We start from the raw sequence: 288,358 nt of genomic DNA on the forward strand, positions 1-288,358 counted from the left end.
CCAGGCTTTCCCGCTGGGATGTGTGGAAAGTGCCAGACGGGGACCTTGGAGGGTTGGGGAATGGACGGCCCTAGGCCTCTCCTCCAGCCATGCTGCAGTCGCCTGAAATGTATATAGAGGCTCCCCTCCCCCTCTCGTCTTCCCTCATCTCAGTTGACCCACAGCCTCCCCTAAAGCTCACAAAATGCCATTTTCATTCCGCTGTGTTATCATTATGCATGAAGACCTTAATGTTCATTAAGATGGAAGACAGGGACGACAAAGCAGATTTTTGTCCTGTTTGTTTGTTTTGATAATGAAAGCTTGGTTCCTCAAAATCCAATTTTTATGTCTTTTAAAGAATGTCTTGGGCTTCCCTGGTGGTGCAGTGGTTGAGAGGCCGCCTGCCGGTGCCCCGGTCCGGGAAGATCCCACATGCCGCGGAGCGGCTGGGCCCATGAGCCATGGCTGCTGAGCCTGCGCGTCCGGAGCCTGTGCTCCGCAACGGGAGAGGCCACAACGGGGAGAGGCCTGCATACCGAAAAAAAAAAAAAGAAGTCTCAGCCTCCCTTTATAGCTCTCTCTCTCAGGCCTACACCTTGCTCTGTGCCCTTGGGAGTTACCTCCTGAAGGGCCTTGAAAAAACACGACCACAAAAGTCTGTCTCTCTCCTCCCTTGGCTTCAGAGATCCTGGCTACCCAGCTCTCCACCCCCCTCCCTTTCTACACACCTCTAGACACCGCGCCCGCTGAACAGCATTCTCTCCCTCCAAACTTGGGTCCACAGCCAAGCTCTCCTGAAAGCCAGACCTAGCACCTGCCTGGGGACATGTCCACCTGGTGTCCTGTGGGTCTCCACCCCACAGACCCACCTGTCTCTTCCCCAAACCAGCATCTGCTTCTGGTCCCCGTCCCTCTCAGGAACCTCACCTGTGCCTAGTCACCATTGCTATTAAGCTTGGGCTCCTGCATCTCCTCATTTCCTGATCTAGAGCATCACGGAGCCCAAGCACATCCACCGCCCAGATGTCTCTGGCTTCTGGCTTCTCCTTGACACACCCAATTGTGCCCTAACTTCCTCTCCTCTGAACTTCTCCAATAAACTCACAACTAATTACCAACTGGGGAACTTGGGACAAGTCACTTTACCTCCTTGAGCTTGAGGATGAACTCTGGTAACATATGTAAATATCAATCACCTAACAAGTGCCAAACAAACGTTAATTCTTCCCCCACTTCTCCAGGCCAGTTCTCCGTGATGGGGTTTATCCTCTAGGGACACATCTGATTTCTAGATCTGTAGTTTGCCAAAGACACCCTGCAATTTTCTGCTTCCAATCATTCAGCCGCAAGAGTATTGAGTGTCTTTTTTCCCCCATCTTAAACCAAGTTGATATTGTATAAAATGATTTGGTTATTTTGATTTATCTAAAACTTTCAGATCAGGATGATACCTGACTTTTTAAAAATAATTATGACTTTTTAAAGCTTGTCTCAGGAAGTTTTTATAAAACAAAGTAGAAAAAACTCATTCCCATTAGGCATTATCCTTCCTTCTCACTCTGCTTTTGGAAGGATTTTCAATTCAAATTGAGGATAAACTGTATTTTCACTTAGAAAAACACATTCCCTCTTAAGAATAAATCCCCCCGCAAAAGAGCCATATCTTTATATGTGTAACAATTTAACATGAAAGTGTTATTGATCTCTTCTTATTCTTATTCTTTCCCATCAACTCTTTAATGATGGAAATTTAGGACTGTACAATCATACACGCACGTGCACACACACACATACACACATCCTTTGTCTTTTCAGATTTCTTCCCAACAAATCCTCACAAATGACAGTGATCAGGTTTAATTTAAATTATTTTAGCTGACATCAGCTTAGGGCCAGATCTTCAATATCAAAACAGAATGGAAAGTTGAAATAAAACCCATAGCTTCCACCAGGTTATCCTGACAATTGCGCAAAGTTCTGTATCTCTCAAGAGAACTGCTTTCAGATCAATAGAGAAGAAAAGGTGTGTTAGTGTGTTGATGACTAAAGGGACAGATGGCTCTGGAGTGTCGAGCTGAGTGTGTGGGCTCTGGAGACAGACCCTCTGAGCTGGACCCCTGACTGTGCCCCTTAAGAGCTAAGGGACTCTGGATGGGTTGCTAACATCTCCGAGTTTCAGTTTTCTCATTTGGGTTGCTGTGAGGATTAAATTAATTCATATATAGAAGTTAGGACAGTGCCTGGCACATACTAAGCATTCAGTGACAATAAGAATCACTATTATTCTAGATAAAATCAGTGCCCCTTCCAAGTACCATAAACCTGTAGGCAATATAATGTAATGATTAGAACCTTTTACTCAGACAGCCTGGGTTCAAATCCTGACTCCACTACTTACTGGCTGTGTGGCCCTGGGCAAGTTACATAACCATACTGTGCCTCAGTAGCTCCATTTGCAAAAGGTGTATTAAAAACTGTACCTGCATCATGGAAATGTCCTGAGAATGAAATGAGACAATGTGAAATATTAGCACATATAGTAAATGCTGATTGAAGTCTGGCTGTTACTTTTATTTTCACTCTATGAAAAAAAGGTTAATTAACTCAAAACTACTTTCCGAACCACACAGAGCTTTTCAAAAGGCTAGTGTTGCAAGGTTTTCCACTTTAGCTGCTGATTAGGGACCAAGCTGTATTACAACACACCTCCTATTTAGAGGTTATCCCGAGGTAGGTGGGCCACGAAGGCCCCTGGGATCAAAGGAGATCAGACAACCCCTCTGTCCGCAATTGGCAGCTGGTACGTGGGCATGTGACTGGGCTCAGCCAATCGGATGCTTGCAACTGGGCGGTGGTTTCTGAGAGAGAGTGGAGAAGGTTGGAGGGGGGAAGGGTCCGAGGGGAGGGGAGACTGAGGGCTCACCTCTAGAGCATCATTCACTTCACCCACAGCACCTTCACTTTTCCTCTCTCCTAAAATTAATTACAAAATCAACACATATTCTTTACAACCAGAAGAAGCATCCATAAATGTACTCAGAAAGTGTGATTAATCTCTTTGCAAAATATCCCCCTCAATTTTCCCAGCCAATAACCTAAGTCCCTCTGCAACTTTTTCTCCCTACTTAACAGTACATCGTAGTCATCCTTCAAGGTCAACAGAAGTCTATCCTATGCACCCTATTATGGCTCCATAATTTGCCATAACATAAATGAACCACTGCTTTTTCAAACATTCCTCTTCAGATAGACACCTTTTTTGGCTCTCCATTACAGTTTTAAATGCACGTTCTCATTGACCCAGCAGCCTCACTTTCAGGACTCAATCCTACAGAAATAAAGCACTAGTTTGTATATGTCTGCACAAACAAGGTCACTTACTGATTGCAAGTTGCTTGGAGTATCAGAAACTGGAAATAACCTAAATGCCCAGACACCTCCCCTAATCTGTGCTTTTATGGCATTTTGTTTGGGCAAGGGGGAGGAATTTCAACTGTGAAAAGTGATTTATGAAAACCACTACTCAGACCCAGGTGAGAATTGGGAACTTTAGGTTCCTTCCAACAATGAAACTTTAGAGGCCCTTCAGGTTGGGGAATCTGGGAGGCAGGAGGAAAAAAATAAGATGTGTACGTCAAGGTCAGATTACCACAGCACAAGTGGGTCATTGTCAGATCTATTTCACCCGCATGGACAGCAAATCTGAATCCTCAGAGAGCCCAAGTTCAGGTTTTGCTCCTATTCAGAGTCCTAGACTGCAAAGTGCATGAGAATCACCTGGGACTCTTGATAAACTGCAGATTGATTCAGCAGGTCTCGGGTGGGGTCTGAGATGTTGCATCTCTAACAAGCAACCAGGTGATGCAGATACTGCTGGTCCATGGACCGTACTTTGAGTTGTAAGGACCTAATCAATTCACATCTGCTGCCTGAACTGAATTTCCCTATTTTTCAAATAATGTGGTCGACTAGGGTGACCAACCATCTGACTTATCCCAGGACTATTCAGTTTTGCACTGAAAGTCCTGAGTACTAGGAAACAGAACAGTTGGATTAGGGCAGGGTCAGATAACTCAGAGGCCTGAAAAGTAACATAAATGAATGAAGTGGGCTGGTTGGAGACTTTGGCAACCAGAAGGGCTTAAACGCCCACTCTGAGGCTCTACCCGAGGGTCTCCAACTTGCAACCTTGGCGCACATGACCCCTCAGACTCCGTGCAGCTGAGAAATGCTGTAATAGAGCTTTTCTGATGGCAGTTGTAAGTTCCCATAGGTGATGGGTCACTATGAATATATTAGAAATCAAGCACTGCCCAGAAAAGAGATGAAAATGCTTCTAAGAGAGAGCAGAAGAGTCTACCCACCCACTCAAAAGCTGAGTATGGTAGCCAGCCTCCAAGATGGCCCCCAATGGTCCTCACCTCCTTGTATTCACATCCTTATGTGGCTCCCTCCTACAATGAATAGGGCTAAACTGTGTAACCAACAGGATACTGTGGGAATGGAGTGTGACTTCCAAGGCCAGGTCATGAAAAATACTGAGGCTTCAGTATTGTCTTGCCACTTTGTTAGACCACTTGCTCTGAAGGAGGTCAGCTGCCATGCTGTGAGGATGCCCAAGCAGTCCTAGGAGAGATTCATATAGCAGGACACTGAGACCTCCTGCTCCCTGTGAGGGAGCTACCTTGGAAGTGGATCTTCCAGCTTCAGCTAAGCCTTCAAGTGACACAGCCCCAGCCAATATCTTAGCTGCAACCCTATGAGAGACTCTGAGACAGAACCACAGCCAAGCCATTCCCAATCAAGCACTCTGAAAACTTCTCAAGGATCAAAGACCCAAGATGTTGCAAACTGGCAGCCATCAGGGCCAGAAACAAGTTTTATTCTGCCTGCACATTTTTTTAACTTTTTATTTTATATTGGAGTATAGCCGATTCACAATGTTGTGGTAGTTTCAGGTGCACAGCAAAAGGGACTCAGCCATACATATGCATGTATCCATTCTCCCCCAAACTCCCCTCCCATCCAGGCTGCCACATAACACTAAGCAGAGTTCCCTGTTCTACACAGTAGGTCCCTGTTGGCCATCCATTTCAAACATACGCCTACACATTTTTCTTTAATGTGAATTAGTTACGAACATCTAAACATCAGGATGTTCCCCTGCAAATCTGAATTTCTAGCACCTCCTGAAAAATGGGAAGAGCTTTCGTTTCTACAGGTCAAGGATAGGCCAGACTGAGCAGCACCTGCCCCTTTAGAGTGGACTGGTATGCCCTGCATTAACACACCTGCCCCCCCCCAGCTGTTTCTCTCCCTGGTTCATATCACTTGTTAAATTACCTCCTGGCACCCATGAGTCTGTGATCCTTGACTTAAAGATCAGAAACTTTTTGTCAGTGGTTCTCAAAGCATGGTTCTGGGACCAGCAGACACAGCATCACCTGGGGACCAGCTAGAAATGCAAATTCTTGGGTCAGTCTAGAAACTCTGGGGTGAAGCCCAGTAATTTGAATTTCAGCAAGCCCTCCAGGGGATTCTGATGCATGCTAACATTGAGAACCACTGTTTCTCACAAATAAGGTTTCTTGCCTTTGGAAACTGTGTTAGTTTTCTAGGGCTGCCATTTTTAAAAGTACTACAACCTAGGTGGCTTAGAATAACAAAAATTGATTGTCTTACAGTTCCGGAGGCAGCTCTTGTCTAGAAGGCCGAAATCAAGTCTCACAGTTCCTGTCTAGAAGTCTGAAGTGGGCTCCCTCTGAAAGCTGCAGGGGACTCCTGCCTTGACTCTTCCTAGCTTCTGGAGGTTTGTCAGGAATCTTCAGCGTTCCTTTGGCTGCAGATAACATCACTTCAGTCCTCTATCTTCACGTGGCATCCTCCATGCACGTCTTCACATCATCTCGGCTCTCCATGCATCTCCCTGGGTCCTAGTTTCCCCTTCTTATAAGGACTCCAATCAAATTGGATGAGGACACAGCTGAAGACCTCATTTTAACTTGATTACCTCTGTAAGGACCCTATTTCCAAATAAGGTCACATTCTGATGTACTGAGGGTTAGAACTTTAGCATTTTCTTTTCCCCGGGAAGGGGGATACAATTTAACCCATAACAGAAACAATTTTCGGCTGTTCAGTAGAAGACGCTTAAAATGTCTGAGGGTCCAGCTCTACCAGACCCAGCCCCCGGCCCCACCAGAAATGCCTGCAGTCTGTACCCAGCTGCTCTCAGAGGCACAGTGAGAAGCAAGAACCCGTAAGCAATTTAATCTCCAGTAATCTGCTCACCTGCCCTTTATTCCTGACGTGTGTATAAATAAACAATATGTTTTTCTAATTGAAGACTAATGCTACGATGTACCAGACACGGGACTGCCAGTCCTGAGTCTCTGTCGTGGCCTTAAATTTCTTGGAGCCTCAGATTTCTCGGCTGTAAACCGAGGGGCTCGGATGATCTATCCATAATCTCCCTTCCAGCTCTAAGAGTCTGTGACTAATTGACGATTAAATGAACTTTCCGTTTCAAAGTACCAAATCCCCTCCTCGATCATTAAATAAATCACCGTTATGTTGGATGGTACGGCTGTACTTAATGAATCAATCAACATGTTTTGTCAAACGTCTGTCGTAAGCGAAGTACCTTGTCCTCTTTTCACAAAGCATTTGAGTTCAATAAATCTGTTAGTGACCAGATAAAATACTTGAAGCGTCTGTGGTCAGAGACGAGTGAGTAGATTTCTGACCCCTCGATAGACTAGGGAGGGGTTTGGCAGCGGTGAGAACTCGTAAGCTGTGGGTCAGCTTCTGTGCTGCGGTGCACGGTTATGAATATTGCAACATGATAACTCTCACCCAGAAAACCCACCTCGTAATCCAGGGCTAAGTTTCCACTCTGTCCCAGGGTTCTAACTCGAGTTGACTCTACTTCAAAAGAAGGAAAGCTTGTTTGGCCAAATACCCATGGAGCATCAGTTTCAGGAATGTGACATGCTGTTAAACCACAGCCGTGTAAGCTTGCGGCTGCTGAGATTTTCCAAGGAAGAAAGCTTCACTTTTCAAAGAAAAACATGGCACCGCAAAGGTGGAGAGACATAAGGTGAATGGCGTCGATTGGCCTCAAGAAACACTTTCTCCCAGAGAACACCTCTTATGTGTGAGTGTGTTCTGGGGGAGGGCAGGGAAGCACATGAGAATGAATTTACAAGATTCCAACGATGAGACACAGCTCCTGCCTTTGAGTAGCTTTTCAGGGAGCTCTGGGGAACGTCTCGGGGCATTGCCCCAGAAACCAGGTCAAGAGGATGGTCAGCATGGCACAGCTGGGAGAGGCGTAGGGGCTGCAGGAGCAGACACAGGACCTGGACCTGCAAGCAACCGGCCACAAGGCAGGAGAGAGGTCTCCCAGCAATCAACGCAGGGATTCAGCGTCTCTGTGAAGACACGCACCAGCCTCCCTGGGTCCCCCTCCACATCTGGCTTGGAGCTTTGACAGAACGATCACCAAGGACGGCTGAATGCCTCTGGAAGAGGATGACAGGACGTCCCGTCTCCCTAGATTGGAGTTAACGCATTTCAAAGTAAAGTGAGTATCTGAGCGGTTGAATTAATACAGAATCAAGTCTCAGAGAATCACAATTCTTGAACTTTGGAAGGGAACTTGGGAGAAATGTAACCCAACCTCTCCCTCTGTGTCAGAATCCTTACGGCTGCTTGGTTATCGGCTTCAGTTTGGATGCCTCAGTTGACAGGGAGCTGCTGTCTCCCTTCTATGCCAAGCTCAGCGACCAGTGGTATCCCCACCAGTGTCCATGAAATCCAGGGTGGCAGGGTACAAAAAAAGCTGCAGAGGGACTTAGGTTATTGGCTGTGTCATCACCAGAGGGCTCTAGTTGCCTCAAAGTGTTTTCCTTATATGGTGCTAACATTTCCTTCCTTCTCGCTTACCCTCCGCAGTGCACGCTCTGTCCTTCAGAACAGGTCTGAACCCGCATTTACTACAGCAGCACTTTAACTATTGGAAGGTGGGGCCTCCACAGCCTCTCTAAACATTCCTAGTTCCTCTCACAGTGCTTTTGTGGGGCGGCTCCTGGACCTGGCGAGGGTCGTCTGAACCCTGACTAGTACGCACATGTCCTTCGAGAAACATGGGCCCCACTCCCTAAAAACCGAGAGTCATTTTCCAGGGAGAGTGAAAGCAACATAGGTCAAGTCATGGGCAGTACGTGGGCAACGCTCAAAACCAGAGCCACAGTGGATGGTGGCTACTTCAGAAGCTAAAAGACGGTCCAGATCAACCCCGCCTGGGGTGACTCTTCCAGAGGGGCTGGGAAGCCATGACCAGGCCTGAGGCTGAGTATTTGCTAAGCCCTGGGTGATTGTAGCCTCTCACTGTCTGGGGTAAACGCAGGCCCCGGGCCAGAGTCTGTGGACCCTGGATTTCATGGACACTGGTGGGGAAACCACTGGTCGCTGAGCTTGGCATAGAAGGGAGAAGCCCGCCCCCTTGTGGACCTCTGGGGGGTGGCAAGGTACAAAAAGCACCCTGAAACCTAGAAGGAGATGAGGGGTCTGGGGGGAGAAGCCGCTTCCTGTCGCTGCTCCCATCTCCCCAGTTGCCTGCAAGACAATTGATCTCTGGAGTGTCACAGGGCAGGGGAGTGGTGGCAGGGGACGTGAAGGGAAGTTAGGATGTGGAGACTGCTGGGTCTTCTGGCAACAGAAAGTTGGAGACAAATCAGGCAGGTGTTACTAGATGTTGGGGAAAAAAAGAACGAAGAAGGAAAAAGCAGCAGGAGGTCTTTCCTGGTTCTGCCACTCCCTGGGTGGCCCCAGGCAAATCACAGGCCCTCTCTGGGCCTCGAGGCCAGGGCTAAGCTGCGTGAAGACTGCAATCCCTCTGAATGCTGGTGCTTTATGGACTGAGCTGGATGCCTTCATATGCCAGTCCTGACAATGGTCTGTCCTTGGTGGTACCACGCCCCTGACTGAAGACAAGGGGGGATGGGAGGCAGCCAGGGCAAGGGGTACGTGTGGAAGGGGAGACGGAGGCCACCAACTTGACCCCCTTGGCAGGTCTACCCAAGGCCCAGGAGGGCACAGCACCCTCCATCACAGTGCCAGGCCCCTGGGAGCCCCAAAGAGTCCTTTCTCATAGTGGTCTCCCGTCCTTCCACAACGCTGGCCAAGTCTAAATCTGGAACAGTGACCTCCTCCTGAAACACTTCTCCACTGGATGACGCATGAACGCTGACCCAGAGGAGGCTGGGCTGTAAAACACGCTTGCCCCAGACATTGTGACCAGGGCCCACCTAATGTCCACGCGGCAGCCACAAACATCGATTCTGCCTCACACGAACACGTTGAAACTGCCTTTACTCAGCACTAAGCGCATTACCAAAGATTGTGTTCTTAACGTATTTTCGAGATAAATTCCGCGCTACTCTGTAATCGATGAGTCTAATTAAGCTAAGTGTAGCCCTGGGAGATGCAACCCAGAAGCACTTTCCCCAGAGCTCTCCGGATAAAAAATATAGGTGGATTTCAAAAATTAAATTATATGCTAAAATGGCTCAAATTTCTTTCTGCACTATGCTCATAGAGACACGCGGTCACGGTGTCACCGAAGACAGGGTTTTGAAACACTGACTGTCCTCTGGCAAAAAGAAAAGTATTGAAGTCCTTAAAAAATGACCTTGTATAAATTATCCGAAATAATGTCCTCAGGCTAGTGTGCTCCTAACTGGAATGATCGGGGGGGGGGGGTCAGCTTTGTACACCACAGTACACTAAAGCTTTGTCTGAAAAAAAAAAAGCCTGTAATTTCTCATTTTTAAAAAAGACATTTATAAGGTTATTATAAGGTATTATAAATTATTATGTAAACACCCCTTAAAAAACAGAGGATTCCAACCTTAAGTTACAATCCAAGTTCCACCTAAAAAACTAAAGTCAGGTAGAACATGTAATTCTCATTGTAGTCAGAACCCTTCTCAAACACCTATTTAGACCACCTAGTTTTTCCGCAGTATTGCCAAATTCTAAAATTGTAATGAAAAATTTAAAGTCCAAAACCTACAAGCCATCAGAGTTTCAGCAAGCAGATTGTGCCATTTCAAAACTGAAAATGTGCTTGCATAAGCAAGTCACTGGGCTAACCTTTCTGGATTGAGAGTCTGGCCTTCAGTTCAGAACATGGCTATGCCAGGGTCAGAAATGTGACAAAACTGCGTTTTCACGGAGGTTAGCCAAGGTTCACAGGGTCATGACTGGGCCATTTTATCAGTCATGTCAGGCTCACACCCTATTGCCTGGCATAGATAAAAACTTTATCTGTCAGTTTGTTAAATTTACTCCTCCTGCCTTATTTTCAATAAAGAAAACCTGGACTCGCTTATCTAAACCAGAGATTGGCCTTTTCCAATACTGTTTTCATATGCAACTTCGCCAGTGTTTTGGGGTCTCATTTTAGTCAATAACTTTGTCTTACCTAAAACTTTAATTTCAGAAAACAGTTCTGACACTGTGCGACACCATAGATTTATTATGTTTATTAAACATACTAAGTTTATGGCTGAAGGTGTTATATTAGATGATCTTCTCAAAGTGTTCTCTTTTCAAATTCAGCTTTCCCTAAAGTAAAGCAAACCCCTCCCCCAATTTTTAATTAACTTTGATAGATTTTCCAAATAGAGAATCTAAATTATCATCGAAAACTTAACAAAATTGCCTTTAGACTAACTCACACACGTATAATCCATGCTTTCTAATAATGCTTTCTAATAACTGTTAAGAGAAAAAAACAGCTAAAGTGTCTTCCTCCCAGAAAATAGATATGTACAGATGACAAGTAAAGCCATGAATGTAGACATTTAGAAACCTTGTTAAATATACAAATCTAAAACCGGTGAGTTTCCCCCCACAGGAATATTAAACGCAACACAAGCACCTTCAGATTTTACTTTATTTGTAAACTATCCAGTTCATTATTTTAATATTTAAAGACTGTGGTACTGTAGAAGAGACACATAAATATTATAATATACATTTAGAAATTAAATATAATAAAATCAACATGACACTAGGTAAAAACGCATATGTACTCTTCCAATAAGTCTGAGGTCTGGGCATTCCCGCCCATCAGATTTCCCCCTGGAAGCGGGTGAACCTTGCCGGGAGATCGTCCACAGGACACACGGTGGGACTCGTTTTCATTGTAGGAGGTCCATTTAGAAGCTGCCAGTCACAACGCCTGGCCAGCTCCACTGTAAATATTTTGAGAAGAATTTTTGCGAACTCTTTCCCTACGCAGCTCCTAAGGCCTCCTCCAAATGGAATGAAGCTGAACCTGGATGCATCCTCCGGGTGAGGCAGCAGAAAGCGGTCAGGATTGAATTCCTCCTTGTTGGTGAAGATATCGGCAACATCGTGAGTATCACAGATACTGTAGATAACATTCCAGCCCTTGGGAATCTGGTATCCCTGCAAAAGATTATGAAGTCCAAAGGACTGACAAACTGGAATTCAACCTTCAACAGGAAAAAAATCACTGATATCCTTGGAGGAGTTATGAGCTGAAAGAAAGGAGGAGGGGGAGGTGGAGAGAGAAACAGAGAGACAGACATTCAGAGGCAGGACAATGTTATCAAAAGCCTAAGAAATTTAAGTCGAAGGACAGAGAAACAAAGGGAGATTTAAAACTACAACACAAAAGGTAAGCGTGGGAGGGAGAGAACTTTTAACTTACATTTAATTCAAAAGTCTTAAGAGCGACCCGAAATCCTCCTGGAACTGGGGGATTCAGTCGAAGGGTCTCTTTAATAACACACCCAGTGTATTTAAGCTGTTCCAAAATTTCCATGTCCAACTTGTTGTCTTGGTTGCCCTTGCAAAGTAAACCCTATCAAAACAGTCACACAGAGGTGAACGCTTATTCTGTGCTCCAATAAAATCAGCCCAGCAGACGTAAACAGGGCTTAAGTAGCGGCTGGACCCAAAGGGCCTCATGATGGGAGAGTGTGAGGGGGAAACAGGGAGCAGCTAGCTGCCATTTGCCTCCACCCCTGGGCCCAAGTCCACTATCTGTTTACAGTTCCAAGAGAATGCTGCTCACCAGTTAGAACCACCAAGTTTCTCCCCTCCCCCAATCACCACCACCACTGCTGGCTGCCACCACAGTCCCCCAGGAGTTCCCCATTCATGCCCTTGAACACACAAATCCAAGAAAGTGGAACCTATCTGAAAATCTCCAAGGTTCTACAAAACGGGGAGAAGAGGTAGAAGTACAAGGCTGAACCCTGCCCGAGTGGGATCACAGCTCAAGATTCCTTCTTTTTTATCGGGAAAGCACACTTACCTTTTGGGAAGCTGGCTAGAGAGTAGCTGAGTTTCTTAAGGTAATCCCCCCATCCCCCCAGTTCCCTTACCTTACTTTTCAGCTCCTCTCGGAGTTTCTGCAGGACATGTGGGTAGAGCCCCAGGTAAGTGATCAGAGATGTAGCTGCACTGGCTGTGGTTTCGTGTCCTCCAAAGAGGAGCTCAGTTGAAGACTGCTTTAGTGCCTAAGAGTGGATTAAGACGAACGTTTGGACAAGTCTGCATGCAATTTTACAGAGCGAATACTCAGGATAGAACTGGGGGTTCTGGAGGGAAGATGAGAAGGGCTGAAAGTGTGCTGACAGAAAATCCATTTAAACAAAATGCTAAGACCCTTTAGTTCAGCTAGAGCAGGAAGGCCAGTAAGATCCCACTCTCCCAGGAACTCTTAAATTAAAGCCTTGGTTGTATTATAATCGCCCAACATTCTTTATTTACATCTTGCAAATTCCAACTTTCCCTTTAAGACCTGGAAGGGATAGGGAACGAAGCCTCTCCCCACAGCTCCGCGGACCAGGTGTCTCAACTTCTGTGTCCCATCCCTGGGGTCTGGGCGGGCTTCCCACTCTCGGAACCTGGGCCCCAGGCGGGCACTTTGGGGACCCCAGGAACTGCAATTGGAAAGCTAGGGGATTAAACTCCGCCGTGCCTCTCCTGAAGCTACCACTCACCTGCATGTCCAGCCTCTCTCCCCTCTCCCACGAGTGCTCGATCAACAGCTGCAGCGCATCTTTGTAGCCCCCGTCCGCCTCGGCCGCCCGCAGCCCGCAGATCTTGGCGCGAATATTCTCCTCGATGCGCGCGTGGATGAGGTTCCGCGCCTTCAGTCCCTGAGCGCAGAGAGCGCACGGCGGTGAGCAGAAGCCCGGACCCCGCGCTCCCGGAGCCCCTAGCCCCTAGCTCCGCACCCTACATGCCGCCCTTACCCGGTACAGCCCGCTGAAGGGCACGTCTATGGGCAACGAGAAGAGATTGCGGGTCATTTCCTCGAAGGCCTCTACCAGCTGCTGCTCTGCTTCCCCGCCGCTCGCCAGCCGGGACTCGCAGCCCATCAGGATGCGCATAGCGATGCGGAACATAAGGCGCTTCACCTGGGGGTAGACTAGGAGGCCGCTCTCGCCGCAGCTCAGCCACTGCTCCAGGCAACTGCCCACTTCCTCGGCGATCACTGGCACGTAGCACTGGAGCGCCTCGCGGCTGAAGGCCCGCATAATCACCTGAGATCCGAGGAGGGAAGAGTGTTAAAACCGGGCCCCACCCGCTCCTCTCGCCTTCCGGGGCCCCCCTTCCGGAAACCCACAACCCCACCAGACCCAAGGCGCTTCCCGGCTGGGAAAGCTACACTGGGTTTGAGAGGGTCCCTAGCCGACGCCTTATGCAGCTGGCGCTCGCCCAGCACCTATTTGCCTGAAACCCTCACGCGAATCGGGTCCCCCTTCCTGCCCAGGCGCCGCCACCCCGCCCTCACCTTCTTGCGCTGCTTGTGCAAGGAGTCGTGCAGGTTGGAGAGGCAGCCGGAGCCCAGGATGGTGCGCACAGACGCGGGCCACTGGACTGACACCAGCCGGTGCTCCCCGAGCAAGATGCGCCGCACGTTGTCCGCTCCCATCACCCGCACCGTGGGCCGACCGAACAGATGTGTCTTGTAGATGAAGCCGTATTTCCTGCGCTTCATCTGCAGGAACTTGCTTCGCTGCGAGAGGAAAGCGGAGGAGAAAGGCGGGAGTGAGGGGGCGCCAGGGAGCGCCGAGCCTCCGGCTAGTACTGATCCTAGCCTCAGTCACCTCCCTCCCGGGGGCGCCTACCCCGGTTTCAGTGGAAGCCTGGAGCCGAGTCGGGCTCCGGGGCTCCGGGAAACCGCCCTGTCCCTCCCCTATCTCCCTTACCTGAAGCACCATCTGCAAAGTTTCCCCAAAGAAGGGGAAGCCCATAGTTCCGGGGGGCAACGGGAGGGCGCAGCTGCGGTCCCGGCTGCTCACGCAGTACAGGTCCCAGAGCTTGATCGCTGCCAGGAAGAGCAGCAGCGGTAGCACGAAGGTGCAGAGAGCACTGGCCAGCAATGCTGGGAGCCCCATGGCGCGCCGCGACCTCCCGCGCCACCTGCCGCCGTCGCCAGAGCTCCGAACCTGCCGCGCGCCCGCTTTATAGGCGGCCCAGGTTGCTGCCCACGTTACCTTAGACAAATTAGTTCACCCAAAGTTCATCTTTAATTGCGGATTGGGCCCCTGGCTCCTCCCCCCTCGAGGCGCTGCCCAAAATCTTTAACCGTTTGTTCCGCGCAGAGGCAGAGGCGGCGCGGTGGCGGTTTCCCTCGGAGCGCGCCTCCTGGGGTGCAGGGCTAGGAGCAGCCTGCTTCGCCCATACAAGTTGTGCGGGGCTCTGGGACGCTGGCAGGGGCCGACCCGGGCTCTGGGGAGCGGGAACTCCAAACCCTGGGCTTCCTGGCGGTCTCTTTGGAATCCCTCCCGCCGGGTCCGACGGGCGGTCCCAGACCAGAGCTGCCTGCACTGGCTTTCCGTTTACAGGCGCCGTGTGGGCCCCCTTCCACCTGCTGGGGGAGCAAAGGGAAGTGCGTTCAGAGATCGTCCAGCTTCCTTGTCCCACAGGTGGGGAAACTGAGGTGCAGAACGCAGAGCAAAACGCAGGCCTCCCGATTCTTCCAAAGATCCCGCAGAAGAGCCCAGGACCAGGACCCAAACGAGAGTCGCGGGGAGTCGTGACCGGCTGACCATAGATTGCCAGCTCTCCAAACCCCTCAAGGAGGTCCACACTCATGAAGTCTTGGAAAGTCCCACTTACGGTACAGAGAGGCCCCAGATCCTCAGGACTCCAGGTGCAGCCCTGCACAAGTCTAAGCCCTAACTCTGACTCCCCAGTGGGGGACCGCGGTGACAATTCATCCGCGGCTCGGCGGCAACCGGAGCTCTGCGATCCTGCCACAGCCGGCCGGATTCCGAGGGCCCTGGGGTTAGCAGCTCCAGCTAGGCAGAGGGGAAGAGGGTCTTTAGCCCTGGCAGGATAAGGACACCGAGATGGAGGATGGATGGAAAGCCCGGAGTCTGGGCTGTGAGTCCCAGCTCCATCTCTACTTGAGTGACCTTGGGCAAGTTACCGCACATCCTTGCGCCTGTTTCCTCCTCCTTAATATGGAGGTGATCATTCCCGGCCTGTCTACACCACGGGGAAGCTGTGAGTTTCCAAAAGGGGCTCCTGGTTGCAAATACTCTTCCCAGCTCCAGGCACGCTAGGCTACGTTACCAAGGTGACCTGGGCTCTGGGCACTGGAGCCATCCTCTGCTCTCCCAGCTCCCACCGGGCAGAAAGCCACCCAGGCGAGAGGGGGATTGGGCCCTAAACTCAGGCCTCTGCCGGCCGCTGATAAGAGTGTTGAGGGAATCCGTACAGGGAAGTGAGTCTTCTGGCCTTCGCCCAGCTATACCATCGGCTGCTCCTGCAGCCAATGCCTGGAGCTCGGACACTGCGGGAAGCGCACGTGCGCTCCCTGCTTCCTGCCTGGTCGAGCCAGTGGGACTGGGTCCAAACTGCCTCGGACCAGTCAGGGCCACACGCCCCCTTTGATTTGAGTGATGAACCCTCCAGTCGCGCCTAAAACGAAGCAATGATATGTTTGTTTAAAACTGAAGAGCCGGCTCTCCCAGGAGCATGCCTCACTCATTGGAAAGTGTCCCTTGGGGATGGAATATACTTTGATCCTGACAGCTGTTAAATACGCGGCCCTCCCGCGGTGGTCCCCAAACCCGGCGGGTCGGGAAGTGTCTGCGGAGTCGCAGGGATCGCACACTCGCCGAAACGCTCCTAGCCTGGGTCGCCCCAGGATGGGTTTCGGAGAGTCGGCGTTTCTCCGTAAACCTACTTGGCGTTTCAGAGGCTCTAGGGAAGGGTCTCTCCCACTGTTATTTCTTCTAACGATTTCACAACTGTAAACAGTGACAGACGACTTCGGGGGCACCGGCTGGAACCGGGTCGAGACGCGCTGGAGGTAATTCTCAGAAATCCCGGGCCCGCCCCTTTCTGGACAGTGCCTCCGGCCGGTGAGCAAAGCTGGCGCGCGGGGGGCGTGACCTGGGGCCCAGTCCCAATCCTCCGGCCTGACCCGCCTGTGACCCCTGCAGGCCGGACCGTGACATCCGAGTGAACTCTGCAGGGCCATCTCGCCAAGTTCAGCGCGCGCCGGGTCACAAGATGAGCGGGGCCTGCGCGCTGGAAATCGCCACAAGGGGGAAAAATGTTTTAATCTACCTGCCCATCGAGACCCGAGGGGGCGATCGGCAGGAAAGGATTAAATGGGATAGTGAGGATCATTAAAGAACATCTTGAAGAGGGGAAGGGGCCCATAAATTACCAGCCCAATAAGAACTTTGATCTAGATCCCTTGCCGAACTTTCGTGGGTGGCAGTAGGTGGGGAGAGGGTTCACTGGAAAATCAAATGTTTCCAAGATGTCTGCAAAACAGCCTGTTGCTAAGGGTTGGGGGGTGGGGAGCGAGTTCCTGACTGGGGTCAGGGGAGCCCAGGCAGCTGAAGCACCGCCTTCCACCTTTCTTCCAACCCCTTCTTCCCTTGTCTTGAGCATTCATCCCCATCCCAGGGTTCTATACCTGCTGTTCCCTCTGCTTGGGGTGCCTCTTTCCCAGCTCACCGCTTGCTGGTTCCTTCCAAAGTCGAATGTCACCCCAGGGAAGTCTTCCCAGGCCCCAGCCTGCCCGGCACTGTGCATTGCAGGCCTGTTTTATTTTCTCCACAGCACTATCATCATCAGACATGTTCTTGCTGTTGTCTGTGAGTTTATTTACTGTCTACCTCCTTGGTGAGCACACCAAGTCCAGGAGGGCAAGAACCACATCTGCTCCTTCCTCAGAGAATCAAGAGCTACTAAAGCAAGAGCTCAGATTTTCTTGGAAATTACTGAGAATGAAGTATCAATGGGAAATTAGAGCAAAATTGGAGCTGCCCCTACAGGGGCTTATAGTTGGTGCAGACCACCAGCAGGTAAACCAGGTCTCTCGGAACCAGCTAAGTCTGGGCTTCTGAGAGCCCCCTCCCCCAGTCTCTCTCCCCAAGTCAGATTCAGCCCCAAGCCCTGGTCCTCCCACCACCTCAGCCTAGTGGAGTTTCTCAGGCCGAGATGTTGTCTCTGCAGCCTCAGGAGCGCCCTGAGGGCAGGCCCCCAGATCCGCCACTTCTTGCCGGCTCCGTGGCTCTGTCACCTGCCTGCAGATCCCATGGCCTGGCGCCAGGGCCTGTGGTCAGCAGTGGGTGATGAATTGCCCTGGAGGGGGTTATGGCGGTGTCAGCCGAGCTCGGAAGGGCCCGCTGCACTGAGCTACCAACCCTGCCTGTGTCTGCTGCTTCCCCCTTTCCTTCTGGCCCCAGGATCCACCTTAAGCGTAAGGTCAGGAGGGCACCAGCTTTCTTCTGGTTCATTAAGGGGTCAGCTCAGGCCTTGGCGGCAACTTTCCTGACTCACCCATCATGTCCAACTGCCCCCAGCCTGTCCGAAGGTGGGTGGCAGGTTACAGTGAGCTGTTAGGAATAATGACGCCGGAGGCTCTTGGTTTAGATTTAAACACTGTTGGGAACTTCTGTGTTGGAAAGGTCCAGAGAGTCCTTAGGCCAATCTAGGGATCGCGTTGAAAGGGTAAAAGGCCAAGAGCTTCGCAGCAGCCACAGGCCTGGGAGCTGGAGCAGGGAGTAAGTGATGGGGGTGGAGGAGAGCACTGGCTGAGTGGTCCAGTCTCTCGCCTCAGTTTCTCCCCTGTAATAAAGGTGGTTGAAGCGGTAAACCAGGATGTCCCTGCAGCCAACTACCCTGGAGATAATTCACAGCCCAGCTCCCTGGAGCTATGCTCAAGAGAGAAGTTCCAGCAGCCTGGACCCCAGGCTGCTCCAGTTCCTCGTCTCTCTCTGGATATATGCAGGGTAGGTCCTTCTGGGGGAAGGGGAGGGGGTCTTTCCTGAGTCTCCCTCCCCCCTCATCCCACTTTCCCACCAGGGAGCAGCTGCCCAGCCAAGCTGTAGCCCCCCTCACCCAACTATTGCCAGGAAACTATTTCTTGGTCCTTCTGTTTTGGGTACAAATACCTCGAACGTCTTTATGTCTCAATCTCCCATGAAAATAATCCAGCCTTAAAGAGTCCTCTCGTTTGCCTATTCTCCCTTGTATAAATGGAAAGATTAAACGTGTTCTTGAACTAGGAATTTTTCTTTTAAGAAATCGCCAGCAGAATCCGGCAGTGTTGAGCCTGTTTAGAGCCCTGGAAGCGCCCACCGTTCTGGGTTTCTGCCGAGACCTGCAGAGTGGCTAGGGCGCACCTGGCGGAGGCCAGCTGCCTGAAGGCCTTCCGTTGGGCGCCTTCTCGGTGTCTTCCTATGGCCCAAAGCCAGGCCAGAGATGCGCTCCCGGCGTCCCCTCTTCCTCGCGACCGTTGCAGGTCCCGCATTGTTCTACGGCCCAATCCTCCCCTAGCAAGCCTCCCCACGGCCCTGCAATCCATGCCTCCTCCCGGGCTTGGCTTCCAGTGGAGATGTTCCCTCCATCCCTGCTTCGAAATCCTGGGAAGGGCTTTAAAGACTTGGCCCACCACCTTTCCTTCCTCAGGGTGCGTGCGGAGGGCAGGAGGCACCTTCCCACTGGCCAGGGCACTTCTCCAGTGCGGTGGCGGTGGCTCGCGCGTCTCCTCCCGCAGAGTCCGGCACAGAGCCGCATTCGGTAACCGTTTGGTGAACTAGAGAGTGCGCCCGACCCGGTACTGGGGAAAGGCAGATGGGCGGCTCCGCAAGTGCTCCGCTGCCACTGGCCAAGTCAGGTTCCGCGGCGCAGCGGGTCAGAGGCGTCGCCCATCCTGCGCAGCCGAAGGCGCAAGCGGGTGGAAAAAGAGCCGAAGACCGTCCACCGGGTGCACGATGGGCACGGTCTGCATGGCGGGGAAGGCAGGCGTGGCCAGCTCCCAGCGCGCCGTGCGCACCAGCTCCACCGCGAGCAGCTGGAGCACGGTCTGCGCCAGCTCCTGGCCGAGACAGCTGCGCGCACCGCCGCCGAACGGGATATAATGGAAGCGGCCGGCGGCGCCCCGAGCATCCTCGCCCTCAGTGCCGAAGCGCTCTGGGTCGAAGCCCTCAGGTGGGCTGCGGTACACCGCGGCCGTCTCGTGCGTGTCCCGGATGCTGTACATCACGTTCCAGCCCTTGGGGATTTGGTAGCCCTGCGGGGAGGTGAGGAGACCCGCCTGACCACGAGGTACCCGGAAACCCAGCCCGAACCGATCCGCCACCTGGGGTATATCAAACAAGCTTCCGAAAACAAGCAGGGAGGCGCGTCTAACCCGGAAGCTACCGCTCTGCATACCCATATCAGCTCCTTCCCTGGTGAGCTGTGTGACGATGGGCTAAATGCTCAATCTCTGAGCCTCAGTTTCTTAACTGATAAAGTGAGAACAAAATGCCCATCTTGTGCGGATTCAAATAACGGGTCTGGCCATATATACTAGTGGTCAGTAAATGTGCTCTATTATTTGTTTCACTGTTTTGTTTTTGTCTTTTTTGTTCTCACGTTAGATCGGGAGACGTAAATTCTAGTCCTGCGCCCACCAGTTGCCTGGGTCAGAACAATGCCAGCGACAGCTCCTTTATGGTCATCTCAACTTTACAGCTCTTCTTGGGACTCAACTGAAAACTGCCTCTCTGTCCTCGCCACCCATCAGCTGAACAGTAATGTTCAGATCAGGCAGCCACACTCTAAAAAGGTGCACATGACAATTAAATTGTTGGAAGGCAGCTTTCATGTTCCCTTTGCGCACCTCCAACTTTTTCAGCTAATCCACTTTTGAGATGTCTTCCAGCCCCGAGCATCCTGCTTCCCTTGCCTGAACAGCTTCAGGAGGCTCTCACAGGCAAACAGATCTTGGAATCACCAAGGCGCTCTCCCTCTCCTCTCTAGGCCTGTTTTCCCATCTGGAACCTGGAGGATGGCTAAGACCCCTGCCTCTATTCACCCTGGTGGTCCAGTGCCCTTCTCCTGCGGTTTCTCTAAGGTCTTGCACCCCAGCGCCTGCATGACGTCTGAATTCCAAGATTCAGCATCCACGACACTTCTAAACCCCTCACTAATCCACCTACCTTTGTCTGGGCCATCCCCTCCCAGTGATGTGCTGTCCCCATCCTAACCCGTCACTGTTCCAGTTCAAATGCCAGCTCCCAAAATGTTTTGGTTTCATTCAGCTAGAGATCAGTCTTTTCTTCACACCAGTCTGTGATGAAGTTGCTGGCTCTGACCCCCTTTCTTTCCATGACAGCAACTCAGGGGCACAATCCCATTCCCTTAGGGGTCCTCAAATCCTGGTATGCAATGCACTAGGGACATCTGCTGTTTAGCTTAAAGTAAGGGTCAGGGAAGGAGGTGCCCACTCTGCCTGGAGCCGCCCAGAGACTGGGCTGGTGGTAGGGGGGATGCAGGGGCAGCCATTCAGGCAAACACCTTCAGTTTAGCGGCGCTAGGGCTCCCCTCCCCCGATGCTGCCACTGCGAAGCACAGCCGGGCCCCACCTGGAGTCAAAGATGGAAGGGACCAAGGCAGCTTCCTTCCAGAGAGTAAACTGAGGCCCAGAGTGAGAAGGAAACTGCCCAGGGTCATAAAGAGATGGAGCCAGTCCTAGACCTTAACTTTCATTGTCCAGCTCATGCCAACCTGATCATACCCCATACTTTAATTAGCCCGCTTCCCTGGAATCCGGTCTCAGCCGGAGGCCAGGACTGGTAACAATGATTAATCCCTTTTTCTTGTGAGGGAGCCAGATAAATGGGGTACGGGACATAGTGGGGGTCTCTGTGCCCCACCCAGCCTCACTGGCTGAAAAGCGGGTGCTGGGCGGAGAAAAGGATGTTTTTATTCTAAAACTCGGCTCTAACTGATTCACCCGGACCACTGCCAAAAGCTGAAGTGTACGGGGTCCCTAACCTTGCTTTGCTGCCTCAACCGTGGTTCCCGGGAAATGGAAGAGGATTCAGCCCATTTTCCAGGAGGGAAAGCGGAGGGCCGGAGAGGGGAAGAGCAGACAGCTCGGTCCTAACCCCTACCCCACCTTCCCGCGGCCGGCGGCAGGGGCGGGGCGGGCGGCGCGGCGCACTTACGTCGAGCTCGAAGGTGCGCAGGGCTGTCCGGTAGCCCCCGGACACGGGCGGCAGGAGGCGCAGCACCTCCTTGACCACGCAGCCGACGTAGCGCAGGCGGCCGAGCGCCGCCAGGCTGAGGTCGGGCTCGCAGCCGCAGTTGGCCGGGGGCCCAGCGCCGCCCCCTGAGGCCGCCGGCACGCAGCCGCACGCGCGCCCCAGCCCCTGCGCCGCCAGCTCCTGCCGGATCTTGGCGATGGCCGCCGGGTGCTGCAGGAGTAGCAGGACGAGGGACGTGCTGGCACTGGCCGTGGTGAAGAAGGCGGCGAAGAGGAGCTCCACAGCTGACTCCTGCAAGACAGCCCGGGAGCGCTGAGTCTCCATTAGCCGGTTCTTGGCCTCGTGGCCCCCTAACTGAGGCGCAGGGGCCCCATATTTGCCGTTGCGCACAGGCCAGAGCGCCGGGTGCTCCCGTGGCGCGGCTAGCTGTGCAGGTCCTGGAGTCGATTGAATCCCAAGTCCGACACTTGGGGAAGTCACAGATAGCAACGAGCAAGAGGAGGATCTATCCACTTGCCGTGGGAGGTTCCCAAAGATAATGCCAGGCACTTTGTGTACTGTTCTTAGCGCTTTACGTGTATTAACTCATTCGATACTCACCCCGATCCTGTGCGGCACAATGCCCGTTTTACTGAGGCTCTGAGAGGTGCTCGAGGTCCCTGCCGTCACCAGTCCCAGTAGCCGAGCTGGGAGTCCAGCGCTCTTAACCATGCAGTGCTGCCTACAGCGCTGCCGACAACCCCAGCTGGGCGCCCTGACAGTAACGGCAGTGGAACTGACCAAGGCACCCGCAGCAGCAGCAGCGCCAGCCTCCCACCAACGCAAGCATCGGGCTCCTCCTGCTTAGCGGTGGTCCCAGTGACTAAACCTCTTCCTGGTGTGCACTGCCTGCCTCTGCCCTCCCAACTCCCCGTGTGCTGTCTTCCTTCCTTGTAGCACCCAGTTTGTGTTTACACACTGATTGATGTTATTATAGGATGAATATGTACCCCTCCCGTCTCGCACCTCGAGGGCAAGGGCTATAGTTTGCTCACTGCTGTATCCCCAGGCCCAGCATGGAGCCTGGCACTGAATAGGTAGATAATAATATGTGTGGAATGAATGACCTGATCCAAGGCTAACTGCCTGCCCTGCACAAGATGGGGAGCTGGGACAGAGACCTTGGGGCTCCAAGGTCCTCCCTGGCCAGCCAGAACTGAAGATTTCTGGCCAGTGGGTCCCTTCCTGAGAACCTGGAGGGTGTTGTCACCAGCTCCCCAGCCCTGCCAAGGCTGAGGGACCATCCACTTCTTTCCATATTACTCCCCTTCCCAGCCCAGAACTGCTCCTATCCACTGGCTCCCCCATGACTCAAGAGCCCCCTGCTCATCTGTTTCTAACTCCTTTGACTCTTCCAGACTTCACAACCACCCAGGAGTCAGGAAAGAGATTATTAGTCCCGTTCTCGGAGAAGAAACTCAGGCTGAGTGAGCCCCACCCTTCAGTGGCTGGCTAGTGGAAAGTGGGAAATTGAGGCCCCGAGAAAGGATGGGAGTTGCTTATGGAAGGCTTGAGGTGTTCCCATTTCTAACTTCCCTGCCCCCCAACCTCTCCATTCCTTTTTGGGTTCTCGAGCAGGTGGGTCCAGGGACCACTCCAAAGCTTCCCTCCTTACCTCCACTGTATGTGCACTATGCATACATGGGGAGGGGCTCTAATTCTCCAGGAGATTCTGCAGTGGCAACAGACAGGTAGAGAGGTGCCAGGTGCCAAGGTGGCTCATGGAAGTGTAGATTTGGGGAGGAAGAGGGGAGCTTCAAGGAGACTGTGGAATTTAGCCCTGAACCCTTAAGGTTTGTAGAGAAAAGGGGTGAAGAGAGCTTCATAGGCAGGGGGACAGCAGAGGCAAAGGCATGGAGTGACAGAGAAGTGGGGGAGGGGGAGAGCTGTTTGCTGCCAGAACCGGTAAGAGAGGGCCTAGGATTCGTGCCATGGACTCTCCTCTGAAAGGGATGGTGACTGGCCCAAGGCCACAGAGATAGTGGGTGCAGCTGAGCCATAAGCGGAACCCAGGTCTCCGCTTTCCCCTCGCCCTGAGGAGTGCCTGTGGCTCAAAGTGGGCCCAAACAGGATGCAGCTCCATTGCTCCAGGGAGGCAGCATGTGTGTAGAGACCTGCTAGAAATGCAAAGGAGGGGAGGAGAAATCTCCCGCCACCCACCTTCAGCTCCTGCACTGAGAGCTCGTGGCCCAGCTCCCTAGTGCTGTGTATGATCCCGGCGAGGGCATCGCCTGGCTCCGCAGCAGCCTTGTCTTCATGAAGCTTCTCTGCAATGGCCTCCTCCAGGTGCCGATGCAGCTGGTCCCGTGCCCGGATGCCCTGATGTGCAGGGAGAGAAGGGAGGTGGGGCAGGAAGGCTGAGGGGACCAGCCCTGGACACCTACCCCCAAAATCTTCCCAGTGCTGGTCTGGCTCTGCTGAGATCCTGGTGTTAAAAGTTTCCCAGCTTAGCTCCATGCCTGGCACATAGAAGGGGCTCAATAAATGCTTAGGAATTTGTCCCCACACACCATTCTCTCTTGATCACAAGCCCCCTTTGGGGCAAGGCAAACAGTTACTGTCCTCCTGATGGGAGGATGCTGAGGCTCAGAGAGGTCAAGCCATTATCCAGAGTCACACAGCTGTCAAGTGTCCGTGTCTGGCACAGAACCCTGCCAGGGAGTCAGTCCATTGTCCTTTCCCTGCACAAGGCTCAGGCAGGGGCAGTGGGCACCAGTGCAGAGAGGAAGGGACACCTTGATGCGCTCAGGAAAGCTCTGGCTTAAAGGACACTATTGGAAGTCTAAACATTTAGCCTTTGCAAGGGGTAGGCAAGAGGGCTGGGGTGGCCCTCCAGAGTTCAGGGAGCAAGCACAGCGAAAGCGTCTGCCTGGGGAAGCATTTTGAGCACTTGGGCTTTTTAGTCAGGGGAGATGGGGTTCAAATCCTGCCCCCCTCCCTACTAGCTGTGTGATCTTGGGTAAGTCATTTAACGTCTCTGAGCTTCAGTTTCTTCATCAATAAAATGAGAATAATAATATTTTGCAGACCGAGAGGATTAAATCAGAAAATGTACCCAAGGCAATCAGCGCGTATAGCATATACGTTTATACATAACTATTATTTTTATTCAGGTGACTGAAAACCAGGGCATCAGCACAATAAGAAGCCCCAGTTCGGTTGCTCTCTGGGCCCAGCCCATCGCTCTGAAGTTTGAAGAGGCCATGGTTCTCTGATCCGGAAACTAGTGGGCCTGGGGCCGCAGGCGGGGAGCCGGTACCCACCCCTCTCCAGCTGGCGCCGGGCTGGGTCGGGGGGGGGGGGGGGCGGGGGCGGGGGGCGTGTCTGCGGCCCTAGTGCTCCCATCCATTCCGCAGCCACGGGGCTTCCAAAGAGGCGCTGGAGGCCAGGGCAGGAGGCGCCGCTCTGGGGAGGGGCTGAGACGACTGGCTGGGCGCCCGCCACCAAGACCCAACGTCGGGGAAGCCGGCGGCTGCTGGGGCTGGAGCCCATTCCTCAGGCGTGACCCAGAGAGGGTGGGTGGCCCGCCGCGGGTCACACAGCGAGTCAGGACAGAGGCCAGCCCCGACGCCCACCGCCACACCACGCCGCCTCCCCACACTGTGCAGAGCCTCCAACTCCCAGCAGAGGTGACGCCTGTGGCACACCGAGGGAGCCCCAAAGGGAAGGTTTGGGGAGGGGCGGCAGTACCTTGCGCAGGCCACTGAAGGGCACATCTAGGGGCAGCGAGAAGAGGTTCTCCACGAACTGCTCGAAGGTCCGGGCCAGCTCCGAGCACTGCGCCTCGTCCAGCCGCAGCCCCAGTAGGATGCGCGCAGCCATGCGAAAGGTGAGCGCTTTGGCGGCCTCATAGACAGCGACCGGCCCACGGGTCGCGCACCAGGAGCGCACCTCACGCCGCAGCGCCCCCTGCAGGCGAGGCACGTAGCGCTCCAGCGCCGCGCGGTTAAACACTCGCGCCAGGATCTGTGGGGAGTGCGCGGGGTCAGTCAGCCCTGGCAGCCGTCCGGCTCCCTCTGCTCCACGACTCCATAGGAGCCAAAAGGCCAATTTCGGCCTGTCTCCTCTTCTAAGAGACCCGGACCCAAATGTGTTGGGTTTTGCTCTCGCCATTCCCTCTAGTTCTTTTCTGATGTACACAGTCCCTCCCATCCATCCAGGCTACAGGGGCCACCTCCTCCAAGAAGTCGTCGCTAACCCTCTCTAAGTTTGAATTTCCAGCGCTTCTGGTATCAGAATCGCATAAGATCGAAGGTGAAAGGACCTTTAAGTCCCAGTCCTGGCCTTATAAACCAAAGCCGGAGAAGGTAAGGGACTGGCCCAATGGCACCCACTTGTTAGTCAGGGGCCCTGGCCAGGTTCACAGTGTACCCCTAACACCTCGCCCCGGCCTGGCCCACAGTAGGTTCTCTGAAACCGCGGGTCTGACGTCCCGACGGCACCTTCTGTTTTAGGCTCACCTTGCGCCGCTGCCGGTGCGGCTCGCCAACCGCGCCGAGCAGTGTGTGCGAGCCCAGTAGGATGTGCGCGCTCTGCGGCCACTGGCTGCGCACAAGGCGGTGCTCGCCCAGCAAGATTGTGCGCACGTTCTCGGCGCCGCTCACGCGGATCACCGGCCTGCCCAGCAGGTGCGTCTTGAACACTGTCCCGTAGCGCTCCCGGCGGGAGCTGTGGAAGCGCGAGCCCTGCGAGCCAGGAGCGAAGAGGGATGGGGCCGCTGGGCCTCAGCTGAGGATCTAGCCCAGGCCTCCCAACTGCCGCTTGATAAAAACCTCCTGCTCTAGGCTGGCGCCTTACTCTTTACAAAACAGTCTCAAATGGGCCTCGTGACTACCCTACGGTAATGTATATGCTCCTGTTCCCATTGGTGAGATGAGGAAACTGAGACTCAGAATGGGGACACAAGCGCCAAAGAGCTCACTGCTGAGACTTGCTCCTGACTCCTGATTCTATGGTGGCAGGACATAGGGTCCTGGAACCCCTCTGTGCACCCCCGCGTTTTGTCGGTACTTAAGTTGCGTTGGAGAGTACGCCAGTGACATACGGTCCCTTCGAGGGAGCAGCTGGGCAAAGGTCAGGGCCGTGTATGCTCCCTGGGGCCCTGGGCGACAGGAAGAGGCTGGCTACGAACCCTGGGAACATTGAGAACCAGCGGGGGATAGGGAAGAAGGGGCCATATTGGGGTGCGGAAACGACGAACTGCTCACCTGAACTAACCAATGCAGCGTTTCCCCGAAGAAGGGCCAGCCCATGGAACCTTTGGGCAGGGGCAGGGCAGAGGCTCGGTCCCGGCTCAGCGTCCAGCGGAGGGTCCAGAGGTGCTGGGCCAGGCTGAGCAGCAGGCCCGCGCACAGGAGAGCGGTGCCCGCCGCCCCCAGCACCGACAGGCAGCTCAGCCCCCAGGGGAGCATGGCGAGCCTGCCGGGACCAGGCCACTCCGAGCGCAGGAGGCGCAGGAACTGCGGCGCCGGCAGCGCGCAGTGTTCACCTGTTCTGTCCGGAAAGGGCCTGGGGCTTGGAGACCAAAACCGAGATTTACAACCTCGGACAAGGACTTCGCTCTAAAAGCAGACGGGCAGCGGAGGGCAGCAGTGACCACGCGCCCTTAGGGAACGTGCCTTCATCGAGACCCGCGCGCTCAGGACTTTTCCCGGAGTCCGACGGCTCCCGGGCCAAAACGCAACCCCCTTGCGCGGGCGCCGGCTGCCTGGGGACCGCTCGAACCTCCCATCTCCCACCTCCCCTGGTCAGCACTCCTTCGATAGAAGCAGCGAAGGAGGGCAAAGAAAGGAGCAACTCACCGGTGTTGCCAACCAGGGCTGCGCGCACCCGGACTGTAGACCCCCGCCCACCTCTCTCTTCTCCAGCCTTTTAACCCTTTTCGGCCCACCCAGGCCACATTTATATAGATATTGGCTCCCTCCCTACGGATTGATACCGATTCACATGACGTGACCCGCCTCTGCATATTTAAAGCGCTCCACGCAGAGTAATGATTGGAGGCGGTGGGCAGCGGCGCGTTCTCCGAGGGGTTGGAGTGGGGAGTGGCAGCCGCTGCCGCGCTACGGCTAAGCCGGGGGCCGTGCCCCGCGCAGATCCTCGGGCGGGGCCTGCAGTTTCGCGCCAAGAACCTCCCGGCTCCCAGCAGGAGCTCGGAGGGTGGACTGACCAAGCGCACGGAGCTAATGCGGGCTCTCTCTGGGATCCCCACCCTCGAACTTCCAGGTGCCCCGTCCCCTCCCGGCACTCCAAGCCTAAAGGGCTGGGGGTTCTCCCCTTTGCTCTGCTTCTGTTTCAGGGAAACTGCGGTCTTCGATGCCTACCTTGGCATCGCAAGCCCTGATGGCCGGGGTTGAGAATCTCGACATCCCCACCCCTCCGAGGTCTCTGATCTACCACTTCCAGAATCCTTCAAAAGATGATAGTGTCACTGCTTCTCAAAGCTTCACAGAGACTCCCTAATCCCACGAGGAGCAGATATCCCCCGGCGCCTTTCGGGACTCGAGGACCAAATTCACTGTCCCCTCCCGCTTCGTATCCTTCCCACCCCATCAGTCTACATGATTGCTTCTTGGGGCTTTTTGTGGGACCCGAAATGCCCCAGGACTCGGGCGTCCCAGTCCCTACAGCGCAACCCGAGGGGTGCGGGGTGTGTGTGTGTGCAGGGTGCTTGTTTTCCTGCGAACAGTAAAGCGAACTCCTCAAGACCATCACCGCTGAGGACCCACAGTGGTCTGCTCCAAGCTGTACAAAGGAGGTGTCTCTCCGAATCTGGGGACGCCTCATCCCAAGCCGGGAGACGTCCCTGGTGACCTGGAGAGCTGGGTAAGGCACTGGAGGGTCACTACATTCCAGTCCTCAAAGAGAACTAGCAGCTCACGGCTCCTCTGGTAACTTCCAGATAGTATTGTCCCTGGAATTACCATATTTTCCATGTAATATTTTTTAAAACGTTAAATACTTTAGGATAAGAGACGGTCAAGGGAATAAGTGCTTATTTTCTTTGTTTTGGTGACACTCCCATTCCAATAACTAGGGAATAATAGCCCTTCTGAAGAAAGCAGTTGTTTTAAGTCAGGAAGCTCTAAATAGATGCAGTATCATTGAATTTCCAACAACTTGCTCAACCTTTTTAATATTTAATCACAAAATCAAGAAATGTACATATAATTCTTTGCACTTATTTTACAGAGTCAAATAAAAGTTTCTTACAGGCATAAATCCTGAAAATGCAAAAGGATTATTCAGCATAAATACAATGAAGAGAAAGTAAGGATCAGATTGTTATTACCATCTGGACCACAGTACTTTACACAGTAAAATGTACATTCATTTTAGGTTTTCCAGAGTTCATTTGGTTTGGCTTGTTTCCACAGTGAGGACACGGTACTGAGGTCTGCTCTTTGAAGAAAGTAACCTGACCCCTGTGGTAACTTCTGTGTGTAGGAACACATCTCTCCTAGCACAAGCGGCACCTGAAGTGGTTAGCCCCACTTAGTTTCTGTCCTTCTAACTTGAACCAAACCAAACCAAACCAAACCAAATAAATGGGGCCAGCTACAAACACTATAGTTAGAAATATTAACCCTGCTGAACAGAAACACCTTGCATCTTTAGAAAATCAAATTCCTTTTCTTCATATTCAGATTAAATTAAACCACCCAAGTAGAACAAATAATTCAAATTCTTATTGGGTTAAATTAAGTTTGACTTCAGGGACCTTTAAAGATTTATAGTTCCTCCCTCGAAATCAGCAGAATTAGAAATTTTAGTCTATTTAAATAATATTGAGGTGAAAATTAAAGCTAAAAGTCAGAAAATGACAGTGAAAGATCAGACATAATTTCATTCCCAAACCAGATACTGGAAAACAAACAAACAAAAAACAAAACAGAAAAATCATTCAAGTCTAAGTAGAAAAAACACCAATACATAGAGGCATAAGTTCTTCTCATGTATTTACACAATCAGTTTCATAGACAATTTTTGACCTGATTTATGTATTAGTTTTGCCTTTTCTCCCTAGAAGTGAAAAAAAATTAATGCCAGGTTTTCCATATATAAAATATTATTCAGCTATTTAAAAATCCATACAAATGATATTTATAATTCTTTCTTGTTTAAGCTCTCTCATCAGTGTCTTTTCTCTACTGTATTTTTGAATTCTGCAAACAACTTTCTGTATCATGACCAGTGCCTGTTAGAGATCAATGTTGAGACACCATGGATTTGGTGTCACTGAGTGCAAGCAATGTGAAGTTTATGTGTGCTGGGACATACCATTCACCAAATTTCTCAGCTGTTTCACAACTGTCTCTATCAACTTCTGTTTGTCTCGATCATTCTTCCTGAATTGAGCAAATATATTGTTCTTTTTGCTAGTATCCTTCATCCTAGGAATATACGTGAATGAAGAAGATTAGAAAAGGAAATTAAAAGCTATACTGTCACAAGTGAAGTATCTTGGCATGCTCTGGATTATCTCACACTAATCCTATGCTTGAAAAATATACTTCAAAGAAAATAGGTACTACTAATAGAATTACAGAGAAAGCAACCACACAAAATATTAGTATGTAAATCTAAAGCAAGTTTCCTTACGTGATACTATTTTCTAACATCATTCCATAAAGTATGCTAAAATACATACCCTCTATGGACTCTGCAAATCACACTCATAGCAAGACAAGGTGAAAGGAAAAATAATATTAGAAAATTTAAAGCAGTAATTTGTTTGCCTCAGTGGTGTTTCATGGCATTGTAAAACAAGCTTACATTTATTTAAAACAGTTCCTTATGTCCTCTCAAATCAAATACACCACAGATATTTTGAAATGTGGGGAAATAATATACACTTTTAATTCAAAAATTGAAAATTTTAATAGTGATGCTTAAAATGAAATATGGTAGAGTGAAAAGAAAACCTGCCACATAAAAGAAGGAAAAGTAACACCTACACTTGTTTTACTTTTAATTGGACGAGACGCACCAGTAAGTGTTCTGTTACTTCAGTTTTTAAAATATCATTTTTTTGAAACGCACACCTCTCTACCTGTAAAGAATCCAAGCCCATCATGGTAGGATCTAGACAGCACTGGTGGCAAACATTCCAATCCCTAACTACGTTTTACAAAATACTTTCTTTCCTGTGTTACAGTATTAAAAAAAAAAAAAAAAGTTCCAATTCTCACTTATCTGCAGTAAACATATTTCTAAAGCCAATTAGGTCAGATATTGAGGATACAATAGGAAAAATGTTTTGTCTGTATCAACATAAACAAATCTCATATAAAAGTACACAACACTGAAGGCGAGAAAGAAAGAGGCTTATGTTTTGATCATTAAAATGAACTGAACTTTTAAGTTCCATATAGACATTTCTCTTTTGATAAAAATTTCTAGTTCTTCAATTATCACTGAATCACAAAATGCTAAAATGGTATGCAAAAACATCTGCGGAATATACTCACTTCTCCAAAAGAGTAAGGGCTGTGTTTGGATTCACCCGAAGGTACTTAGAAGCTGGCTGACCGTAATCAGCTAGGTAAGTAGACCAATCCCAAACCATAAACAGGTCAAGGAGCTGAGGAAGATGGGGAGAAATGTTAAAGCAACTTTTGACTATTTATCCACAGCTAATACATAAAAGATATGCTACTCCTGATCCATTTTAATATGACCTGCTTCTCAGATGCAACAGAATAAGGAATCTCATTTTTAAAACTTCATTAACTATATTTTATAACCAACATAGTGTATAATATCTTTTCACTTTTCAAATTACTAAAATTGTCAGGCCTTGCCTTTCTAATAAAATACTTAATTGCATTTTCAAATAATTGTAAAATAATGAAAACAGTTATATAATTATATTAACACGTACTGAGGTATAGAGATTTAATCTTTACACATTATTCAGTTCATACTCAAATTTAGTTAATGAGGGTTGCTGTTACTAACTGAAGAATTTTAAAGAACTTAAATTGAACCTTTTTTTCTAAAAAGAGGTTAAGTATGTTTACCTTTCAAAGAAGTCGTTTGCACCTAGACTTTTCCCAAAGTAATTTAAACCGAAAAGCTCAGATAATCTCAATGAAGTGCATTAAACAACCTCTTCTGGATTCTCCCTGGTGATAGATCCTCAGTAGTGTTATGAAATGAGGCCTTCAGGACTCAGCCTGTTAACTCTAGGCAATCATTTTGTATAAACAAACAACAACAAAAAGGAAACCTTCTTGTTTTCCGTAGTGTTTTAAAATTGACTATTTGCTTTATAATCTCCAGTTAGAATTGTTGTCAAATATGGAAGTAATCTTTTAAAAGCAATGCAGTGCCTAAACCAAAGCACCAAACTCCTTATCCAACTTTAAAACCCTAATCCCCTTTAAGCCATTTAAAACCAACTTCCTATCCCCATTTGAATTGTTTCAGAAAGATAAATGTTTTACTTACTACCTTCCTTCGGTTTTTATGTTACTTTTTCTTTTTGTTTTAGCTCACTTTATAAGTAAGGGGTGTATTGGTTTTGCTTTCAAATGAAGCAAGTATTTGTATTTACTCATAGGATATGTGAGCCAACCCACTGGCTCTGAGAGGGATAAAATTTCTGGGGTGGTTAAAACCTACAGAAAGTTAGAAGAAAGTTACAAGAAACTAGCTCTTCCTTAGGAAGATAATGGACTTGTTTGACTCTTCCCATCCAATATACAGCTACTAATAGAGACTTTCTTGTACAAAGCAGAAAATTCTATAATGAAAATATTTACTACTAATATTAAAAGCCACACTATTTTCTTTCGGGCAACATTCTAGGCCATACCAGCCATACCAAAAGTTAAAACACTGGTACAGAAACTACACTGAGACAATGTTAAAAAAACACAGTCTTAAAAAGAAAAGGGAACATATTTCAAGTTCTGTGTAATTTTTGACTCTTGCTTAGCAACAAGTACATTTTCCCCTTCTTTCACAAGGAGGAAAAGTTACTTTCTACACTCTGCAGTGAAAATGTAAATTAGTATAACTTCTCTGGAATGTGAATTTGCAGTATGTATTTAAGAACCTTATAAAAATGGCCATTCCCTTTGATTCAGTAATCCTACTTCTAGGAATCTAACTTCAGTAGACAATAATAAAGGTAGATAAAAACTTATGAACAAATATATTAATCTCAAAAATGTTACTTGTGTTATCAAAAATTGAAGGAAAAAAACCCACTGAAAACAGCTTAAATCTCAGTATTAAGACAATGGTTAAGTAGTGAGGTATAGCTATCTATAAAGACAAGTATCATGTGGTTATTCAAATTGATGCTTACATAGAATTTTAAATAGCTTGGGAAGTTTATGATAAATATTACTACTAAAATTACATAAAAACCGATCAAAAGAGAGTGGAAAAAAATTTGAGAAAATGTTAAGAAGAGTTGTAATTTGTGTGGTGGGATTATGGGTAACTGTTATTATCTTCTTTATTTTCATAATATTCTACAATGGGCATGTATTAACTTTAGAGTTAGAAATAAGGTTTACATACATACATATTTTTTTTTTTCCAATAAATTTCAATAATGAATTCTCCTCATTCAAAATAAAAGCCTCAGTTTGAAGGAGTCCTCTTCCAGGTATACGTATGTCAGCTCAAGTGTGTGTGGGCATGCGCACAGTCAGCAACCACTTAATAATGTACTGGCTGCAAATTCCCTTTCTTTCCAAAGGCAACAGCAACATGACCTTTGGGACCTGGAAGAAGAAGCCTTAAAATAAGGGCTGATCTACCCCCAGGTGGGAAAGGAGGAGCCCATTTAATGAATTTAAAACCTACACCAACTCCAGCTGTGAGTATAGAAATGGTTCTTTTACAGCACAAAAACAGACTTTCCTAGATAAAGAAATATTGTGCTTACTTTTTTCATGTATGGTCAGACACTCATATGCAAATTTCTTACTGCTAGAAATTACAGGAACCACAAAATTTAACCTAACTGCCCATCTGTAGACAAGTCTAATCCACATGCTTTCAAATTTACACCAATACTTTACAGCAATACATACAGTGCATAGTTAACGTGTAGATATCAATGGAAATCTGCATAAATTTGCACACTAATAGTTACGGAATGCATTGCCAAGGTGGATAAAAGGGCTAAGGATCTAGATAACATTCACTTATTCATTCAACAAATATTGACTGCCCACCTACAACGTGAGAACTACTGTGCTAGGCACCAGAGATACAGTATTGAATGAGACAAAGTCCCTGTCCTCAAAGAGTTTACACTGTAAGCGGGGAAAGTGGGGAGGCAGAGTTCATAAGGAAACAAGTAATATTTTATGTTAACATGAAGAATTTATAAAGAAAAAACTATTCACACACAATCTTAGTAACTTAAACTAGAGTAACATATGAGGAAGCTACTGTCAATTTAATATTGAGTAAGATAGAAACTGATTTACATAGGAGCTGACACTGCTTGCTCTGTATTCTCAGGCCATGAATCCAGTGGATATAGACTTGAGCACCATTTCAGTGTCTATGCCCCAAAGGATACATGGATGTGGGTGGAGAGGAATGATAAGGCCTAGCAAGCATGCTGATCTCATACTCTGATTTCTCATTTCCACGTGTGTGACAGGGCCCTGTGGGGCTCCCAGGCGCAAGAGTCTTTTTTTGTCCCCCAATTCTTGTAGGCAAGACTCCAGCCTCCAAGACCTTCTCTGAGTTCCAAAGGGCGGATGTGAACAGTTGCTAATCAAGGGAGGAGCAGCCAAGAAACCACCTGATTAAAGGGAGCAGAGACTCTCCTGAGATTAGGAGACCACCTGAGACCACCTGAGACAGAGGAAAGGAGGGCAGGCTCTGCACATACCTTAATCTTGTCAGAGACCCCACCCTTGAGCCACTGTTATAAAACCCCTCATCAAATTCTCTGGGGTTGGGACACATAGTTTTTTGAGGCAGGAGCCTGCTGTATCCCCCTCTTTGCCTGGCAAAGCAATAAAGCTATCCTTTTCTACTTCACCCAAAACTCTGTCTCTGAGATTTGACACCAGTGCAGAGAAGCGGAGCTTTCGGCATCATAAGGATTTTTCAAATGCATAATACCACATTTAATAAGTAAATAGAAACAAACTTCACGGAGCTGTGCAGGCAAACTCATAAAGTATGTCCAGCAGAGCGTAACCTCTCAGTAGATATTCAAGCAATATCGCTCTCTGACTGATGATGCCAGACCACTATTCCAAGTTACTTAGGAGCTTTTTTCTTAGGCTTCATGAGTACAAAATATAAGCACCCTACAGACAATTTCGGTTTATGAAGACAGCTCTAGAAAAAGGCCAAAGTTGGCCAGCAGGCAAACTAGGGCAAGTGAATGTAGTCAACTGACTTCCACCTTTCCCAGGCTTTCCCTGGGGCTTGATAAAGAGGATAGATACCCTTATGATAAGGCATTGGGTCTAATGTTAATTGAGGTAAATGATCTTCTTAGAGAAAGAAGCACTAATATTTCTGAATGGTCTACCAGTGTCCCTCCATCTATAACAATTATAAGATCCTTTAAAGTACAGTTATACTGACATGAAAGATGTAACACAAGACTAGGACATTATTCCTGGGTCCTACCTAACACTATGCCAGGCCAGATTTACGGACTGAGTCCATTTCTATAGGCTGCTACCTATGCCTATTTTGACCAAGAAGCATGATCCCAGGTCTCTGGGATTGTTTAAAAAGAACGAGACTGCTCTGGAGCCAGAGTGTGACGGGAAGGGATGCGGAAACTGGAGTGGCACCAGGTACAATCACTGACACTCCTCTTCACTCCACACAGTCATTGCCTTGGGGACTGCCTCTCACATTCGGTGAGGTTTCACAGGATGTACTATGTCCTTAATATTAAAATCTAAATTATGGAAAACCTTACTTCTCTATCTCAAGTTGTACTTTCTTCAGATGGCAGTAAACAAATAATACATTTGTTATTAATCATACAAAATCTCCCTCAGTCTTGGAAATAAACTGTAAGACATGGTCTCAACAGGTGAATTTATTAGTTAACACATATACCTGAAATCCAAAGATGTAGACCAAACATGAACAAAAATAAAATCCCCCCTAGATTATCCAAAAGCAATTTTACAATTACTTATTAAAGGATAAAGTCAGCCATATTAAAATGAAAATTGGTACTAAGTTCTAAAAATGCGTTTGTTCCAATAGTCAAGTAAAGTAATTCCACCTTAAATCCTTTAGGGAAGTAAGCAAAGTATGGATCATATAAAAATGAATAGCAAAATAATGTGCCTCAGTTCTATTTCATCATGACTTATAAGATTACCTAAAATTAGCAAACTAACTTTTTTTTGCACCAAGGATTCAAAAACACCCTTCATAACTAATCTGATAACATAAGGTGGGATTTATGCCAACTTTTTAAAGTGTGTTGTATGTTTCACTTCCTCAGCCACCCCTGTGTGTCCAGCAAACAAAAAGATTCAGCTTAAGGAAAGAAATGGTTGCATGGGTGGTCCATTTATATCCTCAAAATAGTTGAATCACGGAAGAATCACTGAATTAGTCTGTGTCAAGGCATTTAGCTTGCCGACAGCTTCTCATCCTAAGTCGCACTCCAAATCTACACCCAAGAAACTTGGGGTCTCAGACCTGTTGAGATCACTCTGCACAAATGACACAATGAATCTAGGCCAACTTTAAACCATTCTATGAAACTCTTGAAGTGACTTTCTGCTTTTGTAAAAGTGAACCCAGAGTGCCAGGTCATTTTTTCCTTGAATCTGGTTTAGCTTTCTTTGTTTTGGGTCTTTTGGGTTTTGCTTTTGAAGCACCTCAGGGGCAGTGACCCAAGGCAGAAGATAAATAAAGTTAAGCCAACCTCAAGAGAAAAGCAATTGGGGATACCAGGTTTGCTTTTGTAAATGTGAACAGTGACCTGGGGGCTCAGGGTCAAACTTAGTCCCCCAAATTCCCCTTTCCAAACACTAAATCCACCTGGGGGACCTCAAAGTTGCTTTGCAGATTCCAAAAGTAAACCAGGAGATCATTTTTCCTTTGCTTCCAAAAAACAAAGCCAAAGCAAGGGTTCCTAAAGTGCTTCAGAGATTTAAACAACAAAAATCCTAAACCGGAATGTAGCTTTAAGGAAGAAATATGAGTAATTAGGCACTGGGGATTCAAGAAAAATGGGTCTTATTAAATTGGCCACAATGGGGGGAAATACAAGTCTTTTTTCTAAATAGATGTTGAAATCAAATGACGAGCTCTATATGCTTTTTTTTAAAAATAAATGTATTTATTTATTTTTAGCTGCGTTGGGTCTTTGTTGCTGTGCGTGGGCTTTCTCTAGTTGCAGTGAGCGGGGGTCTTCGTTGCAGTGCACGGGCTTCTCACTGCGGTGGCTTCTCTCGTTGTGGAGCATGGGCTCTAGGCGTGCGGGCTTCAGTAGTTGTGGCTCATGTTCTCTAGAGCACAGGCTCAGCAGTTGTGGCACACAGGCTTAGTTGCTCCGCGGCATATGGGATCTTCCCGGACCAGGGCTTGACCCTGTGTCCCCTGCATTGGCAGGCGGATTCTTAACCATTGCGCCACCAGGGAAGTCCCTCCATCTACTCTTTTTTTTTTTTAATTTATTTTTTTTTAATTTTATTTATTTTTGGTTGCATTGGGTCTTTGTTGCTCTGCCTGGGCTTTCTCTAGTTGCGGCGAGCAGGGGCTGCTCTTCGTTGCGGTGCGTGGGCTTCTCCTTTCAGTGGCTTCTCTTGTTGCAGGCCACAGGCTCTAGGCGCGGGGGCTTCAGCAGATGTGGCACGTGGGCTCAGTAGTTGTGGCTCGCGGGCTCTAGAGTGCAGGTTCAGTAGTTGTGGCGCACGGGCTTAGATGCCCCGTGGCATGTGGGATCTTCTCGAACCAGGGCTCGAACCCGTGTCCCCTGCATTGGCATGCGGATTCTCAACCACTGCGCCACCAGGGAAGCCCCCCTCCATCTACTTTTTAAAGCACTTGGCTTTACCCTTCTCCAGCTATTTGAAAACATATATGGAAAATTCCACATGCAGCATGGAAGAGAATTTTCAGCAGCAGTTAGAAAAACTTTTGTTTTTTGGGCAAAAACTTTTGTTTTTTGGGCAAAAACTTTTGTAAAGAAGCAGTATTGTGCTTCCACCCACCTCACTTTTTGCCCTCAGGTGTTAATTGCCCTCATGCTGACTTTTGGCTCTCTGGTACACCTGACCCCTAACCGGTGCCTGCCCTCTTTAAACGTCCCATCTGCCTAACCCGCTCTCAGCCAGCCTTTCCACTCCTACCTATGTGAGGATCAGAAGCAAGCTCTGAGCACATTGTGGCTTAAAGGCATTCATCTCTTCAAGTCACTTAATTCAAGTGAACTGCACACAGCAGAAGTAGAATGTTCTTAAAGTATTTTTGATGGTAAGCCATGTAATAGTCCTAAATAACTACTAGGTAGGTTTGGAATTTTGGGGGAAAAAAAGAGGCAAAAAGAATTTATATCATCAGATTTATACACATCTATATTTGCTTTACCTTGAATTTCTTGGTCACTACCATGGCTAAAAGACCATGCAGATACATATACGTGTACAATTTTATGTGGAAATTTATTCTTTATTAAAAAAAATTTTTTTAAGGAAAGAGGTATTTATTTATTTACTTTTGGCTGCGTTGGGTCTTCGTTACTGCGTGCAGGCTTTTTCTAGTTGCAGCGAGTGGGGACTACTCTTCGTTGTGGTGCGTGAGCTTCTCATTGCAGTAGCTTCTCTTGTTGTGACGCACAGGCTATAGGCACGCTGGCTTCAGAAGTTGTGGCTTGTGGGCTCTAGAGCGCAGCCTCAGTAGTTGTGGCGCACAGGCTTAGTTGCTCCGCAGCACGTGGGATCTTCCCAGACCAGGGCTCGAACCCGTGTCCCCTGCGTTGGCAGGCGGATTCTTAACCACTAAGCCACTAGGGAAGTTCCTCTTTATTAAAATTAATTTTATCAAGTAATACATGGTTAATAATCAAATGGGGCATGTCATGAAAACCAACAGTCCATTAGCCTACCCTTTCCATTCTCAGAAGCAATCATGTTAACTCTTTCTGTTTTAATACTGGTGATTACCTCGATATCTCTAAATATACTTATTTTTCTAGTTTTTATTTATCATCTTGTAGTTATCATATATGAGAATTTACCTTACTTATACTACCTTCCTGTTTTTGGTAGTTATAACAATTTTTCTCTATTTTTGCTTTTATAATTTAATATAATTAAACTCCTATTTTTTGTTATATCACCTTAAAAAAATTTTTTAAGTTTTGAGATCTATTTCACATACCATTCAATTTATCCATTTAAAGTATACAAATCAATGGTCTTGAGTACATTCACAGAATTCTGCAACTATCTCAATCAATTTGAGAACATTTTTATCCCCCAGAAGAATACCCATACCCATTAGCAGTCACTTTCCAAACTGGAGTCATATAACATGTGGTTTTTTGTGTCTGGCTTCTTTCATTTAACATAACGTTTTCAGGGTTCATCCATGTTGTAGCAGGCATCAGGACTTCGTTCCTCTTTACTGCCGAAGAACATTCCATTACGTGGATACACCATTCCATTACGTGGATACACCATTCCATTACATGGATACACCATTCCATTACGTGGATACACCATTCCATTACGTGGATACACCATTCCATTACATGGATACACCACATCTGTTTATCCATTGATCAGTTAGTGGACATTCGGGTTATTCCCATTTGGCGGCTATTATGAGTCACAACTGCTATGAACAAGTTTTGTGTGGACACGTGTTTTTATTTCTCTCGGGTATATATCTAGGAGTAGAATTTGTTACAGAAACTTTTAAGAGGATCTTTTGACTCTCCATTTAGTAATGTAAGAATATTAGCACCTTATATAGTTGAATTTTAAATAATTCTTCTGGCAATTGGGGTTTAAAATATTTATATTATGTATTTAAACCCAAATAACAAAAGATGTGTAACTAAAGTTTTCTAAAAGTTATTTATGAATGCAGAATATATTAATAAATTATTATCAATAATTTGGGGGGAGTGCCCTGGCGGTCCAGTGGTTAAGACTCCACGCTCCCACTGCAGGGGGTGCGGGTTCTCTATCGCTGATTGGGGAACTAAGATCCCGCGTGCCATGCGGCTCAGCGCCCCCTGACCCCAACCAGAGCCACCAAAGAAAGAATTTTTTCATCTTCTATTTCTAAAACATGAAAAACCTTGTAACTATCCAAACAGAAGAGAACACTTCAGGTATTTTGCTCAAGTAGATTTACCTCAAATAGCTGAGTGTGATTTTGGTTTTTATGATACCTTTACATGTATATGTGGCTTGCTTTTCTTCAGTCATGAGTAACTAATTCAGCTGCCTCATACTCTAAGGCGAGTCACACACTGAGTGCTAGCACTTACCTAATTACCAAAACTAGAAACCTGGATTCAGGTTGCTTTGACTCTTCTCTCTCACAACTCCTGCATCTTACTTATTGCCAAATTGTGTCAATTTAACTTCCTAAATATTTTTTTCGTAAATATTTCTTGAATTCACTTGCTACCTACCTTCCACCACCACTACTACTACTACTGTCCTAGATTAGATATCATACTCTCTCCCATGGGGCCTTTGGTCTTGCCTATCCCCTCTGCTTCTCCTTCTAATACGCCAGGATCCATCAACCTCCACACTGCTGCCAGAGAGATGCAGCTCAAATACAAATCTTATCATACCATTCACTTGCTTAAAAGTTTCAGTGGCTTCCCAGCTCCTACAAGATAAAGTTCAAGCTCCTTAACATGACATGCAAAGTGACTTTTTGGCTTCCTCTCCTGCCTTGGAATTTAAGCTCCTAAACTAGGAACTACTCATAGTTCTCTTACAGACCGTGATGATGCCCCAGGACATTGTCATTTTCTTCTCTGAGTCTCCTTCCCCTCCCTTCTTCACTCAGGTAACTCTTTACTTATTCCATAAAATTTAAATCTGGATTCACCTCTCTCAGGAATTCTCCCCAGACCACTATGTGTTAGCTGTTCCTCTTTCGTGTGTCCTCAGAGCTCCCTCCATAAATCTCTATCATAGTATTTTTCACAGTATGCTGATATCACAGTTATTCTGTCTACCCACTAAAGAATCAAATATCAATAATTCCTTTTGTAGTCTGGACAGTTCATGGCTGTCTCAGCGCTGTCTCTTTCTAATACGCCAATAGTTGAAGTGCCTTTTCTTCTTCCTAATAATGTACTTTGTAAGTGCCTCAAAGCTGGTGACTTGTTTTGCTTACTCTCTGTATCTTCACATTTGGCCCAGTACCTGGTATATAGTAGGAACCAAGTAAATGTATGTTGAGATGAACTGCAAACGTTACCTTTTGACACAAAGGTATGTATGTTGAGATGAACTGCAAATGTTACCTTTTATGTCTACACAGAGCCCACATCATATATATTAATAAGATGGCTATGTTATCATTTACTTTACATGTCAACTATTTACAATCAAGACAACTCTGAATTTTTAGTAATGTCTTATAATTATTCTGAAGGCCAGACTAGTCTCTTCGACTGATTTAATTTATGTTATAGAATGTACTAAAATATTTCATAACCAAAGCTCTGCTCCTGAGATTACCTTTTGCAAACCAGTGATGCCACCGTCAAGCATGTTAAATAAACATTCCCAGGTCATACATTTAATTTTCTGTCCAATTCATTATATCATCTGCCACACTTATATAACAGGTAGTTATATAATGACTTCACCAATGAAGCTCAGACTTCTAATACTAAAGAAATCAAACCTTGAAATTCATGATGTGAGGTGTTCACTAGACTTTCAGTTCTCTCTGATGAGTCACTTTGCTTCACTGAAGCTCTGAAGAAATAAGGTCTGCTTATATGAATTGACTTTGGAAGAAATCAAACAACAAAGAAAACAATATGGATTAGCCAATGAAGAAAAATTGTATGCCAATGAGTCTTTACTCCAGGATATAGTAGTTGTTCAAATGAGGGAAGCTAGACTGGGCTGGGGTTTCTTCAAGTTCTCCTTTAGACTGCAGTTGCTAAGAAAAAGAGGGAGGGACTAACCATTTTTTAAAATGTGTAAGAGTCTAAGTGGATATTCTTCCCCCCTCCTCCCCATGGTTGTGTTTTAAAATAATGCAAATGACAACCTGGAGACGCTAATAGCTGGATTAATTTAGTCTTCAAAAAATAAGTCACATATGTTTTACTCTAAAATTTTAGCAAGTAATATATATTATTTATAATTTGTCATTAGTTATAAACACTGACTTTTGGCTTTTGGAAAAAAAAAGCTAAACTAAAACTAAATACTTCAGACCCCAAGACATATTATCATTCTATTCTTTAGCATGGAACTCAGACCATTTGAGACAAATGAAACATACCATGACCATTAACTCCCAACTGCCTCAGAAGGAAAAGGGAGATTGTCACTGTCTGCTAAGGTATTACCATAGAAACTAAGGCAGACACCCCAGTTCTAGGCCTTGCAAGAAATTTTTAGTGAAGTGGGGAACTGAATTTCAGATACATATGTCATTTGTTCAGCTTTCTAGAGATAAGGTCTCAGTTTTATGTCCTAGAATATAAATACAGACTCTTTACTATTTTGCCTTAGATTCCCAAAGAATGCAGAGTTAGCTAGTCTACCATACTTAGCATGATGGACATAAAGAAAATAAGGATCTCTATGGTCTATATTAAAGACAAAGAATACTACAATATCTTGGTGAGTATTTGTATTTAACGGGGCTTGCATCCTCACTCATTTTTTTCTTTCAAATCTTATAATAGATTTTATAATTTTTACTCAAATAACTTAAAAAGATATGTCTTTTTTGCTTTTCTAAATCTAAAAGGCACTTACTTCTCTTATGTTAATTTATTAACCCCTAATTATCCAGACCTGATTGTATGTAATTACCTTTTGTCAGGTATAATAATTTGCTCAATAAACATGTCAGAACACTTGCTGCTTTGTCTGTTTTAACAGATAAATTTGTTTTTTCCATAGCCCCGAGGCATAATTAAATATGAAAAAAGGGGGCAGTTATCAAACTACACAAAAGCTGATTCATGAAGGAAGTGCATATTGGGTTGGCCAAAAAGTTCGTTACGGAAAACCCGAACGAACTTTTTGGCCAGCCCAATACGTAGGAGAAGCCATGGCTTACTTTGGGACCTGATGCTTGCCTGAGTGCTTAGTTAGTTACAGGTAATTTCTGGGACAGGGTAACAGTAACAACACTCTGATGTGAACTTCAAAAGGGCAACAGGCAAACTTTAAGATGCACCTTAGTTAAGAAGCAGCGGTTGGTAAATAGCTATTGGCATCCATCCCTCTTTCACTACAGGTTATAGCAGTAAAATACAAAAAGAGAAACTAAATAAAAACAACAGGAGAAGGACTTATTTTCTTGGGAAGATAAATGCAGCCAGTGGAATTAAACGGCTTGTGATCTAAGTCCTACAATGCTTGCAATGATGTGAATCTACACTATGGGAGTGCAAAATGAAATCCCTACCTGACCTCTGGATAGCCTAAACAGGAAATTAGGACATTTCTAAGCAAAATAGGCTGTGTCATCCTGTTAAAATAATTGTTTCCTTTGACACTCTGTCAGAAAAAATTCAAGACATAGAGTCTCTTCATTGTAATACATAAAACGGGTGCCTGGTCCACTGCCCTCAACATAGCTGAGGAGGTAAAGTCTGTTGATAATTAGGAAGACAAAGAAGGGGAAAGAGGGATAACAAACAGGTAAGAAAGTTGGAAGCAGTCTTTAAGTATTTACAAAGAAGTTGAAAATAAATCAATATTTTTTAAAAGGAATTTAATTCTTAAGAAGAATCTGGGTTAATTAAGAGATATTCAATGATTGGTGTTTCAGGATGTTAGAAATAGGTACCATTTGGTTGGGAAAAATCAAGTTCCTCCAATGTCTCACATGATCAATACTCTACAGATATGACTTGTTTATCTGATTATATTTCACTTGGATAAGAAGTGCTGTTTCAGGACTTCTCTGGCAGTCCAGTGGTTAAGGACTGGAATACACCAGAACAGATAAGTAAGTAGCTGGGTTTAAGAAATATTTAGGAGGGGGCTTCCCTGGTGGCGCAGTGGTTGAGAATCTGCCTGCTAATGCAGGGGACACGGGTTCGAGCCCGTGTCTGGGAAGGTCTGGGAAGATCCCACATGCCGCGGAGCAACTGGGCCCGTGAGCCACAACTACGGAGCCTGTGCATCTGGAGCCCGTGCTCCACAAGAGAGGCTGCGATAGTGAGAGGCCCGCGCACCGCGATGAAGAGTGGCCCCCGCTTGCCACAACTAGAGAAAGCCCTCGCACAGAAACGAAGACCCAACACAGCAAAAATAAATAAATTAATAAACTCCTACCCACAACAACAACAAAAAATAGAAATATTTAGGAAAAATTCCTAGGACATGATGAATGACTAGGTGTGGGACACAGCAGAGTGGTGCCATCAACCAGAACAGAGAACATGGAAAGAAGATCTGATTCGAGATTGAGGGAAGATGATGAGTTGACAGCTTTGGCCACACAGGATACAAGACACACATCCCATTGGAAATGTCTACCAAACAACTAGATATGTATCTAAGGCATACAGTATTTGTGCCAGAGATCCGATGAGAACGGATGAGTTCACCCCGGTAAAGTGGATAGAGAACAGTGTCCTAAGAACAGAAACCTCAGGGACACCAACATTTAGGCAGCAGGAAAAGAAAGCCACAAAAGAGACAGACAAAGAACATTAAGAGAGGACAGCCTTTGAAGAAGAGAGAATTTGAGAGAGGATGTGATCAACATTATCAAACGCAGTAGGAAGAACCAGTAAGATAAGGGCTGAAAACGTCTACTGGCCTTCCCTAGTGACTTAAGTGAATACTATTTTAGTTAGCAGCGCAGCAAAGCAGGTTGGGTTGAGGAATGAACTGAGAAATGAGGAAGTACGGACATAAGCCCTTCTAAATCATTCTCTTAAGGAAACTGGGTGCAAAGGAGAGAAAAAAGAGATTGGAAATAGCTAGAATGAGACTAAAGAAGATACTCTCGAACTTCCCTGGCAGTCCAGTGGTTAAGACTCCACGCTCTCAATGCAGGGGGCACAGGTTCGATCGCTGGTCACGGATCTGGGGAACTAAGATCCTGACTGCAGCACAGTGTGGCCAAAAAAAAAAAAAAAAGAAGAAGAAAATACTCTATTCTCTCTTTCCTTCTCTCAGATAGGAAAGATCTGAACATGTTTTTAGGCTAAGGTAGTTAGGAAAAGGATAAAGCAGAGGAAAGGTAGAGGAGTAATGAAACAAAGTCCCATAAAAAAAAGATGGCATTAAGGGCATAGGAAGATGAGAGAGCCTTGAATAAAATGGCTACCTATCATCTGAGTCTGAAGGAGGGAAAGTGAGGATGAGCGTGAATACAGATAAACTGATTGTAAAAGCAACAGCGAGAGATTGACGGTGATAGAGAGGCATGAAGGAGGCTGAAAGGGGCTGGAGCTTTCACTCAAGAGTGGAAAAACATGGCTCTATAAATTGAAATGGGGAACGAGGAGAACAACAATCTCTCATTCACACAGTGCAGCCCGTGGAAGAATGCATGGCTACCACTAGAGAGGGCTACGGGCTTAGCAGTACTCTCAGAATTCTACAACAAGGAGGCAGAGAAAACATTCTGCCCCACAGTAAAAGCTGTAGGGCCATTTACATTGGAATGAAGGTGTAAGAGGGCGAGAAGTGAACAGGTACAGAGTAAACAGAACAATGAGGGAATGAGACAGGAAAAAGGTTGGGAGGTGGGAAGGAATGGAGAAAGTAAGTGGAAAGAGAGGGAGAAAGTGCTTAACTTTATTGAGCAATCAAATATTTAATCATCTAGAAGGAGGGATGCATGGTTGGGAAGTGTCAGAAATGACAATGTCTGACCAAGACTCAGGAAGAAATGGTGAAAGCTGCCATGAAGTTTTCAAAAGAGCAGAGAGGCCTCTGTTTGAACGTGGGCTATCTCAAGACATCTGGAGCAGCAGCAAGGGTCCTGGTTAAGGGGAGAGCTTCTAGGAGCTCTGGTTAGATTTTCTGAAATCCCTTCTAATTCTCAAGTATTAGGATTTCATGACCATGAAAACCATTGAGTCACAGACCGAAGGTAATTGGAAGATGATCTGACATTTAAGAAAACACAAGAGTCAAAGATAAAGAACTATAAATTGTAACACACTTTAGGGACTAAACTGTCACTTAACATTAAGTACTAAGCACTGTAATGTATACCTAAGAAGGAAGTTCAGGCAAAAATACTATAATGATTAATTCTCAAGCCAAATAATCCCTTCAGCAATCTCAGCCTTTCAATATATATTAGCAAAAATTTTCATCATGACTATATTATCCACTTGGCTCTTAAGAAGGCACTACTGACCTAAAGTACACTAATCTAAATTTATTTTAATACATGGTTTTATAAACATGTAAGAGCGGAATGCATCCCTTCCAAGTGCTAGCTGAATGTTGGCAGTGTTGAGTTCCCCGAGCCATCTAAATTTGAGGATGGGTGGCTCTATAGACAACTGAGAACTTCCTAAAGTTTGGAATATGTACATATACCTAATTTCGGGGTTATGTCTGTTCTCACTTTCCAACCAAATTATGAGTCCTTCAAGGGCATGGTAATCTGTCTTACCTCTCCTTTAGGATACTCAATAAAAGTTTGTTGAACTGAACTAAATTACATTTCATAGAACACTTTGAGATGCAAAAGTTTAAGGACTGTGTCTTTTCTGTGACAAAACACAGCCATAAAGGAAAAGCAGAGAAATTAACGCACATGTAAAAGCTTCTAATTTAAACTACTAGAAAAGCTTTGCACAAATATAGCCTGACTCTGGGACACTTTCACACATAGATTACCGAGTGGATCCTGATAGTCTTTACACAAAGTTCACAAATCACCTGTTAATTTTTCTTTATCTCTATTTCAGACCATTAATCATATTTGTGTATAACTTTTCACTTGAACATCTCATTCCAGTGAAGTGGAGGCTTTTCTATACTTTATAAAAGGAGAAACCAAGTTTCAGAGAGATTGTCTTGTTCAAATTTATATGTGAAGTAGGATTAAAAACTAATTTCCTCAATTTATAAATTAAGTGCTTAAACAACTTATTTAGGATGGCTTAATTTACACAGGATTTCTTTTTATTTGTATGTATAACCCATCTGCTTTCAAAAAGAATGCTTGGTAAGGTGTTTTAGAACACTGCTGTAAGATTTCACATTAGATATACCAAATATAGTATGGGCAATCCAGGTGATTTTGTTATATGTAGCAAAAAAATCGTAACAGTGAATATGGTGCTTCTGGTTATAATATTCATTAGTATGTGAAACAAACTACACTATTGCTATCTTTCTGACAAAGCATTTAAATATTTAAACTTCTCATAAATTATCCTCACAACTCAAAGAAATCTATAATTAAAAAGAGAAACATTTCTGGCTTCCCTGGTGGCACAGTGATTCAGAACCCGCCTGCCAATGCAGGGGACACGCATTTGAGCCCTGGTCAGGAAAGATCCCACGTGCCGCAGAGCAACTAAGCCCATGCTCCACAACTACTGAGCCTGCACTCTAGAGCCCATGAGCCACAACTACTGAGTCTGCGAGCCACAACTACTGAAGCCTGCATGCCTAGAGCCCGTGCTCCGCAACAAGAGAAGCCTGTGCACCGCAACGAAGGGTAGCCCCCGCTCGCCGCAATTAGAGAAAGCCCACACGCAGTAATGAAGACCCAACACAGCCAAAAATAAATAAATAAATAAAATAAATTTATATTAAAAAAAGAGAAACATTTCTATTTAATGAAAGAAAAAATATTAGAGAAAAATATTATTTCTTATAAATGAATAATTGGAATTTTGGCAAAAATGTGAATTAATTTTGAGAGGAAGGATAAAGTTCCCTTTTGGAAAGTGTCAAATACTGATTTTATATCTAATAATTAGTGGATGTATAATATTTATTAAAAGCCAGAATATTACTATTCTTTATTGCTGGCAGACTATTCTAAAAATTTTAACCTATCCCTATCAGTGAAAAAAATAGCAAGAATATCAATGATTAAAAACATTTAGATTTGGGACTACCTCTAGGTACATTATGCACTGGCTTATAATTCCCAGTCTATGGAGACAAAGACTCACTCCTTTTGTAACACATTGAAAATTTACCTCAAAATTAATCATACTATAATACTTATAGATAGGGAATATTCCCTATTTGTCCAAATGCACAATTACACAAATAATTTTTCCCCATAAATCTGTTAATTTTGTTTATTGTCATATTTACTAACTTAAGCATTTCTCTTAAAATTAATTCTGATTGGGGCTTCCCAGGTGGCACAGTGGTTGAGAATCTGCCTGCCAATGCAGGGGACACGGGTTCGAGCCCTGGTCTGGGAAGATCCCACATGCATGCCGCGGAGCAACTAGCCCCGTGAGCCACAATTACTGAGCCTGCGCGTCTGGAGCCCGTGCTCCGCAACAAGAGAGGCCGCGATAGTGAGAGGCCCACACGCCGCGATGAGGAGTGGCCCCTACTTGCCGCAACTAGAGAAAGCCCTCGCACAGAAACGAAGAGCCAACACAACCATAAATATATAAATAAATAAATAAAATAAAATAAAATAAAATAAAAACTCTGATTGGTATAATTTTTTTGAGCATTATTTTGGCAGTACCCAGTAATTCCACTTCTAAAGGGCTGTAAAAATACTTACACTATTGCTCAATATAGATGCCTAGGGATATTAACTGCAGCATTACTTATATGTAGAGAAACTGGAGGGACTTCCCTGGTGGTCCAGTGGTTAAGAATCTGCCTTCCAATGCAGGGGACATGGGTTTGATCCCTGGCTGGGGAACTAAGATCCCACATGCCGCGGTGCAACTAAGCTCACTTGCCACAACTACTGAGCCCGCGCTCTAGAGCCCATGCCCCACAACTAGAGAGAAGCCTACGTGCCGCAACGAAAGATCTCGCATGCCGCAACCAAGACCCGATCCAGCCAAATAAATAAATATTAAAAAGAAAAAAAGAAAAAAGAAAGAAAAACTGGAGACTCCTTAATGTCCAACAAAAGAGAACTTGTTTAATAAACTATGGTATATTCATATGATAGAATGTTATGAAGAAGTGAAAAAGAGTAAAGTAGAGCCATAGTTACCAATATGAAATCATGTAGCGTTGCATGAAAAATGTAAATTTTAGCGTATATGATCCACTTCCCCCCTCAAGCAAAGAATTCTACACGTGTGCACACAAGCGGGTGCAAGTGTGTGTGTTTAAATGTACATTTAAAAAAGTCTATTGGGGGCTTCCCTGGTGGTGCAGTGGTTGAGAGTCCGCCTGCCTATGCAGGGGACGCAGGTTCGTGCACTGGTCCGGGAGGAACCCACGTGCAGCGGAGCGGCTAGGGCCCTGAGCCACGGCCGCTGAGCCTGCGCGTCCGGAGCCTGTGCTCCACAACGGGAGAGGCCACGGCAGCGAGAGGCCCGCGTACCGCAAAAACAAAACAAAAAAAAAGTCTATTGGGAAACACACCAATGATTCTGAGAGGTTGAAGAGGAGGAAAAAATGAGAGCTTTCCTTTTATACACTTCTTCATGTTCGATTTTTCTGTGTGTTTTAAACAGGAAGCATGCAATGTTAACTTCCTGATTTTTATAATTGTAGGTAGCTATACAAAAAATTACGATTGGGGGAAACTGGGTGAATATACAAAGGATGTCTCTTAACTATATTTGTAACTTCTTGAGAGTCTGTAATTACTTAAAAAAAAAAAAAAAAAAAACAAGGGCTTCCCTGGTGGCGCAGTGGTTGAGAGTCCGCCTGCCGATGCAGGGGACACGGGTTCGTGCCCCGGTCTGGGAAGATCCCACATACCGCGGAGCGGCTGGGCCTGTGAGCCATGGCCGCTGAGCCTGCAGGTCCAGAGCCTGTGCTCCGCAACGGGAGAGGCCACAACAGTGAGAGGCCCACATACCGCAAAAAAACAAAAAACAAAAAGAACTGTGAGCATGTATCACTTTTGTAATTATTATGGTGTTGGTTTGATTTTTTTCCCGTTTTCAAAAAATCATTTAGAGGGTAATTTTCCAAACTACAAAACAGCTCTAAACCTTTACCCTTAAAATAATCACAAAAATCTAAGTTCAAAATTTATATCAATAACTGAAGAAGGTATAAGCATAAATTACATACCTAGTTAAGCACATAAACTGTAAGGCACCAGAATTATGACACTGAAAGGCAAAAGTCATTTAGGTACAGCCTAATCCTTCCTAATCTAAGCTCTCCCAAAGGGCAGCATACTTTTCTCATATCTGGACCTTAAAGGTAAACTTTGTGAGATGTCTGATCTTGTTATATTCAGGAGTAAACCCAAAAACGTCTTCCTTTAATTCTTTGGCACTTCAAATGAATTTAGGATTGTCTAAGGAAAAAATGCTTGCTGGAGGAGCTGTGTGAACAAGCTGTTGTCCTGCTACCATATCTAGTCAAACATTTGGATACTACAACTTTGGCAAATCCCATTAATACTTTAAGAAGTCAAAGACTTTAAAACTTCTAAAGAAAGTTCCTGTGAAGTAGTCACAGGGACATGTTTAAGCAAGCAGAGTGTGTATACAATATAGTAACAAATACAATGCAAACAAAAGAAGATGTGTTTAATTATAGTGGAAATAATTGTTATTTAAAAGTGCCTTCTTCCTCATCATAAAAGAATAAACTGGACTAGTGGCAAAAGAATTGTATGTTATGATGCCTTAAGATTAGTAACAGAAGACAGAAATTTCAAAGTAAAGTCTTGGCAGACACCCAGTCTCCAAGGCAAGAATTATGGCTTAACAATTCCTTCATAACTTACAAGGCTCATTCATGTCCCTTTAGGTAGAATCCAAAGTTGTTCAGTTTGGGTCAAATACAAGTATATATTTAACAGGTTTCTCCTATCTTTCTCTGGTGAAGTACATCTGAACTTCTTTCCTAAATTTTATAACCATTTGGGGGCATGTTAGAGAGAGACTGTCTGACTATGTATATAAAAGGGTAGAAGAAATTAGGTGAGGAGGATAAAGAGAACAAGGAAGTGGGTTCCCAGGGTACTTCCCTTATTCAGCAATATTGTTAGAAGGAACTATGCTCCTCATAGTTTAACATGATATAGGTCTGGCACACAAGCCTTGCCATCATCCAGATGAAGTATGGTATACACAAAGAGATGGGAACTTCTGACTCAATCAACTAATGACACCTGCAATGCAAATTTCACACAATTCACTGATTTTAACAACAAAGATTAAGCATGCGATGAAAAAGATCTCTCCCCAAAGTAAATTATACACCATTTTCCCCCACAGATTTCATTAAATCATTAAAATATATGGTTGAAATAGTTCAGGAAATAGTTTCCCAACAACACACGGTAGTTATTAGGAGAAGCAGGAATCCATCCTATTTCCTGATTTCCTACATGATAATGTCCTCCTCAACACACCATTTGGATTCTTCAATGGCTTTCTCGCTACACTCCTTAATTTCCATCCTTTCAGCCAAGGTATCTTTCTGAATCTAATAGTCATGTTTATCTTCAACTTTATCTTCTTTGATACCAACTAACTCATCTCTCTAGCTCTTATTTTATTGTCTAGCTCTTATTTTATTGTCTACTGTTCAATTCTGTTTCCCCAGTGGCTGGCTACATAAGGCACTCAATAAACATTTCTTGAATAAATGAATTAGTAAATGAAGCAATAAATGAAAATCCATCCATACATAATGCCTTTTACTACAAACAGTTCTAGGATTCCGCTAACAAATGTTTAATTTACTTACACACTGCCTTGTTCCAAAGGCATCTTAAAGCAACTTACAAAAAGACATGCAAGATAAATACAGCTTGGGCTTCCCTGGTGGCACAGTTGTTGAGAGTCCGCCTGTCAATGCAGGGGACGCGGGGTGGTGCCCCGGTCCAGGAAGATCCCACATGCCGCGGAGCGGCTGGGCCCGTGAGCCATGGCCACTGAGCCTGCACGTCCGGAGCCTGTGCTCCGCAACGGGAGAGGCCACAGCAGTGAGAGGCCCGCGTACCGCAAACAAACAAAAAAAAGATAAATACAGCTTAATAACTGAGAAAAGTCAGGGCCAAGAGAAAGTGAAGACAGGAGAGAAGATAAGGTTAGTATACAAAATGCACGTGATTCTGTCCTATATATTTGAGCATTCTACCTCCGTAATGAAGAAGAAAATATAATTAGTTGGATAACTCACAGTATTTGAGATAAAAACAAACTAGTTGCTGTGGATAAATTCAACCATTTCTCATATTGAAAACAGAAACCTCTGAGTCTGCATGAAGAAGCTACTGTGAAATATAGTGAACCACAGCATCAGTAATTAAGTAATAGCAATCAATCATCTATACCCTAGACTACGAAAATAATCATCTAACTGTTCTTCCTGATTCTAATTTTGTCCCTTTTCAATCTATTCTCCTTAGAATAGCCAGCAAAATCTTTTTCAAATGCAAATCAGAGAATGATACTAACCTGCCTAAAATCCTTGAATGGTTTCCCATCACACATAACATCCCAAACTCCTTAACAAGGCCCTCAAGGTCCTACATGACTTGGCTCTGATAACCTTCCCAATTTCATTTGCACCTCTCTTCCCCTTGCTCACTACACTATAGCCATACTTTCTCTTCCCTGACAGCACCTTAGGACTTTTCATTTGCTCCTCCCTCTGCCAGGAATACTATTTCCCCATATCTCCTAATTTCATTCGGATACCTACTCCTTAAAGAGGTTTACCCTTGACAACCCAATCTGAAGTGGTCCACTAACTCCCAGTCACTATTCACGTTAACCAGTTTTATTTTTCTCACAGAATCTAAATGTATTTGAAATTCTATATAAAGCTGTTTGAAATTATCATTGTTTGTTATGGATCTCCCTCCAACAAAACAAGTTTTAAGAGCAGGGATCTTGCCTATCTTTTTCACCACTGTATCAGCAGCACTTAAAAGAGTGCCCAGAGCAGGTGCTCAAATATTTGTTTAATAAATAAAGACATCTCTGGAAATGGGACAGCTCTTTGTGATCTGGCTTCATCTGGACAGCTTTCCGTTTCCCTAGAGCAGTGATGGTGAGATAACTGTTGTTAGGTCATATATGATGCCTTTGTGAATCTATTAAAACATTGGACCTTCTTCTCGGAAATATGCACATATAGACAAAATTTTGCATAAGCCTCCTAAAACCAACCTGTGATCCCCAGGTTAGAACCCCTGATCTAAAGGCACATAAGGACCTTTATGCAATGCAATCTATGTTATAACCAATTCCTGCTCGTGGAGTTGAACGCTGAAGGAAAAAAAAAACAGTAAAAAGCTACAAATCATTCCTAACAGATTTCTCTACGAAGTGGTAGAATATCGGAGAAGTCAAATGAGCAATAGTCACAGCTAATAGCTGCTTAGTCTCCTGATGTAGCATATGGTACTGAGAAGCCCAGATTTGGGATTTATCATGAAAGAAAATGACATGTATGTTGATGACATATATAAATAAGAAAACAGATCTGAAGTAGTTTTATGGGTTGCCTTTTTTAAAAATGGCATATACTATACTCCTGTTCCAACTATATGAGATCATATTGGATCAGGATATGGATAGTCAAATTCCAAAAATTGATAAAGTTAAAAAAAAAAAAACTAAAAAGAATTGGCTTAATATTCAGAATGGTCCATTGACTCTTCTGGGACACAGAGAATCTTCCCTGGGTGCCATTAATAAAAAGATGCATGTATTGGGTCACAAAATGACTTTTAAAAAATATATTCTTTAAATTATGTCAGATCAAAGAAGTGATGGAAGGTAAAAGAGGTTTTTTAGGTGTACAGCTCCTCCTTTGCCTGCTAGGGAGGACTTGGTGACAGGTAAAAGAGGCAAACTGAACAAAGCAGCTTTTGTTCCCCTACCCCTTCTCTTTTTGTATCTGAAGGTGCTTACAGCTAAGTTAATGTGTAAAGTAAACCATCTAGGCAAAAAATTTCTGTAAGTTGTAAAGGACTTTGAAGTTTTTTCATCATGTTTTTAGTACCACTAAGTAGTAATACTATCTTTGTTTTAAGATTCTTATTTTGGAAGGTATTAGGTTTTCTGTCTTAAGGAAAGGTACAGTTATCTCGAAAAAAGTCACTTCAAATGTATTTAATACTAGGAGATGCTCTTTATAACAAACAAAATATAGAACGTACTTTGATTATTTTATCAAAATATCTGTTTCAAAATTTTCCCATCTCATTTACAGTGTATTAGTAAGGGGGAGGGGGGGAAGTAGCAAATATATTCTTTATTTCTCTCCAAGTATGCATACTGTGGCTCAATAACAATAGCCTTGATGATTCACTAAGGAATCTGACAACTGTTAGGATCTGAACTCCATATGAGCTGGTATTTTAATTTCCCCCTTTAATCTCTTCATTCTTCACAAGCAATCCTGTGTTACTGTCTCATGCTTCTTAAAAACAAGTTATTCTGTATGACTGACTGACTGGTTTACTGAATCTAAGCAGCATTAATCCTCTAGTAATTACCATCCTTCATAAAATCGTCTGAATGTTTTAAAAAAGAGGAAGTTCAACAAATTATTTTTGAAAACTTTCTACTATTTTCATCACTTTTGTATTATTTGTATTTTAATATTTAAATTTCATCTATCTACTGAAAGGCTTATCTTTTTGCTTTCAGAGCCCTATGTTTTAACCAGAACATAGTTCTAGGAATCCACAGAGTAACGCAGTGCAATAGTGGTCCACATGATTCAGTGTTTGCAAACTGTGTGCCACAGAACACTGATTTGCAGGATAGTAAGAGATTCTTTTTTGAAAAGTATTTAGTACTCAAACAGGTTTGGGGGGAAAAAGGGGATACACCTCTATTATAGGACTTCTCAAAGCCTTCAATGTGCCAATGAAATTGTGAATTTACAAGAGAGGAACACAATATTCAGGATTTCCTAAAATTATTTGTCTATAATTTACTTTCTTCATGTGCCAATGAAATTGTGAATTTACAAGAGAGGAACACAATATTCAGGATTTCCTAAAATTATTTGTCTATAATTTACTTTCTTCATGACTCACTGTTTCAAATAACAGAAGTTTAGGACATGGTGCTTTATTTAAGTTCTGCTCTATATTTAGTCATTGCTGATCACTCAATTAAGGCATATAGTGCCTTTGTCTAAATTCCTATAATTCCCCTGTTCAAAATATTTCTTCATCCATAGAAGAACAGTTGGGTTTGGAGCAATGACAACATTTCTTAGAAATAACACATTATTATTTTAGTATCCCTAATGATCACCAAGGTAAATCAAGAAATGTTTGTAATGCTTACACGTTTACTTGAGAAGGCAAAGAAATGTGTCATGTATTTTTAGAAATACTCCCACCAAAAATAATGGAAATAAAATTTTTTTACTGCTTTTAAAGTATGTTTCTTTACATGGAACATTAACTTACATGTAATATCCCAATTCCAAATAAGGTGTTTCTGTACACCAAAAATATGTTTGAATATAGCTGAATAATTTGCATTCACTTATTCAACATTTATTGATTGTTTACTATGTGCCAGGAATAGGGTTAAGTAATACATGTATGGTAGTGAACAAAAAAGGCATGATTCTTGTCTTCATGGGCTTGTAGCTTAGCTTTTTTCTTTTATGTTACCTGAATTGTTATGAATACTTGCTCTAGAATTGCTTTATTTTTAAAAATACCTTTGATGTGGTGGGGGTATAGTTAGGCTGCTATTTTAAAACCTCAACTTGATAACTAATTTGCTAATGGGGAATGGCATGAATCATGAAATATAAGCATACAGTTAGCTAGGGGACAACAGAAAGCATTTTACTTGTATATTAGAAGCACATATCATTTATATTTCAAAGTCTTGTGTTTTATAACTATTTTACATTAAAATGCTACGAGAGGGACTTCCCTGGTGGTGCAGTGGTTAAGAATCCGCCTCCCAATGCAGGGGAGACGGGTTCAAGCCCTGGTCCAGGAAGATCCCACATGCTGCGGAGCAACTAAGCCCGTGCGCCACAACTACTGAGCCTGCGCTCTAGAGCCCGCGAGCACAACTGTTGAGCCCGTGTGCCAAAACTACTGAAGCCCACACGTCTAGAGCCCGTGCTCCGCAGCCAGAGAAGCCACCGCAATGAGAAACCCGCACACCGCAACGAAGAGTAGCCCCCCACAACTAGAGAAAGCCCACGTGCTCCAACGAAGACCCAACGCAGCCAAAAATAAAAATAAATAAATTTATTTTAAAAAATGCTATGACAGCCAATTCTTTTCAAAAAATGGTGCTGGGTCAATTGCGTAACCATGTGGAACAAAATCAATCTTGAACCTTACACCCCATACCATGCACAAAAATCAATTCCAGATGGATTGTAAACCTAAATATGAACGGTAAAACAATAAAACTTTTAGAAAAAAACATTTACAATTTCAGGGGAAGGCAAAGACTTCTTAAACTGGACATTAAAAAGAACTAATCATGAAGGAAAAAATGATAAATTGGATTTCATCAAAATTATGAGCTTTTATTCATCAAAAGCCACCACTAAGAGTGAACAGACCAGCCACAGAGCAGGAGAAGATACTTGCAATACACACATTTGACAAAGGAAGGACTCATATTCAGAATATACAAAGAACTTCTGGAAATCATTAAGCAGACAATCCAATAGAAAAAAATGACAAAAAACCTGAAAAGTTTACTCACAAAGGAGGATATTCAAATAGACAATAAATAAATGAAAAGGAGTTCAATTTTATAAGTCATCAAGGAAACGCAGATTAAAACCACAATGTAAAACTATTGTATACTCCCTGGAATGGCTGAAAAGGAAGAGACAACTAATATCAAGTGATACCAAGGATGCAGAGCAACAAGAACTCTTCTACACTGCTGGCTGAAGTACGAACTAATATTCTTGCTTTGGAAAACTGCTTCACAGTGTCTATTCAAACTGATCATATACCTACCCCCCTGACTCAGCAATTCCACTCCTAGGTAAATACCTCAACAAAAATGGGTCTGTTCACCAAAAGACATGCAAAAGAATGTCATGTTAGTTCAATCTGTAACAATAAAACTGGAATCAATTCATATGTCCATCAATAGTAGAATGTATAAATTATGGTATATTTATATAATGGTAGACTACACAGCAAAGGGAATGAATGAACCATAGCTACATGTAACAACATAGATAAATTTCACAAACATAATATTGAGCAAAAGAAGGCAGAACCAAAAAGTTAATATTGGGGTCAGGGGTGGTGGTGGTAGGTTGAACTGGGAGATTGGGATTGACATATATACAGTAATATGTATAAAATAGGTAACTAATAATAACATGCTGTATAAAAAATAAATAAAATTAAATTTAAAAAAGAAAGTTAATACTGCATGATTCCATGTATACAAAGTTCAAAATCAGACAAAATTTATCTGTGGTGTTAGAAGTAACAATAGTTGCTATCCTTTGAGAGGGAGAAGTGCAGTAAGGGGTAGGGGTCTCTTTTGAGGTACTTACTGGTCAAGTTCTTTTTCTTGATCTGTGTGTTACAGAGATGTATTTACTTTGTCAAAAATCAGCAATAGTATGATTTGCCTGAATGTATGTTATATTTCAATAAAACATTTATTTGAAAAGTGCTATGAGATCCATATATATTTTGCACAATTCGAATTCTCTCTCAAATTCTCTAAATATAGTTCAGAGGAATGATCACTCCTCTTTTCCCTATTTTGCCTGAAATAAAATACTTGAAAATGGAATCTAATCGTAGATAGAGAAAGAAAAATTGTAATTTTTATGGCACAGGGTTGTAACAGGCAGAAGAAAATGGTATAGAAAAAGAAAATGGCTCATATGTAAGCTAATAAGAACCACATATGTGATTTGCACTACAAAGGCATACCTCTCTAAGGCTTTAGACTATATATTCCCAGATTTTTTTTTTTTTTTTTTTTTTTAGCCGTGCAGCATATGGGATCTTAGTTGCCCAACCAGGGATCGAACCTGCAACCCCTGCAGTGGAAGTGAGGACTCTTAACCACTAGTCCGCCACGGAGGTTCCCTATTCCCAGATTTTTAAAAGGCTCTTCATAGGACAAGGTATCCGATCACTCACTACCTCTGTAGTTCTCTCTTACGTGCTCTCCAATTTGTGAGCGTCCATACCATCATGCACAGTCTTAACAGCCCAAAGCACAGCGGTCTAATAACCCAAATACCACACTCTGATTAGCGTAGTCTAAGAATTCCCAGCACGCTGTTGGTTCATTTGGAGTTAACTAAAATGACCAGGTCTTTTTCATAATATAAGTCAGATTTCCTACATCCTGTATTTTTAAAAATTTAATTAAAAAAATTAAATACAGCACTTAATATTTTTCTTGCTAAATTTAACTTTTTTGGCTTTGGCTTATCACTCAAGACTACTGAGAGCACTTTGATTTCGTCTTCTATCATCTTAGGTAACTCTTCTAGCTTTGTGTAATCTATACAAATTATTCATATTTCTTCTATGTATTTATCCAAGTCATCATTTAAAAAATATGTTGATCCCAAACTGTCCAAGACAGACATCTAGAAGGTGCTGCCAGAATCTTGACTTAAAGCAGTATTTCCCAAAGTATATTTCATGTAATACAAGCCAAAATTAGTAAGGGATGTGTTCTGTGATGAGTTTAGGTTTACTGCACCATTTCTCAGTCCTTACAATTCTAATGCACATGGTAAGTCTCTAAGAGGGGATTCGAGTACAAAGTGTTTCCCAAACTTAGCTGACTTGGAATCTTTTTTAAAGAAATCTTTTCTCATCTTGAGAAATCAGTGTTCCTGGAAAGACACTTCAGGAAAATATACGGTGAAAAGATACATCAGCCAACATTCTTTAGGGAAGAAACTGTTTTATTAGCTTCAAACCTACTTAATTGTATTATCATCCAATCTACCTCAACCTCTCCATATTGTCTGAAGGATTATCAAGATATTGTCAAGTGCTGCAATAATATCGTGCCAGTCTAACTTATCACAAAGTGAAATAGGACCAGGTAAAGAGGATTTAGTATTAGGATTATTAGTGAGCCATGGATGCTCAGTCTACTGTGAGAAATATGTTCAATAAGAAGCTATCAAAGTGAGAGATACATTTTTAAAGTTTCCTGCTAAATTGGCTACATTTTTAGAGTTTTGGTGATTAAAAATTAATCTTCAGTGGACTTTCCTGGTGGTGCAGTGGTTAAGAATCCGCCTGCCAATGGAGAGGACACGCGTTTCATCCCTGGTCCGGGAAGATACCACATGCTGTGGAGCAGCTGAGCCTGTGTACCACAACCACTGAGCCTGTGCTCTAGAGCCCGAGAGCCACAACTACTGAAGCCCGCGGGCCCTGGAGCCCATGCTCCGCAGCGGGAGAAGCTACCACGGAGAGAAGCTTGCGCACTGCAACAAAGAGTAGCCCCTGCTCACCGCAGCTAGAGAAGGCCCGCGCACAGCAGTGAAGACCCAATGCAGCCAGAAATAAATAAAATTTAAAAAACAAAAACAAAAAAACCTAATCTTTAGTTTCCTGGGAAATTCAGTTATATGGGACACCTCACTTTCCAGTGATATTTACTGAAATCTTGCTATGTATTAAGAACGAGTTATTTTAAAAAGTATCACTGAATACTATACATTATACAAAGAGTCTTATAATAAAAACAGTTTAAAAATTTTAAGGTTTTCATACATTGTCAAAAGAATTTTACATGTTTTAAAATTCTTTTGAAATCCATTTGAAAGATTACATTTAACAAAAGAGATGGTCTTTGTGAAAGAAAACAGATGCAAGTAAGTATACCAAAGTCCTTCACCAATTAGCGACTTCATTTCAGAACTGGGGGTAGAAGGATGGTAGGCTTTACTTATAAAACATGTATACACAGACAAATCATGTTCAAACGGCACGTTTAAAATTGAGTGAAGTAGTATGCTCACATAATGCAGTACCAGTACTGCTAATCCTCCACATTGTCTATTGGGGCAGTAGGTCTTAAAATGTTGTTGAGATAACTGGCTTCCATTAGCAAGCATGTGATTGGCAGGATGATAAAGTCTTTTCACTCACAGGTCAGCTATTTCCTTTTCTTTAGAAGAGGGCAATTCTGATGATCCATCTTTTAGCTACAGTCTCTCATTGAGTCCCAATTCTCTTGCCTTCAGCTTTGATATGGTTCTAACTTTCCTCTTGTATCAGCTCATACTTGTCATCAACTCCTCTATTCAGAACAGCAAATATCAGGAGTTTGACCTCAGGGCAAAGTCCGGGTGGGCAGGTAAAATTTGACCACTAGACCTACTTCCTAATCTTTCATACCCAGCAATTCATGAAGCAGTATCAAATTCAAACTAAAAAACAGAAGCATGACCCCTTATAAGTACTATGAAAAGGGCTTTTTTGCCTTTCTAAGTATACTTGAAAAGAACTGTCAGCTGCCCTATTAAGACAGAAATGGATCACAGACCAGGGGAAAAAAAAAAGGAAAAGTGCAGAAATTCAACTGAAATGTAAATAAAAGTGTTAGCACCCTCTTTATGTTCGGTGATATACTACTTCACATAAAAGTGTTAAAATAATATGCTGCTATGAAATATCTTTATGAAGTCAGGAACATAAAAACACTACTGAAACTTAAGGTATCCTTATTTAAATAATCACTGATACTGATAAAAAACATTACATCACCTCATATGAGATTAAAGTTTTCAAAATGAATTTTATTTTTGGCCAATTCCCATACTTGGCATTTCACCACTAAACTGTTTGTAAGTTAATTTGAAAAACAAATATAGGTAAAAAATAACTATCATTATCAAATTATTAAATCCAGGCCTCTCAAATCATAAAATTCAAGTTATATCACAGTGGTCCAGTAGCTGAAGACAAGAATTAGTTGCATCGGGACTTCCCTAGTGGCGCAGTGGCTAAGAATCCACCTGCCAATGCAGGGGACACAGGTTTGAGCCCTGGTCCGGGAAGATCCCACATGCCGCAGAGCAACTAAGCCCATATGCCACAACTACTGAGCCTATGCGCTAGAGTCCACGAGCCACAACTACTGAGCCCACGTGCCACAACTACTGAGCCCACGTGCCACAACTACTGAAGCCTGTGCACCTAGAGACCATGCTCCACAGCAAGAGAAGCCACTGCAATGAGAAGCCCGTGCACTGTAACAAAGAGTAGCCCCTGCTCACTGCAACTACAGAAAGCCCACGCACAGCAACAAAGACCCAACGCAGACAAAAATAAATAAATTAATTTTTTAAAAAAAGAATTAGTTGCATCTTCTTGTTTGTTTATTTATTATTTTTGGCTGTGTTGGGTCTTCACTGCTGCACGCGGGCTTCAGTAGTTGTGGCTCGTGGGCTCTAGAGCACAGGCTCGGTAGTTGTGGCACATGGGCTTAGTTGCTCTGTGGCATGTGAGATCTTCCTGAACCAGGGCTCGAACCCGTGTCCCCTGCACTGGCAGGCAGGTTCTTAACCACTGAGCCACCAGGGAAGTCCCTCTTCTTGTTTTAGAATACAAAAGTACAAGAAGATAGCATAATTAAATTTTAACATTAATAATCAGAGAAAATAATTTAAGCCTCTGTTAAGACTAGAAAAATTAATATGTCAAAAATTAGCTCATCAAAATTTTCTATCCACTACTCACTTCCACTGCATACTAACTACCATACTTTAAAACTGTGTTTTATATTAACTAGTTATTTCTATATAAATCTTTTAACAGTTCTATATACTTGTCATAATAGATTTCAGAATTCTAAATGTTTCATAATAGACTTTTTTATTCACTTAAGTCTCTTAAAGAAATTACCTTGCAGTTGTTAAGTATCCGTCTGCCAATGCAGAGGACATGGGTTCGAGCCCTGGTCCGGGAATATCCCACATGCCACGGAGCCACTAAGTCCGTGCGCCACAACTACTGAGCCTCCGCTCCAGAGCCCACGAGCCACAACTACTGAGCCTGCATGCCACAACTACTGAAGCCCATGTGCCTAGAGCCCATGCTTCACAACAAGAGAAGCCACTGCAATGATAAGCCCATGTGCTGCAACGAAGAGTAGCCCCCGCTCACCGCAACTAGAGAAAGCCCGCGCGCAGCAATGAAGACCCAATGCAGCCATAAATAAATAAATAAATAAATATTTTAAAAAAGAAAAGAAATTACCTTGATGAGGAAATGTCAATCAGGACTTAATGCCTCTAAGTGCACTACTTGATAAGTAAATCAACCAAAAAGATTTGAGATGTTTATTAATATTTATAAGTCTGCCTTCATAACAATTCCCTAGTGAGCCATATGCTTGTAAAGAGGATTTCTTTGCTGTGAAATGATGATTGTGTCTGAAGGAAGAAAGTACCTAGGATCAGAGCTTTCTGCTTTGAACTAACTACCTACCTGGACAAATCAAGGAACAGAATCTTTGCCAACAGCTTTATAAATTATGTGATCCTACAGCAACATGGATGGATCTAGAGAATATCATATGAAGTGAAGTAAGTCAGAGAAAGACAAATATCATATGATATCACTCATATGTGGAATCTAATTTTCAAAAAATGATACAAATGAACTTATTTACAAAACAGAAACAGACTTACAGATATCAAAAACAAACTTATGGTTACCAAAAGGGAAACGCTGGCGGAAGGGATAAATCAGGAGCTTGAGATAAACATACACACACTACTATATACAAGACAAGATAACCAACAAGGACCTACTGTATAGCATAGGGAACTCTACTCAATATTCTGTGATAATCTATATGAGAAAAGAATCTGAAAAAGAATAAATATATTTGTATGTATAACTGAATCACTTTGCTGTACACCTGAAACTAATACAACATTGTAAATCAACTATACTCTAATAAAAAATTTTTTTAAATTATGTGATCCCATCTACAATCCTACAATGAGATTACAAGCTAGTTAACAGCATAAAAATTCATACAAAACTGAGAAAACAGCAAACAATAAATTTCAAATTTTCTGTGAACAGATTATTTGTATATAATGGGAGCTATCCTTGAATCACATATTCTTTGGACTGGAGATAATATTCATGTAAGTGGTCATAACCTAATTTGGAAATGAATATACCACCAAACCTGTTTCCACCTTGGTAAAGGACTCAGTTTTCTATATCATCTTATTAGGGGCAACAGGACAGCAACAGAGAGAACTCCTTGTAAAGAAAATGGATCTACCTTCAATAGTAAGAATACCTTCTAATAAACTGAAATGGAAGTTCAGAATCCACTTTCTTCATTTTCTACTATCTTCCCCTTAACTTAGTAAAGCTAACCATCTGTAGATCTAGGTCACTCATAATAGTGTTTCTTGTTTGGCATAATACATGAGCACCAATTGTAAACAGAATAAATATGAATACATTTTCATATGTATTTAGGTTATAAAAATATTTAGGTTATTTCATATTTATGTTATGAAAATATTTCATAAATGCGTTGTTCAGTGCTTTACAGATTATAATTGGGAGACAGAACGGCTTTTTCAATTTTCTTCTAAACTTGACTTGAAATACCAGTTATTTCCATACAACTCACTGTCTTATAAGTATTCCTAGCCAGTTTGTGGGTATTGTACTTCTCTAAAGGATTGTTAAGCTCCATAAGGATGAAACTGTCTCTTATATTACTTTTGTGTCTATTTCAACCATATCTCCTCTCTCCAAATAATCAATACTTAGCATTTCATAAATATTTATTGAACACTGGCTTGGAATTAGAAAAAGCAGCTCTGTGTTCAAACATTTATTAAAATAAGAGCTCTTTAACTGCTCACAATGGTCCTGTTCCAAACATCACTGTGGAAGAGTTCTATTCATACCAATGGTGGAGCCCCATCTCCAGTTATCTCCATCCCTCAAAGGGGATGGGACCATTAATAGACTGATATCACTGTGACTTTCTTTTAATTCCATCTCCATTTGGGTCTTCTTGCCAAGGGCAGCAGTCACGCCTGTTGTCAATCCTAGCACTCCTAAGCCCTCTAACTTGGATCTACCCCTCCTCCACACTCTTGTGCCTCTCAGCTTTATTAAGCTCCTTAATCCTATGATTAAGAAAGAAAAAGAAAAAGGAGGAGGAGGAAAGAGGAAGAAACGAATAAGAAGCAAAATTATGAGGGAGATGGAAAAAGGTAATATGAAGAAAATAAAGAAAATGACAATAGAGAAGTTAAAGAGTAAACTGAATAGAAGAAATTTAAAAATCATATTTGTTATTATACTTAGTTATGTGACTAGAAAAGAATTACATAAATGTATAATTAATTACCTTTAAAAATTAGTTTTATCCTTCTTTCTGGAAGCATATAGAAAAACTATAAAAATAACCTTCTTTACACTGACAACATTTTAAGCAAGGGGTTCCTTTCTAGGTTGTAATAATTTACATTTAACTTGGGTCCTAAAACTAATGTTACACTACCAATTTTCATATACGACCATGAAATCATTAAGAAATAACTTAAGCTTCAAGTGTTATTAAACCAAAGTATAAAGTTTTTATTTATTCATGTGCTTTGCAAGTAATAACTAAGTTAAATATTCACCAATAAGAATGCCCCATGAAGTTGAGACACTGAATGGGTATAGGTTCAAAAGAAGGACCAAATACAGTTATCAAAGAAGCACTTTTCTAGGGCTTCTCTGGTGGCGCAGTGGTTGAGAGTCTGCCTGCCGATGCAGGGGACATGGGTTCGTGCCCCAGTCCAGGAAGATCCCACATGCCGTGGAGCAGCTAGGCCCGTGAGCCATGGCCGCTGAGCCTGCGCGTCCGGAGCCTGTGCTCCGCAACGGGAGAGGCCACAACAGTGAGAGGCCCGCGTACCGCAAAAAAAAAAAAAAAGAAGCACTTTTCTAAAGAAAAGTTTTTTCAAGGCAAACAAGCATTCCTGTAGCATTTAAAAAAAAAAAGGTGAGAAGTAGAAACCAATAAATGAGAAGTACATTATTACATCTTACTTGTCTGAGGTCAATGAATGCTAGCTGCAGAGTATCCCCTTGGAATCCTGGAACGGGCTCAGAGCTGGCAAACACTATTTTAAAAAAAAAAGAATAAAAACAAGATTGCAAAATATACAAGGGTTTAACCACTAAATTAATTTCTACTCATTACAAATGCATTATAATATTTACAAGTAATCATTTCAAATGAAGACTATTTATAACCTTCAATTTTCACCACTGAGAATGTTCTCCACACCCATTACCACGAATATTTTAATAATTTTAAACTTCCAATCTGCCATTTAATTACTCTAATCCTTAATTACAATAAATTTTAAATGGTTATCCATTTAACTTTTGTAAAAGTTCAAGGGTAGTAATATACTTCAATCAAGAAAAGTTTTCTGACTCTTTTTAGCCTTAAGTGAATGATTATAGAAGCATTTTGAAACTATACCAATTGCACGGTTGTCAACATATTTCAAAACATCTGCTTTGTTACAGAATATGCTCTACACAAATCCTACTCTAGCTAACAGCGATAATAGGCAGCCATGTAAGAAGTCAGTTTTACATGCAGTTTTACATTTTACAGCAAGTAAAATGTTCAAAGTAGCAAAATGAGGATGATGTAGGAATGCCTGTTCATTTTTTTTAAATAATTTTTTTCCATAATGGAATCCCACCTCTTTAAAAACTAAGAGACATCTTAAGACAAAATAGATTTCTTAAGACAGATTTCTTAATATCTTTAGACGAAAAATATTTTGAAAGATATTTTTCAAAAACTTTTTTTTTTGGCCACACCGCATGGCTTGCAGGATCTTAGTTCCCCAACCAGGGATTTAAAGCAGGGCCACCACAGTGAAAGCGCCTATCCTAACCAATGGACCACCAGGGAATCTCTTTCAACAACTTTTTTGTACTTAAAAAAAGTTAATACTAGTAACATAGCTTTGTTTAGTTAGTTGAAGACAATCTCAATACTAGTTATTTTGAAAACAAAAGCCTTGTGGCTCATAAAAAAGGCCCTATCATTTTACACACATGCTTCTCGTAAGAATATGAACGCCTGCCACCACTCTCTCTCCCCATTAATATATGAGTTTTCTTAGAGAGTATTATGGATTTTCCATTTGTGAATTTATCTGAGCCAGTATTTTAGAAACCACTTACACTGTTAGCCTATATAGATCTTGGAATAACAAATATAATTCTTAACTTTAGTATATTCTGCGTGAAATATAGTTTAGAAAGGCTCAAAAATCAACATCTAAAAACGATAAATAGATGAAAGCCTAGCACAGCTTAATTTATTTGGCATTTTTGGAGGATGAAGAATTCAAATTAAGTTTTTTTTGTTGATGTTGGTTTTAAGTTAATTATAATTTTTGCTTTAAGCATCAAAACTTTTTTTCATCGTAAGCATTTTTTGATAAAATTTTAAACTGCATCATAATACTTTCCCTATCTTTTTTTTTTTTTTTTTTTTTGCAGTACGCGGGCCTCTCACTGTTGTGGCCTCTCCCGTTGAGAAGCACAGGCTCCAGACGCGCAGGCTCAGCGGCCATGGCTCACAGGCCTAGCCGCTCTGCGGCATGTGGGATCTCCCCAGACCGGGGCACGAACCCGTGTCCCCTGCATCGGCAGGCGGACTCTCAACCACTGTGCCCCCAGGGAAGCCCTCCCTATCTTTTTTTTTTAGAATACTGAACACTATATAAACGTTTCTTAATTCTCTTCATTGATAACCATTAAGAACACTTTTTATTCTATACAATAAATTCCCAGGGCTGCTACGGTATTAACAGCTGTTTTCTATTATATTAAATAGCTCAGAATGCTGTGTTGTTTGAGTTCTTGTGTCTATCTTTAATAATTTTTCTGCCTTCTCTCTTACAGTTTTAACATAAATTCTTACTCCCTCCTCTCTCACTCATCTCTTATTATGTTATCTTTAATCTTCTTGAGCAGGTAGGTAAGCTAATCAATTAATAGAATAGTATCTAAAGTAAGAGCAAATACAGCCTGAGCATGGGCCTCTCCCACAAGTAGGTGAATGAGTTTATATATGCCTTTGAGTAAATGTACCTTTCAGTTACTCAGTTACACCATTTCCCTCCTTACTTCTTGGTTCTCTGCTGGGTACTAAGTAGCTATGGCCATTAGATAGGTGACTACATTCACCTTTCTCAGGCCCCCTATTTCCAGAAAACTAAGATTCATTCAAGCAAATCTAACCATATTTTTCATTGTTTACTATAATCAGTACTCACATCACTGTCTTTTCATACAATGAAAAGTAGAATACTTTCATACTGTGGCAACTCCATCACCCCCTACCATTGCCCAGATAATTGAATTGCCTCTTTTTAGTAACATGAGATCTTAATTGAAAAATAACAAGCAAAATTCTAATAGCTTATTAAAAGTAAAGATTTTTTTTTTAATCTAAAAAGTACTTTTCTTAAGACCATCCAGCATATCATTGGCTTTCGTGGCAAGTCTCAGGCTACTGTTTCCAAGTAACAATTAACTATGAATTCCTTAATGGTCTCTAATCAAGGCTGTATATGTTAGCTCAGCTTCTACCATCACCACATATACATACACACATAAAGACTTCCTATAATACAGAGAGACTTACTTTATATATCAGGCATAAAAATCAACTCAATTTCAATTATACTTCGATTATTATGCACTTAATCTTCCAGAATTTTTCTACACTGAAAATAATCTGTCATTTTTCTTCTCTCTCAGTTCCTATTTAAGATACTATAGTTTAATAAGCCCCATTGCTTGGCATTAATCCAAAGAGCTTAGAGTCAAAATTATAATAGTACCATAAATTTATATAGCACTTTATAGCTTACAAAGCACTTTCTCACATGCCATCTTCTTTAATCATCATAATAATTTATCTTAGTAAACAGGGCATGCAGATGATGGATCACAAAATCTTGCAGCTAGAAAGAGACACCCCCCTTTGAAATATCTCCAACAGTCCTCTGAAGGCTCCGTTTAAAACTCACCAAGTTCTTCATTTTATAGGGCAGAAAAATTAAAATTGAAGTGATTTGCCCAGACCACATAGCTAATTTAGATTTCCTGACATTCAATTCATTGATCCAGAATCTGATTAAGTATTCAGCCTCTCATCTTTTATGCCATCTCTTCTAAGAACCTAACCAATATGGAAGTGAAATTCACTAGTTTATAGCTCTCAGGTCTTTTCTCAAATATTTTTTAGGGATAGGAGGCTTCATATTTTTTCCTTTACTTCTTTAAAACTCAAATGCAGTCAATCCTGTTGGTTTTATCCTCTACAGTATCTTCAGTCTGAATCTATCTCTACCTCAGTTCAAGCTATCATCATTTCTTGTTTGCATTACTAAAATACATTCCTATCTGGTCTCTCTGCTTCTTGTGTGCCACCTTTCCATCTACTTCTCCCAGTAAGATGTAAATGTGATTTATGCCATTTCACAGTTTAACACCTTTCAATGGTTCCCCATCACCTTCACAATAAAGCAGGACAAGTAAGATCCTTTATGACCTGGCCTTTGTCTATCTCTCTAGCCTCATCTCTTACCACCTTCCTAGGGGCACCTTAAACTCCTTCCATTCCAAACCACCTGCACTTCCTTGTATATGCCACAGTCTCTTACCGAGTACCTTTGATCCTTCTGCCTGGAGCATCCTTCCTCTTCTTTTCCACTGGGTAACTCTTACTTATCCTTCCATTCAATCTACGTCTTCTGTGGAAGACTTCCATTACCCTGCAGCCTGGGTTAGGTCCCTCCTCTGTGATCTCCCTGCAACTTCTGTACACAGCCTAACTATACTACCCATTTTGCTATCTTATAATTGTTTATCTGTCTGGGTTTTCCCACCAGACCATGAACTCCCTGAGGGTAGGAAATATACTTCCATTTTTATATCCCGATCACCTAGTATAATGCCTGATACATAATGAGTAGGCAATAAAAGTTTCTTAAGTGAATGAAGGAAAATTGAACAAATGAACAAATAAATTCTAAGGGGATGCCATCCAATCCTGGTAATTGATACGTTCTCTATCTTATTGATTAGATCTAGAATGATGTTGTCCAACAGAACTTTCTCCAGTAATAGAAATGTTCTATATCTGAGCTGAACTGAATTCTTAGTTTTATTTAATTTTAATTGAATAGTCGCATATGACTACTAGACAGTGTAAACCTAGAACATTCTGTGCATATTTAGTGTATTTATTTCAAAATAACTGAGTGTGGGTAAGAATACTCCAAATGTTTCCTTCAGCCGAAACTAAATTGTGAGTTCTTCCACTAAACACGAAGCTCACAGGAAATAGAGATTTTTTTTTTTAACCTTTATATACTCTGTGCCTGGTGTACAAGAGATGTTCAGTAAATGCGTTGAATGAATAAATAATAATACAAATAATTCATTTATACTAATATGGTCCCAATAATTCTAGAGGTAGATTTCAATCTGAACTTTTTAAAGAACTGATGACTGATTTTTGGAATAGCTTTAAGTTTGTCTTCAGATTCCTTCTTGGCTCAAGCAGATTCTCAATTTTATATGATTTGTCATATTTTGGGGTTTCTTTGTTCTCCTCCCTTGTGCCAACTTTTTATTATTTTTATTTAATAATACCTACTTCCTAATATGATATCTTTGTCATTCAGTCATGCCATTAAGGATAGTTTTTTTGGTTTGTTTTTTTTTTGTGTTTTTTTGCGGTACACGGGCCTTTCACTGTTGTGGCCTCTCCCATTGCGGAGCACAGGCTCCGGACGCGCAGGCTCAGCGGCCATGGCTCACGGGCCTAGCCACTCTGCGGCATGTGGGATCTTCCCGGACCGGGGCACGAACCTGTGTCCCCTGCATCGGCAGGCGGACTCCCAACCACTGCACCACCAGGGAAGCCCAAGGATAGTTTTTAAAAACACACATTGATCTTGGTCTTTCAATAAGATATTTAAAAATAGTTTCCAGGGCTTCCCTGGTGGCGCAGTGGTTAAGAGTCCGCCTGCCAGTGCAGGGGACACAGGTTCGAGCCCTGGTCTGGGAAGATCCCACGTGCCGCAGAGCAGCTGGGCCCATGCCCACAACTACTGAGTCTGTGCTCTAGAGCCCGTGAGCCACAACTACTGAGCCCGTGTGCTGCAACTACTGAAGCCTGTGCCCCTAGAACCCACACTCCACAACAAGAGAAGCCACTGCAATGAGAGGCCTGCATATCGGAACGAAGAGTAGACCCCGCTCGCTGCAGCTAAAAAGAAAGCCTGCGTGCAACAACGAAGACCCAGCACAGCCAAAAATAAATAAAGTTATCTAAAAAATAGTGTTAAAAATAAATAAATTTTAAAAAATTAAAATAGTTTCCAGGCTTTCTAAAGTTTTTTTTTTTTCTTAAAGAAAGTCAAAATCTTTGGGTTTTTTTCTCTTAGTGCCTCCTATTTGACTGTTTTTTTTTTTCATAAATTTATTTTATTTTATTTTTGTCTGGATTGTGTCTTCGTCGCTGTGTGCGGGCTTTCTCTAGTTGCAGTGAGTGGGGGCTACTCTTTGTTGTGGTGCGCGAGCTTCTCATTGTGGTGGCTTCTCTTGTGGAGCACGGGCTCTAGGCAAGCAAGCTTCAGTAGTTGTGGCACGGGGACTCTACAGCGTAGGCTCAGTAGTTATGGCGCATGGGCTTAGTTGCTCCGCGGCATGTGGGATCTTCCTGGACCAGGGCTCAAACCCGTGTCCCCTGCATTGGCAGGCGGATTCTTAACCACTGCGCCACCAGGGAAGCCCTGACCATTTCTTTTTTAAAATAAAATAGCTTCATGATATATTCATTTCCCCTTATTTTTTGCTAGAATATGGAACTTAATAATAATGATTCCAAGTTTAAAAATACTTTATTTTAAAATAAATTATTTTATTTTATTTTATTTATTTTTGGTTGCATTGGGTCTTCATTGCTGTGCACGGGCTTTCTCTAGTTGCGGTGAGCAGGGGCTACTCTTCGTTGTGGTGCACAGGCTTCTCATTGCAGTGGCTTCTCTTTGTTGCAGAGCATGGGCCCTAGGTGTGCGGGCTTCCATAGTTGTAGCATGCAGGCTCAGTGGTTGTGGCTCACGGGCTCTAGAGCGTAGGCTCAGTAGTTGTGGCGCACAGGTTTAGTTGCCCCACGGCATGTGGGATCTTCCCAGACCAGGGATTGAACCCATGTCCACTGAATTGGCAGGCGGATTCTTAACCACTGAGCCACGAGGGAAGCCCTGACCATTTCTTTTTTAAAATAAAATAGCTTCATGACATATTCATTTCCTCTTATTTCTTGCTAGAATATAGAACTTAATAATAATGATTCCAAGTTTAAAAATACTCTAAAGTAACATTAGAGGGACTTCCCTGATGGCACAGTGGTCAAGAATCCGCCTGCCAATGCAGGGGACATGGGTTCGAGCGCTGGTCCAGGAAGATCCCACATGCTGCAGAACAACTAGGGCTTTGCGCCACAACTACTGAGCCTGTGCTCAAGAGCCCACGAGCCACACCTACTGAGCCCACGTGCTGCAACTACTGAAGCCTGCACACCTAGAGCCTGTGCTGCACGACGAGAAGCCACCACAATAAGAAGCCCGTGAACCGCAACGAAGAGTAGCCCCCGCTCACTGCAACTAGAGAAAGCCCACGTGCAGCAACAGACCCAACACAGCCAAAAATATAATTAATTAATTAATTAGATTTTAAATTTTAAAAATTTAAAAATTAAAAATTAAAAATAAATAAAATAACATTAGAGAGGGAGGTAGAGGGAAAGGCATCACCTTATTGGGAAGGTAAATTTTTGCTGTATCAGTTTAACTGAGAAGAAGATAAGATTGAATTAATTTAGATAAAACTGAAAGTTAAAATTAATACATACTATAGAAGCTGTGATTATAATGACAAAAGAAACCCCTTCCAAATTGGCAATCTATGACGTTTTAAGAGAACAGAGTATCTATAAGGCAAAAACATGAATTATTTGTAAATCTAACAAAACTTTAAGCAGGAAAATATGCCCTTCCTGCCCTCAGGATCTATGCACAGATGTACAGGATTTGTATGGGGGGAACAAAGATGGCTAAGAAGTCAGGCTATAAGTATTTATCCTGGCATGAAAATATAAACCTCTGAAATTAAATGCAGAGGGAATAAGTCCTTGAACAATCCTGTCCTAGGCAGACAGTTATTTTTACTGTAAGGTGGATTATTTGGAAAACATTTACACAGGGTAGGAAGAATTGGGAAGTGGAAGAAAAAAATGCCCATGGAATAAGAAGAGCAATAGATCAAAAGATTGAAAAAGAGGGTGAGGAGGCTAGGCTAAATAAACTCTCAAGACTGCTTGTGGATGACAAGGCAAGGACATATAAAATGGAATAATTTCATAACTAAATAAATGACTGACTGTAAATAAAAACAGTCTGCATATTGAAAAGATTTCTCATAATTCCATTTCTTACTAGATCTGAAGATTTAAATTGGCTAGTTAGAACCCAAATTTTGGTTCGGCAACGTATTCTATGTGGACCAGATGTGTCATTAGAAGCGATGACGAAGAGCACCATCTAGTGGTTTTTCTGGTGGTGAAGAACTCATGCCTGGGAGTCAGGGGTCTTGTTAGAATTCTTGACTGTTAAATTCTGTTACATGTGGTTGGTAGCAGTGGAATGCAAGCCTCTAGAACCAACTGCCCCTCTACAGTCATCACCCCGCTCTTATATAAGGTAGTATCTATTCCTCTCCCTTTCTTGGAAAAGGAGCAAAGCAGCCTAAATTTGATACCGTAAATGCCATTAAAACCAGAACAAATTCAAGTAGGCAAAAAATAAAAGAGCATCCAGCTTACTTAAAAAAAATAAAAGACAAATATCCTCTCCATATATACCATCGACATGATTTTGCTTGAACCCTTTTATTTTGGGGTATGGACCTTTTTCAAGGCTAGAATTAGAGGCCCTGGGGTCATAGCCATATACATACAAAAAAATCTATAGAGACTTTCTTTTTTTTTTTTTTGAGGTGGGCTAAGCCTTTATCCAATTGCAAAAAGACCAAGGCCTTCAAACCTAGAGATTCACCTATTTCTCAATAAATCATCACTGAAAAAGGTACCAGTGCTCTTCAACCTGGAGCTTTTCTAGTGCTTATGAATTTAGGATGTTAGACTCTTAGCAGTCAATAACCTCAATTAGGTATTTGTGTCGAATATATGAAAAAGTACATTCTAGACCTATTCTGGGTACCTCAAATCCTTCTGATTGCCTGATGCTTTGGAAATGTTATTTTGTTAGGGATGTGAAGGATTTCTGAGATACCTTTATAGGAACTTAAGAAGACACTTTTATTTTTTCCTCTATACTGTTGCATTTGTAAGGTGCCTTCTGATGTGACCCAATATATGAGGTGTTTAATAAAACAAAAGCACATACACAGATTTAGAACATCAGCTTTATGCCAAGCTTGGCAAATGCTCCTCCAAGAAGTGATTTCTCTTAAACTTATACAAAATCTGTAACAGGATTAAAGGTTCAATGTAGCTTTGTGGGGGGGCGGGGGCTACGTTTGCAATTCCGAATGGAATACCTTCCTGACTTCTCCAACCACACAGATATAGTAGTATTATTGGTTATGGTCAAGTTAACCAAAAATGTCTACTTCATTCATGCATAAGCCCTACCTAATATTCTCAATCAGTACAACTTTTTATCTAAATTAGGTCTGCTTCTTATACTCTGTCACAGTACCATCTACTTTTCTAGAATTTAACAACTTATAATCATATGTATTAGTGCAGTCATATAATGAATGCCTCCCCACTGGGCCTAAACCCAAAGAGGGTTAGGGGCTTTTTCTGTTTTGTTTACCACTGTATGCCCCTAAATGCCAAGTACTTGGTAGATATGAAGGAATTAATTAATGCATGACTCTAAAGTACCATACTCTTCTTTGCCTTAAATTTTACTACTTCTGGGACTTCCCTGGTGGCGCAGTGGTTAAGAATGTGCCTGCCAATGCAGGACACAGGTTCGATCCCCGGTCCAGGAAGATCCCACATGCCGCGGAGCAACTAAGCCCGTGTACCACAACTACTAAGCTGACATGCCACAACTACTGATGCCCGCGCGCCTAGAGCCCGTGCTCCACAACAAGAGAAGCCACCGCAATGAGAAACCCACGCACCACAATGAAGAGTAGGCCCCGCTCACCGCAACTACAGAAAGCCCACGTGCAGCAATGAAGACCCAACACAGCCAAAAGTAAATAAATTTATAAAAATAAACATAGTCATCAAATATGTGAAGAATTTTTATAAATGATCAGTTATATCTATATCAAGAAGTTGAATGGTCTTGAAGAAAATTACAGCAGCATCAATTGGCCTTAACCTTTTTTTTTAAAAGAGGCAGCATTTTATTTATGTACATATGTATGTATGTATGGCTGCGCCACGAAGCATGCAGGAGCTTAGTTCCCCCTGACCAAGGATCGAACCCATGCCCCCTGCAGTGGAAGTGTGGAGTCTTAACCACTGGACCTGCCAGGAAAGTTCCTGGCCTTAACTTTTTGATAACAAAGTTAGGAGAACTCTAGAAAAGCAAATGTAGATTATAGAGACTTCCTGATTTGTTAATTTGTTCATTTATGCAACAAATACTCTATGAGCATAGCATTCTGCATTGGGTGCTGACAATTATAAATTCTATGTTGAATTTAACTATCTATCCTAGATGATTAAATCTCTTCTCTTTCCTCTCTCCTCTTCACCTTCCTCTCCTTTTCTCTTTCTTTTTTTCCCTCTTCATACCACCCACCCCAACCATGGGATGTATTCTTGGGTCTCTTCTACTATGTGAGTCTCTGACTCTAACCACCTAAATCGTATCAAATTTACTCATCCACTAATTTCATGTATTCCCTCCTCCTCCTTTCAAAATGTCTGAAATCCATCTTCTTCTCTTCATTCCCACTGCCCAAAGTCAAGCTCTTTCTATCCTTCACAGGAAAAAGTTTCATAGTCTTTTAACAGGTCTTTCTACTTGTAGTACCTCTCTCATTTCAGTTCAATTTCCACATGACACAGAGTTAACTTTCTATAATATAGACTTCATAATGTCATGGTCCTGATTAAAAAGCTTCAATGGATCTCTATTGCTTATTAAATAAAGTCCAAGCATTCAGAAGTCTACCTTTTCTCAGCCATATCTTTCAACACTTTCAATCATGCATCTTGTAGTCTAGCTATACAAGACCGTATGAAGATTCCCTAAGCATTCTCTCATCACAGCACTTTTGCCTATGCCATTCCCTCTGCTCAGAATGCCCTTCCTTGCTTTTGATGAAACGTGACTCATCCTTTAAGACTCAAATTTCACTTCTATGATAGTCAATCTTTTCAACCCCATGTAGGATTAATTGCTCCTTCTCTACAAGTGATACATACTTCTATAAAGAATTTATGTTCTACTACAGTCATTTACATGTTTGTTTCCTCCCCATCTAGTATGTGAGATCTTTGAAACCTGATTCATCTTTGATTTCCCAGTAATAACAGGTAGTAGGTTCCCATTAAACATCTGAATAAATGAATCTTCCCTACAAATCAGTTGACTCTACACGGAAAAAATTCAGTTACAGACTGAAATTTGAGCTCAAGCCAATTTAACTCATAAGTATGTGTGTCACAAGGAATACCAGGGAAAAGCGCACACACTGTTTGAAAAAATAAGTGGGTACAGGGGCTTCCCTGGTGGCGCAGTGGTTGAGAGTCCGCCTGCCAATGCAGGGGACACGGGTTCATGCCCCGGTCCAGGAGGATACCACATGCTATGCAGTGGCTAGGCCTGTGAGCCATGGCCGCTGAGCCTGCGCGTCTGGAGCCCGTGCTCCGCAACAGGTTCAATCCCCGGTCCGTGGCAGAGGCCACGGCAGTGAGAGGCCCGCGTACCGCAAAAAAAAAAGAAAAAGTGACTACATAGATGGATCGGTGCTAATTCTTTCACTACCAGAAAAAAAACAAAAACAAAAACTAAAAGCACATGGCTGAATGATATGAGGAACTGAACTATTCTTAACTTTCTACCTCCCCAACTTCAGCTGGTTGTGCTATTTGTTTCTACCTGCAGACTGACATTTTAAGGCCTAGGAAATATATGCATAATGTTTTTACAAAGTAATGAGGATGGAAAAATAATCAAACCAAATTATAAAATTTAATTCAGAATTAAGGCCATTCTTGATGCTTATATTTGATGTTAACCTCTTATTGCTTAAATTCTTTGACTTAAGCCTTTCTTGAGTTACCCAAGATCTTTGGTCGTTTTTGGTATCTAGTTCCTGATCTCTGCTATCTAACTTCCTTGGACTCTGGATTTCTTACTAGTGTAAAACAGACTAGTAGGATTTTATGTTAATCCCACAAACCAGTCACAGACATTTTTTTTTTTTGGCTGCATTGGATCTTTGTTGCTGCATGGGGGCTTTCTCTAGTTGAGGCGAACAGGGGCTACTCTTCGCTGCAGTGCGCGTGCTTCTCATTGCAGTGGCCTCTCTTTTTGTGGAGTATGGGCTCTAGGTGTGCAGGCTTCAGTAGTTGCGGCATGTGGGCTCAGTAGTTGTGGCACACGGGCTTACTTGCTCTGCGGCATGTGGGATCTTCCCGGACCAGGGCTCAAACCTGTGTCCCCTGCATTGGCAGGTGGATTCTTAACCACTGGGTTACAAGTATAAGTGCCACCAGGGAAGTCCCTGGTCACAGACTTTTAAGTAATAGTTTCTGAGCCTCTTGAAGGGAAAGTAATTACTATGAATCAATATGGGTTTATGAAGAATCAGAGTAGTAACATTTTCTTCTTTGAAAAACTAATTAGACTGGTAGATGAGGAAAATTCAATGGCCATTATTATCTCTATATACCAGCAAGGCATCTGGCAAAGTTGCTCATAACTTTGAGCTATGATTTAGATTCAAAACTATGAATTAGATTCAACTAGGGAATTAGCAACTGGCTGAAGAAATCTAAAGATACCCAAGATTTTGAATAATGGATCTAAGTCAATATGAATATATAGACCCATGTGATGTTGTGGTTCTCAAACTTTACAGTGCATCAGTATCACCTGAAAGGCCTACCCAAAAAGAAATTGCTATGTCCTATGCCCAGAATTCACAATTCAGCAGGTGGGGTTCAAGAATTCACATTGCTGGGACTTCCCTGGTGGTACAGTGGTAAAGAATCCACCTTCCAGTGCAAGGGACGCGGATTTGATCCCTGGTCGGGGAACTAAGATCCCACGCGCCACAGGGCAATTAAGCCCACGCACGCGCACCACGACTACTGAACTTGTGCACATCAATGAGGGAGCCTGAGTGCCGCAAACTACAGAGTCCACGTGCTCTGGAGCCCGTGTGCCACAACTACAGAGCCCACGTGTACTGGAGCCCACGCGCCACAACTAGAGAAGAAAAAACCCGCATGCCACAACTAGAGAGAAGCCCGTGCGCCACAAACAAAAGATCCCGCATGCTGCAACTAAGACCCAATGCAGCTAAAAAAAATAAAGAAAATAAACAAATAAAATAAAATAAAACAAGAATTCACACTGCTAATAAGTTCCCAGATGATACTGTTGCAGCTCATCTGGGAACCATGTTTTGAGAATCACTGATGTACTATATATCAGGATACAGATATCACGTTTTGTTCAACATTTTGCTAATGACCTTGTTAAATAAAAGCATGATTACAAATCTGCAGATGCTATTAAATTTTGATATAAAAAGATCTCAATAGACTAGCTGTGGGACAAATATTAAAATAAAATTTAATAGGGATAATCTTAAAATCCTAAAACAAAAACTAATCATACAAGTGTAAGAAAAACAAAGCTTGACAATCACACACAAAAAAAGAGAAAGATAAAGAGATTTTACAATGCTACAGCTTCAATGATTCAAGAGTATACTCTGGTAACCAAAAAAGGTAGTAACAGTTTGGATTTTACTAATAAAGTACAAAATATGGAACAATGTATTTGATAGTCCAACTACATATTATACTGGTTCCACCACACCTGGGTATCTCTGTATTCAACTTTGGGTGTCAGACATTAAACAGAAGGCAGTCAAACCAGTTTGTTCAAAGAAGAGCTTTGGACCTAAAATCATTATCACATGAGAACAGTAAGAGGAATTGTTTATCTCTGGTCTTCAGAAGATTCAGAAAGATATGAGAGCAGTTTTCATATAATTGGCTTGTGGATAAGACTAGGTTTTCTCTATATGACCCTAAGCGGAACTGCCACCTGTAGTTATCAGACTGCTTACTATACACAGGTGCCCACCTGAGGAGAGGAGTGGGGAGGGAACAGGGGCTGAAATCTAGCTCACATTTCACTTGATAAGTCATGTGCCTTGGTGGGGGTGTCCAGCTGGAAAAAGGGTAAACTTTTTTCTAATTCATAGAAAGGGGACAACACTGGAGGACTTTTTCCCTTCAGTGGGAATATCTTTTCTAATTTGCACAAAGGCACAATATGGACTAGTGGTGACTCTAGCCCTAACGCAGAACTAGGTACATTAGGAGAAGTTTAGAAAAAACAACTGCAACTCAATGTGAGAAATTGACAGAGTAATATATTAAATGCAAACTCATTTTCTGAAGAGTAGTTAATCTCCCAAATTAAATGTTCAAGGAATAGCTGGACAACTACTTGACGGGGTTATTTTAGAGTGTGTTTCAAGGTAGAGGAGTATGTGAGTATGTCCTACTAGGCGGGTGGTGAAACTCAATGGTCGTTTAGTTTCTAGGATTCTACATCTGAACTATCTGCCTGTTTTCTCCATATCCCAGTTGATTCTTAAGGCATCCAGATTCCTTCTCTTCACAAATTTACCATACTTTCTAGCCTTCCTCTTACCTAGCCAAATTCCTCTTCCTGTCTCCCTTTCTCCTCCTTTCTCTGCCCCAATGTGTAGAAAGCATACACACAGCATTAATACTGAAAATAAACCTTGTATTTTAAAAAATTGCTTTCTTCCAGATTAAAAAACAAAAATACAAAAACACTATTTAAAATAGGGATGAAGGGAATTCCCTGGCAGTCCAGAGGTTAGGACTGCATGCTTCCTTTACAGGGGGCACAGGTTCGATCCCTGGTCAGGGAACTAAGACCCTGCGAGCTGCGTGGCGTGACCAAAAAAAAAGGGGATGAAAACTAAAATTCTCTGAACATATTATTAGAGAAAGCTAAGTTCCATTTTTAAGTGATTTATATATCAATCACTAAAAGTCATGAGTTGGGGAGTAGATAATTCTTTTGCACCAGAAAGAGAGTGGAATAGACATGAAAAATGTAATGTCAGGGAATTCCCTGGTGGTCCAGTGGTTAGGACTCTGAGCTTCCAATGCCGGGGGCCCAGGTTTGATCCTTGGTTGGGTAACTAAGATCCCACAAGCCTCGTGGTGTGGCCAATGGGGAAAAAAAAAAATGTAATGTCAATTTTTATTTGTTCAGTAAGTACTGAATGCGTGATACTGTATTAAGTAATATTTGATAAAAATTAAGGAGCAGAGCCAACTACAGCCATAATCTTACAGGAAGCTGAGTTACCTTTTGTGGTTTGCCTTTGAGTCCTGGTTTCTCCCTTTCCATGTTTATAGTACCAGAACCTTGGCCCCCATCAGGCTAGGGTTTATTCCTCTTGCACTTGACCCCAGACATCTTTAACTGAGTTATACCTTATACTTAGGAATAATCTCTTCCAAGAGATTAGTCTTTTAAGAAAACATCAACATCTTAAAAGCAGCCTTCAGTAACTCCACCCAAATAAGTAACTAAAGGGAGAAACTGTCCTATGATGTAACAGAGAGGCAAAGTTTTGTGTTTTTTGTGCCTTTCTCTAAGTATAGTTAGGCTTACTCTTCATGGAGAGGTAAGAGGACAGAGAAAATCTCTAGGTGCCTGAAGCTGCCTAACCAAACAGTAATTTCCATTTTTTAACAAAAATATCTAATTGAGAAGACACAACCAAATACGAATAAAGGGCTCAACCACCCTCAAGCAATATTTATGTAAAATGTTTACATAAACATTATCATACTGAAATGATCTCATAAGACAACTTTTTTTTTTCTTTTGGTGTGTGGCACAGCTTGTGGGATCTTAGGTCCCTACCAGGGATCGAACCCAGGCCCTTGTAATGAAATCGCGGAATCCTAACCACTGGACCGCCAGGGAATTCCCTCGTAAGATAGCTTTTAAAGAACTTTAAGAAATCAGTTTCAAATTATTTGTAGAATGAATTAACAATTACTTTGACTTAGAAACATTTTAAAAAGTGCTTTTTGGGGCTTCCTGGTGGCGCAGTGGTTGAGAGTCCACCTGCCAATGCAGGGGACACGGGTTCGTGCCCCGGTCCGGGAAGATTCCACGTGCCGCGGAGCGGCTGAGCCCGTGAGCCATGGCCGCTAAGCCTGCGTGTCCGGAGCCTGTGCTCTGCAACGGGAGAGGCCACAACAGTGAGAGGCCCGCGTACCGCAAAAAAAAAGTGCTTTTTGGTAAGTATTTTTGTAAATACAAGATAAATATCATTTTGTAAATGATAGTTTTATTTTGAGAAAGAAATATATAAAGGTTTTCTAATTAGAGAAAATTAGAAATGCTTTCTAGGAAAAGAAAATGAATCCTTCTCTTCCCTAGGGAAAAACTATCTTTCTTTTGCTTTGTAGATCAGTATTTCTCTTTTTTTGAAGGAAATAGGTGGGTTTTTTAAAACTTTGCATTTCTTTTTTTGTGTAATGAACAATTGATCTTGATATATATAGAAGCAGACAAATATTTTTTACTTGTTGAAAAAAAAATCTGTCACTCCTGCTTCAGGTGCAAGCCACTGACATTTAATTTTTTAACATCTTTCACAGAGAATATATTATTGCAAAATCTGCCCAAATAAATATTTTATAATCCTTCTTGTGCCCCACTGATTTTCAATTTATCAACAGTGGTGCCTGGCTAAACTGTCAACCAGGGGTTTTTATCATTTAACCAATGTACCATTCATTTGAAAGTAATGCAAAAAATTGTTCCATAAACTCATGTTCTGTATAAGGGTAACCTACATCTAGAAGTATATATAACAAGGTGAATAACTAAATAGCACATTCAATTTTGAAGGTGACTGGCTAATGTCAACATTAGATTATGGAATCTGCTAACTTGTCACCTAAAGAAAATAAAGTGAAAAACAATGGTAAAGGTAAAGACTTGAGAAATTCTTTGGGAAAGAGAATCAAAATTTCAGAATATAAAAGAAGCTTCACTTGGAATGCAGGGTCCTAAGATTATTCTTTAGCAGGTATCTGAAAAGTTATTTACAGGAAAGTAAGAATGACAAACTTGGAATCATTTCATTCACTTACTACAAACCTCAGGAGAGTCCTGGCAAGAAGACAAGAATGACCAAAAGAAGGAATAAAGGAAAAAAAACGAATCATAAATGAATCACCTTTTTAATTATCCAGTCTGGATTGTCACTTCAGTGCCTCTCTAGAGCAGAGGTCCCCAACCTTCCTGGCACCAGGGACCGGTTTCGTGGAAGACAACTTTAACATGGGCAGGGGGTTGGGGGTGAGGGGGTGGATGGCTCAGGCGGTAATGGGAGCGATGGGGGGCGGCAGATGAAGCTTTGCCCGCTTGCCCGCCGCTCACCTCCTGCTGTGCGGCCCGGTTCTGAACAGGCTGTGGACCAGTAGCGGTCTAGGGCCCAGGGGTTGGGGATCCCTGCTCTACAGGCCCTAAATGTGAAAGTGAGATATTTTTCTCTTGTTGAAAAGAAGTTGCTTCTAAGGCTGCCGAAAGTTTAACTGAATCAGGCCTCTTCCCTCCTTTATGAACTATCCTACTATATACCATTTTTTCATATAATTTAAATATAGATTCTTAGAAATGCATCAGATTTAACCAATAAGGTACTTACATTCACACTGTATGACATCTAAGTTAAATTGCTGAACGGCTCCCATGCTTATCTGTTTTAACTCACTGTCCAGGAGCATCTGCATTAATGATGTTGACAGATGCTGGCAGGCTGACATGCAAGCAGTCTGGGCAACTTTCCCCTGTTATACAAATATCCAAACCAAAAAATAAACAAACAAACATATAAATATATCATCGTGTATCACAAAAGTTATATACATGGCATTTTTTTGTTGTTTTTTTTGGTAGAATAGTAATTATTGGCCTTTCTCTTTCTGTATTCTGAGGGCTGTCTTTTAGCATAGGAATTGAAAGTAATATTCTGTTGACTTGTCCTTCTCAGGATATAAATATCATTAAAGCTCTAACTGCATGCAGAAAAATTAAAGTACAAGTTTAAAACCCATTATTTATTATTTCAGATCTCCTGAAATGCCTCAAGTATTTTTAAAAATGCACATTAAAATATGACATTTGTGACATAAAGTAACTGTCATGTTGACAGAACATTTTATTCATATAATGCTCTTTAAGCTTTCCTTTATAGAGTTAACCAAGACAAGAATTAAAGAAGTTAATAGTGTAATTTATTAGAATTGAAACTATACCTAATATGCTTTATAATATATACTTTGATATGTAATATATAAAATATACTTTATAAAATATACTTTGAGTCATTAAGTCCTTACTTCTAATAGGAACACTAGTTTGTAGCACAGCTTCAATTAGGAGGGAAAAAAAGAAGCTTGCATACCAATATGATTTCACAGTCATTTACAGATCTTCATTTAGTTTTAGAAATTAAGTTTTAGAATCATCTGATAATTTAGAAATATGTAGTTAATTGAGCTATAAATACTGGTGGTTGTCTTTTAGTATATATATCATTATATTTTCTACTATAATAAGCTCCTAAAACTCTACATGAATTTTGACTGACAGCCTTGATTCAGGCTATATCTTCTTTAAAATGATAAAAAATAATTTTAAATGTTTAGCCTCCAGATTACTGGGATCACAATACAATGTTGCTTTTAGTATAAATTATTCTTCTAAGCAGGATTTTTATTTCAACTAAAAGTTTAAAAGAAAATATTACAGAAACTATTTTAGGTAAAGTTTTCTAGTGTACTGCTGCTCCTAGTATGGTTATCTCCAAACCACAAGTATGTGATTTGGTGACGGATTGACTCCCATGATAGGATTCAAAGATCTAGGAACAGGGTTAGAAATAATGACATTTGGAAGATGTGCCGTGTTCTGCCTCATTCTCATTAACAAATATTTACCCAGAGATATTTGATAATTATGTATTTTTCCTACTTATCACAAAGGCCAATAAATCTATAAAATCATGAAAATCTTCCAAACGTAAATGCTATAATAGATACAAAAGTGTTTACACAGGGTTGATCTGTTAGAAAAGTAAGAAAAAACATAAATACATTTGCAAGTTTACTAGAACAGCTGTTCATTAAGTTACACATTTAAAGTCAGACTAGAAACAAGCAACTTTTATGAATCTTTTATGAGTCTTCAGCATGTAGACACTATGCGCAGTGGAAAAACTGTGCATCTGAAATGGAATGCCAATATCTAAATCAAAAACTTTAGAGATAAAAGCTGATGCAAACAATATATTTGACAGATACTGATGAACTGCCAAAAAGGAATGTAACAAACAATGCAAAACCCAGCATGCTTCAAGACCCCCCAAACCCAAGAGGAATTAGTCTAGGAGACATGCAGCTCCATTCCCCAAGCAGAATAATATCAATATGAATGAGGGGCAGGAGGGAGACAGAAAAAGAAGAAATCAATGGCATGTAATTTAATTACAATGTAATAGGCTTGAGAATAGTTAATGGAAATGTCATTTTGACCAAATGGAACAACTAGTGCATTTTAGTTTAATGTACTTCTCCATCAAATCAGCTCCATGTCCTACTTATGTTGCCACTATAATGTACTAACTGCAAAAGCAGATTAATAAATTGCCAAAACAATTATTATTACATTCATTTCATAAACACATTGCATAATGTTAGTAGTATTATTTTAAGGTGATCTTTAAATTTTAACACAGGTTCAGATGCTACAAATGACTATGTAGCAATAGTACCGGAGCCAAAATGATGGTACTAGTACAAAAGTTCAGGCTATTCCATAAATTTGGTGGATATAGGTAATGAAAACATATGTGTGTGCGCATGCACACGCACACACACACGCACACACACATGCGTTTAGCTTTTTGTTTAAATAATACATGTAATAATAAAATCTTAATATAAAATTTCCTTTGATTATGCATATTAAATACAGGCTTATTGTTCTCAAAGATAGAAGTTTAAAATATCTGTAAAATATTCAAATGAAAAATTCTTCCTTTTTTATAGCTCAAAATTAATATCAAAGGTTCAAATCCTTTAAATATTTAAAGTTATATTCTATAAGATTATACTTTTTTAAATGTCTACTTCCTGATTATAATGTGAACAAGTATTCTTAAATTTTATCTATTACTTATTTTGAGACAGAAAATTTTAATGTTCCAGAAACTCGCACATTCCAAAAACATCCCTGGCAATTCATTTTTGATGCCTGTAGCCCCTGGTACACTTTTGTATAACCAAAACACCCCTTTCTGAACACTATTTTGCTATTATTGTTGATCCTTTTAATACTGCATCACCTTCTAGAACAAAAATAATCTAAGTACTTTTACAACTATCTTTAAAAACTAGCTGTTTTCATTAGAGATGCTCTGGTTTTTAACATTACAACAAAGCCAAAATAATTAAGTGAAGTGACTGAGAAAACACAGCACATTTAATATCAAGCACCTAGAAATTTCTGCTGTCCTCATCTGAAAAATTAATTGCAACTATTATTAACATTCTCCTCTTTAACAACATAAATTTCAGTAAATAAGTAAAAACACCTGCCAAACTTTTAAAGGTAACTACTTTTTTACCCTGATCTAACATTTTGCTGAAAAACAACTTGTAAAGAGAGAAAACCCTTGGACAAACTTCTTATATTTCAAAGGAACTTGTAAAAGAGAATCTGCTGACATATTAGATCCTTTTTGCATTACTCAAAAGCTTTTCTTCTAAGAACAATTGTGGTAAAGAGACATTTGGCTCCTAGGAAATTCCCAAAGGGTCAACCATATGCATCCTTCCATGGCACCTTCACAGTGCTGCTTTCTAGATCCATGTCTCAAAAGCAGCTTTCATCATTTACTTGTGTGTCAGTCAATATGATTTATGGACTGCATTCAACAAAGTCAAAGCATATAGAATGAGAAATATGACTACAATCTGCTAATTTGTTTTGTATTGAGCCACTTAAGAGTCAAAGACCTAATGTCAGACTGAGACCAGCAACACAATTAACCGGTCGGTGACAGATTCATCCATCCTCCCTGCCAGGCTGTGCCAATCAAAGACAGCATGAGGTGACATTCGGTGAAATCAGTAAGAAAACTCATTCTCTAAGTAACCTATGTGAGACCTTGATTGACACTTTTTGAATTTAGTTTGTGGAACACAGACACTCTTTACCCAATAGTCCCTCACTGCAAGCTGTGAAATAAAGCTTTTAATGCCAATCACAGGAACAATAAACCACAAACCACCAACCCTCAGTTTAAAAGGAATCAAGAAAACACATCTGTTTGTATGTCAAGCCAAATTTTCAAAATAATTTACTATTATAGATTAGGCTAAAGATACTCTGCTTCCTTTGAAACGTCGTAAAATGACATGGTAACAAAAATACAACACATTTTATTAGATTATAGCTCAAAACTGTTTTGGTTTCAAAGTAATGTTTTGATAGATCTACTCTCATATAATAGTAGGAGAAATGTAGAATACTTAAAAACTAATTCGACACATTTAAATTTTCATTTGAAGTTTTCATTTCTGTCTCACCATTCTCTTATTTCAAAGGCCTAATAAAGAAGGAAGGTTTGATTTCAATAGTACTTATTTGAAAGCATTTTTCAATGCTGCTTTCATTCTCTCAAATACATTTAACATAAAAATGTACTCTTGAAATCACAACCATTCTTTCTGCGTTGGTCTACTTTCCTTAATGATCCCCGGAGAATCCACTTTCCTTTATTTATACCCCCACAAAAGATCAACTTGGCACAAAAACCTACTTTTTATTTAAGTTAAAAAAAAAAAGACTCAGAAATATTATGTGCTGTATTTATTAATCTTTAAATTGATAACAGGTTTTGTTTTAAAAGGTTATGTAACTCTTGTCAGGAAAAACTGGAAAATAAAATCATGGTCAATTTGAATATTAAATCTAACATTGATAAGAAAATTTATTAATTCTGATTCTATGTGGCTTTTTAAAGTTGTTATTAATTTTTAAAGTTATTTAAATAAAAATAGTAAAATACTGCTATATTATTCAAACTTACTGCCTCTCAGTTTGCTTCATGAATTTCAGTTATGAGACCATGAAATAGCCTTTTCAGAGGGAAGACAAAAGACGAAAGGAAGTATTTTGATGAATTGGTTAGTCTCCTAAAGAGCTACAATTTTTAGCCTTTTAAAACACATAGTCCAAAAGAGTGAAGTCTTTCATCAAATATGGAGTAAACATTAAAATTAGAAATAAATTCTTAATTGAAAAATGATGCCTAGTTGAAAAGTAGACATTTTAATTTAAGAAATCTATTCTTCTTCTTTCTCTTTTACATAAGAATCACTAATTTAAATTTTACTATATGAAACTACATTTACTCAAATGTAAAGAATGTTATTAAATCAGGAAAAAAATTCCTAAAACATGAAAATTTCTCCAAGGTGATTTCACAAATGCACAAAGATTCCTTTACCTAGTAAGTTACATTTTAAACTATTTTCTGGCTGAACACTCTACATAAAACTGAAATTTCTCCGATTCCCAATACTACAGAATAGATGAGTTATAAAGGTTTAAATATCAAGATGAATTCCTTTAGTGAGTTTTAATAATAACTTTAACACTATCTTGAAGACACAGTTTTGAGATTATGCCCCCAAAATTCATAGGTCTATCAAAATATACTTATTCTAACACCCCTAACATTCTCTAAAGTACCTCCTTTACACCTCTCTATTCCTCTCATACCCTCTCTGTCCTCATCTAAGTAGCTCTAGCTCCCAGAGAACTGGGTATCACATCAGTTAACCACAATTCCCATAGTCAATTATGAATTCCCTTTTTCCCGTCTGAGGCTTTTCTCCTCTAAACAATTCTCAATCATAAGGATACAAGACATAACATAAAGGCTTGCTCTCGGGACACGGACACGGACACACACACACACACACACACACACACACACACACACACGGATTAAATAAAACAGAAGTATCGCAAGGCTGGAAAAAAAATTCCCCAAACTTCGAAAACTTCAGGTCACTTGTAATATATGGCACATTTCTATTTCATGCCTTATCCCAGCTTCCTTATCCCAACCATAGGTCTCATCAAACTTTGGTGGCCTTTTTCTTTTTTTTAAACAGTCTTTTGAATGTGGCCTTTGATGACATGTAACACCCAGATTTTTAGCTTTCTGCAAGTACCATTGTTGCTGTCATGGCAGTCCCATGACATCTTCAAACTCCTCCTAACTTTAAAAGGCAGAAAGAGAATGCAAGGACAAGTAGAGCAGTGAAAGTCTAGACGAGGTCAAGGTTTTGAAGCTACTGATTATACCAGAAATCTGGATAAAACGGTAAAAGCTGCATGTACTCTTGTCCGAAATAGCACAAAGAGGGAGCTAGTTTGTATTATGTAGGAACTGACAGATTTTTCCTACCTCTTAAATCTACTTGATAACAGCAAATTGGGCAATTAGGTACATGTTTAAGTAGGGAAGCAATAAAATATCAAGACCCTATAACTTTCTCACTTGGCAAATGTAAGAAATACAAGAGAAGTTTCCACATGGTGACTGAATACTATGGTCAAGCCACAAGAATTGACTGAAAAGCCGAAGTATCCCAGGAACTGTTATCAAAGCAACATCTCTGTGATAGCAGAGTCATAGTCTCATTTTTTTACATAAGAACCCAGCTTAGAGTATTAGGGCTAATATAATCATTAAAATGTACTATTTCACAACCCCAGTATGACTTAAAATTTACAAAGAAGTTGTCAGAATCACTAACAGGTTAGACAACATAGATTATTTCTGAAACAGGAGGGAAGGGGGCAGGACACAACCTTTAAAAGAATGACAGAGCCCAAGGACACGACATAAACTGATTAGAGCCAACTAGGTCCAAGATGGTGGACCAGTCGACTTCTACTAGACCTTGAGCCTCAGTATAGCTCACTGTAACACATAAGCAACCTAACTGACACACCCACAGGCGCCATGACAGTTCCAAGGCCTACCATAAGGGTCAAAAAGTGGGTGGTAGCCCAATTCCTAGAAATCCCCACCCCTTCCCCCAAATAGCTGGAATACTCTTCCCACTCATTAGCCTATGAAATTACCCACCTCTATAAAAACTGACAACCCCCATACCCTGGTACCTTTCTTACCTTCTGAGATGGCCCACACTCTGTGGAGTGTGTTTCTCTCTAATAAATCACTTCCTACCTATCACTTTGTCGCTCACTGAATTCTTTCTACGATGAGACATCAAGAGCCTGAGCCTCATTAAGTCCTAAGACCAGGCATGTGATCTCAGTTAAAAGACCCTGGGTTCAAGTCCCAATCTGGGTTTTGGCCAGGTTCAAGTCCTGGCCCGTGGGTTCAAGTCCCAACCTGAAGTTACACAGTTTCATTTCCACATGATCATTAGTAAAATGGACAAATGTCACCCAAGCCAAGAGGTGGCTGATATATTATAAACATAGCCATGTATATATAAACAGCACAGAGCAGGTCTTTGTCATTCAAGGATTTATGTTTAGGTTTCAACCTTTTAAGAATGACTCTGAGAATCCAGTACAAGTAGGGCTTCATTTGCTGAGGCACACATTTGAATTACTTGCTCTGTGAAACAGGTATTGGGCAGGGAGGAACCACTCAGACTGAATGCAGTCAAAGTCCCAACCTCCCCAAGTCAATGTGGCTTTGCTGTCTTCTGTTAGCTGACATGGATAAAGTAACTCTCGCTAAAGTCTACAGTTTTCAATTATGTTTTATACCATTTCTGAAAGAAATTACATGGTACAGCAGTATTCTCATATTTGGGAATTTTCAAAGGTTTTGGGTATACTCATCCAGAATGTTAAGGGCTTTTTGAACACGTAACTTCACTGGGCTAAATCCTAGATTGTGGGAATGTGGCTGGGGTAAATACTGTTAGAGTCACTTCCAGTTGAGGGGGTACCCGGGCTAGGAGTTTAAAAAGACTCAGGGAAATGTATCATGTGAGGGGAGGATACATATTAAAACAAAACAAAACTCATACAAAGGAGTGATGCCGAAAGCTCAGTTTCTCTGTACACCGGTGCTGAACCAAATCTCGAAGACAGAGTTTTGGGTGAAGGAGAAAAGGATAGCTTTATATGAATATTTTGCCAGGCAAAGGGGGACACAGCAGTCTCCTGCCTTGAAAAAATGTGTCCCAACCCAGGAGCATTTGATAAGGAGTTTTATAACAATGCTTCCGAAGGGTGGGGTTGCTGACAAGACTAGGGTGTGTGCAGGGTCTCAGGTGGTCTCCTAATCTTGAGGAGCATCTGTGGTCCCTTTAATCTGGCCTCAGGTGGTTTCTTGGCTGCTCCTCCCTTGATTAGCAACTGTTCAAGTCTGCCCTTTGGAACTCCGGCAGGGTCATGGAGGCTGGCGTCTTGCCTACAAGAAATGGGGGACAAAAAAAGAGGCCTCCATGCCCGGGAGCCTCACAGGGCCCTGCTCAGTTTCAGGAGGAGGGAGCAAACAAGGTAAGTTACCTACTTACCTTTTTCTTTCTAAAGACAATCTTGCAAATGACATTCAACAATACCCTGAGAGTGAAAAATAAGTAGGTCAACTGCCCCCCTCTTGTTTCCAAACAGACAAAGGCTTTAAATCTCAATGCTACCATCTACCACACCAATTTCCATAAGAGGTAGAAAGATTTAAAACATGACAGCTTCCCTACCAGGCTTAAAGTCTCCTGAATGAAAGAAAATGAAGTGATTAAAATGTTGTTGCTTATCTTCTGAATTCCTCCCCTATGTGCAATATTCATCTAAACATGCACTTTTGTTGGGACTTTACTCTGCAAAGTCTAATCTCTTTACTTTTTGTATTACAGTATCTTGCATAAGCTTTTTATGAGTATGTATCAGCATCTTGGCCTGTTGCATTTTGTCTTCTCTACCTGACCTGCAAACATTCTGTAAATATGAATTCACCAAAGCAGTTCTACCTCTCCCATCAGCTCTATCCTCACCCTTATCCATCCCTGTCTGTTCTGTACAGGGAAGAAAAAAAAAAGTAGGGGCTCTCTAGCCTCACCAGACCCTGGCTTGCACAGGAAACTTCTGACTCCAACATCTTTCCCTACCATCTCCTTTCTTTTTCTCCAGGGGATCTGACCTCCTTTTCGCTATCTTCATCTGCTTGCAATAAAACATAAATTCCAACTCAAACAATCTCTTATCCACATATTTTAGTCTCTTTTCCTCCCCCATCTCGACTTTTGCCTATTTAACTCGGGGGGGGGGGGGGGGGGGGAGAGCGAGGGTGTGGCGGGGAGAGAACTATCTTCTATTTTTTTCTTGCTATTGTGTAACACAGGTTAAAGGGAAAGATAACATTTGCATTCCTAGAACTTATTCCTATCTGCAAAAATTCAAGTAACTTTCTAAACATGAATTCTCTGCTGCCACCTGGTAGTGAAACTGATAGTGGTACATTTTCATTTGTTTTTAATACTGAATCTTCCTGTTCAAAACGATCCTTTGCTCATAAAGCATGCATCAATGGTGTAGTTTATTTCATCTACAGCCGTTAAAGAGTAAAGTTTTAGGGTATTTGTAAGTGTGCACACGCATGTATGTACTAATACTGTGTGTATTTGTATAGGCTGGGAAGAGTCCACTTTATTTTTTATTATTATTATTTTAAAATATTTATTTATTTAGGCTCCGCAGGGTCTTAGTTGCTGCATGCGCACTCTTAGTTGCAGCATGTGGACTCTTTGTTGCGGCATGCGAACTCTTAGTTGCAGCATGCAGAATCTAGTTCCCTGACCAGGAATCAAACCCAGGCCCCCTGAACTGGAAGTGCAGTCTTACCCACTGGAGCACCAGGGAAGTCCCAGAGTCCACTTTACTTATTTCCGTTTATATGTCCCTGTTCTGTTACAGGTCGTTCTTGTAATTCTCTCCTAGTCCACTGGCTTCCTACTAAAACTCCCATGCTGTTTCCTTCTAAAAGCCTTCTATTACTACTACTTCTTCCAACTATGCCCTGATTAAGAGCAATTCAAAATACCGTTTTCTACGACCTTTGACAGCAGGGAAATATTTAAGTATGCTATGCTACATACACACATAAGACTTACAAACTTATGAAATTAAATTTCTCACCAAGATTAGTCAGCATTTAGCTAATAGAGACAGCAACTTAATACCTAAAAGGATTAAAGTTATAAAATTCAAGTATGTTCATTTTCAGCTAAAAAGCAAGATTCTTTTTTTTTTTACAATTAACTTCCAGCAGTGAAAATAACTTAACTGTTTTATTACATTATGAAAAAGCTTAAGAAAAAATATAAATTCTATTTCTAATAGTGGGCTTTGACTGTTTTCAACTTTTTCATTTACATTTTCTCGCAAAGTTCTCTCTCTCCAATGTACTGATATACTGTCAATGGTTTGCTCTTGTTGATTTCTGTGTACTTGGAAGTAACTTATTATAAATGTATGGAAATGAATGTCAAAATGTGTCACAGAAATACCTCATTTATCACCACAGAAAGAATTATCTCATATAAGTAATTTTTTCAAAACACTGGACATTCACGTGCCAAATCTTTCTAAATTTCTCATGAATATTTATCTAAAACTGATCCCAAAATCTATCCCTCCTTCTTAAACACAGGACAAGAAACAATTTGAGGGTTTTTTCTGGATGGCAGGGTTACTTTCACTTCTGCATTTTGAATATGCATATGGTCTATCTGCAGGAAACCTGTTAGCATGCTTAATAAGTACTTAACAACTACTACATTCATTTAATAAGCAAAAAGGTCAAGTGAAAGCATGAGGGTCTGTCTCTTCTGTGAGTCAAAGTGTTTGTCCTCAGTGTTGGCAATTTGCAAGTTATTTTGGTGCCGTAGGTTCTTTTATTTTATTTTAATCACTCTTCAAAATTTATAGTTGCATCTAGAGAGTTGTGATATGAATTACATTATTCTTTCAAATATTTCTAATCAGTACTGATAACATCTTTACTAAATCACACTCATACTGACATTTTCTAAATTACTGTCTGTAAATAATAGACTGCAAACTTTCTCTTCAAAACTAGAAAGTATTCTATATTTGACAAATAAATTTCTTGATTCAAAAATTCTGATTTTTGCAGTGTACGTTTTTTTTTCTTGTCTGCGCTGCACAGCTTGCAGGATCTCAGTTCCCCGACCAGGGACTGAACCCGGGCCCCGGCAGTGAAAGCCCAGAATCTTAACCACTAGGCCACCAGGGAACTCCCTGCAGTATATTTTTCACACTTTTTAAACATATAAGAAAATGACTTTTGGGCTTCCCTGGTAGCGCAGTGGTTAAGAATCCGCCTGCCAATGCAGGGGACACGGGTTTGAGCCCTGGTCCAGGAAGATCCCACATGCCGCGGAGCAACTAAGCCCGTGCACCACAACTACTGAGCCTGCGCTCTAGAGCCCAAGAGCCACAACTACTGAAGCCTGTGCGCCACAACTACTGAAGCCCATGCACCTAGAGTCCGTGCTCCACAACAAGAGAAGTCACCACAATGAGAAGTCCACACACCACAACAAAGAGTAGCCCCCGTTCACCACAACTAGAGAAAAGCCCGCACACAGCAACGAAGACCCAACAGTCAAAAATAAATAAATTAAAAAAAAAAAGAAAATGACTTTTATAGTAGTCCATTTCTTCACTATTTCTCTCATATTAACTTTTAAAAATACTTATCAAGCACTTACTCTATGTAACACACTGCTTAGGTGCTACAGAAGATACAATGATGAGTAGATATAGTTCCTAACATAAACAGATTAAATTCCAATAGCAGAAAGAAGGCAAGTCTACAACCATAGTACAAGACAAAATATAAATAGTACCATGAAAGTGGCACAAAGTATCAACATATGGTTAAACAGAATTAGCAAAAGCTTCATGAAAGAGGTAACATTAAAGATGTCTTTTGGAGGAGATCCATGATTTTTACAGTTATAAATGAAGACAAGATAGAAAATTGAAGCTAGATCCAGGACACAGTGAACTTTCCACTTTAAATGCCCTTGTTGAATCATGGACAGAAATGTATCAGAAAGAGGCTGAGATCATTTATTTGTTAGCCTGTGGAATTTTTACTTAATTCAGTAGATAAGTGAGAGACCCTGAAGTTTTTGAATACAGAAAATAAGATTAAACTGTGCTTTGGAAAGGATTATCTGGCTTTGATATGTAGGATGAACTGCAATAAAGAGAGACTATTGGCAGAGACTAATTAGAAGACAATTACAATAATCAAAAATTGAACTTCGATAATAGAAATAAGAACAAAACGGACAAAATATAGGTTAGGAACATTTAAATTTCAAATGCTAGATGAGATTTTTTTAAAAATAAGAATAATTTTCGATATCTATACTTAAACAACATTTGAGTTCTTATTTTGGCCGTCAAGAGCTTATAATTGGAGGTGGAAAGGATGAACAAATACAATAAAAAGCAAAATGTGATGAAGCCATTAAAAAAGGGTAGAAGCTAAGGCAATTCAGGAGAACAATACTAGGCTCAGAGTGAAAAAGAAACATTTGCATTGGGTCATGAACCACACTGTGTTATGCACTGAGTTGGATTTTTAGAAGTAGAGTTTGGTAAGTGTTGTAGAGAAAAAGCATTCAGGAAAAGCATAAATAGTCTTACAAACAAGTAATAATAACAACTAATTTTTTTTGAGTGTTTATTTTATGCCAGGCACTTTTCTAAACATTTCATGTTATACTACCTCATTTAACACTCACAAAAATCTACAGGCTATACACTCTTATTGAACTCATTTGCAGATAAGGAAAATATCTCCAAAGTGTGGCCTGTCATGCATGAGGTGACCACAAAGAGCTTTCCCAAAGCACTGCCCTCACCACAGACACATCATGATATTAACTTTCACAATCAAGTCCCAGAGAATCTTGACTGCTTCACCAAAACTACTAGTATTATCTTCAAACTTTGGTTTCCATAAAACTACAAATGTAACAAGAACACTGCCAAAACAATTAGAATTTACCATAAACACCTATACAGAGAAAAATAAGCCTGCAGAAAGTTCATTATTTTCTAATTCGCATGCTAGCTTTAGCTTGTATCTACTTACCGACATGGCTGCGTGATCATTGCTGTTAGTCTGAGAAGGAAGTCAGACAGGCAATCAAATAAAAAAGGAAAATGTATTCCAATAACGACAGAAGCGGTGTTTAAAGTAGCAAAGCAAAATACACTATAAGACAAGCAAGCTGACTGTGTGCTGCTATAATTTAAAGGCATTAATCAATCACATAAATGTGACTATCATTTTATTTTGAAGATTTACAGGTGAGTTTTTACACCCACACTAATCAGATAAATCCTCCTCCAAACTTTTGTCTACCTAATTAAGTTGTCTAGTCAGCATTAAAATACTGAGAACGTTAGCAGTTACTAAATGTCTGCTGAACCAGCAAATATAGAAAACACCAGCCCATTGAAAGGGTTCTTTACTGGAGAACAGTTATTCTCAAATTTTAAGCAAAAATAGGTAGATTTCTAAGCTCCAGAAATTTTAGTTCAGTTAGGTCTAGAGGCAAGCACTGGAATCTGAATTTTTAACAAGTATCTCTCCCAAGTGATTTTAATACAAAAAGAAATAAAATGTCTATTTCTTTACACATAGAAAATTATACTGAATGACTCTGAAGATGCTTAGAAAGGATAAGCCACTATGCTTCCACATCCTCTAATGCAGCTTAAAATAAATTACTCAAGGAAAGATGGCACACTAAGTCATCTTACAGTTAAGCATTTAAATATATTTTCTCCTCTAAGAAGTGACAAGTCAAAGCAAAAACCAAATCATTGGTCTTAATTTAAATACATATCAGCCCCTGCTGAAGTTCTGTACTAAATACATGGTACTGGCTTATTCTTTTAAGATATTAAGAACTAAATTAGTTAAATATTAATTCCTTAAAATAATAATGATTAATAAAATTAAGTTTAAAGAGCCTTAAAATACTGTTTTTTAAATGATCTAATTTACTTTTCAAATTCCAGTAATAAACTATGTAATATTTAAGCACTACTTTTTTTTTTTTAGAAAAAGGTATTTACCCAGAAACATGGATTTAACCTTATTATATTAGGTCAATGAAACTCAAAATCTATTTATTAGTGGCAGTTGAACATCTGGTATAGCCTACACCAAAGGTGGCCCTCCATGTGGGAAGTTGTCCTCTTCGCCAAACATGCAATGAGTAAAGGAGAAACCACAAGCAGAAATGGAGGAAGAAGACACTTAACTAGCCAGGCAGATTACTGCAATTAACCCCAGTAAGCAGTGGGCTGGCAGCTGTGTTAGCCAGACCATTCTTCTAGAAGACTGGACTAGACTCTAGATAATCTCTAAGTCCTTTCTAGATTTAACTTCCAATAAATTTTCTTTGGAATAGTAAAATTATCCCATCACCACAGTTATTTTATTCAACTATTTTTCCCAAAATCTTTCAAATTGTATGTAAAGGTATAAAATTGTATGTGAGATATAAAAGTCATAGAGTCAAGATGAAATTTAGCTAAGATTTAGTAACTCAGTCAATAAAAGTCAGTCAACAACATTTAACACATGAACACCATGTAAGTCATAAGACTTGTGATGTTTTCATCATTGCTCACATTATACAATTTTTGTATGTTATAGTCAATCATCAGATCAATATTATACGTTATCATTATTTAAAAATTAATATACCAAGAAGAAAAGACAATTTGTAAGCATATATATATATACAATAAATATGTGGTTATGTTTTCATTTGATAAGGAAAGCACTAAAATGTATTCAACGCTACCTATGTCACAATTTAAAAAATACAACCTTTTTTGTATTTGTTTGTTTGTTTTTTTGTGGTACACAGGCCTCTCACTGTTGTGGCCTCTCCTGTTGCGGAGCACAGGCTCCGGACGCACAGGCTCAGCGGCCATGGCTCACGGGCCCAGCCGCTCCGCGGCATGTGGGATCTTCCCGCACCGGGGCATAAACCCGTGTCCCCTGCATCGGCAGGCGGACTCTCAACCACTGTGCCACCAGGGAAGCCCCTTTTTTGTATTTTTAATACAATTCTTTCTTGTGTCACATAAAAGGGCGATTAAAGCCTATGACTGTACTTTGACTATTAAAGTTCTCCTTAGCAGTTTTCAGTGAAGTCAAAGGGCATGTACATTTATATACTTAACTCAGGAAAAAAGTATGAACCAAAGAACATAAAAAGGAAGAGCTAAATGAGAAAATAAGGTACCAGAATGAATAAATCGAAGTTTAGGTTGGGACTTTACAGCTGTATAACACTTAATAACAAATTTTAGATATGGGGACCTTAGAGATGGACTCATCCAATCACTTTACTTCAAAGAGAAGGAAACAAGTTGTTCAAAATCAAGATGGTAGACTAAGTTTATGTGTTTGCTTCCCATTGATCCTGAGATATAAGTGATACAAAAAGCACAGAATTACAAAAGGAATAAAATATTTAACAACAGAGAAAATGAAGGTGTATGGAGGAATTCATCAAGGGATATTTTCTAGAAGACAGAAAGCTGACTAAATAGAGAAGAGAAAGCAACTGCCCATTATATGCTACCAGGGAACTACAGCGGAGCTGGGAGTCAGCTGTGCATTAGAGAGAGGTCCAGCTGTGCATATGAGAGAGGACCGAAATAAGAAATGGGATGGAAAACAGGGAAAGTAACTGAAGATTTCTGAAACAACTGTGCCAGTGATCCCCTAACTACAGAGCACAAACATTTTCCATAATGAGAGAACTTTTAAGGGGAGAGCTGAGGCTCTGGGTATAGGTGGAAAGAGAGAGAGCAGGAAGGAGGGAGGGGGGAAAAAGCCCTCCTCATTCTGGCACAGTGTCATGACAATGGAAAGAGAGGCAGAAAAGGCTACACAATTTGTGGAGCTCAGTGCAAAATGGAAATGTGGGGTCTCTTGTTCAAAAATTATTAAGAATTTCAAGACGCCAGCAGAGGACCAACCCACATGCAGGACCCTTCTAAACTCGAGACCCTGTGCAACAGCACAGGTTACACATCCATGAAGTCAGCCCTGAAGAGAGGAAACCACAATCTCATGGATAGCTCCATACCTGCTCACTTGTAAGGTGAAGAATCCTAGGCAAAATGCCTCCCAAATTAAAAAAAAATTCCAGTCAGATTCCTACTAAGGGGAAAAAAAACTATAAAAAAACAGGGTATTTATACAGTAGCAGAGTAAACCTTTATCAGTGTTCCAGGTCCTCTTTGTTAAAAGAGAATGAGAAAAACAAAGAAACAAAAAGCCTATTCGAGAGTAATAGAGATAATTCAAGAAACAGAAAATACCTTCTTTAAAAAACCCTCTAGTACCTCAGGGAGGTTTGAAAGATATATCCATTAAAAAAAAAAGAGAGAGAGAACAGTATTCTAGGAAAAAGGAACACTTTTAAAACAGAAGTGATTCCTTAAAAATTAAAAAATACAACTAATAAAATATTCTCTAGAAGTACTGAAAATAAAATTTAGAAATTCTCCCAAAACACGGAACAAAAAAAGATAAAGAGATAGGAAATGAAGGAAAGGATAATAGATATAGAAGACCAATCTAGTTAATGAGAGTCCAAGAAAGAGAATAGAAAAGTAGGGGGAAGAAAATTATCTAAAAAATAATAAAAGAGAATTTTCCTGTGCTGAATTTCTGCTTTGACAGAAAACGACCACTGAGTAAAGAGCTAAGTGAATGAAATAAAAGCTTACATCTCCACACATCCCGTGACATTTGAGAATATTAAGGAATAAAAAACAGATCCTGAAACCTGGATGCCAGAAGACAATGGAGGAATGCAATAAAAATTGTCAGAGAAAAACCATTCAACCTAGAATTATTATAACCAGCTAAACTATCAATCAAACATGAGGACAGAAGAAGGTATTTCATGATATGCAAGGACTTAAATAGGAGAAAATTACTGAGGCAGTTTAGCAAAACCAACCAGTGAAGCAAAAAAACCCACGCAGAATCCAGGAAACAGATCCCAACCCCGGACAGCAGAGAAGGAAAGTCCTAGGTTAACAGCTACACAGAAATTCTAGAGAGCAACTGGTACAAAGTAGAGACAGAGGCCTCTGTAGCTGTCAGAAAATAGCAGATGAAGAACTGATAGAGTGAAGGGTAGGGAGGCTAATACCTTTACCTTACATAGAAGAGAATTAAGATACTGGCTAAAGAAAAGGAACAAAAAATCAGAGTATAACCATTTTATATAAAGAAATGATAAATAGAAGAAATAAAATAAAATGTAACAATGAATGGAAGAAAAAGGGGTAAGCAAGAGGTTGCTATATGTGCCTTATCTTTCACAGTAGGGACTAACAGACATTCTCTTTTTAAGATAACCACCAGAAGAAATGAAAACGTATGGTGAAATGGTAGCCTGGGGCTTGGGGGGTACAGGGGGAGGAGGTTATTTTCCATCCCAGACTCTTCTGGACTACTTGATTTATTATCATGTACACAAATTAACTGAAATAAAAGTATATTAAAACAAAACAACCTTTATTTTCAGTTCTATGAAATAAAACAGACATTAGCAAATTAATCCAGAGACTGAATGATTTGTCTACTTCCATAATGCTGGTTAATTGGAAGAATCTGGCCTAGACCCCAAATCTCAGAATTTTCAATATAGTGCTGCATCTTCAGAAAAAAATTCTTAAGGAGAATGGTTTTAAAAGTTAGACACTATCCATTTCTGGCTAAATCACGCATCTTCATTTATTGGATATATATATTTGTTTCTCACTTACAGAAAGCATATTTTTTTAAACTACTTATGGAAATAAAAAATGCAAATTATAAATTCAGTGGCACCAGATTCATCATTTACATATATCCCTTAGTGGTTGTAAATCAATAAAACATCTTTACTGAAACAAATACATAACTAGCATTTATGAAAGAAAGAAATGCTGAGTGTTCTTTCCAGCAGCAGATCAGTGCTGGGTCTTTAGGTGGTACTGTATTCACAGTAAAAGGTTACTGAGTTCCATTTGGCAGTCATGAAGAATTACTAGATAACTTCAACTTGCTCAACAATTTCTTCTATTTATAGACTTGTAAGGGGTGAATGAATGTTGAATGCTTTTAAAAATTCTGGTTTTAAATTTTCTAGCTAATATAAAATCTTATTTAAAAAAACATAAAGCTTACAAATTAGGCTTAAAAAAAAGTGTCATAAGTGCATAGAAAAAGATGACTTGTAGAATACATGCCAAAATGTTAACAGTGGTTATCTTTTAACAAGATAACAGCAGGTAATTTTTATTTTCTTCTATACTTAGCAATACTTTCTAGTCGTCAGGGAAAAAATTATTAGAAACAAGAAGGGTCACTTACACATTTGAAGTAGTAAAAATTGCTGATTCCAAGAGTACTGATTTGGGGATAAAATAATATTTATTCCATATACTAATCATATTTCACTGGCATTAGCTAGCATCTGACCGTTAGCCACTGTAAGCACTGCAGTCAAGCTATAATAATTATTCAAATAAACATGCTTTATAGTGAGTATCTTTCACAATTAATGAAGTTTTTAAAATGTCTATATAATGCAAAAGTATAGAACTCAAAGCTAAATAATATCAAGCTAAAAATGTAGGCATAAATACAAGGAAAAAAAGTGAAAAGATATTAAAACTAATACTATAAAGGGCCTTAAAACAACAGAGGAGGGCTTCCCTGGTGGCGCAGTGGTTGAGAGTCCGCCTGCCGATGCAGGGGACACGGGTTCGTGCCCCGGTGCGGGAAGATCCCACATGCCGCGGAGCGGCTGGTCCCGTGAGCCATGGCCACTGAGCCTGCGCATCCAGAGCTTGTGCTCCGCAACGGGAGAGCCCACAACAGTGAGAGGCCCGCGTACCACCAAAAAAAAAAAAAAAAAAAAAAACCCCACAAAGGAAGAAAGGAGAAGGAAAGATAAAACTAACATTTATTAACAGTACCTTTACGTCAAGCACCCTGCCAGTCAACTATTTTACACACGGTTTTAATTCATCCTCTGATAGTCCTATGGGAGAAATGGATTCTGCCCATTTTGCAGAAGGAAAGGGGCTCAGAGAGGTTAAGCAGCTTGCCAGGATTCCAGAGCCAAGAAATTAAAAATCTAAGGCTCAAACATAAGTCCTTCTAACTCTAAAGACCACCCTGTGCTCTCCTCCCTTCATCACCTGGTCCCTAAGAACAATAACAGATAAATGGGTCTAGCTCTGAGTCATAAAATGGCAAGTTCCCTTGAGGCAGATAATATATTTAGCAGGGCAGCTTAACATCATTATTATAAATACTGCCTTTTAGCTTGCTGTTAATTCCTATGGCCAGCAGAGAGCCTGGCTTCTCTGCTAGAGCACAGGGAAATGCAGATGAGGAGATAATTTAACATGGAAGCAAGGAAGCTCTTCACTTTTCCGTCCTCTGCATAGGCTTGCACTGGCTGACTCTTAAGAGAAACAGGTGAGGGAAGTAATATACCAATACTCTCATGCATCCAACCCCAGAGACAGGAGGTATTTAAAGGAGACATTACTGGTGATCTTCCAAATCCTGCAGCTTTCTACCACAACCACAGTGTAGTAGAAAAGAGAAAACAATAAAGTTCTTTCTCTGGGCTCCATCAAAACCATTATTATCCATTAACTTCTATTGTTCTCATACCCTGTGAGCAGAGAACAAAATTCTATTAGGTGGATTACTATAACTTTTCTAGAACCAATGGAACTTTTACTACGCAACGTGGTCAGCAACTACATATCATGACTACCTTTAATGGAGAAAATATTCTTTTGTAACAATGGTAGGGACTGACAAAAAATAAATATGCAATGAAGCTAAGAATGGGGCTTTTAAACTAAAAATCTTAGGTACTTTTTAGGGTCGGGGGCAAGAGAGTCATCTTTATCCCACAGAATCTACTTCTCTGTCCAATTATTTGCAGTACTGGCACTATTTGCACTATTTGAAAGAGTGACCCTTGGTTTCATAGCTCCCATTGACTCAAAATCATGGCATTGTTTATTAACACTGCCAAAACCAACAATCATGGAGCCAAAACTAGCTCCCCCATGTAATTCCTCAGGTCTATACATGGATAAGCTGATCGACTTGGGACTGACTGTGGTAAATAAATATCTTCTGAAGATTCTTTTAGTTTGAAAGAGTCCAAAACTGGCCCCTCTTTCTATTTGGGTACAAAGGTAACCTGACGACAAGGATTTATTTTCAGCTTAAAACATTTAAATAAAAATGGTAGCTTATATAATGCCATATGTTGCTTAGAAAAATAATACATTTAATAACATTGCCTCTGTTCTTTGCTTGAAAGAACACAAACTAACTGGATATTTTATACAATTTCAGGATTTCAGAGAATTAATACGCTAAGCCATAATATAATTATCAGTCTTGCTAAAATTTACCATAGGCAATAATTTAATATTTTTGCTTGGGAATTATACTTTTAGTTCATCCCTTGAATAAGAATATACTGTTGTTAGTACCATTTTTTTCTTTTCCTAGCTGTAAACTATAATTTTCTTATTTGGTCATATACTACATTTATTGTTGGTCTACATTGTATAAAAGTGTATTTTCTTTGCAGAAAAACCCATGTTAGATGACATAAACATCCAAAATGGCACACAAAGATTCACCTAAAACTATACAAAATATCATAATAGATCAGATGAGTGACAGGAATCTCTTATTCTCAATGTCACCAGAGTATGTCCTATGAAAAAGCAGGATTTCCCTCTAGATGTCAGTCTCCTGAGGTGAGCCATTAACCCAAAACATTTCTAACATATAACCTCTCTTAATCTTACCCTAGTTATGCACAAAATCCCTACCCATCATCTCATGTCAACCTGCGAAGCAGATACTGCAACGATAGAAACATGATGTGTGTGTATCTTGTGTATGTGTGCACACATGTGCACGTGTTTATCTTGAGGATTGGTTTTGGCTGGAAGCACGGAGATTTACATTGACAAGGTGAATTCAAATTAATTCAACAATTATTTAATGCATACTTTTTTGAAATTAATTGATATAAAAATTACACACACACACACACACACACACACACACACACGTTCTCTTTTTCAACTCAAGGACAACAGTGAGGAATATAGTATCATCCCTGGGTAAGCTTCTAAAAGTTCTTTGGCACAAATCCACTGTTAAAATCTCTTTAAGAAATTCTTCTATTTATTTTTTAGCAACACCTTCCTTCAACTATTCTAAGTGGCCCTTTGATGGGGAAAGAGTGAAGGGTGAGGAGAATAACTTTTTTTTTTTTCATTTTAAACAAGGGAGATGGTTGGAAGCAGTTGGGTAGGCTCCATATTAAACTTTGTTGTGTCTAGCTACATCTTATCATGAGATTATAAAAAGGTCAAAATTTCTCCCTATTTTATTTGTACAAAACTATTCCATTCACATTTTAACAGTAGTTCTTTTGTTAAATATACCTAATGAGAGAATGTGCACCCTACCATCATCTCTTTGATCTTTGCCTTCCTTTTTTTTTTCCCTTTGGTCGCACCGTGCGGCTTGTGGGATCTTAGCTCCCCAACCAGGGACTGAACCTGGGCCCTCAGCAGTGAAAGCATGGAGTCCTAACCACTAGACCGCCAGGGAATTCCCTTTGCATCCCTCTTCTGAAGAATCCAGTGTTTCAGCCTATTCACGCTCAAATATCCCTGTTACATCGTTTTTTTTTAATGTTTAATCAACAGATTATTCAAGATATAGATGTACTATGACTATATATTAGTATAGAACAATGTTCCTATTTTACCTTTAATCTCTAGCCTAAAAATATCCAATAATTTCTTGGCCTTTTCTGATAGGAAAAGGCATTGATTATATTGACTTTCATAAAAACTACTCCTATTAGAGTTTATTTCTATTTAAGCCTGTGCTGTCAACTTCAGGGTTTTGTTTTGGGTTTGGTGGAAAGAGAGTTGTAGTTATTTGGGTTAAAAAGTAAAACAAATTAAAATTTCAAATAACTGACTAAAGAGGTATCATGATCCCTGATTTCAAACTATACTACAAAGCCACAGTAATCAAAACATGGTATTGGTACAAAAACGGACACACTGTTCAGTGGAACATAATAGAGAGTCCAGGAATAAACCCACACATACATGGACAACTAATTTACAACAAAGAGGCCAAGAACATACAGTGGGGAAAGGAGAATCTTTTCAATAAATGGTGTTGGGAAAACTGGGCAGCCACATGCAAAAAAATGAAACTAGACCACTATCTTATAGCATACACAAAAATTAACTCAAAATGGATTAAAGACTTGAAACTATAAAATTTCTGTAAGAAAACATAGGAGGTAACCTCCTTGACATTGGTCTTAGCCATGTTTTTTAGATCTGACCTCAAAGGTAAGAGAAACAAAAGCAAAAATAAATGTGCCACATGAAACTAAAAAGCTTCTGCACAGTGAAGGAAACCATCAACAAAATGAAAAGGCAATGGGAGAAGATATTTGCAAATCATATACCCAATAAGGGGTTAATATCCAAGATATATAAAGAACTCACACAACTCAACAACAAAAAAACAAACAGCTGAAAAACTGGACAGAAGATCTGAATAGATATTTTTCTAAAGATGACATACAGATGGCCAACAGGCACATGAAAAGATGTTCAACATCACTAATCATCAGGAAAATGCAAATCAAAACTTCAATGAGATATCACCTCACATTTGTTAGAATGGCTATTATCAAAACAACCAGAAATAATAAGTATTGGAGAAAATGTGGAGAAAAGGGAACCCTCATATGCTGTTGGTGACAATGTAAACTGGTGCAGCCACTATGGAAAACAGTATGGAGAGTCCTCAAAAAATTAAAAGTAGAACTGCCATATGATCCAGCTGTTCTAGTTCTGCATATTTATTTGGAGAAACAGGAAGACACAGATTTGAAAGTATATGCACCCCTATGATCACTGAAGCATAATTAACAATAGCCAAGATATGAGAACAACCTAAGTGTCCATCAATGGATGAATAGATAAAGAAAATGTAGCACATGTATACAACCTATACAGCTATAAAAAAGAAAGAAATTTTGCCATTTGTGACAACATGGATGGACCTTGAGAGTATTATGCTAAGTGAAATAAGTCAGATGGAGAAAGACAAATACTGTATATTGCATTTGTATGTGGAATCAAACAAAATAAAAACAAAGACAAACTCAAAGATACAGAGAATAGATTGGTGGTTACCAGAGGGATAGGGGTCGGGGGGAGGGTGAAGTGGGTGAAGGGGATGGTAACTAGACTTATGGTGGTGGTCACTGTAGTGTATAAAATATTGATTTATAATGTTATACATCTGAAATTTATATAAATGTTATATATCAATTTTTACTCAGTAAAAAATGGCTAAGATTCTTCACAAATTGATTTATAAAAATAGAAAAGAAATATTCAAGCTAGGAAGTTGGTTTAAACAAGTAAGCCTCCAACTAAAATTGAATTCTAAAATATACTTCAGAAAGCAAAATTATAACAATTTTTTGAAATTTTTTTATACTTACGGGCAAATGAGTAAACACTTGAAAGATGCTTCTCAAAAAATTAATAAGATCCATTAAGTAACCACTAGCTCTTCCATCTGGCTCAGACATTGTCCAGTCATAATCAGCAAGCTGAACAAATTCATCAATTTTCTGATTAAGTTTGGTATATATTTCTCCTTCTGCTGCATGTCGGGCATCCTGACAGGAGACAACATAAAAAGTAAGAAACAGTTATAGAAGCAGTTAATAAAACAAGTTTTCTTAAAATTCTAAATTTTGTTTTTTATTTTTCTTTGGTCTAACATTTTAAATATTTATTCAAAGTCCAAGAAAACTGTTGGATTTTTGGTTGGAAGTACTCTATTTATTTGAGTAGATATCACTTTTTTTCCAAACTTACTATCACCTTTTTTGTCTTTATCTGGTAGTAGAACTTATTAGTTATCAATTCTGAATTGTTCTCACAGCTCTAAGAAATGGAAAACGGAAGTTGTCAAGAATGCAGAAGACCACTCCCATCTGTTGACTCACTGAGGGAAATTAAGTTGGACCATCAGAGAAGAAATGAAACTTACTGGTGTTTTGAGTCAAATAGCCCCCCACCCCCACTGCTGCCCGTAAAATAGTTAACTTCTCAAAGGAGGAGAAAAGAAACAAAGGGAGTGATGCAAAAATAGCAGAGTAAGGATATACAAACATTTTCTGATCCATAAAAGCATCAAGAAAACTAGCAAAAGTTGTCAAAAATCAATTTTTCTAGAAGTCTGGAAATTAATTCAAAACTTGTAGCAATTCAAGCAGCATTATTCATGAAAAATTTCTGAATCTTGGTAAGGAAACAAGCTTTGTGATGTTTTGATGTGCCCCATTTCCACTCTCCTTGCCCGGGTCCAGCTCCACAGTATCCTTGAAAATCAACATCCCACAATTGTGGTGCAAACCAGCAGCCTGTCAGTGAACAAAGTGGGGCAGAATGGACTGGAGTTCCTTCAAAGCCACATTCCCAGAAAATTATCATTATTTGACCTATCTGGTGGTTCCCTGGAAGACATCACTTGCAGAGATGTCTTTATATGACCTAAACTGGTGATTGTCCAGAGCAGAAAGCCTTTTTCTTGGGGGCATTTGTTAAAAACAATTATAGGCAATTGTTTAACATCACAGATACCTCAGGTGGTAGATAATAGCTAGGGTATACAATAAGCTAACCAAAAAGCTTAAAAGGAAAAACTGGGGAATGAGATGTCCATAGATGGCTTTGAAAAGCTCTGACATATTCCTGGGAACCTAGAAGACTATGTACATGCGTAGGGCTGTTCACCTGCTCAGGAAAGACCTGAGAAAGCTCTAAGCTCTCATTTACAGCTGACCCCGAAGCTCTGGGCAAGCAGGAAGTGAAGGCTAATGCAGAGTTGTCAAATGCCTGATTGCTGAAGGCATGCCCCAATACACACAGAGAGTCCCTTAGCAAAGACTGGGAGACTGATTGGTTCCAGGTTTTTAAGGAAATCTATGTCCAATCATTAGCTGGCCACTAAGCTAACCAAGCAGAGACTTAAGTGGCCACACACAACAAAAAATACAGACTTTACAGAATTAATTCAGAGAAGTCATGAAACAACCAACCAACCACCAAGAAGAAACAACAAACTTTGAGGAGAGAAGAGAATCTGACTTCCAGAATTGCCACATTACATTATTTAATTAATTAATTTATTTAAAAATATTATTGGAGTATAGTTGATTTACAACGTTGTGTTAGTTTCAGGTGTACAGCAAAGTGAATCAGTTATACATATACATATATTCACTCTTTTTTAAGATTCTTTTCCCATATAGGTCATTACAGAGTATTAAGTAGAGTCTCCTGTGCTATACAGTAGGTTCTTATCAGTTATCTGTTTTACTATTAGTAGTGTGTATATCTCAATCCCAATCTCCCAATTTATCCCTGCCCCCCCCATCCCCTGCTAATCATGTTTGTTTTCTACATCTGTGACTCTACTTCTGTTTTGCAAATAAGTTCATTTGTACCTTTTTTTTAGATTCCACATATAAGCGAAATCATATATTTGTCTTTCTCTGACTTACTTCACTTAGTATGTCAATCTCTAGGTCCATCCATGTTACATTATTTTAAATGTCCAGTTTTCAACAAAATTTACAAGTTACACAAAGAAACAAGAAACTATGAGACACTGGTCTATAAGACAAAGGTTTAAAATCAGCTATTTAAAATAACCAAAGAACTAAAGGAAAATATGAGAACAATACCTCACAAAATTGACTATAAATTAAGAGACAGAAATTACTTTTAAAAAAGAAGAACCTAATAAAATTTCTGCAGTTGAAAAATACAATAAATGAAATGAAAAAGTCATTACAGGGGTTCAACAGCAAATCTGAGTAGGCAGAAGACAAAGAAGATTAGATCAACAATATCAACCAACTAGACCTAACAGACATCTACTGAACATTCAACTCAACATTAGCAGACCATGCATTATTCTCAAGTGAACGTAGGACACTATCCAGAACAGAGCATAAGTTAGGTCATAAAACAAACTTTTAAAGTACTGAAATCATACAAAGTATGCTCTCTGACCACAACGGAATGGAATTAGAAATTAATAACAGAAGGTGCTGGAAAATTCACAAATACATGGAAGTTAAACAAGAGACTCCAATAAATAACTAATGGGTCAAAGAAGAAATCATGATCAAAATCAAAAACTACTTTGAGGGACTTCCCTGGTGGTCCAGTGGTTAAGACTCAGCGCTTCCACTGCAGTGGGCTCAGATTCGATGTGGTTGGGGAAGTTCCACATGCCGCACAGTGAGGCCAAGAAAACAAACAAACAAAAAACATCGCGATAAACAAAAATAAGAGCACACTATCAAAACGTACAGGATACAATGAAAGAGGTGCTTAGAGAGAAATTTATAGCTATACATGCCTATATTATAAATGAAGAAAGATCTCACATCAATAACCTAAACTTCCAACTTAAGAAGCTAGAAGAAGAAATAAGAGTTGTGGGTTCTCACTTAGACAGCGGCACTCTGACAGAACAGCATGAGGGATGTTGGGGGACTGAAGATTAGGCATTGTGTCTTTTGGCACCAAGGCAAAAGATCTTCACGCCTATGCTTCTCTTTTAAAGGATCACACAGACTTGGACAAAAAGCATTTTGAAAGTTAAAACTAGAACAATCTCTGCCTTTCTCTCAGTTTTTTTTTAGACTGTAAAAGGCCCTGGAATTCCTTTTATCACCTTAAGGAGGGTGGACAACTTGCCACTCTGGCTAGTAGAGTTGAGAGCGAGATTTAATTTGATGGTGGTTGGGGGCAGTGGTGGTGGCAATGTGATATTTCTGGCAAAACTAATACTTATTGGGAATTCCCTGGCAGTCGAGTGGTTGGGACTCTGAACTTTCACTGCCGAGGGCACAGGTTCAATCCCTGGTCGGGGAACTAAGATCCTGCAAGCCACACATCATGGCCAAAAAGAAAAAAAAAAACAACTATTATTTATTTAGATTCATATCTTGACTAAGAAGAGACCTAAGTATCACTCACCATTATCAGTCCCATAATATATCTGCATACAACTTAACCTAATATATCATTTATATCATGTCTATGAATAACAGCAGTACAAAGATATCTCCCAGCAGTACAACAGCAGTACAAAGATATCTCCCACCCTCAAGGATCTCACAATCCAGGAAGAGATACAATATTACAAAACATGATTAGTGCTACATTAGAGGTTTAAAACAAAGCATGCTGAGTAAACAAAGGAGGAAATAATTACTTCTTATTTGATAAAAAGCTTTGTAGAAGGGATGTCATTTGAGTTGTAACTTTTAAAAATATAATCAGGAACTCTTACTTTGGTATCTTGGTTTGTGTGCCTTAAGAAATTTTCAAAAAAAGAACACTTTAAGAGAAGGTAAACATGGACAATCAAAACGTACCATTTTCGCATTTCAATGCTTTTTTGGCTCCCTCTCTAATTTTCACAATGTCTAACCACTTACTACTCACGTTGAGTTGAAGAAAACTAACTACTGGTAGGCATCTTTCCATTTGCATGCTTGCCTACACAGTAGGATTGAAACAGGAATTCCAAGAAAGATTTTTCTGTTCTCCCTACTCAGAGGTCTAACACAAACTTGACACGATAACAAAAGCTTTCAACAGTGTCTCTTCTCAACTATAAAGGAAAACATTGTTTTAAATAAACAGGAATTTAAGATAAGGTAATGTTATTAACTGAAATTTTAATAATTATTAAATATGACAGTAGCTAAATGAGTTCTGACTCAAAATAAAATTAACTACAGCAACTTAAGCTGTTAAATTTTCTAATGCAATGCAACTCTACTCAGAAAAATCTTAAGATTGAGGAGTTTAACATTAGAGTTTATCAATAACACTGTATCAGCCACTATAAATTTGATACTCTTAGGTAATGTAGGTACAAAACACCCACTAAAATGTAAGCTCCATTAAGGCAGAAAGTTTGCATCTGTTTCTGTTCACTGATTAATCCTCAGCACCTAGAACAGTGCTTGCAACAGAGTAGACAGTTGATGAGTACTTTTTAAAAAAATTTTTTTAATCACTCCTGCCTCAAAGAAGTTTATAACCTAGTTGGGATAGAAAAGTACCTCAAATGAAATAATCACATGATGAATAAATATTAACAAATTAGTAATGACTACATGTGTAGTAAACGTGTAGTGAAAAAGGAGAGATCATGCGGGCTGGAAAGGTTTATGTCACTTGCTGTTCCAGTTACTATTGTTGAGTAACAAACTACCCCCCAAATCTTAGTGACTTAACATAACAAGCATTTTATTATGCTCACAGATTCCATGGGTTAGGAATGCAGACAGGGAACAGTAAGGATGACTTCATTCCACTCTATCCAGGACCTCAACTGGGATGACTTGAAGGCTGAGAATGAGACTCAACAGCGGGTGATTAGAATCACCTGGAGGTTTCTTCACTCACGTGTCTGGATAGGCAGACTCTCCATAAGGCTTGGCTTCCCCACAGCATGGTGGCTACAGGGTACCTGGACTTTTTACATGGCAGCTCAGGCCTCCAAGCATGTGTGTTCCATGCATTAAGGTGGAAACAACATTGCCTTTTATGTCCTAGCCTCAGAGTCTCACAACATTGTTTTCCCTGTCATCTACTGGTTAAAGCAGTCACAAGCCTGCCCAGATTCCAGGGGAGGGGACATAGATCCCCACTTCTTAAGGATAGAAGTGTCAAGAAATTTGTAGTCATTAAAAGAAATCACCATCTTGCTAATAATGAATAATGGAAAAATTATCTATAAAAAATACGGGCCAGGGGTTTGAGAAAATAAGAAGAGGTTCGATGGCCACTATTTCACTTATCTTTACATCTTGAGCAAATTACTTAACTTTTGTAAATCCTAGTTTTTCATCTATGAAAAGAGCATCATCATCACTCAGAGAGCTGTTCTGAGCATTACACAAGTTTCTACCATTAATGTAAAATACCTAACAGTACTTGGTACCTAGTAGGTGCTCAAAAAAAGTTAGTTTCCTTGCACCTACTAGTGTTGGGTACTTAGTAATGCTCAATAAATGTTTACAGTTCTTAAGTGAACTGTACTGAGACAATTAGTATAATCTCAAGCCTTTCAAATTGCCCAATTAGCTTAACTTAATTGTAGTTATTTGCATGTAAGGAAGAAAAAAATTGGGCATTAAACATTCACAGAATAATTTTTTAAAACATGAAACAGTGGTGAGATGGAAAGGGGGTCATGTTTAATGTGCAGCAATTAGTCATGGCAATAATATATATCTCTCTTTAGCCTGCTGAACAGCATTAGGGGCAGGTACCCAAGATGGCAAATGCTTATGGCTACAGAACTAAACCATTATACACATTAATGATACCACCTATATGTCAATTTCTCAAAGCAATATAAAAGTGTTTATTATTACCACTTTGCATTTTGCCCCAGTGTTCATCATCAGCCCCCTCTGTTTCATGTCTCACTACCTTTACTGAATCTCTGCAATTCTAGAAGGCAGCTGGATAAGGGAGGCTTAAAGCTCAGAACTGTATAAGCATCCCATAATGCTCAACCCACTTCCCTTCTATCACCAGGCAAAGAAAATCTGGAGTCTCACTGCTCCCATCTTCTACTACATTTCCTATCTGCTGCACTCAGACTGCTACATATGATTTCTCTTGCTTTTCTGGGATGCCTCTAACATAGGCAAAAAGGGAACAAGATACCTAACAAAATTTTTAAAACCAGTATCAAGGGACCCCTTTCCTCCAAACTCACAGAGCTAAACAACTTGGTGAAATTCTAGATTTTTTTTTTAAATGGCTATTCTTTTAAAATCCTAATTTAAATCTACCTTTAAAATTAATAGTATACTTAATTTCCCTTTTTACTCTACAGAATTTCATTAAAATAAAGAAGATGTTATTTCGCATTTTCCTAGATTTTTTAAAAAGCAATATGGGACAATTAAAATATTAACCAAAATCTGAGATGGAGAGAGGGTCCAAAAATCTAGAAAATTTGAAGTCATGAAAGAAAACAAATGCTGTATTTATCTGAAGGAAGAAAAATTATAAAAGTGATGATGATGAAACTATTCACATTATAGTCAAATAAAGTCATTATATGCTTTCTGGATAAAGTGATTCAAAACCCACTAATTTTCTAAAAAAAGAACTAAGCAAAAATAAACAGAAAAAAACTCAAAATTTATTTATTACGTTTTGCTGTTACTATTTAGAAATCTGCTGATTGATCTACTTTTCTGAGGTGACATCAAGAACAGGTTCCACTTTTCCCATATACTATCCAGATTAAGATAAATTTAAATGAAGTTTGGGAGAGGAGTATTTTTTATTTTTAGAAGCTTATTAATACTTTCAACAGGCTATAATAAAAAAGAAATCTAAGGCAGTCAGTGGCTGTGCTGTGTGAAAGAAAAATTTCGGACAGCAGTTCTAGGCAGAAACGTGTTTCTTTTTTTTTTTTCTTTTCTTTTTTTTTTTTTGGCTGCACTGGGTCTTCGTTGCTCTGTGCAGGCTTTCTCTAGTTGTGGTGAGCGGGGGCTACTCTAGTTGCGGTGCACGGGCTTCTCATTGCAGTGGCTTCTCTTGTTGCATAGTACGGGCTCTAGCCTCGCGGGCTTCAGTAGTTGTGGCATGCGGGCCCTAAAGAGCATGGGCTTCAGTAGTTGTGGCGCATGGGGTTAGTTGCATGTGCGATCTTCCCAGACCAGGAATCAAACCTGTGTCCTCTGCATTGGCAGGCGGACTCTTAACCACTGCGCCACCAGGGAAGTCCAGAAACATGTTTTAAAGTTAACACCTGAAAGGACTTTGCTAAGGACTAAGGATTCCGCTTATTTTATAAACCAGACAAATATAATCATTACAAAACAGGTGCATGACCTGACTCACTACATTTTATTTTTAAAGAAATAGGAGCAAGGAAAGAAACACAGAAAAAGATTTCATTGTAACTTTTCCTGTATTTATACACAAGGATACACTGAATTATTTGGTAAGATATTTCTAAAAGAGATCATTAATTGTTATTCAGAGGCTGTTAAGAAAATTAGTTTGGACTTCCTGGGTAGTTATACTACAGGTGAAACTGAAATACTCTTCAATCCTTATGACCTGACCAGAATGTCAAGAACATATCAACTAACTCCTAAATTAAATTTCAAAAGGTTCAGCTTATAAACAAAAAAATTAAATTCCTCATTTGCTTGTTAAAGAAACAGTGCCCTCTGGAGACAGAAATGTACACCACATAACTTGAGAACTATTTTTTATTTCAATGTACAAGAAGTAAGTGATACCATGCTATCAGAGGTTCTTTTTTTTCTTTTTTTTTTTCGGTATGTGGGCCTCTCACTGTTGTGGCCGCTCCCGTTGCGGAGCACAGGCTCCGGACACGCAGGCTCAGCGGCCATGGCTCACGGGCCCAGTCGCTCCGCGGCATGTGGGATCCTCCCAGACCGGGGCACGAACCCATGTCCCCTGCATCGGCAGGCGGACTCTCAACCACTGCGTCACCAGGGAAGCCCTATCAGTGGTTCTTAACCACAGGTGTGCAACAGAATCACCCTAAGAACTTTTTTAAACAGACATATGCACAAACTCCATGCTAGACCTCACAGACCAATAAGCATGTGTGTTCTGAATAAAAGATAAGTAGTAATATCACTGAGTATTTTAGTAAACATCTATGATTTACTGTCTATCATCCATTCCCCCTTCTTGGAAAAGTCCCCAGATGCATTTTGGAAAAATCACTCTGCTCCCATTCACAGCTCTATTTGGTCTGGATAGGACTGATCTAGTGCCAAGGATGGATCCTGATGAGTTTAAGTCAACTAACCATGGTCATCCTCTTACCCACAGGTAGTTCCTTAGCAGCTAGTAGAGGGACACACTCTTTTAGATGATAGTGCATGAGGATATAAGGTTTGGAACTGTGACCTCGCAGCCATTTTACTACCAGAGGAGAAAGCCTACCATGTACAGTCTGAAGATGAGGCCAAAACTGCATAAAGTGGAGTTCAAAGATAAAAGGACTCTGGGTCCTTGGTGACATTTCCTGAGTAGCTGGCTCTGCCTTACATGGAATCTGACCTATTCTTGGACTTTCCAGTCATAGTGGCTAATAATTTCCCTCGATTGTTTAAGACGGTTCGAGTTGGGTTTTCTATCAGTTCTTGTCAATTTTCTTTTAGTTTCCTTGATTAATACAAGTGGCTTAAAACATTTTATTGAACATTCTAGAAGAAGAAAGGTTACATTTAATATTACTCATTTGGAGCAAGGCGAACACTTCTATGACATTTTTCTGAGCCTTAAAAATCTAAGCAGGAGATGAAGTTGGAATAGTCAAAATGAAGGTGTCCTCCCTAGCTAATTTCTTCCTGCTCTTAATTCAAGAAGTGATGCTTTGATAACCTATGCTATTGATCTGGAAATTTCTAAATGTTAGTAGCATATAGCATCCAACTCGTTAGTCAACGTCACTAGTGATACTATAGACAGAGGGAAAAAAAGTAGATAAGACTAAACATAGAAACCTAGTAATCAGTTATGATGCGGGAAGGGATATGACAGGAGCAGTTAAAAAGAAATACATCTAAGATAACTCCAGATTTTCCAGGAAAGGAAGCAAGAAAAATGGTGGTACCACCATAAAAAGTCAGACAGGCAGAAAGAGGAGCCAATTTTAAAAATTACGATTTTTTTATTTACATATTTTAGATATCAGTGTGACAATTAAGGAAAGTTGTTGTAGTCTTATATTTGGCACCTAAATCAATTAAAAAAGAAAAATGATTTGCTTCCTTATGCTTCAACTTAATTTAATGAAATGGCTACTTATCACTAGGTTTTTTCATTATACAATATTACTGTGATTCAAAAATAAAAGTTGTAGGTTTTAGGATATGCTTGGTTGCCTTATATACATGCAAATCATATATTACCTCTTGACCAATAACACTCTGGATTAAATAAAGCTCAAGATCTGCTCCACAATGAACTAAGAGGTCAAATGTAAAAAGTGAAAGAAAGTTTATATTAATTATAAGAACTGAAGTTTTCATAAAGTTCTAGAAAACTCTTTGATTTTTTTTTTTTGGCCATGCCACGGGGCATGAGGGATCTTAGTTCCACACTGGGAATCAAACCCATGCCCCCTGCAGTGGAAGTACGGAGTCTTAACCACTGGACTGCCAGGGAAGTCCCTAAAAGATATTTCTTCATAAAAGAACATAGTCAACATGTAGTATAAATCAGGGATGCATAATCTCATAGCTCTAAAGTCAACAGGTCACAAATAGTATACTAACTGTTCCATTAGAGATACAGATTACTGTAGGAGTTACATTTAATTACACCTAAACAATTTCCATGGGGCAAATCCAAAACTCTTCTTAAGATAACTAGAGTTAGATAATAAAAGCTGGGACTTCCCTGGTGTCCAGTGGCTAAGACTCTGTGCTCCCTATGCAGGGGGCCCGAGCTTGATCCCTGGTCAGGGAATTAGATCCTGCATGCCGCAACTAAAAAGATTCCACATGCTGTAATGAAGACTGAAGATCCCGAGTACCACAATTAAGACCCGAAGCAGCCAAATAAATAAATATTAAAAAAAAAAAAGATAATAAAAGCTAAAGTAGCACACAGAAAGCTACGGCTCAGATGAGAGAAAAAGAAGCTGAAGACAGAATTTCAGGAAACTGATACCAACTGTCGAGAAAGAATTTTATTTTCCCCCAGAAGAAACATTCAAAACACATGTAAACCAAACATGATTTTTAAACAAAATATGCATGCTTATTAACACAAAATAAATAAATATGATTTTATATCCCTTCTGCTGGGTCATTGCATTTTACGTTCAGGATCTCTGAACTTTCTGATCTTGAGCTTTCTAGCTTCTAAGAACGGGTTTATACCAGTTCTTCCCTTTCCTCATCTCTGCTGATTGCAACCCTACTCATGCTCCAAATTGATGCAATCCCCAAATGCCTTCAGGGTCCAGGCAGGGAAACATAAATGAGTGTGACTGGCAAGGTGACTGTGGCAGGCAGGATGACTATGGAGCATAAATCGAATCTAAAGGTGAGATTCCAAATGCTATAAAACCAAATCAAACACGTCTACAGGACCACATTTTTCTATTTGTTATACACTGTGGTTATTTCTTTGTAGTTATCTGCCCTTTTAGATTAAATCCTAGTGGTCAAGAACCATTCCACAACCCTTCCTCAGCAACTAGCACAGTACAATAGAAATAGATTTTTGCTCTATAAATATGATTTAATATATCCTCCCAGTCCAAAACTATCAGTTTAGGTGAAAAGTTCCAAGCAATTATTGATTTGTCCCAGAAAAATGTCCTTTGGGGGACTTCCCTGGTGACGCAGTGGTTAAGAATCCGCCTGCCAATGCACAACTCCTGAAGCTGAAACTAAATAAATAAATGTATTTTTAAAAATGTCCTTTGGGACACAATCAAAGCCTCACTTTAGATAGGACAAAGTTTTTTTTTTTTTTTTTTTTTGGCTGTGTTGCGTCTTCATTGCTATGCATGGGCTTTCTCTAGCTGTGGCGAGTGGGGGCTACTCTTTGTTGCAGTGAGTGGGCTTCTCATCGTGGTGGCTTCTCTTGATGCGGAGCACGGGCTCTAGGCACGCGGGCTTCAGTAGTTGCGGCATGTGGACTCTGTAGTTGTGGCACATGGCCTCAGTAGTTGTGGCTCATGGGCTCTAGAGCGCAGGCTTAGTTGTGGTGCACGGGCTTAGTTGCTCCGCGGCATGTGGGATCTTCCTGGAGCAGGGATTGAACCCATGTTCCCTGCATTGGCAGATGGATTCTTTACCACTGTGCCACCAGGGAAGTCCCAGGACAAAGTATTTCATTTCTTGCTCCTTACCAAAGTAGGTTCTAGAAAAACCTAAGTCTACCACAGAGCCACTTACTAAGCTACTCCACTTCTAACAATAGGCCAAAAAGGGCAATATATGTTTTGAACTAGAATCAGAGTCTACACTAATTAAAAATCCAGCTTCTGGATTATCTGGGACTGTTGTAAATCATTATAAATTGAATCATTTTCTAATTCTCAAATTACCAAATTACCTCCTTTTTCTTTTAAAAAGGCAAGTGCTACATATTTACCTTTCCAGTTTTCAGGGACTTCTGTATTTCAAAAGTTTTTAAGAATGTCTAGGGGCTTTGGAGTAGCATCTGCCACTTCTTAGGTAATCTAGGTTGTTTGTGATCAGGTTTGCACATCATCTGATATAAACATCTTTTTAAAGTATCCTCAACCATTTTCTTCCCTATTCTGTTTCTGCTTTCCACACCTTTATAAGAGGCATTTGCTGTAAGCAACTGACTACTGATGATAAATTACAGAAAAACAGAAAGCTGAGCATATTCACGTATCAATGGGGTCCATAAATTTTGTGATCTTCCTCTTTTGCTTACAGAGCTGAAAAATACTTTTTTTTTTCTGTTAGCTTTTATATTTTTGGTGAAGTAGCATCCCCATTTTTTACTTTTCTGTATAATTAAACTAATTATTTATTCAATAAATATTTAAGCTTTGGCTTTTTGCTTTTTTCTGATCTATCTTTTAGGACTTTATGTCATTCAAATGTATTAAATCAGCTGCAAGCATGAAACTGCTTTATGCAGCCCTCTCTAATGGGGGGAAGATAAGGAGAAGCTGGTGGTAATGAGTGACAAAAGAAATAAATGTCACATACCTTTTAAAAATGACAACCAAGTTGCATAAATAAAACACGAAGTTGTACAAAGGAACACTCCACCAATAACACAAGACTATGTACAAAGCACATGAGTAATCAGAAGTTGAAATGTAATTAATCAGTCAAGAAATAATATTGCAAGTGTTATAGCAAAGCAGAAATAAATCAACTTTATATGTAAAATAATGTAACAGTTATAACTTAAATGAGAAATTTTTAAACTTCCTAATACCTTACTAGTTTTAAAAGTATGATTATATCAGTTTATGAATTTATATATTTACCACTAAAAATTAAATAAATAAGAATTTTATTTTATTCATACAATAACACCTCAGTTATTCAGAGGTCACATTTGCAGTCAATAATCAAGAAGAAAGCAAAAACAAGTCTCTGAGTAGCTGAAAATAAATTGTAGTAAATTTTATAATGGAATACTACACTGAATTGAAAATAAACTACAGCCACATGCAGCAACACAAATGAAATATTCCAAAATATCACATTGAGTGAAAGAAGTGAGATACACAAAAAGATGCACTATATATGATTCCATATAAATAGTGCCCCAAACAGACAAAACTAATCAGTACTATTAACAGTCAGTACTGAAAGGCAGAGATAATAACTGGGAAGAGGGATGAGGAAGGCTTCTACAATACTACTTATCTAATGTTTTATTTCTTGATTTCATAATTACATGGGTGAGTTCACTTTTTTCAATTTAAATATAATTTAGTTTTTAGAGCAGTTTTAGGTGCATAGCAAAATTGAGAGAAAGGTACAGTGATTTCCCATATACCTCCTGACCCCACACTGCCACTGTCAAATGCCCCCCAGTGAGGTATATTTGTTACCATAAATGAACCTACACTGAAATATCATTATTATTCAAAGGCCATCGTTTAAATTAAGGTTCACTCTTGGTGCTGTATATTCTATGGGTTTGGACAAATGTATCAAGACATATATCAACCATTACAGTATCATACAGAGTGTCTAAATTATGTTCATGTTTCAGTGTTTCGTGGAAGACAGACTTGTGAGCAATGAAATTGGATATTTAGCTGAGGAGATTTCTAAGCAAAGTATTGAAAGAGCAGCTTGGTTCATACTGACTGCTTATAGTAAAATGAGAAAAGAGAGAAATGAATTGAATAAAAAATTGTTAAGCAAAAAGGAATTAGAACTTAAAGATGTGGAAAATTCTCATCTTGTCCATATTGCAAAAATTGAGAAATCAGGTTAGCAAGAGAACTCCAAGGGTAAAGCTAAACTATCACTTGGTAAAGAGATTATGGGGGACTTCCCTGGTGGTGCAGTGGTTAAGAATCCGCCTGCCAATGCAGGGGACAGGGGTTCGATCTCTGGTCTGGGAAGACCCCACATGCCGCGAAGCAACTAAACCCATGTGCTGCAACTACTGAGCCTGCGTTCTAGGGCCCATGAGCCACAACTACTGAGCCCGCGTGCCACAATTACTGGAGCCTGCGTGCCTAGAGCCTGTACTCCACAACAAGAGAAGTCACTGCAATGAGAAGCCCGCGCACCGCAACGAAGAGTAGCCCCCACTTGCGGCAACTAGAGAAAGCCCACGCACAGCAACGAAGACCCAACACAGACAAAAATAAATAAATACATACATACATACATAAATAAGAAATTATGGGACTACATGAGCAGAAACTGCCAATTTGAAAATGAAGGGAGGCTACTGAACTTCTTAGATGTTACAGGACAGGACCACAGAGCTAATAGCAACAACAATGTGCTATTCTTCAAGACAAGTGAATAATAACCCCTAAGGTAATTCAGAGATCATCAGAGCTGCCTCCTTGGTTCAAAAAGGGGGGCCACTGCCTCAGATTCAACAGGTCAGAAGGCAGCCACCCAGAGCCTTGTGGGTGGGCTCCCTCCAGGCAGAGTTGCAGAGGCACAACCCCCACCTCAGCAAGGCTAGAAAGCAGAATACTAAACCAAAGAGGATTAGTCTTGAGCCTTATGATCTAATGAAATTCACCGTACTAAGTTTTGGACTTGCTTGGGACCTGTCACCCCTTTCCTTATTTTCTCTTTCTCCCTATTGGAATGGAACTTCTATCCTATGCCTGTCCCACAGTTATATCTTAGAAGCACATGACTTGTCTGGTTTCACAGGTTCACAACTGGAGAGGAATTTTGCCTTAGAATGAATCATATCTGGAGTTTTACCCATATATGATTTAAATGACATTTAGATAAGATTTTGGACGTAAGAACTTAGAGTTAACGCTGGAACAAGTTAAGACTTTGGGGGCTCTTGGGATGAAATGAGTGTATTTTGGATGCAAGGACATGAATTTTGGGGATCAGGGAAGAATGTTATGGACTGAATTATGTGCCTCCAAAATTCATATGTTGAAGCCCTAACCCCCAGTGTGATGGTATTTGGAGATGGGGACTTTGGATAATTAGGTTTAGAGGAGGTCATGAGGAACGGGCCCCTCGTGATGGGATTAGCACCCTTATAAGAAAAGGAGGAGCCATCAGAGCTCTTTTGCTGTCTACCATATATGAGGACCCAGTGATAAGGTGGCCATCCGTAAGCCAGTACCTACTGTGCTGGTACCTTAATCTCTGACTTCCAGCCTCTAGAACTGTTAGAAAATAAATTTTTCTTGTTTAAGCCACATAGTCTATGGCTTTTTGTTTGTTTGTTTGTTTTTTATGGCAGCTTGAGCCACTTAATGCACTGATAAATAGGAAAGCTATTAACTTTCATACTTTAACCTTGTGCCTTGAAACTTTGTTATAGTTGCTAATTAGTTTCAGAAGGTTTTCTAAAAAATCCTTTCAGAGTTTCTACATAAACAGTTATATCATTTGCAAAGAAAAATGGTTTTACTTCTCCCTTCCCAATCAGTATATCTTTTATTTCTTTTTCTTATTGCATTAGCTAGAACTTCCTGTATGATGTTGAAAAGGAGTGGTGAAAGGGAACATTCTTGCCTAGTTCCTAACGTTAGTGGGAAAGCTTCAAGTTTCTCACCATTAAGTATGATGCTAACTGTAGGTTTTTTGCAGATATTCTTTATCAAGTTGAGGAAGTTCTCCTCTATTACAAGTTTACTGATAGTCTTTATCAAGAATGGGGGTTGAATTTTATCAAATGCTTTTTCTGTATTTATTGATATAACCATGTGATTTTTCTTCTTTAGTTTGCTGATGTGATCGAATATATTAACTGATTTTTGAATGATGAACAAGCTTCGCATAGTAGGATAAATCCCACATGGTCATGATGTAGAATTCCTTTTATAAATTGTTAGATTCAATCTGATAATATTTTGCTAAGGATTTTTGCATCTATATTCATGTCAGATATTGGTCTGTAGTTTTCTTTTCTTATAATGTCTTTGTTTGGTTTTGGTGTTAGGGTAATGCTGGCCTCAGAGAATGAATTGAGAAGTATTCTCTCTGCTTCTATACGAAAGATATTGTAGATAATTGGTGTAATTTCTTCCTTAAATATTTGGTAGAATTCATCAGTAAACCCATCTGGGCCTGGTGCTTTGTTTCAGAAGGTTATTAATTATTGATTCAATTTCTTTAATTGATACAGGCCTATTCAGGTTGTCTATTTCTTCTTGTGTGAGTTTTGGCATATTGTGTCTTTCAAGGAGTTTGTTCATTTCATCTAGTTTGTCAAATTTGCGAGCACAGAGTTGTTCATAATATTCGTTTTTATGCTTTTCTTTCTTGACCCACATGTTATTTAGAAGTATGTTGTTTAATCTCCAAGTATTTGGAATTTTCCAGTTATCTTTCTGTTATTGATATCTTGTTTAACTCCATTGTGGTCTTACAGCAGACACTGTATGATTTCTATTCTTTAAAATGTGTTAAGGTGTGTTTCATGCCCCAAAATGTGGTTTATCTTGGTGAAGGTTGCATGTGAGCTTGAGAAGAATGCATGTTCTGCTGTTGCTGGATAAGTAGTCTATAAATGTTGATCATATCCAGTTGATTGATGGTGTTGTTGAGTTCAACTATGTTCTTACCGATCTTCTGTCTGCTGGATCTGACCATTTCTGGTAAGAGTCGTGTTGAAGTCTCTAACTGTAACAGTGGATCCATCCATTTCTCCTTGAAATTCTATCAGTTTTGGCTTCACATATTTTGACCATCCATTGTCAGGCACATGCACATTAAGAATTGTTATGTCATCTTGGAGAAGTGACCCCTTTGTCATTATGTAATGGCCCACTTTATCCCTGATAATAACTTTCTTTGCTCTGAAGTTTGCTCTGTTTGAAATTAATATAGCCACTCCCACTTTTTGATTAGTGTTAACATGGTATATCTTTCTCCATCCACTAATTTTTTTTGAATAATTTTCTAATTTATTTATTTATTTGGCTGCACCGGGTCTTAGTTGCGGCACACGGGATCTTCGTTGCTGCATGCAGGATCTTTAGTTGTGGCATGTGGGACCTACTCCTCCGACCAGGGATTGAACCCAGGCCCTCTGCATTGGGAGCACAGAGTCTTAGCCACTGGACCACCAGGGAAATCTCTCCATCCACTTATTTTTAATCTATGTGTGTCTTTGTATTTAAAGTGGGTTTTATAAACAACATATAATTGGGTCTTCTTTTATTGATCCACTCTGACAATCTCTGTCAGTTGGTGTTTTTAGACAGGAGATGTTTAAAGTGACTATTGATGGCTGGATTAATATCTACCATATTTGTTACTGTTTTCTATCTGTTGTGCTTGTTCTTTGTTTCTACTTCTGTGTTCCTCTTTTTCTGTCTTTTGTGTATTAAGTGAGCATTTGTATGACTCCATTTTCTCTTCTTTCCTAGCATATTGGTTGTACTTTTTTTTCTTTTTTTTTTTTAGCTTTTTTTTAGTGGTTGCCCTAGAGTTTCCAATATACATTCACAATTATTCCAAGTCCACTTTCAAATAACACTAACACTACACCATTTCATAGGTAGTGTGAGTACCTTATAATTACAAAATAATCCTAATTTCTCCCTTCCTACCCTGTGTCATTGCTGTCATTCATGTAAACATACATAAGTACACATATATACACACAACTATATATGTATATATAAAAGCATACATAATTGAACATGTTGCTATTATTCTTTTGAACAAACTGTTATCTGTTAGATCAATTTAGAATTTTACCTTCACTTGTACTTTCTCTGATGCTCTTCCTTTCTTTATATAGATCCAAGTTTCTAACCTATATCATTTTCTTTACCTCTAAAGAAGTTACTTTAACATTTCTTGCAAGGCAGGTCTACTGGCAACAAATTTCCTCAATTTTTGTTTGTCTGAGAAAGTATTTTTCCTTCACTTTTGAAGGATAATTTCATAGCATATAAAATTTTATGTTGGTGTTTTTCTCTCAACACTTCAAATATTTTCCTCCATTCTCTTCTTGCTTACATGGTTTATGAAGAGACGTTAAGATGTAATTCTTATCTTTGTTAGTCTAGGTAAGCTTTTTCCTCTAGATTCTTGAAGGATTTTTTATCTTTAATTTTGGGCAATTTTGAACATGATATGCCTAAGGTGTAATTATTTCGGTATTTATCCTGCTTGGTGTTCTCTAAGCTTTTTTTTTTTTTTCTCTAAGCTTTTTGAATCCATGGTTTGTTGTGACATAAATTTGGGAGAAATCTCTGTCATTACTGGATCAAATATTGCTTCTGTTCCTTTCTCTCTTTTTTCTCCTTCTAATATTCCCATTGCATGTATGCTACACCTTTTGTAGTCGTCCCACAGTTCTTGGATATTCTTGTTCAGTGTTTTTATCTTTGCTTTTCTGTTTTGGAAGTTTCTATTGACAGATCCCCAAGCTCAGAGAGTCTTTTTTCAGCCACGCCCAATCTACTGATAGGTCCATCAAAGGCATTATTCATCTCTGTTGCAGTGTTTGTGATCTCTAGCATTTCTTTTTGATTCTTTCTTAAATTCTCCATCTCTCTGCTTACATTACCCATCTGTTCCTGCATGCTGTCTGCTTTATCCATTAAAGTACTTAGCATACTAATCATAGGTTTTTTTTTAAAAAAATTCCTGGTCTGATAATTCCAATAGTCCTGACATACCTGAATATGGTTCTAATACCGTATCTATCTCTTCAAACTGTATTTTTTGTCTTTTAGTCTACCTTGTAATTTTTTCCTGATAGCTGGACATGGTGTACTGGGTGAAAAGAATTGCAGTAATTAGGCCTTTAGTAATGTGGCAGTAAGACAGTGGGAGAGGGGAAGTGTTCTTTAGTCCTACGATTAGGTCTTCATCTTTAAGTAAGCCTTTGCCCCTTAGCTGTGCACAAGTGCTTTTCATTTCCACCCCTCAAGTTGGACAGGATGGCCAGAGCAGGCTGGAATTGGGTGTTTCCCTTCTCCCATTAGTTTAGGCACCGGTAAATAGTTTATTTTGAGGTTAGGTCTTGTTGAGAAAAACAGAATGCTTAAAGAACAGAATGCTCTGGCATATTTCAAAATGGTTCCTTTTCCCTTGCCCCTGCTGGAAATGTAAGAGGATTTTCCTCAAATCTTCACTGGGAGAAACTGGTGCCCCCTCTAAGACTGGGTTCTCCTGGAGTTTTAACTCTCAAACTTGTCCATACTGATTTTCTAATATTCATTAATTATACTTCACGTTTTCCTACCCCAGTAATGATTCCTATGGGTTTCTACTCCATTAAGTTGTGATTCTCTGTATTTGCCTACTTCTCCAATTTTGGGGGCAGCAGTGTGTCCTGTGATCTCACTTCTCTGAAAGATCAAGGAAGAATTGATTTTTTTCAGTTTTCTCAGCTTTTTACTTGTTGGGACAGAGTGATAACTTCCCAGCTCTTTACATGCCAGACTAGAAATTGGAAGTCTGTATTCACTTTTTAATAATTAATTGAGCTATATCTATTTATAATTATTGCATTTATAAATTGTGTGTGCTTATATATGAATGTTACATTTAAAAAAGAAAGTTTTTTTAGAGTCGACGTACCATGTCCTTGCTCCACAGGAAGAGAATTTCAAGCCCTTAATCAAAGATAATTTACCACTGTCACTTTAGCCATAATCCTAAAAACACTTTGTTACATACTCATCAATAGATTAAAAAAGGCAAACTGAAAAAGAATCGCAAGCATATTCTTTCTAGGCACTTACAGTTGCAATCACTGCCAGGACTCAAAAGGAAAGGACTCTTCGGGGTGGCAGGTTGGAAAAGCTCCAGGGAGCAAAGTTAAAAAGCTCTGATGCCAAAGAAAAAGAACTGGGCCATTTCTCTACACAGATTAAAAAGGGAATGGTATTCCCATTTTCCCCTCTATTCTGATGCAAATCTTTTCAGTTAGAAGTCTTATATTAGCTTCAAGTAGCTCTCAGCGTGGGTCCAGGTTAATTTCAAAAAGCTGTGGTACTGCTTGAGGGCAGGAACTACTTACTTTACCTCTTTTGTACCACTCACAGATTTAGTACAATGACAGGCAAGCTAACAAGGCAGTCTATATAATATTTCATAAAGTAAACAAATATGATATAAAATCTACCACTTTGTATATGCATGTGTGGGATTTTGGAGGGGAAGCAAATGGAGGTATGGGTAAAAGGATCATGTAAGTGCTTATTTCTATAATCATTAAGCAACTAAATAGAAATATATTTGATCAGGTCACTGGACTGAAAAGAATTAGGCTAAGAGGTTAACTAAGCAATCCTTGCTAATGTCTGTAATCAAGACTGTACTTTAATCATCTACAGATTGACTATTCACTGTGAATGGAAATTCCCCCAATCTCCCTCAGTAATTCACTTTAATGTTGATTTAATGATTCTCCCTGTTGAATTGCTTTCTCATAGTACAGTTTAAGACAAATTCCTCTTGAAACAGATCAAAGGAAGAGCTGAAGAACACTTAACCTTCAAATACTGAGCTTGAAATAACTCTTGTTTGTATATCATAAAACAGAAAGGGTTTCCTGAGTTCTGTGCAAAAATAAAACAAAAAATAAACAAGAAATAAGGATGTTCTACTATTTGTACAGGCTGAACTTGATTTCCTAGAAAACCCAAGGGGTATCCTATGGCAGTTGTAGCTTCAACTAAATATCTACAACTTAAGTACCACTGGAATGATGGACCAGAGCTAACCTTTCTAAACATTTCCTCTCAACAGGCAGATTTTGAGAAGTGTAGTTCCAAGATTCCTTAATCTGAGGCATCATGTTCCAGTATCTGTGGTTCTTTGACTTACAACTGATAAGAAAAATTGCTTGAAGATCCCTAGATACACCAGATGTCAACGCATTTCATGTTTTAATCAAAGTACAGAGCAAGCCTATTAAATATAATGTTAATAGTTAAATATGCTTACAACTCCATTCCCTAGTAAATCCCTTCTTGACAGCGTATGAGTAACACATGGACATAAGGACAGAGAGCAAGACAGAAAAAGGATTGTGTAAAATCTAATATTGAAGCAAAGAATCAATCTGTGGATAAATAAATGTCTACAAATTTGTGGAGTCTCCTCCTATATTATGGTACTTATTATATCATATTGTCAAGTGTCTTTTTATAGTTTTTTCTCCCGTGAGCTCCTTGAGGGCAGGGATACATTTCTATATTTTCAGCACCTAACAGAGCGCTCAGAGCACAGATCATGTACAACAAATGGCACTGTGCTAAGTATCCCCTTTAATCCTCAAAATAATTGTATGAGGTAGATAATATATTGCTATTCTAATTTTGTAGATAATAAAACCAGGAATCATTAAAATGAAAGAATGTGGCCAAAGTCACACAGCAGTCTAACTCCAGAGTATATGCGCTTAATTACTGTACTATACTATCTGAATAAATGAACGCCTGTTTTGTCCAGCTTCTGTCTCAGTTTTAATAAATAATTTTATTAATTCATTCACTCAGATATCATCTGCATTTGTGTCTTATGGATTAGGATGACAACATGGGCTCAAGAATCATCAGAGGAGCATAAGATTTGGGGGCCAGGCAGATAACTTTAGGAACCAAGGGTCTTTTCTGGACTTCACACTTTCAAAGTCTGGTTACTCTTTTTTGTTTTTGTTTTTGGGGGTTTTCTGGTTGCACCATGTGGCACGTGGGATCTTATGAGTTCTCCAACCAGGGATCAAACCTGCGTCCCCTGCATTGGAAGTGCAGAGTCTTAACCACTAGACTGCAAAGTCTGGTTACTGTTAACATTAAATTAGTTATATCTAAATACAAGTATACTGAATTTTTTAACTGTAAATGATTATACTATAATTTTAGGAGATAAATTGGGTAATTTATAATATAGCAAGAGTAGGGAAGATGATAATTCTTTTTAATAGAAAACTTAGGGCTACGAGGTTAAACTAGCAAGCCTATTTTATAGATAAGGGATCAGCAAATGGTTTATATTAGTTTAACAAATTATTCAATGCAAAAGGATTTATTTTGCTAGACTATGCCAGTGTCTCATTTACATGATTCCCAAACCAATAAAATAATAAAAGTTTATATAACAAATTTATGAAATTATTTAATTCATAATGCTTAAAACAACCATTAATTAATGTTTTGTTATATCCCATGGTATTATAAAAACAAAAATCTGTCCATTCAGAAAAGAGTAGGACTTGAATAACATGTAATAAGGCAATATTATCAGAGGCAATAAAGGATGTAAAGCAAATCTTACACTTGTCTAATTCTTCTTACAATTTTAATTTCCAAACATACACACACTTATATATATTACATAAACAATTAACTATTAAACTGTGAGACATGAAAGAAAATCAAGTTAGACTGATTCAGCACTACTCTAAGTCTTCAAAACATGAAGAAAATGTAATATAGCTATAGAAAGTCAATATACTTTTCTTCATTTTAACAAGATGTTTAATGCCAAAAAGGAACTGACATTTATTTGCTCATTGTTGACATTGATTACCACTAATTTTCAATTGTTAGAAATATAATGGAATCATGTGTATAACAAAAATTGTCTTTACTTTTTAAAAGTTTGCTTACAGTAACTGAAATAAAAACTTTTAGTCAGATTTTTACATACCTTAAAAGTAGAGAGCCCATAAAGTCTTGTGGTATGAACAGTTTCTTGAGAAATATTTGTAATGTTAGTTATAAAGTCCTCAAGGTATTTGCAAGCTTGTTCCAGGTGTGTGGTGTTTATAATGATTTGCACTAGCTAGAAAATAGAAAATGCCTCCAGTGAAATGCAGGTTACATATATACAAAGCCATTTGATTTTTAAAATCAGGATTATTACTTCCAGCAAGTGTACCACTTCTGCATAATTATAGCATTATAGGATACAACTGATTATCTGATTCAAAAGCCTGCTGTAAATACTGCTTATGAATGCTATCATCTAAAAAAAATAACCAAGAGTCTAACTAGCAACTTTTCAAAGCGTTTTTTCCAATTTTATACATTCACCAAGTAAAAAAAATGAGTATTTTCACTTTTCATGTAAAGTCTGGCAAACATGAATCTCCATATATCTTCTAACATCATCAGCTATCCACTATTCCCCATGTAAACCCTTTTCCCTCACATCACTGGAATTTACAATGACGCTTTTATTTTAAAACAAACCCACTTCTATTAATAAATTTAAAATGGAAAGCTAGTTTTATAGGATGATGTTCAGCAATAAATTAATTTATAATAATTGTTTCATATAATGAAACATTTAGCTATAAATATCTTTTTAACCTACCTCTGTCAAACCTATGTGAGGTTTTTTAATAAGATTCAGTAAACAGCTACTCAAAGTTCTGGTCAGCAGCAGATTTGTTGATTTTCTAAGCATATCATCTACTTCTGTTGAGCTAAAAACAAAGGTTGATATTATTAAGGTTTCCACAAGGGTTACAATTAGTTAGCTTCCTAAATAATTTAATGCAATTTACTCTAATTCCTTTATATCTTTAAATAAATTACAATCATTCATATCTATTAAATCACATATTTCAATTCAATTTAGTTTCACAAAAGGGATACTTTCCATAAAGTAGAATGTTCATTTATAGAATAATTTAAATGTATTCAATTAACCACTACAGTAAAACCATGGAGTACTTAGTATAAGGAAATAAAACTATTCTTAAATTATGACTCCATTATGGTACAGCCACTTTCAAAGACACTTTATATACAACTATAGCTAAAATTACTTTTAAAATACAAATTGATGTGAACCCTCTGGATACAATTACTAGATTTGATTTTAATATAACTAAGCTATCCATTTCCATTGAGAATATTTTTAAAAAGATTCAAAGAAATTAATTGCCTTACACTAGTTTTAATTTGGGAGAGGAACTAACCCTATGATGTTTCTTAACATCCTAAAAATTACTAGCCTAGCACTAAAAAGCTTATTATTTTCTTCTAACCACTAGGCCTTCAATTTAAGTAAGTCATGATTTTTTGTATATAGCCTCATTATCAAAACGGTTAAGCTGTCCTTAGACCAAGTTTTCTCAGTCTCAGCACTATTGACATTTAGGCTAGATAATTCTTTGTTGTGGCGCTGTCTTGTACCATTGAAAGATGTTTAGCAGCATCCCTGTCCTCCACCCGCCTGATGCAAGTAGCACTCTTCCCCCTAGTTGTGACAACCCAAAATGTCTCTAGACAGTGTCAAATATACCCTGGGGGGCAAAACTGCCCCAGATGAGACTCATTGCCTTAAACACAGTCTAACATTTTAATTTTAGAACCCTTTCACTTTTTACTTTATTAAAACATTACTCCTAAAAATCTATGAGGTACAAATATTTACTAGTTTACATTTATTTTAAATATGCAAATAGAACAAGATTTGACAAAACACAGGTAATTTTCACTACTATTCCAATGTTCTCCATTTTAATGCAGGTGCTCTTCAATTTCTGCTAACCCTAATTCTGGCAGACCTGAGGAGAATATGCCTCACTGATTTCGTATCTAAAGTCAAGACTTCCCAGGGAATAGCATATATATACCAGTAGGGTTTCAGGGTTACACAGTAGCAAACTCTCTGACAGAAATCAGTAGTGTCCCTAGAACAAGCAACGTACTCACACCAATATAAAGGAGGTGGTTGCCAACTCCTCTGGTTTCCTTTCTGACACACTCAAATTATGCTTAAAGACACCCTGTATAGCATCCTTTTCAGATGAAAAGTTATGCATGACAGATAATGTCTTTTGTTTAATTCCCCTGAACTTCCTTGAATGCTGAATCAATGCATAAGTGAAAGCAGAGAAAGAAAACCTATCAGCACCTACGTCCTATTCCTGCCAGCAAGATTTACCCAACAATGACCAGGATTTTCTCCAAGAGGTTTTTATCCTAACTGAGCAATTTTTTTTCCTTAACTCCTTCTCTTTTGAGCTTATAACCTGTACTCTTCCCAATTTTTAAATAACAAATAACACAGTAATTAAATCTCAATATACAATAAATCTCCTAAATTATTTGAGAGCTTAGCCTCTTATGAAAACTGAAAATTTCTTAAAGATCATATTAGATTCAGATGTTTTCTCTGCAACCAAATAACTGAGACTTTAGAGTCTCATCATGAAATCACTTAATTCTCTGGCCCTGCTCTTATTCACATATAAAAAGAACCCTAAACATTTTTACTATAAGAGCTCCAAAGCATCTTTTTGGTCTAAAAATCTAACTGCAAAATATGTTTAAACATAATAAAAGAGCTTTAAACCCAGAAAGTTATTTTCCCATAATTCTTTAATGACAAATTAAAAAAAAAATGACTCAGCTCAATTTTAGGCCACAGATATAAATTTTTAAAACAAAAATATGTCAGAAAGCTGATAATCTAGAATAAATTTAAATTTACATATTTTAATACTAACTATGCTTTCTGTATTCTGAACTACAAAATGAAAATAGCCAATGTTATTTAGTAAAGCTAATTTTTAAAAATGTAAGTATAAAAAGCCTTGCTAAATGAAAAACAGTATCATAGTTAAATAGAATGACTGGATATTGAACTAACAAAGATGACAAATATTTTTATCAAAGACAGAAGGAAAAAATAGATAATCTTTTCCGCTGTAGCATCAGTATACAACATTTACCTTTTAGAATGCTAGGAGTTCATGCACAAAAAGAGCCAGAACTGAGGGGACAATTCTAGTTCTAGTCAGTCAGTAGGGAAGCTTTAGGGATAATTACACATAATATTATGACTAAGGGCTTTTAACTTTGGTGTTATAAATGTGGTAAAAAATCAAATAACAGGACTTCCCTGGTGGCACAGTGGTTAAGAATCCACCTGCCAGTGCAGGGGACACAGGTTCAAGTCCTGGTCCGGGAAGATCCCACATGCCGCAGAGCAACTAAGCCCGTGCGCCACAACTACTGGGCCTGCGCTCTAGAGCTCGCAAACCACAACTACTGAGCCCCTGCATGCCGCAACTACTGAAGCCTGCGTGCCTAGAGCCTGTGCTCCACAACAAAGACAAGCCACCACTATGAGAAGCCCGTGCACCGCAACAGAGAGCAGCCCCTGCTTGCCACAACTAGAGAAAGCCTGCACATAGCAACGAAGACCCAATGCAGCCAAAAATAAATAAATAAATAAATTTACTTATTTAAAAAAAATCAAATAACAATTAGAGATCCACTGTCTCTTCTCTGTAAATAAACAAAATAAAAGTTAATTCCAAACTGCTAAATTTCTATACTTTCTACAGTTTACTTCCAATCTACCATCCACATTGTGGCCAGAGTAAACTTTCTAAAATATTACTCCAGTCATGTCGTTTCTTAGTTAAAAATTCTTCAACAGTTCCCCAATGCCTGCAAATGAAATATAAAAACTCCAAGCTCTAGTCTCACATCTTATATTGTAGTATCTCATCTGCTCCTACGTCTTATGTGCCTACCATGTGCCAGGCTACACAGAGTGCTTTATACACACTCACTACCTCATTTAATTCTTAAAACCACCCTATGAGTTATTTCTCTCATTTTACAGATGAGGGAACTGCAATTTAAACAGATTAAGTGACTTGCCCAAAGTCCTACTGCAGCTAGTGAGTGTCAACATCAAGAATCAAGCTCAGGTGTAAGTCTGAAGCTTATGTTCTTAACTACTGCATTATACTGCTCTGCTTTAGATCGGAACTTTAGAATGTTCAATGAAAAGAAAGATAGGCATAAATTATTGGTAGCTCTTGGACCATTAGAGCTCTGCTAATGAAAACTACCACTGTAATAGTCTGTCATTCCTTTTCAATGAATACTCATTTGTATCCACTGTTCTTCCAATGCTGAATGATATTGTGTGTTATGTTATAAGCTAATGTCTTTAAAATACATGTTTAGAAACTTTGGTATAAGAGACTAATAGAGTATGATGAAGCTTAAGGCAGTGGTTCTTAAACTTGGAGTGCATCAGAATCACCCAGAGTACTTGGTAAAGCCAAGGGCTCCATCCTCAGTTTCTAATTCAGTAGGTCTGAGGTTGCATTTCTAGTTAACCCCAAATGCCACTAAGATATGTAAGCCTTCCAACGAGATAATAGTCCACTGAAGAGTCATGGCCTAAAAATCACATGTTAATGTTTCACAAAAATAGCTATGATAAAGATACATTTCTTATTAATAAACTTACCTCCGGTGTAACGACTCTGAAAATTTAAGGCTGGCATAAATAAATTCTTTAACTTGAATATAAATATGAGGCACTGATTGAGACATGGGCAGTTTCTTTGGGAAAGATTGCTGTTGAAAGAAAAACAAAGTTGAAACTGTTGCTGAAATTTTAGAAAAAGATATTCTAATCACCTCAAAAATGTAAAAATTAAATTGATTTCACGTTTGAATTAGTAGTTAATACTTGCATTTTAAAGTCTACTGTTATCCCATTATTTTTAAGATTTTAAAAAGAATTAAAATATTTCTGAAGAAAATAATGTGGCAATTTACCTGTTTCTTAAATCACGTTATCAGACTTCTAACAAGCAGAGAAAGTATGTAAGTGTGTGTCCTGATGATAAGTATCCTGCAGAAGATGCTTAACTCTTTGCTTCCTTGCAGCCGTAATACAGAGCCAGGTTGGCATGAAAGTTATGGGCCAGCTTCTTGGCTCAGTGTCATCAAATAATTCTAAGACTCCCTTCACTTGCTTGAATGCTAATTTAAGAAAGTATCCACTTCATTCCAGAACTCCTAGAATACCTTACAGCAGCTTTCTGAGCTAATATGAAGCTAATGGTTTGCAGTGTGCTTCTTGGCTAAAATGCTTTACCAGCCAACATCCATGAGCAAATTCTCAGTCTCCAAAAGGTAAACTCTCCCGAAGATTGTTACCAAAATCCCCCTCTTTACGCTTCATGAAGCCTAATCTACTTCAATTTTCACATTCATTGCAACTTAGTTTACATCATTGAAAACACCCTCACGAAGGTCACCAATGACCTCACAGGTGTTAAATCCAATAACTTTTCATGTTACCTGATTCACCTGAACAATCTGACACAATGGGCCTCCTGCTTTTTTTTTTCCCCCCTAAATAAACCCCCATGTTATTTATTTACTTTTGGCCACTCCACGGGGCATGTGGGATCTTAGTTTCCCGACCAGTGATCAAACCCGTGCCCCCTGCATTGGAAAAACAGTGTCTTAACCACTGGACCACCAGGGAAGTCTTGCCTCCTGCTTCTTAAAGGATCTCTCCTTCCTTGGAATCCATGACCCACACTGGTTTTCCTTTGTTTCTCTACCTTCTCTATATCTCCTCCTCTAGCCATCCCTTAATTGCTACTCCTTAGGGTTCTATCCTACACTTTCTTCCCTTCTTACCACACATACTATCCTTAGAGAATCTCACCTACTCTCACCATGCAAGTGCCAATATCTCCCAAATCTAAAACTCTAGGCCAAATCTTTCTCCTGAAGTCCAAATCTGTATATCTAACTAACATTTGAACACCTCCATTTAGCTGTAACATTTGAGACATTCTCAACAGAACCAAAAGTGAAATGATCATCCCTTCTTTCTAAATCTGCTCCTCTTGCATTTCCTATCTTAGTGAATGCTACCACCAGCCAAGGCAGAAATGTGGCTATCACACTTGTGCCTCTATCTTCATCATCCCTCATATGCAAGTGATAATCAACTCCTGTCATTCCTACTTCCTAAATATCTCAAATCATATTCCACAGCCATAACTCCCATTCAGGTCACCAATCTCTCTTGCCAAAATAACTGCAACAATCCCCAAGCTAGTATCCCAGCCTTACTCTTCTCCAATCCATTCCCCACACACTAGCCAGAGAGATCTTTCTAAAGCACAAATCTGATTATGTTTTTACTGCTTGAAATCTGGTGGTGACTTATTCGAGCCATCAGGCTAAGCTCCCTAACATTGTTTACAAGGCCTATTATAGCCTGCCACTTTCTACTTCATCTTCATTTTTTGATCTTCGTCTCCTGCACTTCATTAACCTTGTACTTTATACTGCAGAATTACAGCCTTTCTCCATGCTGTTGCTTCTATCTTGAGCAGGGCCAACTTCTGTGAATTGTAATTTCCTGTTTATTTAATCTATCCCTCACTTGACTACAAGTTCCTTGACAGCAGAGACTGAAAAACTAGCACATAGCACAGTGTCTACTAGATAGCAGGTGAATGATAAATATATGAATTAACATATGTACTCTTAGGTACCTCCAGCAGAAAGAAACTTACAATAAGCTGGTAGTGAAAACATTTGCAGAGAGCAGTCTCTCTCCAAAACTGGTAGGTTCAACCTTTCCAAATTTAGGAACTGAATTAGGAGTACTACAAAAATCAACTAAAGAGTTGCTATTCTTTAAAATCACCTTATAATAATGTAAGAGCTAACTCACCTCCAAGTTATGTTTTACAAAATAATGAAACCAATATTAACTATTTGAAAGATATTTCAACTTTAAGAATTGATTTTAATGACATTAAAGACAACATGAACATGTTCTTATTTTAGCCAAAGGATCCTAGTTAAATTAGCAAAGCTATCTGCAAAAAGACAGATGTTAGCATATATGTTCAGTCTTATTCCTTTCTCACTTGTAATTTCTGCTGAAAAGAACTCATGTTATTTGAAAGACAATTTCACATCTTTTTCAATCGTTTTAATTGAAAATTATACTTAAAATAGGAAAAAATTAAATATGTAAACACACAACCAAGAGACTATTACTAAATAACTTATGGGATTTCTAAGTTATCACATTTAAATTTTCCATGTGCCTTTTGCCTTAATGATAGTTCTTTTTAATGATGAATAATACACAAACCAATGAATACAATTCCTAACAAGCTTAATCCTCAGATGCCGTATATTTTGGAAGTACCCTACAAGCAAAGTCAAATATCCTTTTAACTATAAATCTATTTAGAATAGTTTAGTGTAATTAGAAGAGACATTAGAGATTATTTAGTTCAACCTCCTTATTTGACAGATGAGGCAAAATGCCCAAATAGGGTAAGTCACTTGCCCATAATAAGCCACAGACAGAGCTGGCACATGAATCCAGACCAAATCCAGCGCTCTTTTTGCAGATGCTATATCCTGAACACATTTATTACCAGTAACTAAAACAAAACAAAGCCAAGCTGTGAGACAGAGAATATTCTCATAATATTTCTTTTTTAAAAAATACATTTATTGGGCTTCCCTGGTGGCGCAGTGGTTGAGAGTCTGCCTGCCGATGCAGGGGACACGGGTTCGTGCCCCGGTCCGGGAAGATCCTACATGCCCTGGAGCGGCTGGGCCCGTGAGCCATGGCCTCTGAGCCTGCGTGTCCGGAGCCTGTGCTCCGCAATGGGAGAGGCCACAACAGTGAGAGGCCCGCGTACTGCAAAAAAAACCCCACAACATTTATTTATTTATTTGTTCGTTTGTCTATGTATTTATTTTTGGCTGCATTGGGTCTTCATTGCTGCATGCGGGCTTTCTCTAGTTGCGGTGAGCGGGGGCTACTCTTCGTTGCAGTGCGCATGTTTCTCATTGCCGTGGCTTCCCTTGTTGTGGAGCACGGGCTCTAGGCACGCGGGCTTCAGTAGTTGTGGCCTGCGGGCTTAGGTGCTCTGTGGCATGTGGTATCTTCCCGGACCAGGGATCGAACCCGTGTCCCCTGCATTGGCAGGCGGATTCCTTTTTTTTTTTTTTTTTTTTTTAGTATTTATTTATTTAATTTTTAGCTGCGTCGGGTCTTAGATGTGGCATGTAGGATCTTCGCTAAGGCATGCAGGCTCTTCATTGCAGCGTGTGGGCTTCTCTCTAGTTGTGGTGTGCAGGTTTTCTCCTCTCTAGTTGTAGTGCACAGGCTCCAGGGTGCGTGGGCTCTGTAGCTGTGGCACGTGTGTTCCAGAGCACGCAGCTCTAGTTGAGGCGCACAAGCTCAGTAGCTGTGGCATGCAGGCTTAGTTGCCCCGTGGCATGTGGGATCTTAGTTCCCTGACCAGGGATCGAACCCTCATCCCCTGCATTATAAGGTGGATTCTTTACCACTGGACCACCAGGGAAGTCCCGGCAGGCAGATTCTTAACCACTGCGCCACGAGGGAAGTCCCTCATAATATTTCTTGACAGGGAAACTTTGATTGGGGTTTCAAAAATACAGAACTAGAGGGCTTCCCTGGTGGCGCAGTGGTTGAGAGTCTGCCTGCCGATGCAGGGGACACAGTTTCGTGCCCCAGTCCGGGAAGATCCCACATGCCGCAGAGCGGCTGGGCCCGTGAGCCATGGCTGCTGAGCCTGCGCATCCGGAGCCTGTGCTCCGCAACGGGAGAGGCCACAACAGTGAGAGGCCCGCGTACCACACACACACAAAAAAACCAGAACTAGAATAATTATTCTGGTCTTTTGTGTGTATTAGAATACAATTAGGTATATGCAATGGCAGTGTTAGCTGTAATCTAAAAGCTATGCATTAAATTACTTGGTCCTCTATTTAGTGACTATTACACGTAATATGCTTAGTTTATGTACATACAAATGTAACATAAAAATTTACAGTCACAATTCACACAACTCATTCAGAATTCACTCTTGTTCATTATTAAGGGATAAAAATGTAGAAAAGGACTAAATTATAAAGTGTTGAAAAAATAAAAAAGATTAAGGGAAAAAAATCAAAAATGCAGAGAATGAAAAAGGTGATAATAACAGGAAATATGATATCCTTTTCTCATAAGATCTAATTCTACTCAGGGATACTGGATTGGTACAAGTGTGTGTGTTTCTGTGTGCATGCACGCATATGGGCAATCAGGTGTATTTCCAGAATACTCTACGTGCTGGTCTATTTCCTTTCTCTAGCCTGTCTTTTGTTCAGACATCTTGACTCCAAAAATAGACATTCTTACTTCAGGAAAAAATCTACAGGTGGCTATTGCCTTCATACACCTCTTACTTAACCAAGATAAACTTTTTTTTTAAAATAAATTTATTTATTTTATTTTTGGCTGCGTTCAGTCTTCGTTGCTGCGTGCAGGCTTTCTCTACTTGCAGTGAGCAGGGGTTACTCTTAGTTGCGGTGCGTGGGCTTCTTATTGCGGTGGCTTCTCTTGTTACAGAGCACAGGCTCCCAGTGCGTGGGCTTCAGTAGTTGCGGCGCATAGGCTCAGTAGTTGTGGATCGTGGGCTCTAGAGCGCAGGCTCAGTAGTTGTGGTGCATGGGCTTAGTTGCTCACGGCATGTGGGACCTTCCCAGACCAGGGATCAAACCCGTGTCCCCTGCATTGGCAAGCGGATTCTTAACCACTGCGCCACCAGGGAAGTCCCCAAGATAAACTTTTTATACAAATATATTTCTAGAAAAAAAGCCACAAAATAAGATCTTCCACAGTGATGGAAATTTCAAAGAAATTCTCTCTTTCCTTACAATATTCTCCTATTCCTATAATCTACTCAACATTTAGTATATCTAATTTGGAATCCACCCAATGATAGTAACACCTGCCCTGGGAATCCACCTAATATTTGGGACAAGGGCTCCTAGTAGCCCCAAGAAAGTCCTTTCTTAACCTCACCAAAATAGTAGTAGTAGTAGTAACATAATCTTTAAAAGTTAACAAAACATAATTAATTTTCTCAAATAACACAACAATAACAAAGGCCTCAAAAGAAGCTATTCTCACTTACAATATCAGATTAATATAATGTAGCAATAAAAATGATTAATTTATTTTTAAGAAAATTCTTGAATTAAATACTAGCTTGTACCTTTTCAATGTCTGGATCTTGAAAGGGAAATTTACTGATGACTGTTTTATATTCTTCTTCATTAACAATAGGGATGGGACTATAATTATCTTCTTCAAAAATGTCCCTGTTAAGAAAGAAGACAGAATTGAAATTTAATATTAGAAAACATATCAATAGAGTGCTATAGGACAATACTTTTAAAAAACCCCAACTATTACAAAATCATTTTTTGTGTGTCAGTTAAAGTTCTAAACAGGAAAACAGTGCCTAATCACTTAGAATTCTGAAATTCAATAGCAAATAAGTCTGTCCCTCAAAATTAATGTGCAATCTCTTCTTTCCACTTGTTTATTTTACATCCTCTCAGCACTTTAGTTTTTATTTTCTAGTCTAGAACAATTCTCAACATGATATAGTCTGAATGAACTCATTACAACTAAAAATGAGGTGAAGAGTATCCCAGACACACTTCTTGATAGGAATAACTCTCAAGTTGTATGTTTTTTGTCTTCTCTTTCCAACTAGACCCTCAGCTCCTTGAAGATAAAAACAATGTCTTCCATTTGTTTGTCTCTCATAATGTTGTACTTAGAAAAGGACCTTTTATACTCAGTAAGTCAGACACATTTACTACTCACCAAATAGGCAAAGTCATATGACTAGTTTTAGCCATTGGACCACGAATACAAGTTACATGTGTTGCTTTAAGTCTAAAGCATTTATGAACTAACTGTTCGACCCTTAGTCCCACAGTGATAGGGGAGACCACCATGTTGAGAAAGTAGAATTACAGATGTCAAAAGCTCAAATCTTGGACTACTAGACCCACTACGGACTTCTGTGCAAGTGAGAAATAAAATGCCAGTGTTCATCCAATGAGACTTTGAGCATTTTTGTTATCGTAGCCTAACTCAGCCTGTCCTAATATACCTGCTGTCCAATCAACTTGCTTTTAATCAATAATTCAGTTTGATTTTTATGTACTGAGCACCTATTGTATGCTAGTCTGGGCTAACTCTGATGAAAACTCCCTACCCTCATGAAAATAAAAGCAAGATCACTGTTCTCAAGCTTAACAGGAAACATAGATATGCAAACAAATTATAATGTTTATAATGATGTGCTATACGTACAATAAAAGAGGCGCAAGTTTCAGAAATAGGACAAAGGAGGAAGTGATTAACTTTATCAGAGTAGGTGGGGGACATCTCATGAAAAGTTTTACAGAGAAGCTACGGGCTCTGTAGGGTCTTCAAAGATGAAAAGAAACACTTCTAATGAGATTATGGGAGAACAGCATTTCAGAAAGATGGAACATAACATGCAAAAACATAAGGGGAGAAAAAGTATGAGTGTGGGGAGGGCTTGAGTAAAACCACAAGTAGTGCAGTACTACTGGAGTATAAAGTATTCAAGGGACATGGTTTAAAATGAGCCTGGGCAGATGGACAAACTGAGGCACCCAGATTTTATCCTGTAGGCAGTGGAATACCATAGTAGGTTTTAGGCAGAGGAATGTCATAGGAAGACTTTCACAGAGTGGAGGAAAAACTAGGAAAAGGACAATAATGAACAGAGAAAGGCCAGTTAGAAAGACTGAATAATCCAAATAAAAAGTGACGAGAATTTGAATTAAAGCTGTATTTGTGTAGGAAGAGAGGAAGTGGCAGAAACAAGAGTTTTTAAGAAGTAAAATACATGGGATTTGGAAACTCAATGAGGATTATGAGGGAAAGTATTATATAATCCTGATGAATCCGTGGTTTCTAGACAGGGCAAATGATGTATACCTTACCTCATCAGAGACATTTGCTGAGGTAAGGAACATAAGAGAAGGATATGGTTTGGGCAGTGGATGATGAATACCTAATTGATAAATGGCTCTGGCATCTTAATGAGAGGCTGGAAATAAAGTCATATGCTTGTAAATCACTGAGGTGCACAAGGTAGTTAAAATACGACTCTGTTTGGAGCTAGGCAATCAAGAATATAAATAAAACACTAGTGCTCTCAATATAGGTGGAGAGAACCACACATGGATAAACAAAGTATGACAGTAGTCAGATCATAAATTCTATCATGGATGTCATCAAGTTTTAATTATTCAGTACTGATAACTTACTTTTTCCCCATTTAATTGTTAGGTTGTCAATTCACTACTTGTACAGTCTTTGAAGATACAGATCAAGGACAAAAAATGCTTAAAATCTGCTACTTCTTAAAAATCTAAGCAAAAAGCATGACCTAGAACAGTACTGAAAGTAGAAGTCAAAATATATTTTACAATTGACATGCTATCATTTGCTCTCATCCATGATGATAATGGAAGATAATGTTAATCCTATCTCTTTTTGAAAGAACCCATTAGCTTTTCAGAGAGAAAACAATACCTCACAGTTTCCCCAATCTTGAGGAACAATCTCACTACTAGAAGTCTTAAGATAGATAAGAGAGAATAGCTGGTTCAATACAAATCTATCAGCAACTGTAAAAACTTAAACACTCTTCTGAAAAGGGTAAGTTAATAACAGAAATCCTATAAGTAAAGATTTTTATATACAAATATATATAAATAAAGATATATCACATTAGCTCATGGCATATATATTATATATTACCATCCCTATCAATAAGCACTACCTCTATTTCTAAAATACTAAATATCAAAAATTGTTAATATTTATACATGACTCATCTAAGACTGTCAATTATTCATTTGGGACAACATCCTGACAAGATCACTCCTATGGAATGTTAATACAAAAAGCTTAAATAAGGATTGATTTAGTTCATCTTAATAGAAGTGTATAACCTTGTAAACCACTTCGGTATTTTAAAAGATTTCTATCACAGTATTCAGAAGGTCAGCCCTCCATAGGTTTTGAAAACTGATGGGGTAAATGCCAAGCTAGTGTTAAATCATTTAACATATTTTCTATTTTAATAACATCAACTTTTATTGCCACATTGTTTCTGTCATATTTTGGCTAACCTAGATGTAAGCTCTCAAGATTGACTTTTTGTTGAAACAAAGAAAAAAAGAAAGGAAGGAAGGGAGAAAGGCAGAAAGGGAGAGAAAAGTTTTTTTAGAATTTAAAAAGGAGGGAGTTGATACTTCTTTTCATGGCAATACAAAATTATATAGTTATTAAAATACTTTGTGCCCCGAAGGCAAGTGGTTAAAGTGAAAATAATTGTCCTAATTAGATACTTTAAGATTTTTATTTTAACAATTATGTTGTTTGTAAAAATAGCACTTTCCCCAAACAAAATTTATAAGCCATAAATTTTTGTCTCTAGTACTAAATACCACTGAATATTTACAGCCCCATATCTGGGGAAAAAAACTACAGAGATTAGGACTAAAAGTAGAACAATTCAAAATTGATTATAATTGGTACAGTCACTGTGGAAAGCAGTATGGAGGTCTTCAAAATATTTAACATATATTAACCATACAATCCAGCAATTCCACTTCTGGGTATATGCCCAAAAGAACTGAAAACAGGGACCCAAACAGATAACTGTTCGCCAAGGTTCATAGTGGCACCATCCACAATTGCTAAAAGGTGAAAACAACCCAAATATCCGTAAGTGGATGAATGGATAAATAAAATGTGATATACATAATGAAATATTATTTAGCCTTAAAAAGGAATGAAATTTTGACACATACTACAATATGGATGAAGCTTGAAGACACTATGCTAAGTGAAATAATCCAGACACACAAAAAACAGACAAATCCAGACACAAAAACCAAACATTGTATGATTCTACTTATATGAAGTACCTAGAGTAGTCGAATTCATAGAGACAAAGCAGAATGGTGATTGCCAGGGACTAGAAGAAGAGAATGGGGGTTACTGTTTCACTGGTACAGAGTTTCAGCTTAGGAAGATAAAAAAGTTCTGGAGATGGATAGTGGTGATGGTTGCAACAATGTGAATATACTTAATGCCACTGAACTGTACATTCATAAAAGGTTAAAATTGTAAGTTTTATGTTATATATATTTTACCACAATAAAAAATATTATAAGCATTTTTTATTGCTAAATGCAAAAACCAATTACTTTAGCATCTGACAAACTTTTTCATTACATTAAGGCACCATGGCTTAGACTAACCTGAAAACTCCAGCCCATTTTTTAAGCAGTGTTTCATTGTATTGATCTCTTATTTCAAATAAAAGGTCAAAAAGTCGGTTCACTGGAAAACCATAACCCTAAAACACACACAAAAAAGCAGATAAACAAGTAAAATAAATAAAGATAATCACTTTTTAAAGTTCAGAATACTAGAGAACTGTTTGAAGTGATCACTGTATCACATTGTATGCCATCCTAACAGTATGAAAAAAAGATATCCTTTTGACTTTCTACTAAGTTGTACTAGGTAAAAAAGAGTCTAGAAAGAGTTTTATGAACTGGAATAATTTTTCTATTTCTTCTCTCTCTTTTTTGTCTGGATTACACTGTTAACCTTAAAAAGTATTAGAAGTCAGAATTGGAGAAAAAGTTCAAGATTAGTGATCTATACATCTGTGTCTTGGGAAGTTGCCTCTAAATAAGATACAAGAAGAAAAGAGAATACATTCTGTCCGAAACATGATGGTTTCCTTTTGTACCTTCAATTTAACACTGACTTTGTTGTACAGGGAAAAGTTATCAAACGTAACACTCCAAAACTTTATTCCTTTGCAACTCCAAATCCATTTGAAATGCTACCCATATCAGGACCTAACATTTCTGCTCGCCTCAAAGTTGTCCCTATTCCCCTTCAAGGCTTACGTCTTCATCTTTGGTCTTGATCCTATCTCCTCCTGCAGGAACTGCTCCATGGATTATCTACTCCGCTGTGTCTTTAACTTCCACTAGCTCCTTTCTCTTCACTAAATAAACATGCTAAATTGCCTCCCATCTTTAAACCAAGAACAACTAAAGAAAACAAAAAAGCCTTCCCTCAGTTTCCTGTGTCACTCCTTCCATAGCCAAACCTACTACGATCTAACTCTCTCACTCCTATTCCTTTATTGAAACTGCTCTTAGCAATGTCACAGAGAATCTCCTGAATATAAAATTCCATGATCTCTCACTCCATCTTACCTCTGTTTCTTGAAACTCTTCTGTTTTGAATTCTGTAACACCACTCTCTCTCCTTGTTCTCCTTTTATCTATGAGTAGTCCTTCTGGATTCCTCTTTTCTTCTATCTCTATCCTTCAATCTTTTCTTCTAGCTCTCTAGGGCAATTTCAAGTTGATTGACTTCAAACACTACTTACTCTGATTATTCTCAATCTGTATCTCTAGCTAGACCTCTATAAATTCTAAATATTTAATTCCAACAGCAATTAGACATCTCTAGTCAGTCTGCCAACAGGCACATTAACTTATCTCTTCCCTTTCAGACTAAACCACGTGTTCTTCCTATTTCCTATCCCTGTTAATAGTTCTATCATCAATCCAATTTATCAGGAAAGAAACCTGAAAGTCATCTAAATGCCCTCAAAACAAACACATCTAATCAGTCATCAAATTCTTTTGATTTTACCTCCTTTACAAATCTCATTCAAACCTATCATTCTCTATCATTTACTACCTTTCTTTCTTCCAGAAATCTTCCCAGTATCACTGTTTTACTTCAGGTCCTTAACATCTCTTGCCTAGACCACTGTAAGAGCTTCCTAAACTGAAATTCCAACCATCCTGTCTCTTTCAACTCAATCTATTGCCCAACTCTTAAAATTATCATCTGAAAGTGCACATCTGATCACGCCATTTCCCTATAGAAAGCTTACGAAAGCCTCACAAGACATGCCACAATCTGGCTCAAACTACCTTATCAGTTTCATTACCACTCTCTGCCCTTCTTTACTTATACTCAAACACTACAGTTTCTAACACCATTAAGCTGCTCAGCCAGTCTCATGCTCACCATACCATACCTCTACCTGTAATTAGCACATGCTATTTTGTCTGCCATTAATGCCTCTTCCTTCATATCTACTTGCTGAACTCACATTTCCTTCAAAATCCAGCTCACATTTCAACCTTCTGTGTAGCCTTTCCCAACTCCTGGAATCAAAGTTATCATTCTATCTTCTATGAGCCCAAAGCTCTTTAACATATTACTAAATTAGCATGTCTTATTATACATCTTATTTGTTTACAACTAAAGTGTGAATTTCTTTTTTTTTTTTTTTTTTTTTTTGTGGTACGCGGGCCTCTCACTGTTGTGGCCTCTCCCGTTGCAGAGCACAGGCTCTGGACGCGCAGGCTCAGCGGCCATGGCTCACGGGCCCAGCCGCTCCGCGGCACGTGGGATCTTCCCAGACTGAGGCACGAACCCGTGTCCCCTGCATCGGCAGGCGGACTCTCAACCACTGCGCCACCAGGGAAGCCCATAAAGTGTGAATTTCTTGAAGCCAAGAATCTTTATGTCTCTACTGTTCTACTGATTTTTATATCTATAATTGTATATATCATCTGGCTGCTAGCACATAGTGGGTGCTCAAAAAAATGTTAATGAACGAATCAATAAATGCTTGCTTTTTATTTGCTTAATAGGCAGTAAGCAGAACTATGAACATGCTGGTGTTTTTTATTTTTAATTTATTGTTTAGTCAGCTTTCTTTTAAATGGTGGAATAATTACATTTTTAAAAGAAAAAAAATTCCTTAAGTTGGCAAAGTGCCAATTTTAAAAGCTAAATATTGTGCAATATTCTTTAATTAGTTAAAGGTTAATTAGAAAAGACCCTCCTCAGGATTCCCCTGGTGGTCCAGTGGTAAGAATCTGCCTTCCAATGCAGGGGATGTGGGTTCGATCCCTGATTGGGGAACTAAGATCCCACATGCCACAGGGCAACTAAGCCGGCACGCTCTCAAGCCTGCGTGCCACAACTAGAGAGCCCGCATGCAGCAAATACTGAGCCCGCATGCCACAACTAGAGAGCCCACATGCTGCAACTACTGAGCCCACATGCTCTGGAGCCCGTACACCACAACTGGAGAGGCCCCATGCCGCAACTAGAGAGCCCTCGTGCTGCAACTACTGAGCCTGCGTGCCACAACTAGACAGAAGCCTGCACGCCGCAATGAAAGATCCTGCATGCCACAATGAAGATCCCGTGTGCCGCAACGAAGGCCAGACACAGCCAAATAAATAAATAAATAAATAAAAATAAATTTTTTTAAAAAAGAAAAGACCTTCCTCAATTCTTCAATTATTAAGTATAACTTGAAAAGCCAGTATTTATTAATTCAGTATGAGATTTACCTAATAATCAGCCTGTCAGTATTCAGTGAAATGAAAATACTGCAGGATTTCTGAATAAGTAAGAAGAACTGGTTCGTTTTCCTTAACTTTATTTCAAAGTAGTAGGATGAGAGAGGTATATTTACAAGGGTTTATGCACTCATCACTGTTGCTTTTTTATGCTTCTATTATTTGAATGTTGTCTATTACTCCTTGATTCTCTGCAGAGTTCCTTGGAAACACATCAAATACTCAGTCCACAACTGAATCTATAGTTGTACTCAAAGTGCCAACTCAAGAACAGTTTGTATGGTTTTTAAAAAAGAGGTAAGGAGCTTGCACCAGAATATAAATCAATGCTGATACTGATATCAAGAAAGTCTTGTTACCAAAAAAAAAAAAAAAAAGCCAACTGAGCTAAATTTTGTACTTAGTGACATAGTTGATTTACATTCTGACAAAAGTTTCTTTTCGTTATGGATCCATAACAAACGATTTGTAGACCTGTGATCTCTGGACCATATTTTGAGTAGCAATGCTTTAAGTCATTAAGGATAGCAAAGCTCCCTCAAGTTACTTAGACATAGGCCCCAGATATTAAGGCAGCCTTTAATAAAACTTCCTAAGTTTTCTTACAGAGAGATCAGTATTACAGATACATTAGTCACAAAATTTATGAAAGCAAAAAAACCCCAAATTATTTTGGTATTATAGTATAAGCCACACAAACTAATAAAGATGTAAGGCAATAAAATAATTTACTAAGGAGCTTGTGGTACCTTCTCCTTAGGTTTAAGAATAAAATAGACAACTATTATTCTAGGATGGAAAGACTCCTGTGATAAAGCCAACAATTTAGCATTTGCCAAAGCATTTTTTATGAAGCTCTAGATCTAAAAGATTCTCTAAGGGGAAAAAAGATTTACGTGTCAAATATGTTGGGAAAATGCTGCATAATCACCTTCCTTTTGGAAACGTATGGTGTAAATTTGCTCTGAGATAGGCTTTTAGTGGAAAAATCTGTTTTATTTCACTCAACATTTTCTAAACATTTTTGACCACAGAACTTTTTAAGTAACATCTATTATCACACTTCGGAAAATGCTGGTCTGTATTTCCCAAAAATGTATTCCAACCATAAAAATCCCATAAATATAAGCATGAAAAACAAATGCAATCAATTCTTTATTATCTGTGATCAAGGAAGAGGGACAAGTTTAAAACTTTGATACTGAAAACCACAAAGACATTAAGTTTTAAGATAATTCAGTTTTAACCTTATTTTAAAAAGAAAAACAAAACCCAAAACGCAAAGAAGTAAAGTGATTTGCTCACAGTACACCTGAAATTAGGAAGACAATAAGTACACACAGCTTTCAAACTAGTATGTGTTTTCATATACAGTATCACATTTAAAACTCAAAACAATTCTGAAAACTAGTAATTAACAAACTCATTTTCACAAATGAGGATCTAAAGTTTAGAAAAGTTGTAGACACACAATTAGTCAATAGCAAAGGTTGAATATAAACTCCGGGTCTTTGTGATTCCACAGCTCATGTTCATTATCCTCAGGCAGAACTTTAATCTTCTAATTTCTAGTTCAGGGTTCTTTCCACCACACCGTGTATTTTTTTTTTTAACTGCAAAAATATTGTATCTACTCTAACAGAATGACCAATATTTTAAAAGATGGTAATATTCCCTGAGCTCTGTCCAAGCTTCATAATCAGGAAGGAGGTGGTATTAAAAGTCCTGAGTAATAGGAGAATATCAATACATAAGTAAACATTTGATTACTACTAATTTACCACCATTAAGCCACAATAAAATAAATAAGTGTGGTCTATGTTTTGAATAGCTTTAAGTGCTCAAATAGCCATTAATTGAATATTAGATTATCACCCACCTGCAAAGTATCTGCAAATATTACAATGAGATTCTTCAGTTCCAGAACAAGATCAGGATCAGTGCAATAAGACTGCGAGAATGAAGGGTAAGTGGGGGTGGAAACACAAACAAACAAACACACACCAGAGTCATTTGGTTAAAAACTAAGAAATAAAACTTAAAAATTTCTCCCTTAATTTGCCTGATTTACAATAAATTTGAAGTCTTGGTTATTAGATCCACAGCTGGCTTCCTCTATTCATGAAAAATTTCGTAGGGAAAGATCATAACATGACATAACTAAAGTATCTGTATTATATGAAAAGAAATTTTTCTGAAATTTGTACACACTAAACTTTGGTCAAAGCAATGATGCTTATATTTCTAAAAGTCTTTAGATTTTAAGGAACTAGTTATTTCAAATTGAAAAAATGGTTTATATATAGACCATATATTTCTACTTTTCAATTATTTATTCTATTATAAAAGAGATACAATCAATATATTTCTCCAATATAAGAAATGACAATTTAAGTATTTTCTTAGTAATGCACCAAAGAAAAATAATTAATTTCAAAGGGATAGTGAAATTCATTCTTGTTCCCTTAATAGCATGTCATAAGATTTTAAATGTGATATGTTGCATTTAATATATTAGGATCTCATACGTGATGCCATGGAATTAATAGGAAGCACACTATCATATTACATATTCATAGCTGGCCTGAATATAAACCATGATAAAATGTATTGTTCTTTATTATAATATGTTAGAAAAAGTTGTAGTTCATTGGACAAATACTGTATCCAGAATCTATGTCCCTGATAAATAAAAATATAATGTATTTATAATCTAAATATCACTTAAACTAATAATCTTCCTGCAAAATACTTTCAATCTCTATTCTCAATAATAAAACTTTAAATAATAGATTATAAAACTTTAAGTTTGGGGAAATTTCACTGACGGTAAACTCCCAAAATTGTCTTAAGAAAAAGTCCACACTAAAAAATTATTAATTTCAATAGTCTTTATAACACATATTTTTATTTCCACAAAAGGCATATTATAAAAATATTTTATCATTTTACCTTCATTCATAAAAATAATTCTCATTACTTAAAGGGTCATTATTCTAAATGAGTTCAAATTCTGAGAACTGCATATTTTTAAGAAATTTATAACTGTATTACTGCAAACAAATTATAAACATCGAAGAACAAGTTCTACTGAGTTTTAATGGTGGAGTTTACTTTGGAAACAAAGAATCTGGACTGATAATTAAAAACCCTTTCTTCATGGTGCTTTTCAGTGATCTAATGAAGAGGTCAGTTGAGACTAATGAGACCAGCTTAATTCTTCATCTTCTATAATGCTGGACTAAAAGTGTCTTCAGAAGCCCCACTCAGTTGCAATATTACCAGACAAACAAAGGCCTGTCATTACTACTTCCAAATCTGAGCAATTACCAAAAAAAAATGCAGAACTGATGGAGGTATAGTTTCCTTCTGACATTATGCATTTCAGAACTTCTAGAAGTAACTGAATTAAAAATTTAGTAACATAAATTGTCTGACTTACTGAATGAGCTCTAAGGACAGCAATTATCTTTGAGAGGGCCATGTTCCAAAGTTCATCAGTGTATGCCCTGGTTACTAATCCTTGGGTCACATGTAAAATGTGATCTTCCACCACAAAGAACCTAAGAACAGTAATTACCAAAATAACATGAGTTAAAAAAAAATTAAAACCTAAATAGGAGATCATTAGTTCTGACACATAACACAATATCAAAATAATACTTATTGCCATATTAGATACATACCCTACAATTTGAGTGAAATATCTTCTATAGCCATCAACTGTTTCATGCTTTAAATGAAAAATAAAAATCAATTTAAAACAATAAATACCAGTAACATAAAAGTAAGTTCCAAATCAGTACAACATTTATTAACAAATATTTATTGAGAGTCTACTATATGCTGCATACATTTATAAGGCACCAAGGATACACTGGTAAATAACAAAAAGTCCTTACCCCTCATGGAACTTGCATTCAAAAGGAAATGAACAATAAACAAATTAAAAAGGCAGTATGATTTCAGAACCTCCTTCTCAGCAGGCTAGTTCAAGTTACCATCATCTCTCACTTGGACAATTACATCATTCTCCTACCTAGTCTTCCAAGCTTTCAGGCTTGATCGCTACAGTCTATTCTCCAGACAGCTGCCAGAATGATAGTTTTCAAACAGTAATCAAATAATTATATCATTTGCTAAAAACCCTCCAATGACTTTTCATGTGATTCATAATAAAAGTCAAATTCCTTTAAAATGGTCTATGATTTCCTACAGTTTATAATTTTAACAAAAGGTATACAGGAAAATATTTGATCATTTGAATTTCATAAAAGTTTATTACATGAAATATAACAATTAAGTTCAAATATTATATTTTATATATTTCATAAAAGTGATCAAAAATTTCAAACATCTGGATTTTTTCAGAGAGGGGACTGTTATTACTATTTGGCTTAAAAATACTATGATCAGAGAATACAGTCTCCATGACACAAATGTTTGATATTTCTTGATACCTGCTTTATAACACAGTATGTAGTCACATTTTATGTTCCATGTGTACTTAAAAAAATGTTTCTACAGGTGTTGAAACAGAATTCCTTTTTTTTTGGCTGCACTGTGTGGCTTTTGGGATCTCAGTTCCCCGACCAGGGACTGAACCTGGGCCCATGGCAGTGAAAGCACTGAGTCTTAACCACTGGACCCTCAAGGAATTCCCAAACAGAATTCTATACAGTTTATTAGATAAGCCTATTAAGCATGTTCTGTATTCTTACTAATATTCTGTCTACTGGCTGATAAGATACTGAAGCATCCACTATGCTTACGGATGTTTTTATTTATCCGTTAAGCTGTGGCAATTTTGCTTTAAATATTTTGAGTCAATGTTATCAAGTACTTATAGATTTAAATCAGCATTTTTATCAACTCTAAGACATAATTGTTTTTTATCATTCTAGCTTTTTAAAATTATATTTAAGTAGAGAAGCAAGAAGAACAGAAGCAAGAAGAAGGACAGAGGCAAGGAAACAACAGAAGCAAGAAGAACTACAATCCTGCAGCCTGTGGAACAAAAACCACATTCGCAGAAAGACAGACAAGATGAAAAGGCAGAGGGCTATGTACCAGATGAAGGAACAAGATAAAACCCCAGAAAAACAACTAAATGAAGTGGAGATAGGCAACCTTCCAGAAAAAGAATTCAGAATAATGATAGTTAAGATGATCCAGGACCTCAGAAAAAGAATGGAGGCAAAGATAGAGAAGATGCAAAAAATGTTTAACAAAGACCCAGAAGAATTAAAGAACAAACAAACAGAGATGAACAATACAATAACTGAAATGAAAAATACACTAGAAGAAATCAATAGCAGAATAACTGAGGCAGAAGAACGGATAAGTGACCTGGAAGACAGAATGGTGGAATTTGCTGCTGTGGAACAGAATAAAGAAAAATGAATGAAAAGAAATGAAGACAGCCTAAGAGACCTCTGGGACAACATTAAACGCAACAACATTCACATTATAGGGGTCCCAGAAGAAGAAGAGAAAAAGAATGAACCCGAGAAAATATTTGAAGAGATTATAGTCGAAAACTTCCCTAACATGGGAAAGGAAATAGCCACCCAAGTCCAGGAAGCGCAGACAGTCCCATACAGAATAAACCCAAGTAGAAACACGCTGAGACACATAGTAATCAAACTGGCAAAAATTAAAGACAAAGAAAAATTACTGAAAGCATCAAGAGAAAAACAACAAATAACATACAAGGGAACTCCCACATGGTTAACAGTTGATTTCTCAGCAGAAACTCTACAAGCCAGAAGGGAGTGGCATGATATACTTAAAGTGATGAAAGGGAAGAAACTACAACCAAGATTACCTCTACCTGGCAAGGATCTCATTCAGATTTGATGGAGAAATCAAAAGCTTTACAGACAACCAAAAGCTAAGAGAATTCAGCACCACCAAACCAGCTCTATAACAAATGCTAAAGCAACTTCTCTAAGTGGGAAACACAAGAGAAGAAAAGGACCTACAAAAACAAACCCAAAACAATTAAGAAAATGGTACTAGGACCATACATATCAATAATTACCCTAAACATGAATGGATTAAATGCTCCAACCAAAAGACACAGGCTTGCTGAACGGATACAAAAACAAGACCCATATATAGGGTGTCTACAAGAGACCCACTTCAGATCTAGGGACACATACAGACTGAAAGTGAGGGAATGGAAAAAGATATTCCATGCAAATGGAAATCAAAAGAAAGCTGGAGTAGCAATACTCATATCAGATAAAATAGACTTTAAAATAAAGAATGTTACAAGAGACAAGGAAGGACACTACATAATGATCAAGGGATCAGTCCAAGAAGAAGAGATAACAATTATAAATATATATGCACCCAACACAGGAGCACCTCAATACATAAGGCACCTGCTAACAGCTATAAAAGAGGAAATTGACAGTAACACAGTAATAGTGGGGGACTTTAACACCTCACTTACATCAATAGACAGCTCATCCAAAATGAAAATAAATAAGGAAACAGAAGCTTTAAATGACACAATAGACCAGATAGATTTAATTGATATTTATAGGACATTCCATCCAAAAACAGCAGATTATACTTTCTTCTCAAGTACACACAGAATATTCTCCAGGATAGATCACATCTTGGGTCACAAATCAAGCCTCAGTAAATTTAAGAAAATTGAAATCATACCAAGCATCTTTTCTGACCACAACGCTATGAGATTAGAAATCAACTACAGGGAAAAAGAAACGTAAAAAACACAAACACATGGAGGCTAAACAATACGTTACTAAATAACCAAGAGATCACTGAAGAAATCAAAGAGGAAATCAAAAAATACCTAAAGACAAATGACAATGAAAACACGACGATCCAAAACCTATGGGATGCAGCAAAAGCAGTTCTAAGAGGGAAGTTGATAGCTATACAAGCCTACCTCAAGAAACAAGAAAAAGCTCAAATAAACAATCTAACCTTACACCTAAAGGAACTAGAGAAAGAAGAACAAACAAAACCCAAAGTTAGCAGAAGGAAAGAAATCATAAAGAGCAGAGCAGAAATAAATGCAATAGAAACAAAGAAAACAATAGTAAAGATCAATAAAACTAAAAGCTGGTTCTTTGAGAAGATAAACCAAACTGATAACCCATCAGCCAGACTCATCAAGAAAAAGAGAGAGAGGACTCAAATCAATAAAATTAGAAATGAAAAAGAAGAAGTTACAACAGACACCACAGAACTACAAAGCATCCTAAGAGACTACTACAAGCAACTCTATGCCAATAAAATGGACAACCTGGAAGAAATGGACAAATTCTTAGAAAGGTATAACTTTCCAAGACTGAACCAGGAAGAAATAGAAAATATGAACAGACCAATCACAAGTAATGAAATTGAAACTGTGATTAAAAATCTTCCAACTGGGCTTCCCTGGTGGCGCAGGGGTTGAGAGTTCGCCTGCCGATGCACGGGACACGGGTTCGTGCCCCGGTCCAGGGGAATCCCATGTGCCGTGGAGTGGCTGGTCCCGTGAGCCATGGCCGCTGAGCCTGCGCATCCGGAGCCTGTGCTCTGCAACAGGAGAGGCCACAACAGTGAGAGGCCTGCGTACCGCAAAAAAAAAAAAAAAAAAAAAAATCTTCGAACAAACAAAAGTCCAGGACCAGATGGCTTCACAGGTGAATTCTATCAAACACTTAGAGAAGAGCTAACACCCATCCTTCTCAAACTCTTCCAAAAATTGCAGATGAAGGAACATTCCCAAATTCATTCCATGAGGCCACCCTCACCCTGATACCAAAACTAGACAAAGATACTACAAAAAAAGAAAATTACAGACCAATATCACTGATGAATATAGATGCAAAAATCCTCAACAAAATACTAGCAAACAGAATCCAACAACACATTAAAAGGATCATATATCATGACCAAGTGGGATTTATCCCAGGGATGCAAGGATTCTTCAATATATGCAAATCAATCAATGTGATACACCATATTAACAAACTGAAGAATAAAAACCATATTATCATCTCAATAGATGCAGAAAAAGCTTTTGACAAAATTCAACACCTATTTATGATAAAAACTCTCCAGAAAGTGGTCATAGAGGGAACCTACCTCAACATAATAAAGGCCATATATGACAAACCCACAGCAAACATCATTCTCAATGGTGAAAAACTGAAAGCATTTCCTCTAAGATCAGGAACAAGACAAGGATGTCCACTCTCACCACTATTATTCAACATAGTTTTGGAAGTCCTAGCCACGGTAATCAGAGAAGAAAAAGAAATAAGAGGAATACAAATTGGAAAAGAAGAAGTAAAACTGTCACTGTTTGCAGATGACATGATACTATACATAGAGAATCCTAAAGATGCCACCAGAAAACTACTAGAGCTAATCAATGAATTTAGTAAAGTTGCAGGATACAAAATTAATGCACAGAAATCTCTTGCTTTCCTATACACTAATGAAGAAAAATCCGAAAGAGAAATTAAGGAAACTCTCCCATTTACCATTGCAACAAAAAGAATAATACCTGGGAATAAACCTACCTAGGGAGACAAAAGACCTGTATGCAGAAAACTATAAGACACTGATGAAAGAAATTAAAGATGATACCAACAGATGAAGAGATACACCATGTTCTTGGATTGGAAGAATCAATATTGTGAAAATGACTATACTACCCAAAGCAATCTACAAATTCAATGCAATCCCTATCAAATTACCAGTGGCAGTTTTTATAGAACTAGAACTAAAAAATCTTAAAATTTGTATGGAGACACAAAAGACCCCGAATAGCAAAAGCAGTCTTGAGGGAAAAAAACAGAGCTGGAGGAATCAGACTCCCTGACTTCAGACTATACTACAAAGCTACAATAATCAAGACAATATGGTACTGGCACAAAAACAGAAATATAGATCAATGGAACAAGATAGAAAGCCCAGAGATAAACCCACGCACCTATGGTCAACTAATCTATGACAAAGGAGACAAGGATATATACAATGGAGAAAAGACAGTCTCTTCAATAAGTGGTGCTGAGAAAATCTGACAGCTACATGTAAAAGAATGAAATTAGAACATTCCTAACACCATACAGAAAAATAAACTCAAAATGGATTAGAGACCTAAATGTAAGTCCAGACACTGTAAAACTCTTCGAGGAAAACATAGGAAGAACACTCTTTGACATAAATCACAGCAAGATCTCTTTTGATCCACCTCCTAGAGTAATGGAAATAAAAACAAAAATAAACAAATGAGAACTAATGAAACTTAAAAGCTTTTGCACAGCAAAGGAAACCATAAACAAGACGAAAATACAACCTTCAGAATGGGAGAGAATATTCGCAAACGAATCAACGGACAGAGGATTAATCTCCAAAATATATAAGCAGTTCATGCAGCTCAATATTAAAAAAACAAACAACCCAATCCAAAAATGGGCAGAAGACCTAAATAGACATTTCTCCAAAGGAGACATACAGATGGCCAAGAAGAACATGAAAAGCTGCTCAACATCACTAATTATTAGAGAAATGCAAATCAAAAGTACAATTAGGTATCACCTCACACCAGTTAGAATGGGCATCATCAGAAATTCTACAAACAACAAATGCTGGACAGGGTGTGGAGGAAAGGGAACCCTCTTGCACTGCTGGTGGGAAGGTAAATTGATATCACTATGGAGGTTCCTTAAAAAACTAAAAATAGAATTACCATATGACCCAGCAATCCCACTACTGGGCATATACCCAGAGAAAACTCTAATTGAAAAAGACACATGTACCCCAATGTTCATTGCTGCACTTCTTACAGTAGCCAGTTCATGGAAGCAACCTAAATGCCCATCAACAGACAAATGGGTAAAGAAGATGTGGTACATATATACAATGGAATATTACTCAGACATAAAAAGGAACGAAATTGGGTCATTTGTAGAGACGTGGATGGATCTAGAGACTGTCATACAGAGTGAAGTAAGTCAGAAAAACAAATATCGTATATTAACACATATATGTGGAACCTAGAAAAATGGTACAGATGAACTGGTTTGCAGGGCAGAAATTGAGACACAGATGTAGAGAAAAAATAAAAATTATATTTAAGTATATATTGTTTCTATTCTTTTAGTGGTTACAGAAATTACATTATGCATACATAAGTAATCAAACTCTAAAATTAATCAATAATTTTACTCTTTTCTGGACAATTCCAAAACTGCAGAACAGTTTCACTTCATTAACTTCCATCTCACTCTAATGTTTATGTTATTGTTACTGTGCATTTCAACTCTATCTTGTTTTAATGTCCATAATATTTTATTAATATTATTTTCTACAGTCAACACAGATTTGTCCACATATTTATACTTTCCTTGCTATTCATTCATTCTAGCATCTCCTATCTTCCAGTTGGCATCACTTTCCTTTTGACTGCAGTATATCCTTTCTTTAGTAAGGGTGTCTTGGTAACAAACTCTCCTCTTCTTTGTCTGAAAATGTCTATCTTTGCCCTTGTTCCGCTGAATATAGAATCCCAGGTAGACAGCTATTTTCCTTCAGCACTGAAAATATTCCACTGTCTTGTTTATTTGAAAATAATCTCTTCTCTCTGGGTATTTCTGAGGTCTTCTCTTTATCTTTGTTTTTAAAGTCAAATTTACTGAGGCATAATTTACATAAAGCAAAATTAAAACGCTTTTTACATACAGAGTCCGATGAGTTTTGATGAACGTAGACATTTGTGTCACCACAACCAAAATCAAGATATAGAATATTTCCGTCTCATAAAAAGTTCCCTTTATGCCCCTCTATAGTGAATCACTCTGCCCAACCCTGGCCCGTTGTCACAGATCCCATTCTATCCCATAGTTTTGCCTTTTCAAAAATGTCATGTAACACAAATCGTACTATACATAACTTTGCTGTATCTGAATTTTTTCACCTAGAATAGTGTTTCTAAGATTTATCCATGTCACTGCATGTATCAGTTCCTTTTCTACTGCTGAGTAGTATTCCATTATGTCGAGGTACAACTTTTTTTTTTTTTTTTTGGTACACGGGCCTCTCACTGTTGTGGCCTCTCCTTTGCCTTAACCTTTGTCTTTTCTAAAAGTTTTACAATTTTAGCTCTTATATTTGGGTCCATGATCCATTTCTTGAAATGTTGAATGAGGTAAGCATCAACATTCATTTTTTTGCATATGGATAATTTCATTCTCTTGTAGTAAAAAGACACACTTTGTACAATTTCAAGTTTTTAAATATTTATTGAGATTTATTTTATTACCCAGAATATGATCTATCTTGGTGAAACTTCCAGGTACACTTGGAAAAGCACATGTATTCTGCTGTTTTGGGTGAATTATTCGATAAATGTCAATTAGTTCACTTAGCTCATAATGTTTTTCAGGTCTTCTATTTTCTCTTTATCTTTGGTGTTCTACATTTTCATTTTAAGTTCTCTAAAAGTGTACTTCTTTTTATTTAACCTACTTGGATTCCTTGGACTTGACTGTAGGTTTCTGTTTCTCATCTGTCTTAGTAAGTTCTCAGGTATTACCTCAAATATTCCTCTGTCCCTCTTGTTCTATCCTCTCTTTCTAAAACTGCAACTAAATACGTTAGACCTCTCTGTATCTCCCCTATCTTTCTTCTATATTTTCATTCTTTTGTCACTCTATGATGTAGTCTAGCAATTTCTTCAGATCAACTAAGAGAATTCATCAACCTGTTCACAAAATTTTTCATGTTGGCTAGTGTATCTTTTTTTTTATTTTTTATTTTTTTGTGGTACACGGGCCTCTCACTGCTGTGGCCTCTCCCGTTGAGGAGAACAGGCTCCGGACGCGCAGGCTCAGCGGCCATGGCTCACAGGCCCAGCCGCTCCGCGGCATGTGGGATCTTCCTGGACCGGGGCACGAACCCATGTCCCCTGCATCGGCAGGCGGACTCTCAACCACTGCGCCACCAGGGAAGCCCTGGCTAATATATCTTTAATTACTAGGTATTCTACTTGATTTTTTTTCCACATTTTTTTGGTAATTCCTTTAGAGTTTCTTGTTGCCTAATGATATCAGCAAGCTTGCCTTTTATTTCTTTAAATATAATAGTGTTATTTTATATTCTATGCCTAATAACTCAAACATTGAAAGTCTTTTACAATTGATTTCTGTTGTCAATATTTCTAATGATTCTCACTTGTTTGATAGCTAATTCTGAGTATGAGTTGCTAATTTTCCTTGAAACCTCAACTATGGATATCCTTTAATTTGGTATGAAGGTTCGGAGAAGAACTGCATTTGCTTCTACTAGGCACCTGGAGACAGTATCAAAATGGAACCACTTTAAATTTTCAGCTTGAGATTTTTTTGATTATCCAAGTAGAATGAATTTGGATTGCAAACACATTTGAGGAACTGCTTGTTATGAATTCTCAGAGATTTTTTCTCTTTGTTCACTCAGCACCAGGATTTGGGATAGGTAATTTTCTTTAGTGTATTTGGCAGAAGGACCAGAGAGCTTTTGCTATATGGTTTTATCTCTAGGTCATACTAATAATGGGCTATAATTCTTTGGAGTCTCAGCCTTACAAAGGAGACAGTCTCTTATCACCCACTTTGGGTGACTCTATGCTTAGCCCCCTGTACCCCTATGTCCTCAAAACTTATGCTTTCCCATTCAGCCCATGCCCCTAGGATAAAAGCTACATTCAGTTCTTCATTATGCCTGTCTGAATTTCTTTCCTCATTTAGGTTTTCCTGTTTTGTTTTTCTTATATTTAGGTGTATTGAGGTATAAGTTACATGAACAAAACTCTTTTTCATGTGCTGTTTCTATGTGTTTTCACAAATACGTCTAGTCACATACCTATCACCATAACCAACATATAGAACAGTTCCATATTGACTTAGTTTGGTTTTTTTTTACATTATGGATTATTTTATTTCAATTTTTCCTTATTTTTTTACAGTGAATACATCACAATTTTGTAACCAAAAAAATACATATATTCTTGAGAATGGCTAATAAAAATCCCACAAACAAAGCCCTTTCAGATTACTTATTTCGTCTTCGTCAGGACTATACTTTCCTACCTGATACTCAGTACATTTAAAAAGAACTTAAGATTTTAAAAAATGTCTTATCCAGCACCTTTAGCTGTTTTTTCAGTAGAACAATTAATCAAGATACACAGTCTATCACATCGTCAGAAACTAATTATCACTCCCTGACATTTTATATATTTACTTATTTATCTTTTTATGTATTCATTGTCTTATTTATTCACTTACAGTCTATCTTCCCTAATAGAATGTTTCATGAGAGAAGGGACTTAGCCATAGCCATTTTGTTCACTGCTGTAACCTTCACACCTAAACCAATGATTGGAAATGGTAGGTATTCAATAAATATTTGTAGTTGAATGCATGCCTTGAAGAAATTAAAGAGGATAAAAACTTCAACATAACCAATTCAAAATTTTCACATACTTACCATATTTGATTGGGGTTGCAATACCAGTCTTGCCTGTTTCTTTCTTTGTTTTCGGTAATAATTTTCAAATGTTTCCTCATCACCCTAAAATAAAATCAGAAGAGTAATGAAAAACACACATACACAAACACACTGCTAAACAGAAAACTTTACCCCGTAAGAGTCATTTTTCAGTTTTTAACAACTGGATTTAAATGCGGAATGGTATTTCATATTGAATACCAAGAACAAGTTTTGGCATTATGGTTCATAGATAGTAACCTTATTTGGTATCATGACAATTAAGAAGACTAAAGGTAAGTTCAAATAATTTGACTGTTGCCCAACTTGTCACTTAGCCTTTATACATTTTTGACTGATGAAAGAAAATATCGCTGTCAGTGAAGGAAATTAAGAAAATTAGTTGGCAAGCCTCAACTTCTGAATATGTTGTACAAGAACTAAGAAAATCTGACCACAGGACAAAATACACTATTTCTAACATGGTTTACTATTAATCTGCACAGGAAGAGAAAGGGAGGAACCCTTTGTGAATACTGTCCCTTGATTAATCATTAAAGAAGACTTCTCCTTTATTTGGCACCTTGGAAGTTTTTACACATCAAGACAATGCACAATGGTACCACCAGGTATCAGTGAAGGATATGTCTTTCTTTTATAAAGTAAGTGTGGTAGCCTCCAAGACACCCCCCAAAGATCCCTTGTGTAGTCTCCTCCCACATTGTACCAAGGTTGGTCTATGTGACCAATAGGATGCAGGAGAAGTAAAAGTATGTCACTTCTGAGATTAAGTTATAAAAGGCATCATGGTTTTCATTTGGTCTCTCTCAGATCACTCACTTCTGGGGAAAGCCAGTTGCCACGTCATGAAGACTATCAGGCAGACTTGCAGACAGCCCATGCAGCAAGAAACTGAGACCTGCCAACAGCCACATTTGTTACACAGGTATAAAGATACAGTCTTTCCCAGAGGACTTAGTGCCTGTTGACATAAACTCCCAGATAAAGTATATAATGTGTCTGTATTAAAAACTGAGTGTTGTGTTAAAGAGTCAATTACTAAATGCAGCAAATCTTTATGAAATATCAGGTAAAATGGAAGGCACTGGGGAAAGAACAACAAACACTCATGGTCTCTTGCAGATCATACACATATAGAACAGGAATAATACAAAGTAACAGAAGTGCCTACTGGAACTCACTGTAGCACGCTGCCATAAAAGACAGAAAAATTGTGCACTATCAAAGCAAAAAATCATTCCTCTACACCAAACTCAAAAACTTATAGGAGAACATCCAATTTGAAAGGAGTTGTGAAAGAATAAAACTTCATGTGGGGCTTCCCTGGTGGCGCAGTGGTTAAGAATTCACCTGCCAATGCAGGGGAAACAGGTTCGAGCCCTTGTCCGGGAAGATCCCACATGCTGCGGAGCAACTAAGCCCATGCGCCACAACTACTGAAGCCCGTGTGCCTAGAGCCCGTGCTCCGCAACAAGAGAAGCCACCACAATGAGAAGCCCATGCACTGCAACAAAGAGTAGCCCCTGCTTGCCACAACTAGAGAAAGCCCACACACAGCAGCGAAGACCCAACGCAGCCAAAAATAAATAAATAAAATAAATTTATAAAAACAAACAAAACAAAACAAAAAAACAACTTCATGTGATTAGACAAAAGGAAGCCTAGTTTTCAATGTTACTACAGATAGCAGTGTAATCGTGATGGAACCTACCCTCTGTTTGCCTCAGGTATGAATGCAGTTAAATGTATATACTACCACCTCACATTGAAAAGAATCTATGAAGTTAAGGTAGTTTATACTCACACACACTGAAAGAAATATTTTATCAGAGACTAGACTAAAAGTATTATTGTTTTGATACTACACTATGATTTATTATAGCTTTAAAAAGAGAAACTCTTTTTAAAGGTCTATTCAATGAAGTTCAACACACTTGAAACGTCACTTACTTATCTGTAAAACAGCAAGTTTACATTGATATTGTGCTGTTAGATCACTTTCATCTCAGCTAGGAAGTGCAGAACTAGTCCTGTCTTTTAATAGAGGACTAAAAGAAAAAAGTTAACAAAAAAAGATAGTTCTATTTGCTCTAATTAACATAATTACCATTCTTTTTTCAATTACATAAATGATCCAAACCTCAAAACTCCTTAAAAGTAAATGGCTTAAGAAGGCAGTGGGATGACATATTCAAAGCGCTGAAAGAAAAACCAAGAATTCTATATCCAACAAAACTACTCTTAAAAAGCAAAGGAGAGGGAATTCCCTGGTGGTCTAGTGGTTAGGACTCTGTGCTTTCACTGCCGAGGGCCCAGGTTCAATCGCTGGTTGGGGAACTAAGATCCCACAAGCTGCACAGTGTGGCCAAAAAAAAAAAAAGCAAAAGAGAAATTAAGACACTCCCAGATAAACAAAATTGAGAGAATTTGACACTACCAGAACCTTCCCTAAAAGAAACACTAACAGGAGTACTTCAGGCAGAAACGCAAGGACACTAGACAGTAACTCTAATTCACATGAAGAAATAAAAAGTACCAGTAAAAGTAAATACAGAGGAAAATATAAAGACAGTATATGTGTATTTTTGTTTGTAACTCTTTTTTTTTCTAATTTAAAAAAACAACTGCATAAAGAATTATAAAACTGTGTCAATGGCTAATGTGTAAATATATAATTAGTATGAGAAAAATAACACAAAGGAGAGGGATTAATGAGAACTAATTATACTGTTTTAAGATAAAGATGTTAGTTGTAATTCCCAGGGCAAACACTAAGAAAATACTAAATATATAAATGTGTGTGTGTGTGTGTGTGTGCATATAAATAAATGACAAGGGAATTAAAATGGTACATGAGAAAATATCTATTTGATGCAAAAGAAGGCAATAATGGAGAAAGAGAGGAACAAAAAAAGACATCAGACATATTAAAACAACCGGTAGATGTAAATCCTACCTTATCAGCAATTACATTAAATATAAATGAACTAAACAATCCAATCAAAAGGAAGAGATCAGCAGACTGAACTGAAAAGAAAACAGATCCATCTATATGCTATCCTACAAGAGACACACTTTAGATTCAAAGACACAAAAAGGTCAAAAATAACATAATAAAAAAATATACCATGCCAAGAGTAACCAAAAGAGCCTGAGTGCCTATACTAATATCAGCCAAAATAGAATTTAAGACAAAAAATATTACAAAGAAACACATTTTATAGTGAAAAAAGGTCTTACTACAGAGACATAACAATTATAAACATATACACACGTAACAACAAAGCCTCAAAAATATATGAAGCAAAAAGTGGCAGAACTAAGGAAGAACAGACAATTCAACAGTTATAGCTGGAGGCTTCAATAATGCCATTTTTAATAACAGACAAAACAAGCAAAAGATCAACAAGGATAAAGAAGATGTGAACACTATAATCAACTAAACCTAACTGATGGCTATAGAAAACACCACCCAACAACAGCCAGATACACATTATTCTCAAGTATACATGAAACATTCTCCAGGATAAAGCATGTTATGCCATAAAACAAGCCTCAATAAATTTAAAAGGACTGGAATCATACAAAGTATGATCTGTGACTACAGTGGGATTAAATTAGGAATCAATGACAGAAGAACTTTTATTTGTGAACAGAAATTCACAAACATGGAGATTAAACACATTTCTAAACAACTAATGGGTTAAAGAAGAAATCACAGGAAATTAGAAAATACTTTGAAATAAATGGAAACAAAAACACAACACACCAAAACTCATGGAATGCAGCTAAAGCAGTGGTTAGAAGGAAATTTATAGCTTTAAATGTCTGTATTAAAAAAGAAGAAAGGGGGCTTCCCTGGTGGCCCAGTGGTTGGGAGTCCACCTGCCGATGCAGGGGACACAGGTTCGTGCCCCGGTCCGGGAAGACCCCCACATGCCGTGGAGCGGCTGGGCCCGTGAGCTATGGCCGCTGAGCCTGCGCGTCCGGAGCAGAGGCCATAACAGTGAGAGGCTCGCGTACCGCAAAAAAAAAAAAAAAAGAAAGGGACTTGCCTGGTGGCATAGTGGTTAAGAATATAACTGACAGGACTTCCCTGGTGGCTCAGTGATTAAGACTCTGCTTGCCAATGCAGGGGACACGGGTTCGAGCCCTGATCCGGGAAGATCCCACATGACGCGGAGCAACTAAGCCCATGTGCCACAACTGAGCCTGCACTCTAGAGTCCGTGAGCCACAACTACTGAGCCCGTGCACCTAGAGCCCCTGCTCTGCAACAAGAGAAGCCACTGCAATAAGAAGCCCGCACACCGCAACGAACAGTAGCCCCCGCTCGCCGCAACTAGAGAAAGCCCGCGTGCAGCAATGAAGACCCAATGCAGCCAAAAATAAATAAATAAATAAAATTTAAAAAAAAAAAAGACTTCACCTGCTAATGCAGGGGACATGGGTTAAATCCCTGATCCAGGAAGATCCCACATGCCACAGAGCAACTAAGCCCGTGTGCTGCAACTACTGAGCCTGCGTGCCACAAATACCAAAGCCCACACACCTAGAGCCCGTGCTCCACAACAAGAGAAGCCACCGCAATGAGAAGCCCACACACCACAACAAAGAGTAGCCCCCACTTGTCACAACTAGAGAAAGCCCGTGAGCAGCAACAAAGATCCAACACTGCCAAAAATAAAATCAATAAAAAAGAAGACAGATCTCAATCAATAACTTAAACTTCTACCTATATGAAAGAAGTTGGACACAAAAGGCCACATATAGTATGATTCCATTTATATGAAATACCAGAATAGGCAAATCCATAGAGACAGAAAGTAAATTAATGGTTGTCAGGGACTGGGGGGAGGGGAGAATAAGGAGTGACTGCTAACAGGTAAGAGGTTTCTTTTTGTAGTAATAAAATGTGCTGGAATTAGTTGTAATGGTTGCACATCCTTGTGAATTATACTAAAACCACTGAACTGTATACTTTAAAAGGGTAAAATTTTGGGTATATGAATTATATCAGAATAGTGCGATTGTGTTTTTTAAAAAGATAATTGTTTAACCAAAACTAAAAACAATGTAGTGTGGGGTAAACAAATGTAGAAGTAACATACTTAAAAGTAACTGTGATACAACAGTACAAAGGCAAGAAGGGAGAAATGTAAGGTTCTTTTAACATACATGAAAAGTATACTTGAAAGTGTACCATGATTAAGTTAAAGAAAAAAGTAACTGCCTTACACACAGTGGATATTTCACAAAAACATATTGCATGAAGGTTTAGAGCTCAATGAGCTTGTGGTCAGCCTTTAGAAAAGCAGGCCTAAAATGAATACCTGTCTTTTTAATAATACAAATATACACACACAAATGTGTATACACACATATGTATACACACACAGACATATATATATATATATATATACACCCATGCACATATACAAAAGATACTTACCAGAACAGAATAAATGTGCAAACATCGGTAAACAGGGGAAAAATCAACAAGATCCTGAACAGTTAAAACCTGAAAAATAAAACCATTTTTAAAAAATTATAGGTCAAAAAAAAAAAAAATTATAGGTCAAACTACTAGTCTACTGTTGAATAATATAAAGTTAGACAAGGAGATTCATGGACTTCGTACTATAACATTTATCAACTATAAAAAGCACACACTATAAACACAATGCCTATTTTGTTTTGGCATTTGTTTAGTAATTCATTCTGCATATATTTATCATCATTGTTGACTATTTTAGATTATAAGGTAATAAAGGGGAGAGACTGTATATCTTTATCATGCTTGATAGATTGCCAGAAAATTGCTATGGATAACTAGATACATCATTATTGCTTCTGGTAAAGATGGTGCACAAATGTATGATTTACCTATAGATGAAGTTCCTTCTCTTATGCACGACTTATAATTATTTCATCAAATTGAAGAAATCATCATTATTATTTTATGGAACACTAACGAAGGAAAAAAAACACTACCACTTGAAACTGTAGTATCATCAATTTTAAGATTTTTCCCGATTCTGAGATGTTAATAATATTTTTTAAAGTACATCTTACAATTAAAGAAACAGTAATATAAAGTTCCCCAAACTTGAGAAATAAACTCTTTTTAAAGGAACACATTTCTATTCTCATGAATCCTCTGAGTGAACTTAAATTATTTTTATTATAGAGTTACTTATTTGGGAAAATGATAGAAACAAAATGTAGTAATAATTAAATAGATCGGAAAGAACAGGGAAACAACCAAGTTTCTCTTAGAGTATGGATTTGGGTGTCAGGCCTGATGGCAATGTTCCCAGCAATTAAAGAGATACAAAACAGACTACGGAAAATTGAGACACGAAGACTAGATGGTCCATTTTTACCATTCTGAATCTCAAGGGAGAAAAGACTTACAGAGATTCTCTGAATATTGATTAAGAAAGAGCAAAAAAGTAGATTTCAAAAACATTTATTTCATTTCAAGGGACTAATCAGGCCACATTAATTCCACATTAGAAAGACATTAAACTATTTAAGGCTGTTTATTTATCTGTATATCAGACATCTACTATATATGCAAACATAAATGTATATACATACATATATACATATTAACATACATATACGTACACACACATATATATACACACACACACTCACAAATACATACAGACTCACTCATCCTCAGGCATATAGTGCAAATGTACATACTGAACACTCAGTGGTTCCCCCAAACACAGAGACGCCATGGACACATATTTATATGGTTCCTTTTTAATCAATCAATTAAAAGATCTTACTACACCCCAACAGTGTCCTTAGAAAAAGAATTTAAACTCTCACTGACAAGGCAAAACTTATAAACAATTGGGAATACTAGACTCCTTATGGTATTAACTAAATTCAAAAGGAATTCAACGGAAAAGATAAAAAGTAGGCTCAACAGAAGACTTCGTGGAGGGAACAAAAGAAGCACTAGAACTAGGAATGAATTTGAATGAAGAGGATAAAAGAAAGCAAATATTTAGGACAATTTCAAGGTTTCTAGACTTAGTAAAACTTTTTTAAGAAATTGAAAACTTAACTTTAATCATATTAAAATTATTTTGTAGTATCTCAGCACCAGCCGAAGGAAAAAAAGGTAGGCTATCCAGAATTAGTCTAAATGGCAAGGTTAAGCCATCATGCAATTAAATGTCTGCCACAGGTAATTAAATTATCAGTGATCACTACAAAAATAGCATTAAATTTACACTTTTACTGCTAATTATGGCAGAAAACCTAGGTTCAACTATCTGCAGCTTACAAATATAATCTACAATATATCTTGTTTATCTGTCAATTATTCAGTCTAACATTTCAGACGACTCCTTTGCCCTAATAGCTCATTACAAACTGATCTACGTAAATTCAGTTTCCACATGGCAAGACTGAGTGTCACACAGACAACATTACAACTCAAGAGAAAAAAGACATCCAATAATAGATGAGGGAGGGAGGAAGGAAAGAAAGGAAAAAAGGAAGAAAAGAAAGGAAGGAAGGAAGAAACAAAGATAGAAACAAAAAAAGATACAAAGAAAGAAACAAATTCCCATCACCTCCTCTTCATTCTCATCCTCTTCCTCAAATACAGGTTTCAATACAATTTCATTCCTTTCTTCTGGAATTCTATCATTTATATATATAGTCTTCCCAAATTTTACATTATTTTGCTTCTGCAGAATAACACTGAAGAGTTTCTGCTGCTGTGCCTATTTGGGAAAAAGAAAAATTAAGTTTATTTGAAAAATTATTGTAGTCAAAATTGGTTCAAGAAGTTATTCATATTTTCTCATATTTTTAATGTCTGTAGGTATAGGATCTGGAATGATGTCCCATTTTTGTTCATGATTTGCACCCTCCTTTTTTCAACAGTCTTGCAGAGGTTATCAATTTTATCTGAAAAGACTAAGAACCAACTTTTGTCTTTGCTGATACTCCCTTTTGTATTTTGTTTTCTATTATATTGATTTCTACTCTTGATTATCTCCTTCCAGTTTCTTTTTTTCAATTTTATTTTATTGTGGTAAGCACTAACATGAGATCTACCCTCAAATTTTTAAGTGTACATACATATTACATTATTAATATGTATATCAATAATTTAATACATTATTGTTGATAGGTATAATACTGATATTTATAGAAGACCTCTAGAGTTTGTTCATCATTTTTTTTTTTTTTTGGCCGCACTGTGCAGCTTGTGTGATCTTAGTTCCCCGACCAGGGACAGAACTGGGCCCACGGCAGTGAAAGCTCAGAGTTCTAACTGAGACAGGCCTAGGACCTGGGACCCTTTGCTTCAATGCTGCAAAACTTGCACCTGGACGAACCTCTCCTCCAGCAACAAAATACAAAGAAACTATAAGGGACTAAAAATAACTGCATGCATGCACAGTTGGGGCAAACTATGGACAAAAGATACAAAGGGACCAAAAAACCCCACTGCCACTTTTTAAGAGTCCAGAGCAAAAGCAGGGTACTGCGCATGCCCTCTACACATGAGGCCACCTAAAGGGTGGGCAAAACACCTAAGTCACCCCTCCGGCCTGACCCATGGACACACCCCTACCCTCACCCCATATAAGGAACAAGCTCGCCCCTCCTCAGGGAGTAAGCAAGCAAGGGAACCTGTTGTCTGTTCTCACTCCCCCCCTGCTGCAGCAGGGGCCCCAGTAAAGCCTTGGCTGAATTTCTTGTCTGGCCTCTAGTCAATTTCTACTGATTAGGGAAGGCCAAGAACCCTGGTAGGTATCACTAACCACTGGACTGCCAAGGAATTCCCTAGAGCTTGTTCATCTATACTGAAACTTTATGTCTGTTGATTAGTAACTCCTCATTTCCCCCTGGTAACCACCATCCCACTCTTTGATTCTATGAATTTGACTAAGATAGCTGATAATTTCCTTTTTAAAGACTGGATAGTATTCCATTACAGGTACATACCACATTTTCTTAATCCATTCATTTGTCAATGGACGTTTACATTGTTTCCACATCTTAGATATTGTGAATAATGCTGCAAAGAGCATGGGAGTGCTAATATTCGTCAAGACCCCGATTTCAGGTTTTTTGGATAAATACCCATAGTAGAACATATGATAGCTCCATTGTTAACTTTTTTTTTTAATTAGTTGATTTATTTTAAATTTTTTTTGGCTGTGTTGGGTCTTCATTGCTGCGCATGGACTTGCTCTAGTTGTGGCAAGCAGTGCTCTTGGATGCAGTGCTCGGGCTTCTCATTGTGGTGGCCTCTCTTGTTGCGGAGCGCAGGCTCTAGGCACGTGGGCTTCAGTAGTTGTGGCTTGCAGGCTCAGTAGTTGTGGTTCGTGAGCTCTAGAGCGCAGGCTTAGCAGTTGTGGCACACGGGCTTAGTTGCTTTGTGGCATGTGGGATCTTACCAGACCAGGGCTCAAACCCATGTCCCCTGCATTGGCAGGCAGATTCTTAACCACTGTGCCACCAGGGAAGTCCCCATTGTTAACTTTTTGAGGAACCTCCATACTGTTTTCCATAGCAGCTACACCATTATGCATTCCCGCCAACATTTTGCAAGAGTTCTAATTTCTCTACATCCTTACCAACACTTGCTATCTTTTGTTTTTTTGATAATAGCCATCTTGAGAGGTGTAAAGTGACATCCCATTGTGATTTTGATTTGCATTTCCCTAATGGTTAATAAAGTTTAGCATCTTTTCATATATCTGTTGGCCACTTTTATGTCTCCTTTGGAGAAATGTCTTTTCAAATCCCTAGCTCACTTTTTAATCAGGTGATTAGTTTTGTTTTGTTTTGTTTTTTGCTATTAAGTTGTATGATTTCCTTACATATTTTGGAGACTAACCCCTAATCAGATATACAGTTTGCAAGTATTTTCTTCCATTCCGTAGGTTGTCTTTTCACTCTGTTTCCTTTGCTATGCAGAAGCTTTTGAGTTAGATGCAATTCCACTTATTTTTGTTTATGTTGCCTGTGCTTTTTGTGTCACATCAATACTTCTACTTTCATTGAGTTTAACTTGCTACTGTTTCTCTAACTTCTTGAAATGGATACTTAGGATCATTGATTTCTGCCTTTCTTTCCTAATTTATAAATTTAAACCTACAAATTTCCCTTAAACTTGACTTTTATCATATCCTACCAGTTTTTCATATATCACATTTTCATTATAATTCAAAATATTTTCTGGTTTCAAATGAGTTTCTTCTTTGACCCATGGGTTATTTAGAATTTTATTTCTTAATTTCCAAATATATAGGGATTTTCTACTTATCTATTTATTACCAGTTTCAGGAATAATTCCAATGTGGCCAGATAATATGTTCTGTATTATTTCAATCCTTTGAAATGTATTGACATTTCCTCTATGGACCAAAACATAATCAATTTTGATAAATGTTCTTTAAAAATGTATATTCTGGGGCTTCCCTGGTGGTGCAGTGGTTGAGAGTCCGCCTGCCGATGCAGGGGACACGGGTTCGTGCCCCGGTCCGGGAAGATCCCACATGCTGCGGGGCGGCTGGGCCCGTGAGCCGTGGCCGCTGAGCCTGCGCGTCCAGAGCCTGTGCTCCGCAACGGGAGAGGCCACAACGGTGAGAGGCCCGCGTACCGAAAAAAAAAAAAAAAAAGTATATTCTGAAATCAAGAGATACAGTGTTACATGTGTCAATTAGGTCAGGGTTGCTAATCATTATTTTAAAGGACTAAATCCTTACTATATCTATTGGCTCTAGTAGTTACTGAGAGGAGTGTTGAAATCTATTATGATTGTCAAGATGTCTATTTCTCCTTTTAATTCTGACAATTTTTGCCTTTATATATTTTGAGACTATGTTATTAGATAGAAATAAATTTAGAATTGTTTATTTTCCTGATGAACTGAACCTTTTATCACTATGAAATGTTACTCTTTCTTAAGCTTTTTGTCTTAAAGCCTACTTTAATATTAATGTACATACATCAGCTTTCTCTTGGTTAATCTTTTCATGATACAACTCTTCCATCCTTTTGCTTTCAACCTCTCTATATGTTTATATGTAAGATACGTCTTCTGAAAGCAGCATAATTTAACAGTTTTTAAAACTCATATCAATTCCCCTCCCAACTTAAGTACGGTTGTTGTTTCACACTGTTAATTCTATACATACATAAACCTTATAAGATGATCTTGTTTCATACAGCCAATAGATATGTAGTTTTATCCCAAATAGTTGCCCTTTCTATTTACTTCTGCATCTCTGGCCTTCTAACTGGGATGATTTTATGTCTGAAAACACTAATATTTCCTTTAGTGCAGGTCTGCTAAAAAAATTCTCTAGGTTTTTATTTATCTGAAAAATACCTTCATTTCACCTTCATTTCTAAAAGATTTTAGCTAGGTACAGAATTCTAGGTTGACACATAAGGCTTATCAGCACTTCAGATATACTTTTCACTATGTTTTGGCTTCCACTGATTCTGCTGAGAAGTCAGCTATTGACTGATATTATTATTGTCCTTTTGAAGATAATACATTTTTTCCTCCGGCTGTTTTAAATTTTTTCTTTGTTAGTTTTCAGTATTTTACTATTATATGCCTAAATATGGGTTTGTATTTCTTCTGCTTAGAATTCATAGCACTTTTGTGGCTTCAAGGTCTGTCCATATTTTTTATGCCCTATTCTCTCTCTTTTCTCCTTCTGGGACTATAATTACTATACATTATACATTAAACCTTTGCACCTTACCCCATATGTCTAAACTCTTTCCTGTACTTTCCATTCTTTTGTCTTTCTGAGCTTCAATTTGGATATTTTCCTCTGACCCATCTTCTGGTTCATTAATTCTTTCTTCAGCTGTGTCTAATATGTTCTGCCTCCTATATGTTGAGTTCTTAGTTTGTTAATATATTTTCAGTTTTAGAATCTCCAGATGATTTATGGTTTCCAATGATCTCCAAATTCTCAATCTTGCCTTATAATTCCTTGAATACACTGGGTTGGTCAAAAAGTTCGTTTGGGTTTTTCCATAACATCTTACGGAAAAACCCGAATGAACTTTCTGGCCACGCCAATATTAATTAATTAATATTAAAGTCTATGTCTAATAGTTCCATTATTTAGACTTTGTTTTGCATCCTAGAGTTAAGCTTTATATCAATTACCAATGAGTATACTCCTCTTCCTTTGAGTGATTCAGGTCAAATAATGATTCAATTATTTTAATGACCTTTGGTTTGGAGCACTGTCAAGGTTTTACGAAACAATTACCACTAGTTGTTTTTTAAGAGGAAAACCAAATACATTAATTTTAAAACACTAGAAAAATTTAAAAGATATGATACATACAGGAACATACATAAAATATGCTGCCTTAACTCCAATGGATTATTTGTAGAGAAAAATGTCTACTAACCTCACAGAAGGAACTATGGTATCAAGTTGCAAGCTTATTTTATTTTCCACAGAAAATGACCACAGCTTGTGAAGACTAGGAATGCAGAAGTTGTTATCCCACAACTGACTTAATTATTGACAAAAATGAACATTTATACAGATTAATAAGTTGAGAAGCCTTATATTTTTTTTACGCATTTTAGTGATACTTCACTATCAGAACTTCATTATCAGAGATTGAAAAAAACATAGGCTTAATTCCAGGATTTTAATTTCCTTACATAATGCATATTAGTGGAACATTCCCTCTGTTGTGATAGGTCAGATTGTAGCTACTCTATTCTGTTAGCATGTAGAAAGTTTACCCACTGCCTCTTTAGGGTGAATTTTCTCTGAGGAATACACTACTGCTAATCAGACCTTTCTAATCCCAAGTAATCAGACAATGCAAACCACAGAAATCTAGCTCTGCCCTCACCTAGACCTTAAGGCTGGCTCCAGAGGCTTGTGCTTAAGAAAATCATTATCCCTTCTCCTCCATTACCATTATTAACCTACTCACTGAAAAAAAAATCAGAATTCCCTTTCTCCCTCTGTGCCCAAACTTATTTTGTCTATGATTTTTGGTTTTCAGAGTAAAAAATTATTTATTTAGAACACTGCTTCCAAACAGTGTTATGTACAAAACTAACATTTCACACATTATCAATAGATACTCCTTGAAAAAAGGGTTCTATGCTCAAATAAGTAAGATAAATATTACATACTTTACCTCCCTTCCAGGGGATTTACAATTCATAAGAAATATGCTTAATTTTATTTAACCCAGGTTTCCAAAACTTATTTGACCATTTAGTCCCATTTTCCCCTAAAGAACACTAATAAAATGTGTGCCAGGGGATATAATATGAAAATGTTAACTGAGACTATGAACTTTAGGTATTTAATGACTAATTAAGCATCACACTACTCATAGTGGATTCATCTATCACATTAGAATGAGGGAAAAAAACCCACTACAAATGCAAGTCTGCCTTTTACTTTAAAAAATTCTCCCTAGAGAAGCTAAAGCTCAGCTCTAAATTCCTTCAAAAAAAAAAACTTTTTGTGCATCTCATGCTAGGCACAGTGCTAGATCTCAGGAAGGTAAAAATAAATAGGATATATCCCCTCACTTTAAAAACTCACTGTCCAGTTAAAAACACAAAATATGCAATTATAATGTAGTGTGAAAAGTACAACAGACATATGCACTGAGGAGGAAGAGACCATCTCTTGCTAGTAGTAGTGAGACAGAGGAAGATAGATTTTACAGATGAAGTGATACTTAAGTCAGTTTTTGGGGGGGAAAAAAGCAGTAATTCATCAGATTGGAAAATTTAGAAGAATGGAAGGCATTCTAGGTAGAGGAAACAACCAGTATAGTCAAAAGTTTATGAGATGTGTACTTCTGTAGCACACAGGAAGAGGGAGTATCCAGAGATGACGCTTTTGTTTCATGCTGAGGAATCTGAACTTAGGTAAAGAGTAACTGGGAATCACTGAAGAGTGAGTGATGTGGTTAAAGTTGAATTTTAGGATAATAAGCAAAAGGAGAAAAGACTAGAGATAAGAAGAATAATTAATTTGATATAACAACAGTCCGGGTATGTACAGCAGAGGATACAGAATCTACAGATAGTTACTAAGTAGGACTTTGTAACAAACTACATAGAGTATAAATACTCCTGAAAAGTCTAAAGTACTCCCCAGTTTCTGGCTTGTGAAAATAGGAGATACTGCTATCTGAGATAGGAAATACAGAAAACACAGATTTAGTGAGAAGATAATGAGGTTACTTTCAGAAATGCTAAGTTTGAAGTTCCTATAGGACATTCGAGTGAATATATAACAAGCAAATCCATAAATGGGACATGAGATCATAGAATTAAACACAAAATACAGAGAACCTCCAAGGGAGGGAGCTACTTAGCAAAGTACAAGGTTTCCATTTATGTCACCTAAGGAGATTCCAGAACCAAACTGTGATTCTGACAAAGTGATGACACTTTATGAGAAACTCCAGAAGGCTTCCAATGCTCAAAAAAACCACAAGATATTAAATGGGTGCAAGAAGGGAAACCAAAATTGAACAAAGCACAAATTTTCTTATCAGATCTTAAGGACTCTAGTTCTTCCACCAGAAGAAAACTCTCTAACTTCTCAGTTTTGTGGGAGACACCTTCTAAAGGAAATATTGTAAGGAAAAAATCCCTATAGACAGATGATTAGGAAAGGTTTCTATATAAAACATCTGTCTTTTGGTTGCAGAGGTAGGGAGCTTGATTGTTTATACAAAAAAAAAAAATAGTGGTGAACCAGGAAGCGTCTATTCCTGCCCAGCAAGAAATTCTCATAAACCTTAAGTCCTAGAGCCCATGATTTGGTGGACTGCCTAGGTAGAAAAAGTCCAAAACCAGTCTACAAAAAACAGGTCAGAGAGAATAAGTTTAATAATGAAACTCTTAATTAAAATGTATAATGGAACATGAACTTTAAACTACTGTTCACACTGAAAAATCTTCCATGTGATTGTGTTTTTTATCCCCATGGCATACACATAATTCCTTGTCCAGATGTAGGAGAAAAAGTACTGAAAACAAGAAGGCAAGATACTGAAGGCAAGAACATAAAGTTGAAGAGCTCACCAGTGGGGAAGAACATTCACTGATCAGAGGCAATCACTCAGGAAGACTTAAGATCCTGAGAATAATGGGAGGTGCTAAGGGAAGAATCAATTGCTTCTCTGACTCCCATTTTAGCATAAATTGTACCAGCAGTCCTGTGAGCATCTTGAATTGTTGAAGTGTCAGCAGTGGAGGAGAAGGATGATCTCTTCAGAGGAAAACTATGAAATCCCACACTTTATTCTACCTTAACAGTGAGTTAATATCCAATCTTTTGGTTCTACTGGGGCTTTCTTAACCTATATAGTTCTCTGGAATAATCATATTATCTAGATTCAAAATCTCTGGATTCTTTTCCTGAACTTGGCTTCAAATATTACTCTCTTACACTTTCTTAATATTTATTTTTTCCAGGCTACTAATGTGATGTTCAAACTCTAACTTGCTGGCCTACATTTCTTCTATTTCTGTTCCTATAACACCACCCACAACTAACCATACTCCCCCCATCCCAATGGTAGGGAAAATAGCCCCAGGCCTAGCTTTCATAGAAAAGAGAGGCAAAAAGTGTGGTTTAAATTCTGCTTAGTAGCTTCTTCTTATTTACAGCAAATAAAGATATTTTGGGGAATTTCCTGGAGGTCCAGTGGTTAATACTCAGTGCTCTCACTACCAGGGCCTGGGTTTGATCCCTGGTCAGGGAACTAAGATCCCACAAGCTACTCAGCGTGGCCAAAAAACAAAAAACAACAACAACAAAAAGAATTTTTGTCAACCAAGTATTTAACTAATCTTAACAAGAGATAACTATCAAAATAATTTGAAAATCAAATCTGCTATATGGAGAAAAGGAAACCCTCATAAACTGTTGATGGGAATGTAAATTGATGCATCCGCTGTGGAAAATAGTATGGAGGTTTCTCAAAAAACTAAAAAATAGAGCTACCCTATGACCCAGCAATTCCACTCCTGGGTATACATCCAAAAGCAAAAACAAAAACACTAATTAGAAATGATACATAAACCCCAATGTTCATAGCAGCATTATTTACAATTCCCAAGCTATGAAAGTAACCTAAGTGTCCAATACACAGATGAATGGATAAAGAAGATGTGAGATATAGATGCACACACACACACAATGCAATACTACTCAACCATAAAAAAGAATGAAATTTTGCCATTTGCAGCAACATGAATGGACTTGGAGGGCATTATGCTAAGTGAAAGAAATCAGAGAAAGACAAATACTGTATGATACCACTTATACATAGAATCTAAAAAAAACAACAAACTAATGAATATACAAAAAAGAAGCAGATTCACAGATATAGAGAACAAACTAGTGGTTACCAGTGGGGAGAGGGAAGAGGGAGGGGCAATATAGGGGTATGGGATTAAGAGGTACAAACTATTAGGTATAAAATAAGCTACAAGGATATATTGCACAACATGTGGAATAGAGCCAATACTTTAAAGTAACTATAAATGAAGTATAACCTTTAAAAATTGTGAATCACTATATTGTAAACCTGTAACTTATATAACATTGTACATCAACTATACTTCAATAAAAAAATAATAATAAAACAATGAGAAAAGTAAAAAAAAAGAAAAGAAAGAAAGAAAAGAAAATCTGCTATAGTCCATCTACAGGTAAGAAACACTTAACTACAAATTTTTTAAAAAATGAGACTTTTAAAAAACATTATCGTATATCCTCACAAGTCCTACATTATTGTACATTGTTTTCATTTTTTAAAGTAAATTCATCCTGATAAAGAATTTTCAAACTCAATGCATCCTCAAAGTAAAACAATCTATTAACAAGGCAAATTAACATAGAATATAATACTGTGTAAAGCTGAAACAATTAATAGAAATATAATGGAGATTATCTGATTTATAGGCAATCCTTTAAAAGTTAAAATAGGAAGAAACTTCATATACTGAATTTTAATTTCCTCTGCTGTGGCAATAATCTGATACAGACATATTTCTTGAATTAGAAAAATGAACAGACAACCTAATCAAAAAATGGCCAGAAGACCTAAACAGACATTTCTCCAAAGAAGACATACAGATGGCCAATAGGCACATGAAAAGATGCTCAACATTGCTAATTATTAGAGAAATGCAAATCAAAACTACAATGAGGTATCACCTCACACCAGTCAGAATGGCCATCATTAAAAAGTCTACAAATGATAAATGCTGGAGAGGGTGTAGAGAAAAGGGAACCCTCCTACACTGTTGGTGGGAATGTAAATTGATACAACCACTATGGAAAAAAAAGTATGGAGGTTCCTTAAAAAACTAAAAATTGAGTTGCCATAACATCCAGCAATCCCATACCTGGGCCATATCCACAGAAAACTCTTAATTCGAAAAGATACACGCACCCCAATGTTCACAGCAGCACTGTTTATGATAGCAAAGACATGGAAGCAACCTAAATGTACATCAACAGATGAAGGGATAAAGAACATGTGGTGTATATATATAATGGAATACTACTCAGCCATAAAAAGAATGAATTAATTCTATTTGCAGCAACATGGATGGACCTAGAGATTATCATACTAAGTGAAGAAAGTAAGAAAGAGACAAATACCATACAACATTACTTGTAAGTGGAATATAAAATATGATACAAATGAATTTATTTACAAAACAGAAACAGACTCATAAACACAGAAAACAAACTTAGAATTACCAAAGGGGAAAGGGGGTGAGGGAGAGATAAATTAGGAGTTTGGAATTAGCAGATACAAACTACTATATATAACATAGATAAACAACAAGGTCCTACTGTTTAGCACAGGGAACTGTATTCAATATCCTGTAATAAACCATAACGGAAAAAAAACACGAAAAAGAATATATATACGTATAACTAAATCACTTCGCTGTAAACCAGAAACACAACACTGTAAACCAACGACACTTCAATTTTAAAAAAAAGAAAACAGAGGGACTTCCCAGGTGGCACAGCGCATAAGACTCCACTCTCCCAATGCAGGGGGCCGAGGTTCAATCCCTAGTCAGGGAACTAGATCCCACATGCATGCCGCAACTAAGAGTTCGCATGCCACAACTAAGGAGCCCGCCTGCCGCAACTAAGGAGCCCTGTAGCCGCAGCTAAGGAGCCCACCTACCGCAACTAAGACCCGGCGCAACCAAATAAATAAATAATTAATTTAAAATTTTTTAAAAAAGAAAATAAAAGCTTCTCTAAAGTAGGCTGTAATACTTGAGAAAAAATCAGGAGTTAGAAAGCATGATGAACACAGCTTTATTTCTATGACATTGTGATTACTGGGGGGTTTTAAAAGCAAACTCTTATAAGTTTTAAATTTAAATAATTTTAAAACTTTCCATTGGGCTTCCCTGGTAGCGCGGTAGTTGGGAGTCCACCTGCCAGTGCAGGGGACGCGGGTTCGTGCCCCAGTCCGGGAGGATCCCACATGCCACAGAGCGGCTGGGCCCGTGAGTCATGGCCGCTGAGCCTGCACATCCGGAGTTTGTGCTCCGCAGAGGGAGAGGCCACAGCAGTGAGAGGCCCGCGTACCGCAAAAACAAACAAACAACTTTTTATTACTGAAAATTTCAAATACAAAGTAAACAGATAAATATAATGAACTCTCAAGTTCACATCACCTATCTTCAACAATTAATGTTTATATACCCTTGTTTCATCTATGTCTTTACCTACTCACTCCACAAACACCCCATGCATTGTTTACAATTTTTTTTCAGATAAGACTTACATACATTAAAATATACAGATCTTAACTATACAATTTTGACAAGCGGATATACTTTGTCACGGTATAGAACACTTCCATCTCCCCAGAAAGTTCCCTTGTGTCCCTTCCCAGGCAATCTCCCCACCCAGAGGCAGCTACTGTGTTGATTTTTTTTTTTTAACCTTAAATTAGTTTTGCCTGCTTTAGAATTGCATGCAAATAGATATAAGTGTGTGCTTTTCTGTGTCCAGCTTCTGTAGCTCAGCATAATGTCTGGGAGAAATTCATTCCTTCTTATTGCTAAGTAATATCCTATTGCATGAGTACAGCACAATTTGTGTATCCATTCTCCTTTTGATGTCCATTTGGCTTGTTTCCAGTTTTTGGCTAGTTGTGAACAAAGCTGCTGAGCATCGAGCATCGTGAGGATGCGCTTTCATTTCTCACTGGTAAATACCTAGGAGAGTAACTGCTGACTCAAAAGGTAGGTACATTAATTTTATAACTGCCTTTTTGTTACTGAGCTGTAGGAGTTAATTCAAAGATAATATTTTCAAGTTGCTTTAAAAAGAGAACAATTTGTAACCTTAGCATAAAAGGGCTCCTACTTGCCTCTGTGGCTGCCTCTGTTTAGCTAATTTTATACCAAATTTGCTGAAAAAAGTTAATGTGATACTACATACATGGGGAAGATTGCTGAGAGATCAGTTGGTGAATCAAGTTAGATCAACTTTACTTAATTAAATAAGGAATAACTGCAAACAGAAGAAATGCTGATGAAATCCATTCTAAACAAGAATAAGGAAAGCTAAGAAAAGGCTAAAACTAAACAAAAACAAGTATTTTATGTAAGTAAGAAAAGTAAACTTTGGGTATATTCTATAACCTAGATTATTAACTAACATTAAATTAAAAGTCTCCTTTTTAAGAATGTATGTGTAAAACTGAGTCACTCTGCTGTACAGCAGAGATTGGCACAACACTGTAAATCAATTATACTTCAATAAATAAATAAAATTCTACTTTTTAGTCTCACCTGTTTCATTGCTGTTTCACCTATTTTGTCAGAATGTTTGCGAATGCTTTCCAAAAAGTCTTTGAGATCAGACATGGAGATTTCTTTAATATCTTCACGGAGCTTAGGAAGATTTTCTATCATCAGCTGACAAAACCGGTATTGACTAACTCGGGGAAAATACACATTCTCTAATTGTTCCATAGTTTTTAGAGCAGAATAATACCTGTGAGAAGTTAAAAAGAACACTCTATAAAAAGTTCTTATTACATTTATTTTACAAGTAAGTCCAAATAATCAGTCCAACACTCCCAACAAAAAGGATATTGTTATAGTAAAAATAAAATAAATAAAATTAACATTTATTTCTATTTACTAAGCACAAACAAAAACCATATGAAAAAGTTGCAGGATGAAAATTCACTAACAAACAACTTCTTTACTTCATTTCATCGAAATCTATAACATGACAAGCATTATCACAGTCATCACAATACCTTAAATGTATATATGTATAATAGTTCCAAAATTTTTAATCAGAATATTTAGTTATTTGATATATGATTTCATGATATCTCTCCCATCCACATCCCCTACCTTCAAAAAAGTACACGGCACCGGTTTAAATCAAATCAAAGTAAAATATATTTTAAGAAAAATATTTTGGAAAATGTTACACTCTTTAAGGCAATTAGAAATAATATTGTGTCACAAAAACCATTTAAAAAGCCATTAATAGGGCTTCCCTGGTGGCGCAGTGGTTGAGAGTCCACCTGCCGATGCAGGGTACACGGGTTCGTCCCCCGGTCCGGGAGGATCCCACATGCCGCGGAGCGGCTGGGCCCGTGAGCCATGGCCGTTGAGTCTGCGCGTCTGGAGCCTGTGCTCCGCAGCGGGAGATTTCACACACACAAAAAAAGCATTGGTGAAGATGGCAGTGTGGGAAGACGTGGAGTTAGCATCTCACCACAACTAGGGCGCCTGCCAGCCACTGGTGCGGGGCTGTGACGCCCAAGGACATGGGAGTGAACCAGTTGGAGGTAGGGGGACTGAGCGGGGAGGAGAAGTGGAGGCCAGACAGGATCGGTGCCCCTGAGGACAGGGAGATCAGGAGAGGCAGGTGGGAGGGACTCTCCGGAAGGAGTGGGAGAGGGGCAGAGGGCGATCGCCTGGCCCACTGGGCCCGGGGAGCCTGCTGAGCTCCCAAGCCTGTCCCCCCACCTCCAAAACCCCATCCAGGCCACGCCGGTCCTGGGGGCATAGGAGGGAGGCTGGGGAGATCAGGAGAGGCAGCTGGGAGGGGCCCTCCAGGACGGAGGAACAGGAGAGGAGAGAAGGGTGTTTGCGCCGACCACTGGAGCCCAGGAAGCCTGCTGGGCTCCCAGGTGAGGTCCCCCGCCCTCTGAGACCAGGGGTGGGGGGCACGCCTGGTAACCTTCTGTTCCTTGAGCCTAAGCCCCACCCCCCACAGCCCCCAGGGCCTTTTCCAGACCTGTGGGTCCAGAGCATTGGCCCCACCCACCGCCCATCGCCCTTGCTTAGGCCCCGCCCTCCACATCCCAGGCCTCGCTCCCCCCGCTTTTTTTTCCTTTTCCCTCCTCTTTTTTACTATTGTGGTACTGATGTACCTTCCGGTTGTTGATTCATCTATATTTTTATTTTTACATTCTTTCTAACATATCTGTTAGTTTCCTAGTCTTATTTTATTTTTTACTTTGTTATTGTTCTTTTTTTTTTGCCACCCCACGGGTCTTGCAGGATTTTGGTTCGCGAGCCCGGGGTTGGGAAGAAGCTCCTGCAGTGGGAGCTCCGATATCTGTGTGACAAAAAATAATTTTTTTAAAGAAGAAAAAGAGGGACTTCCCTGGTGGTGCAGTGGTTAAGAGTCCGCCTGCCAATGCAGGGGACACGGGTTCGATCCCTGATCCAGGAAGATCCCACATGCCAGGGAGTAACTGAGCCCATGTGCCACGACTACTGAGCCTGCGCTGTAGAGCCCACGAGCCACAACTACTGAGCCCACATGCCACAACTGCTAAAGCCCGTGTGCCTAGAGCCCGTGATCCACAAGAGAAGCCACCACAATGAGAAGCCCGCGCACTGCAACAAAGAGTAGCCCCCGCTCTCTGCAACTAGAGAAAGTCCACGCACAGCAACAAAGACCCAATGCAGCCAAAAATAAATAAATTTATAAAACTAAAAAAAAGTTTTAAAAATAAACTCACTTAAAAACAAAAGTAGGTTCACGTAGTACCCAGCACAATGGAAGTAAACAGACCCACCCATATCAAAGCTCACACCAGGAAATTACAGACCACAGATGACAAAGAGAAGATGCTAAAAGAGAGAAAATGTGGGTCACAAACTATGGATGAGAAATCAGAATGACTGCAAACTTGTCAATGGCAAACGTGGAAGCTGGAGGGCATGAAAGATAGGGCGTGTGTGTGTGTGTGTGTGTGTGTGTGTTATATAATAAGCCTACCTAGCATGCAGATGCAGATCTTAGTTTCTAAATACCATTACTCACTAAAAGGAGCTGTACTTTGGAGGACGGCTCCAGATCTAGGGCAAGAAAAGTACAACATGAGTCTGGAACATCTTACTCATTGTATGATAAGCAAGAAAGCACTCAAAGACAAATGAGGACACAGGAACTGGCTTAAGGGGTTCCCCTAGCCAAACTGGGGACAATTTGTGCATCAAAAAGAATAAAGAGAATTACAGATTATAACTCATTTATTTTTTAAAAATCTGTGAGTCCATAGTGATAATCAGAAAAACAGCTAAAAAGAGGAAAAGTTCTTTACATAAAAAAGTCAGCTAATAAATGTTAAAGGAATGATAGAAGTATAAAAATCACCATTTTGTAACCCCAATGTGATACATGACTAAAATAAAAATCCTAAAACCACTGGGTGAAAGACTGTCAAGAAACAGGACTCAAAATATCACCCCCCACAGATTACATATTAATTGCAAAGAGAAAAATATACCTTTTCTTAAGAGATCTGATAGCCATCCCCTTAAACAAATGATCAAATTTAGGATAACCTAGAGATAATCTGATAGCATATACCTTCTGATGTCATACACAATACCACTTATGTTGTACTCATGCCAAAAACATGTAATCTGCATCTAATCATGAGAGAATGATCAAACAAATCCAAAATGCCCTGGTGTACAAGACAACTAACCTTTTCTTTGTTTTTCATGAAAAACAAAGAAAAGTGGGAAGACTATTCTAGATTACAGGGACAAAAAATACATACTAACCAATATTTCAGGAAGGAAAAGAAGATATAAGACATTTTGGGGACAACTGGGTAAATTTAGATATAAATATTAGATTATGAAATATCTGAAGAAATATATAATGCTCCAAGCTTAAAAATAGAGCAGTAATAGTAAAAGTTAGTTATTTAATGACATAAATGTAAATACCAAAATAATTTCTTAAAAGAGGTAAAGGTTTTTGCCCCTAGGAAGGAGGAATGGTGAATGGCAAAAAGGGAAGGTGATGTCTGTTTTTTTTTTTTTGCAACAAACACACAGAACTATTAACTATTATTGTACTTAAAATATGAGGATGTACAACTTTGATAGATAAAATACAATAAATTAATAATATACACATAAAATAAAAGACGCCTTCAGAATAGATTATGGCTCATGTATTAGTTAGGAACAAAATCATTCTACTAATTAGTACCAATTGGTAAAGACCAATAAAATTCAATGTAAAGCACTATGAAGCAGGACATATACAAATCTGAGTATAGATTTGCATATACTGCAATGTGATAATTAAGCAGTTATTAATAAACAAGAAGAAATGATTATTTCCCTATTTCAAACACATCTCGTTCTGATTTTTCTATGTAATTTAAAAGGGTTCATCTTTAAAACATTTTAAACATAATTACATCTAATGCTCCTACAGCAATTCATAAACTACTTTAAATCACTTTATCTTTCATCTGTCATGTATTCATATGTATTATAAAAGAGAACATGAACTACACTAGCCCAGATTGTCAAAATGTAACTACCCACGCTTTGCTTTCACAAAGTATACACTTAGCCTTTGATTGTGTGCAACGTTAACGTGTTGTTAAGTTAATCAATATTTTTTCATTCCTGTTCAGTTGTCTATTTGTTCTTCATCAATATTATCAATCTCTGATATCAATTACAAAGGACAAGGATCCACAAATAAATGGCTAAGAACTGCTTTACTGAATGATCCTGATGGGCAAATTGCATTAACAAAGAATAGTTAAACACAGAAAAGCAAAACTTCAGATGATTCACTATAATTTACAGTAATTTTATCTATGCTCTCAGTAATAGGAAAAAAAACTCTTATTAAAAATAATTAGGAAAGAAAACAACTCACCTTTTTGCACTCATCTGTTCTTTCAGCTTACTGTACATTTCCAGCACTGCATTAAAAAATATAACTTATTTTAGCTTTCAAAATAAAAAAAATTTTTGAGAGATGAAAATAAAGCAGAGAAGAACATATAAATTCAGTAATTTTCTCCATACCTTGATTTAGGCTTATATTTTCAAATAAAATTTTATACTTCAATTAAATTAAAACATTTTAATTTCTACATATATTGAACATTATATTATATAAATTAATACATTATATTGAACTGGGAACACTTGTACATGCTGACAACTATAACTGAGACATCAACCTAGTAACAATTATCCTAATCAGAAACTTACTACTATCTCTTCCTGCAGTGGAAGTGGAAGTTTGGATTTTAGTTATTTGAGAGAGAAAGTTGAGCAACAGTGAGATTAATTGATTTTGATTCAATATACCAAATAAAATAATGCAACTGTGTTACAGCTCATTAAACAAAATTTTACACCGAACGCACAGAGAAAGAAAAAACTCAAAAGTTTACAGCGGAGAGTAAATTATAATAAAGGCATAAATAAACATAACAAAGTATCTATATTTGTTTTATCATTTCCATCAAAGGCTCAGAAATACAATTATTCAATAAAATTGTTATAAGCTTCAGCAAGAAGACACACTGCCACCAAAAAGGTTTTAATGCAACAATGTAGATTACCATTCATCCTTAGTAAAATTTCAAAGTATAAAGTAGGTAAATTACTGTTTGATCATCAAGTCAGCTCACATTTTCCTAGACAAGAGAGATAGACACATTTTTTTTTTCAGATTTTTTACAGTCTTATGGCTACTCCCTAGGGGTCTTCAGGTTCACAAAAGATATTGTTTAACTGCCTGAAAAACCATAAAAACTGCAATGGTGGCTATAATGAACCAGTCCTAACTCTGCAGACCCTATATATATCTCTATCAAAGTCCCTTTATTGCTATGCAATATATCTCACATTTTCCAATCAAAGCATTACAGTGAACACATAACCTAGGAAAGAGCCTAAAAAACTGCTGCTACAAGTATAAACTTTCTTTGAAGTCTCCTGTTTTATCTCAACAATTCGTGTAAATTTCACAACTACCTTATATTATTTCCATATTGTTTTCATATAAAAATAATGCTTTCCTCAAAAATAATTAATTAACTAATACACCAGGAAAATGCATTGTTTACCCTGTGACTTCTTATATCCTCCCATACTCCTCTTAACCTAAGGAGGAGTTAGGCAGTTGTACAGTAATGGCTTTCTTGTCTTTATTCACATTAGATGGTGGGACCCTTCAGAGCTGGGACTATATCATTTTCAACTTCATATTTCCAATATCTACCATAATGCCTGACACAAAAAAGTAGGTATGGGGCTTCCCTGGTGGCGCAGTGGTTGAGAGTCCGCCTGCCGATGCAGGGGACACGGGTTCGTGCTCCGGTCTGGGAAGATCCCACATGCCGCGGAGCGGCTGGGCCCGTGAGCCATGGCCGCTGAGCCTGCGCGTCCGGAGCCTGTGCTCCGCAACGGGAGAGGCCACAACAGTGAGAGGCCCGCGTACAGCAAACAAACAAACAAAAAAAGTAGGTATGAGTGTATAATTAGATAGAAGGATAGATGGAGGAAAGGAGGTAGTAGTTCTGGATGTGGCTGTTAAGAACACAATGTCGACATGAACTCAGATTTCCTGTCCAGCCTTGACAGCAAAGACAGTAGCAGTAAAAAAAAATCTAGCTTCTACTTCCCTTTATTTCTCTATTTCAAATAGCCCACTAGGGTTGAATAAGCTGAATTTACTCTTTCTTATTCCATCAGTACCCAATTTTTTAGGCTTATTACCATTCAGGGACAAAGCATTCAAACCTAGAGTGTGTTCATGACTATTTCAGTGTATCTGATGGTGACAAAGAAGTATTATTAAGCATTACTATAAGGAAATAGGTTTCTCAACCCTAAAACCTAACATAATAAGCAGACATTTTATTTACTAAAAGTTAATGTGCACATATCCCTGGTCCATTAGAAATTAAGATGAGCAGAATTAAAAAAAAAAGAAAAAAAAAAAAAAAAGATGAGCAGAATTTCAGTGATTCTAAAACAAAAAAGAAAAGCTTTATTCTCACAAGTCAGAAAACAATTTTTTTAGCTAATAAAATATGCTAACAGTTTATGTAATTTGTAGTCTAAGCTAAATTTACATTATATAAATATTATACAAAGCACCTTATTCTATTGCCCTAGATATGGAGGTTCAGGTTCCTTCCAAAAAAAAAAAAAAGTTAAAAATGGGACACTGAGATTTAGCTTACTATATTAAAAAAGGATGTCATATACCTGTTTCCTTTTGTTTGAACAGGGTATATCCATGTAAAGAAAGTACTGGTTAGTTTCTTCAGAATTTATTTGATGTCCCAGGAATATGTGAGCCCTAACAGAGACACCAGAAACTTAGAAACCTAAAAAGTCAGTCTTCCCAAAATATAAGAGGAAAGGCAAGACCGAAAAAGGGAAAAGATCTAGCACTTTTGGATGTTTTCTTATTAGCAAAATGAAATTGTGACCAAAGGCAAACCTGCTTAAGTGACAAAAAGAAAACAATGGAAAACTAAAGGTAAAAAAATTAGGCTAATTAGGAAAATGAAAGAAAATGTAATCAAAAGACACTCTCTCCATGGGAAAGTATTCTGAGGGGAAAAAAGGCAGGGGGTGGGTTGGGGAGGGACAAAGGGCAAACTAGGCAGAAAGGAAATGGAAAGGTAGGGGTTGTTCTAGGAGACTGATGTGACAGATCATCAAATAGGGGCCTTATAATAAGGAAAACCATGAAAATTCAGGGAATAAAGTAGATAAGAAAGAATACCATGGGCTCTGGGGGGGGGGGGGGACAATCACCAAGTAATCTGTAATACCTATAATGTATAATGACTATACACTACCATTAAATTACAATTTCACCAAGCTGAACGTTACATTATAGACAAGTTTAACTTACCTGGAAGGCATAACTGCAATTTTTCTATTACAGTTGTAATATTCCTCTGCTGAATTCTACATCGAATAATATCTTCTGTTTGGACTATCACCTTAAAAAGAAGAAATGTCCATATTTTAAAATGAACAGTTAAATGGCATCTACATATTGAATACTCAAAAAAATGTATCATTTTCTCACCTCCTTTCCAGCATCTTGAAATCTTCGGTTGGTATCAGTAACTTGCACCTTAAAAATAATTTCACCTTAGTTAGACAAATACGCATAAAACTGCCCTGATGTAACTGCTCACCCTTGTAATCAGATCATGCTTCATGAGAAACTTAGAACAAAGAAATGCAAATTCAAATTAACTCTACAGCTTGAACTTGAACTTTTGATTGAAAAGGGCTTTTGTTAACTTCAATTACTTATGACAGTTCTTTTTAACAGATTCTGTGGCAAACTTCTCAAATTTAATCCAGATTTTTGAACTTTACTTGCTTCTCTAAGTCTGTAAAACAATTCAAATCACTGACCCAGTTGACCACTGGTCCCTTTTTGATAACTTCAATGAGGTCTATGTGCCATTCATTGTCTGTAGGAAATAGTGATTGCATTTTATGGTAATTAAACATTCATACTTTGCTGAATGCAAACACTGGGTGGTTGATTAACATCAAACACGGAAATCTCAATCCACAGCAACATTTTAATGCTGCAGGTGCAGGCAAAGCTCAACCTCAAATTTTCCCACATATTAAGTGACTCATTAGGTCATCATAGTAAGGAAGCACATTCTGGTTTATTAAAAATCTCATTAATTTCTGAACAAAGATGCTCAGTGACCTCATTGATGCTGTATTTGGTCTCTTGTTATCTGAATATCCTTTATATAATGGTTTTCTAATCATAACCTCTGGTGAACCAGGGTCATTCTGTCTGCTAAGCTCTCCAAATGTAAAGAAAGATAAATAGGACAATTCTTATAACTAAATATTTTGTATTCTGACAGAACAAATCCAGGTCTCATTTAATAAATAATGTTTTTGCTGTGTGGCAGAAAATGTAGACCAATTTTCCTTAAGAAAACTACACATTGCTATTAAACTAAGAAAAAAAACAATTTCACTATAATTAAATAACTTTGAGAACACAATCATTTATAGTAAGTTTTTAGAAGTTTTCAGAAGATAGCTTTTTATCAATATTGTACTAATCGTCACTTTAGAACTCTAAAACTCCAAATGAGGCCTTTCATTGTGTGAATTTTTTGAGTTCAATTCCCTGCATGGAAAGAAATCCTGTTAAGTCAATGCATTACTTGGTTTACAAAAAAAAAAAAAAAAAAAAAAAGAGATTACTCCTGTCATTAGCATGACAACTGTATTAATAGAGCATTCCCAAATATGTACACTAATCCACTTCTTAAAAATAGTGCATTTAATAATGATTTGTAAATATGCACTATAAACTAATACTTGAGTAATTTGAGAGCAAAGGTAAACAGAATTTTAACTATTTCTTACCTTCAGTTTTTCTGCATCAGTCCTTACTTTAAGGAGTTCTGTAATAGCATCTACAAAACCCTGATGATGAAAATTACACATCTTTTCAATTTCCTTGTCATGATTACGGATACAAGCATCTAACTTTTCCATAAACTTCTTGTGTGCATTTGGTTGGTCATCATACACAGACCTGTATATATACAAAAAGAAAGCTAACATTAACTTCCCAGTTCACCAAAATTTACTCTTTATTAAGCCCAATCTCTGCAAGAGCTGATGTCTTAAAATAAAATCTCTGAAGAGACTAGGTTGATAGTACTGACATTAATAGAAATAATTTGGGTGGAAAATACTTAATTTCTTTTTGAACATGTTAATATTTAAAGAGCCATAGCCCTCTAGATATATCACTAGGCATCTGGAAATAAAAGTTTGAGATTCAGGAGATGAAGTCTTCAAACATACTAGTGCTCAAAAAAGAATCACTAAGTGAATGATGAAGGAATGAATGAACAAACTCCTGATTTCTACAGCATTTACTATGTGTCAGGACATATTCTGAGTGCTTTATATATTAACTCTTTAATCCTCATAACAAGCCTGTAACGTAGTATTGTTATTACCCTTGCTAATTTACAGATAAGTTACAGATTATGTAACTGTCATAAATTCCACAACTAGCAAGTGACAGCTGGTTGCTAGTTGTGGAATGAACATGAATATGGGATATGAATCCTGGTAATCTGGCTCCAGAGTTCATATTCCCAAGTACAAGACCATACTGCAATCACCCCAATGTTCTCTAAACATGACGTTTGCACTCCTACTGTATTTTAGCTCCTGCTGGCTCCACATTGAGGGACTTCCCCATCCACCATGAAGGAAAGGATTAACCTTGCCCAAAAAAAGGTTTGGCCCTTGCTCCCAACTCCTCGGCGGTTAGCCTTGGAATGTCCTGCCTGATAGATGCCTTTGTTTACTTGGGCGCCTTGGGCAATGCCAAATAGTCTAAGCTAACAATGTGACTTACAATGTGATTTACAGTTGATGGGGGCATGGAACCACATGGTATGAGCTCTGGAGGGGCTGAAGATTAAGGTCAGCAACTCAGGCAGTCAGCTGTGCCTATGGGACCAACCCCCAGTAAAAGACACCATGGCTTGGGAGAGCTTCCCTGGTTAGTAATACTCCATGACTGTTACCATGCATCATTGCTGGGGGAAATAAGTGCTGTCCACATGACTCCAGTAGGAAAGGACAATTGGAAGCTCCCTGCTGGAACTCTCCTAAATCCTGCCTGATGTGCCTTCTCCTGTTGTTAATTTTAATCTGTATCTTTTTAAAAATTATTATTTTATTTATTTATTTAGGCTGCACTGGGCTTTTGTTGCAGTGCGCGGGCTTCTCTAGTTGCGGAACACAGGCTTAGTTGCAGTATGTGGGATCTTAGTTCCCCAACCAGGGATCAAATCCTGGGCCCCCTGAGTTGGGAGCACGGAGTGTGAACCACTGGACCATACTGAACCTGAAAGCAGTCTTGGGGACCTCCCAAAAGTGTGTGCCCCCATCTGTTGCCCATGGTTTGAGGTTCAGTTCAAGTCCCATTTCCTCCAGCAGGCCTTTTTCAATCATTTCCATGCCAAGTAATCTTTTCATCTGTAGGACAGACAAAAAGTCAGTCTGCTCACTCTGACACATTATATACAAATATTTCTTTACATTATAACTTAAATGTTTCAAGTATATGTCATATATTGTGTTTCTCCACAAAGACCATAAGCTTCTTGAGGGCAGCCTCCATGTGGCAGATTTTTAGTGAGTACCTATTATAACACTAGACACAGCAATATAAGGTTGCAATCATTAAGAACTTGGGCCTTCAAGAGCTAAGCTAGAACTAGGCTCTGATCTTGGATATCGTCTCTTTTCTACCTATACTGTCTCTAGATCTCACCTAGACTTGGACTTTTAAATTCCATAAACACTCTCACACGTCCCAAATTTATATTTCTAGGCCTGACCTCTCCCTTGAACTTCAAACTCATGCATCACTCCAACTGGATATCTGATAAGCATCTCAAATATGTCCAAAATGAATTCCTATCTTCTTCCCCAAACCCTGGTCCTCCCACAGCCTTCCCTCATCTTAGTAAACTCCATTATTCTAGTTGTTCAGGCAAAAAAACCTTGAAATCATCCCTGACTATTCTCTTCTCTCACCTCCCCACCAAAACAATCCAGCCACATCTCACTACCTCCACTGGTATCACCCTGCACTACGCCAACAACGTGTCTTGCCTAGATTATTGCCAACAGCTCCCTAACCAGTCTCCTTGATTCCACCCTTGTTTCCCTTCAGTCTGTTCTCAACAAAGTAGACAAAATAATCCCACTAAAATATAAGTCAGACCCCATGTCTCTCTTCTGCTCAAAACCCTATTTTTCTTACAGCAGCCTATAAAGCCCTACATAATTCTGCCCCATATTATCACAATTACCTCACTTCCTAATACTTTACTTATTCCACGCCAGCAACACTGGCCTCCTTGTGGTTCCTGAAACCCACCAAGCACATTCCTGTCCTATGCTCCGCACATGCTGTTTCCTCTAGCTGGATCACATTTCTCACACATGGCTGTCTCCCTCTCCTCCTTCAGGTTTTTGGGTCTCCTTCTTGATGAAGCCCTTTCTGGCCACAATATCCACATTATAAACACACACACACACACACACACACACACAATTCCCTTTCCTGCTTTTTTTTTTTTCTAAAATAAAGGAATTTACTTTGTCACTGCATCACTCTTACCACTATTGAATATACTCTCTATTTCACACTTTTATTTTCTGTCTTTGCTCACTGGAATGTAAGTTGCAGGAGGGCAGAGAGTTTTTGTCTGTTTTGTTCCCTGTTGCACACCCAGCCCTAGAATACAGCCTATCATGTAGCAGGTGGTCAGTAAATAATTGATAGATGGACAGATGGATGGATGGAATCAAAAAGGACACTTACTAGCTGTTCAACCTCAGCTAAGCCATCCAACTTCTCTAAAACCAAATTCTCTCAACAATAAAATAGGGATTTAAAAAGTATCTACATCAGAGTGTTATGAGGATTAAGTTATAGTAAACGTACGAAAAACTCTTAGCACAGTAACTGACACATAGTAAGTGTTCAATATACACTGGCTACTATCATAGTATGTACATAAGAGACATCCAATCCTTGTTAAATAAGTGAACCATCTGCTGAATAATTAAGTACTGGCTGCAAATATCAAGTAGCTAACACTCAATTACCCATGCTGTAGGAGCTGACTACCCCTAATACCTGACAATTGTATAGGGACTTTTATAATCTTTACAACTAATGTTTCATTTATTTCTTACACCACACCATAGAAAATATCATTGCCTCCTTTTTACAAATGAGGAAACAGGCATAGAAATGGTAAATGAGTTAGTTGCCCAGCGTCACCTAGTTAGTGAGTGACTGAGGCAGTAGCAGAATTCCCATCTCATGCTTTTCCTATAATTAACACATATAGCTAACAAGAACTCTTAGTTAAACAAACAACATTATACCAAAGGAAAATTTATGTGCAAGAGGAAATTTATTTAACTGACCCTGGTGTGCTATAAACAAATTTTTATTTCATAATTGTGAACAAGTGTTATATTTCTTTAAGTAATGTATATATATGCATTTCTAAGATCATTTTTTACATATTTTAATAAAAGTTTGATATTTATCTGGCTCTTAAAATACCAGGTAGTAAACAGAAAATACCAAAAGAACCTGCTCTTTTTTTTTTTTTTCTATTACTCTTGTAGCATTGTAGCAAAAAACTAGCAAGAGGTATTTCAGGACTGCCCTACTACAGTGTCACTCCAAAGGAAAGTTTGACTCCTTTTGTGAGTGCAAAGGCAATACTGTTATCTCTTTAAAAAATAACACTGACATATAAATAAAAAGAAGAGAAACAACAGTTATTTCCCAGAAGTCTATTTTATTTTAGAAAGTTCTTAAAGTCCAAACCTTAGTGTGCCTTTCCAATTTATTCTCTAGAGCTTTAAAAACTACTCCTGCTTTATAGCGCTTCAGAACACTGCCAGTGCAGCTATCATAGCATCTATTTATATATATACACACATATATAAGGATATAATACATATATTACAGCATATATATTAAAACATATAATAGCAGTGTAACTATTATAGCAGGTGAACACCTTTTTTTCTATTGATGTTATTAGTATGGAGAAAAACAATATCATGACATACGTATTTCCCACCATCCATTAACAGAAAACCAAAGCCTGAAATGGGTGAACTACTTACATTCCATGCCTTCTGCTATTAAAATAGAAAGGTAAGTCCCAATATAGGAAATAAAAATAACATTAAAGAATTAGTACTGTGAATGAGAAGGAAGAGTAGGTCTTGATCTGCCTACTGATTAGTCTCTCCTGACCCTTGGTAACCATCTGCCATTCCAGTCCTGAGTACAAGTTGCACTCCAAGCTGATACAACCACTTGTCAACCACAATCCCTATCAACGAGATCATTCTGAGCAGAGTACACAGAAATGAAGTTGAGATAAAGAAATGTTCTAAATCACAGAAATGAATTACATTTAAACAAAGTATTGAAGGATGACCTGGCAAGTGCCAGAATCCAAAATTCACCAAACGATAGAATATTCTAGGGTCCTGAAAAGAACCCTAGAAAGTACATAGTTCTGCCTTTCTTAATTTAATAGATGCAACACAAATCTAAAAGCCAAATCCAAGCACTCAAAAAAGGCATTAATCACGACATGTAGTCGATTTAACCCTCTACCCACTCTTATGAAAAGTAAAGTAAAAAATAATTACTCTAAAAATTTGCCAATAAAGCCAATAACAAATAGCTAAGTGAACAGAGAGAGGCAGGAAGGGATAAAAGGTGGGTATGTATAGAACACTGGAAAAAGGAAGAAAAGAAGAGCAATTCTTATCCCAAGAATTTTTGCATAGCAAGAATTATCAATCTTCTCTCTGAAGGAATCTATGCTTAATTATAGAGATGATCTGGTGACAAGGTGGAGGGAGACGTTTATGGAGAGAAGCAGAGAAGATGAGCACTCCCTGTCGACAATTCCCCAGAGACTTAGTGGACTAAAGAGGAGTCATATTCTGCTGCTTCTGGCTTAATGTAATAAAGACTACAAAAAAAACAGTAACACACGACCAAGTACTCACTATTAGGTGATTTACATGCATTATCTCATTAGTATTCACTACAGCTTAATGATGTAGATACTGTTAGCATCCCAATCTACAAATGTAGTTTGGGAAGATTAAGACTTTAAGTCCAAAGTCACAGAGTAGTGGGACCAAGATTTAACCCCAGGTCTACCTAGCTCCAAAGCCAGTGCTCTTAACCATTATTTTAGACAGCCTCTCCAATCAGAAATGGTGATAAGCAGCATGAGAATGCAGAGAAGTTACCAGCATAGCAACTAACCAGATCACCTTTGAAGATCAACAATTGAGAATGACTCAGTAGGGAATCCCTGATGTGCACTGTTGCACCCATCAGGTGAAATCATCCAACGAACAGAAAAAGGGGATGAGAACTGAGGCATAGCTAATTGTTAGGCAGTATTAAATTACAAACGCAAGAAAATAAGGAGGAACAAAGTATGAAGCAGAGAAAACTGAGGGCCCGGTACTCAGCTAACCTCAGCTGACGGGACTCTGAAAAATCTATTTTTCTTTTTCCTTTTTATGTCTTTGAATGATAATCATTATTCTTTGAAATTCTGACTTGCAGGGCAAGAAAGGAAATACCAATCAGCACTATTCATTCCTTGAATCCTAAGTTGGTTAAGAGTTGTATCCATCTAATTAGTGTGCCAGATATATTGCTGTTCTAAATGTTCAAGCAATATACAATGTTACTGAAAATAATTTTTTCTTCTTTCAAAATGTCCCCAGGATTTTATAATGTCTGTTGGCAAGCCTAATCAAGTTTCTATAAATAAATACACACAGATATGACAAAACCAGAAAGAGTGAACATTAGAAAGTCGGTAAATTTTCCACTACCCACATCCACTGTGGGTGCAACTTAGTGCTCCATATATAGATAATGACTTCAATATAAGAGTCCAGTCAGCACTTCCAAAAGCTTAGCACAATAAAACCTTACTTCTGGCAAAATTTAATGCTAATCAGACAAAACTCAGATGCAAATCAATTTTAAAAGAAGAGATGACTTTAAAACTTCGTGAAGAAAAACAAAGATGGACTACGCTACACTATGATTTTATTTACATATTTTAACTTTAGCAACTAGGAATGCATAAAAGCATTCCTGTATGTCTTAAAAAATGTTTATGTCTTAAGAGCATAGCAAAAAAAAATTTTAGGTACACACTTTCTATCTTCATTATATCTAATCTTCCACAGCAATGCAAAGTACGGAAATATGAGTTATCTCACAGTATATGATCATCTGATATATCAGGCTTATAGGATGTAAACAAGTAAATGTGCTTTCTGAAATGCCTCTTGAATTGTATGCACAGGGCTCCACCTAGTGGTAATAAAGTAAATATAAGAAAACTAAGATGTCATTTAAATGTTAAAATTGGTTCTTTGAAAATTAATGCTTTTATCATCAAATCAAATGTCTTAATGGAGGCACTCAGGCTACTTCGATATTTTAGACAGATGCTACGTTCTGTTAATAATATTAATAATTTACTAATCTTAGGAAAACATCTTTCTGAAGGAAAACAAACATTCACAAGATACTATGTGAAAAAGAACTCTCTTCTTATTACTGGCAACATTAGGATTTTTTTGTCAAAAAGCATATAATACCCGTACACTATTTTCAGTATCTTTTTCTTTCATTGTATCTTCATTGTAAAAAAAAATTCCATCATAATAACTCTAAAGAAAATAAAATCTGTTTCCTGAGAAATTATTTTTTAAATTTTCTTTTACTAAAATACTTGTATCAGCTACTTCTGACCTCCACTGTATGCTTTTTAATATCATTTTCTACTTTTTCAAACATTAACCACATTTCTTTCACCAGTTCCTCAAATGACACATTTGCCTTAATTCTGTACTTCTAGTAATAAAAAATTGTGTTTGCATCCATTTGAGCATTCTATATTCTTCCCGTCCATAGGCATTTTTCTATTCTCTCACCAAAGTTTCTAATGGCTTATCAAACTTAATTTCTAAAATATTAATTTTATATTTCCAATAATTAGTATTCAAGATTTGGTATTTCATATTAATGAGATTATTTATGATACTTTTTCAGCAATTTCATACTTGTATTGAATGCTTTTCATGTTCTAAGTACCAATCATACTGATTAGTACTAAAATTTTGGTTACTAACTATAAAAATATACTTTTCTAATATTAAACATATTTATGACAATTAACCACCCTAGGATTATCAGCTTTTGACAAATTTAACATTCCTAAAAATGCTGCTATGAAAACAATGTTAAACGTAACACAGAAAAAGTGATCAGAAGTTTTCAAAAAGCTATGAAAACCATCGTATCCAATACAAATTACTTGCTATCAATCTCAAAAATAGTTTTTAAAACAGGTTTTCGGTATATCAATAAATTTGGTAAATTCAGCAAACTGGTCATGCAACAAACCAGTCATTTGGCAAGTAATTTAAGGCCAAGATTTGAAAATATTTCCTTAAATAGAAGCATATGAATTGCTAGTTTAAGTTCTTTCAGAACAGGATATATGTAAGCCCCAAGTATAAAAGGGCAGTTACACACCAGTGAGACGCTACTTTGTCTCATCAGCAGTTCTCTGTGCCTACTGTATGGATCCTGGAAACTAGGAGAAGCTACACTGAGATACTCTAACTGCTCCTACCCTAAGTGACCACTTGGTTTTTGTATCCTAGGCTATGTAAATTGGAAATGTAATCTAATTTTTCAGTGGAGCAGTGTCTTTAATACCAGTTTATAACCCACTTGAAAACCTGCAGCTAGAATCAGAAATGGGACTTGAAACACTGCAACTCTCTTCAGCAGCCTTTAGATACATTTAAGGTGTCCCAAATTCCAGTAACATCCATATGAGAAACAATAAGCTAAAATATTCAAAGACAGCAAATGAGTTCTCATTGGGGAGAAAAGCCCCTTTTACATAAGGTCACATGATTTGGAATTCTTTTTTTTTTAAACAATGAATAGCAAAGACACCATTTCCCTTCCTTAAATACACAAAAGGACTGCTCAAAGTACCACTCCATCTTGGGGAAAAAAATAAATTTATATTACAGTAATTTAGCAATTTAGAACAGCAAGAAAAAAAATAGTCAATATAAGGTGTCATGTTAAATGTTAGTATTCCTAACATTTTCCATTTCATCAAATACATCAAACATGAATAACAAATTCCCATAACTTTCCCTGCTTCTCTGTAATCCAGGTGCAAATAAGAAGTGAAATAGCTCCAAAGCATTAACAGCAGGATAAAGAGAAAGGAGAATTCTTTCCAACAATATTCATTAAGTACCAACCATGTACAACAGAAACTGAAAATTAAGCACAAAAGACAGGCATATGCACAGGTAACTTTAATACAGAGGATGGCTGCTCCCTAAATCATTAAAATTTATCTGTGCTGAGCCTAACTCTTCAAGGAGGCAAGAAAGTAAATGAAATTTTATAACACAGGTCCAAAATTCTCTGACACACCTTCCCTTTCCTTTGAATTTGGACAGGCTTATGACTGCTTCAACCAATGGAATATAACTTAAATAATAGTATGTGACTTCAGAAGCTAGAAAAAAAGCCATGCAGCTTCCACACAGAGGTCTTTAGATACTCATTCTGGGGAAAACCATCCATCACGTAAGAATCTAACAATCCTAAAAATGACATGCTGAAGAGGCCACATGTGGGCGCTCCCAAATGACAGCACATCATCTGCCAGCAATGTGAGTGAGCCACCGTGGCTGTCTAGTCCAGGTGAGCCTCAGCTGATTTTAGCCCAAGCAGCAACCAGTATCTGACTGCAGTCGCATGAAAGACTCCAAGCCACAACTGTCCAGCAGAATCCTTCCCAAACCTCTGAAAAAGGTTTCTAAGTACATGAACAAATTGTTTGGACATTTGCTTAAAATATTTAAAATCGAATTAAATTTAAATCTTTTCCAGAATAATTCTTTTTTTCACTATTTCTTTTTCCCTTTTGGCACTAATCCTTTTTGGCACTGTCCTTAACTTCCTTTTTGACCCCAGGATGCTCTTCCCCACAATATGCCTCAATCTTAAACTTCCTTCAGAATTCACCTCAAGATAGTTCCTTTGGGATACTTTCATGAATAGCTATATTGAATAATGAATTCCCCATTACCTAGAATTTTCCCACCTCTTTTACATACAGTCTATAATACACTATCTTTTTTTTTTTTTTTTTTTTTTTTGCGGTATGTGGGCCTCTCACTGTTGTGGCCTCTCCCGTTGTGGAGCACAGGCTCCAGACGCGCAGGCTCAACGGCCATGGCTCATGGGCCTAGCCACTCTGCGGCATGTGGGATCTTCCCAGACCAGGGCACGAACCCGTGTCCCCTGCATCAGCAGGCAGACTCTCAACCACTGCGCCACCAGGGAAGCCCAATAATACACTATCTTTTATTTATTTGTATAACACATCAAATTTATTCTCCAATTACTTAGTGTATGTTTTATCTTCTAAATTCCTTGAGAACTGAAGGTGTCTTCAGTCCACAAATGCTGTGAGGATGCAAAGAACTGTAAATCTTAATAAAGAGAAAAGGTTCACTAGAGGGCACTCTTCACCAAAAAGTAATCTCTAGAAATCCAAATATTTTTCTTTTACGATTGTATCAAAATACGGTGTGCATCTATCTCATACTCAACCTAATTAACAACTAAGTACTGTGAAATCAAAATAAAAATATTTCCTCCTTTTTTAAATCTGCTTTATGATGTTATCTACTGCTTTAATATAATGGTTAAAAACAGCAGAACAACAAAAACAGACATACAAATCAATGGAACAAAATAGAGAGGCAAAAAATAAACCCACACACCTACAGTCAATTAATCTACGATAAAGGAGGCAAGAATATACAATGGAGAAAAGACAAGCAAGTAGTGTTGGGAAAGCTGGACAGCTGCATGTAAATCAATGAAATTAAAACACTCCCTCACAGCATATATAAAAATAAACTCCAAATGGTTTAAAGATCTAACTATAAGACATGATATCATAAATCTCCTAGAAGAGAACATAGGCAAAACATTCTCAGACGTAAAACGTAGCAATACTTTCTTGGATCAATCTCTCAAGTCAAAAGAAATAAGAGTAAATATAAACAAGTGGGACCTAATCAAACTTAAAAGCTTCTGCACAGCCAAGGAAACCATTAACAAAATGAAAAGACAGGGCTTCCCTGGCGGCGCAGTGGTTGATGCAGGGGACACGGATTCGTGCCCCAGTCCAGGAAGATCCCACTTGCCGTGGAGCGGCTGGACCTGTGAGCCATGGCCGCTGAGCCTGCGCGTCCGGAGCCTGTGCTACGCAACGGGAGAGGCCACAACAGTGAGAGGCCCGCGTATCGCAAAAAAAAAAAAAAAAAAAATTAAAGTCAGCTGTAAATGCATTTCATTCTAACTCTGAAAGAAAGGATTCCAAAGTTATTCATTTAAAAAATAAATATACATTAATATATATTAATTTAATTTTTACAATGTGTTTTTCAAAAGACACTTTGCCAAATAAGTGTAATTCAGAAATAGTGTGGAAGAAAAACGAAAGATGGTTACCCTGATACAAGGCTGATCCTAACTCCCACTATTCATCCTGACCACACAGTCCACTTCTGCTGGTCATTTCAGAGCTCAGCAGAAAAAACGGACAAAAAACACGAAGTTGAGAAGAGCAATTCTGTGTCCATTCAAAAGCAGAATATAATTAACAAAATAAAAATAATCTTTTACATTTGTACTGGTGCTTTGCAATCCACAAAGCAGTTCTGCATACATCATTGCATCTGATACCAAGAACCCGAGGGAAGTGGACAGGGCAACTGGTTTTATCTCTGCCTCACAGATGAAGGAAATGAGGCTCAGAGAAGTTAAAGGATTTGCTCAACAGCACGTGTCTACAAAAGGCCAGAGCCAGGTCTACAATCCAAGTCTTGAACTCACACGGACTGTTAGAGAATATTGCATGAAAAAAGGTAAAAGGAACTCACTGCAAAAAATCACCAAACACTCAGTTGCTGAAATTCTTTACCTTAAATATGTCAGTAACATGTTCATTACTCAATTCCAGAGCATCTTTCTTATTACTATGGCAATGCCTCCATTAATGAATTCTCTCAAAATTAAGCTCCTTTAAAATGAAGTTGGCAATACTCAAACATCAACAACACACACACACTCACTCACAAACCACACAAAGAATAGTTGCCTGCCTTCACATTCAGGCCTGACAAAAACAGAAAACAAAACAACAAACAAACCATTGTACATGGATTCTATTAGGCCCGGTCTACCAAATTGAAAATAACTAGCCCTTCTAGTAAGAAAGGCTAAAAGCAAATCTGATTTATGTTCTTTTTAACACAGGAATGAATGAATGAGGATAGGAATGATGAAAAAAGAGAAGGCAGGGAAAGATGGTATCTTGTTTTTTCCATCATTTAGAATTGAAAAAGGGCCTGAAGAGGGTACAAAGGTCAGTGATTTTTCTTGCATCAAGCAACCCCCAGTCCTGGAGAGAATAAACCAGAGACTGGCCTTACTAAAACTACTGGAGGCCTGTATCTTGTAACTGCAGAGCTGCAGAGGAATAAGGGACCTATATCTGACCTAGTACAAGTTCAAGATACAGGACCCTCCCTCCCTGAGTATAATTCTGGTCACATTCCTCACTGATCCAATCTTAATGTAAACCTTCCCACCTTTTTAAGTTAAAATTTAATATTGTTTTTATATTGCAGCTTTCATTATATGATACTCTAAATCAGAAGGCAAAGCATCATGACTAAGAGTACAGGCTCAGAAGCCAAATGGCCTATGTTCATGTCTAGCTCACCACTTACTGACTGCCTAGGGCAAATGACCTAATCTATCTCTACCTCAGTTTCTTCATCTGCAAAATGAGTACCTCATTTGCTTCTTATGAAGATTAAATAAAATAACACATATAAGTGTTTAAAACAGTGGCATATAGTAAATATTCAACAGATGTTAGCTATTACCTATTATTTCCTACATGATTATTTTCACTTCCAGGAACCAAGATTCTAAGAAATTATTTTAGAGTTCATATCACCGTTCACAGAATTTCACAAAAAATAAGAACCACCTAAATGTGCAACAACAGGAAATAATCAAATAGAGAAAATAGGTTGAAAATTATATATAATGTAATTTAACTTCATTTAACAAATATTTAACAAAGATCAACATTTAAAATGTTGAATATCATAACTTCAATAAATAAATATTTGTTGTTTCTAACATAAAAAATGACTAGAATTTTGATTATCCGTAAGCAGTAGGGAAAAAAGTGATTTTTTTCCCTCCTCTCTATTCTATATATTCTTCAAGTTTTCTATAATGAAGGTTCTTGTTTTTCATTAATTCAGTTCAAAAAGTATTTAATATGAGTCTGTTGTACCCATGGCATTATGCTACGTAACACAGTTGGAACTAATCAGAGATGCATGACAATAATAAGCTTCATGGACTATTACATTAGGCCTGCATTTAAGATATTTACTTAAAATATACAGGGAATTCCCTGGTGGTCCAGTGGTTAGGACTCAGCACTTTCACTACATGGCCCAGGTTCAATCCCTGGTTGAAGAACTAAGATCCTGCAAGCCGCACAGTACAACGAAAAAAAAAAAAAAGAAAGAAAAGAAAATATATATCCTAAGTCATACAACTAAATAACACTGTGTAGCATTTTTAAAAATCCATGCTATAAGATTTCAGACACAGAAAATACACATATATGTATATGTGTGCATATATTTATTTATTTGTTTATTTATCCACATAGAATGCAGTCTTCTAAGATGCCAAGATTTCATAGAGGAAATAGGACCTAAGAAAGGAATTCAGTGACAGGTAATACTTGAGTAGGTGGAGAAATAAGGAGGAGGGAATTCAATCATGGTAAACACAGCCAGGAAGGAACATAGTATTGTGAAAAAGACAATTAAACTGTCTAACTGACCTGAAGGATACCTGTTGTAAGTAGAGAGAATTCTATCATAACTCTTAGAGTAGTTATTCTTAACCTTTATCTGGGCAGTGGCCAGGGAGTGGCAAGACTCTTCTCTGTGATTTTAATAAAAGTTATAGATCTTCTCCCCAGAAAAGTGCACAAACACAACGGTAATATATTCTTTGTCTCTGAAAACTGTTCACAAGGCTGAACGAGTAGTACAGCCCCTTCCAATCACAGTACGTTGCACCAGAGGTGTACAACTGACCCGAGCTGGTTCAATTAGACACATTCTTTCAGGAATTTTGAAGTGGAATTCAGAAATAGCCAGCTCTATGTGCCTGAGACTGACATATAGAAGCTGTAGGTAGTCATCCTCAAGTGCAGAGAGAAGCAGAGAAAGCCAGACCTCAGAAAATGAAGACAGAATGAAGCATGGAGAAACAGAAAGAAATATGGTCTTCTACTTCTTTGTTCCAGTCTTTTGAGAAGTATGACTTTTGTGAGATACCCAGTAACTTTCATTTTTTTCCTTAAGTTAATTCAAGTAGGTTTGGTACTTACAACTAAAACAAACGAACAAAAAATCCTTAACTAAGACATACATGCACGCACGCACACACGCACACAACACACACACACACACACAATTTTACAATTATAAGGAGTTGACAAACTCCCTTATCTGATCAATACATTAAAGTACGTCTTCCCAAATGAATAAGTTATAGGCATACCACAACAGTGATCAGCTCAACCCTCATTCTAATTTTCTGTTTGTGCCATGATATAAAAAATGCTGGGAAGAATTACCACAAAATAATCCAGAAATAAAGGCATAGTTTAAACAGACGCTTGAGGAAAAGTAAATGTCAAACAGGTCTCTAGAATAATAATAATAAACAGTAATAATACAATGCCATCTAGCTTTTACACAACACTTTTAACTTCTTCAAAACAACCACAATATTGTACAGCCAAGTAAAGAACTCAGGATAAGTGTCCTAAAATACCAGTGTTGGGTATCTAAACCAAGTAGGTATCTTGTAGCTGCAGAGTAACTGAGAGTGTCTAGCAACTCTAGGAATGTATAAACACAGAAATGTATAAACACAACATTTAATTTCTTTCATTACAAAATGCTGAAAAAGATTTCTTGTTAACAAAATATTCACTCCTTTCCCATGAAATATTTCATCTAGTTTGCCACATGCATTCTTAGAATGCTTTAGTAAATAATGCCCAGGTGTTTCCTCTAATTCAATTGAAGATATTCTGTCAAACAATATTTCAATGATAGAGTTGACATGCCCTAATTTTTTAAAAAAATGGATATGATCATATCTTAAAGGATCATACAACCTATCAAAGCATCAAGATCAAGCAAAGGCAAAAAAGCAAAAGATGATTTTCTCCGCATTTCTGATGTTATATTTTACTTGCCTTGTTTTCCTCTATGTACAATTTCTCAGCCTCGTTCTCAAGAATAGTATCCTATTTCCATGCATAGGAAAGAGCCTAGTGCAGTCTGTTAGTTAACATTACTTCCTATAACTAGGATTGACATTCTGTAATACCAACATTAACACTCACTGAAATTCTGGTTAACAACACAGCACAAAGATGACCGTTAATGGACATCCTCTATGGTGAAATGTGAATTAATAATCAGCTAACAGAGATTTGCAATAGACTTCCTCCTTCCTGTTTTTACACTCCTGACCAAGGAGATGTCTCTTCCTGTTGACTTTTGTGCTACTTGGTAAAAAGCTAAAGATGAGGAATGGAAACACCTAATACACAGAAATTTAATTTCTCCTCTAGGATAACAAATTGAATTGCTAAATAAATTTTAATTCAAAAACCTTAAACAATTAAGCAGATTAATGAATGCAGACATAGACTGCTTCCCTAGAAGAATTTAGAAAATTCAACAAAAATATCAAATTGTCTACAGCAGATCTAATGTGCAGTTTGCCTAATAGCTTAAGAGATGATCTATATATGCTACCAAAGTCCTTTACAGGAGTATTAATCTATAATTAAGGAGAAATTCTCTTAAGATTGACTTCTCAGCAAAACAACCAAAAACAACAACAACAAAAACCACCATTCACCATGGAAAAGAGAAAATTATTTGAGTTTTACACTTATAATCTGTGCACTTTATGCTAAAAAATACAGTTCAAAATATAAATATAACATTAGTATTTATATACCCAAAACTTTAGCAACAAACTTTCATAAAACAGAAACTATAAGAGATGTGAGAAGAGACAGTAACTAATAAAATGGGACAGTAACACACCTCTCTCAATTCAAGAAAGATCAGATGAAAAACAATATGAGACCTTAGAAGATATAACCAACTTATTTAATAAGGAGTCTGTGTGTAAAACTGAGAACCCAAATAAAAAATATGCTTTCTTTTCAAGAGTACATGAAACACTCATGAAAACTAACCATATATTAAGCCACAAATAAAAACCTCAGTGAATTCCAAAGAATAGAATTAGTACAAACAGATTTATCTAACTGTAGTGTAATAAAACTAAAGATTAAAAGCAAATTTTTAAAAATAAAAAAGTTACACATCTAGAAAAATTTTTAAGACATAACTATTTAGAAAACTGTTGGATCAAAGGAAAATACAAAAATAAAACAGCAGAATTTCTTTAAGATAGCAATAAGGAGGGTTTCCCTGGTGGCGCAGTGGTTGAGAGTCCGCCTGCCGATGCAGGGGACACGGGTTCATGCCCCGGTCCAGGAAGAACCCACATGCCGCGGAGCGGCTGGGCCCATGAGCCATGGCCCCTGAGCCTGCATGTCCGGAGCCTGTGCTCCGCAACGGGAGAGGCCACAACAGTGAGAGGCCCGCGTACAGCAAAAAAAAAAAAAAAAAAAAAAAGATAGCAATAAGGAAAACATCAGAATATGAGAGATACAGCTAGATCAGTCATCAGAGAAAAATTAATAGCATTAAATAATTACCTCAATAAAATAAAGCAAATGCAAAATACAAAAAGCTATAAAAAATAAATCAAAAGAAACAGAAGAAATAAATTGTTAAATATAAAAGCAGAAAGGAATAAGTTAGAAAACAGAAATTACTAGAATGAATAAATTCCAAGACAGATATTTTTAAAAAATCAACAAAACAGACCAACCACCAGCAAACCTAATCAAGGAAAAAGTGAGTGAAATCACAAATATCTACATTAGAACTGACAAGGGGGATAAAATAAGCCATCAAAATTGAAGAAATTTTAGCATAAGACTACATTTGCACAACCCTACTGAAATAAATTTGAAGAAATGGATAATTTTTCAAAAGAATAAAACTTACTGACCCTGTATAGACAGAAAGCGTAACACAGACCAACTGTCACAGAAGAAATAAAGAAACGAATCAAGACTCTCCTACAAGAAAAAAAGAAAGAAAAAGAAAGGCACCAGACCCAGCTGATCTCATCATTAATTCTAACAAAACTTTAAAGATTAGATAATAATCAATGCTAATTATATTATTCCAAAGAAAACTTCCAATTTTATTTAATGAAATAAGCACAACATTGATTCAAAGACCTGAGAAAGACTGCACCGAAGAAGAAAACTACAGACCATCTCATTTATGAGTATCAATGCAAAAAAATTTTGAAAAGCATATGCACAAACAGAATCCAATGGCACACTAAAAGAGCAATTCATCATGACACAAATGGGATTTATTCTATGAAGACAGGACTATTTCAAAATAGGAAATACATTAATAAATTCAATCATATTAATGGAGCAAAAGGAAAACAAATCATATGACCATCTCCATAGACACAGGAAAGACAAAATTCAGCAGTGTTTCATGTTAAAAACACTAAATAAAATGGGTATTTTTCCTCAGCATAATAAAATATAAATACCTCGGCTCAAAAGCCAGAGTTCTCCTTAATGAGGAAACACTAAAGGCTTCCCTGCTAAAGTCAAGATAAAGATAAAGATGCCCACTATCTCTACTGTGTTGCAATTATTAGGCTATGAAGTTTGACTACATAGCAATCTAAGGTTTAAGACCTGGAATGGAAGAAGTAAGATTATTTCTATATACAAATTATATAATTACATTCCTAGAAAACCCAGAAGGAATCAATGGGGAAAAAATTACTACAAACAGTAAGAAAATTTAATAAAGTTAAGAGGTTAAAAATTAACATACAAAGATTACCAGCATTCACATATATAAACAAAAATGAAAATGTAAGAAAAGACCCAACTAAAATAACTACACGTAACCTTAAAGAATTCTAAAATTTATTTGTGCAAAACTTCTAACTCTCCTGAAAGACATAACATGTTCATAGATATGAAGACTAAACATCAGCAAGATGTCTGTTCTCACTATTTAATTTATAAATTTAACTCATTCTCAATAAAATACTTTGAGGACTTTTCTAGAATGAGACAAGTTTATTAAGTTCATTTGGAAGAATAAACAAGGAAGAGTCACTAGGAAACCCCTGAAAAAGATGAGCAATAAGGTGAGGGAAGCCCTACCAGATATTATAACAATAGAGTCTCTATAATTGTATGATGGTATATAGCACATGAACAGACATGTAGACAATGAACAGGATAAAAACCAGAGATAGACCCACCACATAAGAAAATGCAGTAAATGATAATGGCAGCATCTCAAATCAATGTGAAAAAGATATACTTTTTAATAAGAAGTGTTAAGATAGCTGGCTTGCCATATAAAAAAAGATAAAATCAGGGAATTCCCTGGTGATCCAGTGGTTATGACTCCGTGCTTCCACTGCAGGGGCAGGGGGCCAGCCAAAAAAAAAAAAAAGATAAAATCACATCATACCCCAGGCAAATTCAAGAGGATCAGAAATGCGAATGTAAAAAATAAAACCATACAAGTACCAAAAGAAAACATGAGTCGATTTCCCTATAACCTAGTAGCATGGAACACTTTCCTATAATTCAAAAATCAAGCAAAAAGGCCAAAGATTGATGAATTTCCTTTTCTTTTTTTTTTTTTTGTCCATGCTGCACGGCTTGTGGGACCTTAGTTCCCCGACGAGGGATCAAACCTGGGCCCTTGGCAGTGACAGCGTGGAGTCCTAATCACTGGACTGCCAGGGAATTCCCTGAATTTTATTTTCATAAAAACTTCTGCATGGCAAAAAAGGGATAAGCATAGTAAAAGACAAAATGAAAAAAAAAAATGTTTCCAACTAATGGCAAGAAAAATTGTGAAAGATTTTGAAATGGACAAAAACAATTACTGAATGTCCCATCTAGCGCACCCTTCTATATTATCTGTGGCTTTCACTGTCTTGGGCTATTTTACATTTCTGTAAATTGCTGAAAGCTGATAGTAATGCAAGTTACTCTTGCCCATAGAAATGCAAAACACTTTTACCAGTGGAATGCAACTGATTATTGCCCTGCAGATACTGACCAGTAATTTGTCTACTGACAAATCTATTTCAGCATTCCCAAATGCCTATATCATTTTTTTTGCCATTGCCTTTAAAACAATTGTAACATCTTACTGGTTCTCTTATTAATTATTAAGTTAAATAAAATTCCCTGGCACGGGGCTTCCCTGGTGGTGCAGTGGTTGAGAGTCCGCCTGCCGATGCAGGGGACACGGGATCGTGCCCCGGTCCGGGAAGATCCCACATGCCGCGGAGCGGCTGGGCCCGTGAGCCATAGCCGCTGAGCCTGCGCGTCCGGAGCTTGTGCTCCGCAACGGGAGAGGCCACAACAGTGAGAGGCCCAAGTACAGCAAAAAAAAAAAAAAAAAAAAAATTCCCTGGCACGCATTAATTTTTACTTAATGATAGCTGTGACTTTCTCACTCAGTCATCACAGCTCTGTTTTTAGGGTTTTTTTTGGTGGGGGACGGTTCTTGGTTGGGCTTTTTTTTTCCGCCATTCCGATCAGTTTGTGGGATCTTAGTTCCCTGACCAGGGATTGAACATCCCCCACCCCGCCCTTGGCAGTAAAAGCATGGAGTCCTAACCGCTGGACGGCCGGGGATTCCCTAATTTTATATCTGTATAATTTTATCATTTTTGAAAATTATCTTTTAATAGTTTTGGAGGTTTCACCAGGATGCCCAGTGGATTCACCCAGCAGAACCAGGAAACTGCATTACCAGAGACCTGCACCTCATGGGCTGCTTTAGCTTTTCAAGGGCTTCTAGGAGGAAAACTCAAGTGGCAACATACATTTAACTTTGCTGACTCTCTGTTTCTGTAAATTTTGTTTTGTTTCTTTTCCCTCTCTACAGACTGTATATTTTCATCTGGTTTCCAGTTACTACATGGCCAATAAGTTATTACCCCTAAGTGGTAGCAATGACTGAGAATTTGGTTTCATAGTTTGACATTTATTTGGTGATCCCTATACAAGGATGACAAATCTCTTGGGTACAAGATGAAAGACACTCTGGTTTGTCTATTTTGAGCTCAAATTTTTTAAGAATTTCGTTTTCAGTTCTTTGATAACTAGACCAGGGAGGTTTTCTCTCTACAACTCATGTCTCTTGACCTGGGGGTGAAATTATAGAATCAGAGCTATAAAGCTCCGTATCTGTAATTCAGAAAGGTTTTTACCTCTCATTGTGTGTGATAAATCAAACAATTTATCTCCAGAGGTTATTCAGTATTTAGATTTTAAAGTCTCTTAAGTTAAAGGAACTCTGTTTTGACTGGCTTATTGATAAAAACAAAACAACAACAACAACAAAAAAAAACAAGGACTTACACAAATGGAATATTTGTAAAATTCCCAGAAAACAAAAGAAATTGAATTTCTAACACTTTAAATGTGCTAGACTTCTTTAAAGATTTCTTCCTACATGAATTAACTTAGAAACATTTAAAAAATCTAAGTTCAGGGCTTCCCTGGGGGCGCAGTGGTTGAGAGTCCGCCTGCTGATTCAGGGGACACGGGTTCGGGCCCCGGTCCGGGAGGATCCCACATGCCGCGGAGCAGCTAGGCCCGTGAGCCATGGCCGCTGAGCCTGAGCATCCGGAGCCTGTGCTCCGCAACGGGAGAGGCCACAACAGTGAGAGGCCCGCGTACCGCAAAAAAAAAAAAAAAATCTAAGTTCACATAATTCACGTACAGTTGACCCTTGAACAACTCAAGAGTTAGGGGCACCCACCCTCCACACTGTTGAAAATCCACATATCACTTTACAGTTAGTCCTCCATAACCAAGGTTCCTCTGTATCGGCATTCTGCATCCGCCGATTCAACCAACCTCGGACCCTGTAGTACTGTTGTATTTACTACTGAAAAAAAATCTGTGTATAACTGCGCAGTTCAAACCCCTGTTGTTCAAGAGTTAACTGTACAACTTCAGCAAACAAGCCTAGTTGGATCATTTTGGTTTATAAAAATAGCTATTTATTTTTTATGATTAATCATTTTATTCCACTTGGGTTTGTTTTTCCCTGAACGCACACAGGTTTACTAATCAAACAAGCTAACATTACCCTACAAAAATATTCAAGATGATTAAAAATGTAAATTTGTGCTCAACTAAGCAGAATCATTACTCTGACAAACTTTTTATTTCAACACATATTAAAGATTAATTTCTAAGATCTTTAGGTAACTTAAAACCTTAATATTAAGTTAATTAAGAGACAATCACTGGATAGCAGTTAATTTTTAAGTATAATGGAATCCTAGCAGACTGATTACTAAGCATAACTAAGTTTATATACTTTTGCTTCTTATTTTTATATGCTATTGAAAAGCTATCGTTTCCAGATGCATCCATGAAAGTGTTCATTTTTGCCACTTTAAGGTATAAAAGTGACGTTTGTATCTGTAAGAAGTTGTATTCAGAGATTTGCTCTTATTCAGGCAATTCTCAATGTTCCACTTCCGTGTTTCAATGTGAAATATAAATTAGTTACTTTGGTTAAAAGTTAGAACCATTAGCAGTAGTTAAGATACTAGGAACAGTGACAGAGAAATACAACTGTGTATGTACTTCTGTTCTATCAAGGAAAAAGAGCAGCTTTCTCCTACAGCAGTAGTTTTCAAATTTGGGGGTCTCTTATCTCTATTTTTTTTTTTTTTTTTTTTGCGGTACGCGGACCTCTCACTGCTGTGGCCTCTCCCATTGCGGAGCACAGGCTCCGGACGCGCAGGCTCAGCGGCCATGGCTCACGGGCCTAGCCGCTCCGCGGCATGTGGGATCTTCCCGGACTGGGCCACGAACCCGTGTCCCCTGCATCGGCAGGCGGACTCTCAACCACTGCGCCACCAGGGAAGCCCTTGGGGGTCTCTTTTACATAACTCTCAAAACTTACTGAGAAATCGAAAAAGCTTTTGTTTATGTGGATTCTAACTATTGATATTTACCGCATTAAAAACTAAAACTGAGATTTTGTGTGTGTGTGTATGGGGGGTGCTGCATAGCGCGGCTTGCAGGAGCTTAGTACCCGGAGCAGGGATGGAACCCAGGCCCCCAGCAGTGGAAGCGCCAAGTCCTAACGACTGGATTGCCAGGGAATTCCCAAAACTGAGAATTTTTTTTTTAAATTGACTGATTCATTTGAAAGTAGCAATGATGAATGCACTGCATTTTAATGTAAATAACCTCTGAGCATTATTTGAAAATAGTTTTGACCTCACAGATCCCAAAAAAAAAGAACAAGTGCTCTAAAGCAAACTGTTTAAGAACACGGAAGAGCACAATGAAGGACAAAACATGGAAAATGAATTTTATTTGCCTTCATTTACAATATAAGACTGAAAATACACTATGATATATGTTTAAAATTCAGCAACATTTGTTCAGTTTTGTTGGGCTTGCTTCCTTGGTTTACTGGTTAATGACCTGCCTAAAATATGCAAGGTTACTCTTTACCTTCTATGTAATCTGCCTAGATGACTGTTTTGCCAGAATAATGTCTGTACTTCATGTGGACTTTATTATATTCTTGATTATTCAATAAAAAACAGAAAAGGTTTCCTCTCACTTATGAAAGAACTAAGTTTCTTTACAATCAAGTTATCTATGTTTATTTTTCAAATGCTTTACTTTCACTTTAATTAACCAAGTTTTGCTTCTCAGGCAACCTCTGACAACTGTTTTGACTTTGCCTTTCCAAATTTGGATCCTAACTATAGAAAAAATAAAATAAAACTTTCAAGATATCTTTCACACCAAAACTGTCTTGGGGATTTCCCAGAAGAACCCAGAAAGAGCACAGTTATTTATTTTCATCTTATAGAAAGACTATAAATAATGAGGTTTGTTTGATATATTACTATAGTAAATGTTGCACGGGAAGAGCTGTCAAATTAGAGAGATGCTCACCCTTCCTAGGTTAAATGTGTAAGTAAAAAATGTTATAATACAAACATTTTTGAAATTGTACTCTTCATGGGAAGCCTATGAATGTCAATTTCTGGGACAAAAATTGCTAGCTATAACTATGTTTTCACTAATCAAAACTTTTAAGTAGTAATGTATTGTACCTGACAGAAAATTTTACTCTTCTCCATTCTAATATTAGTTACAGGAATAAATTAACCATAGCCATTAAGCCTCTGTCATCTACAGATAGTCTTTGTTTCACTCTTACGCTTGCCCGAAAGCTCTGCTATAAGCTGTAAGTCTGAGTTTATGGCTTCAACAATGGACAGTTTCAGAGCCCTGCGGCACTTCAAACTATTGACACTTCACAAAATAGACTCTTTTTAAAGTTAAACATAGAATAGCCATATGACTCAGCAATTCCACTCTTAGATATATACCTAAAAAAACTGAAAATAGACATTCAAACAAAAGCTTATACGTGAATGTTCATAGCAGCACATTCACAACAACCAAAAGGTAGAAACAACCCAAATGTTCACCAACTGATGGATGAATAAAACGTGGAATATCCACACAGTGGAATATTATTCAGCCATAAAAAAGAAAGAAGTACTGATACATTGCTACAATATAAATGAATCTCAAAACATTATGCTGGGCTTCCCTGGTGGCGCAGTGGTTGAGAGTCTGCCTGCCGATGCAGGGGACACGGGTTCGTGCCCCAGTCCGGGAAGATCCCACATGCGGCAGAGCGGCTGGGCCCGTGAGCCATGGCCGCTGAGCCTGCGCGTCCGGAGCCTGTGCTCCACGCCGGGAGAGGCCACAACAGTGAGAGGCCCGTGTACCGCAAAAAGAAAAAAACATTATGCTGAAATGAAAAAAGACACAAAAAGTCATATACTGTATGCTTCTATCAATATTTTAATGAAAAATCAAAAAAAGATAAATCCATAGAGACAGAAAACAGAGTAGTAGTTGCCAGCAGCTGGGAGAAGAGGGGGAATGGAGAGTAGCTACTTAACGAGTACAGGGTTTCCTTTTGTAATGATGAAAATGTTTTGCAGCTAGATAGAGGTAATGGTTATACAACATTGTGAATGTACTAACTGTCACTGAATTGTACCTTTAAAATGGCATATTTTATGTTTTGTGAATTCTACTTCTATTTAAATGAAAAACAAGATGAAGCTTCCCAGAATTCATGAACCTACTTCCTAGTGAAACAACCATAACCAATGAAAATTACTTAAAAACAAAAAACACCATTTGAAATCTCTGAAAATTGTCCCAAGAGCATACAGCAAATGAAGAGACATTTATTCAAGAAAATCTACTAAGAACAGTAAGAGCTTATGGCCCCTGAACCACAACTAACACTCTTCCTCCAGCTTAGCATGATAGAAGCTCCATCCTGGCTGGGTGTGGCTAAGTAGTCAGGGCTTCCTCTCCCCCAGGTTTCAGTTAAGGGTCAGAAAAAGGGCAGGTATACAGCATTTCTCATCCTCCCTCCCCCACAGTTCTATGTTACAGAAGCTAAATTCCAGGTGAGTGTGGCTGAAAGGTTGGGGGCCTCCTTCTTCCACCCAGCCCTCCTTCCTCCACCCAGCCCCATGAAGGATGTCATAGGACAGAGGCTTTCCCAAAGATGGAGTAGCCAGGAATACTGGGATCCCAACTGCCCCACCTCAGCTTGAGACAGGCTGGGACCTGGGACCTGGGACCCTTTGCTGCAGTGTCTGAACCTGCGCAAGTGTCTCCTCCAGCAACAAAATACAAAGAAACTATAAGGGACTAAAAATAATTGCCTGCATGTGCAGATGGGGCAAATTATGGACAAGAAGACACAAAAAGACCAAAAAAAACCCCCAACTGCTACTTCTGAAGAGCCAGGAGCAAAAATAGGGTGTCAAGAGCAAAAGCAGGGTACTGTGCATGCCCCCTGCACTCAACACCACCAAAGGGGTGGGCAAACCACCTAAGCCACCCCTCCAGCCTGACCCCTGGACACACCCCTACCTTCACCCCATTTAAGGAACCAGCTGGCCCCCACCTTGAGGAGCGAGCAAAGGAAATTGTTACTTGTTTTCGCTCCCCCCCTGCTGTAGCAGGGGCCCCAATAAAGCCTCGCCTGAATTTCTTGTCTGGTCTCTTATCAATTTCTACTGATTAAGGAAGGCCAAGAACCCTGGTCTGTAACAAGCTCATAGGACAGAGGCTGTACACTTTAAGGGGCAGGCCAAGAAGAACAGAGATTACTGCCCCACACAGAGTCCTACTCCTCTGCCCCATCCAGAGTGCTGCTCTTTAAGAATAGTGTCACTTGAAACAGGCCATTGTTCCTGCCCCAAGCTCTGGTGCAGTGGCGCAGAGATTATCCCCACTGGAAGAAGCAGGAGAAAATTGCAAAGTTCTCCCCCAAAAAGCTGACTTTATTTAGAACAGAATGTAAGGAAGTCCAAACATTATGGTACTCTTGAAAACAAAGGAGATTTTGGTAGTAAGCAATTGAGAGGAGGCTGGTACCTCCATGTGATCAACAAGTTAAATCATAGGTCAGCCAGTTTACCAAAAAGAACCAGAGAAAGAAAATGTGAAGAGCCCTCCTATGATCAGAACAAACCTCAGAGATTGGCCTGAAAAACTAACCCTGCACTCAAACACGTATTTGTACATCATGTTCACAGCAGCATTCACAACAGCCAAAAGATGGAAGCAATCTGAGCGTCCATCAACAAATAATGGATAAACAGAAAGTAGTATATACGTACAATAGTATATTATCCAGCCTCAAAAAGGAAGGAAATTCTGACACATGCTACAACATGGATAAACCTTGATGACATAATGTTAAGTGAGATAAGCCAGTCACAAAAGAACAACTATATGATTCCACTTATATGAGGTCTCTAAAGTAATCATATTCATAGAAACAAAGTATGATAGTAGTTACCGGGGGCTGCTGGGACAATGGGGAGTTACCATTTAATGAGTACAGTTTCAGTTTGGAAAGATGAAAAAGTTCTGGAGATGGATGGTGGTTATGGCTGCAGAGCAATGTTAATGTACTTAATGAAATGAACTGCACATTTAAAATGGTAAACTTTATGTTACATGTATTTTATCACAATTCTCTAAGTAATATTTAAAAATCAAGATTGGGAAGATTAGGGGACTTAATCCACTAGAAAAATCATTAAGCCAGGAATAAATATAAGGTAGAGAAATAAATGAAAAAGTCTATCATTTATTCCTTCAAACTTACTAAGCGTGATCTAGTTGGATGTGTTCTAGCTGCTGGGGTGTGTAGTAGATCCCCGTTACCTGGTGGTGCATTCTCCTCCCAGCTACTAAGGACCCAGAGCTGCACCCTTCTCTGGAGACCAGCGAGTAGGACGCACTCTGCCCAGTAATGCCTGGGAAGGTATGCACCCCCCCAGCAGTCACACACTCTGGGGGGTAGCCTATAGCCAATGAGAGGTTGTTGGAGGTGGGAGTAAAAGTTCAGCCCCATTGCCTCAAAGTGGAACAACTCTGTGATATCATTCTTTTATTTTTTTTATTTTTTTTATTTTTGGCTGCACTGGGTCTTCATTGCTGCACACGGGCTTTCTCTAGTTGCGGCGAGCGGGGGCTACTCTTTGTTGCAGTGCACAGGCTTCTCATTGTGGTGGTTTCTCTTGTTGCAGAGCATGGACTCTAGGGGCACAGGCTCAGTAGTTGTGGCACACGGGCTTAGTTGCTCCGCAGCATGTGGGATCTTCCCAGACCAGGGATTGAACCTGTGTCCCCTGCATTGGCAGGCGGGAATCTCAACCACTGTGCCACCAGAGAAGTCCCTGTGAGAACACTCTAACTCCAGAGCTCCTCCTGGAATCAGGCTGAGGCTAGACTTAAGATGAACCCACAGTTTTAGATCTCCTCTACCCTATCCTATTTCCCTCACTCCTACAGGTTTTATCTGAAAGTACTGCCTCAACAAATTACTTGCATAAGGGGGGAAAAAAAACTACCACTGCAAAGGGGACCAGATTTAATTGGATTAGACTGTGAAACAACTTATGCCCCTGAATACTGTTGAAATCAATAAAGCAACCAGCCAGCAATTACTGGACTCTAACATCTCAGTGTGATATCAAGATAAGCAGGCAGGGACTTCCCTGGTGGTCCAGTGGTTAAGGCTCCATGCTGTCAATGCAGAGGGCATGGGTTCGATCCCTGGTCAGGGAACTAAGATCCCACATGCCATGGGGCGTGGCCAAAAGATTTAAAAAAACAAAAGATAAGCAGACAGCTTAACAGAGAGATCAGGGAAAGACATAAAGAGAATTCTGCTAAAACCACTGTCATTCCAGAGTGACTGTGTACATGCCAAGATTGTGCCCTCTGAGGAGCCACAGCAGAGGCTTCACACTGTGAGGGAAATACACTTGACTGAAATAGTCCAGCCTAGCCACTAAACAAACAAACACAAACAAAAACAAGCTCCAGGGACTTCCCTGGTGGTCCAGTGGCTAAGACTCAGTGCTCCCAATACAGGGGGCCCAGGTTCAATCCCTGGTCAGGGAACTAGATCCCACATGCATGCTGCAAGTAAGAAGTCTGCATGCCACAACAAAGATCCCGCATGCCACAGCTAAGACCTGGCACAGCCAAAATAAATAAATAAATAAATAAAATAAATATTAGGGAAAAAAAAAAAAAGCCCCAGAAGGTAGTTGGGGGGGGTGGGGGTGGGAATCAGTATCAAGAGTTGATAAAATATACTGTCTAAACATTTTAGTTTTCAACCACAACAACGAATTATGAGATAGGCAAAGAAATAGGAGACTATGACCCACACACAGGAAAAGAAACAGGCCCTGTGAGAGGGCTTAGATGGTGGAGTTAACAAAGACTTCAAAGTACTAGGTTCATAGTACTAAAAACAAAACATGCTTAAAGAAGTGAAAGAAGGTATGATGACAATGTCTAATAAAATAAGAGACTATTGACAAAGAAAGAGAAATCATAAAAAAGAACCAAGTTAAAATCCTGTAGTTGAAAAGTCAACAACAGAAAAGAAACACTCATTAGAAGATCTCAACAGTAGACATAAATTAGCAGAAGAAAGACTACTTAAACATAGACTAACACAGAATATGTAATCCAAACAGAGAGAAAAAAGAATGAAGAAAATGCGGAGCTTCAGAGAAACGTGAACAGCGTTAAGCACACCAACATACACATGATGGGAGTACCAAAGTAAGGAAGAAAATGGAGCAAAAAGAGTATCTGAAGAAATAATGGCTGAAATTTCCCAAATTTGATGAAAAACATTAAACTAAACATCTAAGATGATCGACAAACTACAAGAAGGATAAATACAAAGAACTCCATACCCAGACACATCACAGTAAAAATAACGAAAGACAAAGGAAAAATCTTGAAAATAAGGGGGAAAAAACCACATATAAGGGAATCCCACTGAGATTAACAGCTGACTTATCATCAGAAGAAATGGAGGTCAAAAGGCAGTGGGATAATATATTCAAAGTGTTAAAAGAAAAAACTGTCAACTAAGAATCTTATAATCAACAAAACTATCTTTCAAATAATGAAGGCGAAATAAAGACACTTGCAGATAAACAAAGACTGAGGGAATTAGTTAACAGCAGACCAGCCTTACAAGAAATACTAAGAGAAGTTCTTCATAATTAAAAGAGTGAACCCAGATGGCAATATGAACACATGCACACACACACACACACAAGAACACCAGCAAAGGTAACTATGTAATTCTAAAAGACAGTATAAATGCATCTTTCTTCTCTTAACTAATTTAAAAAGCAATTGCATAGGACAATATGTACATAACTGTATTGACAACATATAGAAACATATTTGAAAATAACAGCACAAATTAAGTATGTGGGAACAAAGCTGTAATGGAATAAGAAAATGACACAACTAAAAACTCAGCAACAAATAAAGAGAATTAGAAATAGTAAATAAGTCTAATGTAACAAACTCTATAAATATACTTGCTCTCTCTCAGCTTCTTTGAAAAATAAAAAGTTATATATAGCAACAAATGTAACACCATATTGTTGTGTTTGTAACATATATAGATGTAAGATATTATAATAATAGCACAAAAAAGGGAAAGAGGAAACAGAGTTATAAGTAATGTTTCGGTACTTCACTGGAATTAATTTAGAATTAATCTGAAGCTGATTCTGAGAGCAACCACTAAGAAATAAATTTCTTTTAGACACTGGAAGAAAATCACTAAAGTAATTAAAATGTTACACTAGAAAATATTCACTTAACAAAAAATAGTAAAAATAAAAAAGTCTGGGGGGACAGAGGAGCAAAAAGAAATGAGACAGAAAACAAAAAGTAAAATGACAGCTATAAATCCAACTATATAAATATTAACATTCAATATGAATGGATTAAACAGTCCAGTCAAAAGTCAGAGATTATCAAACTGGATAAAAAACAGATACATCACACTTTAGATTCAAGGATAAAAATAGGTTGGGGCTTCCCTGGTGGTGCAGTGGTTGAGGGTCCGCTTGCCGATGCAGGGGACACGGGTTCGTGCCCCGGTCCAGGAGGATCCCACGTGCCGCGGAGCAGCTGGGCCCGTGGGCCATGGCCGCTGGGCCTGCGCATCCGGAGCCTGTGCTCCGCAGCAGGAGAGGCCACAACAGTGAGAGGCCCACGTACCACAAAAAAAAAAAAAAAAAAAGGGTTGAAAGTAAAAGGATAGAAAAAGAGTCAATCAATCAAGAATATGTAACAAGTATACACATTTATACACCTAACAACAGAGCCCAAAACACGAAGCAAAAACTATCCAATACCCAATAATGGATAGAACTAAGCATTATATCAAAAAGGAAGTAGAAGACTTTGAACAACTATTATCTAATGAGATCTAACAGACATCTATAGAATCTTCCACCCAACATCAGGATACATGTTCTTCTCAATTGCACATGGAACATTCTCCAGGAGAGACCACATGTGAGGCCATAAAACAAGCCTCAATGAATTAAAAGGACTGAAGTCATACAAAGTATGATCTCTGACCAAATGCAATGAAATTAGAAATTAACCATGGAAGGCCGTTTGAGAAATTCACAAATACATAGAAATTAAACAACACACGTCTAAATAACCAATGACTCAAAGAAGAAATCACAAAGGAAATTTTTTTTTTTTTTTTTTTTTTTTTTTGTGGTACGCGGGCCTCTCACTGTTGTGACCTCTCCCGTTGTGGAGCACAGGCTCCAGACGCGCAGGCTCAGCGGCCATGGCTCATGGGCCCAGCCGCTCCACGGCACGTGGGATCTTCCCGGAGCAGGGCACGAACCCATGTCCCCTGCATCGGCAGGTGGACTCTCAACCACTGTGCCACCAGGGAAGCCCCCACAAAGGAAATTTTAAAAATACTTTGAGATGAATGAAAATGAAAAAACACAATACCAAAACTTACGGGATGATGCTAAAGCAGTGCTTAGAGGATTATTTATAGCTGCAAAAACCTATATTTAAAAATAAGAAAGATCTCAAATCAATAGCCTACTCTTCCATCCCAAAACACTAATAAAAAGGAGAGCAAATTAACCTAAAACAAGCAAAGAAAAGAAATAAAGATTAGCTACAAAGGAAATAGATGATAGAAAAACAATAGAGAAATATCAATGAAGCGAAAAGATGGTTCTTTGAAAAGATCAATGAAATTGACATTTAGCTAAATTGACCAAGAAAAAAACTCAAATTACTAAAAGTCAAGAATAAAAGAAGTCAGTATTACCAATCATACAGGAATAAACAAGGTTACAAAGGAATGCTATGAACAATTTTATACCAACAACCTGGTAACCTAGAAGAAATGGACAAATTTCTAGAACAACACAAACTACCGAAACTGGTGCAATAAGAATAGAAAATCAGAACAGACCTATAACAAGAGATTGAATCAATAATCAAAAACCTTCCAAGAAAGAAAAGCTTTGGTGACAAATTCTACCATCTATTTAAAGAAAAATTAACACTATTCCTTCACAAACTCCTCCAAAAAGCGGAAGAGTAGGGACACTCCCTAATTCATTCTATGAGGCCAGCATTACTGATAACAAATCCAGATAAAGACATCATAAAAAAGAAAACTACACACCAATATTCCCTATGAATATATATGTAAAAATACTCAGTAAAATATTAGCAAACTGAATCCAACGTGTTAAAAGGCCAAATGGAATTTATCCCAGGAATCTAAGAGTTATTCAACATTAAAAAAAATAAATGTGATACACCACAAAAATAAAACAAAGGGAGAAATAAAAACACATTCATCTCAATTGAGGAACACTAACCAACTCATTCTATGAGGTATTATTCTCATGCCAAAACCAAAGACATCACCAGCAAATAAAAGACCAATATCTCGAGAATATACATGCAAAAATCCTATACAAAATACTAATAAATGGAATCCAGCAACATATAAAAATGATTATACACTATGACCAAGTGGGATTTATTCTGCAAACCCAAGGTTGGTTTACATCTGAAAATTAATTAATGTAAAACACCACTTTGATACAATAAGGGACAAAAGCTACATGATCATCTCAACAGAGGCAGAAAAAGCAACCGAAAAATTCAACATTCCTTCATAATAAAAACACTCAACAAACTAGGACTAGAAGGGAACTTCCTCAACCTGAAAAACAGCATCTATGAAATTCCCATAGCAATATATGAGAGTGCCAGTTGTTCTACAACTTCACCAATACATGGTATGGTCAGTCTTTTATTCAGACAAGCCAATAGTGTGGTGGTTTACCCCGTAGTTTTCATTTGCATTTTTCTAACAACTAATGATGTTAATCTTCTTTCCATGTGCTTATTTGCTCTCTACATACCTCCTTTTGTGAAGTATCCATTCAAATCATTTACCCATTTTTTTAAACATATTTATTGGACTATAATTACTTTACAATGGTGTGTTAGTTTCTGCTTTATAACAAAGTGAATCAGCTAAACATATACATATATCTCCATATCTCCTCCCTCTTTCGTCTCCCTCCCACCCTCCCTATCTCACCACTCTAGGTGGTCACAAAGCACTGAGCTGATCTCCCTGTGCTATGCGGCTGCTTCCCACTAGCTATCTATTTTACATTTGGATTTATCCATTTTTTAAATGAGTTGTTTGCTTTCTTATCCGTCAGTCTCAAAGACTTCTTTTATACATTCTGGATGCAATTTTTTTTTTTTTTTATCAGAGATGTGACTTGCAAATATTTTCTCCGTGTCTGTGGCCTGTCTTTTCATTAACAGTGTGTTTGAAGACCAGATGTTCTCAATTTTGATAAAGTCCAATTTATCAATTTTTTCTTTTATGTATTATGCTTTTGTAATAGTATCTAAGAAATCTTTGCCTAACCCAAAGTCACAAAAATTTTCCCCTGTAGTTTTTTAGTTTTTTAGTTTAGGAGTTTTATAGTTTCGCATTTAACGTTTAGGTTTATGATCCATTTTGAGTTAACTTTTAAATATGATGCAAAATACATTTAAAAGTTCATTATTTTCCATATAGATATCTGACGTTCCACTACTGTTATTTAAAAAGACTATCTTTTCCAATGAATTGCCTTTACATCTTTGCCAAAAATTAACTGACCATGTGTGTAAACCTATTTATGGAGTCTTCTCAGTTTCACTGATCTATTTGTCTAGCTTGATGCTAGTACCACACTGTCTTGATACTGTAGCTTTATAATAAATCTTAAAACCAGGTAATGTAAATTCTCCAACTTTTCATGTTTTTCTAAGTTACTTTGGCTATTCTAGGTCTTTTGCATTTCCATATGAACTTTAGAATGTTTGTCAATTTCTACCAAAAAAATTGCTGGATTTTTATTGGGATTGCCTTAAATCTAAAGACCAGTTTGGGGGAAATGACATCTTAACATTATTGAATCTTCTGATTCATGGATACAGCCTATGTGTACACTTATTTAGGTCCTCTTTAATTTCTATTAGCAATGTTTTATAGTTTTCAGGTAAAAATCTTTCACATTGTTTGCCATATTTATCCCTATGAATTTCATATTTTTTGATGCTATTACTTTTTTATTTCAATTTTTGATTGTTCATTGCTGGCACATAGAAATACAATTGATTTTTGCATACTGATTTGGTGTCCTATACCTGTGCTAAACCCACTTAACAGTTCTAGTAGCTTTTCTATGCATTCCATAGGATTTTCTCTATAGATAATTACATTGTCTGTAAATAAAGATGATTTTCCAATCAAGATTTTTTTTCCTTATCTTATTATACTGGCTAGAACCTCTAGTACAGTGTTGAATAGAAGTTGTGAGAATGAACATCCTTGCTTTATTCCTGATTTTAGGAGAAAAGCATTCAGCCTTTCACCGTTAAGTTTAATGTTAGCTACAGGTTTTTCATAGATGCCTTTTTTCAGGCTGAGGAATTTCCATTCCTCGTTTCTGAGGGTTTTTATCAGGAATGAATGTTAGATTTGTCAATGCTTTCTCTGCATCTATTAAGATGATCATATAATTTTTTTTAGTTTAATATGAATTACGTCAGTTGGTTTTTCAAGTGTTAACCAGCATGCATTCTTGAAATAAATCCCATTTATTATTTTTATATATTGTGGATTTAATTTGCTAAAATTCTGTTTCATGTGTTTTAGTGTGTGTATTAATAATACTGGTGTATAGTTTCCTTTTCTAGAAATGTCTTTGTTTAGTTTTGGTATCAGGTTAATGTTGACCTCAAAAATTGAAGTTTATCAATTTTACTGATCTCAAAGAACCAGGTTTCAGTTTCACTGATTTTCTCAACTGTTTTTCTATTTCTTATTTCACTGATGTCCACTCTGATCATTATCATCTTTCTTTGGCTCTTTTGGATTTCATTTGCTCTTTTTCTTCTAGTTTCTTAACTTAGAAGATGAGGCCATTATTTTAAACCATTCTTTTCCAGTAGAGGTGTTTAGTGTATTTCTCTCTAATTATAGATTTAGCTGTATCCCACAAATTTTGATATGTTGTGTTTTCATTTTATTCGTTCAAAATACTTTCTAATTTCTCTTTCCATTTCTTCTTTCATCCATGGGTTATCTAGATGTGCGTTGTTCAGTGTTCAAATACTTGGGAATTTTCCAGATACTTTTCTACTGACTTCTAATTTAATTCCATTGTGGCCAAAGAACCACATCATATGCCAGGCCCTGTGAAAAGTGTATAATATGCTTCTCATTTAATCACCTGGCCTCCTCCAGGAAGACTGATCTGATAAAAAGTGAGTCAGGAAAAGGTCAGGCTGAAAAAAATCTGCGACTAAGAAAAATAATATTAATAATAACTATAACAACATAAGCCTACATGCCAGCTAAAACTTAATTGAGAAATAACAACAAAAATTAATCTTAATGCTGAAATATTTATGGATGAACTGCTGTCTGGGATTTGCTTCAAAATAACCCAGGGTGAGGAAGAGTGGAAATGGGAAGAGATCAAATGAGACTGGCCAGGGGTTGAAATGAAGCTAGACGATAAATTCATGTGGTCCATTAGACTTTTATACTTTTTAAAACACTTAAATTTTCCCATAATGAAAGTTTTTTTTAAATTTAGTATTTGCATGTCACTCAGTGAAACCTTGGGAAAAGATAACAGTAGCTTAAATTGTTCAAGAGAAAAAACCACTAATAGTGCCTTCTACATGTGTGTGCAAAGAGTCTGCTTATAAATGAGAGATGACAAGTGTATATATAGGATAAGTATGAGTCAACATAGTTCGCTAAAAAGAAGAGTGTGGATTTCAACAAAGTGAGCAGGTTACAAAAATGTCCAGCAAAATAGAACAGAATGATAACACCATGAATACATATATTCTATTTGTGTCACAAGAATCTCTCAATATACAGTTGACTGTTGAACAATGAGGGGTTAGGGCCTCGGACCCTTCATGCAGTGAAAAATCCACATATAACCTATAGTCAGCTGTCCATACACTGGTTTCCTCCATATCCCAGGTTCCACATCCTCGGATTCAACCAACTGTGGATCGTGTAGTACCACGGTATTTGCTATTTAAAAAATTCCAGGTATAAGTGGATCGACAGTTTAAATCCATATTGTTCAAGAGCCAACTGTATTTCAAATTTTTCTTCTAAGTCAATTTCATCTGCTATCAAGGATACTGCCTAGCACATTTTCTCAAGAAGAAGCATCTCCTTCATAACCAATACTATTTTCAAAAATGGACTGTTCTGATAACTATACCACATACTGTACTCTTTCAGTTTCACCACGCAGTGAGGAAAACAAAGCTTCCTTTTAGTCTATGATTTCTACTTTCATTACCAAATGCAGAGTTTTATGAAAAGAATTACATTGAAAAATTAAGAAAATGCACTAATTATTCTTATCATATCATAAATGGAACTTCATTTGACAAAAATATATCAGATGCCTACCACATGCTCCGTGTTAGGCATACAGCAGTAAACAAATAGGCAAGGTCTCTAAGGTCCTGAGCTTTCTGGGCATCTAAACACCTACCCCTCCCCTGTCTACAAATAAAGAATCAAGGTCCAGAGAAGTTAAATGATTTTTACCCATGACCTCACACTTCATCAGTGGTTAGACTAGGGTAAACCAAGAACCCAGGTCTCCGGATTATCAGAGCAAGGTGGATTTACATCATAACTTGAACTGGCTTCACTTTATACTACATCCTCAGTCCACAAAATATCCAGCGCTCCATTTCTAGGAATGTATCCTGAAGAAATAATAATGATTAAAGCCCAACGAGTCCCAAGTTCCCTAAGCGAATAATAATTTCATTATCATCACAGCGAAAAATGAAACCTTATGTTTAAAAGGCACTCATCCTTGAAGAAAGTGCCTAACGCTCTAATGGATCACTATAGTACCCGGCTAATATTCTATTAGGGCAGCAGGTATTCAGTCTGGAATATTCATTGTTCTTGTACTATTTTTAAAGGGTGGAGATTCTTTTTAAAATAAACTGCGAAATGCATGCAAAATTAATGAAACGTTCGTAAATAAGTAAAAGCTCCCCAGGCTTGCAGAGCGAGCGCACGGTCACATCAGCGCGTTCCCGAGCGTCAGCTCCTCCCCTCCAGCCCACGCTCCCTCCTCGCCCACTCTGGCCGCGCGGGAGGGGCGATAATGGTGCCGGCGTCTCCCGCTCAATTTCAATTCTCCCACGCCCTCGGCAGCCCAGCTCGCCAGGGTTTCCACCTGCGCGAGCGTCGGTACCTCGGTCACGCCGGCTGTCGGCACTTAACCTTCGCCTCCGCCACGCCCGCAGCCAAGCCGCCCCCGGCCCCTGCACGATCCGAGAGCCAGGAAGCCCCAGGCGCGTCCTCGAGACCCCAGGCCAGGGCCGGGACTGAACTGAGAAGGCGGGGCGGCGCCGCGGCTCCCGCGGTCAGAGGCGCCTTGGCAGCCACACCCTCCAGCTGCGCTGTGACAGCTCCCGCGGCTGCGGCAGGCCGCGCCGACAGGTGTAGCCTCCCGTGCCGCCCCGCCCCGGTCCCGGCTCAGGTCCCGGCCAGCCGCCCTGAAGCGCCCCAACCTGCCCGCCCGCCCCCTCGCGCACCACCTGTCTGGCCGCTCCGCGCGCCACCGGCGGCGGACGACCCGCCCGGCTCCCGACGAGCGGCCGGAGGGGGCAGCCCGACACCCCGGGAGGATGAGAGCTTTACCGGAGGGTGGGCCCCACGCAGGCGGTGTCCGTGCTCTGGATCTCCTGCAAGATCCGCTCGTGCTCCGGAACGGTGCCCAGACCTTCGCCGCTCTCCGCCATCTTGGCTGGAAGCTGAGAAGCCAGCGAGGCGCAGCGCCGCGAGAACCACGGGGGCGAGCGGCCTGTGGCGCGAGCGCGAGGGGGCGGGGAAAGGGGCGGGGCGGGCGGGGTGGGGCGGGCAGCGCAGGGGCGCGCGGGTGGCGTGGGAGGCAGCGCGCGGGCCCGCGACCAGGTGTCGGGTCTCCACACCTGCGGGGAGGCCAAGGTACTGCCGGGGGCGGCGGGGAGTGGAGACGCATGACCTCCAGCTCTCGCTCGGCACTTGTCCCTAGTTGCTGTCTATTAACTGGCTGGGCTTTAACATAGATCCCTGTATTCTGTGTGCCCGACCCTCTGCTACGCGCTGGGGATACTTTAGTAATGAGGGAGGTCGACAATCTGTAATAAAAGCTACGGGAACGTTTAACAGGGAGGCCTGATGTACTACTCTGGGTGGTGGAGAGTCAGAGAAAGGAAACCGTGTACTCAAGAAAAGCAAAATGGTGTGTGGGAGTAAGATTTATTTTAGGAATGAGCCAGGAAGATCCCAGCTGGCGACTGCTCTGAATGGATTCCTGTCCCTGCCCGCGGGAAGTCCACAGAGGCCAGTCAACTTGGAAATAAATTATAAGCGCCAGAAAAAGTAAATGACGTAAAACTATGACACCTTATGGCAAAGATAAAAGTGCAATGTGTGATTTCATGCCAAAGTCCTAGAACCCAAGTGCCCCCAAGTTGCTGTGGCTGGGATAAGGCGTGGAAGCTCTAGAGAGCAGTGGGCATCAGCGAGATGGGAAAGAAAGGCAGGTGGCTTGGGCAAAGGTACTAGTGTAGAAGAGTTCTGTTTAGTGAAGTGTTTGTGGGACGCTGAGTAAAGCAGTTTGTCATGGTCAAAGCAGCGACTGAGAAGGTTAATCAGGAAGAGAGTACATACCTAGCCCTGAGGGACAAATATTTTCTGGTCTCCATTAATCCAGGGCTCTGAATGTCCCTTTGAGTCAACCAAGCTCTTTACTATACAGCTGTGTAACTCACTCCTTCAGTGAGCTTTTTCTAGAAGCTTTATACTACTTCCATCTTCCTCCCACAAAAATCCTGGGAGATGATATTGCATAATAATTAAGAGCATGAGCTCTGAAGACTGGTGTCTTCAAGTTAATTCCCTGGTCCTTCACTCCGCAGCTGGGTGACATTGTGCAAGAACCTAGTCCCTTTATAATTCAGTTTCCCCATCTGTAAATGACCATAATAGTACTGTCTACTTCATTTTGCTGTCCCATGTTGTGTTAGCTTTCTATTATTGCTGGAACACATTATCACAAACTTAGCTTAAAACAACTCAAATTTATTATGTTATAGTTCTGTAGTCTAGATGTCTAATACGGGTCTCACTGGGCTAAAATCAAGGTGTCAGCACAACTGTGCCCTTTCCAGAGGCTCTAGGGTAGAATTCATTTCCTTACCTATTTCAGCTTCTAGAGGCCTTCCACATTCCTTGGCCCATGGCCCCCTTCCTCAGTCTTTCAAGCCAGCAATATTGCATCTCTCTGACCATTCTTCTGTAGTCACATCTCCCTTTGACTCTGACCTAGGCCAGAAAAGATTCTCTGCTTTTAAGGACCCATGGCATTAGGTTTGACACAACCCCATAATTCTGGATAATCTTCTATCTCAAGGTCTTAACGTTAATCACATCTGCAATATCCCTTTTGTCATGTGAGGTAATATATTTGCAGATTCCAGGGATTAGGACATGAACATTGTGGGGGAACCATTATTCTGCCTGCCACACTTAGTAAGGGCCCAATAAACATTACTAACATATATAAATGTCCTCCTTCCTATTGTGAAATTTCTACCCTCCTTGGAAACTTCAACTCAGATTTATCTCCTTCATAAAGATTTCCCTAATGAATCACAACCTTCTCCACTGACACTAGATTCAATGTAGCACATATATCCATTCCACCAACAACTGTTTTAAGAGTTTGCACTTGTTTTGATTAGTTCCTTTTTATAATTTGAATTTTGTTTGTTCTGTACAGTTGACCCCCAGGGAACTGAAACACGGCTGACCTCAGTGCACACTGGCTTGGAAGACTAAGGAAGCTCTGCTACATCCAAATACTTATTCTACCAAGAAACCCTATCACAAGCTTGTTTCCACTGTCTTGATGGTACAAGAGAATCCAGATCTTCTCTGGGTAATCTCACTTCCACAAGCTGTGAAAATATACAGAAAAAAAAAAGAAATCCCTTCCCAAGTCCACCAGCATTTTCACACCATGTTAAAGTCCTTAAGTTCAGAGATGACTTTTTTTTTTATTTTGCAATTTCTTATAGTTCCTCATAGAGTCCTGCACATGGCTGAGAGAAAGTTGGAAGGTCTTCAAACCAGACAATGCTGAAGTTCTGAAGCCATTGGAAAGAGTTCAGGATGAGTTAGAAAGGAGCATTCCAAACAGGTCTGAGTACATAGGAGTTTAATTAATCCATTATTGGTAACAATTAGGAATTAAAACAATATCAAATTGTAAAAAGTTTCTTCAAAGTTGCTCTTTATATGTTGACATTAAATATAACATTTTATAATATTGTGTATTCAGTTGCCTTAATAGAAATCTGCAGCACAAACAAAACGTTACCTCAAACTCCCTGATGTTCACTTTTATCAGGAGCTTCAATGCAAGAAATGATATTTATGGACTTTTGTCAGAGGATATAAACTTCATCCATTCCTCTGGTTACTTAAAATTTTATCCTTGGGGGCTTCCCTGGTGGCGCAGTGGTTTACAATCCACCTGCCAACGCAGGGGACATGGGTTCGAGCCCTGGTCCGGGAAGATCCCACATGCCGCGGAGCAACTAGGCCCGTGCGCCACAGCTGCTGAGCCTGCTCTCTAGAGCCCGTGAGCCACAGCTACTGAGGCCTGCGTGCCTAGAGCCTGTGCTCCACAGCAAGGAGAGGCCACTGCAATGAGAAGCCCGTGCACCACCACGAAGAGTAGCCCCCACTTGCCACAATTGGTGAAAGCCCGCACAGCAACAAAGACCCAGTGCAACCAAAAATAAATAAATAAATAAATTTATTAAAAAAAAAAAATTTTATCCTTGGATGGAGCCAAATACCTGTACCTAGACCCTAGTGTTTTGGCCTTTCATACCACTGTTTTTCACTGAGTAGTAAAAAACTGAATTTTTTTCTTTGCAGACTGCGTCCTCAATTGCTGAGGCACCACCACCTGGTGTTAGCACATCTGAAATGCAGGTTCAGCTCTTGAGAGGGGAAAATAAGTCTTTTGAAAATTGAACCTGAAACCCTAGCATAAGATCCGAGAACAAATTTTTACTGTCCTACAAAGTGAACAGAAAGCCAGTTCTCTCTGCAGGAAATGGCAGGCTATCTTAGCTCAGACGATGAGCAGGACCAGAATGCACTGTTCTGAAGAGTAAAGCAAGGTGAGGAGACATATGGCACAAGCCAGCTTCTTATTTGGCAATGCCCCATACTTGTGGGGCATTCCTTTCTGGAATGTTCATTACCCAGACCTTTTCCCCTTCTCTTCTCCAACCCTGGTGCCATCTATCTAAACCCAGCTCCAAATGCCCGTGCCCTGGGAAGCCAGCCCTGCTTACATACTCCTCACTCCTGGCCTGTTTCAACACCTGCCCATAGAGATTACCTCAACGTTAAGTGGCAGTATCTTCCCCTCAAGTCAAGATGGAAGGAAGTCCATATACCACTTCTCCTTCTGAAACAGCTCTTGCTGGTTCCCTCTGTGGCTTCTGACAGTTCCGTTAGTACCTGAAGTTTTTGCTAAGAATTTAAAGCTAAATGTCCTCAATAGCTAACTATGTAAATTTTAATTATGGACGTAGCTATAACAAACACATTTATGTGAAAAAAGGCCTAAAGTGCTACATTTCTAAAAGGCTCCAAAACGAAGAATTTCAGCTATAGGCCAAAATAAAAACCATAATAGCTATTTACTGAGCACTATTTGCTAAGCCCTTTATGTTATCTAATTTAATCTTTAATAATTTAATTCATAATTTTTTTGGTAATTAAATTAATACTAATTTTACTAAAATCTAATTTCACCCTCTAGGGTACTTTTGCTATCTCCAATTTAATTTGAAGAAACTGAGACTTAGAGAGATTAGGTCACTTGTCCAAAGCCACACAGCTAGTGAGTTGGAGAAGATGGAGCTAGTAAGCTGTTCCTGTTTTTCCTGTTAATAAAAAAAATCAGATAAGAAGACTGTTCCGATGTTGTTTTACCCAGGGAATAAATGACTTAGTCTGGTCTGAAGAGGTTGGGGGCAGTAGGGCACACTGGAAGACTGCACATGCATGTTGAGTTCTTTTGGGGGCAGTGGATATTGACTTCCAGAGATCCACCCAAAATCTCTCATCAGGACTCCCGGGAGGGAAAAGATGTATCAGGAAGATTGACAGAGCAGGAGACTGGCAGAGCAAGAGATGCGCTCTGTGTCTGGCAGGAAACTAACCAGCAAAGTAAGGGTTTAACCTGTAGATAAAATCTTAACCATTAACGACTTATACTTTGAGCCGCTTGTCTACAGACTAATAAACAATCTTGGGAAAGCCCCTCCGTCAGAAGGAGGCTGTAGAATGCAGCTGCCTAGGTCTGGCATTTAAATGTTTGGGTTCAAATTCCAATTTCTCTCTTAATAGATGTGGGCCTCGGTAGAGTGACTTAACTTGTCTAAGCCTCAGTTTCTTCAAGTGTGAATTGGGAGCAATAATAGTCCCTAGCTCACCAAGTGGTGTGGAGATTAAAGGAGATAATATATGTATAATGTTGCATGAGCACTGGAGACGAGGATTATCCAACATTTGTTATTAAATCAGGAAGCCCAGAATTTACCTTCCTCTTTGGTAAAATAAAAATAAAAACCAGACACAATATTGTTCTTTTTTTCTAACTATTAACAAAATAGCCTAATTTTTTATCAGAGTTCTCTGAACCCGAACTTCATTTTTTTTTTCTGAATGCTCGATGGCAGGAAACTGCCTGAAAGTTGTTCCTGTTGTGGCTGGGGAACCAGGGCCCTGTCTTTGGGTTAGACCCTTGGTTCTGGATCCACTTTAGTGAGCCCTCCGGATCTCGCTTTAAGTCAAGGGTCTCTTCATTGTCCTTGGAGGCACACACATCATGGTGCCGAACAATCAGCGAGTCTGTCTCCATTTCCAGGCATGGGACAATGTCTGTATAGTTTACTACCAGCCCAGTTAGTATTTGTTAAATAAATAATCCACATGCAAATACTTCTCATGTTAAGCTTAATGTTGGAAAAGCATGTTTCATGAGGTAGGGTACAGCCCTACAGAAAGATTCCCTTTCTCACTCCTAGGAACCCTATAGCAGACTTCCAGATCTTTATCCTCTCAAGACTTTGCTAATATCATTCAGATGTTTCTTAAAGAGTTTAAGAGCCTTTGTTATATAATTGCAGAACTTTATCAAAATGTAGAGTACAGGCAGCCTTTATATATTGGCTCTTATCAACTAACCCTTCCCTGTGCCTCTTAGCCACTCTTTGGGGCTGTCTTGTCAGCGGCTTTCCTCCAGCTTCTACCTTGTTGGTGCAGTGACCCCAGGTGGCCATAGTCTGTAAGTGCAAGAGAACATGAACAAAGCCCAGCCAGGCCTGGGAGGGTTCCTGCTGCAAAACTGTGTCCAGGAATCTGTTCCATATCCCACAGGGGAGAACAATAGAAGGAAATCTGAAATTGAAGCCAAATAAAATCAGGTTTTCTGAAATATGGGCCAGTCCTCAAAGAAGTTCAAAAGTAATTAGTCCCAGGTTCTCTTCATTCAACAACTGCTTTTATTGAACGCCTGCTGTGTGCCAGGTTCTGTGCTAAGCTCTCAGAGCTGGCTCATCCATGCGGGGCCTAAGAAGTTGCTCTTGGGTTAATGCTCTGCCATCACCATCTTGTAATTCTTAATAATTTTTTGAACAAGGAGGCCTGCATTTTCATTTTGCATTGGTCCTGTAAATTGTATCACTAGTCCTGCCCTCAGAACGATGTCCTGAAAGCACCATTACATTGCTCATCCCAAAGCTAAACATTTTAAAGTCCACTGAGCAATTAAAGAGCAACAGTATTTTCTCTGAATTCCATTGTCTCCTTCCTCTCCCCACGGCACCCCAGCGCCAGCTTATGACACCATTTTCTCTTCTCTTTCCTCTTTCTTTCCTCCTCATTGTTGGCTCTTTATTCCTCACTCTTTCCCCACTTAGCTTTTCTTTATTGCCTTTCGCCCTCTCTCCCTCTCTTCTCACTCGTCCTATTTTTTTTTCTTCTCTCAGCAAAAAAGGATTTAGAAATGTAACTAATGTAATGTAATGAAATGTTAATAAAGATAATAATAGCTGACATTTACTCCCTGGCCCTCCCTTTTGTAAAATAGGATCCCTGGACCTCCCTATCCTTCACCCTGACTTGTTATCCTTCATAGCACTTATTACTGCTTTTTAATTTATTTTTAGCTCTTCACTAAAATGCCAGCTGCCTGTGAGCAGGGAGTTTCCAGGTCTCTTGATGTTGCTATATCAACAAGACCATTGCCCATCCTCCACCACTGCCTGCCACATTGGAGATGCTCCATAAATATTTACTTAATGAATGAATGAGCATTTGCTATGTATGAGCCACTACATTAAATACACATAATGCCTAATTCATATAAACCTTTCAGTAGTTCTATTAGTAAGTTGCATAGAGGCAAAATTTGAACACATGTCCTTCTGGCTCCAGAGCCCATTCATTTAACCACTAAATAAACAGAACTGTCTCCCTGCTTGGAATACTTAGTTCCCAACATAAAAAAAATGGTTTTTTTAACTTCTCTCTAGTGTTCCACTGAAGATCAAGCAGCTAATGGTATTATTTAAGTCTTCAGTGCAAATGTGGCAACTACACAGCCCACCGTCATCAGGGACCCCAGGCTTTCCTGAGGTGCTGCAGACGTGGCAGGCCTCAGTCATAATTAGGCCCACAGTTATTCCTGGATTCCATTTTATACCCACAGCATGCTGCACACTACACCACTCCCATGAGAGATTCAATGAGGTCATGATATTACATTAGCATCAAATATAAGAATTAGTAAATAGGATTTTGAAAAGGGATACTTCTCTCCCCTGAATATTAGGCAACCAAAATAAAATTTACATTACTCAATCTATTCCCCCTGCTCAGAATTTCAAGATGTTGTGAGTGCTTTTTTACGTCAACACTCTAAAGTGTATATTATATTATGCTGGAAGATATATCCCGGATGTAAATTAGACATAATAATAGCTAAAATATTGAACGTTTACCATGTGCTAGGCCAGCATTGTGCTAAGCACTTCAAATACATTTGAGATAGGTTTTATTATAATTCCCATTTTATAGTTTCAGAAAGTATGGCCAAAATCAAATAACTAATAAATGCTAGAGCTTTGATCTTAACATACTTAATGAAATAAGATTTAATAGAAACCTTACATTTCTGAAGATAAAAACAGCAAGAGCATCCTAGAATGTCTACAGCTGAATTTAACTAGTTATATTTTTTAGTATGTCATTCTAAGATTTTACTGTGTTTACAGTTTAGGTGGTTGTTTTTTGTTGTTGTTGTTTTAATATTTTCTGTTCTTTCCTAAAAGCATGTTATCTTCATTCTTAAAAACATTAAAGTCAAAGAAATAATAATATCCTGTTTGCTCTTAAACTGTTAAACCTTCATGGTCAGCTTTTGGAAAAGAGCCCGAGAGAGTCTGTGAGTACAAGTGTAAAACAATTATGTTATCATAAAACAATTACAAAAATTTCTTCTGGTACGTCATCATGTACAATTCCCTTTTCCTCCTATTTTTCCCAGCCCTCGGCAGGGCTTTCTTTGGATATGTCCTCTTTTTCTTCCTCCCACTAACACTGCACTGCCCTTCAATCTCTTTATCTCAGTCTCAGCTCTAGCAATAAGACACACTGTAATTTCTGAATTCAAATTGGTTCAGACATGTTATGCTTTCAAGACCTGTTCTAAGAGGCTAACAACACACCTGCAGGAACCTAAGAGGCGTAATGAGCCCAGGCTATATCCAGGTATGAGAGGGTATCCATTGGGGCCCAGGTCTAATGAGCGAGGCCTGGCAGCCGGACGTTCTAGTGTGCATATGACCAATGTAAGGATGCTGCTCTACTGTGTTATCCTAAGACCATAGCTACCATTGCTATTTTATCAGAACCACTCTCAACATGAGGATTCAGAAAACCACTACCAATGCATTGGAATTGATATACTACTAGCTGAAAGCTATTAACTATCCTTGTTCAAGGAAGTTGGTAATGCTGAATAAGGCTGAATAAGGTACGAGTGTTGTAGTTTCTTTTCTTTTCTTTTCTTTTTTTGGCTGCACCATGGGGCATGTGGGACCATACTTCCCTGACCAGGGATCAAACCCGTGCCCCCTGCAGTGGAAGCATGGAATCTTAACCACTGGACCGCCAGGGAAGTCCCTGTAGTTTCTTTAAGCATGGCTCCAGACAGCCGGTAAGCCTACCAGGGAGAGGCACGCCCCCTAGAGGCAGCAGCTGGCAAGGAGTTGGGCATATCTAGGCCAACTGGAGGGACTGGAGTAAAAATAAGAAAACCTAATAAGGATGAGAAAATCTAGTGGAAATTACCATATGGTGGTAACATGATAAAAACAGTGATGCCCAGGGCAAAAGGATTAGGGTAACAAAACTAATTCCAGACCCCACCTGCTCATGAGTTTTAGCCTACCAAGCATCTGCCAGCCAGGTGATTTTGAACGCCCAAAGCAAAGCCACGCTAGGACAACACAGGCACTAGCAGTAGGCCTTTCTTCACATTTCTCCCTTTTCTTTGAAATTCAGTCACTGTCTGCATGGCTAACATCAAATTCCAATTTGCCACCCTGGAAATTTATTCCCCAATTCAATTGTTAGAGCTGCCTCAGATGTCTTTATTGGGTATTTCATTGGCAACACAAATAAACCATGGAAAAACCATAATGTCTCAACTCTCCCCTAAAACTATCTCTCCTTTAAAATTAATACTTTGGGCAGTGGTCCCATTTCACACATAGATGACAGCCAACACAGGACCTCAGAATCATCTGATTCTTGTCCACTTTTCCAGCAAAATAGAAAGAAGACCAAAGGAGTTGACTCAAGGGGCCCACTGGGAGAGTCAGGCAGGAGACAGGATGGGAGCAGCCTTGTATGAAGTCAGGAGGTAGGCGGAAGGCAGCCCGGGCAGGTGAATGAGACTATGGCCATCGACAACATGAGTCCCGGTCCCAGCAACCCCCTCACGACTCCTAGGTGGAGGAGACCCATTCTCTCAGAGGATGGTGGGGCTACGTGTGCCAGGAAGCCTTGCACACCCTGTTAAAGAAGGGCTGTTGAGCCATCCTTAAAGGACACTAGCAGAAATCATCTCTGGGTTTTGAGTTCCTGAGCTCTCTGAGCTCACCTTGCTAGAGAAACAAACCCCACCTGACCCTGATCTGAACACTGACCTTGAGCAGGGCCACCTCAAAAACAAGGTGGGCGGGGAGAGGAAGCTAACAGTTTAGGATTTTACAACAGAAAACGTCTGTAGGAGTAATGCCTTTCTTCTGTGACAGAGAAGGACAACTAGGAGAATTCTTGGATATTTTCTCTACCTCAATTCCCAGGTGCAGGGCTTTCCCTGAGAATGTTTCTCCGCTGTATTCCCAGCCCCATCCTCTCAATGTCCTAACCCTCCCCTCACTGTCCGTTCCAGCCCTTGGGCCAATCTCCCTCCAGCCAAACTTCTTTTCCACCCTCTCTGCCTTTAGAACTTGTAACTATTCAAATACTTTAGCCTTCTCTTCTTCCCCGAAATGATGACTTTCTCCCTGGACTACCTTCTTTCTTTTGCCTCGCAAGGTCATCATTAGTTCAGAAGCTCATACAAGTCAGTTCAACGAATACTTATCTAGCTACTGTGTGCCAGGCATGGTAGAAGCTTCTGCAGAGGATGCTAAGATATAAGTAAGACACAGGTTGTGCCCTCAGGAGTCTTTAGCCTGAGAATGGTTATAGTATAAAATACACACACACACACACACACACACACATCCAAGTGAGTCAGAATAAATGCCCTGGATTCTTTGGGGCTTCAAAGGATGAAACGCTCACCTGTGGTTGATGGATCAGAACATTTGAGCTGTGCCTTGCAAGATGGGCTGGATTTGGGCAGGCGGAAATAAGAGTGAAGGATAATAAAGGAAAGGAACCATGAGCACGAGAAGGAAGAAAATCTCAGGGCATATTATCAAATAGTAAACACTCCAGTTTGGCCAAAATGGAAGTCCTGTCTTTATTTTCCAACCCTCATATTTGGCCACATGAGCTGATTATGGTCCATAAGAGCAGTGAACCAGAATAGGTGACATTGGAATATCAATGACATGCACAGGGATGTGTAGAAAGGCGTCGAATGCTAGCCTAAGAGCTCTTCATCTAATCAATGATTACAGCAACAGTTTAGGAAAACTAATTTTGGTGACTATTGTCCCAATTAAAGGCTTGTTAGGAGCTCTGTTCTATCTTCCAAAATAACATCGAGGTGTTTTAACAGTAGCCTTTGGAAAAGACGGCTCTTACTCCTCATTCAATAACCTAAATCAGGGCTTCCCTGGGGGCGCAGTGGTTGAAAGTCCGCCTGCTGATGCAGGGGACATGGGTTCGTGCCCCGGTCCGGGAGGATCCCACATGCCGCGGAGCAGCTAGGCCCGTGAGCCATGGCCGCTGAGCCTGTGCGTCCAGAGCCTGTGCTCCGCAACGGGAGAGGCCACAATAGTGAGAGGCCCGTGTACCGCAAAAAAAAAAATAACCTAAATACAAAGCTAACAGTGGGCATTCCAGGTCCACTGGTGGTGATGACAGGCAGCACCTGGAGAAAATATTTGTGCTGTGTCTACTCTTGTGATGCTGGGAGAGTGCTGTGATTGCCAGATCTAAACCAATTCTTTTCTTCAGGAAGACCAAGTACAAGACTGGGGATATTTGCCCTCAGAACAGAGGGTAGGACAAGAACCAAAGCAGGAAGTCAGGTCCGGTACCAGAGCAAGACTAGCTGATAGTTCCAAGGATGGATGAAACCTGTAGATGTTGGCCAGGGTTGTGAGACCAGGAGAGAAGTAGAGGGGGTCAGGGGTGAAGACCAAGGGCTCTAAAGCAGCAGTAGCAGCAGAGACCACAGTAATTAACACACATCCAGGCTCCCTTTATCCCCCTCTCATGTTTCCCTTTAGACTTCTGACCTAGCCACCAGGGAGATGCACGAGTTTTGAGATGCTAGTACGGTATAAAGTATGTTCCATTTGGAAAAAATTACCAAGTTTCCTATTAGTGAAAAGCTTTAGTTTCTTCTACCTATTGAATAGGGTAAAAATCACCTGCCCTTCTTCAAGGATGTTCACGATGCTCAGATAAAATGAAGGTGTAAGGAACAGTTATAATGGAGCTGTAATTATTTTTCAACTGCACCTACATATTGACAGCCCAAGAATCAACAAATAAATATCAACATCTTCCCATACCCCCAACACCACCCTGGGCCGTTTGAAAAGATTCAGAATTTATTTAATGCAAAATCAAATTTAAACATTTGGGAGAAATTTATTCAGATTTAAACTGTAGGATTTCAAAGCATTTTGTCCTGGATCTTTCTGAGACTGAAAAGACAAGAGCAAAAAAAAAAAAAAAAAAAAAAAAAATCCTTTCACTTAATCTACAAATATTAGTCAACAAATATTTATTGTCTATCACTGTCACATTCAGTGATTGCCATCCTGTTCCCACACTGATAAGTGTCAGGTACAGGCAGACAGTCAAAAAGACTTAAAATTTTAAAACTGCCCGTTTAACACAGAGATACATGGTCTTTCATTTTAATCCTGTCCTTGAACTATGCAAATTAATCCCCATCTTAGCAAAGAAGCTATTTTTAAATCTTATATAGAAATAAAAAATACATATCCAAAAGGTCACTATATACCCAAGGGCAACAATACAAGTAAGCATTGTACGTTTTTTTCCTACAACTCACATCCACTCACATATAAATGAGTCTCAATCTATTTGGAGTTGGCATGAGGTCCTTTTTGATCACTTGAAAGTCAGTTCTATTTTTTTAACCTTGTGGTGATGAATCATGAAACAAATACAATGCAAAAAAAGTGGATTATTTATTTACTGTCATTCCTCTAAGGATAAAATTTTGAGATTAGGTATGTACAGAGTTGTAACCATTTTTCAAAATTTATTTTTTATTCTGTTTTAGAGAAAAGGATAAAAAGAAGTGAATAAGACTACCTTATGACCACTAAAGAAGAAACAACAAAATATAAAGGAGCCGTACCTTAAAGTAGCTTCAATGGGCAGCTCAAAAGATTGAATCTCAGCCAGGACATTCTCATAGGTTTGATCTGGGTCTTCCACCAACATTGCTCCTGATTTTCCAGCCGCAGACATCAGATTTTAAGTGCCAAACAGTTGTAATTTATAAGAGAAATGCAGTTTTCCTTATAATTATGACAAGGATTCTGTGTTCACCCAGAGTAGCAGCAAAAACTGAGCTCACTGTCTGACTTCATGCTATCAAAATCCTTGCTTCCAAGAATGTTGCACAGCTGTTGCTGTCCTGTCTCTACTTATAACATTTTATTTATTATTAACCTTGACACAGTTCAGAAAGTTCCTGCCTGATGCCTGCTGTATTTATTTACTTGTTTCTCAAAGACAGTAACTGCAAACTTCGGTAGGAATGAGAAGAATTATACTATAAAAAGTTATTAAGTACAATCGACTTGTTAGGGAACATATTATAATGTTATTTATGCTAATTACACCATTGAAGCTATGCTCCTAGTTATTCCTGCAACTATACCCTTGCCTACAACCCTAAAATATATAACAATCAGAGAAAAACATAACAATCCTATAGGATATAATTTTGTGGTCACTGGACAAGCACCTTGGTTCTCCATCTGTTTCACTTCTCCACACTACTCACTGCTGTATGAAGTTCTACCATTATAGAGCCATTCCTTTTTTTGTCTCCTGTTCAAATACAAATGCTCCTGGAAGTACATTTTAATCCTTATCAGTCATTTATGCCTTACTGTGAGTGAGTTTGCTAGACCCTTTCTGCAGGATAGATTTTGATGGGGAGGGCGAAAGCATGAAGGTGCCAGGACATTAAGGGGCCTGGTTGCCACTGAGAGGAAGAAAGTGTGCAAGAACTAGAGGCCTAAAATATCAAGGAAAAATGTGGCCGACAGCCAGCCCCAAGCAGGCCTAAGAAATTAAATGGGTACATATTTCCCATTACCATTTGTACTAGATCTTCCTCAATTCTGAGTTTAACCTCATGCTTTCTTGCCCAGTACAAGAAAGTGGTTATTTAAGGGATAAGTAGGGACTTCCCTGGTGATCTAGTGGTTAGGACTCCGTGCTTCCACTGCAGGGGGCATGGGATCCATCTCTGGTCGGGGAACTAAGATCCCGCATCTCACATGCCTTGCAGCCAAAGAAAATAAAAAATAAAGGGATGAGTAGTGACATTCTTCCATATGAATCTACTTTTTTAAAGTTTTTACCAGATTTGTTAATAATGCTCCAAAAAGAAGTTGAAGTTCTTTCTCCTCAAAATGTACTATTCATGTAACCACAAGGCATATGTCATAAATTGCATCCACTTTTCACTTTTCCCTGCATCCATACCCTTGCCAGTGCCTCACCGATTGTCCCCCCATGCCCCAGGACTTTGGGCTTAGCCCATGGGTTCTGCTGGCCAATGATATATGAGCTGAAGTGACAGTATGTGAGCTCCAAGCCTGGGCTTTGTAAGGCCTCACATACTTCTCTTTGCCCTCCTGCACCTCTGCCATCACCTGAGAAAAACATGCCCTGGCTAGCTTGCTGGTCCAAGGAGGATGAGAGATGTATGAAGCAGAGTCATCCCGACTGATCCACAGAACTGCAGAGAGAAGCTTATTTTCCCAACCAGCTGCAGCATTCTGATGCAGAGCTGCTCACCCTAGCCCCAGCCAGATCAGCCATGCCCCAAATACCCACAGACACAGGAGCAATAATGAATGATGGTTCTTTGCAGCCACTGAGTAATGGGTTATACGCAGCAATAGCAAACCAATGCAGCATTCTCCACATCAATTCCACCAATAGGCTCAACTCTTAGCCCTAGTTTTCCTCCATGGCAGAATGGAAGAAATGCATTAGGAATATGTCTAACACCATTTCCCCTTCTCCAAGACCTGACACAAAACAGTAACTTTCTATCTTGTATTAAAGTCATTTATGTGCAGGGTTTTTAATTTATACCAAATTATCAGATTATTTAAGAGCAGAATGTCTATTTGATTTGTATTTGTATTCCCTGTAACAGAACACACGGTCCTGTGTAACAGTAGGTGCTCAAGAAATGCTTATTGAATGAATAAATGATTGACAGCAAAGCTACAAGCTAAGAGTTACTTCTGCCTTACGCCCAAGTGTTGGTCCAAATGATGCAAAAATATGAGACTTCCAGATTGAATTTATCAGACTATGAGAATACATAAATTCATGATGGGAAATCAGTCTGGTAATAAGAGAGTATTGGTCATCACTTTATTATATAGTAGAGAACAACTTCATAGGTAATGCCACATACACATGAACATATATCTGTGATGACCCACCGAGCCTTAAATATAACATAGTTTAAAAATTGATTTTTCTCCCCACATACCCCAAATTTTTATTTTTAAAAATTTCATACTGGGCTTCCCTGGTGGCACAGTGGTTGAGAGTCTGCCTGCTGATGCAGGGATCACGGGTTCGTGCCCCGGTCCGGGAAGATCCCACATGCCGCGGAGCGGCTGGGTCCGTGAGCCATGGCCGCTGAGCCTGCGCGTCCGGAGCCTGTGCTCTGCAACGGGAGAGGTCACAGCAGTGAGAGGCCCGCGTACCACCAAAAAAAAAAAAAAAAAAAAAAATTTCATACTTACAGAAGAATTACAAGAACAGTCACATAACCTTCATCTGATTCATCAATTGTTAACATTTTGTTACATTTGCTTTCTCTTTCTCTCTTTATTCAAGGGGATTTTATAATGTAGGCATATGCTTTTAATACATAGAGTGATAAAACTGTGTTAATTTAAATAGAGTATTTTTAGAACAGTATAATGCTATAAAGTAGTATAATTAATGAACCACAATAGCTTTGACTCACAGTTCTGCCCTAACCTGTTCCTACTACACAGTGCTGTTATCCTCTTCCTGTACAGCCAGCTCCACCAGGAGACTCAAAGTTTTCCATCCTGTTGCTTGATTGCCTCCCTCCACCCCTTAGCTCTCCCCGTACCTCCTCTACTCCCACCCCGTCTCCTCCCACTTCTGTTAAGTGAATTTTCTCTCTGCTTCTTACTTTCTTCTAAGCCGTGTAAGACAGGCTACAACTTCCTGTTTCCACTGACTAAACCAGCATCTTCCTTTTATTCAAAACTTTCCTTGAGGGTTTCCCTGGTGGTGCAGTGGTTGAGAGTCCGCCTGCCGATGCAAGGGACACGGGTTCGTGCCCCGGTCCGGGAAGATCCCACATGCCGCGGAGCAGCTGGGCCCGTGAGCCATGGCCGCTGAGCCTGTGCGTCCGGAGCCTGTGCTCCGCAACGGGAGAGGCCACAGCAGTGAGAGGCCCACATACCACAAAAAAAGAAAAAAAAAAAAAACTTTCCTTGAGTGCCATTTCCTGCCGGAAGTCAGCACAGATTGAATGAACAGGAGAGGATCTCCTCCCAAAAGTGACAGTCAGAAAAACAACCTCCCCTATCCCATAGCGCTGACAACAAATTCACCAAATAAGGAAAAGAAAAGGAGGTAATGGAAAAATTTTAAACAGCCATATTCCAAGATGCCCATAAAAGAGAATGGGGAGTAAGACTGGAATGTTCCCAGCCTCAACCCTTAACCTCGCCTCCCAGCTGCAGCTCAAACTCTTTTATAGTACTACTTTCTGGGATCCAGCCTGACCACTGACAGGGGATGATTAAGTAGCTCTAGGCCAGTGGTTCCCAATGGGTGATCTTGTCTCCTCCCACCCCTAGGGCAATGCCTGGAGACATTTTTGATTGTCTCAGCTGGAGGTGGGTGCTACTGACATCCAGTGGGCAGAGGCCAGAGGTGCTGCTAAATGATGCACAGTGCACAGCACAATCCCCCACAACAAAGAATTAACTGGCCCCAAATGCCAGTAGTGCTGAGATTGGGAAATCCTGCCCTAAGCAGATCTTTGGGACACATCATCAGGCTATGTGTGGTGTTGTTGTGGCCATGGTCCTGGGTCCCTTTCTAGGCATTATTTTCCTGCTCTGGAACTAAGCCTTTGTTCTGTTAATCTGCTAGGAACCCTCTAGAACTAGAAACTGACCCTTTAGAAAAAGTAAGTTTATTATTCAAATAAAACCTGGTTGGGTTTTTGCATTCCTCCCTCACCAAAACTGGAATCCCAGCCTCCTTACTCTATACTGGAACCAGCAATGGGAAACATTATGCTCATGGGTTTCATTGGCACAGGTGCCCCTTCTGCAATTTGCAGTCTCTAGGAAACAACTGGGAGCCTGGGGGCAAGGCAGGGGTGGCTAGAAGGTAGAAGGATACCAAAAGAGGTGGACTAGCCTGACGATCCTCACCTGGTGTTTAGTTCTGTTAAGAGGCTTGGTTCCACCCTTCCACCCCTACAGCATACCTTCCTGTAGAGGTAGTTTCCTCACCTTTATAGGTAATTCTCACACCTATATATCTCTTGATGGGTCCAGGAAATTAAAAAACTGTTACCTAGGAATAAAAGCGAATTTCTTAGTATAATAAAAGGAGTCTATCCAAACAAACAAACAAACAAAACAAAACAAAACAAAAAAAACCTCGTTAACATCTTACTTGGTGACAAAATGTTAAATGTTGGCCTCCTCAGTTCAGGGAAAAAACAATCCTTAACTCTATTTGAAATTGACCTGGAAGTCCTAGCCAATGCAATGAGGCAAGATAAAGAAATAAAAGATATAAAGGTTGGTAAGAAGGAAGAAAAACTGACATTTGCAGAATACATGATTGTATTAAATAAATATAATAAGTATCTAGGAAGTTGATGTGCTGACTAACTAGTACTTGAGGGTCTATTGGGCCACAACTGAAAGTGCTAACAAAATTTTAAAACATTAAGGAACGACAAGGTCCAAGATTTCAGAAAGGCAGAATGAGGATTACAAACCCAGTATAACACTGCCCAGGTATAATATATGCGCACAGGAGTTTTCCACTTCCTCCCCCATAAAACTCAACATGTGAGCTTCTAACCCCCACAATGGTGACTTGTGTTTCTCTGGTCCTACCTTCCCCTACCTAGTATCTTCTCTGGCCAGCAACTGAGCTCTCCTAGGCCAGACTTGTCTCTGGTAGCCGGCACAGGAAACCATCTTTTTCAGCATCTCTCCACCTCTTCCTTTCTTCCTCTCTGTCCTCTGTTTTAATCTTCAGAGACATCAGGTACTTGTCATTCCTAACCCCCTTGTCATTCTCATCCAAATAATCACTTTGTTACACATGCACACACATTCAAGCATGTACATACACACACAACTTCTCTAAAACCATAGTATTTTTAAATGGAAGGATCATCTTCAAGCTCTAAAATTGAAGGTCAAGGAGATTTTTTTTTTAATTGCCTAAGATTTTTATGTGTTGGTAACAGAACACAGAAAACAGTGTAAACCTCCTGACTTGTAGTCCAGTGTTCCTCCACTGTGCTATTCTGACTTTTTTTCCCTCTAACTCTACCCCACCATGACTAGCATCTTTGGTAAGCAAAGAAATTTATCTCAATCAGAAATAATAAACATATTTTTTAACAAACACCTACATAGCAATTAACATATGCCAGACATTGTTCTAAGCATTTTACAAATATTAATTCATTTAATCCACACAACTTCCTATGAGGCTGATTATTATTATCTTCATAAATGTATAAGTCAATCATGTAATCCAACTGCTAAAAGTCTAGTGCAATTTTAGGCTGTGCTAATAACAGTACAGAGTTCAGTGCAAAGAAGGCTAAAATTCAATTGTATTCTGTGCTCTCCTTCTAATATTCACTTGGCTCACTCCTTCACTTCCTTCAGACCTTTATTCAAAAGTCACCACCTCAGTGATGCCCTCACTGGAAACAAAATCCAACATTTTAACTTTGATCCAGAACTCTCTATCCCCACTACTTCCTCCAATGTATGTATTTATTTATTTTTGTTGTTGTTGTTATTTTTTGGCCACGCCCCATGGTATGTGGGATATTAGTTCCCCAACCAGGGATCCAACCCACGCCCCCTGCAGTGGAAGCACGGAGTCTTAACCACTGAACCACCAAGGAAGTCCCCCTCTGCTTTATTTTTATCTCTCAATATTTATCATCTTTGAACATACCATACACTTCACCTGTTTTATTACCTGTCTCTCCTCTTAAAAAGTAAGATTAATGATGACAGGGAATTTTTTTCTGTTTTGTTCACTGAGGTATCTCCAGAGCCTAGAACTGTGCCTGGCAAAGAGGGGACACTCAATAGTGTTTGTTGAATGGATGATGAATGAATAAATGAGAGAACGTACAGATGAGAAAGGAGAAAAATAAATACCTGAATAATTATATTATATGAAGGCAAGAGATGAGTACCAGAAAAGAAGAAGGAATAAAAATGCCAGGAAGGGCAACCCAAGTGTCCACTGAAAGATGAATGGATAAACAAAATATAGTGCAAACATACAGTGGAATATTATTCAGTCTTAAAAAGGAAGGATATCCTGTCACATGCTCCAACATGGGTGAATTTGGAGGACATTATACTAAGTGAAATAAGCCAATCACAAAAAGACAAATACTGTATGATTCCACTTATATGAGGTGTCTAAAATAGTCAAATTCATAGCAACAGAAAATAGAATGGTGGTTGCCAGGGGATGGGAGGAGTGGGAAACGGGGAGTTGTTGTTTAGTGGGTATAGAATTTCAATTTTGCAAGATGAAAAATTTCTGGAAATCTTGATACACAACAATGGGAATATACTTAACACTACTGAACTGAACACTTAAAAATAGTTAAGATGGTTTTAAAAAAAAATAAAGGGAAAGCTCAGGAGAGAACAAAAATAGCCATGTAGGAGGGACATTGGTACTGAAAATTGAAGAATGGGTGCTATTTGGATATTCTAGGGTGGTGGGGGGACTCACAGCCCATTCATATGCAAAGCAGTTGGTGGGAACACGGACTTCTGATGTAGAGAGAGGGCATGGCCAGGGAATTGAGTGAGGCCAGGGTGGTAAACAAGGGTTGCCTGCTGGAGACAGGTGTGGAGATGGAGAAGTAAACAAAGATTGTTCCCTTGTTGTTGTTTGCTGCTACTGTTACTATACCCACAGCAACTAACAGGATGGCTGGCACTAGTGAGGTGTTCAATAAATAGTTGTTCAATAAATAACCTTGACGCAGCAGCACAGTGCTTTGTAAGTAATAGGCAACCAATAAATATTTAATCGCGATATCACAGTTTGTCTTACAAAGGCTATCTAAAATAAAATAGTTAAAAGTTGTTTTAGTTATATTAGCATTATTATTTCAACATTAGGAAATTTTTCAAGACGCTCAATTAATTTTAAAACTTTAGCATTTTTTTTTTTTTTTTTTTGCGGTACGCGGACCTCTCACTGTTGCGGCCTCTCCCGTTGCGGAGCACAGGCTCTGGACGCGCAGGCTCAGCAGCCATGGCTCATGGGCCCAGCCGCTCCGCGGCATGTGGGATCTTCCCGGACCGGGGCACGAACCCGTGTCCCCTGCATCGGCGGGTGGACTCTCAACCACTGCGCCACCAGGGAAGTCCAAAACTTTAGCATTTTTATTTTCAGGAGACTCTCAGCAATATGGTTAGTTATCTGAGAGTTAGTTTTTTCAGAAAAATCTCTGGTATCCAAAATTGTGCTTCCAGAGGGCCATTCTATATATTTTTCCTATCATCTTCAAAATTCAGGATGTAAAATTTCATTACAAAAAGCATTTTGGTCTTTTAATGAATCAGTGTTTTCTCAATAAACTATATTCCTACCATTCTTTTTTTTTTTTTTCCTACTGTTCTTTAAAGAATACATTTTTTTTTTCTGGCTGTGCTGCATGGCTTGTGGGATTTTACTTCCCTGACCAGGGATTGAACCTGAGCCCTCAGCAGTGAGAGCATGGAGTCCTAACCACTGGACCACCAGAGAATTCCTAAGAATAAAGTTTTTAGGTAATTAAAAAAAATTTTTTTTAAATCTGTTCTAAATTTCTTTCTTTCTTTTTTATTGGCCACACTGCACAGCATGTGGGATCTTGGTTCCCCCACCAGGGATCGAATCTGCCCCCCCTGCGGTGGAAGCTCAGAGTCCTAACCACTGGACCGCCAGGGAAGCCCCTGTTCTAACTTCTGATACAACTCACCGCATTTTTCTGTTTATAAACTCATAGAGGACATGGTGTTTCCATGAATATTATATCATTACTGTTATCTGAGCTTCTACTCCCAGGAACATGCCATGGTTCTGTACACCTTGGAAACTTTATACATGCTACTTCCTTTGTCTAGAGTACCCTCCCAAAACTTGTTTTCTTGTATGGAACAAGGAGATAATAACAGTATCACCTACCTCATATGGTCATTGTGAAGATTACATGACTTTTGAACATTTATTAGGTAGAGCACTCTGGAGAGTTTGGCACATGGACATCAGTGTCGGCTGTTACTGTTACTTATTTTTCAAGGCCTTGTTCAAATGCCTGGCTGTGTAGAATGATTTGCTACTATCTCCACTAACTCTCAAACATGTCTATCAAAGCTCTTACCCCTTAGTATTACTGCTTTTCTGTTAGATATTCATCTACCTTACTGGACAGTGAGCTACACAAAAGCAAGGAATGTGCCTTATGCTTCTTTATATCGCAAGCATCTAGCATGATGCATGGTGGGCATGTTCTGAATGAATGGAAGACTTCAGTGGGAATGATGAAGACAATATGACTCCAAAACAACGGTGAGTAGTGTTTACTGCTTAATTAAATTGACATTTTTCTATTTTGCCAAGGAAATTCTGAATTAGTTGTTTTAATTAATCGTGATTATTGCTTTTCCTTATCTTCGTGCAAATCTGGGGTTTCATTAAGAGAAGGGGAAGGTAAAATCTCTTCCACTCACTGTTTTTCTGAGTTCTCAATAAACATAATTGCCCTGGTAGAAATAGCTTCCCCAAGTAAATACTTGAAACTTATACCTCTTACGTTTGCTATGCTAGGGTGTTCTGCTGGAAAATTTTTAGGGCGCCCTTGTTGATCTTTTTCCAAGTGTAAATCTTAAACATGTTCATCCTGGCGATAATCAACAGCGTCAGTCCTATTGTCACAGAGCTAGATTATGGCGCTACCTAGTGGTCAACTTTGGTCACGGGGTTCATTGAAACTGGCTCAGGCCCTTCTAGGTTTTAATTTTATTTTTTACATTGGCAATGGTAAAACGTCATCAGAAATCACTAAATATCTTGCTCTCTTTTTTCTAGTGTTTCTGTTCTATGTATCTTTTATGCTCCATTCATCTAGTTCAGATCTCTTCAGCAGAACTGAGAAGACGTTATGCAAAGCCTATTACCAAGCTACCAAAAAAAAAAACAAAAAACTACCCTTTTCTACCCCAGGAAAACCTGGATCTTTACTGTCAGAATTCAGGACACTAACTTCTTTGGGCCACGACATGAGAGGATAGGTTACCTTGTGCCCCATCTGAGTCTACGCATGTCTGGCAGGCAGCCCTTGGCAAGCACATCCTTCTTTGCACACATTCTTCTAAACAATCATCTCTTTTCCCTCTTTTGAAACCAAACAATTCCTTCAAAAATATGGTTTCAGGCATAAAATAGGAAATAGTACTAAACAAACGGAAATGTTTTGCTTTAAATACTGAAGCCATTTGTTTACATTAAGAAACAGTTTGCATTCAAAGCCCATAATTGAAAAGAAACATGAATCATCAATCACAAGGGGACTTTATAGATAAGAAATCGGTGCTGGCCTGAACAATTGTGTTAAACACGAACAACTCTTCTTGGGAGCTTTTGCTGAGTCATTTTTCAGGAAGTGGGCTGTCCAGGGAGATTTCTACAGGAGGAACAATTGACAATATTTTCGTATTAATAACCTCCAGTTACTTTATTGTTCTCAAAACTTTTGTTAATGAGTACTTTCCTGTTCAGTGAAAAAAAAAATTAATCAAAAGACAAAGCCTAATCTGATTTATTTTTATATGTTTGAGGTTCTTTTCTTCTGTGATACTAAATATATTTAAGTAAGAGTTATAAAACATCCTCATTCCTGAGCATAATATCAGGAAATATTTTGCTCTGAATCTTTTTTTTTTTTTTTAATATGTGCTATAGTATATACTGGACACGTTTCTTAGAGTGATTCCAAGTAATCATTTTGGATTCAAATTCCTTTCAAGGCAGCGGCAATGTTTCCACTTGGTTTGGAGCCTCTTCTGCCCAACTCTTTCTGAGATTTCTCTCAGTTACCCTCCTCAGATAAGTGACAATCAGTGTAGGCTCCTGGACACCAACTAAAAGATTAGGCCATTCATACAAAGTACCCTCAGAAAACTCTCCAGTAAGAGCGTAGAGGACAGACAGGGTCAGTGAGTTCCCCAGAGACTCCCAAGTAGACACACTTTTTGGTCCTGTCCACAAGCACTGAGCCTCTTTCTCTCTTAGTCTGTGACAAGGGACTGAGACCATCTGCCTATGGAATTGGGGATAGTCAACTGCAAAATAAGATCATTGTGTGATTATGATTTCTGTTAGTATAGGTAATTATCATGCTTGTGGTCCTGATTTAACACAAATATATCTCCCACAAAGTGCCCCTGCTCCACCTGTCCCCACAGAAGCCCTGCTGAGAAATCCCCACTTCACATGCACAGTGTAGCTTTCCTTCCATGCTAGGTGATAAACAAAGTGGTCCAGCTATGCAGGCAAGTAGCAGAATCAAAGTAGGTTTCTGTGTAGTATAGCAGTTACATGCATAGACTCCAGAACTGGAATTCCTGGGTTCAAATCCTATCTCTGCTAATTATTAGCTATGTGACCTTGGGAACACTTCTGTGTCTGGAGTTTCCTTATGTACATAATAGACAAGCTCCTACTCATAGATTTGTGGGGGAAATTAAATTAATTAATGCAAGTAAGTTCTTCAGAACAGTGCCGGGAAAGTAAAAAAAAAAGCACTGTGAAGAGTTAGGATGACGCCATTGCTCCATCTAAGGAGACACATTATGAACCATTGAGGATAATTTTTTGTTTTTTTTAAATCAACTGCTTTATAATTTTGTTATATTAAGTAGTATTGTTCTCCTATATCCTTTAAAATGGACATAGGCAGATGTTTCTCTGATGCTCAATGTTTTGAAATGTTTTGAAAATAGTGACCCATAAAAATGTTAGGAGACTACAATACTCATATGCTTATTATAAAGTTATTTCCTATGTACCAATCTTTAACTTCTGTTTGTTTACGCATCGTTGAGAAAAGAAGCTACACTTTTAAGTACCTTCTATGTCCTAAGCCCTTGAGAAATCCACAGGTCAGTGGAAACTTCTCCTTTATTCCAACCAGCCTGAGAATAGGGGTCTGGGAGTGAGACACCTACAGTCTACACCCAGGATGGCGTGCATACCTGCTGAGAGAATTACCCTCTGGGCCTCAGCGTCAGGCTTTGAGTGCAGATATGTCTACTTCCAGAGCTGATAACCACTATGTCTCCCTGGCTCATTGAAGCTTCACAACCCAGGACAGTCCCTTTTACCTGAATCCTAGAACCTTCCATTCCATGTGCAGCCCCAGCATTAATCACCTATTTGGTCTACCCTAGGCTCCTAGAGTTTATTTTATAGGGCTAAAGAGATGAATCAAGATTCTAATCTAAAGAGGGAATTCCCTGGCAGTCCAGTGGTTAGGACTCTGCGCTTTCACTACCAAAGGCACGGGTTCAATCCCCGGTGGGGAAACTAAGATCCTTCAAGCCGCATGGCGCGGTCCAAAAAAAGATTAGAAAAAGAACCCCAAATCCCAGGAAGGAGCCTCAAAAGAGACAGGATCTGACTAAATGCAATTTTAGTGTTTCATTTTCTGCTTTGACATTCCCCAATGATAACTAAAGGACTGTACTGCGGAGAAAGGGGAAAGCTGCCGTTTTCTTGTGGTTTTCCCTCACATCTCCCTGGCTTCTCCTTCTCAGCCTTCTTCTTAGGCTTCTTTTCATCAGTCTGTCCTTTACTATTATTTTATATATATATAACTTTATTTATTTATTTATTTATTTATGGTTGCATTGGGTCTTCGTTGTTGCGTGCAGCCTTTCTCTGGTTGCGGCGAGTGGGCTTCTCATTGCAGTGGCTTCTCTTGTTGCAGACCACACGCTCTATGTGTGTGGGCTTCAGTATTTGTGGCACGCAGGCTCTAGAGCGCAGGCTCAGTAGTTGTGGCTCACGGGCTTAGTTGCTCCGTGGCATGTGGGATCTTCCTGGACCAGGGCTCGAAACTGTGTCCCCTGCACTGGCAGGCGGATTCTTAACCACTGCACTACCAGAGAAGTCCCAGTCTGTCCTTTAAATGTAGTTGTTTCCCAGAAATCTGTCCTCAACTACCTTTTCTTCTTACACTAGACTCTATGCGTTCATCTTCCACTTGTATATTGATGAGTCCTAAATCCAGATCTTCAATTGCACGTCTCTCCTAAGCTCCAGACTTCATTTCTAACAACCTACATAACATCTCCACCAGAATATCCTGTCTCATCAGCACCTGACATTCAGCATGTCCCAAGCTGAACACATTAAATTTCTTCTCCATCTTAGTCTGTTTGGGCTGTTATAACAGAATATCATAGAGTGGGTGGTTTAAACAAGAAACACTTATTTCTTATGGTTCTAAAAGGCTGAAAAGTCCAAAATGAAGGCAGCAGCATATTTCGTGTCTGGTGAGAGCCTATTTCCTTGTCCATTATGGCCATCTTCTCACTGTGTCCTCACACGGTGGAAGGGGCAATAGAGCTCTCTGGAGTCTCTTTTTTTTTTTTTTTTTTTGCGGTACGCGGGCCTCTCACTGTTGTGGCCTCTCCCGTTGCGAACACAGGCTCCGGACGCGCAGGCCCAGCAGCCATGGCTCACGGGCCCAGCCGCTCCACGGCATGTGGGGTCTTCCCGGACCGGGGCATGAACCCGTGTCCCCTGCATCGGCAGGCGGACTCTCAACCACTGTGCCACCAGGGAAGCCCCTGGAGTCTCTTTTATAAGGATACTAATCCCATTCACGTGGGCTCTGCTTTCATGACCTAACCACCTCCCCAAACCATCAAACTGGGGATTAGGTTTCAACATATGAATTCTGAGGGAACACAAACATTTAGTCTACAGCACTCTCCTCCCACTGTAAGCCAATTTCCATACGCCAAACACCCATCTACTAATAAGGATGATATTCCCAACACAGATATTCTCAACCCGCCCTTGCTCTCCAAATCAATCTCTGCCTATCTCTGATCCATTAGCTCTGAGCCTGGTCACCTCAGTGCCTTTGTAGATGCTGTTTCTTCTGTCTGGAATGCCTTTCCATCTGTTTACCTGGTGAAAAAATTTCTATGTATTCTTCAAGACTCAACATAGGGGAATTCCCTCGTTGCACAGTGGTTAAGAATCCACCTGCCAATGCAGGGGACACAGGTTCGAGCCCTGGTCTGGGAAGATCCCACATGCCGCAGAGCAACTAAGCCCGTGTGCCACAACTACTGAGACTGTGCTCTACAGCCCGCAAGCCATAATTACTGAGCCCGCATGCCAAAACTACTGAAGCCTGCAGGCCTGGAGCCTGTTCTCTGCAACAAGAGAAGCCACTGCAATGAGAAGCCTGCGCACCGCAATGAAGAGTAGCCCCCGCTCGCTGCAACTAGAGACAGCCCACGCGCAACGAAGACCCAGTGCAGCCAAAAATAAATAAATTTATAAAAAAAACAAAAAAGACTCAACATAGACAGCCCCCTCCTCAAAGCCACCCTGGGTCTTGGATTGTACTCCACATGGGACATAATTTGGACAGGGGACATATATACTTTATTTCCAATATAAATTAGAAATTCAACTAAAATTCTTTGAAGACCACTTCTGGGCCGTGGCCCTATTCACGTTTGTGGTTCTCAGAGCACTTAGTTACAGGACCTCACACATAGAATCCTCAACAAATGTGTGGTAGAATAATCAATCAGTTAATGCAGTAAAGGGACTTCGCTGTTGGTGCAGTGGTTAAGAATCCGCCTGCCAATGCAGGGGACATGGGTTCATTCCCTGGTCCAGGAAGATCCCACATGCCGCGGAACAACTAAGCCTGTGCGCCACAACTACTGAGCCTGCTCTCTAGAGCCCACAAGTCACAACTACTGACTCTGCGTGCATAGAGCCTGTGCTCCGAAACAAGAGAAGCTACGATAATGGGAAGCCTGCACACTGCAACGCAGAGTAGCCCCCGCTTGCTGCAACTAGAGAAAGCCCGGGCGCAGCAACGAAGACCCAACACAGCCAAAAATAAATAAAATAAAATAAAATAAATTTTTTTAACGCAGTGAAAAGGAATCATTGTATTTTAGAGTGGTGAGTTACTTCCTTCTCCACTCATTCTTTGTCTTCAAATTTTCCATTACTTACTGTCACTTTTCTGGATTGGTCACCACTCAGAAATTTTTAATGTTGTAAACAGTCTAACTCACAAAACATTTTGGAGTATATTTGGTTTATAAGACCTGACACAATCTGGCCCCTTACAAGGACACCTATTGTAGAGTAAAAACCGAGTGAATGACTAATGTGAATTCCTTCACTTCAAACACACTATGATAAAAAGAAAAGTTTCCATTTATACCAGGTTTTGCAGGGTTGTGGTTCAATAGGTGATCTGTATGCTTCCTTTTTACTTCCAAACACATGTGTTCCTTTGTTTCTCAGGAAGTAATCATCGTGTAGCCATGGAAATCAACGACTGCAGAGGAAATGTTGCAGGGGAATAATGAAGCCAACTAACTCAACTCCACAAAAGTTGGTCACATCCTAAAATAATTAAAGTACAACCATCCAAATGCTCTTAGAGGAAGTGTTAATTGGTGCTTGGTATTTTTTTTTTTTATTGGAGTATATTTGCTTTACAATGTTGTGTTAGTTTCTACTGTACAGCAAAGTGAATCAGCTATACGTATACATATGTCCCCTCTTTTTTGGATTTCCTACCCATTTAGGTCATGACAGAGCATTGAGTAGAGTTCCCTGTGCTATACAGTAGGTTCTCATTAGTTATCCATTTTATACTTGGTATTTTGACAATAACCTGTACAGTATGTGAAAACATTTCAAAAATTCTAAAGAATTTATAAAGTGTAATATATTATCAAGACAAATGTACAAATATTTATTGAGTGACTACTATGAGCTAGGCCCTTTCACAATATTCCCTCATTTTATCATCTCAACAGCCCTATGAAATAGCTATTTTGGGTATTATTTCCAACTGCAGATTAAAAAAAAAAAAAAAAAAGTAGACTCTGAGAGGTTGAATGACTTGCCCAGAGACAAGTAAGTGAGAGACAGCACTTGAAGAAGAATGCTCTTTCCGCCAACCAGAATTCATCTTAGAGATGACCAATCAGAATTCATCTTAGAGATGAATGCTGCCCACATCCCATGGCCTGAATCCTAAGAGGGACTCAGCACAAAAGAAACCGCCTCCCAATCAACTTTCCACACTTGGAAGTAATATTCAACTGTTTCTTTCTCTGCTTAACTCGATCTGCAATTCATAGCCTTGGAGGTGGATTGTGATTTGGAGGTTTAAGACCTCTCACTAACAGGAAAGAGCAAGACCATAAATTGTTTCTTTTAAGTCATTTATAAGCCATCAACATCTCATCAGTAACATTCTGACACAATGGACAATTCTACAGTTTTCTTCTTATAGTAGATTTTGTTATGTCAAAATCTTTGTAAAGATCCACAGTTTGTGTTATAGAGAAATTTGTCTTGTAATTGTGTTTCAGAAGAAGGCATTGAGAATGGTAACAGTATTTTATTTTTATTTATTTTTTATTTTTTTGCGGTACGCGGGCCTCTCACTGCTGTGGCCTCTCCCGCCGCTGAGCACAGGCTCCGGACGCACAGGCTCAGCAGCCATGGCTCACGGGCCCAGCCGCTCCGCGGCATGTGGGATCCTCCCGGACCGGGGCATGAACCCATGTCTCCTGCATCGGCAGGCGGACTCTCAACCACTGTGCCACCAGGGAAGCCCAGTAACAGTATTTTAATCTTTATTTAGAATCTTAAAGTAATGGAGCTTATATTATGGAAAACTTACGGGCACAGTCTCGTTACTTTATAAGCCGTACCTGGCGCAGTGGTTAAGAATCTGCCTGACAATGCAGGGAACATGGGTTCGAGCCCTGGTCCGGGAAGATCCCACATGCAGTGGAGCAACTAAGCCCGCGAGCCACAACTACTGATCCCACGCGCCGCAACTACTAGAGCCCGTACTCTGCAACAAGAGACGCCACCGCGGTGAGAAGCCCATGCACCTGAACGAAGAGTAGCCCCCGCTCGCCGCAGCTAGAGAAAGCCTGTGGGCAGCAATGAAGACCCAACGCAGCCAAAAATAAACAAAAATAAAGAAATTCCCTTCGAAGTGCCAGAGTTATATACAAACTCTATTCCAAAGCTTTAGTCATGTCATTACTGATAGTGGTAGAAATGAATGTGTCAGACTCATTCAGATTCATTTGCTTTATCATAAGCAACCAACCACTGTCATTTACTAAGGACCAGTTATGTGCTTAGCTCTATGCTAGGTTCTGTAAAAGATCCAGAAGAAATATGTGGTTGCCTTTTATGACAAGGTGAGTTGGTAGAAATTATGCTAGGCTTCAAGTCACAGAGAAGAGACTACAAGTGGCCTTTGTTCTCTTGTGTAAAAGAGTCCAGAGAGGACTAGGACTGGTCCAGGGCTGGTGTGTGCACTTATCTGCATGAGGCTGGGAAAGACAGACCAAAAGATATTTGGTCACAGTGCCATCTTGAATGTAGTTAGGATTCCATTAGAAAGGATGGAAAGAATGGGAATGGATGGAGAGAAGGTACCTACATTTGCAACCACCAAAGGTGAAGAAACAGAAGGACAGTAGAGCCCAGACAAAAAGATCAAGGTCTTCAAAATGAAAGAACAATTGGGATTAAATCTCAGCTCTGCTACTTACCAGAAGCAGTGGGATCAGCTAAAAGGTGCTTTGGACCAGGGTGGTAGAATGGAGATAATGAGAAGTGGTCAGATTTTGAATATATTTGCAGGTAGAACACACAGGATTTGTTAACGGATTAGAATGAGAGGTATTAGATAAAGAGGAGTTAAGGGTGATGCCAAGATGATTTTTGTTTAAGCAGCTGGGAGAATGGAGTTGGCACTTACCGAGAAGGGGAACACTGTGGGAGGAGCAGGTTCAGGAAGGCAGTGGAAGGAGATCAGATGCTCAGATGTTTATTGGACATCCTAGTAGAGATGTTAAGTTGCAAGTTGGACATATGGTCTGGAGCACAACTGGAGATATAAATTTAGAAGTAATCAACATATAGATAATATTTAAAGCCCCGAGATTGGGTGAGATCATCAAGGTAGTAAGTGTAGATGGAAAACAGAAGAGATTGTAGGACAGAGTCCTGGGGCACTCCAACATAGAAAGATCAACACTGGAGATCTAGAGATCTCCAACATAGAGATATCTAGGAAACGAAAAGAACCAGACAAAAAGAATTAGAAGCAATGTGGTAATTGGGAAACCAGGAGTGTAGTGGAAACCGTGTGAAGGTAATATTTATTTGAGAAGGGAGTGACTGTTTTAGGTGCTGCGGATAGGTCAAGTAAGATGAGGACTGAAAATCAACCACTTCATTTGCTGGGGTTGCCTTATAAGAGTAGTTTCAGTGGCTAGTGGGTATAAGAGAAGAAGAAACGAGGAGAAGAATTAGAGACAACAAGTACAACTTTTTTGAGGAATTTTGCTGTAAAGGGAAGGAGAAAGGGGATCAAGAGAGGGTTTTTTTGGTTTGGTTTAGTCTTTGATGAGAGAATGCTTATATGGTACTGGAACAGAGAGCGGGAAATTGATGATGCAGGAGAGGAGAGGATGTCTTGCAGCAAGCACTGTGACTGACTAGGCAAGGGGGGTGGAATCTAGTTTGTAAGTAGAGATGTTTCCTTTGTAAAGAGTGTGGAGAGTTCATCAACAAGAACAGGAGGGAAGGCAGAGTCTATGAGCCCAGATGCTGGTAGGTGGGTACATGTGGTTGTGGGAGCTTGTGAAAGTTCTCTTCTGGTGGCTTCCATTTTCACAGTATATAGAGAGCAGGTCACCATGACAGTCAGGATGTGAAATGAGTGGTTGAAGATTTGAGAAAAGAAGAAAAGGCATAAAACCATCCCCTTCCAGTAGAGTGACCGAATGAATGGCCTCGGGAAATATAGTATGCTTGCTGGGCAGCTTGAAGGGTCCACAAGAGATAAGTGATCAGAAATTTAAAATGAGACCAGTCAGCTTGGTTGTGTGTTTTTCTCTGGCTTCATTCAACTGTGCGAATGGAGTAGGGAAGGTTAAATTTAACAAAGGTTGTAGATTAGCCAAGTTAGTTCAACAAAGTAAGAGAAGGACAAGGGAGTTGAGAGTATATTCAAGGGACTGACTAAAACATCTGACCACAAATTTAAGCTGAGTAAGGGGAAAAGTGAGGACATGAAAGGAATGAGCGGCCATGAAAATATAGTTGAATCAATGGATTTTAGGTTCCATTGGAGTTGAAGGATTGTTGGAGTTCACAGAGTGTTTGTATGTCTGCCAGCAAAAAAAGCCTGAAATCCTCAAATCTAAGCCTCATTGATGTCCAAAGATGCTAGAACTTAGGGGCTTGCCAGTGAGCTTCCCCATTCACCCACCCCAAATAAACCAACCAGCCTTCTTCCCTATCTATCACTGACCTGATACAGAGAGTGACCTCATAATGTGGCGTGATTAAATCCTGGTCCTAGACTCCAGACTTCCATACACTTCCAGCTGTTTCCTGCAAATGGCAAAGTAGAGACTCTAGTGGGCTCTCCGACATGGCAGAATGCCAGGTCAACCAAAGAATGTCTCCTTTCTATAGCCTGGAGAGAACTGAACATCAGCTCTCAGGCAGTCTCTTGCGTTCATCAGTTTTCCAGGCTAAGCCACGTGTTTTTGGAAAACGTCTCATTAAAGCTGTCCCACAAGCAGCAAGGATGCTCTTTCTTGAGTCCCACTCTCACCTCGGGTGGAATGGAATGATCTGTCAGAACCTCTCCGGCCAGGCTCTTTAAACAAGAGCAATGAAGAACCTTGTATTTTGGACCGTACAAGAAATGAAAAAAAAAAAAAGCCCCAAATCAAACATCTCAAGAAAACCATTCTTTCCGAGTGGGGTACCAGGGTCCACTTTTCCCAGCCAGTATTTGACAAATGCACCCCCAAGCATCTTCATATCATTGACTAACTTCACAAAAACATCATAGAATCAAAAGAGCATTTATACAAGTCCTGCTGAAATTCCTCGTGCTCTTTTCTTGCTGGCCACTGAAAACCCAAGGCTTCTTTTAGTATCTAAATTGATGACTCCATAGTCTCTCTCCAAGTCTCTTGTGAAGATTTTAGAATTTTTAAACCTTTATCTTCATTGAGTGACACAGGCCTGGAAGAGAGGAAATGCTCAATTAATAGCCTTTTCTTTTTTTTCTTTCAGCTTCTTTTAAAAAATCTCCCTGCAATAAACATAGGATCAACCATACAGGAGTTCTAAGTAAATGTGAGTTTACTTGATTTTAACAAAAAAACCCAGCAAGTAATGTTTCTTTCTTGAAACTTTTTTTTTCTTTCTTGAAACTTTTTTTTAGTCATTGAAAAAGTTTGAAATAAACATCAAATGTTACTCCTTTTTCCCTTTTAAGTCAAGTCCTACAATACTTACAATATTTGCCACCCTTCACAAATCCCAGATCCTATAAAAGGTTGAACTTAGATTATAAGGTAAAGATTTGCCATCAGAGAATGGAACTAAAATCAGAATGTCCTGCTTCTGAGAGTTTAAGAAAAAGCCTTAATGGTTCTTTTTAGTGGGGGGTTTGGGGCTGAGTAGTATTTAAAGCACTAAACAGTCTCTCCAGTATTTGAGGGGATTAGGTTTAGAGTTCATTGTGTTGACTGTCTTTTGAAAGATTAGATAGTTTAGTTAGGCTCCTACTGACCATGTAAATGTCTCAGTGTTTATTGACTGTCTGCAGTCATTATCAAAGACTCTGAACACAATCGACACCTTGTAAACAGAAATCCCATTATTTTGTGGTCCCGATAAGATTTACTGAGGATTTAATTTTTTTATGATTCACTGGCCAGTTAAAGATATTAATACAGTACAGAAGAGTGTGATAAATGAGTATGAATTCAGTCAACAAACTTGCCCTTTTATTTTGTTTGGAAACTAAAATCTCATTTTACTTGTAGATTATAGAAATAATTATCTGTACAGTGCTCTGTTTAAAACTACTTAAGTACATTTGAATGTATTATATGCATGTCCACTAATCCTTCAATGATCAACAAAGGGATTTATGTTTTTTAGAAAGAGGCCTCAAATCACCCAGTACGTAGAAGAATTCCACGGATGGTGTACTAATTTAGCTCAGGACTTATTTGTTGGGATGGTTTGGACCTGCTTTTTAAAATGCTTTAATCAAAATAAAGTTCGAAAAATCAGGCAATAGATATGTTGCATTTGACCACAGGTAAAAATCCATGGAATCAACGTTATTTTGATTCTGAATCTGGTGATCTCTGATGGGGGAGGGTGGATTTGCTATTCAAGCTTCCCTCCCTGCCCTCCAGTAAGGTACGTGAAAGATGGGAGAGAGTAAGGGAAGTAGGGCTTCCCTGGGGACCTCTATGGCAAGACTTCAAGAAAAGATGACTTCTACAACATTCGGAGTTTAATGAGAGCGAGAAGGAGCCCGGCTTCAGGAAGCATTGGCAGGGGGCTAAAGTTCAAAAAGAAAGCAGAAAGACAATTGGAATTAGACAGTTTTGCCTGAGAGAAGTGGAGTCCCCATCAGCGCCTTTGATTGCCTCAGAATGAAACATCAATTACTGAACGCAGGACACAAAACCCCCATAATGAAACTGCAACACATCTCAGCAGCCTCAGCTCCCGGCCTTTGATCCCAGCCTTCATGCCCCCCGGCCTTTCCTTCCTCACCTCTTCACTCTGAACATCCAAATGTCAGCTCTCCTGCGACGCCTTTACAAACTCCCTCGGGACACATACCTCACTTGCTCCACTGTATTCACGGATTTCTCGTCATTTCTTTGTGTGCCCAGCTTTCCCACATCTGTAAGCTCTGAGAGGGCAGGATTCAATCTTACTCTTTCTTTTACAACCCCAGAGTTTAGCATATAATATGTGCTTAATAGACTTGTAAGGAAGGAAGAAAGAAGACACATATCTAGGTCTTTGCTTACGCACCCGCCCCATTCTCTTCTCCAGTATGAAGCTCACCCATCAGTCAAAAACCAAGTGCTTTTTGAAGAGTCCCCGACCAATGATCTCCCACTTCGTTAAACTCTCAAAGCACCTAGGTGAGAATTACACAATTGACACTTAACAGACTTGTGTCCTCAGCTTAGTTGTGTTTTTATATCTATGTGCCATTTCCCCAACCACAATCAAGAGCTCTTCACAAGTCTTTAACCGCTTTGCGTTATCCACAGTGCCTAGTGGTACTCTGCTTAGAGTTGCTTCCTACTTAGTGTTGAATAAGGAGGAGACGGGGAAGGTCTGAAAGGTAGCCCAGGAAAGTTATGTTAAGAGGCGCAGTGAAGGAGGGGCGTATACAGGACAACCCAGGCCAAGACAGAGGTCAAGCATAAGGAGCAGCACCTCAAAAGGAGACAAAGAAAATCTACCGAGTCCTTAACAAGGGGCAGGGGGGTTACTACAGGAGGGCAGGTATGCACTGAAGCTAATGCAAAAGCCAGGGCATTGCAAGTAGGAACAAATGCTCGTCATCGGTTGCTGGAGACAAACCAGGCAAGGAGGAGAACGTCAGAACAGTGAGAACTTGTTGAGCACCAATTATGTGCTAAGCGTCTGACATACATTCTTTTTTTTAAAAAAAATCTTTATTGATATATACTTCGCATAGCATATAACCCACCCATTTAAAGTGTACAATTCAATGGGTTTTAGTGTATCCACAGAGTTGTGCAACAAATAGCAAAATCAATTTTAGAAAATTCTCATCACCCCAAAAGGAAAGGCTGTTCCTCTTAGCGGTCACTCCCCATTTCCCTTATACCATCACCCTCCCCTCCCACCTCCAGCCCTCAGCAACCACTAATCTACATTCTATTTCTATAGATTTGCCTATTCTGGACATTGCATGTATATGGATCATACTACATATGGTCTTTTATTTATTTTTATTTATTTATTTTTTTTGCGGTACGTGGGCCGCTCACTGTTGTGGCCTCTCCCGTTGCAGAGCACAGGCTCCAGACGCGCAGGCTCAGCAGCCATGGCTCACGGGCCCAGCCACTCCGCGGCATGTGGGATCCTCCCAGACCAGGGCACGAACCCGTGTCCCCTGCATCGGCAGGCGGACTCTCAACCACTGTGCCACCAGGGAAGCCCTACATATGGTCTTTTATGACTGACTTCTTTCACTAGCCTAATGTTTTCAAGGTTCATCCATGTTGTAGAGTATATCAGAACTTCATTGCTTTTAATTGCCAAATAGTAATCCATTGTGCGGATTTATGACATTTTATTTATCTATTCATCAGTTGATGGGTATTTCGGTTGATTCTTAACACACTTTCTTTCATTTATTCTTCCCAGTACTCCTGGGAGGTAGGTATTAATGTCCTCATTTCACAGATGTGTAAACTGAGGCTCAGAGAGATCAACTACCCTGCCCCTTCATGTAAATGAAGGCACTGAGATTGAACTGGGTCTGCCTGAGTCCAAAGCCTCTATGCTTAATCACCACCTGTTATGTGGCAGACATTGTCAATGGAGGCATGCAAACCACACCAAATTCCAGAGACTCAAAGAGATCATTCATGTTCCCCATCTTTCAAGGAATCTAGCTATAAATTTTAAAATGTGAAAAAAAAAAAAAGGAAATTCCCTGGCGGTCCAGTGGTTAGGACTCCACGTTCTCACTGCTGAGGGCCCAGGTTCAATCCCTGGTCAGGGAGCTAAGATCCCACAAGCCACATGGCACGGCCAAAAATAAAAAATTTAAATTTAAAATAAAATAAAATGTGATCGTTGGGTGAAATAGCAGAAAGAACATGAGTTTGGGAGCTAGAAACCTTGATTTTGAATCCCACATACTAGCTTTGTGATCTGGGGCAGATTGTTTAAATTCTCTGAGCCTCAGTTTCCTTACCCCTAAAAATGCAGAAAATTCCTACCGTGCAGGGTTGTTGTGAGGATTAGATGAGCTGACAAATATAAAGTTCCTGACATATAGTAGGTAATCAAAATATGGTAGCTATTATCATTATCATTACTCTTTGCAATGATGCCAAAAGCAAGTAAAATACACACCACACACACACACACACACACACGCACACACACTTCCTTCATAGAGAGGAATCTGAGGAGGTTGGTTTGGGATATTTAGTAGTGAGAAATCTAGGCAGGAGTCTCCAGTGGTAGGCAGACAAAGATAAAGGAAAGGACCTCAGGTGAGAGGTCAGGGCTACAGATTTGGGGGTTATCAGTATGGTGGTGAGTGTTGAAGCTGTGACAACTACTCAGGTAGAACCAGGCAGAAAATAAAGAAATGAGTCTAGAGTCTGACCCTTGAGATGTCCACAATTATCACCAGGAAAAGGAAGAAGAAGCAGTATTGGGTATAGAACTAAGTATCTGGAAGGGTTGTGACTACACCAGAATAGCATTTAGTTTTGAGAGCCAAAGGAGAAAATATATTTGAGGAAGGCATAAGAGGTAGAGGGGAGAAAATTGAGAAGGTTGTGTTGTAGAAAGATTTGCAATAATGAGATTTGGCAGTCAGGAAGTCAATGATGACCTTAAACGCTGAGCATCGGTCAATCTGTTCACTCATTCATTCATTCATTTCCTCATTCAGAATGCGTTGAACACCTCTAGTTCACTAGGCACTGTGCTACACCGTTAGGAAACACATGGATATAACACAATCCTTGCTGCACTGAGCATGACACAAATAGAAGGAAAGTTCAATGTTCTGTGACCCCTTTTGTCTATGAGTTGGGCCCAGCAGGAGAAACTCTGTCTTCAGGGGACAAAGGTGATGGATGGATAGAGAATTAGCAAACCAGGAGGAAAGTGAAGGGCATGTCAAAGGCAGGCTGAATGAGGGAGGGGCTTTTTAATTTTAAAAGGGGAATTCAAGGTGAAAAGAGAAGGCAGAAGGCTTTGGGTTTACATAATTGACAAAAATGTTATCGGGAGGCTTCTCCTTCTCTCATTGGTTTACAATTGAGATTTTGCTACATTGAGTCTATCAATTTTTGAAACTTGGAGTGAATTTTTTAAAGTTGACATCACATTTCAAGTGCATATGTTAATAATTTTTCTCCAAAGATCTTTAAGGATCCAGATTTTTTTTCGTCTCAGAACTTTGAGTAAAATGGATCCTTCAAGAAAATGCACCATGTTTTTCTTTCAGTTCCAGGACCTTTTGATCCACTACAGAAACCACAGACTCCTCCCCTCTCCCCATCCTCCAGCACCCAGTCAGGGTACCCTCGTCTGTGGCCATACTTCTTTTATTTTTTTTTTGCGGTACGCAGGCCTCTCACTGTTGTGGCCTTTCCCGTTGTGGAGCACAGGCTCCGGACGCACAGGCTCAGCGGCCATGGCTCACGGGCCCAGCCGCTCCGCGGCGTGTGGTACCTTCCCGAACCGGGGCACGAACCCGCGTCCCCTGCATCGGCAGGCGGACTCTCAACCACTACGCCACCAGGGAAGCCCCCATACTTCTTATTTACCATTAAAACAAATAAAGAGGGCTTCCCTCGTGGCGCAGTGGTTAAGAATCTGCCTCCCAATGCAGGGGACACCGGTTCGAGCCCTGGTCCGGGAAGATCCCACAGCCGCAGAGCAACTAAGCCTGTGCGCCACAACTACTGAGCCTGCGCTCTAGAGCCTACGAGCCACAATTACTGAAGCCCATGCACGTAGAGCCTATGCTCTGCAACAAGAGAAGCCACTGCAATGAGAAGCCTGCACACCTCAGCGAAGAGTAGCCCTCACTCACCGCAACTAGAGAAAGCTCGCTTGCAGCAACAAAGACCCAACACAGCCAAAAATAAATTAATTAAATAAATAAATAAGTTAAAAAAAAACAAATTAAGAACAGTGGATAAAAATCAATTCAGAAGTTACAGATAGGAAACAAAAAACAAGCATAATAGAAATGGAAATACTTAAGAAATAATACCAGAAGCCCAAAAATCAAAAGCAGAAAATTGTGACACATTTATTATTAAAGAGTAAAACAAGTTAATACTGAAAGAGTTAAATTAAAAATTTTAAGGAAGAACTTAAATTTTAAAAAATGGAACAAACCAATACCACAAGAATCAAGAAGATTAATCACTGACAAGCTAAAGTAACACTACAACTTAAAACTGGATGATAAGAAAATGTTAGTAACATTAAGACAAAAAAAAGACAACAGAAATAGATTTCTAAAAATCTAATCAAAAACGAAAATAAAATGATAAGAATAAAAATAGAAAATGAGTGTAAATAAATTAAAATAGCAAAGAAGAGACCAAATTAAGAACCAAAAACAGACACAAAAGAATAAAATCATATCAAAGCTAAAATAGGTAAAATTAGTGAAAATTAAGTAAAGAGAAATATAAATCAGAGCAAAAAAAACCACATTGTAACACAAAAATACAAATATTTTTAAGGCTAAAGTGTTAAAAATAAATGTCTAATAAGAATGAAACACACATCTACAGGGGGAAATTTGCAAGTAGTGTTCAATCCTAATGTGATGCTCTGGGTTAAATGAAGCCACCCCTCCCTGGTTCCTGTTGAAGGGTGAGGGCAGAACCAACAGAATAAGAGAACAGGTCTTTCTCCTCTGTCTTGATAGTAACACAATGCCATGCCCTTGGTGCCACGGCAGCTGGAAGAGGTCAGGCCCGCAAGGACTCTCCAAGAAAGCACTACTGCCTCATTGCTGCTCCACACTGTACCTCATAAGCCCAGACTGAGATGGTAATTCTGTTCCATGAAGTCCTCAGAGTCTTAGGCTCTTACCAGCTTTCTGCTCACCATTCCCTGCTCACGTAAGACCCTACCCTAAGGCTTGTTCTCATGGCCCATGATGGAGCTCCAGTCATCTCTCTCTGGGAGAAAATAAATATGCAAGGGCAAAGGGCATACACCAGTTAGCGCTTCACGTAGGTTCCCAGACCTTCCTCCCAGAACTTCCACTCACAACTCATTGGCCAGAACTAAGTATCACTTAGTAGCAAGGGATGCTGGAAAATGTCGTTTTAATTCTGGGGGCTATGTGCATAGCTGTAAATTCTGTTATGATGGAACGTGAGAATGGATACTGAGGGTCAACTAACGGTCTCTGTCCCGGTAGGATGCAACATCAGCACGCTTCTCCCTTCCCCTCCTGAGGAATGCACCTTTATTTCAGTTGAGAGCCAATATTAAAAGTCTTTGGTTCCCCTGGTCTTGCTAGAGGAAAGAAGACTCCAGTAAAACCACATGAACAAATATGACATAAATATGAATGTTTCCACACACTGAGAGAGGGGCCACCATTTGATCACAAGATGCCAATGTCTCACTCTGGTCTAATGTGTCAAGAATCTGAAAACGAAAGTTATTACCCAGTTGTGAAGACCTAGAGTTGCCTCTTTATAAAAGGGAAGGCAATGGCTTTCTGGTTTGGTTTCTGCCTCCTGTTTGGTTCCATAAAAATCTTGCCCTGAACAAGTTGCCCACTTGGATAAGCAGGATTTCTCCTCATTTTCCCCTTTGGAATAGGCCCGAAGAAATTTACAGAGGAATTTAAAGGAATGTACAGGTCTCCCATTATGCTTCCAGCACTGTATTAGTCACAAAGAAGAATGACAAAAGGAAAGCCTTTGGGGCCCTGTGACTTGAGGATGCATTTATGGGGCCTCAGTTTATCTCTGTGTAATGAAGTGGTTCTACACTATGGTTTGTATAAGCATCAACTAAGCAGCTGGTTTAAAAAAGGCAGATTCTAGACAGATGAATAAATTTTAATGTAACAGTATGAAAAACTTCACTGATATGATTTCAGATTCCACATTGTAATTACCCTTTAAGAAACTGTTACTTGTCCAGCTTTGGTGAAATATCAAAAAATATATATATTCACAATTAGCTGAGAATGCTATTAATATATCCTTCTTTTTTCCATACCTATATAATGCCAGACTTCAACCAAAACAACATATCACAACAGATTCAATGCAGAAGCAGAAAAGAGAATCCATCTGTCCGTAATTAAAGGCAGATATTGCAAAACTATAAAGTAATACCACTCTTCTTACTAAGTTATTTGTAGTTTTGGAAAATACATTTATTTTTCATGAGGTATGTATGTTAACGTATAATGGCTTTATTATTGTTATTTTAAATAGATTAATAAATATTTTAAATTAAAAAAAAAAAATTCAGAATCCAAGCCTTCCAAACTTCCCACCCCACCATTACTGCCACCATCACCACCACCAAGAATATTTCTGGTTCAGCAGGAATGAGGCTGGGCCTAAGAGTGTTCATTCTTGATAATTCCCTCAGAGTGATTCTGATGCATGTGGTCCTCAGACTACACTTTGGATGGGAGCTCTCTATAGTCTCCCATACCCCAAACTATAAATAGGAAAGAAGGGAAGAGAAATACATTAATACAGGGTCAATGGAGAGATTTCCAAATGGTATTTTATTTTCCTCTGAGTAGACTTCAAGGCCAGTCATGTCTCCTCTCCAAAGACAAGTTTTTCGAGTTAATGCCTCAATGTGTCATGGCTTCCTCACCTGTCCTTAAACCTGCCTCTCTGGCCAGTGCATTTAGCTATGTTTGAACTCAGTGTTTCCTTTGGTAAAGCTTTCCCCCATTACAGTCATTTCTCAGAGGATTTATAACCTTCAAGGTAAAGGTCCCTGAAACAAGAACCAGAGGATGATCCCCACCATAGACTCATTAAGAGCACTTCAGGTACATTAATGTCCCCTGTCCCTGGATTTATTACAACATGATAAAGCCTCTTTTTAGAAAAACATACTCTTAGTTCCATTTATCCAGCAGGCTTTTCCAGAAAAGAGATTAGAAGTAAAATGATTTGAGACAGAATCAAAGAATTCTACCTTTTTAATTAGTCTGTTAAACACAGGAACACCTAATCCAAATATTTGACTCTGTGGTTGAGCGTTGGCTCTGAGGTCAACAGGGGAAATTTATAGGGAACTCTAAAGGCCCTCATAATAACTGTCTTGGGTTATGACTTCTCGAATTGCTCTTCATTGCCAATAGTGCTGCATTTGGACATAAATTAAATTTGCTGAATTAGGGCACTGTTCTGGTTAAAATGTTTAATCTTCACTTTAAATGAGTTGTGGTCATTGAAGCCTTTTTGTTTTGTGGAAGAGGGTACCTTTACACAAGGTAAGCTCTTTTTACACAGCCTAATGACTCACTAATTTAAAATCCTTTCTGGATAGATGCCAGGCTGGTCTGGTCAACATGGGGAGGGAAGAAAGCAGAAAACTTTTTCAAAAATATCTTAGGTTGGGAACTATACTCAGTATTTTGTAATAACCTATAAGGGAAAAGAATCTGAAAAAGAATTTATATATATATATCTGAATCACTTGGCTGTATACCTGAAACTAATACAACATTGTAAATTAACTATACTTCAATAAAAATTAATTTAATTAAAAATATTAAAAAAAATTTTTTTAAAGGACAAAACAAAATTTTAGGTTAGTGTAATTCTACAATGCATAATTTATCATTAAACATATTATGCAAATGATTTACTAAGTACTTCAGTGGGGAAGAGGTTACTAATCACATACTTAAACTGTATCTGCTTTGCACGTAAATCTGTCTCGAAAATGAAATTTAATATTTCATCACGTGATGCTTTACACCATGGGCTCTGGACTGTCTGCCTCTGATGTCCCAGATTTGTTCCTTACCTGAAATGAGAGGCAGCAGTGTTGTGGAGAGAGGACGTAAAGGAAACTTCCACAGCCAGGACAGGACAAGGGGACAAAAAGGAGGAGAGAGGAAAAAACCCCAGGGACAAGGGTGGAAGAGTGTATGTTCCATTTTAGAACACCTTTAAATGGACACCTTTCTACTAAGTTTCTGCTCAGGGCTATCTTTAAATACTGTGTTGGGTAGAACCCTGAAACGGCTCCCTTTACAACACACTCCTCCCCACCACCCCAAAGATTACTGCCCCCCACACGGTACCTGAAAGCCTTTATTTCATCTTTGCAGCTCCAAGCCTTAACCCAGTGCCTGGCACATGGTCAATATTCATTAAATTTTGTTGAATGAATGGATGGATGGATGGAGAGAATAGAGAATCATCGATTTAACACATCTTTTAAAGTACAGATCTCCTTATGAAAGTTAGAGGACTATTGATCACTGTCATTAATGTCATTAATGTGTAATTAATGAAATTCCTTGGGTGGAATTAAAGTGACAAAGAATTTGAGCAGAGAAGAGAGGAGAAAGCAGGCTCAGCACATCAAAGAGTAGTCAGAAGCAATGTGAGGATTTTGTGCACCTGGAGGATGGGGGTGAGGATGCGAAGAATCCCAGTGAATTTTCCAAACTGGGATCACACCACTGTTCTGGCTGGAGGCTTTATCTCTCTTGAACTTTAGGGAAATAATTTTCTTTCTATTCATCCTCCACTTCAGTTTCAAGACCCTGAAAAGCCGAGGTATCCTCTAGCAAAGAAATGCTTGTCACGACTTATTTTGAGCATATTAGTGGGTGGGTGTGGGGTAGGGGGTGGAGGCTGGGAGGTGGATGGCATAGCTCTAAGAGAGGGCTGGGGAAACACAGGCATCAGCAGTGGCCCTCAGCCATACAATATGAACAACTTACTTGATTTCCCAATCTCTGATAGAATTGCCATCTTCCTCTCTGAAAATGATGCTATTTTCACCATCAAAAAAGAGGCCGTGGGCTTCCCTGGTGGTGCAGTGGTTGAGAATCTGCCTGCTAATGCAGGGGACACGGGTTCGAGCCCTGATCTGGGAGGATCCCACATGCCGCAGAGCAACTGGGCTGTGAGCCACAACTACTGAGCCTGCGCGTCTGGAGCCTGTGCTCCGCAACAAGAGAGGCCGCGATAGTGAGAGGCCCGCGCACCACGATGAAGAGTGGCCCCCGCTTGCCACAACTAGAGAAAGCCCTCGCACAGAAACGAAGACCCAACACAGCAAAAATTAATTAATTAATTAATAAACTCCTACCCCCAACATCTTTAAAAAAAAAAAAAAATGAGGCCATTGTGGGAATTCCCTGGCCGTCCAGTGGTTAGGACTCCTCGCTTCCACTGTAGGGGGGGATGGGTTAAATCCCTGGTCGGGAAACTAAGATCCTGCATGCTGCGAGGCGTAGCCAAAAAAAAAAAAAAAAAGAGGCCATTGCATTTATTGTTGTTCTAATAATAACTGCAGTAAATTAGAAAGAGCCTGTCCATTGATGGGGAAATGGTTAAATAAATTATAGACTACTATGCAACAGTTTAAAAGAATGAGGTTGATAAATCTACCAATATGAAGAGTTCTCAAAGCCATATTGTTAAATGAGAAAGGCACATTGGGAAAAAATATGCTATTTCACCAATTTTTAAAAAAACACACATGTGAATAATATATTTCTGGATGTATGCATATTTGGAAAATCACACAGATAGACCTAGAAGCACCACACTGCTAACAGTAGCTGCTCCTGGAGAGAGGATTAGGACCAGTCAGAGGCAAATGGATCAAAGGTGACTTTGGCCTTATCTATATAGTTGCTGTGTACAAAAGAAAAAAATCAAATTATGGCCTTTCCTCTGGAAAAACAAAAGAGGAAGTATTCACCAGTCACTCATTTACATTCTGGTGGGCCTCTCATATTCTTGGCCTACTGGGTCATTATCTCCAAAGGCTAGAACCAGCATGTTCGCACTTTACGGAGCCTAAGTCTTTGTTGTCCAATATAGTAGCTATTGAGCACTTGAAATGTGGCTAGTCCAAATTGAAATAGGCTGTAAGTCCAAAAATACACACCAGAATTCAGACTTAGTACAGAAAAAAAAAGTAAAATAGCTCATTAATAATTTTGTATGTTGATTACTTGCTGAAATTGTATATTAATAAATATATAATTTAAATTAAGTTCTTTTGTTTCTTTTACTTTTAAAAATGTGACTACTAGAAAATTTTAAATTACATTATATGGCTTAATGTTACATTTCTACTGGACAGTGCTGGTCTAGGTGATTAAAATTTTAAATTTGCCAATTACATGAATAAATTTACACGTAAACAAGTTTTTTTCCTTTCAAAGAAAATTTAGATGAACACTTCAAGAACTTTGGACCCATTTTGGGTGGTTTACATTCAAAAAGTACACTGAGGAGGTATCTCCAGGATTTCATACTGAGTTTCTGTTTCTCCATTTGTAACATAATCCACTTTGTAGGATTATAGTGAGAATTAGAAGGGATCCCTTAGTTAAGATCCTTCATCTGGAATTGTCTAGATGTGAAGTCATCTTTGGGAGGAGGCCTAAACCAAATTATCCTTTTACTCCTCCCAGCTCTTCAATGACCCTTGTAAGGCCTAATAAATGTGAGTGCCCTTCTCCCCCTTCCTCAATTCAGTACTAAAAAGACACCCATTCAACTATCAATTGCTCCATGCAGATTTTTTAAATGATTTTTTTCAAGTTAACTCCACTTAATACATTATCTATTTCAGGTTTTTCTTTTCCTTCTGGATTTGTTTAAGCTTCTCAAAGCTCCTCATTCTCCAAGAAACCTCCCCCAGGTGCCTTTCTCCTCCCCTCTGCCCACCCATGGTGTTCGCTGCAAATACAGGCTTCCTAGAAAACCATTTTATCCAGCCTTAGTGATTTGGACATAACTGTTTTTATCTGAATCAACCATTTCCTTAAATGTTCTAATTTCACTTTCCAGTTCTATTTCCTTGGTTATTTGGTTCTCAAATTACAGATCACTTTTTCCAGAAAGGTGGTGAAAGTAATTTTAGCATATGTTGTAGCACTGAAGTATTTCTCCCAGTCCTTTATTATACAAGTAGTTGAGCTTAAACTGTACACTCAAGATCTGTTTAATTCCCTTCAGGCAAATTAAGCTTCATTTTTTTTTTTTTTTTGGAAGTAATTGAGCCAGACATTTTTTTCTCTAAAGTAAACAAAAGTTTCTCCGTCGTCCTCAGTTGATATTTCCAATAGGAGACCTTAACAAAATAACAATAGCTAACATTTATTGAGTCCTTATTATAAGCCAAGCACTGTTCTACACACTTGACGTTTAATATTTTTAACAATGATTCCCCAGCCGGCTCAAGAGGAAATTGCTGAGCAAAAGTACTAGTTCATTATCTTGTCTTCTATTTGTTCTTTTTTCTGTTGTGTACCCAGGAAAAACTCTGTCCCAGGTTTCACAATCCCTGGTTTTGAATATTCACACCCAAAGTCACTAATCTTTCTTGTTAACACCTTGTAGTTTGGCCCTTGATTAATTCAATCAGTGATTAGCACTTCTACAATAAGTGTTAATCTCTCTTTTAAAATACCTCAGAGCTTGGCCCTTTATTGAGGCTTTCTACCCCAATCACAGTATGCAGGACAGGATTTCCCTATTGTGAGCGATATCTACAAGGCATTTCCCATGCACACCACCAGCTTGGGAAAGGCCTGCTTCAAAATCCGCTTGTACAATTAAAGCATGGAATTATAGGCTCATGTTTGCACCCACCACATGCAATAAACTCCAACTGTGTATGACTCTCAATTCTGTTAAAAGCAGGCGGCCAGACACTTCAACACCAAAAGTGAATAAACCTCCAGAGGGCACCCTCAGCAGTTCAGTCTGCGAGGAGGGGATTCCGGGCCTGACAGAGCCCTGCTAGGCACTGCTCTCTGGTTCCCAGCCGCCCAGATGGCTAAGTTGCTCAAGCGTGAGAAATAGGGCCTCCTCAGAAGCAGCCAGCGCAGCCTCAAGTGCCTGAGCTGGCAGGTGCGAAGGCCTCCAGCTCTCCAAGAGCAGTTTTCTCCCTGACAATGAGTGGATGCGAACTAACAAATAATTTCGGGGATGCACCCTACCAGTGTCCTTTCTACCAGGGTATGGGTTTACCTTAAAAGCATTTGTCTGGGCTCACACTCTCAAAGTAGCAAGCCCTGGGAAGGCACCCCACGTGAAGAAGGACAAACAGAACAAGCTCACTGTTTCTTTTCCTTTTAAAAGAGAATAGCTTTGATCATGGTTTCATGGTAGGTGGTCAGCTTCATTGGAGCACTGTAGTTTCAACACTTTAAAAAGTTCGTATAAAGGCAAACTTCTCCATGCTCCCTACCACTTATAGAACGCCAGGGGGTTTCTCTCAACATAAAAGAGTGTCCTGAGAGATCTTTCCAACGAATTTGGATGTTTTCCTATAGAGCACAACAGTATTGTCACAACGTTACCTTTAGAATACAGTCGTACATCATTAGCCCAGTCTTCCTACTCATCAATTCTTTGACGTAGGTGCAGCAAATATCCTCATTCCATTTCACAGATAAGAAAGTGGAACCCCAAAGGGGTGTCTGATCTAAATCACATAGCCATGTCACTGAGTGGAGCTGAGACTTAATTAAACTCAGGTCCCCCCAGCTTGCGTGGACAAGCACATAATCACTGTGCGTTATTGGGACCTTTCTCAATCAGTGGGATCAGAACTTGGTGTGAGCTAGTTATTAGCAACAGACCAATGGCTAGAAAAAGAAAATCGGTAAGCATCACAGCTGCACTGGGATGAAAGGAACATGTATTTCTCCATGGTCAAGCCAAGGGGCTGAGGGAGACCCAAAGCCAGGCATGGTAGTAGCAGCCAGTTATGCAAAGACCCATGGAACTGGTGTAGAGAGAGGTGAGAACTCCAAAGAAGGAACCAAGGGCAATCATGAATAGTTCTTGAGCTATAACTCTGGGGTAAGGAAGGGCTTAATAAAACAGATTCCTTGTTCTACCTATTCTTATGAATCAAAATCCCTGAGAGTGAGACCAGGAAATGTGCATTTAAATGAGCTTCCCAGGGATTCTGACCACGCTTAGAGAAGCAAGGGCAGACTGCAGGGGCAGATCTGCAGGTGTGTGTGGCTTCCTGCAGCAAAGACAGCTCGGCTTGCTCCTGCATTGAATGAGAGCAGATGAGCAAGTGAAAGCTTTCTCATGAGCTGAAACAAGAAAAGACAGGAATAAGAAGTATGAAAGTGCAAGGAACAATTGCCCTGAGTTCTCCCAGAGAGGGCTCCAGCACTACAGAGGTGCAGGTGTGGTGAGGTCAGAGGGAGGACTTGGCTACCTGGGCATCCACTGTGAAACCAAAACTGTGGATTGACCAACCATGTCCTACTGTAGTGGGGAGGGGAAGTGGACAAGAGGGAACAACATCAACGAAGAGACTTTTTATATATTTTATATCAAAGGTTTCATTCTAACTGCTACTCACTCACACAGACACACAAAACATCAAAAAAAAATTTTAACAGGAACAACAGATGTCTTCACACTCTAGGAAAGAATAAGCAACTTAAGAAAGGATGTGCATGTATTATCATTTGTTGAGACAAGTAAGAGGTGACAAGGCTCAGCCGTAGGCACTAAAGGAAGACATTTGTCAGAAGCAGGGTGGAGATACTGGGGATTATTTTGGAGAATTACTAGGAAGACAAGACTACAGTTGATACCTTACATGCCCTCACTAAACCTCAGATCCCTTGTCTGTAAAGTGGGGATAGTAACCTTACCTTTGACATGGAGCTGTTGAGAGACTTAAATGAGATAATGTATATAATAATGGGTGTGATGAGTTTAACAGGTTAACTGGCATACAGTAAGTGCTACTTATTATAGCTCATTATCATAGGATTGTCAAGTGGACTAAGTGAGATAATGAATGTAAAACTCTTGGCACAGTACCAGCACATAGTAAGTGCTCAATAAATTATAACTAGAAACAATATTTTAAATTTTAAAATAACATTAGATAGTGTAAGGCAAAAATAGGACAAAGAGGGGCTTCCCTGGCGGTCCAGTGGTTAATGCTGTACGCTTCCAATGCAGGGGGTGAGGGTTCGATCCCTGGTCAGGGAACTAAGATCCCACATGCTGTGTGGCAAAAAAAAAAAAGGAACAAAGAAAAGAGCAAGGAGTAGAAAACAGTAACAAATAAAGTAATCCAACTATATCAATAATCATTTTACATGTCATTGGTATAAATACACCAATGAAAGGAAAGAGATTGTCAGAGTAGATTAAAAAACAAGACCCAACTATATGCTATCTACAGGAAATGCACTTTAAACATAAAGATACAAATAGAATTAAGGTAAATGGATGGAAGAAGAATATATCATGCTAATACTAGTCATAGGAAAGCAAGAGTAGGTATATTAAATTCAGACAGAGTAGACTTCAAAGCAAGGAAAGTTATCAGAGATAAAGAAGGGTATTATATAATGATAAAGGGTCAATTCTCCAAGAAGACATAACAATCCTTAATGTGTATGTGCCTAACAATAGAATATTCATCTACTGAGGCAAAAACTAATAGAACTGCAAGGAGAAATGGATGAATCCAAAATGATAGTTGGAGAGTTGAACACCCTTCTATCAGAAATGGACAGATCCAGCAGGCAGAAAATCAATAAGGACAATGTGAACTCAATGTTCACCACCAACCAACTGAATATAATAAACATCTACAGACTACTTCACCACACAACAGCAGAACATACATTCTTCTCAAGTTCACATGGAACATTCACCAAGATAGACCACATTCTGGGCCATAAAACATACTTTAACATTTTTAAAAGAAGAGAAATCATACAGTGTCTGCTCTTAGACCACAACAGAATTAAATTAGAAATCAATAACACAAAGATAACTGGAAAATCCCCAAATATCTGCAGATTAAACAACACGATTCTAAATAACACATGGGTCAAAGAAGAAATCTCAGGAGAAATTAAAATAATTTTTGAACTGAATGAAAATGAAAATTCAACTTAAAATTTGGGGGATGCAGTGAAAGCAATGCTTAGTGGGAAACTTACAGCATTAAATGCACATATTAGAAAAGAAGAAAGATCTAAAATCAATAATCTAAGCTTCCACCTTACAAAACTAGAAAAAGAAGAGCAAATTAAATCCAAATTAATCAGAAGAAAATAAATAATAAGAATTTAAAAAGAAATCAATTAAATTGAAAACAGGAAATCAATAGAGAAAAATCAATGAACCCAAAAGCTGATTCTTTGGAAAGATCAATAAAATCCATAAGCCTTTAGCCAGGGTAAGAAAAAAAAAAAGAGGACACAAATTACTAATATTAGAAATGAAACAGAGGACATCACTACAGATCCCATGGGCATTAAAAGGATAATAAATGAATAATATGAACAACTCTATGCCCACAAATTTGATAACCTAGATGAAATGAACCAATTCCTTGAAAGATACAATCTGCCAAAATTCACACAAGAAGAAACAGACAATCTGAATAGGTCTATATTTATTAAAAAATTGAATCAATAATTAATAATTTCCCAAAACAGAAAGCACCAGGCCCAGATATGTCCACTGGTGAATTCTACCAAACATTTGAAGAGGAAATTATACCAATTCTCTATCTCCTTTCAAAGGATACCCTCTTTCAGAGGATAGAAGCAGAGGGAATACTTCCGAACTCATTCTAAGAGGACAGCAGTACCTTAATACCAAAATGAGATAAAGATATTACAAGTAAAGAAAACTACAGACCAATATCTGTCATGAATATAGATGCAAAAATCCTCAAAAAAATTAGCAAATTGAATCCAACAATTTATAAAAGGAATTAGACAGTATGAGCAAGTGGGGTTTATCCCAGATACACAAGACACCATTCAAAAATCAATTAATCTATCACATCAATAGTTAAAAGGAAAAATCATATGATCACATCAATAGATGCAGAAAAAGCATTTGACAAAATTCAACACCCACTCATGATAAAAACTCTTGGTAAACTAGGGGGAGGATAACTTCCTCAACTTGATAAAGAATATCTACAAAAAATGTACAGCTAACATCATACTTAATGGTGAGAAACGTGAAGCTCTCCCACTAATCAGGAACAAAGAAAGAATGTCCCCTCTCACAACTTGTTTTCAACATTGTACTGGAAGTCCTAGATAATGCAATAAGACAAGAAAAGGAAATGAAAGATATACTGATTGGGAAGGAAGAAATAAAACTTTCTTTGTTCAGAGATGACACAATCATCTGCACAGAAAATCTGAAAGGATTGACAAAAAAAAAACCTCCTGAAATTAATAACTGATTATAGCAAGGTTACAGGATTCAAGTTTAATATACAGTAGTAAATTACTTTCCTATATACCAGCAATGAACAATGGGATTTGAAATTTTTAATACAGTACCATTTACTTTATCACCCAAAAGATGGAATACCTAGGTATAAATCTAACAAAATATGTACAAGGTCTATATGAGGAACTCTATAAAACTCTGATGAAAGAAATCAAAGAACTATATAAATGGAGAGATATTCTTTGTTCATTCATGATTAGGAAGACCTAGTATTGTCAAGATGTCAGTTCTTCTCAACTTGATCTGTAGATTCAAGGCATTCCTCATCAAATTCCAGCATGTTATTATGTGGATTTTGACAAACTGATTCTTAAGTTTATGTGGAGAGGCAAGAGACCCAGAATAGCTAACACAATATTGAAGGAGAAGAACGAAGTTGGAAGACCGACAATACCCAACTAAGCCTTACTATAAAGCAAGACTGTGTGGTATTGGCAAAAGAATAGACAAATAGATCAATGGAGCAGAATAGAGAGCTTATAAATAGACCTACACAAATATACTATTTATCTTTGACAAAGGAGCCAGACAATACAATGGAGCAAAGATAGTCTTTTCAACAAATGGTACTGGAACAACTGGACATCAACATGCAAAATAATGAATCTAGACACAAGTAATTATATTATTCAAATTAACTCAAAATGGATCATGGACCTAAATGTAAAACACAAAACTATAAAACTCTAGAAAATAACATAGGAGAAAACCTATATGACCTGGGGTATGGTGATGACTTTTTAGATACAACACCAAAGGTATAACCCATGGAAGAGAGAATTTATAAGCTGGACTTCATTAAAATTAAAAATTCTGCTCTGTGAAAGACAATGCCAAGAGACTGAGAAGACAAGCCACAGACTGGGAGAAAATATTTATTAAGAAAAAAATATGTGATAAAGAACTGTTGTCCAAAATATACATAGACCTCTTAAAACTCAACAATAAAAAATGAAGAACCTGATTTTAAAATGGGCAAAAAGATCTGGATACCTCACTAAAGAAGATATACAGATGGTAAATAAGCATATGAAAAGATGCTCAAAATCATACCTCATTTGGGAATTGCAAATTAAAACAATGAGGGCTTCCCTGGTGGCGCAGTGGTTAAGAATCTGCCTGCCAATGCAGGGGGCACGGGTTTGAGCTCTGGTCTGGGAAGATCCCACATGCCACAGAGCAACTAAGCCCGTGTGCCACAACTACTGAGCCTGCACTCTAAAGCCCACAAGCCACAACTACTGAAGCCTGCGCGCCTAGAGCCCATGCTCTGCAGCGAGAGAAGCTACCGCAGTGAGAAGCCCACACACTGCAATGAAAAGTTGCCCCGCTCGCAACTAGAGAAATCCCACGTGCAGCAACAAAGACTCAATGCAGCCCAAAATAAATAAATAATAAAATTTTTAAAATAAATAAAACAATGAGATACTACTGCACACCTATTTGAATGGTCAAAATCCAAAACTCTAACAACACCAAATGCTAGTGAGGATGTGGAGCAAAAAGAACTCTCATTCTTGCCTGTGGGAATGCAAAATGGTACAGCCACTTCGGAGGACAGTCGGCAGTTTCTTAACAAAACTAAACATATTTTTACCATATGATCAAGCAATTGTGCTCTTTGGTATTTACCCAAATGAGCGGAACATTTATGTCTACACAAAAACCTGCCCATGAATGTTTATAGCAGTTTTATTCATAATTGCCAAAAGGGAAGCAACTGGATTTCCTTCACTAGGTGAATGGATAAACTGTGGTACACGCAGATGATGAAATAGTATTCAGCCCTAAAAAGAGATGAGCAACTGGGGAGGCTATGCCTGTATGGGGGCAGGGGGTATATGGGAATCTCTATACCTTCCACTCACTATTGCTATGAACCTAAAATTGCTCTAAAATTTAGTCTATTTAAAAAATAATAACATTAGATAAACAAAATGTCATAATTATTACATAGCACCTGGTCTACTAAAATGCTTTCAAATTCCTACTGAAGATTTTAAAAGATCCATATGGCGACCATTTTTTTTTTATTGGGGTATAATTGATTTACAATGTTGTGTTAGTTTCAGGTGTACAACAAAGTGAATCTGTCATAAACATACATATATCCACTCTTTTAAAAATTCTTTTCCCATACAGGTCATTACAGAGTATTGAGTAGAGTTCCCTGTGCTATACAGTAGCTCCTAATTAGTTATCTATTTTATATATAGTAGTGTGTATGTGTCAGTCCCAATCTTCCAATTTATCCCTCCCCACCGCCCCATGACATGTTATAAAAGGAAAACTAAAAAGACCAATAATCTGAACTTTAGTGTTCAAAGAAATTGTGAGGAAAAAACTAATACAACCAACCTTGAAACCCCACAAGAGAGTAGAGTACATGTTACTGACTCTATTGAGAAAACTCTGGTCAGGCTAAGAAAACAGATGATACAGAGCAGCAGCAGCAGAGCAGAATCGATCTGACGAATTATAGTGAGACTTTTGTCCCACATCCTTGAGTTTTCTAAAAAGTCAGGAAACAGGAGTTCAGTGACATTGTTCTTGGTTGGAAAGGCAAAGATTCTCATTAGATTAAGGAACTGAGGAGAGCTTTGAGAGGTCAGTCCTGAGGCCAGTGGTATTCAAAGGGTCCACTGGGGAGAAGTCTTTGACACAGGAAGAAAGAAGGGCACTACCAAGGCTGTGGAGAGGTCAGAGGGAAGAGGTTTTACTAATAACTCCTCACCCCAACACCTTGAAGGTCTTATCCCCACACCCTGGGAACTTTTCTTGGGAGACCCTAACCTAGCTGGAGAAATGTTGGTCTGAGTGTTCTGACCTTGTGGAAGTAAGAGTCAGGAGAAGCAGAAACAAAGACTGGATATGTACTTCTCCTCTTGCCTCCCTGAATATTCTTTCATTCTATCTTTTCTTCATCAATTTATATTTATAGAGTGGCTCCCATGAGCTAGGCTGTGTGCTAGGTGTTGCGGATGCAGCAATAAATAAAGTCCTTGCTTTCATGGAAGGAGAGGCAAACAATAATATTATATAATATTAGAAATGTAATTATATAATAAATAGAAATGTAATATCATGTCAGGATATGAGAGGTGCTATGAAGGAAAATAAGGTAGGTAAATGAATAGAGAGTGATAAGGTAGTGGGGTGCTATTTTAGATGAGGGAAGGTTTCTCTGAGGGGGTGAAGCTTGGGCAGAGACTTACTGAAGGGGTTCTCAAAGAAATAGCAATAGATTGAGCCATACCATCAAGAGGAACATGGTGAAACGTTTCTTGTGGTTCTATATCTGCAAATATTATTGCACTGAAAAAGTGAAAATGTGGTACCCAACTGAAAACAAAACTTGGGGGAAGGAAGGCCAGGAAATGACAAGCAGAAGAAGATGGTGAGTTTTGGTATCCGACAAACATGGGTTTGAATCCCTACCCTGCTGGGTGACCTTTATGATAACCTGCAAAACAAGGACCAACTAAAGTGTCAGCTTTACTGGGTTATTATAAGAATTATAAGAATTCAATGAGATGATACATATAAGACTATTAAGACCAATGCCTTGTCATATTGTAAAAGTTTCTTAAATGATAGCTATTATTATTGACCACATGTTACAAATTGATTAGTTTCATTTTCTTGCTCAAAATAATTTTAGAACAGAGATTGACATGCCTAAAAGAGAAGAAGGGTTTTTATCTAGGATTCATGGATCTCTATGTCAGGGGTAAGAGTGTCCATGAATTGGTTTTTAAGTTGTCTGTGAATCCCTAAAACTGTGTGTAAAATTTGGGGGATATAAGTGTATTTTTCTGAAAAGAGTGTACCTGGCTTTCATTACATTCTCACAGCGGACAATGACCCCAGGTATTTGCCAAACCATCATTTCCCCGTCTTTGTTGTTTGCCAGCTTTTCCATTTCAGGTTATTCTAGTTTTCTGATTACAGAGTATTTTTCTTTTCAGAATAAAAGTTTTTAAAATGAACAACAATATTTAAGGTCTCTCTTTCTTCTTACTGTCTTGTTAATTTAAAAACATTATCTATTGGTGATAACATTCTCTTTCATTCTCCTTTTTACTTGTTAGAGCTGGAATGTGAGTTCTTATTCACTCTGAGATTTCTTAAAAGCTGCACCTTCTTGGTTTGATTTTCTGATTCTGTGTTGCAAAGTCAGTGTTGCTTTGTCATATTCCTTCTTACCTATATAGTCGGTATTTCCATTTTTCAATGGAATTTTCTTATTTATCATTTGTTAGTACAGCTGAAACCCAATTGTATGAGTAATACAATCCTTAAAAAAAAAGAAATGAAATGAAACTATGCAATTTGAGCCTATGTAACTGAAAGCTTCACAATTATGGGCAAGAACATACAGAATAGTACAGTGAAATTTACAAACATCAAAAACTGCTGCACATCAATTGCAACTTGAGGAAATGATCCATTTTTATACCTGCACACTGTTTGTCAGGTCATTTACTACACGGGCCGTATAATGGACTGTCACTGGCTCCCTCAGGTTGCCTGGCTGACTCTTCAAAGAGAAGTTGACAATATTTGGAGTCTGATCCTCCTAAGAGAAGTGACTTTCTGAATACACTATTTGTTACGACTCTTGACAGCAAAAGCCACGTCCACCTTCAGCTGGACTAGGCACAGAGAGAGAATTCATAAGCCCAAGCAACTAGAATGTCTAGGAGTCAATCTCTAGATTTAGACCCAGCTGGACCAGTGGCCCATACTATCAAGCCCTCTCTCCATCTGACCACTGCATCTCAGACAAGCCCCATGCATGTGGGGGGTCCAGATAGATCAAGGCTTACATTTCCTTACAGGCAGTACTCCCAGACAAGGCTTCACTTCCTCAATAACTGCAGCAGAAGTCCTTGCAGGAATTAGGCGTGTCCTGTCCATCCTCCCTACACGTGGCTTGTGATTGGGGATGCACTATCTGATCCACATGGGCTGAATATGGGAGAGAGTGGATTTCCCAAAGGAAAATGGAGGTTCGATAGCAGATACTATCCATTGGCACTCAACATACATTTCCCCCATTGCCCACACAGAATTCAAATTATTCAGATAGGACAGAGATCCTTTGATCTTAGGAAGAGTTTGCTCTTATCCTGACTTCTGGGATTAATTACGACTAGAAATCTCATTCTTTTAGCCTTATTATTGGTCTAGGACTGGCCACGTGATCCAGTTCTAACCAATGAGAAGTAAGCAGAAGTATGCTGGGTGGAGCATTTTGGAAAGATTTGCTTTTCTGGAAAAAAATATGGCATGACTCTTTTGCTCCTTTGCCCTTTACCCTTCTTGCTACTTGGAATAAGGATGTGATGCCAGGGGGGCAGCAGCCATCTTGTGACTGTGAGGCAACAATACGAGGATGCATACAAACACCCCCCAAAGCTGGTAGACTAGAAAAGTAGAAATTTCCTGGGTACTTGATAGCTCCAGTGAGCCCATGCACTAGCCCTAACTGTCAACCTCCAGACTTATTATGTGACACAAGAAACCCTTGTTTGTTTAAGCTACTGTTAGTTGTGTTTCCAGTTACTCGTAGCCAAACACAGTTCTAACTGCTGCAGGTGCTATGACCAGAAAAATAAGGAATGGATGCTGGACAGGCAAAACCAATAAATTTTCATCAGAGATACTGAGACACTGATTACCCAAGGCTGGACTTTACTCTTGCTTCAAACAGGTACCAGGATACCACTTCCTAAATAATAGAAAGAGCATGAAGAGGTAGAAAGAGGATGCAGAAAGGAATATGGAAGGCTATCTCAGACTGATTTAATCTTCCCTTCTTCACTGAGAACAGATAGCGTGATAAACATCCATTCCACCAAATAAAGACGAATATGAGTAAACAAGTTCTTTTAAAATGTTAACACCGTGCTTCCAGGAGGCTTACACCCAAAACAGTCAGAAGAGAATGGACTTTGCCATTCAAATTTTATCGCTGCCACTTATTAGCTTTGAGACCTAGAGCAAATCATAGTTAACTGGGTCTCAGTTTCCTCCTATGAAAAATGGGGATAATGGCTTCTACCTTGTAGGACTGGGGTTTTTTTCACTCCCATACTTGCTTTTCAAAAGAAAAAAGTTGTATTAAAGCATAATATATAGCACTGGTTAAAGAGATGGTTCATGGACCCATGAATCAGTGCATCCTGAACTTTTACACCTAGAAACCACACCCTTCATCACTGATTAACAGTGATTAACAGCAGGAAACTTACCATATTTCCTAACCACTGTGTACACTCAATATATAACACCTACCAGATGCAAAGGATCAACTCCCCACATGATATACCTTTCATTCCCAGGTTGAGATTTTTGTCAGTTTTGTCTACCATTTTATCCCCAGCATGCAGAATAATTCTTGGTATATATTGGGCACTCAATAAATATTTGTTGAATAGTCGAATTAATCTTTTATCTCATAGGTTTCTATGATAGGTAGACTTTCCCCCTATTTGACCTTCCTATTTCCCTAAGTATGTTGAAATCTGTTCATTTTCTGAGGTTCACATGAGGCTTAAAATTGTGGAATAAAGGGAAGGTTGCCTGTTGACTCTAGTCACCTTAACAGAAGTGGTAACACACTGAAAGTGACACAAATGACAGTTCTGCCTAGGTCATATCAAATGGACATAAGCCAAAGGTTTAGTCATTCTGAATTGTCACATCTTTTTAAGATAGCATGATAATAATGGCCAGCCACCATGCTAAATGCATTATGAATATGATCTCATTTACTCCTTCCAACAATCCTAAAACACAGGTGTCATTACTCCAATTTACAGATGGAGAAACTGGGATTTAGAGAAGGTGCTTTATCTAAGATCCATCACCCAGATAGTAAGTAATGGAGCCAGCATTCAAACTCAGGTCTGTCCAACTCCCAGAAAAATGCTCTGAACAATTTTGCCACATTACCTTATCTGAAAGTCAAAGCCACTGAATAGGAAATAGACCTGTACAGATGGGTCATGAGGTACAGAACCAACCAAATCTTCTAAACTTGGAGTAATCTTGATGCATGTGTAGGAGATGGGCAAGACCCAAAGCTCAGATCATCATTCATAGACATCCAACACCATTGGTATCAGTCCTCCACCCAGAAAAGGGACAGACCTTCCCCACTGACCCGCTGTTACTTATTTTAAATACCACCCTTGCGAATAGCTTTTATTCACATAATATCATAGTAGTTCATTGGAAATCAATAATATTGTACTTGGATTTGGTTCATCCAAACATGACAGGCAATTAAAATTTGTTTCACATGATATTCTTTTACTAGAAAATGTCACTGAGTAAATTGATGACTGTGTCTTTGCCTAAAACCATAATGTTGAAACAGCACTTCTTATGGTACATTTATCTAGATATGTTAGAATGACAAGTCATTATACCAAAAGAAAGAGAGTCATTGCCCAAAAAGTGGCTTAACTTTTCAAGAGCTACTATAGTGAAAAATCATTAACTGGGCAGTTGTTTTAGAAGCTGCTTCAAGTCACCCAGGTTCAATTATCAACCCATGGTCAATCTTGATTCACCTATTCCCTCACCCAGTTTCTCCCAGATTATTTTTGAAGCAAGTCTAGATTATATTTCATTTATAAACCAGAATTATTTCTTGAAGAGAAAAACTGCTAAGCTTTTAATAAATTATGTGCAAACCACCGCAGACTAAAGTTGCACAAGTATTCCCCAATATTACATCAGATGTCCTGATAAAAAAATCTTTCCATACTAAACATTTATAATTTAGACACAGTTTCAAAGTTCAACTCTCTCATATTAGCTATGTGACTTTTGGCAAATTATTGGGTTGGCCAAAAAGTTTGGAAAACCCTGAAATGAACTTTTTGGCCAGCCCAATATATAACTTCTCTATAAGCTTCTGCTCCCTCATTCAGAAAATGGGGGCTGATAAAGATATTTCATAATGTTGTATTGAGCAAATAATATACAATGCACTTGGCACAGACATGGCCTCATAAATACATAATAAAGGAAGTTATTTTTTTCTTTCAATGTCTGGCACAGAGTAAATGCTCAGTAATGTATTGTTTACCATACAGTTATTCCATGACTGTGAGGGACTCCTGTGACATCTGATGGGCTTGCTGGTGTGCCCATCTGATGGGCATGGTTGGTACTACTGGATGAGATTGTCTGACTCTAAATCTAGAAGCTTTTCCCAGAGATGGATCTTCCCTCGGCACAGCTCAGATGAGCAGTCCATCCCCTTCCCCTCACACCCTCAAACTAGTTAAAAGCAGATAGATCACAAAACCTAGAAAAGAAAAATAGATTAAAGCAGAAAGAAGAATTCACCCAACTGTATTCAAGCAAACAGAAGATCTAGAAGTAGCTCCACATATTAATCATGAGCAAGATTTTCAAAAACAGTGTGGCAGCTATGCAAATACGTTGCAAAAAAGAAAGAGGAAAAAAGCTCAATGACAAAATAATAAAACAAGAGAATGAGATGAAAAGGGAGATAGAGGTTAAGGAAACAAATCAAGGGTCCAAGTAATACTATTGAAGAACTATTAAGTAAATATAAACCATAGGGAAAATAATAGGCATTTGCTGAAAATTGAATTATTAACGCAATAAATAGGCTTCAGTTTTGCTTCTTAACAACTGTGGGTAATAATTCAAAGATATTAAAGTAAATAGAGAGAAGATAATAGAAATGGAAGACAGGGGCTTCCCTGGTGGTGCAGTGGTTCAGAATCGCCTGCCAATGCAGGAGACACAGGTTCGATCCCTGGTCCAGGAAGATCCCACATGCTGTGGAGCAACTAAGCCCGTGCGCCACAACTACTGAGCCCATGTGCTGCAACTACTGAAGGCTGCGCACCCTAGAGCCTGCACATTGCAACTACTGAGGCCATGCTCAACTACTGAAGCCCGCATGCCTAGAGCCTGTGCTCCACAACAAGAGAAGCCGCTGCAATGAGAAGCCCGCGCACTACAACGAAGAGTAGCCCCTGCTTGCTGCAACTAGAGAAAGCCTGTGCAAAGCAACAGAGACCCAATGCAGCCAAAAATAAATAAATAAATAAACAAACAAATAAATAAATATTTCCTAGTAACAGTTAAAAAATTAAAACAAACAACAATGTGAACAAAAAAACAAACAAAAGAAATAGAAGACAGAAAAAACTGTCCAAATTAAAGACAACAGATGTCTCTGTAGTAGCAAACCTAACAAATCACACAGAAGTGTTATTTAAAGTTCTGAAAGAAGAAAACTTCACTTAAATGAAGGAAAAATTAAATCTGCATATTGAAGGAGCATACAAGTTGCAAAGGAAAAGAATCATATAGCACAAACAACATTGAGAACTGAACTTTAAGAAACAATTCTTTAGGAAAACAGGCAAGAAAAACAAGTCATTTATAAGATTTTTGGTTTTGTTCTGTTTTCCTAAGCCAAGCAGGCTTCACACCCTCCCTGATCTCATTCATGCAAGAGGTACTGGAACGTGCCTGTAAAGACAAATTGTAATTCATCTATAAAGGTAACAAGTGAACATCTCAAATGTGAAAATAAACTCAGGGAAAATAATACCCATAAACCCTTCCTGAAAAAAAATATACAATGATGACTCAAACCAAAAGGAGATAAACAGAGAAACCATGGTAAAAGACCTATGTCAAAAGACAAGGGAGCAATATCTACAAATTCTGAGAAAAAGGAAGTGTGACTCAAAAATTTTATATCCAGCCAGGCTATTTTTCAAGGTAACAGAAAGACATTCTCAAGACTACAAATATTCAAGGAATATAGCTACTATTAGGTCTTCTCAGCAGAGGGTGATGGATGCAGGGAGGCTACTTGATGATGAAATCCATACAAACCAGAGAAGAATTGAAGTACAGAACTCAAGGATAGCGAAGATATGATAAAAGACTGGTACAGACCACTGAATTCACTTAAATACAGAACAAAGATTAACCAACTGTGGAAATTATGGTTACAAGACAGAATATAAATACTAAAAACATTAACCACTAAAAAATAAAATGAACTAACTAAATTCAGCAGAGGAAAGGGGAGATAGAGGAATGTTTTGTGTACTAATGTCCTCAGTTTTCCTGGGAGTACATCAAAGATGCTCTCTAAAACTGCAACATGAAAGTGAAAAAAAAAATGACTCAAAACTCTTAATACTTATTTTAATTTAGGAGTATCTTTAAAAAGCTAATGTTCCTTGTGATAAATACTTTTCTGAATATTATTTTTTTATTTTTTTTAACATCTTCATTGGAGTATAATTGCTTTACAATGGTGTGTTAGTTTCTGCTTTATAACAAAGTGAATCAGTTATACATATACATATGTCCCCATACCTCTTCCCTCTTGCATCTCCCTCCCTCCCACCCTCCCTATCCCACCCCTCTAGGTGGTCACAAAGCACTGAGCTGATCTCCCTGTGCTATGCAGCTGCTTCCCACTAGCTATCTATTTTATGTTTGGTAGTGTATATATGTCCATGCCACTCTCTCACTTTGTTTCAGCTTACCCTTCCCCCTCCCTGTGATAAACATTTATTTAAAGTTCAGCAATTCCTTCAGTTTCACTTTAATTTCTTTTTCTTTTGTCCAATTCAAATAAGATTAAACTTAATATCGTTATTTAAAAATAGCACATCTGGAATAATCCCATTTCTGACTAGCAGTCTTTTTCTCTGTGTGCACATAGGATGTCTGAAGTAATGTTCTTTTATAACAAGGGTTAATGGTAGGTTTGGGGGTAATTTTTCACTTTTCCTCTGTCCTTTGCTATCTCCTTCCTCTACCTCCTCCACCTTTTCCTTTTCATTTTGGAAATGAACCTGGATTACCTTTATTAGCAATCAGTATTCTAAAAAGTAAAAGTGAACAGGGAAGAGAGTTGGTCAATGCACAGAATCTTTGTCATGACTCACCTGCTCATGAACCCATATATATGACCTTAGCAACCTTTGGTCACATCACGCTTTGTAAATGGAAAATACAGTTTCAGAGAAAATGCCAAGCAAGCAAATGGTAACAAAGATGACAAAGGACAAGGAAATGAGAGGGCAACCTAAAGAAGTGGTACAAGATTTGGTTTGGAATCACAAGACCTGAGTTCTTGTTCTGGTTCAGACACTTACATTTTGTGTCACCTTGGATAAATCATTGAACCTTTCTGAGCACCAGGCCCAATACTGCAATATATTCCCATTTCTTATGAAAAGGTGGTAATATATATTTTTAGGTAAAATATCATGATATTTAAATGCTGGAAACTAACCCAACATATTTTAAACACTTATAGACTAAACGGAGCACATCTGAGGCCGTATTTAGCCTGTGGGCTTACCAGCTGGTGATCAACACTGTTTACATACCCTATCAGTGGACAAAGTTGGACCTAATGGAAGTTGTCCAGCAGTGTACTGGACCTACACACTTATAAGAGCCAATTGTGTGCATTCTTCCTAACTCCATATTCAATGACATCATCACGTTGGTAGCTTGAAATCAGCCATGGAAGCAGTATTTACACCATGGAAATCATAAAATGCTATAACTCAGTCCCCCTGTCCCCCCATCATAGCTGGTTGTGAAATAGAATACCACTGTAGCTACCTGATCAGTGCCAGCTGATCCTATGGTTATTTTACTGTATATCAGAACTGGAAGAGATCTAAGATAGTCTGCAAGAAAGGAAAACTCAATCAAACTAGCTAAAGCTAAAAGGGGGGAATTTAATTTTTTAAAAAAGGGTGGAACTACCAAATCTTAGGGAAGCAAGGATACAGTCTCCTGATTAAGACAAGAGGAAACATAGGATTGGATTCCACACATAATCCCTCTCTCTCCATCACTAGCTTTGGCCTCTCTCTCTCGGTGTTAGTTTCATTCTCTCTTAAAGCTTCTCCTCTGGGGCAAGGATCAAGGCTAGGGGTGGCAAAGAGAAGCACTCGCTCCCCAAGGGCACAGGACAGCTGCTGGCACTTAGGGCACCTTCTTCCTCTGGGCTGAGGAAGCCCTGCACCAGGGTACACAGTAGCTTAGTTGGGAACACAGGCTGCTTTTCAGTCCTCGTTGGCCCCCATCTGGGTGCCTGTGTACAGTGTGCAATTTACACAGCTGTACACAATGGCCCCATATGAGCACATTCTCCAAAAGTGGTGCCTTTCAATAAGCTTTAGCTAAGATGTTGATGTAATGGTGTTAAGAATGTGAGGAAAAAACAATAGGGAAGCAAGGATCAGTTTGGTTCAAAATAAAGTTGAAACCATTCATAATTAAACTTGGAAATCCAAGAGAAGGAGGCTCCCCTCTCCTTCCTCTCTTTTTATTTTTTAATTTTTAAATTATTTTTTAACATCTTTATTGGAGTATAATTGCTTTACAATGTTGTGTTAGTTTCTGTTGTATAACAAAGTGAATCAGCTATATGTATACATCTATCCCCATATCTCCTCCCTCTTGCATCTCCCTCTCACCCTCCTTATCCCACCCCTCTAGTTGGTCACAAAGCACCGAGCTGATGTCCCTGTGCTACGCGGCTGCTTCCCACCAGTTATCTATTTTACATTTGGTAGTGTATATCCCCTCTTTTTAAAATAAACTTTTTCTTTGGGGATAATTTTAGATTTTAAAAAAAATTGCAAAGATAGAGAGTTGCCTCCCCAAGAAATAGAAGACCCAGACGAAATGTTTTTGTACACTTTCTGAAACTTATAAAAATATAAGCATATGATTTTACTTTCTATTTAGTCCATTAGTAAAAACAGGGTGAAAGTTAGCTTTAAAGTTCAGAATCTTGTGCTAAGTTTGTTCAAAACTTATTTTGAAATATTTATCAAGTGGGTACTTCCCCACTTTTATCTCTATATAGTATCTTATGTTAAAAATAAAGCCAAAGGAAGAAAAAGACTATTAATAATTATGACAAGGGCAGTTCATTCATTGCCTCTTTTCATTTGACAAGGGTTTCCAGAGCATCTTGATACGTCCCAAGCATATTAAGACGGAAAGCATAGAGTGATGTGGAAGACAAGCATTGTCCTCACCACAATGGAGATTCTTGTTTAGTGGAGGAGACAGATCAAAGATACAAACGTATAGAGGGCACAGGAAAGGGACAAAAGTTTGTGAAAGGGCATGAATTGGTAGGACATGTGACAAACCAAAAAGAGGGTGTACTGACTAAAGTTCTTTAAGTTTAATTTTTTTAAAAAAAACAAAGCCAAAAAATCTACATGGACCATTGAACGCATCTGTAGGTACATTAGGCCTATAGAGCATTTGAAACATTAGATAAGTAATTACACAAATAATTAAGAAGTGGACTATTTTAAAAAAACATCTACAATACCATGAGGAAGCATAGTAATGGCCCCTGACTACAATTCCTGAGGAAATTACAGTTCCTCAGAGACCTGAAAGTTTGGTAGGAGTTAGTTAGGCAGTAAGTACTGGGGAAAGATTTAAGATAAATGGAACAATAGTAGAGGGCATAGGATATTTGAGGCTTCAATGTGATTGAAGGCCAGAGAATGAGGGGAAGAAAGTAGCAAGAGATGAACTGAAGTTTCAGGGGCCAGATAATGAAAGATTGAATAGGCTGTGTTGAGAATTTTGAACTTATTCTAAAAATAATGGATCGCTTATATGTGGAATCTAAAAACAAAAGGGTACAAATGAACTTATTTATAAAACAGAAGTAGAGTCAGGGATGTAGAAAACAAACTTATGGTTTCCAGGGAATAAGGAGAGGGAGGGATAAATTGGAAGATTGAGATTGACATATACACACCGCTATATATAAAATAGGTATCTAATAAGAACCTGCTGTATAGCACAGGGAACTCTACTCCACACTCTGTAATGGCCTATTTGGGAAAAGAATCTAAAAAAAAAATAGTGGATATATGTATATGTATAACTGATTCTCTTTGCTGTACACCTGAAACTAATACAACATTGTAGATCAACCATACTCCAATGAAATTTTTTTTAATTTTAAAAAATAAAACTAATGGAATTTCACTAAAGGGTTAGAAACAAGGGAATGATTTGATCTTGTATGTATGGTTAAAAGGATACTCTGGTTGGAGTGTGTAGAATTGAATGGAGAGAGAGGTCAAGATTGGATGTGGTGGGGACAATTAGGATGATGTTGTGGTAGTTCAGGTAAGATAGGCTGGGCTTGGACCAAGGGGTTGATGCTTGAAATAGAGACATTTTATCAAGTGGGATTAGGAATAGCTGTGACAGAAAACTCCAAATTACAGTGGCATGGACAGATAGATATTTCTCCCTCACATAATTGAAGTCTGCACATAGTTAGCCTAGAATTAGACTGGTGGCTCCGCAATCACCAAGAACAAGATTCCTTCTACCTTGCTTCTCAACATGTGATTTTCACCTCCTAGTCCAAGAAGGCTGCTCTAATTGCAGCTAACTGTTTTCATTCTAGCCAACATAAATGAGAAAGGGAGGAAAAATGGTATGTCCCTACCTTTTAAGGTCATTCCTAAAAATGACACATGACACTTTTAGTTACAACTCATCTAGAACTTAGTCACAGGGCCCCATCTGGTTGCAGGGAGCACTGAAAATAAAATTGTTATTTTAGAGACTACAGCCCATCTGAAAATCAAGAGTTCTATGACCAAGGATGAA

The 288,358-nt window shown here is 39.2% G+C and overlaps 3 protein-coding genes across 5 annotated transcripts; all 3 read right to left on the minus strand.

The window, feature by feature from the left end:
* Window positions 1-10,980: 10,980 nt before the first annotated feature.
* On the minus strand, window positions 10,981-14,432 carry CYP26A1 (cytochrome P450 family 26 subfamily A member 1). Of its 2 annotated transcripts, none has more exons than XM_030865564.2 (7): window positions 14,244-14,432; window positions 13,826-14,050; window positions 13,284-13,574; window positions 13,029-13,187; window positions 12,408-12,542; window positions 11,729-11,881; window positions 10,981-11,463 (listed from the first exon to the last, which is right to left on the minus strand). In XM_030865564.2, exons 1-7 carry the CDS (start codon window positions 14,430-14,432, stop codon window positions 11,122-11,124), a joined length of 1,494 nt encoding a protein of 497 aa, XP_030721424.1. In that variant the 3' UTR covers window positions 10,981-11,121. The 2 variants fall into 2 exon arrangements, with proteins under 2 accessions (XP_030721424.1, XP_060142263.1); XM_060286280.1 differs by having other exon boundaries at window positions 11,150-11,555; window positions 14,244-14,299.
* Window positions 14,433-19,201: 4,769 nt separating this feature from the next.
* Window positions 19,202-26,992, minus strand: CYP26C1 (cytochrome P450 family 26 subfamily C member 1). Its single transcript, XM_030865106.2, has 6 exons — window positions 26,789-26,992; window positions 26,042-26,266; window positions 25,272-25,547; window positions 23,742-23,900; window positions 21,504-21,833; window positions 19,202-19,579 (listed from the first exon to the last, which is right to left on the minus strand). The coding sequence occupies exons 1-6, from the start codon at window positions 26,990-26,992 to the stop codon at window positions 19,202-19,204; spliced, it is 1,572 nt and encodes a 523-aa protein (XP_030720966.2).
* Window positions 26,993-28,704: 1,712 nt separating this feature from the next.
* Window positions 28,705-223,680, minus strand: EXOC6 (exocyst complex component 6). 2 transcript variants are annotated; one of them, XM_060286255.1, is made up of 23 exons: window positions 223,539-223,680; window positions 187,170-187,341; window positions 185,842-185,889; window positions 185,662-185,752; window positions 182,653-182,698; window positions 178,272-178,476; window positions 166,006-166,158; window positions 163,857-163,925; window positions 158,385-158,468; window positions 148,568-148,614; window positions 148,324-148,444; window positions 146,761-146,832; window positions 141,723-141,820; window positions 137,612-137,717; window positions 132,010-132,119; window positions 128,098-128,209; window positions 127,429-127,563; window positions 105,013-105,192; window positions 94,467-94,496; window positions 81,912-82,053; window positions 64,899-64,972; window positions 31,052-31,164; window positions 28,705-29,974 (listed from the first exon to the last, which is right to left on the minus strand). In XM_060286255.1, exons 1-23 carry the CDS (start codon window positions 223,637-223,639, stop codon window positions 29,842-29,844), a joined length of 2,442 nt encoding a protein of 813 aa, XP_060142238.1. In that variant the 5' UTR covers window positions 223,640-223,680; the 3' UTR covers window positions 28,705-29,841. The 2 variants fall into 2 exon arrangements, with proteins under 2 accessions (XP_060142238.1, XP_030720960.1); XM_030865100.2 differs by lacking the exon at window positions 94,467-94,496.
* Between the last annotated feature and the right edge of the window lie 64,678 nt (window positions 223,681-288,358).

Source organism: Globicephala melas, chromosome 16, assembly GCF_963455315.2.
Source record: "Globicephala melas chromosome 16, mGloMel1.2, whole genome shotgun sequence".
NCBI classification, from domain to species: Eukaryota; Metazoa; Chordata; class Mammalia; order Artiodactyla; family Delphinidae; genus Globicephala; species Globicephala melas.

Excerpts from the sequence above, each read along its gene's own strand:
- CYP26A1 (XM_030865564.2), bottom strand. The coding sequence starts at position 14,432 with ATGGGGCTCCCAGCATTGCTGGCCAGTGCTCTCTGCACCTTCGTGCTA. Across the intron at positions 14,051-14,243 it reads CTTTGCAGATGGTGCTTCAG|CGAAGCAAGTTCCTGCAGAT; the intron begins GTAAGGGAGATA and ends TTCCTCTCGCAG. Across the intron at positions 11,882-12,407 it reads GAGAGGAGCTGAAAAGTAAG|GGTTTACTTTGCAAGGGCAA; the intron begins GTAAGGGAACTG and ends CTGTTTTGATAG.
- CYP26C1 (XM_030865106.2), bottom strand. The coding sequence starts at position 26,992 with ATGCTCCCCTGGGGGCTGAGCTGCCTGTCGGTGCTGGGGGCGGCGGGC. Across the intron at positions 23,901-25,271 it reads CCTTCAGTGGCCTGCGCAAG|GGCATCCGGGCACGGGACCA; the intron begins GTACTGCCGCCC and ends CCTGCACATCAG. Across the intron at positions 21,834-23,741 it reads TCTCAGTGCAGGAGCTGAAG|GAGTCAGCTGTGGAGCTCCT; the intron begins GTGGGTGGCGGG and ends GCTGTCTTGCAG.
- EXOC6 (XM_060286255.1), bottom strand. The coding sequence starts at position 223,639 with ATGGCGGAGAGCGGCGAAGGTCTGGGCACCGTTCCGGAGCACGAGCGG. Across the intron at positions 182,699-185,661 it reads ATTGCAGTTATGCCTTCCAG|TGCTGGAAATGTACAGTAAG; the intron begins GTAAGTTAAACT and ends TTTTTAATGCAG. Across the intron at positions 132,120-137,611 it reads AAGATCCAGACATTGAAAAG|CAATCTTTCCCAAAGAAACT; the intron begins GTACAAGCTAGT and ends TTCTTTCAACAG.